General features: G+C 32.3%; 5 protein-coding genes across 11 annotated transcripts; 3 read left to right on the forward strand and 2 right to left on the reverse strand.

Moving 5' to 3' along the window:
- Positions 1 to 26,403: 26,403 nt before the first annotated feature.
- LOC127736447 (trypsin alpha-like) lies at positions 26,404 to 36,199 on the reverse strand. The gene is made up of 7 exons (XM_052246999.1): positions 36,140 to 36,199; positions 34,940 to 35,010; positions 33,407 to 33,570; positions 32,428 to 32,506; positions 30,793 to 30,970; positions 28,121 to 28,257; positions 26,404 to 26,586 (listed from the first exon to the last, which is right to left on the reverse strand). Exons 1-7 carry the CDS (start codon positions 36,177 to 36,179, stop codon positions 26,434 to 26,436), a joined length of 822 nt encoding a protein of 273 aa, XP_052102959.1. The 5' UTR covers positions 36,180 to 36,199; the 3' UTR covers positions 26,404 to 26,433.
- Positions 36,200 to 40,293: 4,094 nt separating this feature from the next.
- On the forward strand, positions 40,294 to 48,070 carry LOC127736445 (uncharacterized). The gene is made up of 3 exons (XM_052246997.1): positions 40,294 to 40,501; positions 42,607 to 43,746; positions 47,637 to 48,070. Exons 2-3 carry the CDS (start codon positions 42,681 to 42,683, stop codon positions 47,840 to 47,842), a joined length of 1,272 nt encoding a protein of 423 aa, XP_052102957.1. The 5' UTR covers positions 40,294 to 40,501; positions 42,607 to 42,680; the 3' UTR covers positions 47,843 to 48,070.
- A 14,258-nt stretch (positions 48,071 to 62,328) lies between these two features.
- LOC127736444 (ADP-ribosylation factor GTPase-activating protein 2-like) lies at positions 62,329 to 91,590 on the reverse strand. 4 transcript variants are annotated; one of them, XR_007998965.1, is made up of 14 exons: positions 91,489 to 91,590; positions 80,875 to 81,066; positions 80,148 to 80,279; positions 79,791 to 79,965; positions 78,672 to 78,793; positions 78,066 to 78,208; positions 76,300 to 76,428; positions 73,655 to 73,813; positions 72,340 to 72,495; positions 70,457 to 70,580; positions 69,622 to 69,825; positions 68,327 to 68,364; positions 66,616 to 66,647; positions 62,329 to 64,587 (listed from the first exon to the last, which is right to left on the reverse strand). XR_007998965.1 is itself a non-coding variant. In XM_052246995.1 (13 exons), the coding sequence occupies exons 1-12, from the start codon at positions 91,558 to 91,560 to the stop codon at positions 66,642 to 66,644; spliced, it is 1,614 nt and encodes a 537-aa protein (XP_052102955.1). In that variant the 5' UTR covers positions 91,561 to 91,590; the 3' UTR covers positions 62,329 to 64,587; positions 66,616 to 66,641. The 4 variants fall into 4 exon arrangements, 3 of the variants coding, with proteins under 3 accessions (XP_052102955.1, XP_052102954.1, XP_052102953.1); XM_052246995.1 differs by lacking the exon at positions 68,327 to 68,364; XM_052246994.1 differs by lacking the exon at positions 66,616 to 66,647.
- A 243-nt stretch (positions 91,591 to 91,833) lies between these two features.
- LOC127736448 (protein AMN1 homolog) lies at positions 91,834 to 106,407 on the forward strand. Its single transcript, XM_052247000.1, has 7 exons — positions 91,834 to 91,926; positions 96,538 to 96,670; positions 98,371 to 98,515; positions 99,794 to 100,011; positions 102,403 to 102,459; positions 102,816 to 102,927; positions 104,688 to 106,407. Exons 1-7 carry the CDS (start codon positions 91,874 to 91,876, stop codon positions 104,765 to 104,767), a joined length of 798 nt encoding a protein of 265 aa, XP_052102960.1. The 5' UTR covers positions 91,834 to 91,873; the 3' UTR covers positions 104,768 to 106,407.
- A 2,225-nt stretch (positions 106,408 to 108,632) lies between these two features.
- LOC127736442 (calcium-responsive transcription factor-like) lies at positions 108,633 to 199,671 on the forward strand. 4 transcript variants are annotated; one of them, XM_052246988.1, is made up of 14 exons: positions 108,646 to 108,704; positions 110,021 to 110,080; positions 112,175 to 112,338; positions 115,178 to 115,402; positions 117,310 to 117,449; positions 120,502 to 120,691; positions 122,208 to 122,316; positions 122,483 to 122,620; positions 126,729 to 126,941; positions 129,014 to 129,164; positions 130,227 to 130,371; positions 132,239 to 132,378; positions 133,095 to 133,992; positions 139,471 to 139,668. In XM_052246988.1, the coding sequence occupies exons 3-14, from the start codon at positions 112,182 to 112,184 to the stop codon at positions 139,488 to 139,490; spliced, it is 2,526 nt and encodes an 841-aa protein (XP_052102948.1). In that variant the 5' UTR covers positions 108,646 to 108,704; positions 110,021 to 110,080; positions 112,175 to 112,181; the 3' UTR covers positions 139,491 to 139,668. The 4 variants fall into 4 exon arrangements, with proteins under 4 accessions (XP_052102949.1, XP_052102948.1, XP_052102951.1 ...); XM_052246989.1 differs by lacking the exon at positions 110,021 to 110,080 and having other exon boundaries at positions 108,633 to 108,704; XM_052246991.1 differs by lacking the exons at positions 133,095 to 133,992; positions 139,471 to 139,668 and adding an exon at positions 199,601 to 199,671.
- The last annotated feature ends 88,687 nt before the right edge of the window (positions 199,672 to 288,358 follow it).

Below are 288,358 nucleotides of genomic sequence, written 5' to 3' on the forward strand. Positions count from 1 at the left end.
ATTGGATTTTCTTCATCCACTAATTACATTGATACCTTATACGCCAATCAGCTTATCGATAGAGGAACAAAATGTATATAGTCAATATGTGCCACAATATTTTTTATATGCTGATTAGAGGGGTTACGGAGGACCGAAATACCATTATTCACAATAGGCAATTTCTTAATGTTCACGCTTATTTTGGTATTTAGGTCCTCCGTAACCCCTCTAATCGGCATAGTGGCAAATATTGATTATATACCTTTTGTTCCTCTATTAATAAGTTTTCGAATGGTGTATAAGTTATCTCTGTAATAAGTGGCTGAAGAGTTGAGCAGCCCATTCCATTATTAAAAATATGCTATTTCTTAATGTTCACGCGTATTTTGGCATTTAGGTACTCCGTAACCCCTCTAATCCGCACTGCGGCACATATTGATTATATACCTTTTTATTCCTCTATCGATAGATCTTTCGAATGCATTGTGACACAATCGTTATGTCTCAGTGTAATCAGGAGATAAAGGGTCGCTGAGGTCCTTTTAAAAATCAAAATATCCAATGTATAGTTTTTTGATTTTTATGTATGTTTTGGTATTCAGGTCCTCCATACATTAAATCAAAGTATTGACGTGCTGTTTACTCGGATGAACCCAAGATCTGATGGCTTCCATGTAGACTACTATAGCAGTTGCTTTTTCAAGTCAAATATATAACATTTCAGCTACATTTAAGACGATAACATGCTACTAATTGTCTAGGGTCTGTTGGCGCAGAGGGTCGAAAGGCATAACAAAAAAGTTAAATGTGTTTTGCACTGTCTGAAGACTGGATAATACATTTAATGAATGTATTCCGATCAGAAAACAGACACTCTTCCCCGATACAAGACTGGAGAAGTGTGAGTTACTACAATTCTATACTCATGTGACTCTTGCTTGTGAAAATCGTATGCTTTGGTTGCCCTTTTCCTTAAAACTTCACAGCGTGGACCTTTTTTGTTCTTTGAATAGTTTTAAATATTTCTAATTAATTCACTTTTTCTTAATCATGCCTTGACCCCACCAATGCATAACATATTAAATTCATGTAATTTCTACCATGCATGTTTATAATAACAAGTGTTTCATTTGTTTTGGTGAATTGTTCAAACGGAAGAGGTAAAATCTCGATCTTTCTCTGAAATTAATTCTATCAAAACTTTTGATTTTTCTACCCTGTATACCACCATTTCCCATGTGAAATTGAAAAATCGTCTAAACGAAATAATCCACAATGCTTTTCAATATAAAAATGGCAGCATACGCTATAAATTTATTTCTTTGGAATACCATACGGCATATTTTGTTTATAGTGAACAAAAAGGTAAAACATGCTACACAGAGGAACAAGTGATCAGTATGCTGGAGTTTCTAATATACAACATATTTGTTGAATTTGGAGGTAGACTTTTTCAGTAAGTTGTCGGCATTCCTTTGGGAACGAACTGTGCGCATCTCCTTGCCGACATCTTATTTTCATATGAGTCGGAGTTCCTTCAGACACTTGTCAAAAACAAGAAAATCAAAGAAGCCCGATCATTTAATTTCACATTCAGATATATTGATGATGTTATTTTCATTAACAATATAAACTTTTCTGATTGAGTTCCATTAATGTATCCTCCAAAACTAGAAATTAAATAACTAACAGACACTGTTTCCTCCGCCTCATTTTTAGACTTATACCTCGAATTTGACATAAGCGGTCATCTCAATACCACAATCTATAACAAGCGAGACAATTTTAATCTTGAAATTATAAATTTTCTCCACCTTAGCAGCAATATACCAACTTCACCTGCATATGGGATATACATTTCCCAACTCATTCGGTATTCAAGAGCTTGCAGCTGCTACTCAGACTTTATAAAATATCACCAGTGTCTGAGCAGGAACTTGATGAGCCAAGGTTATGTTAAAGAACGTCTCGTCCTTTTTCTAAAAAAAGTTCATTGGAAGATACTAAGACTTTGTTGATAAATATTCCGTATCAACTTCACAAATAATACACGATGGTCTTGAAGTATAGACTCTAGGTACTGACGTTGTTTATCATCTTAATTTCGTTTTAAAGTTTCCCTTTTTTGTCCTTGTATATTTTTAACCTTTACTGTTTATTCAATTTTTAATTATACTCATGACGTGGCTCGGTACTTATATACATCCCGCCATTGTGTTATGAGGGGCGTAAAGGGAGGGTATCTGCACGGAAGACCGCGAAATAAAATTGCCATTTCACGATGAACGAACAATTAAAAATTTCTTGCTAACCCATATCCCCGGACGTTGCTACCCATTACATCGGGGAATTTCACGCGCGTTTTCCTTAGTTCCATGGTTGTTCCTTATGAAATATCGAATTCTGTAGATTTTCCATGATGTCTGTATAATTAAATATTAATCGACTAACGATTTTATCTTATTATATCGATTATTTGCACTCATTTTAGTAAATGCATCACTATGCAGCCACATTGTCAATGAATGGTACTACTGACCTAGCTTTGCAAATGACCCACGTTGACGTCACACCGTTTATGATGTAACTCTTACAACATTGCGCGCCAAATTCGACCCATTTCAGTGTCGAGATTATTGCGGGATAAAGACGTTCTTGAGTTTGTACATTACCATTGACGACGTCGCCGACTACAGTGACGTCGCCGTGGGCTCTAAGGAGTTGTTATTAAAAGTTATGGCTGAACAGACGTGTTTGTTTATATTAGCGTAAATATCATACTTTTAACCTCCACATTTATGGTACCGTGACCAATGGATCTAAACAAGCTGAAGTCGATACGATCCGGGAACAGAAGTGCTGTTACAAAACTCATTCGAAAGATAGATGCAGCGAAGCAGGATACAGATTTCGATCCAGAAGAATTGACAGCAACATTTGACAACCTACTTCAGAAGCAAAAAATACTGAACAACTTGAATGAGCAGATACTCAACCTAGCGGAAGCAGAAGATATTGAAAATGAAATCCTAGACTCAGATGAGTATTGTATAAATTTAGAAACAAAAATCAGACACATACGTAATTTTATTCAAAATACTCAATCCACATCACAGACACGTCAGAGTGAAACTTCATCACAAATGCTAAATGTAGAACATCAACCGTTCGTCAATACAGGAAATACATGCACGCAGTCGTTCCAAAATCCGTTCTCACAAGCTAGTAACACAGTTAGTACTAATATAAATTCGTATACATCCGCAAGCAGTCAGAATCACTACTTACCCAAACTCACACTTCCGATATTCACAGGGAACATATTAGAGTGGCAAACTTTTTGGGATTCGTTTGGAAACTTCTAACAATATACCAAGTACGTCATCTTTCTTTACCGGAACTAAATCAACAAAACCCCGACAAAATCAAGCTCTAAATACAAGAAATATACGCCAGACTTTAGACACTAAACCTTGTGTATTCTGCCACGATGTACACGCACCAGCGCATTGCGCGAACGTATCTGATACAGCATCACGCATGAATATTGTAAAACGCGAGAAATTGTGTTTCAACTGCCTTGGCACACATCGTATAAATGAATGTAAGTCAAAACACTTATGCCGTAATTGTAACAAAAAACATCACACAAGTCTGTGTACTGTACGCCCATTTAACAACAAGATTAACCATGATAATGAAAGAAATAGACAAAGCGTGCATAATACAAATTACAGCCAACAGAATATGAATTTTCATGGTAACAATAGACAAGCTAATCAGACATCTGTACATTTGGTAAATGACACGAAGAAGAAGGAAGAGGACACTTCAATTCTATACTCATCGTCAGTCGAGGTACGTACAAATGTACTTTTAAAAACTGCAGTAGCACCCGTATGGTCAAACCACTTATGTAAAGATACCCATATACTTTTTGACGAGGGAGCACAGAGATCATTTGTTACCGAAGATTTAGCGAGAAAACTGAATTTACATACAGAGGGCACTGAAATTCTACAATTATCGTCATTTGGAGATGGAAACAAAAACATACGACACTTAGATAAATCAACAGTTTTCGTAGAAACAGATGCAGGAAAGAAAATACCGATTCAAGTTCTAATTGTACCAATGATTGCCGTACCTTTGCAGAACAATATTCGCCACATTAACAGAGGACTGGACTATTTACGGGGACTAAAGTTAGCACATCCGGTAACACAAGAAGAGTCTTTCGAAATAGCATTATTGATCGGAGCAGACTACTATTGGGACTTAGTCGAGGATGAAGTGGTACGAGGAAATGGTCCAACCGCCGTGAAGTCGAAGTTAGGTTTCTTACTTTCCGGTCCAGTAAGGGGCCAGAGAGATAACTCGTTGATGGGTACTAACATTTTTAACATTCTTGTTTCTCATAAAACGGAGGAGCATGATCTAGAAACATTTTGGAGATTGGAATCAATTGGTATTAACTCGAGAGAAACGGACGAAGACGAAAAGGATTTTTTGGAAACATATCAAGACACTTCGATTGAACTCAGAGGTAATAAATACTTTGCAAAGTTGCCATGGAAACAGGAACATGACGAACTACCATCAAAATATATAGTTACAAGAAGAAGAACAGAGAACGTTATTAAGAAACTTAGTCAAGATCCTAAACTACTAAAGAAGTATGGAGATATAATCGCCGAACAGGAACGCAGAGGATTTGTTGAGACAGTAGATGAAAAAGAACAAAAAGGCGGGAAAATCCATTACATTCCACACCACCCTATACAGAAGGAATCTAGCACAACTCCTATACGAATAGTATACGACTGCAGTTGTCGTCAATCACCAAACCATCCAAGTCTAAATGATTGTCTGATGGACACACCACCAAAATTAAATGACTTGACAAAACTCCTAGTACAATTTAGAGCCAACTAGTTTGCTACATGTACTGACATTGAAAAAGCTTTCTTACATGTTGGATTGAGCGAAGAAGATAGAGACGTTACCCGATTTTTATGGCTTAGTGACCCTATAAACCCAGGAAGTCAGCTGAAAACTTACAGGTTCAAATCAGTGTTATTTGGAGCGACATCTTCGCCCTTTATACTCAACGCCACAATACAGAAACATTTGAAACAATTCGGAAACAGTGAAACAGCTAGAATTCTAGAAAGAGACATATACGTTGATAACATTTTATCTAGTATGAAAAAAGAGGAAGATTTACTTATGTATTTCAAAGAAGCAAGGAACTTGATGGCTGGAGCTGGATTCAACTTGAGATCATGGAGTTCAAACAGTGCTAAATTACTACAATTAGCTAAAGAAGAAAACGTCCTAGATACGGATAAGTATACCAAAATACTTGGAATGTTGTGGAACAGTCGAAGCGACGAGATCTTTTACCCGAAGCGTGAAATTCCTACACCGGAACTACTTCAACATGTAACTAAACGAGAAGTTTTGAAATATTCATCAAAGATTTATGATCCACTCGGCTTACTTAGTCCGGTTACAATTAGAGCGAAAATCCTGATACAAGAGTTATGGAAATGTGGATTAGATTGGGACGAACTTATACCGGATAATTTAAAGACTACGTGGACAGATTTAACCAAAGATTTGGAAAAGGCAATACAATTCACTATTCTTCGATATTATTTTAGCAAGCCATCAACATCAACAGAATTAATACTTCATGTATTTACAGATGCAAGTCCAAAAGCGTACGGCGCAGCAGCTTATTTAAGTAACGAAAACGAAACTACTTTAGTAATGGCGAAAACCAGAGTAGCACCAGTCAAATGTTTAACCCTCCCACAACTTGAACTTATGGCCGCAATTATCGGCGCACGACTAGCAGCACATCTTCATTCAACGCTTGATCATCCAAAAACTGTTTTTTGGTCAGATAGTAGCATTGTACTTCATTGGCTAACATCTACGAAGACTTTGAAACGTTTTATTGCCAATCGAGTAAAGGAAATAACAGAATTGACGCATCCATACAAATGGCGGTATTGTCCTACTGATAACAACCCGGCAGATCTTCTTACACGAGGACTTACAATTGAACAATTTGACCAGAGTATACTTTGGCGGAAAGGACCGAATTGGTTAACAGATAGTTCAAAATGGCCAGAACTAAACAGTGCAAAAAACACCGTTTTGACGTCACTGGTAGATGACAGAGAAAATGAAGAGGAATTGGACAACTTGGATATGACAAACCAAAATAATCTAGTCGGTATAACAAACATATTGGATATTTCGAACTATGGATCTTATATGAAGTTATTACGTATTACCGCCTATGTCATCCGTTTTATCCGCAACTGTAGACGGGATAGGATTTCCAGAAAAAGCGGACCGCTTGAGGTCAATGAAATTCAAACAGCAGTAAATACATGGATTTTAGATTGCCAGGAGTCTACGTATTCAGATGAAATGTCATACCTGAGAGGAGCACAACAAAGAAACACAAATAAAGTACCAAGAGTCCGACAATTAGGACTTTTCTTAGACCAATCCGGTCTCATCAGATGTAACGGGAGAATACACAACGCACCAATTCCAGAATCAGCAAAATTTCCGTACCTTTTACCAGCAAATCATCCGTTAACTAGACTTATTGTATTGGACGCACACGAACAATTACTTCATAGTGGAATGAATGCTACAGTCACCTATATTAGACAAACATTTTGGATACCAACTATTCGACAGTATGCAAATAAATTACTCCGCAAATGCGTTATTTGCCGCAAAGTGTATGGAAAATCGTACGTTGCACCAGACCCACCACCTTTACCAAAAATCAGACTACAGGAAGCACCCCCCTTTACAGTCACTGGAGTTGATTTTACAGGAGCGTTACTTGTAAGAGACGAAAATAGAAGTTTAACAAAAGCGTATATATGCCTGTTTACCTGTGCTTCCACCAGAGCCGTTCATCTAGAAGTGGTACCGAACCTAACCGAAAATTCGTTTGTTCAAGCTTTCCGGCGTTTCGTAAGCCGTAAATCAATACCTAAAACACTTATATCAGACAATGCAACTACTTTCATTGCAGGATCAGAGGAACTAAAAAGACTATGTGAATCGGCAACACTAAAAGAAACGTTGTCTATACGAGGGATAGAATGGAAGTTCATACCAAAACGCGCACCTTGGTATGGTGGATTCTGGGAGAGACTTATTGCGCTTACAAAGACAAGCTTGAAAAAGACACTTGGACGAACTCAAGTCAGTATGGAAACTCTACAGACTGTCGTGACAGAAATAGAAAGAATTTTAAATGATAGACCACTTACATATTTTTCATCAGATATTAGAGACTGCGAAACGTTAACCCCCGCTCATCTTTTGTATGGTAGAAGAATATCAGCGCTGCCATATCCGCAAAAAGATATAGATAAATTCAACGATCCAACCTATATGAATCATAAAGAACTCAACAAATGTGCACACAGACAAACTTTATTAATACAACACTTCTGGACCAGATGGAAGTCCGAATACTTAACTTCGTTACGCGAATTTCACAAAACTTTAGGAAAAAACGAACAATCTATTCATATTGGAGACATAGTTCAAATCCATAATGAATCGCCTAGAGTCAATTTGTCACTAGGTATAGTAAATGAACTTATAAGAGGTAATGATGGACTTGTACGGGCAGCACGGATACAGACAAGCAATGGTGAGACATCCCGACCAATCGTAAAACTATTTCCGTTGGAGGTATCAGGGACACATTCGGATGCTACAAGCGATCACACTGACGATCAACAAGAAAACACAACTCAAAGAAGTACTCGACCGAAACGAAATGCGAGCATGAAGGCCCGGAAGAGGATACGAAACTGGATAACCAATGTAGACGAAAATGATGAAGAAGAATTACAATTTTAAAAAGGACTTTCGTAGTTAACTCAAAATTTTCATTTATGTGAACAAGAACTTAGTTTAACTTAATTCAATTTAGTTCATTCATCGAGATAGAGACTATTTCATTTGATTTATTTTCAAATATGGACTGTTAATGTGAAATCTATGATAATTTGCACTTTTTGCGGCCCCCAGTATGTCGAGATTATTGCGGGATAAAGACGTTCTTGAGTTTGTACATTACCACTGACGACGTCGCCGACTACAGTGACGTCGCCGTGGGCTCTAAGGAGTTATCAAAAGTTATGGCTGAACAGACGTGTTTGTTTATATTAGCGTAAATATCATACTTTTAACCTCCACATCAGTTTCTCTGTCTCTAGTTTAAAAACGTCTTATATTTGTCTACCTGTAGGGTACCCTACACCCCGTTAAAAATATGTCAAATTCCCAAATTTCAATAAAAGATATTTAAAAAATGAAAAAAACGTTGCTTTCACGTTTATTATAACTTTGTGGTTGAATTTCTCTAAAAATCGCCAGATTTAGACTAAGACCGGGGATAAATTCGTTATCTTCGTTCATATCCGTAGATATGGATATTTTAACACCCTTCAGTACCCTGTACACCCTTCGGCTGCGCCTCAGGGTGTACTTGGATATTTCAGGGTGTTAAAATGTCCATATCTACGGATATGAACGTAGATAACTTATATTGATACAGTTGGAAAGCAAGTCCTTGGAAACGTCCGTTGTCGTCAAGCTCTATCAGCAACAATAGCAGGGGTAATTAATTAGGTGGCGCTACAGTCGTCGGTTTCCAGACAATAACTTGTGTTTAAGTGTATGAATCTCTCTGAAATAGTACTACAATGTTCCATACTACAAAGGTAAGGCTGAGATTGAGCTTTGGGGTTATTGCTCCAAGGGGCGGTTTCAAAAAGTTGGGGTGGGGGATTTTTTTTTTTCCAATTTTTTTAAGGTAGATTCATGGTATGCCGCCATCTTGGATTGTACATTCGCAGTACAAAATCGGTCTAGGTTTTTGCCCAAATCTGCAAATTTGTAGACAGATTTGCAATTTAATGGTTAGACTGTTTATTTATATAAAGAAAACTTGGTGATTTATTGTATTATTCAAAATATTTAAACACATATCATTTTTGTTTGTTTTTAGAATCATTTTTTAAATGAGCCATTTCAGGGGAAATAACTCTTTTAGTAAAAAATTTATACTGGACTAATAGGGAAATTTTTAATTTTTACTTGTAGCAAGAAAACAAGTTCGGTGACACCATTTTTTCTTTTTATTTTCTTAAAACATATTATAAAACCTATCTTCTCACAATTTATTTCAAAATTCTATCTCATAGAAATTTGTTTATGCACACAAATGTTTTTTTTCATGAACAATCTAACCAAATTTAGGCAATTTTCAACGACTCATAGCTTGAAAAATAGCGCGGTGACCCATACTTTTATTACATTTTTGAAAAAAAGCATAGTAAAATCTTCATTTTGGCAAATTCTAAGAAAATTCTGTCTCAAAAAAATATATACTTATGATCTACCTTAAGGGATTCATATTTTTTTTTCAAAATTTTTCAAATTTCGAATTTTTGAAAAGTTTCAAGAAGAAAAGTATTGCGCAATAGATTTGTAAGATCTTTGACCACAAAGTCCGCGAAATAAATCGGCTAAAAAAATTGACGTTTAAACTATTTTTTCAACTTGTCATGCTTTTATTATAATTGATTTTTAAAGTTTGTAGATTTTGTGAACAATATAGTTTCAATACGACATTGAAACATTGTCGAAAATAACTTTTATTTGCTATTACTTTATCCTGTCCGTTCTAAAAATTATCAGCCATCTTTTTTGTTCGCCAAAAACATCGAATTTATATAACTTGACGTTTGCGTATCCAAATACGGAATAGAACGTTAAAAATCTTAAATGAAACCGGGTAACCTATTTCAAATTTCTACACAATTATGAAGCCAACATTTTTTACTCTAATACAACAGTTTTAGTGACCACCAGTCATGTCAATTTGTAGAGTCGGGCGCCCATATTCGCCACATTAAACAGCCTTTTTGTAATCCCAGCGTATGCCGCTGCTTGAAAACTAATATGTTTTGTTGGTTTAATAAAATTAACTATTTAATAAAGTTAACCCAACTTTTAAATTGTTCCGCGATCACAAGTATTAAGTAGTAAAACACGTGCAAACATGAGAGAATAACAGTGTTTATATTTTGCGAGGGGAACCCATTTTCGCCACTTTGTCATTTAATAACTTTGACCTTTTTCGACATAAAAACAACTAAAATATACTACAGCAATATCCTCTGGCTATAAGCAATATGTTTTAAATTGAAATGCTAAATTTCACGAAAAATAGATTCACTATAACTGCGCATGCGTATAAATTGATAATATAGCACAAGATAAATCTACTCACTTTTCATAGTTCTGATTAGTTGAAAAAAAAATTTGATTCTACAGGTTTGATCAGAATGCTTCTCTTTCCCGAAATGAGCAAAAATTCACTTTAAAAAATTATTGTTTAGCACTTGTATGTATGTACTGGTAGATTCCTCCGTTATTCGGAACACCCCTCGAGAGCTGCGAGGGTACAGTGGAATCCGTGTACACTCCCTTTTGGGATTAATGGAGATGTGTCACTAACGTAATTACAACATTATATACAAGGCCTATCCCCACCCAACACAAAGGGAGTGCTAGGACACCAGGAAGTCGGTTATTATGGTGGAGGAAGACGAAGTACTCGGAGAGAACCACCCGGACACTCGGCGGGAACAGACAAACCGAAGAGATATCAGCAGATTGATCTCCAGGTCAAAGTAGGGGGCAACTTTGACCAACCTAGGCCCCTAAAGTACCCACTCTAGTTTAAACTCCGGTCTGGATACCAGAGAAGTGTGTGGGAGGGTGAAAATCACCCTTCTGATGTACTCAAATTTCCAACGTCCCGGGACCTTCAGCACTGGTCATCGGTCTTAACCACTTCAGCATGAACCACACCGCGCATTCGTGAAAATCATGTTTCATTAGTAACGTTTTCGAACCCTGATTTTTCTGACTGATTATTGAAATTATGATTTACTTTAATATCTAATCATTTATATTGAATTGATACATTATCCGTATTTTATTGGAGACTTGTGAAGAGAGAATTACTAGCGGCTGGAAATTAAAAGGAGGTCAGACACTGGGCTTTATAGATCGTCATATTTTGACACTTGCAAACGGGATCTTTTTATTTTTGGCTAACTGTCTGAAAAACTGTTTTTTTCTTTTCCCTAATGTAAGGGATCAATATATCTGAGAACATTTTTTACAGGAGGACATACTTTCTTACTCTGCTGGTGCACCTGTTCCATGCTCGAATTTTTTGGAGGAGTCCGGGTTGCTCGTTTACTTTTAGTTTTCTGTGTTTTCCTTCTGTTTTCATATGTTGTTTGTTGTTGCTGTCTTCGTTTACTCAGCTTTGTCTTGGTCACCTTATTTTCAAAATTTGGATATCGCTTTAACTGATTTTTTACAATTTTAGGTAACAACACGGGTGCCGGCTGCATACATAGAGCGGGGATAGCTTACCATTCCAGAGCACCAGTTTAGCTGCCTCGATCAAGTCCACAACACAATTAGATTTCTTCATTGGGCTTTTATGGCGGACTATACGATATGTGGTTTTCTCATTGTTGATGGCCGTACGGTAGCCTCTTATTGCTTACATTCATTACATTTCCACTCTTTGACTAGTTGTCTCATTGGCAATCATACCACATCTTCTTATTTTCTTATTTTGATATGTATAAAACATTTTTTTTTCTACTTTATACATGATGACTAAATAATCCAGGAGATGACTTGTTAGCATTCAGGGGCCGGTTAAAATTTATTTTCTAAATGTATGGAACCATTTCAAAATATTACTGGTAATGCACAAGAAAAAAAGTCACGTGAATATATCATTTAGTTTTTTTACGATACAAATGTATATAGTAAAAAGCAAAGAACTGTTCAGTCTACAATTGGTGTTGATTATATATATCAAGAGCCAATATAATCGAATGGTAAAATTAAATAAGATCATTCTTCTTCCACACAAACAGGACACAACCACTTGACTTCAGAAAATAGTAAACTCATGTCTATCGTCAGCTGATCATCTCGTGACAGACAGTCATAGTGATACCAGTTAAGTGGACAGCCATCCCTGTCACATCCCACCCATAATATGCCATTCTGCTCATCAGTTTTTTTGCCTCTAGTCGCAAAAACACCACACGTAAACATCTCATCGTCTTCGTCATCTTCAGCAATCTGAAATAACAAATCTAATTTATATAAAAACAAAACATATGTAGTTTATAGATTATCAAGGTCACATACCCAACACCAATAATATCAAGTCCACTCGCCTTAAAAAGTTACCCATTCATATTGTTTCTAATAATTCGGGGCCCAGACACTGTAACTCGACGGTCTATAAATTGACCTAAAGGAGTACTTCAGATGCAGATTCCCGATTTTTTCAAGGAGGGGGAAACCTAAACTAGGCAACGTTTCGAGTTGGACATGTAAATAGTCTACGACTATGTGTTATGGGCTTTGCTTATTGTTGAAGGCCGTACGATGACCTATAGTAGTTAATGTCTGTTTCATTTGGTCTCTTGTGGAAAGTTGTATCATTGCCAATTACACCACATCTTCTTATTATTAAACATTAAACATGTATATATATATATATAATACCTCCATAAGAGGTCCCTGCACCCGTAATTTTATACAAATTGGTCAAAACCGTACACCAAGTTCCAATGTAACACAATCTTCATATCAAGTACTCAATGTAGAAAGCCCTCCTTTCCGCCCGGCAAATGTTGATAACTTTCAAAACGCAACACCATTCTATGCTTCATCCGCCGCTCAACCACAGACAAGCTACAATGGCTCTGATACAGGTCATATTGCTCCACAAAATATAGCTAGTACTAGTAACCATCGTTTACCCAAGTTATCACTACCGAAGTTTAATGGCAACATTTTAGATTGGCAAACGTTTTGGGACTCGTACGAATCTGCTGTACATTTTAATCCTACTTTGACAAACATTGAGAAATTTCATTATCCGAAATCGCAACTTAAAAGCGAGGCATTAAATACGATAACTGGATTTGCGCTTACAAATGGTAATTACATGGAGGCTATAAATGTACTCAAGGAACGGTTCGGACAAACACACAGAATTACGGAAGCCTACTTACAGGCACTTTTAGATATTGCCCAACCACGATACACCTTGTCAAGCTTAAGATTATTTTATGACCGATGTGAAGCCTACGTAAGAGGTTTAGATTCGCTCGGACAACCTGAGACGTCATATGGAACTTTACTGGTACCGATTATCATGAGAAAGTTACCAAGTGAAATCAGACAACACTTAGCAAGAGAACATGGACCGTCCAGTTGGAATTTGAAAGATCTGAGAAGGAGCATATTGAATGAAATTCAAATCATGGAGGCAGGACAAAATACAGGTACATATCTCGAATCTTTAGACCGTCAGTTCGCAACTGCATCTACATGTACATTTCATACAGGAACCGATTCACCGCGAGAAAACACATCACACAACGCGAAGAGCCAACCCCGGAATATTACAGAAAGACCATGTGTTTTTTGTAAAGAGATACATGCACCAGCACACTGTACCAATGTTAGTAATCATAAAGCTCGCATGTCTATTGTAAAACGTGATAATTTATGCTTTAATTGTTTAGGTAACCATCATGCTAATGAGTGTCAATCGAAACGAACGTGTCGACACTGCAACCAGAGACATCATTCCAGCCTATGTAGTGCAAGTAGCAATGTTAACAGCGAAGGTTTAGCATTCATTACAAGCAATACCGATAAACAGATTCAATCTATACCCGTCAATCTTATAAATGACACTGAAAACGAGGAAGATACTAAAGTTTTGCATTCATCGACACAGATGCATACACATGTGCTATTGAAGACTGCTGTAGCTCCAGTATGGTCAGGTAATATATGTATGGATACGAATGTTTTATTTGATGAGGGTGCACAAAGATCTTTTTTAACTGATGATCTAGCGAAAAAATTGAATTTGAAAACTGAAGGAGTTGAAATTGTACATTTATCGGCATTTGGAAAGGATAACACCAGCACGAGCGAACTACGTAAATCCACCGTACACATTGAAACAGAGAATAGGCGTAAATTTCCTATTGAAGTCCTTATTGTTCCTACTATAGCAGTTCCAATACATAATCATATGCGGTACGTAAACCGAAATATGGATTATCTCAAAGGATTAAGACTCGCTCATCCAGTTACTCAGGACGATTCTTTTGAGATATCGTTACTTATTGGTGCCGACTACTATTGGAACTTTATCGAAGACAAAGTAATAAGAGGAGACGGACCGATCGCGGTTAAGTCAAAGCTTGGATACTTACTATCAGGACCCTTACAACCAGGAAGGGTACATTCGTCTACGACATCCAGCATCTTGAACGTACTGGTTTCGAATAAATCAGAGGAATTTGGCTTAAAAGAAATGACAAAGGAACAGACACGTCGCGGATTTATCGAGAGAGATGAGGAAGCAGGACCGACAGGGAAAATATTAAAAGATGGACGGAATGATACGTATCTAATGAACTGTTGTGACTTATTATGGACTGTTACGAAAATGTTTGATTTATTGACTTACTTTCAAAAACCTATAATATGATACTATTTCATTGAAAGAAGGAACAGGTGCACGGAAAATATAGACATACTGTGATTTGTGTATACGAGATAGACTCATTGTGATTTAATTCGAAGATAACTAATCTGGAAGTTAATGACTGTGCTAAAGTTATTAAGTTAAAGTCAAGTTTAGATTTGATAGACAGTAATTTTCATTCATTTTTTCTTTATTGTAATTTAATTTTAATATTTACTTTTAGCGGCCCGGAGAATGTTGAGAATACCGCGGGAGTTAAGACGTCGCGTTTTACCAATTGTATCTAGGGTTGACGTCAATGCGGGACGTAGCCTTAGCAGCTCGAATATATATGAAGTAAACGTTAAACAGTATGGTTGTGTTCTTTCTGTATAACGATAGTTGAGTTAGCCCCGACAACTCCGCCTCTGTACTCTGCTAATGAAGCTGGATATTTGAATGTGCCTGTGGGAGGAAGCAACCGCTACATACTAGTATAACAAATCGGAATATTGAGAACTTGTTTGTGACTTGCTTCATTCTCCTTTTTAAATGAACTTTATTAAGGGTATACCCAATATCCTATATCTATTCATATTAAAGTTTCACATCAAATATTCGTGGAATTAATTGGATATATTCCATATTCTAAAATAAAATCACATATCCAGACTTTTCAATGTACCATTTAAAATCTAAAAAAAATGCACTAAAAATCCTTATCCAAAATACCCTGAACAAGTTCACGAATAATGAACTCACTTCTAATTCTCTGATTTTTTTGTTAGCTCTTCGTACTCTTGGTCTACATAACTTAATTTGCTCTTCACTGTCAGATTCTTCGGCTCTATTTATCTTTGTATGTACCTCAGCAGGAACTGTGATGATATGTGGATTTACACGGTGTCTACTTTCTTCAGATTGATCAGATTGTTAATGTACTTTTTTTCTTTCTGTGGAAGTTTTTGTAGATTTAGCATTTCTTTTTGATTGCTTCATTTTAATGACATTTTGTTTTTCTATCCTTTTAGCCTCTCTCACCGCTTAATGTGTTGTTTCAGACCCTCTTCTTTTTCTTTTTGTTCTTCAGCCTTTCTTTTCAATTCGTCTCTCATTTCTTAGCCAGTATATATACGTGCACCTGTTAGCCGTTTGTTATTTGGTTTGTCTGATTTAGTTATATCCCCTAGAACCAGAATATCATGAAGGTCCTTGTCCACTAAACCTGCCTACCAATGGATTTGTGATTGCTCTGCCACAAGTTTTACACGTGTCATTTAGTGTTGTTTCAACATTTTCCAAAGAGGGATCTTCTGTTTGAATGGTTTTGGATGGATTCGGTCTTATAAACGACTTATCGATGGCAGTACTGTTAAGTGGATACAAACCCGTCTTTCTGAAGCCTTGCTTGATAACATGTGGTGACCAAGCCTTATCTTGTACCTGTTGCAGAACAATTGTAAATTTATTCTTTTTTATTACCATGTCGGCTTTGACTAGTTCAATATTCAGGGCAAGCTCACTGTATCATTTTTGGTAAACAGATCCTTTTTCTGTAGGATATTTTCTAGGCAGTACTGTACTTTTCAACTAAGAAACATAGGATTGACCTAAAAGGTTTTTTTACTTAGAAGAAACTATTGTGACTCATGGTCCCACTTTTTAGAATATAACATTTAATTGATCCGTATTATTTATTATTTTTATTTCAGAAAGATTATTTAAATTATATAAAGTATGTTTAATCAGATTAAACATTGTTAGAAGTATTTAAAAAAAATTCTACTAGGAGTTATCCCATATCCCATTATAAAAATTACATAGTAAATTTCGTCAGCCAGAGCTAACTTATATCAATTCAGCTAGGTTTCACTTGCACAAATCGGCAAAAAAAAACATCGCTTCGTGTTGAAAATAACTTGACGTTTGCGTATCCAAAACTCTATTGCCTATAGATATTCATATCGAGTGTTTGTCTTAATGAGATGCTTTATCAAATTTAAATTCAGCCCATCATTTTTAGTTTCCTCGAAAATATTTAGATTTTTCGATCAAGAGACTTGACAATTTTCACGCAAATACACCTTATCGCTATTCCCGCTTGACCCGAGAATCTGTCTCGCTTGAACTTTTGACGTCATGCAACAATCACTTTTCCATTGTGGCGTCAGATATTTTCTATTATGACGTCAAAATTGTACGGGAACTTTTGTGATGTCCAGTAATGGCGGACAAATAGCGATAAGGTGTATTTCAAGTTTGAAGGTAAAATTAAGAAAGAAGGACTTTTAGTTGACTTGTATGTTTTGACGAGTGAAAACTTCCTTGTTATATATATAATAAAGATTATATTACAATGTTGACTGCTGTATCCCAATTTTTGACGTTTTTACCTATTATGTCTGTTTGTTTTGCTCACACATAGTTGTCAATAATATGAGGCAGGCATTACCTGTGAAAGGGGACGAAGTCTATATAAATTATTTTTTTTTAATTCAAACATATTTTAAGTTCTAAATCTGTTAAAAAAAGAAACGGAAATACCGTAACGTTTCCGATTTTGGTTCTGTTGTTAGGGATTTTAGTTGTGACGTTATTTTAGTTATGACGTCATATTCAATGTAAACAAAGAAACGCTATCATCAGGTAACGTTTTTTCATATCAAAGAATAATTAGAAATGAAATTGTTATTGTGTTCCTTCCTATATTTTACTGGACTGATAAATATATATTTCACTCAGTCTCATGACAAACGAGACCGGAAGAAGGAAGTAGATTTCTGGGCAAATGCGGGAATTAAAAAAAGTTACAAAAAAAAAGTTAACGATTTTGAGTTCATTAGTACAATGAAAATTTCGGGAAATTTTCCCGATTTTTTTTTTTTTTTTTTTTTTTTTTTTTTTGATTTTTCTACTGTTATAGGGGACTTCGTCCCCTTATAATGGAATTCAATGCGACTGTCATACAAATGATAGGTTTAGCTAGCTCTAAAACCAGGTTTAATGATCTACCAAGTGAGGAATACGACAGTTATTTTCCATTCGTTAGATGTGTTTGAGCTTTTGATTTTGCCATTTTATACATGACTTTCTGTTTTGAATTTCCCTGAGTTCGGTATTTTTGTTAGATTACTTTTTGATGATGTCAACAAAATTAGTGATATTCAAAGGGTACATAACTCTGTATAATTACCTCCGTCGTATTGTCACAGTTATCCAAGAAACATGCGTACAATTTTTAAAATTCATCCGCGTGCATTATGGTTGCTAACATGACCAATGTTATCAAGGTATCTGTTCGTTATTATGATATTCATGGTGTTTAACTGATATATATGTATCTCAAGACAAAACATGTTGATTACTAATAAATGTTCTTAAAAATATTTTCATGGAATTTCATTGATAGTATTAATATATATATGAAGCGATAAAGAATTCCATTTTGCACTCGATAACGTACGTCAGCGTATTTATACGCAGTAAAGCGTGGTTAAAAGCACACTCTGAAAATGCCATAACATTACTTCGGATGACCTCGCAAGGTCATCTCGGTAAACACGGAATTTCTGTTGAAAATAGCTAGTGAAACCCACTAGTTTATCCTCCTAAAAACTAAATCAGTCTGATTAAAACCAGCCCCCTCCCCTTTATCCCCACTATTCACTTCAAACGCAAGTGGGTAGTGGGGAGGATGGTTTTAATCAAACTGAAACTAAACGCAAGTGGGTAGTGAGGGTCTGGTTTTAATCAGAATGAAACTTAATAAATAGATAAAGATAAAAATTGAGTGTTTTGAAGTTTTTCTTTCTTATACTTATTTGAATATTTAATTGACATCAAAAATGGTCAATTCAGAATTACGGGATAGTATCAAGGTCAAATAATAAATGATCTATTTCATTATTTATTTTTCGATTTGAATACTGAAATATAAACTATTTCATTATTCATTACTGAACGTTGGATAGTGAATAATGAACTATTTTATTATTTATTATTCATTACTGAACGTTGAATAAAGAATGACGAACTATTTCATTATTCATTATTGAATTTTGAAAAATTAAAAATGAATAATGGACATTCAGCGCGGTGATATTTTACGATATCAATATGTAGAAATTCCAATAATCTATACATATCATTTGCCAAGGTAATTGTCTGTTATGAGGATGTTTGATTTATTCCGTATGGACGTAATAAGTAATAAAGTATGTTATAGTAAAGAGTGGAACTCCAGCATACTGATCACTTGTTCTGCTTTATCTTTAGCATAACTGATGTTAAGAGCAGATATCAAATTCAAATTTATCAGTGCCAATTTATATTAGAGCAAATCAAATTTTGTTATAAAAAGTGACTTTGAGAAAGTGTGGGCATTGAGGATTTCCAAACGATAGAATACGGACCCCGTATCACCTCATTTAAGGACTTTTCAGCGGACTAGTTCACCCTTGTTCATTAAAATTACAATACATCAATTGGTGCGAGGACCCGAAGTATTCTGTTGATTCTGAAACATCAATCCACAGTTTGTGTTGCAAGATCACATGCACTAAACCAATATGGACATTTACTTTGTTAGTCTTGTATGTTTTTTAATTTTAGTTCATTTATATGTTTTGGAGTTTAGTGTGACGTCATTTTCATTGAACTAGTACACATTTTTGTTTAGGGGCCAGCTGAAGCCCGCCTCCGGGTGCGTGATTTTCTCACTGTATTGAAGACCCATTGGTGGGCTTGGGCTGTTTTCTGCTCTTTAGTCTCTTTGACACATTCCCCATTTCCATTCTCAATTTTATTTACGGAATTCCAACCGTTTACGGCAGAAACCACATTACAAAGAAAATAGACACTGACAAATTGAATTCCAAGGAGTCGTTTATTATGAAAACAACTTTTAACGGCCTCAAACGTGTTCGGCTTTTGCTGGCCATGTGATTTCAAAGAAATATCCCTTTTCAAATTAAGAAGATAAAGATTTTGAAAACACTGTGTCTTAAACCAATCTCCCGGTTAAAAAAGAAATGGACCTAATCAAAATATCAGGAACAAATTAATCGAGCGCGAAAAACGATATTATCGACAAATATTCGAGAATTAACGAGTTGGCTTTATCCTTAGAAGCAAAAGTAAAATTGCACGACGATGAAGTTGAACAGCTGAACAAATTTTTAAAATTTCAATGATGAATTAGAAAAACAAAGACATGTTGCCGAACTAGCTTTGCATGCCGTTCAAACAAGAATGGAAAGAGTCAATCACGGACTTTATCAAGAGCTTCAACAAGAAAATCAAACAGTACCAGAATGGGTAAAGATCTGTGAAACGTAAAGTGAAGACATAAAGCACTATCGCTCGTTGCGGGAAAACGTTAAGGTGGAGTTAAAAGAGACACAAATTGAAAAAAAATGTTAAGAAAATCGAATCCTACCAATATGCACACCAGAGTGCAGGAGATTTAAAGGCAGCAGTAAAGTTTTATTTTCAAAAAAAGATACCTTTTAAGATAATCTTTAGTTGTATAACTTAAAACAGGTTTTTTTCATTCAGTTTGTAAATATTGAATTAAAATTCGGATTTCCACCACAGTTCTACATCAATCCTTAAGAAATCGCATCAAAATGATGTTGGATAGAAAATGAACTTATCATCCAAAACACTTAGGAAATACAAAATTTTCTAATAAATCTTTCACTCCAATTATAATTTTGTCAGTTGATAATTATACTACATGTTTTGTTTTCTTGATAATAGGTGGAAATTATTGCATGAATGAATTAATAGTAATAGATACAATGTACCAATCCATATGTACAAATGTGTATATTTAGTTTATTAAATCTATTACACAAATTGTGTGTAATTTTATAGGAAGAAACATTAAATTTTCAATTTTTTTTGGTTATGTGTAGGCTGGGACTATTATACTAATATATTATTAAAACTTGAAATAACTTAATTGTTTCTTTCCTTGAGTGGTAATATCGGGAATGGGGCACAATCACATCTACCATGTTTGCACACTCAGCTTTTTTGTTTTAAATATCTGTTTGTTAGGTAATATCAACTGTCTCTTTATCAGCATGAGATGACAGATTTACAGCTCTACTTAACATTTTATAAGTGAGAGAAAATATAAAGTTTTCACCGTGAACGGGTTTAGATGCAGGACTGACTATGATGATTTCTATATGCAGCACATGTTTGCTGTCGAATAATGTCGGAGCGATTCATTTGTATTGTATATGCAGTGCATTTTCACAGTGGAATTTTTATTCTTTTTAATTTCAGTAGTTTAAGTAGTCTTAATTCAGCCGACTCAATCAAGTCAAAAGGATTTGATAATGCTTACTTTGCGAGTGATAGTCTGAGGTAATACACTGATAAATTCCCGTAAAAATAGTATTATTGATAAAAATATTCTATTTTATTTCTCTAATAATTCGTTCAAATCTATATGTAAGGTAAAATTTATCCATTCCAATGACACTGCATCATTGAATACATACATCTTGGACAGTTAGGCAAATCCATGCCATCGGAAACTTTCGGTTTCGGTTTATATCTAGGGTACCATACATCACATACCAATGAAATATCACAAAAAGACTTACACTTGACTAGTTTCGTTTTCAGTTGGAGTATAAGTTGCTATACATCAACTGCCGTTGCGACTTCATCAGTGCGTATATCATATATATAAAAGTAATGAGATGTGGTATGATTGCCGAGAGAGAGAGAGAGAGAGAGAGAGAGAGAGAGAGAGAGAGAGAGAGAGAGGAAAAAAGTGTGGAAAACTGATTTGCCGGACTGACAGACAGACAGACAGACAGACAGACGGAGTGCAAACCTAAAGTCCCCTTCTACTTCGTCTGCAGGGGACTAATAACTAAGCTTCTGCGGAAAATTAAAGAATTTTAAGTTTACATCAAGCAGAATTTTTGTTTTTGTTAACAATGTTCTTATACATTCCTGATTTTTTTAAATTTGTCTTTTCAGAAAATTACATTTAATCTGTGACAAATTGCCTTGGACCTAGAAGGATATTACCCTGTAAAAGGTTTATATTTCAATCATAGGTTTTATTGACTGTGTTTCTGATTTAAGTAAAGATTGAAAGACTTCTTGAAAATGACCATGCTGTGAAATGAATACATGCAGAGGAAGATGGCACTTCTTCCTTGTTCCGTGTAGAGACGGGGAAAATAACTCGTAGTTTTTTTTCTTTTGTCCCAGGTTTAAAAACCAACACAAAATTACTTCTAAATAATCTTTTTTTTTTTAGTTTATGTGCTCTTATGGACTCGGGACTATTTAGAACCTGACATATTGTATAGATTATGTCTGTTTATTGTTAAAGACAATTTGTTGCCTTTTTGATTAAACCGCACATCTCCTTTTGTTCATATTCAGAAAATCTATGGAATTCTTGAAATTGTAATTTTTATGGGGAATTGTAAACTAAATTGTAACTGTTCTCAATCTTATTCTGGTTTGAAATAAAAACATATGTGTAATTTCCTAAAAAAAAAAAACAACAGAAAAGAAGAATGATTTAAGCGTTAACAAAGGCAACACACTGTTAGGAGTGTATAATTTATGGGTCTGTTCTTATATTTGTAAAAGAAATAATACAACAGAAAGAAATAAAACAGACACGATTTAACCACATGAAAGAAACGTCTTTATGACGACGGCTGCGTACGGCTAACCTTGACATTTACCAAAAGAAAGTTCGTCCAGTCACACACATTTTCCAATTTTTACATCCCAGTATAAAATGGGTAAAGGAACGCTTCATAAGAAATAAATTCGTTATCTTGGTGTAATCAGGGGTTTACGGAATTGTATACTGCAGCTGTACTATTTACGCAGTCAAATTGCACACTGTAAATCTAAGACTAAGTGTTAATAAATAGAACATTGCTTGAACGCTTTTTTGTAACACTTTTTGAACGTGTAATGGTGTTCCAAATGTTTACTGACTTAAATATATATCACAAATAATGATTTTCCCCTACATGACTAGATAGTTGCAACATCATTTGTATCCTAACCAAAAAAGCATGTCAATGTGATAATTAGATAGTTTATGATATAGGTATTTGTCACAATGAAAGTTTAAAAGTTTGCAAATTCCAACAGTTCTTGTACGATCACATACAATGTACGCTCCACTTTTCAGTGCATCTTCACTTAAAGCTATCAACTGGGTGGCATTTTATGTGTTGTTATCAACTTCCAATGTCAAAATCCTCCACAACAAGGAATGTCTATGAGCCTATAAATCCTGCAAAATAAAATTAAAAATTAATAGAAGAGAGTTTTTCATAAAGCATCAAATTATGCAATGCTTGTTATGCTTTAATGTCGATATATACTAGTGTACAAATTGATATTCTATAGCAATGAAATGCAAGTTTTGACATTATAAATTACAAAAGTCGATTTCTTGACCTAAGGTGAACAGATAGAAATGATACACCCACATAAGCTATTAATATACATATATTGTCATACCTTTTTTCGACATCTTTCTTTTTGCCACCACTTTATAGCATGCCGAAATGACCTTTTTGGGATTATTGGCTACCGGTTCCTAATTCAAACATTTTAATCTAACGATTCCTGCAAATAAAAAAACAAATGCATTTTCTAAGTCAAAAATTGTGTTCCAAATGTTTGCACTAGTGTTCATCAATTGAATGTGTGGTGTTCAGTTTTTAATGCCTTTGTGTTTCATTTTTGAACACTTGATGTTAGAGTTCTTAACACTTAGTGTTCATCAATTGAATGTGTGGTGTTCAGTTTTTAATGCCTTTGTGTTTCATTTTTGAACACTTGATGTTAGAGTTCTTAACACTTAGTGTTCAGCTAATGTATGCGGATGTCGAAAATCATCATTTATTCTGTATAACAGACAGACTGTTTATTCATCAGTTTAGGAAATCATCAGAACAAAGCTGACAGTATTTACGTTTATATCTAAAGCCCGTTTTTTAATTCGTCTTCTATGTTGAATATTGAAAATTTGGATATAACAGTTATGAATATTTGACAAATATATATCTGGCATGAGAAAATAACAAGGAAGCCATCGAACTACCTATGGAGATTATTCTAACTTGTTACTTACTTCTTTCGTGTTCATATGGGATAGAAGTCCCTTCTCCAGTTCTCTTTCTTATGTGTATCCATTCTTCGTTTAACCGCCTAAACTGCCAGCCGATATCTGTTTCCGGTATTTGGTATCCTGGTATATTTTTTTAAACACGAGGTGTTCAAAATTTCGAGCGATTTGAACACTGATTGAACATGTAATGTTAATAAAATGAACGGATCTTGAAATAAGATAAACATCGACATATTTTTATTACGATATTATCATAACAGGCCTCATTGATATGCATAATTATGTCACTTATAAGTAAAACTAGTATATATAAATAAATAATAAAATAAATTCATAAACTATACATATATGCCAGCTTGGAAGTTTAATATTTCACAATTACTAAAATATAAGCCAAAAATTCACAAGATCATCATCCTGCGTATACATTCATATTTTTTTTTGGAAGGATAGAAAATCGGACAAACGACTATCTTCTTTTTTAGATCAGAATTTGAACACCGGTGTTCACTGCGTCTGAACACACATGTTAATATTTTTAACACAAACGTTAAAACTTTGAACACGCCTCTAAGCATGAACATATGACGTTAAAATATTGAACATTCGGTGTACAAATTTTGAACGCGTCCGGACGCGTCAGACGTCAGGTATATTTACAGTGCATTGACCGTATAATCACTTGTGATATAGTCACTGACCGTATATATATCGCCTTGTTTATGACATTGATAATGCGTTTCCGTAGAGTTTTATTTATGACGTCATTAAAAGGTACAGGTTTGCGGAATTTTTACGTCGTTCGCTCCAAATTAAAAAATGATGGTTTTTACCCATTTGGGACAGTGGAAGCTAGGAGTTGCATTATGTTAAGAATAACCATACATTGTCTCGAAATATAAATTTTATTTGTACTCGGCTCAAAACAGGATAGAAATGCTCGGCAAAGCCTCGCTTTCTACCTGTTTATAAGCCTTGTACAAATAACATTTATATTTCGAGACAATGTATGGTTATTCTATATTTACACTGGTGTTGAAAAAAATGCATGTTTCTCGTTTCTCGTTTTTTTATATAGATTAGACCGTTGGTTTTCCTGTTTGAATTGTTTTACACTAGTCTTTTGGGGGCCCTTTATAGCTTGTTGTTCGGTGTGAGCCAAGGCTCCGTGTTGAAGGCCGTACTTTGACCTATAATTCTTTACTTTTTACACATTGACTTGGATGGATAGTTGTCTCATTGGCACTCATATCACATCTTCTTATTTATATACACCCTTCGACTGGTCCTCAGGGTGTATGAATTTTCCACACCAGTGTAATATAAGTTATCTTGGTGTAATCAGGGGTGTACTGAATTTTATTTCTTATGAGGCATGAATCCTGTAATCTGATTGGTTGATTACCAGGGTGTAAATAACACCCCACCCTAGTTTAGCCTGGGATAAATAATAAATATTTAATTACACACAGAAATATGATTTAATACCTTTAAATAAATTTCCATTATTCTCAACAATAATTTGTGTAATCTGTTCATTTTTGTATTAAAAACATTAAGCAGAATATTTTGTTTCAATGCGTTGTTTTGGTAACGTTCGTGGTCAGTATAAGGGAGGTAATTCATTTATCTACGTTTGCTATAACAGGGACTTAAGGATTTGCATCTTAATAAGAAATAAATTCGTTATCTTGGTGTGATCAGGGGTGTACGGAATTTTACACCGGTGTTGAAAATGTATTTTTCAACACCGTTGTAAAATTCTTTATCTTACCTCCTATACATTTCTAGGAATATGATTGGTTAAAAGCAACCGCGTGGAGACCTTGTATATTTCATATTGGGTTAGTAGGCGTGGTTTATTTCAATACACGGTTAGTAGTGGTGTTACATCCCTTTGTAAAAACAACACGGTGTTGAGGAAAAATCTGAAAGGTTTCAACAGACGGAGAAATTGATGATGAACGATTGAAATAAATTCATAAAACACATTTAAAGCTAACAAGTTGTTATTGTTGGCATTCGTTTTTGTATAGACCAATGGAACTAACTATTGAAGACTTGATCACTTTATTAAGGCCACTAGTCTAAATACCACATGTTAAGATAGTCGGTGAGATAAATTCGTTACACAGTGTGCTACTGACCTTATATATATCCTATTAGGTCACTAGCACCCTATGTAACTAATAGTTCACCCCTGACTACACCAAGATATCCAAACCATAACAAAATTTGGAACACTGTCAATTACTTAACCAAACCATGTCAATATTTTGATATTACGCTTTACGTGCGTTTATTTTCAACAACCACAATTTTAATAATGAAAGCTTGACGAAAAACATTGAATCAAACATTTTCGTTACTTTTTGTATGCTGACTTGTAGGGAACTAAGGCAATTATTCGGGGGAGTGACCTAATTAAATCAAGACACGATCACGGTACTAAACACTCCTCGATAAGACGACCTTTGAAGCTATCTATGTCATTTTTTTTATATCTTCCACGTAGCCACGTGTCCGCTATATTGGAAACGTCGTGTACGTGAAGCAAAGGCCAATGAATCAATTGTGTGGGCTCGCATACATTTAAAATAAAAATAGAATAACACATATATATATACTGCATTGTTTATTCGGACATAAATTAGGAATTTGATGTTATAACGTATTCCATCCAGCTTTTGTACACGCCAATGCGAGTGTAAACGCTAGGACGGCTTCCTGGACATCCACTCTGGCCCCATGATGTGACACCAGCGAGTTGACCAGAACAAACCATTGGTCCTCCACTGTCTCCCTAATGATAAATAAAGATGATGTATACAATGAAGGTGTTTTACAGTATACATGGTATATATATATATATATATATATATATATATATATATATAAGTGCCTATAAATAGCAGCACATGACATACAAATCTATGGGAGTGTGGATTAATCAGTACAGAGATTAATTCAATTACACAAATAAAATTATAGATTGCCTAACAATGTAATTTTAACACACTATTTAGTATGTAAATATAAGAATGTTTAAAATATTTACAAAATGATGAAAATAAACGCAATATTTCGCTAGACTAACTAGCTTTATCAAGCGTGCATCTATCCAGGTGAAATCGGATGTAGATGATAAGAAACTTTTGCAGCTCAATGTATATGTTGCACTTGAATTTAGCTGCCTTGAAAATAATACATAATTTGGATGAAGTTCAAGATTTTTACAAAATTGGTAGTTGAAGTTAGCAACGTCCATTGGCCAATATTACAGGATAAAAAGGACGATATTGTGTACTAAATTATTCTTTATCTTTCCTGTATCTTTTCTCATCTTTTTCGTTAAGACCATCAGGTTCTAAAGTGTGGAGTTGGTGGATCCAAAAATTTTCTTGGAAGAGGGGTCTAAATACAGCACAAACAACATTTTCCAAAAGACCAAATGAGTGAAAAAGTATATTTTAACAAAACGCATTTGACTTTATATATATATAAAGAAAAGTTAAGTAGAATCTGTATGCTGGTAGCATATAAGAAAATTAATAAATGATAATACTTTTACTAGCGCTTTCACTGCTTTTACAAATCTTCACAGGTAACTTGACTTGTACACATAAGTGTTATAAAACAATTGATTGACATTAACAATAGTATGACGTTAACAAATACAAGGGAGACTACTAATGTCATTTTAAAATTGGAGTAAAGTCTTTATATATATATATATATATACATCTTATTTCTTACTTCAGTGTATTAGTAATATATATCTTTATATTTTTTTATATTTCGTACTAAAATGTGCAAGTAATATAAATGTGTGTAAATAATATATATCTTATTTTGTACTTCAATGTGTAAGTAATATATATCTTTTTTTTATTTCATACTTAAAGTTAAATGTGTAAATAATATACATGTATATCTTTCACATTTCTAAAATTGTCCGTTTATAAATTTTGAAATTATAAAGAAACTAAGGTTTCAACTCCCTCAGGCAAAGTTGACCTTAGATGAATTTGGCTATTTATTTTGGGTATTTTTGTCATATAGCTCTTCAACTGTTTCGGTACTTATACATCCCTCGGATTTCAAATGTTTGGCATTGAGCGTTCCTGATAAAGGTAAATCCAGAAAAAGCGCTTCGGACGCATGAAATTATTAAACGTGTTGTTTTCAATTTTGTACTTCAAAGTGTAAGTAATGTACATCTTTAATATTATCTCACGAAGCGTTTTCTGTTGTTTAAAAACACCCTAAATATTGATAAATGTCAATGCGTTATACAGAAACTTATTCAAAATCATGTAAGAATGTGTTTTACTTACATTGCAAGCACTGAAACCGGTTCCTTGGAATACACAAATATGGCCGTCAATTATGTTATTGCCAGTCCAATAGTTTCTGCACTCACTGTTTCGAAGCACTTGCATGCTTAATGATTGTAAAGTAATGGGTAAACCGCCTGCAAAATAAAAATCGGCAATTTCATAAAATGGGCGTACCAGAGAAACATTATTATAGATGTTTTCATGAATAATGCAATTGTCCTAAACACTAACTATTCCCGCAGGCAAAAGTTGATCTTGAACATTTTGGGCCTCCATCTTTTGTTCCATTTGAATTTGACACTCTCTAAAATTATATGAATGATAAGCGTCCAAACCTTTTGGCCTTCATATGATACCAAATGTATGGCATTCCAGAAAAAAAATATTGTGCGCTTAGAAATAAGTATCGTATGTTTTAATAACTATATCAATAGATCATTGCTGGTGGAACAACATTTCCCGAGGGTCCAATCCGCTCAATAGACAACTATAGAACTTTGCAATTCTTTGACAAAATGTATAGTTTATATAACGCTATTTCTAAACACATAATAAAAAGTATGAGTCATGGAGCTTTAATTTTGTTAAGCCAAATGTGCGAATTTTTTAGAATTTGTCATGATTATACAATGAAAAAACGCTTTTGTGTGAATTGAAAGAAAACTTAACAACAGAATTTAAAAAAAAAGATATGGGAAGATAGCTGTTATAATGTGCTTTCAGAAAATTAAAAAGAAGAATGGGAACACTGTACATGTTTTCTTGCTGCCAAACAAAATAGATGAATTACGTGTTCATTCCTTTATATTATTGAATTATCTGAGTTATCTTCCTTAACATGGCAAAGTTGAAAATAATGAATCTTTCCGAACCTGTGAAAAAACAGTCGTAATAATATGAAAAACATAATGATTAAAAGTCTTACAGATTAATTGCACTCCTGTCTCATAATTGGCAGTAATTCCCCATTTCCATTCTCAATTTTAATATATATTGTTATAAATGTATATTTAAAGAATATTCACTAGGAGCTTGTAAGGTGTGTATATATATATACAAGTCTAAATTGAAAACAACGTTCAAACCTATGATTGCGTTGGATAAAAACCGCAATTTTTATACGTGTGCATGCAAAACAAATTTCTTGGTAGAGGGGTCTAAATACAGCACAAACAACATTTTCCAAAAGACCAAAAAGTGAAAAAGTATATTTTAACAAAACGCATTTGACTAGCAGGTCGAACAACGGATGTTCTTAAACCCTGCTGACTGCCATGGCGATTGCCAAATAAACGGATCACAGATGTAACAAAATGGATCTTAATTTTAATCTAATACCAAATAGAAAACAAAAAACTTGCGGAAAAGATGGTATACCGCAAACATGAGGTGCAAAACTTTGTACACCATATCCGGATTTCGACAATTAATGTCTCTTCAGTGATGTAAGGAATCGAAACGGTATTTGGAAGGCCATATAATTTACCTCAATTTGGGATTGACTCTCGAATTTTGAAGAGTCGAAATAGGATGAACGGATCATATAAACCCGAAGGCAAATATAATACAAGCCCAAACGAAAAAATATAAACAAGTCTAAATTGAAAACAACGTTCAAACCTATGATTGCGTTGGATAAAAACCGCAATTTTTATACGTGTGCATGCAAACAAATTTCTTGGTAGAGGGGTCTAAATACAGCACAAACAACATTTTCCAAAAGACCAAAAGAGTGAAAAGGTATATTTTAACAAAACGCATTTGACTAACAGGTCGAACAACTGATGTTCTTAAACCCTGCTGACTGTCAATGGCGATTGCCAAATAAACGGATCACCAGATGTAACAAAATGGATCTTTAATAATATAAATTTAATACCAAACAGAAAACAATAAACTTGCAGTAAAGATGGTATACCGCAAACAAAAGGTGCAAACATTAGTACACCATATCCGGATTTCGACAATCAATGTCTCTTCAGTGATGTTAGGGATCGAAACAGTATTTGGAAGTCCATAAAATTTATCTCAATTTAGGATTGACTCTTGAATTTTAAAGAGTCGAAATAGGATGAACGGATCATATAAACCCGAAGGCAAATATAATACAAGCCCAAACGAAAAAATATAAACAAGCATAAATTGAAAACAACGTTCAAACCTATGATTGCGTTGGATAAACACCGCAATTTTTATACGTGTGCATGCAAACAAATTTCTTGGTAGAGGGGTCTAAATACAGCACAAACAACATTTTCCAAAAGACCAAAATAGTGAAAAGGTATATTTTAACAAAACGCATTTGACTAACAGGTCGAACAACTGATGTTCTTAAACCCTGCTGACTGCCATGGCGATTGCCAAATAAACGGATCACCAGATGTAACAAAATGGATCTTAATATTTAATTTAATACCAAACAGAAAACAATAAACTTGCGGAAAAGATGGTATACCGCATATATATATAATATATATATATATATATATATATATATATAAATTCTGCAAACCTTTTCTGAGGTATGAACTTATATGTTCCACAAGTTCTGCAATAATTTGTTTGAGGTATGAATTTGCATGTTCAACAATTTCTGCCAGACTTAAGTTTAGTTATGTACTTACATGTTCCACAATTTACGCCAGACTATGTTTTAGTAATGTACTTACATGTTCCACAAGTTCTGCCCCATCCAGTGATTTCACATGTCTGGCCAGCAAACTCGTCAGGACTTCCTGTTGCCAAAGTAATAGCTGAAATACTACCGGTTAATGACAAACTAGATGACATTTTCATCAATGCAATGTCATTTGGGAATGTTCCAGATCCTGAGTTGTAATTTTCGTGCTAAAAAATAAGAGTTTAGAAAAGGCTATTTTATTTTGCCACAATACCAAAATGCAATGAAATAGCGTTTTTTATATACAAAAATGCGTGGGTTTCCAGTAATTGATGAATTAAGTGCCAATCTACCTAAGAATCAGGCAGTGGTGAAAACATGACAAACAAAAACCCACTCAAGTTGACATTAATTTATGTTCAAAATGTATAATGGTGCACAAATATGACATTCGTTTCCTTTTCTTGTTCTGGTAATTCAAGATATAATTTGGTTGAAATGCACTAGAAATAAACAATTAAGGGGAGCTAACTCCGTAATTTGCTATCATTCTAACCAAAAGATATCTAGAGATTTCTCGAATTACCAGACACACGCGGAGAAACAAAAGACCTACCATTTCTAACTCAGGATGAAGGTAACTTCAAAATAGGATGGTTAAGTCGGTGGGTTTTTTTTCGGCCATGTTTTGAAATTTTTCTAAATTGCCTGATTCTTACAAAGACTGGCACTTAATTTTTTTAATGTTTTTTGCATTCTACTTTGCAAATGTTTGTTCTACAATCTGTTTTACAAATAAAATTTCGTGTCAATATATTGCATAGGAAAAACTCAAGAGCCAGTTGGGTTACCGTCTTCGGCATTGTTATGTCTGTATGATATTATTTTCACCTGACATATAACAGTATATTAAATTATGAAAATTTACATACTATTATTCATTTACTTGTAGCTTTCTTTCAGTCATTTTAACAGAATGCAGACAATATATGAATAATATTTCAATATGACTTATATATTACTGCATATCACTTGGGTAGCCATATGGCTTATGCCCGATGATTAGATTCGGACCAAATTCCAATTAGTCAATCATGACATATCGGTATTGCTACATGCTTAATGCTTCCATGCCTAACACGAAATAAATGAGGAAATCGGTTTATTAGTGATTTTTTCGTGTTTGGATAATTTATTTACCAGAAACCCCTTTTTAAAGGTTGGCCCAAATTCAGTGTAGTGTCGTATACTATTTAGACAAAACTAGCTTTCTTACTTATTCAATTTTGGCACTGAAAAGTCAAAAAAAAAATTTAATACCATTATATATGTGATCAAAATTATTAACATTACTGTTAGACTCGAGTGTCATAAACATTTGAATATAATGTAATGATATGATGGGGTTTATATTTAACATAAGACTGCACTGTCAAATCTCTTAAAATAGCCTTTTATCATACCTCCTATACATTTCTAGGATTATCATTGGTTAAAATCGACCGCGTGGAGATCGTGTATATTTAATATGGGGTTAGTAGGCTTGGTTTCGTATAAGGTCACTAGATCTCTGTGTAACTAATAATACACAATTGTGTTTAGGGTGATAATGCAGCCTTGTCAATACTAAACAAACAAATATAATACCCTGAATGATTAAAGGAATAAATGATCAGAATTTTACCGGTACGATGAGCTCTATACTTCTCGTAGTCCCACCACTGCCATGATTTGAAGATCCTGCTCGAATCCTGTAGTCCTGTCTGAAAACAAAGAAAAAGAAAATATGTATTATATTATCCCTAAAAATTACCGTTACTTGATATAATAAGAGTGGTGTTGAGATATAAATTTAAAAAAGAAATCTCTTTAGCTCTGTAGTGGATTCGTGTGCCTGGTCCAAAGTCTAAAACCTCGTCGGTTGCATACTGTTATAAAATATTCTATACAGATTTAGTGTTCTTTCGCTTATTGCAGTCAACAGTATTTTTAAAAGTACGATTATGTAGTGGAATAATAGTTTACCAGGTATATACATGTACCTACATGTAACAAACACTTTTAAACAGACTCTTTTGATGTATTGGTATACTACATTTTTTTATTATTACAAATTACTTACTAGTATTGCATTTACTTTAATATTAGATGTTTTCATTTAAATCAACGCTAATCATGTTATGTTTAATCTAATTTTTTTTTTATATTATGTTTGAAAATTATGATTGTTGATTATTCTGCTCATTTTGGGCGCCGTGATGGGCAAATAAAGTATTTGTTTGTTTGTTTGGTATAAATATGTGGAAATGACACTCTGCTAGGTTGAGGAATTATTCCAGTGACCCTAAACCGTGGTTTGTCGTCCTTGTTAAATATTATAGACTTCTCGAATGAAAACTTCTTTTATCAACTGCACTTAAAGGAGGCGAAATACCACAAAATGTTTCTAGGTAAAAAAAGAAAAGGTACGCACGGGTTCCTTCCCTGTGGAAGTTTAAATATAGATAAGCTTATAGGTGTGGTATATTGTCCAAATTTTGAATCCAAATTATTTTTTTAATTCTGCTGTAAAGGAAATATCTTCACATTTTTATATAATAGTAGATCTTGATGTGTGCACTTAAGTTCAGAAAATCCGTGTTACAATATATCCGTATACTTACGGTCTGGAACTGTCAACACAATGTGCAGCCGTTACAATCCAATCTGCATTCACGATGGCACCCCCGCAAATATGGCTATTACTTCTTTGTAGGGACACTTGATGAGGGTGCTGTGAAATTGTTGTATCTACACCACCGACGATTTTCCCAACTCCGTCATCGACCTGAAATAAAAAAGAGAAGATTGATGTGACTTAAATATTTAGAACATATAGATAGGACTAAAATATTGAAAAAAGAGAAGTTTAAATAGTCTTGGCAGCTGATAGGATCAATACACCAGAAATGTACTAGACCTATTTAATCGGATAAATATAAATATGCGAGTTGAGTATAGTTAGATACATACTCATTTACAGCAGAATGCATTGGGTGTGTAGGTAAAGGTAGAATCTTTGGTTAGCTTGCTTGTTAGTTGAACCGTGAAGTCATTATTAGGTTAGGTATACTACCCTCCTTTCGTAGTAGTATAGTCCTATAGACAGATAGATTGGTTATCGGTCGGACTAGTCTACTCTTAAAGGAGGATAGTTTACCTAACCTAATAATGACTTCACGGTTCAGCTAACAAGCAAGCTAACCAAAGATATTACCTTTACCTACACACTCAATGCATTCTGCTGTAATTGAGAGAAAAGATTTAATTTTACACGTCCATTAAGCTACAGTTGCAAAGAGGAAGGCCAATTTCTCCTGAATTTATTTCACACCAGGGGTCATTTTCAAAAAGTATTTCAATCTTTACTTAAATTCAACGTAGCACAGCCAAATGTAAATGTGTACACTTTAAGGTACTCAAATGTAGGCTTATTTCTAAACATATCACCAACCTATAAACGCCTAAAGACAGCTGAAAATTGCGATTTTGACAGAAATTTTGAGTATTTATCCTAGAAAAGTGTTAAGGACATCATTAATAAAAACTAAAATTCTGTAGTTCTGTTAAGCGATGTCCTCCAATGCAAAATTTGACAAAAACATGTAAAATTTGTAGTTTTGTATCAATAAGTCTACAACAGCAAAATATAAAACTGAGAATGGAAACGAGGAATGTGTCAAAGAAACAACAACCCGACCAAAGAGCATAAAACAGCCGAATGCCACCAATGAGTCTTCGACACAGCGAGAAAATCCCGCACCCGGAGGCGGGCTTCAGCTGGCCTCTAAACAAAATTGTGGATTTGTTCAGAGAAAATGGACGTAACACCAAACTCCAAAACATATAAATTAACCAAATCAAAAAAACATACAAGACTAAAAAAGGTAGCACTGAATAGAATTTTGAGTGTATAGAGATGTTTAAAATGGTAAAAAAATATTTTAATCACATGCATGATTCAGACTGTTTATAAATAATATTCAACATACAGTATAGAATGTGACATCTTTTTAGACTTTAATCCTGTGAGTGAAACAAATGCAGGGAAAATTGGCTCTACTCCTTTATAAAAATAAGGAGATGAGGTATGATTGCCAATGAGACAACTATCCACCAAATTAAGCACAGTTATGTATACAAATAAGAAAGCTTACCGGCCATTTGTCTCCCCTTTCTATACTTTCTATCAGCTCTTTCGCTGGTTGCCATATGTCAACAGCAGAGGCTTTAATAATAATTAAAAAAGAAATGCGACAAATTATGTACAACAGAACAAAAAGACGCAAAGCGCAATGATAACTTGTTATACAGTTAGTTGCTCATTTTTGTAAAATGAACAATATCTATAATAATAAATCTTTATTCCAAAATCAAGCAGTGCTAATAGGATAACTTAATACAATGCTAGGCATATTAATAATACATGCATCATACCACATACAGACACATGCACCAACAAGTGAATTTGTTCTCATTTTTGTCCACTTATAATTATTGTCAACCTAAAAGATACAATTCGCCAAAAATATAGAATATAATACTCCTGTTGGTCAAATCAAAGATATATAATACTTTGTAATTTCCCAACTCCACTCGGATACAATTATTTTTAATCTTCAAAAGGCAAAATTTTGCACCCTAAATATATTTCTGGAATTTATAAATGTATATAAATACTATCAAATTAGCAAATTAAAAAGAAATATTGTTTTCAGAATAAAACTGAATGAAATATCATGTAACACACACTTTAGATTCCAATTATTTTGTAAATCAAAGCTAAAAAATCAAGATAATCTATACTTTCAAAAAAACTGTCAGAGAACGATATCCCGCGAACCTCGAAGAATCCGTTTTCACATTTACCAATTTGTCAAAATTGTCGTTTTTGCCCCTTATTTTAGAGCTTTATTCAACATCATGTTCTAAAGAAAATTGAAATTTGATATAGTCTAACAAAAATAAACAAAAGCAAATATGTAATAGACAAAGATGAAGGACTAAACAAATTTGAAAAAAGAGTCTTTTAAGATACTAACTCGACAGGAAAAGAATTTTAGTTCAATTTCGGTCAATTTCTAAGTGAAGTGTAATTGACAAAAATAAGCAAATCTAATTTTAAATGCGCATAAACTTAGAAAAGATAGCAATGTAATATATTTGAGCTGGATTATTATTTATTTTAATGTCCAATTTTCGTCGGTAACCTTTGGAAACCAAAAACTTCTCCTAAATACAAATTGCCAATATCCTTGTCAACTTTTTAGTTGCGTCTTGATTACTCGGAATTTAAGAAAAGGGAAGAGAAATGAAAAAAAAAATAATGAATTAAATAACATATAGCAAAAACATACCAGCTGCAATCAGTGCGAACGCAAGTAGTAAGACTCCCATCTTTCTTCTTCGTAGATGTCCGATTGGTGACAAACTTTAAGATATTTAGCTTTTTATACATGATGTTAAATGAAACTTGCACGTTTTACATGGCACTTATGTATTCCTTAGTCGCCTATAAACACTTAAAATTGAAATTTATAGACTCTGGACTAAAGCTTCAGACACTTTAAATTACTGCTTAACACAGTTTAAAGTTTGAATTTAGTTATTTATTGTGAAAACGCAACAGGTGAAACTTATGTAAAATATGTTATCCAACTTGTGTATTTATTTCTACATCCATCTGCCGTATCGCACGGTTAAATGGCCATGAAGGCATTTGCATTTTCCAAGTTGCAGCTCAGTTTGAAGAAAATTTGAAAGAACGGAGAACACGCAGTGTGGAAGTAAATTTGCAAGTTTGTGTATCGTACATCGGATAGTTTTGAAAGAATTTTTTTTTTTTTATTTTTTATGTCAAAAGCATAATTATAATGTAACCTATATTATGATGTTATTACATCTAAACAATTGCAGTTGCATGTCAGGTAATACATGTCTACATATGTTATGACAATGAAATTTGACATTTACATATTTCAAAAAACCACAATTTCTTCAGTGTAGGTTGTTGCGTGAATTTCATTTCTGACGACTTATATTCAGTTTACAAGTTTTCTGCATATATGCAGATTTATATTAAAAAAGGTATGTAGCAAAACAGAGGTGAAGCGAAATATAAGCTTAGCATTTCCAGAACGAGAAATAAGTTTTGTTTCCCGTTTGTGATGTGAATCAAACTTTTCTATGTATGTCTTGAAATCATTTGGTGCCAGTTACATTCTTAAAGTAACTCTTGAAAATTCTGCAACACAAAATGCAGGAAACAATTGTGTTCAAAAGTGCAAATAAACTTTCGCACGGCAAAGCCGCAGAAAAAAATAAGCATGCTTAGCAACAGATGAAAATAAAGAGTCAATCCGAAAAAAAAAATCCTGTCCACCAACAAACCCTCAAGCCTCGAATATTAACAGTCGTTCCCTTATATAGAATTATTAGCTCCGCCAAATTAGTAAATCCACACTATTTTTACACATTGCTCGTTTACTTCGTGCGAACGGTTATGCTTTCTTTCTTTTTTTAAATGGATATTTTATTGATTTGAAAAAGTTCCTGAGAATGATGTTATATTTATTGTAAATTGATAGAAATATGTAACAGTAAATCGTCATCCTTTGCTATAGATGTTTGATAAATATTGAAATTTTATAAATATTTTTCGAGTTATTCACCTACTTTGGAATCGACATCTTCATTGTGCAAATTTCAGCAATATGGCGCATTATAATTGATTTCACGTGGAACATAAAAAGTTGAAGAAAGCTAACAATGCCGTTGCAAAAAAACAAAATACAACGAAAGGAAAATTCCAAAAAAACACGACGAAGAAAACTAAAGACTTAGCAACACTTTCCCCACCAAAAACCGGGAGTGAACTCACTTGCTACGAAAGGGTAAGCAGTTCCTGCTCCACATGCATTTGGTACCCGTCTTGTTGATCATGCATGTATAAATATGTTATAATGAATCTCATTTCTTGGTGTCACAATCCTGGAAAAGAGGATAACGGTGTCAACCGGTATGATGGTTACGATAATTGGAACATATCCGTCGTTATCTGTGACACAGATATTCCATAAAGGTCAACTAACTTGAGATGGCGTCAGTTAAACTTTGGAATAGCTGAATTCAACTGTACCTCTCATAACTCTTTGTTCAATAGCTTCCTTGTAAGCAGCAACCCATTATCAAGGAAATCATGACCGGAAATGCAAGCTCTGGAATGTTGCTACATATTTATTTATTAAGTAATGCACATTTATACCTAGAAATGGAAAGTCACAATTGGAAAACTGAAATTGTCCCTTTGTTGTAAAGTTTTGTTCTCAACCTACCCTCATTGTCAAATTTTAGATGTAAGTCAGGATATTTGGTAGTCTTAACTGTATCTGTGGTATCCTTTATATCGATTACGATTGGATAGATGGGTTCAACATAAACATCAAAATGTTAATTATTTAGTGAGAGGGCATCATCTATTTAGCGGAACTTGAAGTGAAGCATAATGCTAACTTCTTTTAAATCTTTCTGGGAAGCTCTTGTATAAAGTATGTCATACATTAATAAAGGAACAAGTCGACAAGAAGAGGAGCACAGTTGTTTCCCATAGGTTTGCCGATTGTATGTTAAAAATTCAAAGAGTTTTTTTTTTTCAAAGTATGATTTATACCTATTTGTATCTACGCTGGCTATTTTTTCAAGAAACAAAGTTTGGCTAGTTCTTTCAATCATTCAAGTTTAGGATTGGGTACACTGGTGTAAAAGGTAGAGAAATGAAATGTTTTTTTTAACTATTCCAAGAGGACAGAGACTAAGATTTTATGAAGTCTAACCGACCTTTTAATTCTTAGTATCCACATCTGATTCACTTCGCCCACTAGATTATGTATTTTCAAAGTAACTCTGAAGACGACTTTGATTGATGATAAATATTATGTTAATAGTTTTGAAAGAGGTTTCGCGGAACACTTGGCCAACCTAGCAATATAACGTTTGTCGGGGATGGACACGTATCTGTCACATTTCTACTCTCCTGATGCCCTTTCACCAAATATATTTTACTAGGAATGTCATGTCTTTTCTGGTTAACCTGTGTTGCTGAACTACTGTCTAATTCACTTTTATATCACATTTAATATGCGAGTTCAATATTAAGAGAATAATGCTCAGCCTTCCAGAGGAAGAGCATTTAAATACATCATTGGGTTTTATTTTTGTTCGCGAGATTCAATTTTCATTGTCTTCTGTCTCTTTCTGTGGATCACTTGCATTGTAAAACTTTTCTATAATGGGTTTTGTTTATTCCCTGAATAGTATTGTCTTGTATATTTGCTCCCTTTATAATTCGCTACTTTATTCTGAACTAATTTTTTATTGTATGGTCTTTTATGTACCTCTTGTGATTCGGCTTATCGAGATACATAAGGCAGAGGGCTGAGTATTAAAAAACTTAGTTGAGCCCCGCTTCATGTTGATGTGCCTGTCTCATATCATGAACCATATCAGAAGGTTTTTTTTATCTAAAAAAAACCTCGCCAAAGATACCAGGCTTATGATTATGTACACCAGACGCGCGTTTCGTCTACAAATGACACATAAGTGACGCTCGAATCAAACAAGTTAAAAGGCCAAATAAAGTACGAAGACGAAGAGCATTAGGTGTTTATTGAATTTAATTTTGGAGGGAGTTTTTTTTTTATATATTCTCTGTTAAATTTATTCACAAATAGTGTGGAACCTGGGCGATTTAGAGCTTTGTAAATACTATAGACAAGTTATTGTTTAATACTCTATACAAAGTCTCATTGGCTAATACCACACTAACTGTCTTCGTATATGAATTATGTTTGACAAGTGATAAAAGTTTCGTAACAAAATAATATTTGATATCATTGTAAAACACTTATATGAAAATATTTCTGTTTTCTCAATCTCTTTTAATATTGACCAAAATTAGTATCATAGATCCATGTGCCTATCTTTAGGATTAAACAGCATTATGTCATATTATAGAGGGTCTGTGTGGGGTTTACAGAATAGGGAATAATGGACAAAAAGTGCAGAATAAATGGCTAAAATATCAAGAATAGAGAAAAATACGCAAAAAAAAAAAAAAAAATACAGAGTAGAAAATAATGGGGTGTTGAAATATTTAGAATAGTGAATAATGGACAAAAATTGTCTGAACAATTAAAGAATAAAGAAATAAAGGACTCCCAATCCAGACCCTCATTATAATTAGCTAATATTGAGGAATTTTGTATGACTTTCAAAAACAAACACATTCAGATTTTTTAACCGATTACGTATTTTCAAAATCATTTATTGAAATCATTGAATAGATAATTTGGGGTTAAATGACATGTTTTATTTATAATGACGAAATCTATTGTTTGAAAGCTTGTACGTGAAGATTTCGATCAAAGTAGAAAAGGTTTGATCAAGCATTGCTTAACTTTCATTTAGAAACTTTAAATGAATTTTGAAACGTAATGCAGGTGGGTCTCCGACTTTTTTTTTATGTCAAATATGGGAAAAAAATGCGTTAATGCATGAGAGATAAAGTTATGAATGATTTACATAGATCAACACATTGGTAGGAACATTTTGTTGGAATAACGTGATTTCGTATATAACATACCATATAAAGCTTAGAAGGAATACATATTTAGTAAAAGGAACGGGAAATGTTGGAAATCATGTCAAAATACAAATATGAGGTCAGTTATTCATCGTCCTTTTGAATTTAAGACAAAGTTTTATTTCTTTCAAAAAAGTCATTACGTCATCAAAAATTCTAATCGTACAATGTACTTCAGAATTACAATTATCCCTCGTTAAAAGGGTTTTGTGTATGGGGATACACCAAAGCGTTTAAGGGGTTCGTAGGTGGCCTATTGCAAGGCTAAATTTCTGTCCCAATCTGATATACCCCCATTTACCAGTTTTCAAGGTGTATTCCAGGGGCGGGTCCAGGATTTTAGGTTAAGGCGGCGCATACTTAAACAAATTTTTTTGAGGTAAAATTATCGAAATATTCTTTATTAAGCTGAGGACAACCCATGCTTTGCAAATTTATTTTTCTGGGGGCGCACGCCCCCGCCTGAATCCGCAACTGTATTCTTTATTTAAACAGCATCTGACTAATGAAATTGTACCTTATATCATGGCTATCCTAAAACTTTAAATCATAAACATATTTTCTAGATTATAGATTTTTATTGAATTTTCCTTGATCTCTCCAGTTTGCCCGCATACATATAAGTAATATATTTAGAACTGGATAAGTATATACGAATAAGAAGATGATGTCTGATTGCCAATGAGAGAACTATCCACCAGATCCTAAGTGATGTAGGAGTTAGCAACTATAGGTCACCGTACGGCCTTCAACAATGAGCAAAGCCCATACCGCAAAGCTATAGCTATAAAAGACCCAAACACGGTTTGCTTACTAAAAAATTTTGGTCAGAGTGTGTGTATACCAGTGGTAAAGAGTTTGATACATATCTTGCCAGAAACTCAAAGTGTTATAAGAAGTTATGAAATAGAATAAATAAAATTAAATAATTCTCTAAACAATTAAGATAAATTGGAAGTTCTAGTTAACCTTTTGTTAACTTTCTTTCTTATGAGATAGCTGTTAACGAGAATCCCCTAAATCCCCATGGCGCTACAAGATACACTGTTACAATGATATACTGACAATGATATAATATCATGAATATGAATATATACTTTTTGATTTCATGTTATTTTTGTTATTTTTAGATAATATGGCTTAGTTGCGAGTCAGTGATTTAGGACTAATTAAAAACTAACAATGCATACATTATAATAATAATAAATTATTTTGTTAAAGTGTCGCGTATTGATTAAAAGTTGAACAATAGGTTCATAAAGGATGTCAGTTGGGTTATTTTATGAATAAAAGGAGATAAGGCGTCAATGATTTAGTTTATATTGTAGTCGCACATAGCAGTAGAATTACAATTATTAGTTGATTGACCTTTTAGAAATATGTGTTATATTTCCTTTTTTGTGGATTGAAAATTTCCAAAATAGGATATATAACATATAACATTAAACGAAGATGAAATGAATAATAAGTGAAAGCAATCTGGTGGTGTCTCCAGGATAAAAAAAAGCCCTTGGTCACTCTCATTCTGGTGGTAAAATAGAATAAAAATAGAACTAGATAAAACGTCTTCCGTAGACAGGTTTTCGTTCTATTCGTCTTATTAAAGTAAAAGCTGACATAACGCTGGTCGAACATTTCAAATTTAAAGGCATCATAATGATGAAAACTATCTACATGTACCACACTGTATAAACTCCTATAGGTACGCTTGACATAAAAGGTTCATATGATATATTTTCAATTGTATTTCTTAACGCAGTATACGTTTAACTGTATAATAGTTACGGGGCTTCTATTCACTACAAAAAATCTCCTAGTTTTTCTAAGAATATATAAGAACTTAATTTTCAAATTAAATTTACCCAAGTGACTCAACGCACAAAACATAAAGTGCATTGTGCATTTGTTTCTGACAATTGTTAATAAATAATTAAATCGGTAAATTTACACCCAGAATTTTTGCTGAAAGATTAAAATTGATCACAACATTTAAAACAATAATACATTTCCCCCTCTCCATCGTATCAGTTTTCCTTAACCCTAAGTCATCTTAAATTCTTATTTGTCATTGTAACATGTCAAACATAATTGTCCTGGTTTAAAATTAATATTTTATATGGCACCTGGTAAGAATCACGTCAATATTTGTAAACATTCCTTGATTGTTTATTTTCTTTTTATTAGGGGATTGTTTGATCAGCGCGTATTGTTGTAGTAATCCGATTTAAGATGGACATTTATTGACTCCAAAGTAATCAATGAACGCCATTACTTCGCAAAAAGCTTACCTGTATGAAACGAGGGGAAGTGCAAAGGGAAGGCAGAGGCAAAGTTTGGACTATAAACTTGAAGGTCGTCATGCTACGCTCGCCTGTCGGGATTCTGCTTCGCTTAAAGGAAAATTTTCATTAAGCATAGGAAGAAAAGTAGATTTGTCTAAAGAAAAGGAGAAAGAAAATAGAAAAGATGAACGTAGTGATACTAACCCTGTGATTTTACCGAAATGTAAGGAGGAAACATCGACCGATCTAATGGAAAAGTGCGAATCATCTTGTGAAGAATCAGCTTATCAACTCATGCGTGAAAATACAGATGACGTACCATTAACTGAAGAGCTTCTCAGTAATGATACATCAACAAATCAGCGTCCAACGATTTGTTCAGAGTGTGCAGAAATAAGTTTGTATAGAAAAATTGGACGGTTAAAAAATGCATTAATTATAAATGACGATAAGGAATTAAATCCTTGTGTTATTTGTGAAAAAAAGAAACTTTCCAATAGAAAATCGGTGAAAGATGAAAAAACTTTGTTGATGTCGATTATATATCCTCATGATTTTTATGATCGATATCAAAGTGTAAGACGAAATGTTCAAACACCATCTGATGACTTTGATAGAAAACGAGAACGCAAAAGGAAAACAATCCACCAGAAAACTATATTACCGAAACAGAATGTTACACTTCCGGAAACCGTTAATGAAGGGGATAAAGTCCTCCTGAAGCCTCATGTTGTAAAATTCAAAGAAAAAGAGAAACAAAGGAGGTCAAGCATTATAAATGTTGTAAATCATGAGTTCGAAATTGATAACAGAATACTACCTAGTACTTTACCGCCATTAAAAGTGACAACGCCAATGCCTATGAAACCTAAGCATTTGCGATGTAAACCTCAAATGAAGGCTTACTTTGTCGCATCAATGACATCTGATAATATCATAAAAGAAAAGTGTTCGTGGTTTGATCAAAAGAAATCATTTAGAGGGTTTATGCTATCAAGGAGTGAAAAATTCGACAGACCTAAACTAGCGGACGTGAAACACTGTAAGTATATCATTTCAGTAAATTAATAGACACGCAAATAAAGTAAGCGTGACATATATTTCTGATAGCACCTTCTCGAGTACGTTTTTAAAAAGACTTTGTATTTAAAACTAGAACATCTGGAAAATATGAAACTATGTAAATGGAGTCGCCCTCTAAAATCACCAAAAACAAACAGAAAGAGAAAAAACCCAAGAACACTGAATCATTTTGCTTGAAAGATTAACATTATAATAGAGTAAATTTATAAGTGGTTAATATTCGCCTAAAAATTCCAGAAAATGTCAGTTTAGTAATCATTATATGAATATAACGAAAACATATATCAAAATATCTGATAATTATAAAATCAATGAATAGTAATATTTGCTCGGTGTTAGTGATTGATTCGGATAACATTATTATACACTGAATAAGACAAAACTTACACACTAAGTTTAAAGGTTTTAATAAAGGAACTACAAGAGCAGCTTATCTTTCAAGTCTTGACTGAGTTAATGAAGACACCTTAGTAACAGTCTTAAGTCTCTTTTGTGATGTTTTCCGGACTTCTTTTTCTGAACGTATTTTCTTTGTTGGTCATGGCGTTATCCGTCTTTCTTCGGTTTATGGTTTTTAATTGCCCCCTCCTGTGCATCTCCGTCTCCGTTTCATTGATATCTTCCTGAATATTTAAGCAGCAAACCATTCTATCCGTCACATGTTCCATAACTCTGCTTTTACGATATCGAGGTGAATTGATTTTACCAAATGATTTTGCCAATATATCAACGCTATCAAACATGTCATATTATCATAATATACCTGAATCAAATCAACAAGTAAGAAGATGTGGTGTGATTGTCTATGAGACAACTGTCTACCATAGACCAAATGGCATAGAAGATATGAACTAAAGGTCACCGTACGGCCTTCAACAATGAGCAAAGTCCATAAACTTATTTCTGAAACATTTGTGTGAAGGATATAGAATAACAAATGAAACTATGGTTGTTTACACCGATACCCTTTTGGAGTGTTTCTACACGGTGAGGGTATCTGTGATCACTAGATCACTTAATTCAATTTATATTGATTGTGACTGTGTATTGGAACATCCAGCCATGCTTAAAAACATCCCTCATCGAGATTTGTCGTTATGGTTAGGGCTCTTGTGCGTACAGAAAAGTTGGAACACGCACACACAGGTATTCATTTTAAAATCCCTATACCTACTCAAATCAAATGTGACTCCGTATTCATACAGCCCGCAATGCATTAAGCCGTTAAGCACGCGTTGTACATAAAAATAGGGCGAAGAAGATTGAAAAAGATGCAATTGAAAATCATAAATAGAAAAAAGAAAAATCAACGTCTTGTCCAAGTAAAAAAGACACGTAGACAAACAACAATCTACAAAACACTACGTAGAAAACTAAATATTAAGCATCATAAAACACTACGCAAAAACTTAGTATTGAGCAACACAAAACACTATGCAGAAAACTACATATACGCCATCATAAAACGCTACGTAGAAAACTAAGCATTGAGCAACACAAAACACTATTCAGAAAACTATATATTGAGCAGTACAAAAACACCACTCAGAAAACTAAATATTCAGCATCACAAAAGACTACGCAGAAAACTAAAGCTTGATCAACACAAAAAACACCATGCAGTAAACTAAAGATTGAGCAACACAAAACACTATGCAGAAAACTAAATATTCAGCATCACAAAACACTACACAGAAAACTAAAGCTTGAGTAACACAAAACACCACGCAGAAAACTAAAGCTTGAGCAACATAAAACACACCACGCAGAAAACTAAAGATTGAGCAACACAAAACACTACGCAGAAAACTAAAGCTTGTGCAACACAAAACACCACGCAGAAAACTAAAGCTTGAGCAACTCAAAACACCACACAGAAAAACTAAAGATTGAGTAACACAAACTTCTACGCAGAAAACTAAAGATTGAGCAACACAAAACACTACGCAAAAAGCTAAAGATTGAGCAACACAAAACATTACGAAGAAAACTAAAGATTGAGCAACACAAAACACTACACAGAAAACTTAAGCTTGAGCAACACAAAACACCACGTAGAAAACTAAAGATTCAGCATCACAAAACACTACGCAGAAAACTAAAGCTTGAGCAACTCAAAACACTACGCAGAAAACTAAATATTCAGCATCACAAAACACTACGCAGAAACTAAAGCTTGTGCAACACAAAACACCACGCAGAAAACTAAAGATTGAGCAACATAAAAACCTACACAGTAAACTAAAGATTGAAAAACACAAAACACTACGCAGAAAACTAAATATTGAGCAACTTAAAACACTACATAAAAAACTTAATATTGCACAACACATAACATTACGCTGAAACTGGAAGATTGAGCAACACAAACCCCATATAAGTAAAATCAGGTGATACGTCACGTTCGGTAGTGGAATAACTAAACCAAGAAAGAGGACGGGACTGTGGCTACAATTGGAACGTTTTCGTGGTGATATGTGATACAGATATCTCAAAACGATCCAAACTATACTGAACGCGTTCGTAAAACTTTCGAAAAGGTGAATTCAAATTTACTATTAAGAACAATGGTCCAATGGAGAGGAGAGGAGCCTAGTTGGTTCCAATAGGAATGTCGAATGTCTGAAAACCACGTTCATCTAGCATAACATGTTGTCAAAAAGAAAATCGAGCATTATAAGTTTCAGAGAACTTTTTGTTTGAAAAAGGATTGAATTTATTTTGACAAAATATGAATTCATCCTTCCTAGAACAAGATATTTGTATCTATGTTGGCCTTCTTTTTTTATGAAACAAAGTTGGACTTATCATTTCAATCTGTCTAGAAGTTAAGAATGAGGAATACTTTTGTAAACGGTAGACTCCATATTTATTTTTTCACTAGTGCATGAAAAGATTGACTTAGATTGTATGTACTCTAGTAGATTTTTGGAAATTTTTAATTGTTCATCTGATTTACATTGTATAACATGTATCATAGTTAATACTCCTAGTCAGACCGAACATATTTTTGTTTTTATACATATCAAACAACACCCCTTTTAGTAAGAGCACATTACCTTATACAAAGCACGAACAAGTCACTAGCAATCAAGTCTTCCTGTTCTTTTCTTGTCATTGCTGTATGAAATCTAATCGGACGTAGAGCTAATGATATCCGTCTGGAGGAAGGCATTGTTTCCGTATAGCCAGGTTTTAGTCGTTTAAACTTACTTTGGGTATATTGTATCTTTTGCCATTCTTGGTTACGGAATTTTAATATTTGTTTTGAATGAACCTGTGATTATTCTGTCTTTAATACCGGTAGCTTAACTGTAATTGCGTTTTCAGGCTTAAATGATTTGTATTGCAAGCTCTTCCATGTTCTATTGACTTTTTCACAAATTAAGATTAAAAGAGCAAAGTTTGTTGGCCTATAAAATAAAAACTAGTTTACCCCCCCCCTCCTTTTCCCAACCACCACATGCTCATTTGCTTATCAATGAAGTCCGGGACCCTGTCTTTGGTTGTGTTCATAGTGAATTTGGCGTCAATGTCAGATATTTGAGTCTCTTTTAAATTTATTCACACTGACTCAGGACAATCGGCTGTACTTTTTGTGTAGACGCTTTATTCTAAAACACGATATGTTGACATCTAAAGATGTCTTTTCCGGTATTGGGTTGCATTTTTCGTGATAGCTAACAGCTGAGGCGGATTTTCACCACAAACAGAAAACTTTAAAACTACAGTCGAAGTAACAACCAAAATAGTGATAAAAGTATACCTTTATCTTAAAATTTGATATCGGTATTGTTTTTATCAGTTAGCTACCGAAATATCTTAAATGAAATGTCTTATCTGTTGCAGCTTTATTCAACGTTGGGAGCTTAGGATTGACAATTGGCATTCCAGAATACAACGGCAAAATTGGAAACAGACAAACAACCACGAACAATTATCTCTCTCGAACATTTACATCTTTAACAAATATTAATAGACCTCACAGTTTACATACTTCTACGACGAATAAAATCCGGCCTCCTGGATCTGTTGGACATAGAAGTATGCCTTAACAGTTTTATTGACTTGCCTTTCTAGACGAAATGACAGCTTTTGGAAGGATAGAAATGAACCACATTTTATTCTAACATTACGTAAAAATTTGGCAAAGATTATTTTCTTAGCAAAACAAAATGTTTGAAAACCTATTTGATATTGGTAGTGACACCCATATCTTATAGCGTACTTAATATATGACAGTTCATGTATAATTTAATATTAAATTTACTTGTTACCCATTATTTATTTGTCAACATGTTATGTTTATATAATGTATGTTTAAATATTTGACAGTCTGCAAGTCCATAGGATAACATAGGGCTAAAAGGGTTCACACCACAATTTACACACATATGTTTGTCTGAAATTTTACTCAAATGTTATATCTGTAAATTTGAAGAAGTAAATAAGTGTTGTCCCCTCTGTGGGACTTGAACCCATGTTTCTGTGACATCGTGGCAACACCGTGTTGTGTATCCAGGTCATACACCACCCGACCAACTATAAACACCACAATTAACATACATGCATGTAATTATACTTCGTCTGAACATGGAAGTATTATGTTGACAATATAATACTTCCATGGTCTGAAGTTTTTGTTCATTACTCAGTGGGATTTGAAAACATGTTTCGTAACAGGAATATTATATAATATTAGAGAACTTATTTTTACACCACAGTACACAATAAGAAAGATTTCAAATGAAAAGAAATTTTTACTTTTAATTTTCTTATTTTTAACCATTAACTGGAACAAACTAACCATACCATTCAATGGGGTGCTAATTTTTAGCGTTGAATATGTGGAAGTATTGCAATTATTTTCTTTTGATTATGTATAGGATATACAATACTTGATCATGTTTAATAAATATTTTAAGGCCCGAGGCGAGGCCTGCTCACTCTCCTGTAGTACGCCGTTCACTCAGATCACTATCAAATTTTGAAAAATAACAATTGAATAATTTGATGACAAGATAATAGAATAATTAACAGATTCAAAAGTAAAAATAAAACGTTTTGTTTGATCATATCGAGTGATTTACCCATAATTTAATTCAAATGAACCAATGAAAAAGAAACTAATAAGAAAAATAAAACTAAGCAGCCGAGTCATCAATATATCTCTTTAACAACTTTAAGCGTGACTCTTTTCCCGTGTATTTGTTTCACTCACATAGACCAGATTGGAAAGTTGGTAAAAGATACATGTAGTAAAAAATGAAAAACAACTTACTGATAAGTTGTTCAACATTTTCACAAAGTATTCATGTTATTTAATCCAGCACACAACTATTGAGGAGGTTTTTTTTAAAAAATATTGAAACATTCAAGGTATCTGTAGATTTAAAAAAAAATATTTAAAAAACATATGATACCTATTCCCGTGCGAACGACGCGTGTTTCTGTGGTCATCACCTATGGTGACCGTTTAAAATTACTACACCCCCCCCCCCTTAAAAGAGAAAAAAAAAACAATTAAAAGAATATTAATAGAATGATCAAAACCGTGTGAAGTCCGCTTTGCCTAAGGAAATAAGAAAGTTGAAACCTTAGTCTTAGCACAGTTACTTTATTTATGAACTTGATTTACAGACGGGAAAAGCGTCCTATAAACGGTGTGCCAAAAGACAATAAATAACTGTTCCTCCAATAGAGGTTGCATTTTGGATTTTGAAAAAGAAGATCTCTCCTCATCATTTTGATATATAAACAAATACTTTATATAGGTCTATGATTAGTACCTTGAGTAGATTTACTGTCGTCTTGAAGTCTACCTACTACTCCGTTCATTCGAAACATCCATCCAAGTGACATCTTTGAACCATCTTTAAGAATGTACTATTTAATTTTATGTTCAAAAATGTCACATTTCTAGGTCACCTGGCTCATTGGGGCGGTTGGAGCTTTGTCATCATTTGGCGTCCGTCGTCGACCTTTAACTTTTACAAAAATCTCCACTGAAACTCCTGGGCCAAATTGAACTAAACTTGTCCAAACTCGTCCTTGGGGTATCTTGTTTAAAAATGTGTCTGATGATCCGACCGGCCAACCATCATGACCACCAAATATAAGATAAAACATAGGGGTAAAGTCGTTAAAGATAGAGAAAATTTGACAAGAGGACAAAAAGATCATGTCGAATTCTACATATTGATTAGTTTGACTTTTGACAGAAGACACCTTACGTGAGTTTTTGTCCTTAATTGACGATTTTCACCAATTGTATGATTTTATGCCTATTATCTTGAAGAATATGATAAATAGAGAGATACTTTTAATAGCATCAATAATCAACAAGACAATAGCTACATTCAAGTCAAACACAGCCGATTTTTTTTTTAATCGACTTCTTATAGATGTTTGACCCTGAGTGACGTACTTTTTTGTTGTTTTGCCTATTGTTTTGAAAACTAGAATAGATTTAAGATGTGTACAAATAAGTCAACGCGGCCCAAATCGTCAGTCAACAAATATGCATGGAAATGGTCAATAAAATAAGAGGTTAAGTAGCCAAAAAAAATCGACAGATTTGTATAGTTTAGTTATTGCCCTCTAATGATGTTTATCTAGTATTACATTATTGGGTAAAAACTATAGTAGATAGATAAAGAAAGACAAGATCCTAAGTCAACATAGCCGAAATTGTCAGTAAAAAAAAAAGAAATTTTTCATGAATTATACAACTAGTTTTTATTTTTTCTAGAGTGACCATTGTTAAACATTGAATATTCCCAGTTTTTTTTACCGTTTGTTGTTACGCAACTGTCCAAGTTTAGAGGAGGGTTGAGCGCTCTCAAACATGTATTCCCGCCACATTCTTTTGTTCCTGTTTTTCATGAGTCAGGAACCTGCAATTCAGAGTGGTTTTCGTCGGTTGCTGTCCGTAAGAATTATAAGAGCAATGTCACAGATGAGCGTTTTACGTTGTTAGTGTTATACACTGTATGAAAAAATATATTATAAATTGCATTTATTATTGATCTATATAACATTAAATATTGAATGAAGGGTAGATAATCGGTTCATGTAAAAATGAAAGATTTTCTCTTGTTCCTTCCACAACGGAAACGGACAATTACAACGTAGTCCGCTTCTACGATTTACAGTAAAAAAAGTTACTGTATTTCTATCGCTGCTTTACAACATTTAGCCTCCTTCTGAAATCCTGTAGTGAATCTGCAAGTTTACTTTTACGAACTTTAACTTGCGAACGAATCACATCACGATACAACAAACTGTTGGTTATGACGTTTTTACTGTGTGCTATTTTTGGCATCCAGAATCGAGGGTATGAGAAGCAGACGTTTGCTGTAGATTTTCTGTGATGTACAGAATTATGTTTGGAATTGGGTAAAATATTACCGTATTTTCTACATAAGATTTTCTTTTCGAATTGATCATTGTCATATAATTCATCCTCCTTTATGGTATCCAATTTACCGATAGTTTTAACTCTTGAAGATTGATTTTTCACTTCGAACATTTTTCGAAATGGTACCTTTTCAGTTTGGTGAGTGAATTCCGATGTTATGAGGGACAGACCGTGTTTAGCAACTACAGTTTTACTGGCCTTTAGTTGCAGTTCTGGGAAACAGCTTCTTTCTCTGAATTTTGAATAATCCTTTGACGTGTACATTCCACTTTGCCTTTTTTGAAATACCGTATATACTTTAGCTAAATGAAAACTGGTTCAACAGGAGAACGCCCACGTTTTACGGGGGAAATACCACACGATTTAACTCCCAATTGTTTCAAAGATCCATTTCTCAGGCACAAAATCAGGGTAAGAAAAGGAAAATTTCCAATCAAATTATGGCATCTTTTTAGTAATGTCATGTAATACTGATGTTCGGTGTCAACAAATACACATGTATAGCTGAAATGTCCATTCTCTTTTTGTTTAAATAAATGTTTGCCTATTACATTGTAAAATTTGTGAAAGTTTATTTTCCCACATTTTAAAAATGAAATGTCCAGTTTAATAAGAAAGTACGAGTTAATAAATGCAAATAATTCGTATTTACATATCGATAAAGACTAAGAAATCTGTGAAGAAAAAGTACATATTTAAATTAAGTGTGAATAATCAATGTTTCATTGAAGACCAATATACTATACAATTAAAGAGTTTACAAGAATGTTGACATTTCCCTTCGAACTTCTTTTGCAGATTGGTGTGTTGTATTTCAGAAAACCAATTAAGAGATTCGGTAGATGTATCGTGTTTGAAGGTTTTTACCAGACCTTTCATTCAAACTTTACTTTTGACCTTCTAACCTTGCACCAGTAGATGAAGTATAATGGACAGTTTCGTTACCATAACCCACAGTCTCAAAATTGTGCGCAAGGAAAAACAAACGTTTGTATAGGATTTTTCATTGGCACAATATTGAATTAAATTTTTCCAGTGCTCTCTAAAAAACATTGAATAAATGTAAAAATCTAGCACACCATGGATTTACTTTATATGTGATTTTTGTTTGCAATGTTTGTGGAAAATTTTTGAGACTCAAAGATTTGCCAAACATATCAATTATTTTCTCTGGGAATTTTTTTGTATTTTATATAAAAATGAATGATGTGGTATGATTGCCAATGAGACGACTCTCCACCAGAGACCAGATGACATAGAAGTTAGCAACTGTAGGTCACTGTGCGGCCTTCGGTAATGAGCAAAACCCATACCGCAGAGTCAGCTATAAAAGGCCCCGAACTTACAAATGTAAAACAATTCAAACGAGAAAACTAACGGCCTGATTTATATACAAAACAATGCTCTTGACTTGGGACATGCACTTTATTCAAATAAAATAACCAATAATTTGTCGAGACAATCTTTAGAGAGCGGGATTACACGCTTTTGGTATGCGGGATATAGGAGGTAAAGATAAGTGGGGAAGTGGAATATATTGGTAAGAAGTACGTGGGATCTCTTTAAATACTTAAATGCAGCAAAACAATCTTGAAGTTCATACCTTTTCGTTTTGAATAAAATGATGTTCATACTAAAATCTTATCCACTATATGAGATATACATGAAAGTAGTTGTCGTCTGTTTATATAGTTCATACGTGTTTCTCGTTTCTCGTTTTTATATAGATTAGACCGTTGGTTTTTACCGTTTTAATGGTTTTACACAAGTAATTTTTTGGGGCCCTTTAAAGCTTGCTGTTCGGTGTGAGCCAATGCTCCGTGTTGAAGGCCGTACCTTGACCTATAATGGTTTACTTTTATAAATTGTAACTTGGATGGAAAGTTGTCTGATTGGCACTCATACCACGTCTTCCTATATCTAAGCACTCATTATAACGTTAAAACGTTATACGTTGATATTTATTGATATTATCTCAGAAATAACCGGAGGTCTGTATAAAATATTCCCGGCTATATTTAAAACCGAAAACCGGGAAGGGAATATGCCGGGAATATTTTCGGTAATTGTAATTCGTGTTACCCTGTTGTGTGAAACTTATAAAATCAAACAACAAATGAAATTACAACTTCTACTATTCCCATACTTAAGAATTTAAACCTCCTTGCACCCGATTTCATTTGAGAAAAATTGAGGATTTATAATCGACTTATATTAACAGAAAGGTGTAACAGTTCTGTGACGAGAATCTACAAAGGTCAAACTTATCTTATCAAATAAAGTTTGACGCAATCACCACGTATCGTTTTGCCAAAAACTTCTCTTTTTAGCGATTATAGTTATGATCTATAAAAATATATGTATGCAATCCATGTTAAACAACCGGAATAAAATCTCCAAAAATTATATTTGCGATGAAAAAAACACAATAAGCGTATATTTCATATTTGTGTTAGATTGAAATATACAATATAGTTCCACTTATCTAGTTATATCCGCCAATTAATAAACCTAACATGATTGACGTGTAAGGATTCTTTGAATTTTGGTGGACATCACGTTTTTTACGGAATGATTCATCAGCTTCTGTTTTAATGGTTCCAGTCACTTGTTTGATAACAGTTACCTCTTCTTGGACAGTCACTATGGCAGTCATAACCCCTGGTTGAGTGGAAATATCTTCCCCGTATGGATCAGTTGTGTTATCCCCATCAAACAGATATCCGAAGTTGTAGTAAACAAAAATAAGTACACATGCAGCCACAACTGCTCCAGTTACTAGTCCTGATCCGAAAAATTTGAATTTCGTCACAAAAGGTCTTTCAAAGTCACTCATTAAAGGATGTGGCATTTTGTCTAATTGTTTTCTGGTTCCTATAAAACAAAGCAGAATTGTTGACAGCTGAATGGATGAACGTATTACGTCCAACATAAAGTATTTCATGAAAATCAGGACGAAAACTTAATGTGGTATGAATAGCAAAAGGATTTTTTTTCCCATTTTACTATAGGTGTTTATCTGGTATCAACATACACTTAAAAGTCTGAACAACCTGTGACTACAGCCATTGTTAACTTACCAGTTCAAATCATTTCGAATTTTCTTTTTTCTCATTTCCAAGATCGTATCACATGCACCAGATAAATTTGATTTTTCTGTGATTTAGATTTTTGCCGTTTAGAAGTTAAATCCTTTGATGTTCTAAAGAATTGTGAATTATAGCATTTATAGATAAAAATGAAAATAAAATAAGCTGTTTTGTTTTTAAATTTAAAACAATAAAATGAACGATTACAGACTGTTTAAAATCAATTTTCATTGACAAAACATTTATCGTTTCAAAGTTTTTGCCATTGACTGTCTGAACAATTTAGAATATTGATTTTTTTTAAATTTTCAATTAAAAAAAAAAATTATTTGACAGTGTGTTTTATGAATAGAAAAGGAATGCAATGGACGCTTTGAGTTTGATTTTCGTAAATTTTCTTGAGTTTTGAATTCAGTCGATATTCTGGGGAAAAATTAGGATAAATATTTCCCTCTTATAATCCTTATTATGAAATTTCTGCTTCAAATTTGATATGCAGGGGCGTTTCTGTGATATTTGAAAGAGGGGGCGTAGAATGAAATATTTCGCCGAGCGGAGCGAGGCGAGACGAAAATTTTTTTGGACCTTCTTTTGGCTAAAAAACATAAAATAATTAATGAATATGATAAATTGCCATATTCAATACAATATAAGCAGATTACGATAGTTTTGTTTTTTTTAAAGGGGGGACGTACGCCCATTACGCCCTCACCTGGACCCGCCACTGATATGTGTATTAAGCTTATCGTAATTATATTTAATTATTTTTTCAAAATACTGTATTATTTGAATGATTTGAAACATGAAAACAAAATCTGTCAAAAATACTCACAAATTATGACAACTTTCAATAATCGTTACAACTTCACTTGAAGACGTCTGGAAAAGGTTTGAACACTTGAATTAAGATTTTTACAAATTTCTCTATGAGAGTCTGGATGGGGGGTCCTTCATTTTTGTATTCTTTAATTTTTTGGGCCATTTTCACTATTCTTTATATTTATGCCCATTATTCTCTTTTCTTTATATTTTAGCACCTCATTATTCTCTATTCTTTATTTTTTTTGGTCCATTTTTCTCTATTCTTTAAATTTTTTGCCCATTATTCTCTATTGTGTAAACCCCCCATCCACGCCCTCCTCTATGATAATCAATATTACAAGAAAATCTCTAAATATTTTAAAGAAAAGGGATCATTTTACTCCAAATATTGATCGGCAGTTATGTGGCAAAAAGAAATAAATTGATAACCTTGATATATACGGTGAATTTCTTGAAATGGATAGTTAACTATTCCACACTATGTGCTGAAAGAAGGGTAAGATTGCAACGATGATAAAGTCTGAGAATCTTCATACTGATGCAGGTAACGATGACAACGGCTGAGAAGCTTCATGCTGATGCAGGTAACGATCTCACAAAGTCTGAGAAGCTTCATACTGATGCAGGTAACGATCACAAAGTCTGAGAAGCTTCATACTGATGCAGGTAACGATCACAAAGTCTGAGTAGCTTCATACTGATGCAGGTAACGATCACAAAGGCTGAGAAGCTTCATGCTGATGCAGGTAACGATCACAAAGTCTGAGAAGCTTCATACTGATGCAGGTAACGATGACAAAGTCTGAGAAGCTACATACTGATGCGGGTAACGATGACAAAGTCTGAGAAGCTTCATACTGATGCAGGTAACGATGACAAAGTCTAAGAAGCTTCATACTGATGCAGGTAACGATCACAAAGTCTGAGAAGCTTCATACTGATGCAGGTAACGATCACAAAGTCTGAGAAGCTTTATACTGATGCAGGTAACGATCACAAAGTCTGAGAAGCTTCATACTGATGCAGGTAGCGATCACAAAGTCTGAGAAGCTTCATACTGATGCAGGTAGCGATGCCAAAGTCTGAGAAGCTTCATACTGATGCAGGTAACGATAACAAAGTCTGAGAAGCTTCATACTGATGCAGGTAACGATGACAAAGTCTGAGAAGCTTCATACTGATGCAGGTAACGATGACAAAGTCTGAGAAGCTTCATACTGATGCAGGTAGCGATGCCAAAGTCTGAGAAGCTTCATACTGATGCAGGTAACGATGACAAAGTCTGAGAAGCTTCATTCTGATGTAGGTAACGACGATAAAGTCTGAGAAGCTTCATACTGATGCAGGTAACGATGACAAAGTCTAATAAGCTTCATACTGATGCAGGTAACGATGAAAAAGTCTGAGAAGCTTCATACTGATGCAGGTAACGACGATAAAGTCTGAGAAGCTTCATACTGACGCAGGTAACGATGACAAAGTCTTATAAGCTTCATACTGATGCAGGTAACGATGACAAAGTCTGAGAAGCTTCATACTGATGCAGGTAACGACGATAAAGTCTGAGAAGCTTCATACTGATGCAGGTAACGATGATAAAGTCTAATAAGCTTCATACTGATGCAGGTAACGATCACAAAGTCTAAGAAGCTTTATACTGATGCAGGTAACGATCACAAAGTCTGAGAAGCTTTATACTGATGCAGGTAGCGATGACAAAGTCTGAGAAGCTTCATACTGATGCAGGTAACGATGACAAAGTCTAAGAAGCTTCATACTGATGCAGGTAACTATAAAGTTCATACTGATGCAGGTAACAATAAAGTTCATACTAATGCAGGTAACTATAAAGTCACAAACATTTCTAACACATGTTTTACTTTTTGAAGATACACGTCTATGCTGTATCGAATTTAGATACTTTTTTCCAACTAAGTCACCCCTAAAATGTAAGAAGATACCTAAAGATATGGATACATACAACGAAGAGCAAAAGAGCTCCGGAAGGGACATCAATTTCTATTCTACAAATAGCAACCACCAAGAAACTTAAAAAATAATGAACATGAAATTTTCCGTATTGTTTCAATGGTCACTATGTTCCACAAAACCTGTGAGGTTTGCCAACCAATAAAGAATACTAGTAAATGAGAATCGTATGTAGATGGTCTTCTCATCCTCAATCCACGAAAAGTTCAAATAATATGGATTGTAGTTTCAAATGATCTCAAAACTGAATTTTTAACTTTTGTGCCTTGACTTTTTGTCCAACATTCTTCCCATCATCAATCCCATGGGATGTTTAAAAGTTGGTAAATCAAATTCAAAGATTATTTCTGGCAGTCGTGTTTTTTTTTCATCCTAATTTGGATCATTTGTAGAAGCTCTTCTAAAACATTCCTACAAAGTTGGGTCGGACCCGAAGATTCAGTGGGGATTGATTGGTTGGTTGTTCCTACAAAGTTTGGTTGGACCAGATGATTCAGTAACGATTGATTGGTTGGTTGTTCCGTGTTTACCGTTCAGTAGCAAACATTTTATGTATATTCAACAGCGCCTGCATATGGAGTATATATCTCCCAGTTGATACGATATTCCAGAGCTTGCATTTCCTTGATAGAGGGTTGCTGCTCACAAAGAAGCTATTAAACCAAGGGTTCCAAGTGGTGAAGTTGAAATCATCCCTCCGAAAATGTTATGGACGCCATCATGAGTAAGAAAATTCTACGGACGCCATCATGAGTTGGTTAACCGTTATGGAATATTTGTATCACAGATGACAACGGATATGTACCAGTTGTCGTAACTACAATCCCGTCCCCTTTTCCCCGAATGTGACCTACCGAATTAGACTCATCACCGGGTTTGTACTAACATGAGCAACACGACGGGTGCCACATGTGGAGCAGGATCTGCTTACCCCTCCGTAGCACCACAGTTTTTGGTTGGGTTCATGACGCTCAGTCTTTAGATTTCTATTTTGTGTACTGTTGTTTGTCTTTCTTTTTTAACCATGGCGTTGTCACTTTATTTTCGACTTATGAGTTTGAATGTCCCTTTTATAGTATATTTCTCCTGTTTTATAAAATCTACAATTAAGTCAGAATGGCTCAAATTGTCAGTCAGCCCTTGATAGAAGTTATTGTCCTTAATTGGCGATATTTAACCAATCTTTGGCGAATTTGCCCATTATTTTGAAAACTAATAATATAAATAGAAACTTTAAAAAGCAAAATTGATCAGCAGGACAAGATCTACAAATATGTTAGCGTTGGCAGTTAAGTTATTGCTTTTAAATGAAGATTTTTACCTAATTTTTCCCTTTTTTTGGCAAAAATTTTAGTTGATAAAGAAAAACTGTAAACAGCAAAAAATGATCAGAATGAGAACATCGTGAATGACGATTTTTATCCGTATTTTTTCCATTTTGGGTATGAATTATAAAAAATAGAAAGTGTAAGGGTAAACTGAACAGCATGACATGATCAACAAAGTGATTTTAGACATGAATTATAAAATAGATTATTCAAGTCTACAATGCTGGAGAGTGGCCATTGTTGAAGATGCATATAGATCCAGGTGATCCGCATAGGCTTTTTAGAGCCTCTAGTTTTTAAAGCAGTGTCTGTCAGTAGCCTTGTCCGATCGGAATGGGAACGTTAAATCCACTGCCCAGAGTAAGGTGAGTGCCACGCATTTAAAAAAAACTCTTGCGACAACTACCTGATGTGGTATGCTGCAATGCAAAATGTCTGTCTTTATCCAACATAACCTCACTTTCCAGTGGTATTTTCAACATTTCAATCCCGGTCAACCTACATTGTAGGACTTACCTATCGTATTAATTGTTAATATGTTCTCGTCCTGGAAAAGAGAGACGAAAGATACCAAAGGGACATTCAAACTCATAAGTCGAAAACTGACAACGCCATAGCAAACAATTGTACACAAAACACAACATAGAAAACTAAAGACTGAGCAACACTAACCCCACCAAAAACAAGGGGTGATCTCAGGTGCACTGGTCGGGATAAGCAGATCCTGATCCACATGTGACACCCTTCGCGTTGCTCATTTAAGTACAAGCCCGATGATAAGTTTACAATTTGGTAGATCACATTCGTGAAAAGGAGGACGGGATTGTGGTCACCACAAATGGAACATATCCGTCGTCATCTGTGAAACAGGTATTCCAAAACGATCAACTAACTCGTGATGGCGTGACTTCCATAACATTTTTGAAGGAATGATTTCAACTTCGATCGCCACTTGGAACTCTTGGTTTAATAGCTTCTTTGTGAGCAGCAACCCTCTGTCAAGGAAATGATGATAGGAAATTCAGACCCTAGAATATTGTATTAACTGGGAGATATATATTCCCTATGCAGGCGCTGCTGGAATGTCGCTACTTAGAAATGGAAATTTCACAATTGGGAAGCTGAAATCATCTCATTTGTCGTAAAGTTTTGTTTTCAACCGACCCTCATTGTCAATTTCTAGATGTAAGTCAAGATATGATATGAGGCAGACTTAACTGTATCTGTTGTATCCTTGATCTCAAGTTCGATGGGATAGATGCGTTTAACATAGATACCAATATCTTGCTAATAATAATTTGCTACTAAAATTTCTAGGCAAAAACGCAAAAAATGTAAAATTGGTCAGTTAAGGGCAATAACTCCTGTTAGGAGTCAAATCATACTTGCTAATCATTCTTTTTATTATAGTTTCCAGATAAAATGTTCAAACGGAGAAAAAAAAACACGTAAAAATCGTCATAAAAGGGCAATAACTCCAATAAGGAGTCGACTGACGATTTCGACACCGTAACTTATTTGTAGATCTTGTTTTGTCGATCATTTTTGCAGTGTAAAGTAAATTTGTATCTATTATAGTTTTCAAAATAAAAGGCAAAAATGGAAACTAAGAGGCTCACAAGAGAATGGAGGGAGCGCTATTTGGTAAAAATCAGTCAGTTTGACATTTATGTTTACCTGTACTGCAATCAGTTATGTTTGCTTATCAGTAAATCTTATCTAATGGTATGTTTGTAGATCTTATATTGATGATATTTTTTACTGTTTACGCCTATTTATTACGAGATGACAGGCAGAATTATGAAAAGTAGTAAAACATCATCGTGTAAGGGCAATACATCCTGTAAGGAATCTGTCAATTTGGCCATGTTGACTTATTTGTAGATCTTATTTTGCTTTTAAAAGTTTTTATCAATCTAATATGGTTGTTGACAAAAATGCAAAAATAGTTAGAATCATAATTTAGCGGAAATAACTCCTATAAGGGGTCGGTTCACAATTTCGGCCATGTTGACTCATTTGTAGATCTGATTGTGCTGAACGCTTTTGCTATCTACTGTTTCTCTCTATCTTTCACGGGCAATAACTCCTCTAAGGGTTAAATCGATAATTTCGAAGAGATTGACTTATTTTGCTTAAATGTTTTTTTCCGATATATTGATGCACTTAGTTTGCTTAAATGTTTTTTTCCCATATATTGATGCACTCTTTCTATTATGGCTTAGATAAAAAAAAAAAAAAAAACATAAAATGGGTAAACATGGTTTTTCAGTGGCTCAGGAGTCAGTTGACAATTGCGGCCATATTGACTTGTTTGTAGATCTTTTTGTGTTGAACATCTTTGATATTTACAATTTCTCTCTGTTGGGGTGCCAACAAACAATGCATATAATATGTAAAAACCATCTTTAAAGGTCAATATCTCCTATTATAGGGTACTTGACAATTTTTGCCCTGTTGATTTACTTGTAGATTTTAATTTGCTGAACATTTTGCTATTTACAGTTTCTCTCTATCTATTATGGTTCCTCCAGAAATTGGGTAAAAATTCTCTTTCAAGGGCAACAACTCATATATTTCTTTCATGTTGAGTTATGTGTATATCTTATTTAACTGGTCATTATTACTCTTTAAAATTTATCTCTACTTATCTATTATAGTTTTCAAGATAATCAAAACTTCGAAATTTGCAAATATTTCAGGGGCAATAACTCCAAAGTAGATTGTCTCTTTTCCCTGAAAATAACACAGGAGATAGACCTTGACCTGCTGATCATTTTTACCCTTCAGTTTTGCAGATACAAACCAAAAACTGCATTCTTAAAATTGACATTACAGGGGCAACATCTACAAGAGAGTGATGGCAAAAGCTCGCCACATTGCATATTAGGCCAGATGAGCTAAAGATGGTAAATTCGTCATTTAAGTTTAAAAACTATACGAAGACAATTCAAGTTTTGATTTACATGGACAGTAGGTAGATCTAAATATTGTTTACAAAGGTATTCCTGTCTAATTTCTATAGTGGTTTTCAAAATAATAGACAAAATTTGCATGTTGCCCACATGTTCTAGTTATAGCAATATTGGCCATGTTGGCTGGCTGGGTGAATCATCAGACATATTTTTAAATTACATACCCCAATGATAATTATGGCAAATTTTGGTTCCAATTGGCCCAGTTGTTTTAGAAGAGAAGATTTTGTAAAAGTAAACAGACAACAACAACTGACTGACCCAAAGTGATGAGAATAACGCACAGGACCCTTTTAGGTCAGGTGAGCTTAAAGCGTCAGAAGATATCAAATGGGGAATCAAAACTCATAATTGGGAGAGACCAATAAAATCATGACAATAAATAACAAAAGACAAAGAGTCTATAAAACACTACTGAGCAACACAAACCAAACAAAAAACCAGGTGTGGTATCAGGTGCTCTGGATACTCACCCGAGGTAGACAAATCCTGCTCAACATGTGGCATTCTTCCTGTTGCTGGTGGTAAGTATAAATTCTAAGATGTAACAATTGAGGAAAAAAGGACAGGAGTGTGGCTAAGACAATTGGAACACATATGTGGTCATCTGTCACACCTATATTACATTACAGTCAATCATCTCATTACTTGCTTTTTATTGCAGGATTGTAAAATTAAGCCTTTTATCATGATAAACCTTTTGTGAAGGTTAAAAGGATATAATATAGAATAACAGCTGTTTAAACTTGAATACTACAATGTATATATGTCACACAAAATAATATTTGGGTTAAAATACAAATGACTTGGCTATTTCAAACTTTCCATATTAAAGCTTTTTAAAGATATTCACCATGGTTTTATTCAAATCTATTTCAGATTAAGTCTGCTAGGAATGTCTAGAATAACTGAAACAACTTTTGTACTTAAAGTTTATTTTATAATTTAGACATTTTAAATGTAGTACATGAACCACTGAAAGAATAAATGATTTTTTCCAACATTTTAAAATGCATTAACAAAACATTCTTACTCAAAAATAAATGTAGCAATATTTCTTATTCATAAATCAGAAACAGATGTAATACTAAAGATTTTTATTATTCAGGAACTTGAGTGTGGTTGCTGCTTCTTTGTCATTCCCCAAATGTCCTGCTATTCATTATTTTTAAACATTTACCTGTGTTATTACCTACAGGTACATTTACAATACATTATTTGGTGAATTCAAACTTCAAGACGTTAAGTATTGATAATGTTCTCTGCTTCAAATTCAAAATAACAACACATATAAAAATAAAATTTTAATAGAGTGTAAAAAAGATCAAAATAATTTTAAAGAAAAAGATGGAACTTTGTGATTGTTTTTGAGATGTACTGGTTTAAATATTTGAAAAACTACAATTTTGACAGAAAAAGAGGTATCTGGATTTTTCAAATGATATGTTCAGGACATTTTGAATGTAAAAGTGTATGAAAAGTGTAACTAGCTAACAAGAATTTGGAAATATTCTGGCAATAATGCGTTGGAAATGTAGATTTCTTTTATTCTTTTGTGTCATTGGGTTTCTGTCTCATGATGTATTCCTTACATCTCTATTCATTCATCAAAAAATATAAATAAATAAGTTGCAAGGCAAATATTTTTAATACTTAATTGCTTCAGATAAGTCAGAGGGGTTATGAAGTATAACGGAAAAGGAAAATATGAGAAATACACATCCAGAAAGAACAATTTGACCCCTTTTTCACCAATGACATGATGATTTAGATACAAATAGAGATTACCACAATTAGGACAGAACCAGAATATATAATAAGGTAGGACCTGCCACCAAACATTTTACCAATATGTTCTTTAATAACAGAAAGATTTCATGTTTCGTAAAATAAAACTGTAGCTTAAATGAGTTAGGTGATTGTCTGCTCCTGAATGCAAAGGCAGATTAACTTGTATCATGGAAGCACTATATACAATATAGTACTCCATGCTGGTACATTTTTACTAACAATATAAGAAAAAGTAATAATAATTTTTTGTTTTCAGAAATTAATTCTATAAAGATCTAATTGTTCACAATCAACTTTCTAACATGTTAATGTAAAATTACTGACTATTTAATACAACCTACAGGTTAAATAATTTAGAAAGTTAGTGCACTAATTTTGAGACAATTGCAATTAACAATTATTAGGAAAAGAACACTATAGTTGAGAGTTTTATAACTATCAGATGATCAGTCTATATATTGAATGCCATTTTTTATTTACTTTTGCAGAAAATGACTAAAGGCATGTATTTTATGTAATTTTTCAAGTTAGATATACTCATTTTGGACATCCCATAAGTAAAATCTCATTAATGAGATTCAAGAGAGGGTGTTTTACACATGGATTGGAAGCTAAGAAGGGATACAATTTCTGGGTTATGTGACTTGGATTATTCCAGAGAAAACTGTATGTATTAAGCACTGGGGAAAACACTGTAAGGACTGTAAGAAGGGTAGGAATTTTATGATTTTTAGAAAGAAATATCTCAGATTTCCTACTGTAAAATTGGCATGAGTAAATGGTGTGAGATGCGAGTAACTCCCTCTCCCATCTTTACAATTCATCTGAAATAAATCTAGCTTTTTGCAAACTAAAGATAGGGGGGGGATTTTTAACTGACAAGGAAGATAGCTGAGAGGATTGACATTTTTTTTTTTAACCTGAATGAAAACCATTTATACTAATGATATAAATTAGTACCAATTAAACAAAATAGTTATACAATTAACATTAAATATTATGTACAACTAATCACTGTACTTTGCAATGCTGGTACACTGCAAAACCTTATAACATAGCCGGAATGACTCTGTTTATAAAAATTTTACTTAATTAATATCTTTGTGGGAAAATCTTTCATCTGGATGTAGAAGTATTCATATGATTTATTCAAAGTCTCAATTTAGTCTCCTCTCTTTGACTAAATATATTGCATCTTATTTTATTCTCATGAATTCAATGAACTATTGTTCCTACAGTGCTGTTTCCAGAATCTTCTTTAATTGTTTTGTCAGCAAGAAATGAAAGTGTTTTCATTGTCTGTTAAGCAGGTTTTCCATTCTACTGCTCTTTGAATAATAAGATGACCAAAATTAATATAAATTCCCATCAATTTCCATATTTGTCCTGAAAAAAAAGACAAGTAAATGTAAATAATATGTAATATATTCTATGCTATATCATCTACATTTCTAACCAACAATCACAACATGTATCTACAGTTTCTTTACCACAGATCACAGAAAAGTAATAAAAAATAAAAATGGTCCTTTTTATTTACATTATACATGTTTCCACTACAATAAAAATGATTAAAGGTTTATTAAACAGATCAGATATATTCATTATTTGAAGTGCCTTGATTTTGTATATTAAAGAACATACTGTAAATTCAGAAATTTATGTGTGTAATTATTATTGTGAATGTGGAACAATATATGAAATTTGGAGCAGGGTTGGAAAACTTATACTGTTGCATATTTCGAAATGATAAAAATATTGCAAAATTTTCTGAATTTAGTTATCTTAATTCTAAAATATTATTAACAAGGAAATGCTGAAATAATAGTAAAACCCTACTTTATTTCTTATTTTCCCATGCTTTAAACACTTCTGTTAATTTAGAAATTAATGTGTGCATTTTTTATTGCAAATTATTAAAGAATGGACAAAAATGTGAGATTCATTATTGCGATTTCAGGAAAATTTGCATACAGATATATGGATTTGATATCAGAATGTGAGTTGTATATATAGCGAATCTCACCTAGTCACATTAATTGCATTAGTAAAAACCTCACCATAATTTCTGAAATCTTAGAGAAATGCCAAAAAATACCATGTATAATACAAATTTGATGATATCACAATGTGTTTTGTACAAACAAGAATGACATTGTTAAACTTTACACACCAAAATGTCATCTAGGTAAAATCTCTTATAACCCATGATATCAGATTCAAATAATTTCTAGCTGAAGGTATTTTGTTTTTTATCATTTTTATCATTTGTAAGTATATTTTGATTTAGTCCGACAGAAAAATAAATATTAAAATTACATGAATATTCTTTGAAATAAAACAATTCTGTTTTTAAGAAAAAGTTAGTTGTTGTTGAGTTCACAAGTATATTTCAAAGCTTGCAAGATAGCTTTAAAGATATATCTATTTAACTTTTTGATTTAATAAATAACTGAAATTCCTAGAATTTATTATAGATTTGATATTGTGACAAATAAAGCATATTACAAAGTATGTGGCAAATATAGTGCTTTTTATATCAACAACTTAAGCAAAAAAATTAGGTTAAAACAAGCACTGAGAAAATCCACTGCAAGAAAGATAAGCAAATATATTCTGTAATCAATTTTTTTTCCTGTTTTACCAATATTTTAGTTAAAAAAATCCAAAGAAAGTTCATACACCTTTAAACATTAAAAGCTAAAAAAACTGAAACAATGGTGAATGTTATGTGTGAAGCTGTAGAGTGCACTGGTATTTAATTAGTTTAAAGTCACTATATTAAAACCTTCCTAAATTTTGCCAATGATTCTCAAGTTTCTGTATTGGATACTACTTTTGTGAGTAACATTATATTTGTTATTTCAATATCCCCTCTTAGCAAAAGACAGTATTACCCTCCCTTTCCCCAACCTTGCTAGAATAGTTACAAAACGCAGAATGGGATCTTAAACATTTTTTATAATAGCATTATTAAAGGCAATTATTTTCTGAAATTATTTTAAAGGAAAAAGTTTTGTAGACAGAAGGAAATAATGCTGTTCTAAATTATACAACTTATGTTTATGATTTTATGCTGGTATGAATGCTGTTCTGTCTGGTCAAATTAACTGTTTAAAACATAGGACTGATGAAGAACTTACTAATTTTCCAATTAAAAAATATTTCTCAAAGCACAATTAATATTTTCTATAATAAAAGTTGTGAACAGTGATTGAGTTTACTTAATATTTCAAAATTGTGAATAGAGTAAACAGGAAACTGTATATACTTTTGTTAAGGCATACTACATTTTCTTGTGTTTTGATGAACCTAAGAAGAAGTGCTGCTACATGGGAGGAATTTATATAAAGAACACATCTCTATGGCAATCTACACAACATCAAATCAGTGCAAAATTAGCACACAACACACCTATAATCTTCTTCTTTATAATATCTTTAATTCTGAAACATAACATAGCAGGCAATGATGTGATGTGATGAAAAACAAACAAAATAAAAGATGAATAAGTGTTTTAAGCTGTATGTGAATAAATCAAATTGTAAAAAAGATTATTTTTTCTATGCAAGCAAAAATTATAATAATAAGTGCATTGTTTTTTACTTTAAAGCTGTATCCCCAGACATCAAATTATCCAATAATGTACACTTCCTCAATCAAAACAAGTACATCTTTTATATGCTTTAACTGGATCTTTTAAGTATTCAGCTTTAAGTTATCAATTTCAATAAATCATTTGAGAAAAATAAAGAACTTTTCAATCAAAATGGTGAATTTGAATGTGGTGATGAAAATTGAAGATTTAATAGACACATTACTATATGGGTATATGGTATTCAATTCTTTTTTTCCCCTTAACATTCTTCATTTCTTGATTTAGCAGTTTTCTAAGTTGGAAGGTCATTCAGAATTGTTTATCATAAATTTTGTCAAAATATTATCTAGAAGAATTCAAGTACATTACGACTTTTTTTAAAATCCATTCTTGAAACCATATCCTACATAGTTGTGGAAGAGTTTTACTTCAGAATAAATGGGCAATGTGTCCATGGGACACAGATTATGCCCCCGCTTGCATATAATGTTATAAAGGGATATAACTCCAGAACTGTAAAAGTGACGCTACCCAAATTACGGAAACAAAAAATTCAGCAATTTTTCCATTTGTAGAGGGGCATTACTCTAGAACAGCAAAATGGAGGCCACCAAAATTCGAACTTGATCTGTGTTTTGTGGTAATTAGCATTGTGTATAAGTTTCATAACATTTGGTTGAGGAAAACTAAAGTAAGAAAATGGAAATGAAAAATTCAGCAATTTTTCCATTTGTAGAGGGGCATAACTCTAGAACGGCAAAAGTGACGCCACCAAAATTCAATCTTGATCTGTGTTTTGTGGTAATAAGCATTGTGTATAAAGTTTCATAACATTTGGTTGAGGCAAACTAAAGTTAGAGAACGGAAACCAATTTTGGGACGTACGTACAGACTGACAAGGGTAAAACTTAATGCCCCCTCCACTATGGCGGGGGCATAAAAATGGGGAATTGGGAACTGTTTTTTTGGGAGCGTGTTCAAATTCTACATCATTATTCCTGTTGTCTTGATAGCCCCCCTTTATTTCTATTGTATAAACAGAGATTTTAAAGATGGTCTACTTGTATCACCCTCTAACAAGAGTTTATTAATTAAATATATATTCTATTATCAAACTTTTTTGTACAATTGGAAGACTTCCATCGCTTCACTGACCTTAGGCCTGATGTTTGTGAGTTTGCTCACTCAAGTTCTCCCATTACCAATTAAACATATTTTAAGCTGAGGTCAATTTTGATAATGCTTATTTTTAAAACTTATGTCTTTTGTGTTTACTACCAATCATTTTAAACTGCAATCAAAAGTTCTTCTTCCCAAACTTTTTTAATAGAACCAACCCAAACATTAGAAATTTTCCATAGATATCAATAAAGATGGCAACAAACACACAAAGTAAATAATGAAGTAAGAACGAAGCAATCAATACACTTAACAATTATTCAATAACACAGGACGAAAGCATCAAAGGAATTCATATCACCATATGCATGCAAAGCATACAAAATTAATTATGTGACAATATTTCACCTATGTAGTTAGTGCAAACGCAAAGCTCAAGATTTTCTCTGAAATAAATAAAACAGTTGATGTAATAGTAACTTATTGACCTCTAAATGTCTTTTAGTTATTTGTGTTGTCAGGTTGATGTCTTATTGATGTATACCCACATCTCTTATTCATATCTATTGGACTGATTTTTTTAGTGAACAATACTATTTTGAATAATGCATGCAATTTTCTGCTGATTTACATTTTTTCTCAAAATATACAACTGGTATCACCTTATTAAAATGCAGTTAATTTATATCAGCTGGAATTATGACTTAGAAAACGATAAAATTTCAGTTTTTTCGTACTTTAAAGTTGGCGTGTATATGAAGTGGTATCTTAAAACCAACATGCTACTTCATTCATATTTACACAATTTTTAAAATATTTTTTGTTCTAATAAAACATAATAAATAAATTTGGTGTATTTACTGTCTTCTGATTGGTTAAAAGTATTACGTTTATTTTCAATGTTGTCAATTTTTATGGCGACATGCCCTCTCTGACGTTATGTATTCATACACCAACATGTGTGTACGTTGTTATTGTTAATATAAATAATATAAAAAGCTCTTAGAGCCTTATTTTTGATAGAAATTTATTTATAATGAATGACAATAATTTATTTTGAATTTATTGAACCATAAAATTAATTTTTGACTCTTCACATTTTACATAATACGCTTCGCGGATTATTCAATGTGAAGAGTCAAAAATTAATTTTATGGTTCAATAAATTCAAAATAAATAATAGTCATTCATCAAATGACTTTTAAAATTTAGCAGAACCTCATATAAGAATTTTGATCTGTATGCTTATTTACTGAAGATTGCATTTCAGATGAAACACATAAAATGTAATGAACTTCTTGTTTCATGCTAATCATAAAAAAAAAGAATTTCAAATAAAAATTAAAATATTCAATATAGTATGCTAACGTGTATTACTATATGTTTATTTGGATAATCAAAATCACTCAAATGATTTAATATTATATTTGGATAAATATAAATTATATATAGAAGAAAATCATAACAATTACAGCAAATACTTTTTTTTTCTGAATAAACGTTGTCATGCATTATAGTAATATGTTATCCACTTGGTATTTCTACCCCTGTACATGTACATGTATGGTGTATTCTAACAAACAAGGTGTGAGTACTTAGAACAATAAAGCAACACATAGTATATAGACAACTTCTGTGTAAACCTACTAGCATATGATAGTGAAAAATAGTTTAAGAGGGGAGATAACTACATAAATACTAACCTGTAAAGATGTCATAACACCACTGGCTATAGACGATATTTTTCCTGCTACTTTAGTAACACCTTGTCGTACACCATCTTTAATCTCTTGTAAATCGGGACCACTATTATAAGATCTATTTTTAGAGGAATTGTCACCAAAATAATCATCACTAGATATACTGTTACTTCCTTGAAATTTCTGTAAATTTTGTTTGGTTTCAAACTACAACAAAAAAATTCAAATTTAATACAATTTATAAATACTAAGACAGAAATCATGATAGATGTAATTAAGTCTTGTGAAGTGTTTGATGAATTTTGAATATACATGTATCAATCCATGAAAAAATAACTAATACAACAAAGATATCTCCCTCATTTAAAAAAAAATAATGTCTTTTTAATTTCTCATTTTTCCTACTTACAAAATGTGTGAGGGGTTCACTTTTGAACTATTTGATGAGTTTTCTGCTATACTGGAAGTCCGAACTTCAATGTCTGTTTGTACAACTATGACTGAAAACAATTCCAATTATTTACTGTTTCAGAGTTTAAAGGATGAGTATTTTCATTTTTTGTACCACAAAATGAAAATAATGTCATGTCATTGGTTTAATTTCCATTGTTTAGAACATTACTGACCAATAATAAGGTATTGAAAATATCACCCAGAATGCATTAAGATTCTGAAACTGTGAATTGAAAGCTGAAAACAGAGATCAGTTATTCTTTTCATATCTAAATATCCCCTCACACACCACACAGGCAGAGACATAAATGCCTTTACATATGGATATTTATATAAAAGATAACACAATTACAATTTACTGGAGTATAAGTACTGATCTACATACATCAGAATCTCGACCTCCAAAATACTGGTCTGATGAAATGGCTTTGGCATTCCCAAATTTTTTCTGTGCATCTTCTGAAGATGATGTTGTATTATAATCATAAGCCTTTCTACTTCTACTTGGTCTGAAAATAAATACAACTTTACTTGCATGGTACTATATTTTTATCAGCTTCGGTAGATTTTGAATAATTACAAAACTGCAAATAGAATTAGGAAGATGGCAATACATATTATTTATTCTGTAGTTTACGATGATGATTGACTGTTGGTGTTTAACTAACACCACTTTCAGCACACTTGGCTAATCATGGTGGCCTGTAGATTATGCTCTAGTAGAGATTAATACCACTTTATTTTTAACTGCAAGTTTTTAGCTGAGAAACAGAAATAATGTATCAGTATGTGGTTTGCTCATAGACATAACTCAATTAAATTTCAAGAACTTATGTCCAGTAAAGCAATGAAACATTAAAGAAACTGCAACTACATGTACATCAATCATGCTAATACTGGTGTTTGTCTTCGTGGCCTGTTATACGTGTAATCTTTCTACAATGTTCATATTTGTTTTCTGTTAACTATTGTTTGATAGTTATATATACACATGTATTTTGCATATGTGGTAAATTGTTTTTGATTGTATCTCTCTATCGATTCAATGCATTAACTTTTTGAGAATAAAGATATATGTGTTATTACTTTCAGGAAAATAAGCAGTATTATAATTAACAACCAAGTGAACCAACAATATTAATCATAATCATGATAATTGGAATATTTATTTTAGATGTTGCTTGTTTTGTAAGTTGGTATCTTTAATATTTCTAATTTCCAATGCGAACATTTTGATTATACTTACAAGTGACATTCTTATTATTTTCTAAGTAAGAAAGTTGTTTAAAGCATTTTGCCTTATTCTCTAAGACATATTTAAGAACTTTACAATACTTTTCTACTTATTAAAGATTCAAAGTAATTTCAATTATGTCAGGGGAAATACAAGTTTTGCACAATTGTGTTCAATTCAGGGGGAGATAATTATATAGCATCATGATACATATCAATTCAATTTAACAGTATTTTAAGAGGCAGCAAGGTCAGAAAAAATCCACTTTTTATTTTCAACATCCTGAAAAAGATATATACCCCAAAAATATTATCAATTTCTGTTCATAACTTTTTGTTTTGCAAAACAATAATTGACCACAGTTTAATATATTTTGAATAATTTTGTCCCAAATAGGACATACTGTCAAATTATCTCCTATATCAGAGTTGCATTCATAATGTAGCATCATGAATATACATACAAAAATAAAAGGAGCATTAAAATCCTGCCATTATCATAGACTCTTTACTATTCACAATGCCCAAATAAATACACCTGTAATGATTCTGAAAAAAAAATCCCAATGGAGGTGTATTCACTTTATGAATGGAGATACCTTAATATGTTGGAATAAAAGTGTAAGAAATTATATATAAATATTAAATCAATAATTTCATCATTTTGTTTTTACATAGATTTTTCTATTAATTGGATGGATTTTCAGAAAAAATATATTCACTTCTTAACAAAGAACAGTGGGCTAGTTTTTGGTTGTTCTCTCTATAGGATGCAACTTTAGCTGTTTCACAAACCACACCTCTTTTGGGGAGATATATAATATTCATAGATATATTGTTTTGTTTACATACTGGTTTCCAGATATCTCTATGTTTTATCTTATAGAGACATAACTTGGGAATGTTACCAGCATAAAAACACATGGACAGTGGCCAACTTGAATTCTTAGAAAGACCCAAAGTGAAGGGAGGGGAAGTACAGAATTTAAGAATAAGTTTAAACTACAATTGACATTTGATCTCTGAATTTCTTACCGGTCATCTTCATTCTTTGATGGAAAACTTTCAGTAAAGCTTTGTTTAGATTCAAATCTATCTATATCCCAGCTACCAGATTTATTGCTGCTGCCCCAACTACTCTCTTTACTTCCCCAGGAATTGTCTCTGTCTATATCAAATGCACTCTCATTTCTACAATAATACAATACAATCTGATTAAAATACAGATCATGTGACCTTTGCTTCATTCTCCTTTCTGTTTTAAAGAGCTTTCGGGATTCTCTGGTTTTGTCGGGTAACTACACATCTTACAAAATTTGAAGGCTGAAATTTCATTGGCTGATGTAAAAATTACCAAAACAGCAAATAGAATGGAGTATTGTCAGATCGTTGTAAGTGAAGCTTGGACGCAGGATCTCTATTTTAATCAGATTGAATTCAGTATAACATACTGTGGATTCATTGTTATTCTTGACTTACCAATTTTTATTGATTTCGTGGGTAAAGGTAAACCACAAATTTAAACGATCATTATACATGACATAGTATAAATTTTCTACATGTTTTTATTCAGACTTTGGCAAAAACATGAAATCAAATATCCACGAAAAATCCATTTTTCCTCAATCCACATAAATTGGTAACCATGAAAATAGTGAATGAATCGACAGTGAATGAAATTTACAATTCAATGTATAAAGTTTAATTTGTATAAGGAATTAATGTTTAATCACCCAAGCTTACATTGGATTAGTTTATAAAATTCGATCATAATTCTGTTTTGCTTCTTTTTTTGTAGTTGTTCATCTGAAATTCCTGTTTCTCTCCCCCCACCCCCCGATTTGTTTAAAACCAAGTGCAAATTGTTTGCAAATTAACATTGCATATATATATTTCCTGTGCAATTTGATTTACACTGGCCACTTATTTTTTGCAAACAACTACAGATAATGTGAAAAACAATACTATTTTGGACCTACTATCCTTAACGGCCTGTCTACAAATGTTAGTGTTTGACATTAGATATCTCTATCAGCAAAATAGACGATTGTAGTCAGTTATACAGTCTCCAACTATTATATATTTTTGGAATTTCTTATTTTTTAAAAATGAAACCACTAATTTTTGTCATTAATGAAAAAATAATATTTAGAATTGATTAATAACATAATTTATACCTATTTTTCATCAATATGTATATGAAAAAGTGAAAATATTTCCATTCATTCTCAAAAATAAAATATTCTTCTTAAATAAATAGTTTAGACAAACATATAATAATTTTTTTTTTTTACAGAATTGCAAACATATTAGACAAAGCAGCTGTCAGATACTATTCACTGCTACTTACTTATTTCCTGAAAATCCCATATCATCTAGTTCATCTTCAAAGAAATTTCTGGACCTTGAAGGTTTACTGCTGTATTTTTCTAAACGTGATTTACTGTCATTTTCTGGAGAGTCTTGGTTAATTGTCTGCATATCTGTCATAGCTGAGTGACTAACTCCTCTGAAAAAGAATTCAATATGTACTAAAGTGAAAGATAGAGATTTTTTATTTATTAATCATTTAATTATTTTATTCAAATCATCACTTTAATGCGTTTCGAAGTCCCATTTTTGAATTTTAACATATGCAAGTATTTTATCCCGTCAATTAACATAAAATAATAAATTTTCAATTTGTTTAGTATACATGGCAAACATCTCAGCTGGAAGTCATCCAATGTACACCATCCATTTGTACCAATTTGCAAATTTCATATTTAGTTTTTCAGTGTTTAAGATATTTACGAGGGATGAAAGTTATAATAAACAACTTAATCTCAATCCAGGCTAGTTTGCACCTATCCAATGTCAGGAGACTGTAATTCAGTAGTGTCGTTTGTTGCTGTCTATCATTTTTGTTTTTTCAGTTATTGTTTTGTCCATAAATCAAGCCATTAAGTTTTCCTTATTGAATTGCTTTACATTTGTCATATCAGGGCCTTTTATAGCTTGATATGAGGAATGGGTTTTGCTCATTCTTGAAGGCTGTACAGTATCCTATAATTGCTAACTTCTCTTTTATTTGGTCTTTGGTGGAAGGTTGTCTAATGGCAATCATAACACATCTTTTTTATTTTTACATAGTGATTTCAAAGATAAACTAGAGGCTCTAAAGAGCCTGTGTTGCTCACCTTGGTCTATGTGCATATTAAACAAAGGACACAGATGGATTCATGACAAAATTGTGTTTTGGTGATGGTGATGTGTTTGTAGATCTTACTTTACTGAACATTCTTGCTCCTTACTATTATCTCTATCTATAATGAACTTGGCCCGGTAGTTACAGTGGAAAATATTTTGTAAAAATTTGCAAAAATTTACAAAATTTATGAAAATTGTAAAAAAATTGACTATAAAGGGCAATAACTCCTTAAGAGGTCAATTGACAATTTTGGTCATGTTGACTTATTTGTAGATCTAACTTTGCTGTACATTATTGCTGTTTACAGTGTATCTCTATCTATAATAATATTCAAGATAATAATTAAAAGCTGCAAAATTTTCTTTAAAATAACCAATTCAGGGGCAGCAACCCAACAACATGTTGCCTGATTGGTCTGAAAATTTCAGGGCAGATAGATCTTGACCTAAAGAACAATTTTACTCATCAGATTTGCTCTAAATGCTTTGGTTTCAGAGATATGAGCCAAAAACTGCATTTTACCCTTAGTACTATTTTTTAGCCATGTCGGCCATCTTGGTTTGTGGGCAGGGTCATCGGAAACATTTTTTAAACGATATACCCTAATGTTGATTGTGGACAAGTTTGGTTAAATTTGTCTTAGTAGTTTCAGAGGAGAAGATTTTTGTAAAAGATTACAAAAATTTACGAAAAATGGTTAAAAATTGACTATAAAGGGCAATAACTCCTTAAGGGGTCAATTGACCATTTTGGTAAAGTTGACTTATTTGTAGATCTTACTTTGCTGAACATTATTGCTGTTTACAGTTTATCTCTATCTATAATAATATTCAAGATAATAACCAAAAACGGCAAAATTTCCTTAAAATTACCAATTCAGGGGCAGCAACCCAACAATGGGTTGTCCGATTCATCTGAAAATTTCAGGGCAGATAGATCTTGACCTGATTAACAATTTTACAGTCAGATTTACTCTAAATGCTTTGGTTTCAGAGATATAAGCCAAAATCTACATTTTACCCCTATGTTCTATTTTTAGCCATGGCAGCCTTCTTGGTTGGTTGGCCAGGTCACCGGACACATTTTTTAAACTAGATACCCCAATGATGATTGTGGCCAAGTTTGGTCAAATTTGGCCCAGTAGTTTCAGAGGAGAAGATTTTTGTGAAAGTTAACGACGACGGACGCCAAGTGTAAAGAAAAGCTCACTTGGCCTTTTGGGCTAGGTGGGCTAAAAAGGAAATTTTGCTACAATGTTTTACATGAACTATATATTGCTTTCATAGCAATGTTGCATCAATTGACATTTTTTTTCAAATCAACTTGAATTAATTCATTTCACCACTTGTTATTTTTAACAATAAACTGTTGACACAGATATGTCTCGGCTGTATGTACATCTGATAGAAAAAACACAAATGCTGATATTAAAATAGCCACACTTTAACATTTAAATTAAGCAAAAGTTTCAAAGTCAATCGACCATGACTGAGGGGGAGGAGGCAAATAATCTCCATGGAAATAAGTTGTGCCAATGCTACTTCAACTGCATACCAAATATCATAGACACACCATTAGTTGTTCACCTAAAACTGACTTAATCACAAAATTTAACAGTTTATGTTGATGCCACCATTTGAAACAGCATTCCTTAGTCTAGCTTTTTTCAACTTTGTCAAGGCAAGACAATAACCATAGCTATATCTGTTGACTAAGTCATTATGATTAGTTATATATATTTTTCGAACATAAACATTGCATCTCTCAAAGGATTATTTATACCAGGTTGTTAATATAGTACATACTTATGGCCACTAAATCCCATGCCAAGTCTCTCAAACTGTGCTGCTTTCTTTGGATCAGCAATCATTAATTTATCTTCTTGTTTCTTTCTTTCTATACTCATATCTTTGTATGCTAACTTCATAGTTGCCCTGTAAAATATGCTAAATCTGTCAATATATAGCTTTAAATTTGATAATCTGTCTCTTGCCTTGATTTATATTCAAATGAATGCACTATTTACATTTCTTTTGTAACTTAACATCTAAACTTTCTTTAAAAGATTTAAAATAAATATGATAGTCATATTCATAATTTTAAGTTGAAATATTTTGAATAATGTGTCTGGGTAGGTTGACATGTCTTCCTGCAGACTGTTGTGAACTTGCATGGTAAAAATCCAGCATGGCGTGTCAGTCTAGAACAAAGCAGGGGTAATATTCATATCGCAGTACCATGTTCTTGTCAAGAATATGCATTTAATTTGCTGCTGAAAGTTAAACAGCCATCAATCATCCTAAATCCACTGAAAGAAATATGAGTGGTATATTTCACAGTGGCCATTACAGGCAGTGGTATTTTATATAAAAGAGGAAAATTAGGCAGATTTTACAATTTTTTGTATATTCTTATTTTTAACAGTGTTTGAATTTTTTTTTAAAATGCTTAAGTTAACATCATCATGAAAGGCAAATGTGACCATTGTATGTAATTATGACATTGTTTACACTTCTGCAACAAGAGAAGGACCTTCCCAAAAATCCATGGCCAGCAATTTAAACTTATTTTTAAATATAATACATCAATTATAATTATATAATTGTTATTATAAAAGAACAGAGTTCCAATGTCCCCTGCGTTGCACATATTTTACCTATCAAGGGCAATAACTAAAAATAACTTTTTTTTGTTCTTTAAAACTTTTAAAAAATATCTTAGAGAACTGAAAGCTCCATAGCAAATACTATGCAATTTCCAATATAATTAAAATTTCAAAGGGCATAACTCTTTTATAAAATATTTGATAGGCACTGAGATCGAACTTGTCCAAGATGTTGCTTACATAAACTTTTGATATAAGTTTCATAAAAATCTTGCAAGAATTGTATACATGAGAGCGCTTACAATGCAATTTTCCACATAATTGATATTTCAAAGGGTAATAACTCTTTATAAAATAATTTATCCACTCTTGATTTCAAACTTGTCCAGAACATTGCTGATATAAACCTATGATATAAGTTTCATAAAAATCTGGCAAGAATTCTATATATGAGAGCGCTAAAAATGCAATTTTCAATATAATTAATGTTTTAAAGGGGCACAACTCTTTTAAAAATAATTGATCTGCACTGATTTTTGAACTTGTCCAATACATTGCTTCTATAATCCTAAGAAATAAGTTTCATAAAAATCAGGCAAGAAAGGGGGCCAAAAACTAGAGGTAGTGGGTTATCCTTTCCCCTGTAAAGTTCATGATTTGCTACGGATTAAAAGTAAACCCCCAAAAAATTATTTGGATCAAAACACAAAATAGGTGCACAATGTAATTTTATGGTAAAAATTCCAAGATAATTTCATTGAATTATACTGAGTTTAGTTGTGGATACAAAATGGGAACCCTCCAAATAAAGCAATGGAAAATTCTGTCGAGTGATTCAGGAGCAGTTGTGGATAAGCGAGACAAAAGGACAAACCAACAAACAAGCGGACTCCCCATTACTATGTACCAACCACTTTAGAAAGCAGGGGTATACAAGGGGGGATAATAATTATTTGTCAAAATTACATTTGTTTATCTTTCTCCTCTTGTGTTTTTGCCTCTTGTACAGCCATATTTTTAGCTAGTTCTTCCCTTTCTTTATCAAGTTGCTGGGCTTTATTCTCAATTTCGCTGAAATTTGCTTTTACTCTTTGAGCACCAAATCCTTTCTGAAATAAAAATTAACATGTATCTAATAAAAAACTTTTTCTTTTCAGAAAAAAGTAATTGAGAAGATTGGGGTAAAGGTCAATGGCCAACCACACAAAATTATGTGTTAACCAAAACAGAATCTAGAGTGCATCTACAAGAAAAAACGTATCAAAGAAGTCTCTAGTTGGTTTTTAATTTGTGTGAATATATAAGTATCTCATTTAGACAAGTATTTCAAACTTTTCTATTGCCGTTTTTCGCAAATAGAACAAGCCCAACAGGCTATATATCTTGCATTGCCTGTGGGCATTTACTAAAAAAAAATTATCAAGAATATTAATTTTGGTGAATGAATGAAGCAAATGAGATAAAAGAATCCTTTATCTTGTGTCAGAGGTACAATTGTTATGTAATTGTTTTAATGTTTCTGTATTGTTCTTGATTAAATAACATATCATAAATCTTCTATCTAATACCAACCGATTTTTTTGCTCCTCCTGTTTTCTTGGCACCTATCAATGCCTTTCTAGGTTCAGCATGAGCCATGGCTTGGGTAGGAGACATACTCAGAGCATGATCAACAGAAGGACCTTCTGATGGATCTGATAAAAAAAATACTTATATGGTTTATCTAAATATGAATTTTCAGTGGTGTCAATGTATACAAGGTTATATATTTTGGCTTAGAGATTTTCTGATAAACATCAATCCAGAAAAGTGTTTTAAAATGTGTAAATTGATTTTATGACACGTATGTATTTCAATTACATATTGAATACTATTTTATGACATTTTTTTAATTTCTGATACATCTTATTCTTTCCACTCTTGTGTTTACCTATACAAGCAAGATAATTCCAAGTTGACAGCAGTTCAACAAGGCAAATAAATCATCATTAGAAAGAATGATATTTGGAATCATATTCCCCCCACATTTTAACCCCTTTAACAAATTTACTGCTATAACATGTAAAACTAAGTGATCATCATTATACTGACACCATTAGAGTCTAGGTCAACTTCAAATAAAGACATAATTTTGTGTTATTTTCATTTTTTTTTTAATCAACACCATAAAACTATTCTATTAATTATAGAATAACTAATCGAAGAATTCAAATAGAGAAAAATATTCAACGAGTGACAGAACAACACATTAATGAATGCGCTTAGCGCATGAGTTAATTATCAGTGTTGTTCGGTCACGAGTTGAATATTTTTCGATATTTGAATTCTTTGATAAGTTATTCTTTTTATTACATTGGCAAATGGTTTTTTTATGAAATTAAAGTAGAAAATGTAAAGAACTATATCTTTTTTTACGCATTCACAATTTGTTTTGATCCGACGTTATCGACGTCTTGACAACGCCTATTGTTGTATGACGTCAGAGGAGTGAAATAACCACGTTTATTTCACATGTGAAATTATCGGTTTTTATTTCACTGGGAAATCAATGTAATTCATTGCAACCAATGTAATAAATACAATTATCACAGATCAATGCATAAAAATGTGTTTTGGCTAAAATGAAAGTAGAAAGTTTTTAGCCTTAATATTTACTCCTAAAACATTTTACTCTGCTATAGTTAACTATACCTATTTCCTCAGCTTTACTGAGACTTCCATTTTTAATAGGCTTTGGTTCTGAAGTATGTGTGAGTTTCTGACTTTCTTGTATCAAATCGGGTTCTTTATCCTCTGTATGGGCATCAAAGAAATCTACTTCCTTGTTCACTGGAGATGTTGGATCATGATGACTTTCAATGTGTAACTAAAAATATAAATAAGATATTGATGTTGGGGTAAAAAGTTTATCTTCTTCAATCTTGTTTTCTTTCTTTCTAAGTTCATATTTTTGTATGCTTACCTCATAGATTTAATAGGGTTTATAATAGTGGAAGCTAAGTGTATTGAAACACTTGTTTGAATATTAAATATTTTTATGACACCTACCTTTGTACCATGTAATTTCATGGCCTGTGTCGCTAATGAGTGTAACTTTCCTTTGTACAACTCGGCTGCACGACTGTGGTATTTCTGTTGCGAGTCTGAAGATGTACAACCATGTTGACGGAAAAAATGTGTCTGCAATGAAGGTACTTTAATGTCAAACATTCATTTGATAATAAGAATGGTTAAATATGTGTATCTGCAACCAGCATATTTTTTAAAGACTATAAAAGAGTACTTATAAGATCTTGATAAAATTCCTACAATAGTCCTAGATTTTTAACATTCATAACTTATCCTTCTTTATATAAAAAATAAAGCATGCATTAAAAATATAAAATAATTTTATTTTGATATTTATCTATTCTGGCCAGCTGACTTCTAGTCTATCATGTCTATAATTAGAACGGATTCAGAGCTTTATCCCGTCAAATTATTTATCTGCCAGTACCAAGCAAGCTTCCTTTAATTTATTGTTTGTCATTGGTTGCTGTTTGCTTTATTTGTTTTTGCTTGTTTTTAACAGAAATCTTTTGAATTGTTTCACATTTAGTCATGCTGGAGTCTTCTATAGTATAGTTTACAATACGGTATGGGGTTTGCTCAATTGTTGAAGGCTGTACAGTGCCAGATAATTGTTTACATCCTCTTCTTTGGGTCTCTGGATATAGTTGTCTCATTGTATACAATACTAACTAATACCATGTAATATGTGGTTGCAGTGACTTACAGCATTTGCATTTCCTCCCACTTGCATGGCTCTTAACTGTATCCATGTCCAACTAGTATCCAGCTGTGTAGATCTGATAAAGGTAATGTGGACCCCTAGGGATCTGTGTACAGCTGAACAATCAATGCACAAGAAAACACCATAGGTTACACTTGCCCATGTTGGATTATTGCTTGCACAATCAAAACATTGCTGAAAAGAATATGGAAAATATACATTTATTTGAACATTTAAGTCACAGTCATCAAACATTTTTGTCAAAACATATATGTAGGACAACTTTGACATTCCAATTTTGTTTCTTAAATTGACCTAAAAGTAGGGGTTTCAATAACATTATGTTATTTGAAAAATAATTTCAAGCACTTTTTTCAAAAAGATTCATAGTTAAACAAAACCTTTTGTTATTTAATACCAAGGTATAACAGATTCTGACAGTTTAATTTTTTTTACATGAATTTAGAATAAAATGCTCCGCTGGGCGCAGCTTGATACGACCGCAGAGGGTGAACCCTGAACAGTTGGGGCAAGTATGGACACAACATTCAAACTTGATACAGCTCTGAATTTGGATTGTGAATAAATATTTGACACAGCATAGGTTTCTGACACAGAATGAATGTGGTCTTAGAACTTAATTTTTTTTAATTTACCTATTACGGTCCAACATCCAAAATCTAAATATATGGTTAGATTCAGCATATCAAAGAATACAAAGAATTCAATTTTTGATGAAATCAAACAAAGTTTAATTTCGGACCCTTTTGACCTCAATGTGGACCAATTTGATAAAGGGGCCCAAAAATCAAAATACATGGTTAGATTCAGCATATCAAAGAACCCCATATATTCAATTTTTGTTGAAATCAAACAAAATTTAATTTTGGACCCCAACTTGGACCAACTTGAAAACTGGGCCCATAATCAAAAAACTAAACACGTTTAGATTCAGCATATCAAAGAACCCCATATATTCAATTTTTGTTAAAATCAAACTAAGTTTAATGTTGGACCCTTTGGACCTTAATGTAGACCAATTTAAAAAAAGGGACCCAAAATTAAAAATCAAAATACACGGTTAGATTTGGCATATATATCAAAGAACCCCAATAATTCAATTTTTGATGAAATCAAACAAAGTTTAATTTTGGACCCTTTTGACCTCAATATGAACCAATTTGATAGCCGGGCCCACAAATAAAAAATCTAAATACATGGTTAGATTCAGCATATCAAAGAACCCCATATATTCAATTTTTGTTGAAATAAAACAAAGTTTAATTTTGGACCCCAACTTGGACCAACTTGAAAACTGGGCCCAAAATCAAAAATCTAAATACATGTTTAGATTCAGCATATCAAAGAACCCCATATATTCAATTTTTGTTAAAATCAAACTAAGTTTAATTTTGGACCCTTTGGACGTTAATGTAGACCAATTTGAAAACTGGACCCAAAATTAAAAATCTAAATACACGATCAGATTCGGCATAACAAATAAATAAATTTGGTCAAAGATTTTACAAATCTAATGTGCCATACTGTCATTGACTGTGCAATTAAAGATTACTTCTTGAAATTTTTCAATATTTGAAATTTGAAAAAAAAAATTATTTGAAGAATAATTCTTTTTAATTTCTGAAATCTGAAACGAGAAAATATTAACCGCCCACAATTTCCTTTTACCCCAAAAAAATTCTTTCCCTCAAGATATGGTCATAATCTCAATTCAAATTTCCAATGGAATTTGCAACCATAATTACCCATTTAAATTTACCATAGTGCTAACTTAATCTATTTTATAATAGAATTTAAAATATGGTGTCAAATCTTTCATATGGATTTTTTTGTAAAAAAAAAAAGATGCAACATTTGCAGATATTTTTACTGGTCTTCCTTTATAAAAATGCATTTCTTAAACATAATTTAAAAGCAGTGTAAGGGAAGTAATCAAAACGTATTTGGATTACCTCCCTTACACTGTTTTAAATTGTCTTAATTGTTCATTAACCATTACTTTATACATAATTTAAAAGCAGTGTAAGGGAGGTAATTCAAATGATGTATTTGATTTATCTCCCTTACACTGCTTTAAATTATGTTTTGTACTAAAGTATTTGTCCATTAACCAGGACAACCTTGTTTTTCCCCCTTTTTTGCCCCTAATTCCAAAACGGTTTGAGCCATAACCCCCCAAAGCAAATCCTAACCATCCCTTTGTGGTATGGAAACTTGTGGTATAATTTCAGAGAGATCCATACACCATTCCACAAGTTATTGTCTGGAAACTACAAAATGCTTATTTTTGGCCCCTAATTCCTTAACTGTTGGTACTATAACCCCCAACCTTCCTTTTGTGGTATTTAACCTTATGGTAAAATTTCATAGAGATCCATTCACCTAAACTAAAGTTATAGTGCATAAACCAATGTGTCTTCGGACGACAACAACGACGACGACGCCAACGTCATACCAATATACGATTGCAATAATTTTTTGCGGTCGTATAAAAAGCAGGGATAAACTGCTACTTTATCCTTTTCAAGGCTATTTTTTTACAATTTAAGTAAATGCTGTCATAATCAGGATAATATAGTCATAATGTCAAAATCTCAAGTGACTTGTATGCCCATGATCAATGTATATCATGTATATATTTGCCTCTCTGTGTACCTGGTATAATATTGTTCTTGAATTCAACAGTTCAAGATACCGGGTATGTTTCAGATTAAATTTGCCATATTTACTGAACTCTACCTTTTGCAGTAAAATTAAATAAAATGCTTCGCTGAGCGCAGCCTGATTCGACCACATTCGAACCCTGAACAGTTGGGGCAAATTTGGACACAATATTCAAGCTTGATACTGTCTGAATTTGGATTGTGATCAAATTTTTGACACAATATAGGTTTCTGACACAAAATAAATGTGGTCAAAGATCTTACAAATCTATTGCGCAATACTGTGCAATTTAAGGTTTCTTCTTTCTTCTTGAAACTTTTCAAAAATTTGAAATTTGTAAAAATTTTGAAAACAAAATATGAAGCCCTTAAAAAATTGGAAGCCACCACCATTTTTGAATCCCTCCTTGGAACAATTACCTCCAAACTCAATCCCAGCCTTTACTTTGTAGTATGGAACCTTGTAGTACAATTTCAGAGAGATCCATTCACTTAAACACAAGTTATTGTCTGGAAACTAGAAAAATGCTTGTTTTTGGCCCTTTTTTGGCCCCTCATTCCTGCATGTATGGGACAATTACCCCCAAACTCAATCCCAGACTTCCCTTTGTGATATGGAACCTTGTGGTACAATGTCAGAGAGATCCATACACTCACACACAAGTTATTGTCTTGAATTTTGAAACTACAAAAATGCTTGTTTTTGGCCCTTAATTTCTAAACTGTTGGCACCATAACCCCAAAAATGAATCCCAACCTTGTACTTGTTGTATTAAACATTGTGGTACAATTTCAGAGCAATCAACAAAATTATACACAAGTTATTATCCTGAAACTAGAAAAATGCTTGTTTTGGGCCCCTAATTCCTAAATGGTTGGGACCATCATCCCCAAAATCAATCCCAATCTCCATATTATGGTATTGAACCTTCTTAAAAAATTTCATAGAGATCCATTCACTTTAACTAAAATCATTGTCCGGAAACCAAATGTGTCTTCGGAATACGACGCAGACATCATACCATTATACCATCCAAAAAAAATGTTTGCGGTCGTATAAAAACAATTTTTGCTGTCGTATAAAAATGTACTTTGCGTCCCTAACAATCATTGTTTCCCCTAGGTAAGTTTTGTAAGAAACAAGTAACCAAAATTTGCTTTCTATTTAGTTTCAGCTAAATAAGAACATCTGCTGTAACAATCACGATTAATCACAGTTTCGATGTGTGGTAAGATTTTTTCATGGCTCATTCTTTTTTAGAATTTTGAACATATTAAAAAATTTGTGAGGACACAATGAATTACATTACCTACATGAACCTTTCACTTGTAACTGCACACTTTATGACAAAATGCCTAATTGAATTAACACTTGTTTAAAAGTCACTTAATGTATCTATATACATGTATATATATAGGTTATGAATACTATAATATAATGTGGCCAAAAACTACTATAGCCGAACTGACCTGGTCAGAATAGTCTTCTCAAAATACATCCACTTCATTTAAACACTGGTGGATAGATTTCTCATTGGCAATCATACCACATCTCCTTATTTTTATATTGTGGCCGAAGCGTCTCGAATACAATTTATTGGCATTATAATATAATGTACTAATGTCGGTCAACCAATCATAGATTTTGCTATTGATACACATTTCAACAGGTCAGTTTTACGAAAGGCATGCATCTTGTGGAATTACTGATTATTGAGCAGGATAGGCCAAGAGAAGTAAGATAAATTGATAACAAATGAAAGACATCAGTCGTCTACATAACTTTTACATATAGACGACTTTCTAGTTCATGCACTTTCCCATAAATTTCCTATGTCACAATGCTTATTATATTACATCAAAGTAAGAACTGATTGTTTGGTGTCATCGTTCACGCTGATTGACCTAGGGTCAACCTGTGTAACTCATTTATAAATAAAATGCTTCGCTGGGGCGCAGCTTGATACGACCGCAGAGGTCGAACCCTGAACAGTTGGGCAAGTATGGACACAAAATTCAAGCTTGATACAGCTATGACTTTGGATTGTCATTAAATATTTGACACAGCATAGGTTTCTGACACAGGATGAATGTGGTGTAAGAACTGGAAAAAATTTAATTTACCTATTATGGTGGAATATCCATAAACTAAATTGTTTGTTAATTTCAATATATCAAAGAATATGTAGAATTCAATGTTTGATGTAATGTAATAAAGTTGAAATTTGGACCGTTTTTGTTCAATGTGGACCAATTTGGTAACATGTATAAATAATCAAAAATCTAAATACATGGCTAAAAATAAACAAAAATCCTTAATCAGCATCATTTAACAGTAATATCTAAAAATGGAAATTACATCATAAAGGTATTAAAATAGAAAATGACATCATAGTCATGGCTAAAAATAAACAAAATCCTTAATCAGCATCAGCAACATTTAAAGTAATATCTAAAAATAAAATTCCTTTGTAACCATAAAAGCCCATTTAAATACATCATAACAGATATTAAAATAGAAAATGACATCATAGTCATGGCTAAACATAGCAAAAAACCCTTAATCAGCATCATTTAACAGTAATATCTAAAAATGGAAATTACATCATAAAGGTATTAAAATAGAAAATGACATCATAGTCATGGCTAAAAATAAACAAAATCCTTAATCAGCATCAGCAACATTTTATAGTAATATCTAAAAATAAAATTCCTTTGTAACCATAAAAGCCCATTTAAATACATCATAACAGATATTAAAATAGAAAATGACATCATAGTCATGGCTAAACATAGCAAAAACCTTAATCAGCATCATTTAACAGTAATATCTAAAAATAAAAATTTCTTTGCAACCATAAAAGTAAAATAGAAAATGACATCATAATCATAGCTAAAAATAACCAAAAATTTTTTTTATTGGCAAATTTTAAATGGAGTTTATTATACTAAAACAATAAATTTGCAACCATAAACATGATAAAACCCCATTTAAACACATCATAAAAGTATTAAATAATTCAACTACATCATAAGGCTATAAAAATAGAAAATGACTTCATAGTCAAGGCTAAAGGTAAACAAAAAACCTTCATCAGCAAAATTTTATATTGGCAAATTTCCAATGAAGTTTATTACACTAAAATTGTTGGCAAATTTCCAATGCATTTATTAACAATAAAGTTATTGGCAAATTTCCAATTTACATAATTTAAAAGCAGTGTAGATGAGATATTTAAATGAGTTTGAATTACCAACCTTACACTGCTTTTAAATAATGTTCTTTACTCAATTATTTGTCTATTAAAATGGAAACCCTTGTTTTTTAACCTTTTTTCCCCTTATTCCTTAAACATTAGAGCCATAACCACCCCCCCCCCCCCCCCCAAGCCAATTATTACTTTCCAATGTAACCTAAATTTCCAATATACATAATTTTAAATTTCAATTCCTCATGATATATAACCGTATCATTATTATTTTCTTTCATATATAAATCTGAAACAACCATCTTTAAATGGAAAATTTTAAAGAAAAAAAAAGGAAAAAAAAAAATCCTACCTCCCACACATTTTTTCAACCCCCTTTTGATTCATCATCCCCCACCTCAATCACAACCTTCAATTTGTGGTATGGTACATTGCAATACAATTTCACAGAGATCCATACACTTGAACACAAGTTTTTGTTGCAAACTAAAAAAATCCTTATTTTCGACCAATATTTGGACCCTTATTCATAAATGTTTGAGCAATTAACCCCAAAACTCAATTCCTACTTTCTCTTCGTGATAAAAAATAACTAACTTAAGATGTAAATTTTAAACAAAAAAAAAATGAAAAAAAAAAATACCCCTTTTTTGACCCCCGCCCCCCTTATGATTCATCACCCCCACCCCCCTTTCCCCCCAAACCAAGCTCAATAACAGCCTTGCCTTTGTGGTATGGTACCTTGTAATACAATTTTAGAGAGATCCATACACTTGAACACAAGTTATTGTCTAGAAACTAAAAAATGCTTATTTTAAACCCCTTTTTAGGCCCCTTATTACTAAACGTTTTGGGCAATTACCACAACACTCAATTCCAGCTTTCCCTTTGTGAAATGGAACCTTGTAGTAAAATTTCAGAAAGATCCATACACTTACACACAAGTTATTGTCATGAAACTAGAAAAATGCTTGTTTTTTGCCCCCTTTTGGCCCCTTATTCCTAAAATTTTGAGGCAATTAACCCCAAAATCAATCCCAGCATTGACCCTTTGTGATATGGAATCTTGTGGTACAATGTCAAAGAGATCCATATGCTAACACACAAGTTATGTCTGGAAGTTACAAAAATGCTTATTTTCGGCCCCTTTTTGGCCCCTAATTCCTTAACTGTTGGTACCATAACCCCCAAAATCAATCCCCACCTTACTATTGTGGTATTGAACCTTATGGTAAAATTTCATAGAGATCCATTCACTTAAACTAAAGTTAGAGTGCGAAAACCATTGTGTATTCGGACGACGACGACGGACGACGACGACGACGCCAACGTCATACCAATATACGACCTCAAAATTTTTTTGCGGTCGTATAAAAACAACCCGAGATTGGTGTATACATGATATAATTTATCACAATCTCCATAGAACCAACACAATTGTATGTAGTGATATGGGGATGAAGTCCTCAATAACAGTAAATCAATAAAACTCAAAATCAATATACTACATGTACTAATAAACTCAAAATTGTTACTTTTTTTCAAACTTTTTTCTAACAGTTGAGCTTGCGCAGTACCCTGTTCCTGTTCTGGTGAATGACGCTTCCATGTTGTAAGTCATACAATTTCCCACATATTTGTATCTATAACTGTTAACCAAGAATAATAATGAGGACGAACATTTTGAATGTATTCTGTTTCTGTACATAATAAACTGAGTCTACTGTAGAGCTTATTCAACATACAATTTTATAGCAAACAAAATAAGTTCTCTGGGGAAACTCACATCAGATCAATCATTCATGCAGTTTTTTGTATCAGTAATCATGGTAATAAGCCGACTTGGTATATTCCTTGTTTAAGGTATAAATTATTGTTTAAAATACTTGTATAAATTATTGTTTAAAATACTTTAAAATTAGAGAAAAAAATGCTACCTGAAGATTGTTTCTTTGTTTTTACATCATGTACATTGAAAATGACACCATATATAATCTTCCTAACAAATTATAGGACCAACATTGGATACATTTCCATAATTCAGTAACTTTTTCACCAGAAATTATGCTGGGAATTTTTTTTACAATAAATGTTTATATATTTAAATCTGCTCACGGTTAACAGGTCACTTGCTTCTGATTTTGGACTGCTCAAATTTCAGTGAAAACCTTAGTACCGAACAAATAACAGTCATTACAAAAATATCTACTGAATTATGTCATCAGCTGTATACATGTATTATGAGATTAAAACTGTTGGGAGGACTCAGATAAACATCCTGAGTTACTCAGGGGACAAGATCGTCCAATGAGTAGTATTTCTATATGATCAGTAACTTTAAAATATATATTATTTTTCTAAATATGTATGTGTATATCTTCAGTGATGGAAAGGTAGTCTCCTCTTTTTTATTCTATAAATTTTACTTATAGTGGTGAGACGAGTTTTAGATTTTAAAGAATAGTATTGATCAAATTTGGAAATGTGTGTGCGATTCTTGGGTCGTGTATACATGTACATAATATCTCTTGAGAGGATGTATGGGGAACCTGTAAATAGTGTAAATACTTTTACCGATACAAGAAATTTCTTGGTGTTCCTTAACTCAGTGTTCTCCCCAGGATTTTTTTAAGGCGCAAAATTCAAGGGCGCGTAACTCTTTTTTTAGAGTGATCTGAAGCAATAAGTCATAAATCATGACATGCAATATGAATTATAATGCTTTGTGTTATGTGTTTAATAATGCAGAGTATTAATGAATTACAAGAATATATATATGAAATAAATTGATTTTAAACACAAAAGTTATTTATATTCAGTCAATTAAAGAAGTCAAAATATAAATATTCATCTCTACTCTCTGCTCCTTCTAGGGATATTGTTTTTAGATAGTGTTATTTTGTTGGACAGTCTGTTCCTCAACTTTGTCTTTATCCTCTTCAGGGTTAAAAATTAAACCCCCACTCACAATAACTTTTGCTTATACCCCCTTTAACATTCCTAAGCCATGAAAACTCAGTCAGCCACTTGTCATTGAAACCAGAAACATGGTGCTTGCTTTTATCAATTGCTAAAACTTGAGCTTGGTTGGGATAAGGAGAAGCAATGAAATCTGCTTATACTGACAGTGTAGACGGAGGTGTATTCCCCTTTTCATTAGAAGTCATTGGTCTGAAAAAAACTTCTACTTCCATCATCTACATGTACCTTTTACTTATAATTCACCCCTTTGTTATTTGCAGAGAACATGTTCATTCAGAATTAATAAAATCAAATATGGTTAAGATATTTGGTATACAACTTTTTAAAACAAATTTTTTTTAAAAATGAACAGCTGACCAGTTTCCGTAGTTTCACATTACGCTTCCGTGCGTATTATTGTTTAATACTATATTTGGCAGATAGATATAAACGAAACTTTACAAATTCGTTTAAGTTAAAACCATTGAAATTATTTACCAGTGACATTATACAGAGCTGTGGCGATACTGTACCCGTTTTGATTGTCACATATTTCTCAACGCACGGATTCACGATCGATGTTCAATGATCATTTTATTTCTAAAAATATGACAGTTTCAGACGAATTTACCTTGCAAGCAACATTTTTTCACTTTCTATCAAAGTAAATCACTCCTCGTTATCTTTAATCAAACTTTATTTAAATTTTTTCAACTAATAATACTTTCATTCATAGTTTTCATCGTAAATATCTTTAGCAATGTGTATTCAAATTTATCACGTGTATTCAACACGTTCATTGGTCGTGTTTAAATAGATTCTTCTTCTCGACCAATGAAAAAAATCGTTACTTAAATGGCCAAGTGATCACACACACGATGTGTAAATACAATGTATTTGCGATCTATTTCTTCAATTTCTGCACTGAAGTTTTTAAAAAAATTTTATTTTCTTCAAAAAATATCTATCTTCTTGATGATCATTTACGCTATTACCTGCTAACATACTGTAAATTCAGAAATTATTGCGAGGTTTTTATTATTGCGACAAATGCGACAGAGTTGTAAACACAATAATTTAAACTCGCATTTTGAAATATTTTATATGAACTAAACAGGATTTTTCTCAAAATCGTAAAAATTAAAATCGCATTTAAGTCTAAAATGACAAAATCGCAATAATAAATGCACGCCATAATTTCTGAATTTACAGTAGTCCGATAAGGCTGAGATAAGCATGGCTCAGGTAAAACTAATTATCAGTTATTGCGTAACACTGACCGACCCATCAGCGGTGATCAGTTACTTGACAATTTTAACCAACATTTATAATGAAAATGTGAAAATTAACACGCTGTGGGATCAAGTAATAAGGGACAGCGGCCAATTAAGACGCTGCGGGATCTACAAAAATATTATGAAGGCGCTGCGGTACCGCAGCGTCATATCGGCCTGGGGAGAACACTGCTTGACTGAAGGTTATACAGACAGAAGAAGAGGTAACACCTGCCTCATATCTAAATTCGGAACAAGACCTTGGGAGTTGCGTAACATAATAACACTGTACATTATCTACTCGATTTCAGTGCGTATGTCTAATGTGTTTTACACCGGTACTGCGGTAGCGACAGATGTCATATATTGATATAACCAGCGTGTCATATGTTGGGGACAAAACGGATACATTTAAGAATATGTGAAAGATATTTGTATTTTAAAGAGTCATAGAATAAAAGTCGAAATTAAATGTCTTAAGTGTCTTACTTTATTTGTAGGGATTGAACGAAGACGTTTGAAAATTGCCTGAATATCTGTCTTAGACGGCTGATCTGCCATTTCGGTGACGTTTTCAATGAATCACATGACCTTCTTGTTTTTGCATCCGGGTTGTGTTTGAATACTTTTATGATACGAGTACAATTATCTTAACCGGTTATGTCAATATCACAAATGATATATCAATTTCAGATTTTTTTTTAATTTCTCAATCATTCTACGTGAGAGTAGGCTAATTTTCAACCTAAAATATAATTATATAAGTTATTATTTAAAATATTTATGTAATCGAACAAACCTTTTTATTTCCATACAGATAAAAAGACAGTTGATTTCATTGGTCAAAAATTGCAGGTTGCTCCTCATAAAAAACATGGCTGCCTTTACATCAAGAGTTTATGGAAATACGACAACACTTCTTAATGCGTAAGTTCATGCGATTGTCATAGTATCATTTTGTGACGGATACAAAACAAGTTGAAAATCTAAAAAAAAAATCATCTGTTATTGTTGAAGCCTTTATAAGTTAGTTTCAATATTCATTATTAGACATTAAGTAATAAGTTGAATCTGGGACTATTATACTAACGCAGTAACGGGACTGGAAACCGTTACGCTGTTCAGTGTAGTTATACTCAAGATCACAGTCGTTAAAACGCGCGTGAGACTTGACGATACGCCATATTGTTTGGACAGTGATACTGACAGAGTACTTGCTTGCATAATTTCTGTAAGTTGTTTTTATAGAATATACTCAAAATGAGTTCTACACTTAACCAGAAGAAGAAGAAGATAGCTATTTACTAAGATAATCCTTTATGTAAACATGATTACTATTATGATAAAATATATTCCGATCTTTGACAGTTGTTACTAATCACCAAATCCCGCCTTAAATGTAAAAAAATGTCATTTAAAGGTTGAAAATCTTTCGCTTGATTACAGCGTAGGGACGCTGTGGGAAAAAAAATTTACCATTTTTTTTATAACTTTTGATTGAAATGAGATACGCGAGTTCTGTTTGTTGTTAAATCACATTTATTGATTACAGGTTGGAATGACCTATTTTTATTGTCACTTTCTAAAGTGAAAAGTGGAATATTAATCTCCTTTTCATTACAACCGGAAACCACATGCAGGACTCAAATAAATTATACTGCTCCTATGAAATTGGCTACTCCTATTTATGTGTGCAATATTTGTAGTAAAATCAGGGTTTTTGTCGCTTATTAATAGTCTTAGTATAATAGTCCCAGGTTGAATGAATCATTGAGTGAGGGCACTATTTGGAAGAAGAAGAAGAAATAAAGTACAAAATTTTTAATTATAGTCATTTTGGCACCTGGTTAAATCGACACCAGGTCAAATCGGCACCTAGTCAAATCAGGATCTGGTATATTTTCGGCACCAAAGTAGTTATTTCGGCACCCATGATTACTATGGTACATTAAGGTGGAATCCGGGTCCGTTCGCCCTAGTACTCGTTTGCCCTAGTACTTGTTCGCCCTAATACCTGTTCACCCTGGGTCCGTTCGCCCTAATTCCTGTTCGCACTGAGTGGGGTTCGCACTGATTTCTATTTCATTTTGTTGTCTCGTATAATATAAATTATTTGAATTAATTATGTTAAAGTCTTTTTGAAAATTCCGCCAAAATATTTATGTTGTATTGCTGGTACCAGATAATTATTTTTCTTTTGATTTGCATTGAATATTCTTGCCAGAATATTCATCATGTTGAATGTGGACAGTATTTTGAAGAAGAAGAAAAATAAGTGTTCAGGAACTGGAGACCAAGTTATCTGTATGAATTTATCTATTTTGAAACCTTGAAACAATTTCAAAACAATCCAAACAGGTATAACAAGATCCAACTCACTCAACACCTTGAGATCAAAGAAGCCAAGCGGCAAAAACAATTTCCCTTTAATGTCTTACAGTTCTTACATCATTGTTTGGGCTCATTCCAAGCTGACTTGTTTATTTAAAAAAACAATTTTATTATTAATCCATCAAAAACAACGAAGCCAATTAGCCTGATTAGCCTGATTAATGCTCCAAACTGAACAAAAACCTTTTTTTTTTAATTTCAATGTTTATTCATGAATTTGGAGGTATACATTTATAATATTTACCATTTAAATACCTGAATAAGATTACAAAACTTTAAATTAAACCATTAATATTATTCTTTTTATAAAAATTAGGGCGAATGGACTCTATGGGCGAACGGACTCAGGGCGAACATGTAATTAGGGCGAACGGATCCGATACCATTAAGGTAGTACATAACACTACAGGGAGATAACTCTGTAAAAATCAGCTCAACGTTTTAATCATGTTCTATTGTTAGGAAATATTAAGCTTCTCAATGATCAAAATTAGTGCTTGTCAAACTGCTATATATCCAATGAAATTTTTTCCGATAAAGTGTGTGGTTCAAGTTTTTTGAAATTTTTATATTTTTGTCAAAGGGTCAAAGTAAATATTTTGTCAAAATTTTATGAAAATGAAATAAACAAGCCAAATTAATTTTAGTCGATGTGTTTGGTACCACCTTAAACTTCATTAACTTTGCAAGTAAACTATTGAAGAATATGGGTTTTTTTTGCATATATTTTAAGATATTTTCGCTCAAGGTGCATGAGGTGTCAACGTATATTTGTGATGCATAACAGAAGTTGCAATGGAAACTTTGTTATAAACAATGCCATAATATCTGTTCCTACTCGAACGTACATTATCAAGGAACTTCCATTTCATAACAACTGTTCATTGCTAGTAAACATAAAAAATTGGTGCCAGCGTTACTCATTTTATATAAATAGATAGGAAATGCAGTAAAAACAATTTAGATTACAATAATTAAATTTGTTTTATCCTCATAATTGACATAAAATTATTTGGATTAAACAATAGCTTGGGTAATGGCTTCTTTATTGAATCTAAGTCATTTAAATTATAAAACATCAAAAACTACTTGAAAATGTTTAAAACAACAAGCAGGTTATTGTTTATAATTAATACCGTAATTTTTTTTAAATGATACCCAATCAAACTTAATAAAATATGAGAAAACTTCAAACAGGAAATAACTGATTATTTTTTTATTGTGTATTCTAACTGCTTAATTACATGTGCTGACTTTTTTAATGATGTAGGAAATGTATCTTTTAATTTTTTATTAACCTCTGCAATTGTACGTTTTGCAAAATAAAAATATATAAAAAAAAACGAAAAAAAACTATTCTCCCAATACCTGTAATTAAAAGGAAAGAAAAGGTAAAAAATATATTTAGTGCCAAATTCACTAACAAAATGTCGAAATAACTTTAAATAGGTACTGATTTGACTGGATGACGACTTGACCAGATACCAATTTGACTTTTTCTATAGGTGCCGATTTGACTTGTACCCAAAATTTTACCATAACCATGATAACAGGAAAGATCCCCATAAATGAGTATTATTCTCATTTATTGGTAATATACCTCAAAACTGACAATATGTGGCAGGTGGTACCTGTGAAAGGGGACGAAGTCCTTATAAATTATTTTTTGAATTCAAGCATATTTTAACTTCAGAATCAGAAAAAGAAACTGAAATACGGAAACGTTTCCAATGTTGATCCTGTTGTCATAATTGTTATGGATTTTAATTGTGACGTCATTTTCAATGTAAAAAAAGAAACGCTATCATCAGGTGACGTTTTTTTTTCACATCAAAGAATTATTAAAATAAAATTGTTATAATTTATATTTTTAAAACGACGAAGATATCAAGTCGGCTTGTTATATTCTTATCAGATACTGAAATCTGACCAATTGATCAGGTGAGTTTCCCAAGAGAACGCATTTTGTTTGCTATAAAATCGTATGTTGAATAAGCTCAGACTCATTTTAACTTGTTTTGAATTTATTTTAATTGTGTTTAACTGGCAGTATTCTTTCGGTAATCAAAAAAAAAAAAAAATTGTGGGAAACAATATGAAGCTCCTTCCTATATTTTACTCAAAGTCTCATGACAAACGAGACTGGAAGAAAGTTATAGATTTGTGCACAAATGCAGGAAAATAAATAAATTAGAAAAAAAAAGTTTTTTCTTACTGTAATTGGGGACTTCGTCCCCATATCAATTTTCAGTCATAGAAATATAAACTATGGATTTCAAGATGTCTGCTGTCATGGTGCAAACCTTCAAGTTAATGATAACTTTTTGTCCAAGGACACCATAACTGATGAAATTTCATGCCACGAGGAACCCTATTGATTTTCAAATTTGGGACCAATAGGTCAAAGGTCAGGTCACAGCAGCAATTGATACACTGAAATTTGTGCAAAATTTTGGCTTCTAGATTCTTTTTTTAAACAGTGTGTCAATCTGTAACCAAACTTGGTTCAAGTGGTAATACATCTCATGGGACAAAGAAGAATTAGTTAGATTTTGGGGTCGATACATCAAAGGTAAAGTCACAACAGCTTTTGGTGGAATGTAATTTGGGAAATAAATTGATTTCAAAATTATATCTGTTGGACCATATGTCCAACTTGAACCAAACTTGGCTTTCATAAAGCCTCATGGGGTGAGGAAGAACCCTATTAATTTTGGAGTCATTAGGTCAAGGTCACAATACCTACATATAATAGACTGAAATTTGAGTAATTGTTTTGTTTCAAAATGTTATCTTTTGCATTTTACTCAACAGGGTGTAATAATGCCCCATGGGATGAAACAGACCTCTATCAAATTTGAGGTCACTAGGTCAAAGGACAAGATCACAGCAGATAATGAAATTTGGACAAACTTAATAGGTTTTTCTTTTAAACAACTTGTACAGCAATCACCAAACATAGGTTGATAATGCTACTTGGAAAGAACAAGACTTTTTAGATCTTTAGGTCAGTAGGTTTTAATGGTCAGGATCACAATGCCCCCTTTCAATCATTTAACATGAATTATTAGAAGACAATACAGTCTTCATCACTAAAACCCCCCAAAAAAGTTCCTGGCTTATAGCTTGAAATTTTTGTCTTTGTAGGTGTGTAGATTCTGTTGTAAGTCACTTAAATGTGAATGAGAATGGAATTCAAGATTTACCACCAAATTTAAAAGATAAATGTCTGTACTTGATGACAAAAAGAGGATTTATCACAGATTCTAACATCAAAAAGGTATGATTTTTTTCTGTCCCGAAAGAAAGGACATACAGAGGAATTAAATAAGATTAAAATCAACACACACTTCAAAGGTAAAAGAAACCAGTATATGTCAAATAAACATTGATTTTATTTCTGTTCTTTTTTTTTTTTTTTTGTTAGACTCATGGATGTTTGCTACGTACTTAAATTCAAATACATGCAGATGTACAACATTTGACTAAATCATGGGTTTTTCAACACTAAAATAAAGGTTTTGGAAAAATAAGGTACATGATCATGTGGTTAACATCTTCAATTTAAGCACATAAAAAAATCAAAATTATAACATGAAAAAGATCTCTGGATTTTTCGTATGGAATGCTTTGGAATAAATGAATGTCATAAAACTGTATAAAGAATATATTAGAATTGAAATGAAAAGAATTTCAAGCTCATGTAGACTTACAATGGAAACAATGATCACATATGGTGACAACTGAGGTTGTGAGTTCGAACCCTGCTCGTGCGGGTCCACTTGACTCCAATCTTAATTGACTAGGATTGTCAGTTTTCCTATCGAAGGTCGTTGGTTTTCTCCGGGCACTCCGGCTTCCCCCACCAATAAAAACTGGCCGCCACGAAATAGCCCAAAAGCGGTGCTTAAAAGTGGCGTTAAAACACCAAAAATCAAAATCAATCATATGGTGACATCTAAGTTTTCTGTATAGAATAGATGTATATTGGTTGATTGGTTGTTGTTCAGTTAATTCCCAATGGCAAATATTTCATGCATGTACCGGCAATGATCATAATGATAGGTTGAATATTGAGAATAAATTTAGCAGTAAACAGGTTGGTTTGCAAAATGAATCAACCTTGATGAAGGACAGAAAATTTTGACTTCCTCTTGAAAAAGGGGTTATCATGGTTATGTTGGATAAGGGCAGAAATTTTGCATTGCAACATGCCACTGATGGACCTGTCAAGAGATGTTGTAAAGGTTCATTTACTTACATGAAGCATTGAATTCACCCTGTATAGAGGATCACAGTTAAGGTTGCTGTTCCCACCTTACATGAGAGTCTTGATTGAGAGTTCTTCAATTCTTTATTCTTTGACTTTTTAGACCATTTTTCTCTATTCTTTCTTTATTTTGTTTGCCCTTTTTTCTGCACTTTTTGCCCATAATTATCTTTTCTTTAAACCCCATCCAGACCTGCTGCATAGTTTTACAACCCTCAGTATGCACTTGACTGTCAAACAGGTGATCACACAGGTAATTACATACTGTGAATTCCTTTATTTTCGTGGGTACCAATTTTTGTGGATAGAGGGAAACTTACATATTTGTGGATTTTTAAATTCGTGGTTTTAAAAAAGTTTGCATACATTCCTTTAGAAAATTTGTATTTCATTGAATATTTAAATTCGTGGTTACCCTGTTCCCACGAAATCCACGAAAATTGGTATCCAACTAATATTAATGAATCCACAGTACCCAGTCAATGTTAATTGATAAAAACAATTATTTACGTCTATATGTACTCATGGTAAGAACGGAATTTAAGGACCTTTTTTTTCAAAAAGTCTCTTTTCTCTAATTATTGTTTTTCTTACATTTGTCATAGAATTATACATATCATTTTTTTTTTAGTTCAGTATCATAATGATGATGATAGAGTACGGCATATGTCATCTTGCATGGTATAAATTGTCTTTTCTTTCTTTTACAGTTTTTACATGACAAGATATCAGTGTTAGATTTGAGTGAGTGTACAATATCAGATGTAGGATTAGGACACATCAGTAAATGCTCAAACTTGAGAAAGATTGATATCAACTCTGCAAAAGAATCAAGGACAGAAATATCTTCAGAAGGTAAAAGTTTACACTGGGAATTATTGCAGTGAATGAATTGGCTGATGTAATGGATTTTTCAGATGTCCATGAAAGTATTTGTTTATGTTTATTTTGCTTTGTTTAAAGTATGCAAGCCTTTGTGAATGTTAAAAAAATAAATAATTTAAATATATAAACTGAAAAGTAGTTTATTTTCCAATAAGTTTAAATTAAGCATTAAGTTTAACTGCCAGACCTGCTTGCAAGGTTTTATATTAGCATTCTGATTGATCGCTGATTCTGATCATGCTTCAAGATCCTAACTAAACTTGGGCATATATGCTCATGAATATATTTTAGTTGTAAAATAAGCAACACTAAACCCATCACAAAAATTCCAATGTTATAGCATTTGACTATATATAATTATTTATACTCTCACTGGCCTTAAAAGACATGTAAATGAACTCAGGGTCAACGTATAGCAAATCCAAGACAACCCCTTAAGTGAACTTTAAATATGCTGTACTTATTTTGTATACCGGTACCCCCACTCAAAGGGGGTTGGGTATATGATAATGCACTTGTCCCTTACACTTTGGTTACCAAATGGCAAAAAGAGAGCCTCTTTGTAAGAAGGAATACATTTTTTATGGAGTTGGAAAATTCCATACTTTGTGGTTTCTTATGATTAATAGACAACTACTACAGGAAAGGATTGAAATTTGAATGAACTGTTTAAGACCTCTTACTGGTAACACATGTTACATTTGATTTTTTTTTTGCCATAATCCACTGTTATGGTAGTTCGCAAAACTATGTGGTTTCTGGGTGCTCAATGAAAAACTATATCAAAAGCTCACTCCTATGTAAAAGACGTAATTGTTTGACGTCTGTTCATAGAACACAAAACAATAAACTTTAATACTAGTACAAGTGAATTTCAACATTATTTTCCAGTAGTAAACCTTATCTCAGGGTAGGGATATCAATGAGCATTATATCACTCAATTCTAGAATTTGACAGTGAACATATTTGTAAGCTCTCAGTAAATTACATGTTACTGGTTAGATCAATGAACAAATACTGTTATTTATTGCCCGATAACTCAATAATGTTAAAACAATAACAAACATTAAGACAACACTTTAGTGGAATTGTTGAATTCATTATTGCAGAATTCTAATGGCTTTCTAAATTCTGACATTTGTAATATATTGTAATAAGAAAGTTTTATAGCAAGGACACTCAACCATTTAAATTTGTATACATAAATGATAAAAAAGTCATGAATACAGTATATTTTCTTTTTAAAGGAATTAAGAAGTTACTGTCTGCATGTCCACATTTACAGACAGTGTATCTCAGAAGATGTTTAAACCTTACAGATGATGCTATTATATCTCTGTCACAACATTGCAATCAACTACGCTATTTAAACATTGGAGGATGTCGTAACATCACAGACAAAGCAATGGAAGCACTAGGACAGAATTCAAAATTCTTGAGAAGTATCAATTTTTCTAAAACAAAGGTACAATCACAAAACTTTTTGAATATCTAACTCACTAAAATTAAGGCCAAAGGCCAATGTGAGCTCTTGCTATTACTTGTCTATCAGTTGTCTGTTATATGGCCTGCATTTATTAATTTTTCATATTTTGAACTTCATTTTGAGAACCACTGAATAGAATGAAACCAAACATAGCTAAGATATTCCTTACCAAGTGTGTTGTTACTTTGGTCATGATTTGTCATCAAACATGGCCAGCATGGCCTTTTCTAATTTCTGATTGGCAGAACTAAGGAAAACTTCTTCTCATGAATGACTGAACCCATTGAAATAATGCACAGTATTAATATACATGATAAAGAAGAAGAATATTTTTATGAAATAAATTCATTTTAAACTCAAAAAGCATTTATATCACAGTCAATTAAATAAGTCAAAATGTATATATAGTTCAAGAAAAAACCTCATGTTCTTCTGGGCATTCCAATGCTGAACAGCTTCAGAAATATTTATTTCTGTACTCTCTGTTCCTTCTAGAGATATAGAAACAAGACCGTTTGTAATTTTGTTGGACAGCCTGTTCTTCAGTCTATATCCTCTTTAGGGTTTGCAAACATCATCTGCCTTTCGCTTAACCCATTTCTTGTTTGCAAAGAACATGTTGATTCAGCATTAAAATTTTTTAAGAATGTTTAAGATATTTGGTATACAACTTTTTAAAACATAAAAAATGTAATGAACCAGCTGATCAGTGTCCGTAGTTTGACATTATGCTTCCGTGTGTATAATTGTCAAAATGTTTCTTTGGCAGGTAGATATAAACGAAACTTGACAAATTCGTCAAAGTTAAGACCAGTGAAGTTCTAGTGACATTATACAAATGCTGCAGCCATTCGGTACATATATTTCCCGAAAGACGAATTAACGATCTTTGTTAAAAAAATATTTTATTTCTATAACGTGACAGTTGACAGACGAATTTTACTTTAAAGCAACAATTTTTCACTTTCTTATAAAATAAATCACTCCTCGTTATTTTTAATAAAAGTTTATTTTACTTTTTTGACGTACAAATACTCTCATTCATAAATTTATAACGTGTATTCAAATTTATCACGTGTATTCATCATGTTCATTGGTAGTGTTTAAATAGATTCTTCTTCTCGACCAATGAAAAAATTTGTTACTTAAATGGCCAAGTGATTGCACACAGACGATGCGTAAATACAATGTATTTGCGATCTATGTCCAATTTCTGCACTGAAGTTTTAAAAAACTTTTATTTTCTACTAAAAATATCTATCTTCTTGATGATCATTTACGCTATAACCTGATTACATGGTCTGATAAGGCTGGAACAGGTAAATCAGAGACTTTTGCTGTTATCAGTTATTGCGCAACATTGACGGACCTCTCAGTGGTGATCAGCAACTTGACAATTTTAACCAACATTTATAATTAAAATGTGAAAATTAACACGCTGCAGGATCAAGTATTAAGGGACAGCGGCCAATTAAGGCGCTGCAGGATCAATGAAAATATTTTGAAGGTGCTGTGGGACCGCAGCGTCATATTGGCCTGGGGAGAACACTGGTGTTGTTACTTTGATGCTGTTCGAAAATTCAAAATGGCTGCCAGCTGAGGTCAAAGTTTACATAGAAACCCAATAGGTGATTCAGACTTTTTTCTTTTCAAGAAATAATACAGTACTGTTCATACTTTCAATAAATAATGTAAGTGTCTATTTGCAAATCGAACTGTCAAGTTTAGTCACAGTTTTAAAAAAAAAAATAATAGGAACTAATATGTAAAGTGACATAGAAGGGAGATAATTAAACATAATTTATTCTTTAAGATAAAAATATGCGGGGGGAAAAAGTCTATGAGACAACGCCAAAACGTCAAAAAAGGACATCTAGACTAGAGGTTACCATACCGTTTTGAAAATTTGGATAATACCTATGATAGTTTCCGACATGCAGACTGTAAATGAATAAATTTACCAACAAAAGCATTTAAAAATATTTTTTTGTAATGGACCAGTGAATAAATAAACAGTAAGAAGGAGTTCTAATGACATTTCAACTAAAATGCAATTTGTAGTTTCAGAATCTAATGCATTCTGGGTAATATTTTTTAAAACGTACACCAAAATGTTGTGATTGGTTAAAAACAGCCTAAACAATGGAAATTCAACCAATGACGTAAATTTGTACTCATTTTGAGGTACGAACAATGAAGTTATTATAATAACACACAGTACTATATATATTCCGAAACAGTGAATTGTATTTGGGTTCTTATGTTTGAAGAATGCTCATTTCGATCATTTACTATCTATATTTAGACTCCTTCAATAACATTTTGTTTTTGTCATTTAAAGTGAATATTTACATTTAATATATTTATTAGGTCACAACAGAAGGAGTGGTTAGTTTAGTAATGGGAAACTGTGGTAAAAGTCTCAAGGTTGGTATTACCAATGGCTGATTTATGGCGAACATAATTTGACAAAAAAAGCTCCTATGTACTTGCTATAGTATTTTCCCACATGACAAATGTGAAAAAGACAAGGGAGATAATTTATAGAGACTGCAAGAATCAATCAAAATGAAATGAAGGCAAATACAACTGATATTTAGTGTACATATATATGAAATTATTTTTTCATTGCATGAAAACAGAAAAATTGTAAGATTGAACAAAACAGTTAACTAAATTAATATTACAGAATTATTTTTTAAATACATAACAGTTTCAAGTCTTTTCCACACAGACAGACTAGAAAAGATGTTAAACTGGACATATTTTGTTATCTTTTACAGGAAATTCACATGGATGGTTGTCATGAATTGACCGATGAAGCAGTTGAAGCAGCTTTACAATTCTGTCCAAATCTCTCCATTCTGTTGTTCCATGGTTGTCCAAAAATAACAGGTCAGTTACTGCTAAAATATACAGTTACTCTTTTCATTGGTGTACTCCTTTAGTTTCAGTAAATGATTGTTTTATTGTATTTAATTCAATCATTTTATGGTTCCCTGTTAGTCTGTAATTAGATATCAAAATTTCATAGCCATCTTTTATACAATGTTATTTAAAATTTTTTAATTTTGTTTACATTTATTACTCAGTAAATAAAAATTTGAAAGACAACATACATATAGAATAACCATACATTGTCTCGAAATATAAGTTTTATTTGTACAAGGCTTAGAAACAGGTAGAAAGCGAGGCTTTGCTGAGCATTTCTATCGTGGTTTGAGCCGAGTACAAATAAAATTTATATTTCGAGACAATGTATGGTTATTCTTTATATACTGCAACTCCTATAACTGTTCCAAATGAAATATTTAGGGTAAAAACAATTATTTTTTTATTTGAAGCGGACGACGTAAAATTTCCGCGAACCTGTATTGTTTATTGACGTAATAAATTAACTCTACAAAACTCATTGTCAACGTCATAAACAAGGCGATATACAGTCAGTGTCACAAATGAATATACGGTCAATGCAATTTGACTGCGCAAATAGCACAGCTGCAGTATATATGGAAATAGCTCATAGAAAAAAGTATGTGTACATCAAACTGTGAACTGTTATATGTCCAAATAAAGGAAATGATGTTGGTTACACCAAATATTTGAAAGTTGTAGTAAACATTTATAATAAAAATTTTGGTCAAGTTGTTAAGAATGGACAGCAATTGAAATTTGGTTTAAAGACAATCATTTAAAGATTTTCTAAGTTATTGCTTAAAAAGCAAAAGTTGAAAAGTTCAAATTGATTTGGGGGATAACAAGTCTGTCAGAACCAATCACTAGAAGCGCTCTGATTTTCTTTGAGAATCAACATCTCCAAAATTTACATCAAGTCTGATTGGACTATTTAATCATGACACCAATGTTTGAATTATCATTAGAATCAGCATCTATAACTTTGAGATCAGTTGTGATTGGACTATTTTTAAATTTTCATGACATCAGTGTTGTGAATTTTGTTAGATTATTCAGCACCTGTATGGCCTATTGTTCATAAACTTTCCATCTACCATAAAAAATTACTGTCCTTTTTTCATTAGGCCATGCAAAAATGATTGCTTGTTTCCTCTAACCCTGCCGGGTCTGTTTTACCCTCAGGGTAAAATTTTTTTTTTTTGGCAGATGAAAAAAATGTTGCTCTGGTTTCATTTGACAATTTTCAATGATGCTTTTTAAAGTTGTCTGATAACCTCTTTAAGGTGTGTCAACAAAAGACCCAACATTGCTCAATTAACAATGATGAACATTCCTTTAGTTTCACATAGCTTATACCATAATAAAGAATGTAAAGCACGAATTTACTGTCAGGTTAACAGCAATATTCTCTGGTGAGCTAAACTGATTATTCACAAAAAAAAAAAATGAAAAGCTTTTCTTGCCTGCCAGGCCTTAATAATTTTCACATGTTAGGGGAAACCAACATTCATTTTCCATGGCCTTATTCCATCCATCTATATACATTAATTTTTAGATGAACCATAATCGTTTTAAATTTATGTTAATACTATTTTAGTTTGATATTTATATTGATGGCATAGTGTTGGCCTATGACTTCCACAATATGTTACATTATTCTTCATTAAAAATGTACCACTAAAATATATTTTAATTACATTTTTTTAACTAGTACAGATATATTTAATTTTTGTTTGCAGATAAATCGAGAGAGGCATTAGAACAGAAGTCAATGGAAGGAGGAACACCTATGAGACAAGTTACATGGACTATTTATTGAATCTTTGTATACTTCTTGTTTTCAAGTAAATTTGATTGTTCTGTGTTAAAATATTCATTTTCAGGTTATATTAATTGTCACATGTTTCATATTATCTTCAGACCTGAAACTACCCAATAAGTTATGAATAAGTTTATACAAAGGGTCATTATTTGAAGATTTGGATATAACTGTTTATTTTTTATTAAGGATTGTTTTAGTCATTAAGAATATAATTGGTTACTCTGGGGTTTCAATTTAATTCCTATGTAATACTGGTTTTTTTTAATTTTTTTTATATACTGTACATGTATATTGTAAATATTGAAATGTATAAATTAATGATATGTTAAAAAATACATCATTCCATGTGTAATCTAAAATAAAATGTTGGGTAATATTTAATCTCTCAAATAAGAGGGCTTTATTGTATATACAGTATGACAGTGATTAACATTGTTAACTTTTTGAATTATAAAAAAACAGGGCATTCCAATTGTAGTGACAAAAGTGTTCTTCTATTTTTATTATTAAGTTTTCCAAAATGTGTAATAAGGCAAAAAAAGAAATGTGTAATAAGGCCAGGTCTTTTTGTTTTATTTCTTTTTTTTGTCAAAATTTCAAAACAAATCAACCATGCAGTATTACTATCTCTTAAAACGTTAACTGCTGAATTTTACGAGGTGCAATCTTGTTAAAATTGCTTAAAATTATTCTTTTAAGGCGACGGTTTACCCTTAAATCAACACATTTTAATAAAAATCCCTCAAGTAAACAAAAAGTAAATGTATAAATGTACAATGTTTAAAATGTTTATGTTAAATGCAGAAATGTTGTAAGTTTTCTGTCAGTAGTCACCTCTTTAATTCTCCAGAACTCAAGAGTTTTATGTCAAATGCAATGATAAATGATTCAATGATGCTTTAAATTTTTTTGTGGCCAAAGTTAAGTGTAGGCTTTTCCCTATTATACTGCATGGTATTTAGATATTAAAAACATGAAGAAATTAAAAGGTCTGACTATCAAGTATGTATATAAAAACTGAATATCTAATAATTATGAATGTTATGTAAATATTTGTGTGATTTGTAATTTGTTTTTTAATGGTATTGGGCATGACTGCCATCATTGGATACAAAAATTACTGGTTGGCAAATGTATAACCAGGTTTTAGGCCTAAAATTAAGACAGAAATTATAAATTCAGATGTTCACCTATCAATTAATGCATCTGTAGTAACGAATAATATAACAATAGGAAAACTTCCACATTTTTTAACTAGATTTAATTCATAGATATTGTTTCAGAAAAATAGTGACAACCTAATATTATCCCAAAAAATACATATAGATGCTTAAATAAGAGATGATGTTCAATATTAACTTTTCAATCTATGTTCTCTTAAAACCCACAAATTGTTGTTGAAGTGATTGACTGTGATATTGTAAAAATGTATATTTGTTGATTGTTTACATTTGTTATTATATATTCCTTGCAAGTTTTTATCATATCTATTAAAGAGAGAGACTCGTTTAACAATTGTCTTTTTATTTGTGTTATGAAAGGTTTTTTTTTTATAATAAATACTAGGGATTACAATTTTTAATTTTCAACAATTCAACATTGAAATTTTTTTGAAATAAATTGTGAGGATGATCCTTTTTTTGAGTTTTATATTTGTCAGAAAAAAGGTAAAATATTCTACAATGTCATATATGTACCTTTTAAGTAAAATACTTAGTACATTGTAGAAGAAGAATAGCAAAACTTACTCACATAAGAAATTAGACACTTCCTCAATCCAAACAATATTCCAAAATACAATTTTCAAGTTACAAAAGATGCTGGATGCTAATATAAATCTTTAAAGCATTACCCTTTTATGGTTTTGAAAAGAATCTCTGTCAAAAATTCTATTGTTCTTCCCGAAAAAGTTTATTGAATCATGCACATATTCATCTGTTTGTGTGTCCACCATCACCTGTCTGCAAACCACCTTGAAGTTATGAATGGATCACCATATTAAAATCTGTGTCTTTAATACCAAACAATTGTGAACATATGTTTTGTTAATTCTTTCAGATTGAGCATGGATTTTAACCAATAATTTAGACAAAAATGTTTGTGCAAGTTTTTTGATACACACCCATGTCAAACAAAACCACACAAATGTCAAATCTTAAGGTCACTGGTCCAAATATACATAATAAATACATATATATATAGTACCACTATGGATACATATTATTTATGTCTCTGGTTAATTTTAACATTGCATTTAAAGACAAAACAATGTTAATCAGACAACTCATTGAAGGTACACAGATATCATGCAACTCCAGCACAACCATATAAGCACAGAAAAGGAAATTACGAAGAAAGACACAAGAAACAAGTTGTTTCACCAGTCCTTTAGATTGAGATGTAAGCTAAAAACCTGTGCAAGTTAATGATCAAAAATAATGTTCAAAGAGAGAAAAAACGGTAGGAATAATGAATGAAAGGTAATGTGAGGTAAACATCAATGAAACAGCAACCCAACAAGATGTTGACAGCATAAGAACAGAAAAAATAGCACAAGATCTTAAAATCAACCTGTCATTGTTCAAACAGTCAAAATTATTCAAAATATGATATTTTACACCTAACAATATATAAAAACTTATGCAGGTGTGAATTCCACCACCTCAGTACAATGACTGTTTACAAGCAAGCAGCAAACTTCATATGATGAGAAAACTAATTGCAATTAAAAATTAAAAATAAATTAAATTTTTCATATACCTCCTTCATATGTACTAACTTGAATAATATATTGAAAAATTTGCGAGCTTTTCCTTTTAAGGTATCTACAAAATGAGGTTATAATGTCTTTGTTTCAAAGGAGCTTCAAATTGCAAACCTGCCAACTATCCCAATTTATGTGGGATATCCCCCATGGAGGTGTTGACCTGAATTTTGAAATTCTTTATTTTATAAAGTGAACATCTCGAAACAGGCATTCAAATGAGTTAAAAGGGTATTAAGCACATACATACTCATTCAAATGATATAGTAGAAGATTAAAAACACTTATGACAATAAAAGAGGATCATAAGTTCCTCTTGTGCTTAAAATCCCCCATGGAGAAATTTGAAAAGTTTGCAGGTATGAGCTTGGAGCATATACCCCTCCTCCTTTTTAAAAAAACTTATATGTTACTATAATTTATCTTCATTATGTAATGTATCCATCTTCCTCTTCAAATTAGTTCATTTCTTTGATATGTGACGACAAGGGTAAAGGCTATACACTTGAAAGAATGTATATTTACACTTAAAATCTAGCTTGCTCTTATCCATAGGTTACTGTAATAACAAAAAATAAATTGTTTGACTCTTAATTTCTTTAAAAAAATACAATTTGTTTCAGAAGGGCCCCCCCCCCCCCCCAACCCCCCCCTTTTTTGTGGGAAAAATTTGGTTGACTATATAGGGAATCACTGAAGCATGACTGGAGCGGGACCCCTCTTAGGCAGTCAGTGGGCCCCCAATTATTAAAATAAATTTCTGGATCCGCCATTGATCAATCATTTCAAAACAGCATAATGTAAATTCTTATTTTATTTTCTTTCTGTTATTCAGTTTTAGCAATTCTTAAGGGGAAATATTGTGATGATTAACAGCTGGGTAAAAATGTGAAAAGTGAAAAGTCAATATTATAAAAAAATCCCTGTACTGTATGTTATTTAAAAAAAATCATAAAATTTATATTGAAAAAGTATTCAAATTTGTCCTGAAAAAACTCCCGATGCACCTCCAGAAGAAAGGTTGGTGCCATATCGTTCTAAAAATCGAAAGTTACCGCGCTATTCCACTCAAGGTAGCCACGCCCACTTTTGCGAGTGCGTATACGTCACCAATATGCCTCATTTTGGTCGCCATATTTATCAGGACGAGGTCCAGTCAATGATTTCGAGGTTTGTGACTCGTTCTCACAACTTTGCCTCATTGTTGTAGTTTCAGTTTGTCACCTAAATTGTCCTTAAACTCAGAACGAGTTTTGAAGGATATAACAAATAGTGAAATACATTTAATATGCAACATATTCTTTTTACCGAGTCACGCAGTTTTGTGCAACATAATATGTCAAAAAAGCCGGAAGGTTACAAAATAAAATTTTCTTAAATAAATTCATCTTGTGCAGTCCGGGATCGCATCATCGGGGGATCGAAACGATAAAACACATATTCTTCCAAGCTGAAAACCACTGCATGTCTCTATATAATTTTTTATGGTCATCAGTATATTTTCAGTCCTTTGACTGGAAAAATATGTGTATCCCTGTTAAGGCTGTTTTGCAGAAGCCACAGTGGGGTCAAATTCATATTTCAGCCGATCTGCAGAAGAAGGGGGATTGTACGACAACTTAATCGTGTACAGAGGCGGATTTAGGGGGGGTGGGGATAGGTGCCTGTTTCCACCTTGTGGAGCTACATATGTCCCTCTCTCCAAACGTTTGCTTGTTCCCTAAGGCTCATCCCCCCTTTTTCAAAAATCTGGATTTTGACATTGTTGAAGAAGAATTGACAAGTCTATAAACTCTTTACACAAATAACATATACTATATAAGTGATTGAGCACAGAAACCTCACCAAAAATACAAAACTGCCTCGATGGTCTCGTGGTAGCTTGTTCGCCTCGAGTGCGGGAGTTCCTGGGTTAGAACTCCAGCTGGGTCCAACCAAATACTTTAGAATTGGTATTTGCTTGACATTTTTTCCTTCAGAAGTGAACTAGCACGTTGAAAATCAGGCTCAGCGTGTCGGTTTAGTACAAAGCAGGGTTAAAATAAATAAGAAGATGTGGTATGAGTGCCAATGATTAATATTCATATTACATTAACATGTTCTGGTCCTGAATATGCATATTAATTTGCCACTGGACGTTAAGCAGCCATCCATCATCATGACAAGCAAAAATATTGGGTTAAATCAGGGGCTGTGGAAGACGCAGTTCAAGCTCCACTGGCCTTTGGTAAAATGAAGTGAGAGTGAATACTTGGAACAAGTCTGTCCTATATAAGTATATAAATCATAACTAAATTTGACTAGAGGCTGTTGAGCTAACTATGAGAAATATACATGGTGGTAACATAGCAAGAGAACATAAGATGAAACTGGTCTTTAAACCACACCATGATTTACACTAGTGGAGCAGGATCTAGCTGCTTATCATTCAAGGGAACCAGACATACCTCCATCATGTTGGGGTTCATGTTTCTCATTCTTTTTAGACATACACATGATGGTAAAATAGCAAGAAAACATAAGATGAATCTGGTCTTTAACTTACCGTAAGTCCAAATAATTATGACGTCTTGAAAGGCCATTTTAATTTTAGGAAGGCATCACAACAAAAAATGAAAATAGCCTTTTAAGACGTCATGAATAATTAGACTATTCTTTTACAATTTATTTTTGTAAATAGATACAAATTACTAGATACATTGTATGTAGTAAAATCATTGTCAAAGAAGATTATTTTAGTCTTACTGTTATCAAACCACAGTGACACTATAAGTATTATGACAGGAGCAGTAACTGAGTCTAGTTGACAAAAAGACAAAAAGACCCTACAAAACTAATAGATCACTATTTATATAACAACAATAACTATCACTTTGATTACGTATCCATTGTCCTTCTTTTTATGCCCCCGCCATAGCAGAGGGTGCATTAAGTTTTACCCTTGTCCGTCTGTACGTCCATACGTATGTACATCTCAAAATTGGTTTCCGTTCTCTAACTTTAGTTTGCCTCAACCAAATCTTATAAAACTTATACACAATGCTTATTACTAACAATCACAGATCAAGTTTGAATTTTGGTGGAGTCACTTACTGTTCTAGAGTTATGCCCCTTTACAAATGGAAAAATTGCTGAATTTTTAGTTTCTGTTCTCTTACTTTAGTTTGCCTCATCCAAATGTTATGAAACTTATACACAATGCTTATTACCACAAAACACAGATCAAGTTTCAATTTGGGTAGCGTCACTTTTACCATTCTAGAGTTATGCCCCTTTACAAATGGAAAAATTGCTGAATTTTTTGTTTCCGTTCTCTAACTTTAGTTTGCCTCTAGCAAATGTTATGAAACTTATAAATACACAATGCTTATTACAACAAAACTCAGATCAAGTACAAATTTGGGTAGTGTCACTTATACTGTTTTTAAGTTATGTCCCTTTATAACTTTATATGCAAGCGGGGTCATCATCTCTGTCCCATGGACACATTCCCCATTTAATTTTGTTTGACTTATGATAAATTCAAATTTTTGATTGTCGCCATTGTATCTTGAAACTGCTCTTTTTGTGTAGTACAACTTTCCCACTCTGACCTGTAGCCTAAATGTTAGAATATTCAAATTGTTTTATTTTCATATTTGTTTTTTGTAATTCTCACAATCCCACAATAAAAATTTTGCAATTTCTTCATGCATCATTTCAAGAATTGAAACACTATATATACGTAACTAGTAGTACACTCAATAGGCATTTCCCCATAGCAGAATGAATTATAACCCTTGATGACAAAAACCTAAATATTAAAACGTGCAAATTATTATCTCCAATTCTCTATAAACTATGCCTCCCACAGCAATTATTTGAAAGATAATACATGTATTACATCAAGTATTTCCAAGTTTTGCAATTGAAATTAATGTTAAAAGTCACCACCATCAGCTGCATGCTTGTGATTTTTAACTGAGATGGTGTAGTGTACACTTCTGTATAACAAGTATATAAATGCTCTCAGCTCCTATAAACTCAGCACTTTTCATAAGGGACATTCCCAATGAAATTATTTTCTTTGCTCAAACTAATTGTTCTTCTTTAGCATGTTTAGTTTGACCCCAAATGGGAGTAGATTAAAGTCTCTGTTTTAGCTTTTTGGACATCATATCTATTTACTTTGAATCCAAAAACTGCAGCACTTTCTATATTCAACTTAAAATTGCATGACTAGATTCATGAAATTATTATCTGAAATACCAAATAACCAAAAACATGAAATTTCAAAAGGTATAAAAAATTAAGTTGATAATTTCAATATGATATCCATTTTAATACGTCTTATAGGAACTAACATTTTCCCGATTTTTAGTGGATTAATTGTATTGTACAATTCTCTGCAGATACATTTTTTAATACATGGATATAGATAACGTGATTACAGATTCAATACACCGGCTAAAAGTTCTATTATGTAATATTAAAATAATTCAGACACTAAATGTTTTAGTGATTATTAGATAAAGATTTTTCACATTTTCTGATGTTAACTTAGGTAAATAAGTAGTATTGATCAATAGGAGGAAGCAATTTGAAAAAAAATATTTGTTAAACAAAAAAAAAATGATTAAAAACAATTGATTTTTTCACAGGTAGAACATGACAGAACTGGATGTGGTCAGTTCATCCACTGACCTCGTTTCCTCAGTTTATGACCCATCTAGCCAATCTTCAATTTCTGATTCCAGTTCAGGATTGGTGGTAGCTGATGAGGAAATATCAAGCTTAGATACAGATTCATTACATGTGTCTTTAGGTAAGTATTAAAACAAACTTAATAATTTTAAATGAATATAAGACATGTACATGATGTATATTATCATGATATAAAATTGAGAATGGAAATGTGGAATGTGTCAAAGAGACAACAACCCGACTATAGAGCAGACAACAGTCGAAGGCCACCAATGGGTCTTCAATGCAGCGAGAAACTCCCGCACCCGAAGGCGTCCTTCAGCTGGCCCCTAAACAAATATGTATACTAGTTCAGTGATAATGAACGTCATACTAAACTCCAAATTACACACAGGAAACTAAAATTAAAAATGATACAAGACTAACAAAGGCCAGAGGCTCCTGACTTAGGACAGGCGCAAAAATGCGGCAGGGTAAAACCTGTTTTTTGAGATCTCAACCCTCCCCCTATACCTCTAGCCAATGTAGAAAAAACAAACGCACAACAGTACGTATGATGTATGATTGCCAATGAGACAACTATCCACCAGAGTTCAAATTACGTAGTTATAAGCACTTAAAGGCCACTGTACACTTTAAGGGCCTTAAAGGTATAACACCACTAATTCATAGCCCCATTGCTATCTATGTTAAATTCTGCAGTTTCAAGCATTAATGGCTACTTAATAAACTGGCAGTCATTTCATGTCAACACTATACCTTATCCTGACTTGTACTGAAAAATTCAACATACCTTTAATTGCATATTAGAGCGTATTGGTTCCCGGAAGTTTGATAGTACAAAAACAGGTACTTCTGATCTGAACAACAGGGCAAATGTGCCCTATTATAATTTTATATACTTTTTTTACTGTTCAAAAGAAACTTTCAACAAGGGTTCTACAGTGTCCCCAAGCTTTCATTTGATACCAAAACTACCCAAATATTTCACCTATTGACAAAGATATAGCTATGCGTAGGAACTATTTTGTTTATAATATGTACTACATTTTGTATGTTCTTTCAGACCGGGCCCAAATTAGTGGTTCTATACCTTTTTTTAATAACAGTTGAGAAAACCCATACCATATAGTTGGCTATAAAAGGCATACACATTAACATGTGTAGGATTATGATGGAGACAAATAACGAAATTCCCTTAAAACAAAATTTACCTGCTGTAGAAAACTATAAAGTAATGTATTAACTATAGTCCTACAACAGGTAAAATGCTTTTAGTTTACTTGCTAAAAGAACCAGTGTGTGTGTAATTGCTGTCTTTTTAAATCCATTGAGTCGACTCATTGACTAGTGATTAAACAAAAAGAATCTTAGGACCAACTTTACTTAAAGTACATTTTAAATTGGTCTACTTTTAAAGTTGGAATTAATTTCCTGACTGAACTCCAACCTGCACCTGACTGTCATTACTGAAAATAAAACTTGAATTGTAAAGTTAATAAATCTGTCATTTAAAAATTCATTTGAAATATTAGCTCGTATTCATCTCTTGTATTTATTATTACTGAAAATTTAAAAAAATCAAGGAAATGATTTTTAAAAACCATTTGTAAAGGCCAATTGTTACAAAACTAATTGAGAATGGTTATTTTCTAAATATTTTTACATGTTTAATGAATTATAATCGACAACCAATTTCCATTTAACTTTGTTGTCACCATTATCAGTCAGGGGAATTACTGAAATAAGTGATTTAAAAATCACTTATTTAAGTAGCAAATTAGAAGTTTTGTCACAAATTGTGATTTTGTAGTTTTACCAAAATTTTAAACATATAGGTTCAGATTATATCTTATTATTAGTAAAATTGGAAAAAATTAACCTTTTTCTTCTTTTTAATAGCAAGGTTTATGCCTTTGATGCAATCATTTAGCTGTAAATTCTATATTTGTTGAAAAAATGCTATGATTAAGGCTTTACCTAATGAACTGACACTTTCTTAACAGATTTTTCCAAGCAGGGGGAGTCATTTTCCTGTAAAATTCAAGGTTTCATCTTACAGATTATGTAATAAAATTTTACTGTTTGCGATCAAAATTTCACTGTTCGGGGGTGTTGAAATAAGGGGGGTAGTTAAAATAATAATACTTAAAGAAGTGATTTTTTGGAAGAAAATAGAGGTAAGATACTTAAACTAGTGATTTTTCATGTCATTATCCCAGGTTCAGTACAAGGTCATCACCTGACATGAACGGTCATCTTATCAACACAGATGTTGGTTCTGATAATTTTAGCAACATAATTAGTCCCTGGATCATTAGTATTGTATATTTAAAGCTACAATAAAATTAAATCACTTAGTCTACATGGTCTAGTGATTTATTTGTACTCCTTAAATACTGTAAACCAACTTATTTTCGCGACTTTCGTGAGTAGAAAAATAACGTGATTATAAATCGTCGCGAATATATAAAACTTGGATCGTTCCTTCAAGGAAATTAGAAAATCGCGAAATTAAATAGCCGGGAAGTGGTCTAGAAAGGGTAAAACGCGAAATAAAGTATCCGCGAAAATAAGTTGGTTTACAGTAAGTGATTATTAAAGAAAGACAACTCTTACTTCTAACATTTGTGGACACATGTACAATGTTACATGAATTAGTGATTTAAAAAATCACTCATTTATGTAAGTCCCCTGACTGATTATAAGAAAATGAAAAGTCCTGAAAAAATCTGTATAAATTGTTTTTTTATCTGAATGAACTGCCATTTTTGAACAGGGACAAAATCAGTAGGAGTTATATTTTTGGTCATCAACTTTCTTGTGTTCATTGAAAATAGTCTGCTGTACTGTACATAAAAAAAATTGCATGTCATTTAAAAATTATATCAGTTTAACTTTTTGTCATGTTGATAGGCTATTAGTAATAAGTGAATAAATATATTGCTTAATTTTTTCAGCTCCAAGTCTAGCCAATCCAACAATCCAAGGTTTATTATCTTCTCCAGTCAGTCTGACGAATGCTCAGCTGATTGGTCATCCAGAAGGCATACAGATTATCACACTCAACAATCCAAATGAAATACTATCTGCGGGAAATACAGATTCAACAAGATGGCAGCTTGCTACAATTATAACTGTCGGTGACGAAAATGTGGAACATAATGGGAAGTCAGAAGTACAAGGTATACTAAAAATAAATATCTTACATGGCTAGTACATGTTGTAGATTGATGATACATTCGGTAATTTATTAGTCCCCTACTGACGAAGTCCGTCAGTCTGGCAAATCAGTTTTCCACACTTTTTTCTTCATGCTTAAAGGTATTGATTAAAGATTCGAATTTTGTTCTGGTCTGATGATTTTGTGCAGAGTTATGGTCCTTTGACTTAGAAAATTTACTCAAATAATCAGTTTTCCGCACTTTTTTTCGTCATGCTTGAAGATATTGATTTGAAAATTGGTATATAGTTTTATCATGACAAGTTACAGATCAAGTTCGAATTTTGTTCCGGTCTAATGATTTTGTGCAGAGTTATGGTCCTTGGACGTTACTTAAATAATCAGTTTTCAACACTTTTTTTCATCATGCTTGAAGATATTGACTTGATATTTGTTATATAGTTTACACCATGACAAGTTATAGATCAAGTTAGAATTCTGTTCCAATACAATTAATTTTTAACAGGTAGGGGACTATGTATTGCCATGCAATACTCACAGAATGCTTGTTAAAATTAGTTTCCAAAATTGAATGCATACTTAAAACATTCTGTATGGTGACCTATAGTTGTTAACTTCTATGCCATTTGTTCTCTGGTGGAGAGTTGTATCATTGGTAATCATACCACATCTTCTTATTTTTACATTAACAAGCTAAATAACAAAATTACAAAATGAAATAAAAAAATAAAGGTACCTGTAATTTGCAGTTACTTCGTATTAGCTGGAATATTATGCACGATAATTAGGCACCAGCCCTTGTAAATCTAACACAGAGCCAGTAGATTTCTAAGACTCTAATCCTTTAACTTGTTTTAGTTCACAATGATCAGAAATTTTTGTTCACAAGGCTCTCACCTTTCTTATTCAGAATTCTGGAGAATCTTGAATTTCAATATATTTGTCAATTATACCAAAAAAAGGGTATAATGTCTTCTCAGTTTTGATTTGCACATTTTTACTATGATAATACAAAGAAAACCTTCAATAATCAAGCTTTTAAGGCAGGTATACTGTTATATATGCATGAAAGTATAGTCATTCACAGTTTTATTCATTTATAGAAAGATGAAATTTGTATTGGAAGTGAATGGATAACTAAAATTCTGGTTGTGACCTATTACCTTTCTCCAGCACAACAATGCACATAGATGAATTTCTCATATCACACGGAACACAGTGTGATATGAATAAGTGATAACTCAGATGCAATAGGAAGTTACTACATTTCTTCTTAGCTTTTAGTTAGGGCAATGATTACTAGTAAAGATAACAGCAGACTAATTTTTCTCTGTGGCAACAGTTAGTTTACTTCTGGTTTTCGTAATTTTGTCTGCAATTCATTTACTTGATCGATCATGGACGAGAAAATAAAGAAAGAAGTGGATGCACTATGCAAATCTACAAAGGGAGTCGTAATCAGACAATGCTTAAGAATTTAATATTGCTTGATATGACCTCTCAAACTTTTATCTAATTAATAATACTATACTTGACAAAGACTTGTTTTTATATTGAACTTCAAAAATTTTGAAAACTATTATTACATTAGAAAAATTTATGTACTTTATTAACATTATTTTTATGATTTATTCATCCTTCAACAAATTAAAAGGGTTAAGAAATCTTACACATACCAGATCATTGATGTGTCAAAGGTTTAGATTGTCATTGTATGCTGCAAGGTTTCATATGTAACTAACTTTTTGAGGTACCAGGTACATACGTTTTTGTGTATGCTTCAGTTTTGCTAAAGTTCTGAGATGGTTATCCTAGATTATAAATTATACATGCACTGTTATTGATAGATTTACATTCATGCATGAAAAGCTAAGATATAAACATATTATTAATATTTGTGATTGACAGGTTTGGAGGAAGGGAGTTCTAATGAGGTGACCCCATCAACATCAGATGACAGTGTGTTAATGCCACCCCCTCCTGTCCCTGAGTTGATGCCACTTCCTGCTGATGCTCCAGAATGGGCCAAGAGAATAAGGTGTTGTGAGGTAATTTTGTTACTTGTTTAAATTGGCTCAGCAATCAGTGCTTTAGTTAAAAATTAAAAAATCTGCCACAAAGGAATCTCCTTTTATTAATTAGGGCCCCTCCAAATGGCAGATGCCCTATAGTGATAGTCTGTCTGTCCGTCTGTCCATCCGTCCGTAACAAATTGTGTCCGTTCTATATCTAGAGAACCGTTATGATTTCAAAGTTTATACTTGACATGTATATTAACCAACACTAGAGGGTGTGTCATAATGTATGTACAACTTCCTAGGTCAAAGGTCAAGGTCAAAAACTTAGGTTTTAGTTGACAACCCCATGTCCTATGGTAAAGATTGTGTCCGCTCTATATCTTGAGAACCGTTATGATTTCAAAGTTTATACTTGACATGTATATAAACCAACACCAGAGGGTGTGTCATAATGTATGTACAACTTCCTTGGTCAAAGGTCAAGGTCATAAACCGGTTTCAGTTGACAATCCCATGTCCAATGATAAAGATACAAATTTTTTACCACACATTATTCACAGTGGGGCCCACAGAGATGGCTCCCATCTCAATGATATCTAGTATAACTATGTTTAGTTGTTCTTGATTTCCTTGGACACTAGATGTACTTTTAAAACATACACTGGGTCTGGTCTAAGACCAGTTACCGTCATTTACCAGTTATTGTCACCTGGCATTTATGTTTTACATATATTATGAGTATGATATACTGCTGTTATCTTCTGAGGAATAATTTTACTACATTTGTAAAAACTCTTGTTTGTTCCAATTAAGCCAAGAAAATGCAAAGATTTCGGTTGTTGGAATACGTAGTGAGATGATACACATGCGGTCACATGATGTAATTGCTTTATGGCATATTTGATTTTGGAAAACTTACCGTTTTCAGACAAAGCAATATCAAAGCTTGCTTTAGTATATAAATTTGTGTTAAAAGCAGAGTTCTCGATAAGTGGTGGTCCTTGGGATTTGACCACCACATTTTTTGGAAGGACCAACACAATTTTGGTAATTTGCAATAGAAATGATAGTGAGGACCTTCATATTTTCTTCAAGGACCACCAGGCAAAAAAAGATTTCGAGAACTCTGTAAAAGAATATAAAAAGATTTATAAATTTGAAAATTAAATTCTATGCTCCTATTTAATACAGTGTAAATTATTGATTAGAAGTGACTTCTTGATAAGATTTAGAGAAGAGAGAAGACCCTCTGAATTAATAGCCAAAATGAGCAATGTATTTGGTTTATTTGGTGATTAAGTTTATAAGTCATCAATTAATATGCAGTGATCTCCCCAGGCCGTTTTAGCATTTTAAACAGAATACTTTTTAATTGAAGTGTTTTTACTATATGATACTTTCTTTTCCATTTTAATATAAAAAAAGTTCTTTTTTGTACTAGATATTTGGTTGGTAGTTTCTGACAAGAGGAAAATTGTAATTCTGTAACTATAAATGAACATTGAAGACATAAACTGAAACAACTGTTATACTTTAATTGAATTCACAGTTATGAATTGAACAATATAAACATTACTTAAAAGAAATAGAGCATTGCCGTGACGCGACAAATGACATTGAAAAAAACCTTCTTTTTTTTTTACGCCAAATGTGATGCTATCCGAAATTTTCTGTGGAGAACACTGATATGTCATGTATGTCAAACCTTCGAATGATTTTATGAAACTGTGGCAGAAGCTTTATTATGATTTAGAGATGTTGTCAGAAGCAACATTTTTGAAAATAAATTGTTTCCATTATTATACGACCGCAAAAAAAATTTTTGCTATCGTATAATGGTATGATGTTGTCGTCGTCTGTGTCGTCGTCTTCAGAAGACACATTGGTTTCCGGACAATAACTTAAGTTTAAGTGAATGGATCTCTATGAAATTTTTTAAGAAGATTCAATACCACAAAAGGAAGGTTGGGATTGATTTTGGGGATGATGGTCCAAACCGTTTAGGAATTAGGGGCCCAAAAGGGACCAAAACAAACATTTTCTAGTTTCAGGATAATAACTTGTGTATAAATATTTCGATTGCTCCGAAATTGTACCACAATGTTTAATACCACAAGTTAAAGGTTGGGATTCATTTGAGGGGTTATGGGGCCAACAGTTTAGAAATTAAGGGCCAAAAAGGGGCCAAAAACAAGCATTTTTCTATTTTCCAGACAATAACTTGTGTGTAAGTGTATGGATCTCTCTGACATTGTACCACAAGGTTCCATATAACAAAGGGAAGGCTGTGATTGAGTTTGGGGTTAATTGCCCCAAATATGTAGGAATTAGGGGCAAAAAAAGGGCCAAAAACAAGCATTTTTCTAGTTTCCAGACAATAACTTGTATTTAAGTGTATGGATCTCTCTGAAATTGTACTACAATGTCCCATACTTCAAAAGAAAGGCTGGGATTGAGTTTTGGGGTTATTGCTCCAAGGGGGGTTTCAAAAAGTTGGGGGGGATTTTTTTTTCCAATTTTTTTAAGAGATTCATATTTTTTTTCAAAATTTTTCAAATTTCAAATTTTTGAAAGGTTTCAAGAAGAAATCTTCAATTGCACAGTATTGCGCAATAGATTTGTAAGATCTTTGACCACATTTATTTTGTGTCAGAAACCTATATTATGTCAAAAATTTGATCACAATCCAAATTCAGACAGTATCAAGCTTGAATATTGTGTCCAAATTTGCCTAAACTGTTAAAGGTTCGACCTCTGCGGTCGTATCAGGCTGCGCTCAGCGAAGCATTTTATTTGAGTATTTTACTGAGGAATGGACTTAAATTTGTAATCCTTCATGGATTGATATGAAACTTGGACAGAAGCTTATCTTCAAAATCAAGAAACACTATCTGAAGAAAAAAGTTTGATTTTTTAAAAAGAAATATGTATTTTATTGATAAATGGACTTACTATTTACAGTCAACATAACACTTTTAAACTGACAGCAGCAATTGCAGCCAAGACACAGGGTACCACAGAATCCTTTACCAGTTTTTCTTCAAATAGATTAAAGCAATATTTGGTGATTTTTTTGTTTTAGAAAATTGGAGATTATTACAGAGGATATGTTGAGAGTGACATGGATCTTGACCTCCTTTTGACTTTCCACAAACAACAAACACAGAGTCTGTGGGGTACCAGACAATCACCCAGTCCAGCCAAACCTTCGACAAGATTAATGTGGAAATCACAGTATGTTCCTATGGATGGTATACCATTTGTAAATACAGGTAACTTTAGGGGTTTTTATACGGCAGTTTACAGGACGTATTATGGTATACCGTTGTCTGTCTGTCTGTCCGTCCGTCCACAATATGTCGAACAATAACTCAAAAACGCTTTAACCAATCTGCATGAAACTTTGGTGAATTGTTTATATCTATTGACGTGAGCTCCGTTTCGTTTTTTATAAATTTTAGATTTTAAGTTTCTGAGTTATGGGGTTTTATTCATAAAAAAGGGGGATTTTCCAGTTTTCGGATAATAACTCAAAAACACTTTCACCAATTTGCAAGAAACTTTGGTGAATTGTTTACATCTATTGACATGAGCTCCCTTTTGATTTTTATTAATTTTAGATTTTATGTTTCTGAGTTGTTGGGTTTTATTCATTAAAAAAAGGGGGAATTTCCAGTTTTTGGACAACAACTCAAAATGCTTTCAGCAGTTTTCATGAAAGTTTTGTGAATTGTTTATAACTATTGACATAAGCTCCCTTTCGATTTTTATAAATTTTAGATTTTACGTTTCCGAGTTATGGGATTTTATTCCTAAAAAGGGGGTGATTTTCCAGTTTTCATACAATATATTTAAAGTGCTTTGAGCAGTTTTCATGAAACTTTGTTGACTGATTTATATCTAATAAGCTAACCTCCCTTTAGTTTTTCATAGATTTCTGAAATTACATTGAGAAGTTATTGAACTTTATTTTTTAAAAAAGCGACGGGCGTATCATGTGCTCATGGCGCAGCTGTTTATTTTAGTTACTGTATTACATTATCACAAAGAGTTTCTGTATTAATATAAAATTCAGTGCTGATTTATAGATATTATAGAAGAGTATATATTGATAAGAAATACTTTCCTCATTTTGAATATTGTTTCCTAAATTGTGGAAATGATGAGTGTAGACGAAATCATTGGTATATATATGTTTCATTAATACTTGCAAGTGAATGATTCTGTACAAAACAACTTGATGATGATTAGTTAAATACCCTATAAACAGAATGTGATATAGGGTATTTTTCAAAAGCATAGAGGGTTTGAAGGTATGCAACCAATGTTTTTATATTTTCAAAAGATGATAACTAAAATATTCAGCAGACACAAACTGGCCTTAATTGTTTGTTCTGCAAAGGTAGAGCGTAATGATTCACTTAAATGCACCAAATTACAGCAATTTTCCCTGTAGTTTTAATTTAAGGCTCCTCATGCAAATGATATAAGCATTAACATTGTGGACATTGAGAAAATATATCTTCACAATTTTTCCCTTGATAAAGCCACATGTATTGTATTGTAAAACCTCTATGAAAGAAAAAAAAAGCAAAAAAACTCATGGTAAGTCTTGCTCATCACATGACCTTCAATGATGAGTTGTATGCACTCATGCCATAAGTTGGGCTTAACATGCTTAAGAAGGCATCTAAAAGGCCAAGATTACAAAAACAACATCAAGATTCAATTTGATAGCAGTAAATTCAAACAATGGCAATGTTGATGTCTACTATTTATATATTTCAGGAAGCAGAGCAGTTGTGATGGAGTGTCAGTATGGACCTCGGAGGAAGGGTAATCCACACAAAAAAGAGACCAATGCTTCGGGAGACTATAAACTCACCTGCCCCGCTAGGTATGTTCAAATCAAACTTTTGTGAGATCTGTTCTCTACAGAAGTTAGATAACAACAAAACAAAGTGAACTCGATAAATGCAGAAATATATTTTTTCTGAAATTATGCCTTAATTTTAGTGCATGATTTTAAGGAAAATTAAAAAAATTTTCTTTTTCTTTATCAGGATTTATGTGAAAAGAGTAAAGAAGTTTCCAGAATTTTCTGTAGATTTGAATCTAGATAAAAAGACATTGAAGATGGAAATGGATAGAGCTTTTCATGAATTAAAACAGACTGGTTTTAATGGATTTGGACAGGAAAGGTACACAAAAAGAAAAAGTGAATAATCAGAAAAATATCTGACTGACTTGTTGACCCATAGTATTTACATTTTGGGTATTAACTGAATTGTCTTCGAATTACCCTAGGCCTGTCTTTGAATTACCTTCTGACTTCATGCAACAGTTACTTAAATTGTGATGCAATATTTTGCTGGGGCTTGTGTGGTTTGAAGTCATGGCAGACAAATTTGTATATGAGGAGTTTTCTAGAATAAATGGAATTAGGGGAGGGGGGCTTCAGAAGGCACTTTTATTAAAATTTGATGGATGGTGGTTATTTTAGACAGATAGCCTTTAATAACAATTATATGAAAAAAAATAATCAATTAAAATTTTATCCATGGCAGGGTTAAATAAAAAGTGCCTTTTGACCCCCCCCCCCCCCCCCCCACCATACATTTATATCTGGTCTGGAATAACCTTAAGTGTAAATAAGTCTATTAAGAGTCTTAAAAAGGTCTATTATTAAAGCCATATTATAACAAAATACAATATTACACATAACCTTATTATTTTAATATTTTTATACCTTAATATGCTTTGTTATAGATATCTCACTTATAGAAAGATTGTTAAGCTTTAGTTAATGAGAGTTACAAAGATATATAGGAAGTTGCTGTTTTGGGTTGTCTCACCTGAGTTACATGTTAGTAATACCTCTTAATCACCCTGTAGGCCCCTGGTTGTAGATTTTTCATTGTTACTGGACTGTCCTACTATTGATCAGCACTAAATAAGCAACTGATCTTTTAGTTTGCACTTTATGGTGAATGTAAATACATTTAATTGGTTTTTTTTTAATCTATCAACCAATATTTTATAATTTGATCTTTGAACAACATTGTCTTAGAAAAAAGGATCTTATAAAAAAAACTGTTGAAAATGGGATGTCTTGACCAGTATATTTTGTACACGTTGTATATATATATCATGTCACTTTTGAGAGTACTAGCATCCTTTAGTCAGGCTAAATTACTGAAATCTTCACAATTTTAGCATTTTAGTTAAATTTTAGACGGTTTCCGTCTAAAATGAAAGTGGCTGCATTTGTGTTCATTCTTAATATTGAAATGTAAGTTGTATTTGATGATAATACATAACATATATAAAGGTTGAGGATGAACACGGATGCGGCTACTTTCATTATTGACAAAAAACCATCTGAAAAGTGACATTTTTGGCATATTTGATATATTTTTCATATTTAAACTTGAATAGGAGCCTTTTTAATGAGTAAATCAGTTAAAATCTTTCACATAAACTAATAGAATCAACTGAAATAGACACTTTAGTGTTCAAAAAGTGTCCAAAATCCTTCGTCATATGAACCTGAAATTTGAGGCCAAAGTCGGCCCTTACCGGACCTACTCCTTTGTATATGAGGACTTTTCTAGAATTAATGGAATATGGGGGTCAGAAGGCACTTTTATTAAAATTTGATGGGTGGTGGTTATTTTAGACAGATAGCCATATTATAGTCTCTAAAAGGTCTATTATTAAAGCCATATTATAACAAAATACAATATTACACATAACCTTATTATTTTAATATTTTTATACCTTAATATGCTTTGTTATAGATATCTCACTTATAGAAAGATTGTTAAGCTTTAGTTAATGAGAGTTACAAAGATATATAGGAAGTTGCTGTTTTGGGTTGTCTCACCTGAGTTACATGTTAGTAATACCTCTTAATCACCCTGTAGGCCCCTGGTTGTAGATTTTTCATTGTTACTGGACTGTCCTACTATTGATCAGCACTAAATAAGCAACTGATCTTTTAGTTTGCACTTTATGGTGAATGTAAATACATTTAATTGGTTTTTTTTTAATCTATCAACCAATATTTTATAATTTGATCTTTGAACAACATTGTCTTAGAAAAAAGGATCTTATAAAAAAAACTGTTGAAAATGGGATGTCTTGACCAGTATATTTTGTACACGTTGTATATATATATCATGTCACTTTTGAGAGTACTAGCATCCTTTAGTCAGGCTAAATTACTGAAATCTTCACAATTTTAGCATTTTAGTTAAATTTTAGACGGTTTCCGTCTAAAATGAAAGTGGCTGCATTTGTGTTCATTCTTAATATTGAAATGTAAGTTGTATTTGATGATAATACATAACATATATAAAGGTTGAGGATGAACACGGATGCGGCTACTTTCATTATTGACAAAAAACCATCTGAAAAGTGACATTTTTGGCATATTTGATATATTTTTCATATTTAAACTTGAATAGGAGCCTTTTTAATGAGTAAATCAGTTAAAATCTTTCACATAAACTAATAGAATCAACTGAAATAGACACTTTAGTGTTCAAAAAGTGTCCAAAATCCTTCGTCATATGAACCTGAAATTTGAGGCCAAAGTCGGCCCTTACCGGACCTACTCCTTTGTATATGAGGACTTTTCTAGAATTAATGGAATATGGGGGTCAGAAGGCACTTTTATTAAAATTTGATGGGTGGTGGTTATTTTAGACAGATAGCCATATTATAGTCTCTAAAAGGTCTATTATTAAAGCCATATTATAACAAAATACAATATTACACATAACCTTATTATTTTTATACTTTTATACCTTAATGTGCCTTGTTATAGATATCTCACTTATAGAAAGATTGTTAAGCTTTAGTTAATGAGAGTTACAAAGATATATAGGAAGTTACTGTTTTGGGTTGTCTTCCCTGAGTTACGTGATAGTAATACCTCTTAATCACCCTTTAGGCCCCTGGTTGTAGATTTTTCATTGTTACTGGACTGTCCTACTATTGATCAGCAATAAATAAGCAACTGATCTTTTAGTTTGCACTTTATGGTGAATGTAAATACATTTAATTGTTTTTTTAATCTATCAACCAATATTTTATGATTTGACCTTTGAACAACATTTTCTTAGAAAAAAAGGATCTTATAAAAAAACTGTTGAAAATTGGATGTCTTGACTAGTATATTTTGTATATATATATCATGTCATAATAGAGTAAAATTAGTAGTATTTGAAAAAATTGTAAATTTCCACCACTTTTTCTCTCATTTCCAAAAGAATTGAACATTCAATTCGAAGCTTATATCAGAATTGCCATTAACTACGAAGCTTATATCAGAAATGCCATTAAATTAAAAAAACACTTTAATGCTTACATTTGTTTGGATTTACCTTCATCAGGTTCACAATAAACTAAACATTTGAAAGTGAGGTATGTATAAATATGTGATAACTCACATAAGACCAATAGGGACATTAACAGAATAGCCAAATTGTTTACATCCACTTCATTTAAACTTTGGTGGATAGTTGTCTCATTGGCAATCATACTTATCTCCTTATTTTTAAATTCATGTAAGGTCAACTTTGCCTGAGGGGTAGAGTTGAAACCTTAGTTTCTTGATAATTTCTAAATTTATCAAAGGGAATTTGAAAATAATGTCATTGCCCAGTTTCTCGATTTATTGAGATTTACGCTTGAAAATCCTCCATTTATAATCTGAATACGTCAAAACTTGAATTCAAAGGAGTTCAAATGGCATTTAATTATTCAATGCCATATGATATTAGATTTAAAACATTTATGACTTGCACAAGAGATACATCAAGTGTTCTTGTGCTTAAAATACCCAGTGAAAATTTTGAGAAGTTTGCAGGTATGTTATAAGTATTTTTAAGTATAATTTTTTTTTAAAGTAAACAAATGTTTTTTATCTTAAGAATAAAGTTAAGGTTCAGCGATGCATAATGTGTTTATTGCTAACAAATAAAGGCACAGCTACCAAGACTAAAGGGTCATTTAGAGTGTTTTTGAGCATTTTACATGATTTCAAATTTTGTTTGGCAAAGGAAAGTAACTCGATATGGAATAGGTGAAAACAAAACAAGTATGGTATACAGAATAAGATTTGATAATAATGAACCCTTAGCCTTAGATTAAAATTGTTATTATTTTCACAATTGAATTAAAGTAAAAAAAAAACCAGCATAGTTTTGGTATATGTCATAAAATGTGTTATGTTATTGTTTCTCAAAAACTACAGATTTCACCCAATTTAAAGTTGAACTTCCATCTATAATTTCTTTACAGATATTATGTACAGCTTCCAACAGAAAAAGCCCACGAATTCCATGATATGTCCTCCATCCCTGCCGTCCAACCTGTTGTACCTGTACACACTGTAGAGCCAGAGGTGGACACAGATCAGATAACACATAGACTGGATCCTAGGGTTGCTCAGAAAATCAGAGATCTTATAGCTAGTGGAGAAACCAGAGTTTATGCCATCAGAAAACAATTGAGGTTTAATTCACTTATTTTGACACTCTATTTCAATGGCTGAAAAAATTTGAATATATTATTGATTAGTTGAAATTTTGATATCAAATTGTTAGATGACCGCAATCGTATATTGGTATGACGTTGGCGTGGGTGTCATCCGAAGACACCTTGGTTTTCGCACAATAACTTTAGTTTAAGTGAATGGATCTCTATGAAATTTTACCATAAAGTTCAATACCACAAAAGTAAGTTTGGGATTGATTTTTTGGGTTATGGTCCTAACAGTTTAGGAATTAGGGGCTAAAAAGGGGCCCAAATAAGCATTTTTCTAGTTTCCAGACAACAACTTGTGGAACAGTGTATGGATCTCTCTGAAATTATACCACAAGTTTCCATACCACAAAGGTATGGTTAGGAATGGCTTTGGGGGGTTATGGCTCAAACCGTTTAGGAATTAGGGGCAAAAAAGGGGAAAAACAAGGGTTTCCTGGTTAATGGACAATTTAAAAGCAGTGTAAGGGAGGTAATCCAAAAACAAAATTGTACAATATTGTACAATGTTGGATTACCTCCCTTACACTGATTTTAAATGATCTTTAAGATTTTTATGATGTATTTAAATTGGTAATTATGGTTGCAAACTCCATTGGAAATTTGAATTGAGATTATGACTATATCTTGAGGGAAAGAATTTATTTTTTGGAAAAGGGGGGGAAGGGGGGTAAAAAAGAAATTGTGGTTGGCAATTTTTTTTTTTCATTTCAGATTTCAGAAATTAAAAAGAAAATTTCTTCAAATATTTTTTTTTTTTGCAAAAAAAAAGGGGGGGGGGGGGGGTCAATACGCAACAGCATGGTGTATTTCACAAAAGCAAAAAAAAAGGGGGGGGGGTAAATTTTTGTTGTTGTTGTTGTTGTTTTTGTTGGGGGGTCAATTCGCAACAGCATAGTGTATTGCACGAAAGCAAAAAATTTAATATAAATTCAAATCATATAACCAATTCTAAGTTCTTTGACTACAGTTATTCAGTGTCAGAAACCTATTATGTGTCAAATATTTATTTACAATCCAAATTCAGACCTGTATCAAGCGCGAATATTGTGTCCATTTTCCCCCCAACTGTTTAGGGTTAGACCTCTGCGGTTGTATTCAGCTGCGCTCAGTGAAGCATTTTATTTACTCTATGTTTATCATTGCGATTCCAAAACATACTGATAATCATATGATAATTAGACTTCAAAAAGAAATTTAATGGTTTCTTCTGTATTATTCCTGTATTCCTCTTTGATATATCTTCTTTATGGGGCAGGGGCTTTTAAGAAGAATTTAATGTTGATAGCAGATTTTTTTTTATTTGCTCATCATCACAACTTTTCTAGACTTTGGGTGATCTATAGAATTTTACATTCGGTATAAATCCTTTTCTATTGTTGACTTTTACAAATCTTTTTTTGAATTTATTTTTTTGTTTAGTTGATGTCATATTGGTGTCTTACAGTCATGACATGACTTGAATTTGGGGCCCTTTATAGCTTGCTTTTCGGTGTGAGCCAAGGTTCAGTGTTGAAGGCCATACTTTGACCTATAGTAGTTTACTTTTACAAATTGTGACTTGGATGGAGAGTTGTCTCATTGGCACTCATACCACATCTTCTTATATCTATATAGCATGGCAAATGATGTATGCATAGAAGGATATGCTTACCTTGTTGTCTGTCCGTCCGTCAGGTCTTTTTAGCGCTCTCACATGTACAATTCTTGCCAGATTTTTATAAAACTTATACTATAGGTTAATATCAGCAATATCTTGGACAAGTTCTATAATGGTGGCCAATCAACTTTTTTTTAAGAGTTATGCCCCTTGGAAATATTAAATTTATGGAAAATGGCGGCGTTATTACTTGAAAAAAAATGTTTTATTTAGTTATTTACAAGCTATCCCTTGTACCTTGGATAGATAAAATATGTGCAACGCGGGGGAACATTGGAACTCTGTTCTTTTATTTGATTGGATTTAATAGATTCGCACATCAGTATATAATATGGTTGTCTCAAATACAGTTAATACATGTGTGATATGATTCTTGTTTTAGAGCATTTGTAACTAGAGATCTATACCATGGGGGTAATGTTCCAGAGAGACATGACCTGACATTATTTCCTACTGTTAATGATTTAAAGAACCATATCCATCAGGCATTAAAAGATGTAGAAAATGGGACACTGCCTCTTACAGCACCTACAGTATGTTATTATTCAATATACTGTGGATTCATTATATTATGTGGGATACCAATTTTCATGAATTTGTCGGTAAACGTGAGCCATGAATTTGAATTTTCAACAAAGTATAAATTTTTTATAGGCATGAAATCAAATATTCACGAAAATTGGTACCTTAACAAATAAATGATTCCATAGTAGTACTCATGAGGCAAGGTTGCATAAATGATAAACAATCTTAAATCAATAAAATCTGTGCAAAAGAGTTCATCTAACTTAATAGCTGTGTTGGTCATCATAACAATACATTTGTTTCTAGAATTTTTTTGACACTGAAATATTTCTGTAATTGCTTACAGATTTGTATTTTTTTGCATTTGCTTAATATCAATGCTAAAGGCCTGAATTCCTATACTATTAGGGTCATTGCAGGAGAGATATGTATTTCCACAGAAGATGCTTCAAGATCAGTAGTACTCTAAAAATACATTAGTCTCAATACATGTGGATGACTCATGAGTATTATAATTAGACTTCGAGAAATTATCTCAACTATTCATCTCCTGATCATGGTACATGTAACAAATCATAGAAGCCTTACAAATATTTGCAAGTGATGCAGTATAAAAACTGGATCATTTTAGGAAAGGAAAGAGTTAAGAAAGAAGTATTGATGACGTGTCTGCAAAAGTGAGCAACAACCAACATGTACAATTCACATTTATGAATACAGTAATGAGTTGGGATTGATACACTGCACTACATGTAATACAATGTTAATGGTCTTGTTTATCGTCTAATGATAAAATTCGAAATACTTGGTAAAATCTGTAATTCTGATGTACATGTTGTAAGGATACAAAACAAATCAAGTTTCTACAGCCATGAAGGAATTTTTGGTATTTAATGAAGTGTTTATTAATTTGTGTACATATAAGACTATCAGATGAATACATCCGTTTGTCTCTCTGGTATATGTATTCAGTTGTAATTATGCTCTCCTAGTAGAAATTTGCTTATGTTTAACATTATTGTTTATTTAAAAATTAGGGACAATGAGATGTGTCTGTTTTTTGTTTGTAGGTTAATGTAGAGATAATTGGAAATGACAATTCTAGAGAATCTAGCGGAGACCAGTCATTATGGTTGCAACAAGGCGGGGGATCAGATGGCAGTGAACCAGTTCCAGAAACAGTAACTGTGACATTGACTCAACAACCTGGTGAAGGTATGCTTTATATTTAAACATGAGTCAAGAAGAAATTTGTCCAACTCAAATCTTGCATTGAAAGTAGAAATTTTGAGGTATACTCAGGAGTTCAAATTAGCGATGGTTAGAGTCTGTGACCTACCATTTTCGAGTTCCTTCCTTTCTTTCTGTAACTAGTTATACCCAACTGTGGCAACAGACTTAATTTTTTATTGCTTATGGAAAATGTTTCTTCCAACATTGTGTATTGCATCAATAAATCTAGTATTAAAATGTTAAGATATTTAATTTGATGAAAGGCAGTTATTTTGATTGCATTAGATTATTTGGCTGTAATATTTGATCCTAACAGAATAAAGGGTACATAATATTTGTTCGAACTGTAATATTTGTTCCTAACAGAATAAAGGGTACATAATATTTGTTCCAACTGTAATATCTGTTCCTAACAGAATAAAGGGTATATAATATTTGTTCCAACATGAACAGATAATATGGCATTATTTTAACAAAGTTTTCAGGGGAACAGATATATGTTGACATTTCCATAAAGACGGAAACCTGATTGATAAAGGTCCACAAAGAGGCAGACCAAACATCATATCCCAAGGTCAAGGGAGTGTTGTTTTGAACATTGTTACATACTCAAATACATTTTTGATTTTTTTATTGTCGAGCCTGCGATTTCTGTGATAGTGATCCCATGGCGGCAGCGTTAACTAACTTCTTAAAAGCTTAACATTTCAGAAGGTAAAAGACCTGGATGCTTCATACTTTGTATATAGATGCCTTATGATGTTAAGTTTCCATCTGTCATATGTCCATTGTCCTTGACCTCATTTTCATGGTTCAGTGACTACTTGAAAAAAAAGTTAAAATTTTTTGTAATGTTAGTTTCTCTCTTATTATGAGTAATGGGATAACTATATTTGGTATGTGCTTACTTTGCAAGGTCTTCATGCCTGTCAGACAGTCTTCACCAGACCTCGACCTCATTTCATGAATCATTGAACAAGGTTAAGTTTTCGTGGTCAAGTCCATATCTCAGATACTATAAGCAATAGGTCTACTATATTTGGTGTATGTAATGATTGTAAGGTGTACATGTCCAACTGGCAGGTGTCATCTGACCTTGACCTCATCTTCATGATTCAGTGATAAAAGTTAAGTTCTTGTGTTTTGGTCTGTTTTTCTAATACTGTATGCAATAGGTCACCTATATTTGATGTATGGAAATATTTTACGATCTACATGTCAGTCTGGCAGGTTTTATTTGACCTTGACCTAATTTTCACAGTTCATTGCTCAATGTTAAGTTTTTGTGTTTTGGTCTGTTTTTCTAATACTGTATGCATTAGGTCAACTATATTTGGTGTGTGGAAATATTTTACGATGTACATGTCAGTCTGGCAGGTTTTATTTGACCTTGACCTCATTTTCATGGTTCATTGCTCAATGTTAAGTTTTTGTGTTTTGGTCTGTTTTTCTTAAACTTTAAGCAATAGGTCAACTATATTTGGTGTATGGAATGATTGTAAGGTGTATATGTCTGTCTGGCAGGTATCATCTGAACTCCACCTCATTTTCATGGTTCATTGGTCAATGTTCAGTTTTCCATGGTTTGGTCTGTTTCTTTTATACTATAAGCAATAGGTCATCTATATTCGGTGTATGGAATGATTGTATTAAAGGTGTACATGTATTTCCGGCTTGGTTTATCTGACCTTGACCTCATTTTCTTGGATCAGAAATGTTAATATGATACTTGTAGTAAAACTTTATATTTAGGACTATCAACATAAAATCAATGGTCAGTATAGTAGGCGAGACATTTCAGCGTGTGCACTCTTGTATTGAATATTAACTAATCCTATTTCTTTTATAGATGGCCATCATGTAATATCTAGAATAGAAACACATCTTAGTGATGGCACCACCAGAGTGAGTACAACCTTGACTCCTGAGACTGCTCAGTTGTTGTCAAGACTACATCCAAATATGTTCCCAGCAGGATCACTTTTACAGGTAAGAATGTTTTTATCTTTTCTTTCTATAATTCAAATATTGTAAAGACTACTGCACTGAGCAAAATGTCTTTGGCATTGTGAGATATTCTAGATAAATATATTTCTATTAATTATTCACTTTCGACTTATTCCAATAAAATGGATATTGGAGGGTAAGAGGACATATAAAATCCCCCAAAGACCAATATACTTTGTTTAAAATAGAATTCTGTTAAAATTTGTTCCAGTAAAAACATTATGAATTGAGAGACCGTTCTACTTCTGGAATGTGAATTTGTTGGGACCATGAATAAAAGGAGATGTTGGTTATATTTCAATGAGACAGAGACTATACAAATAGCCAAAAGACATCGAAATATATTTCCTTCTGATTTCTGTCATAGGCATTGACCACATTTTCATATTCTTTTGGTCAGGTCATTTTTAAAGATATTTTTTCATTGAATTACTATGTAAAGTTACTTACATTTGATAAGTGTTATAAACTGTCATAAATTGATATCAATCTAGCATATCTGATATATTTTCGACAAAACTAATTTCAAAAAAAGATATCTCAGTGCAGTTGTTCGAGTTTTGGATTTAGGTTTCTTTGAAGAATTTTAAAACAGGCAAATAGAATGATAACCAATGTCATGTTATGCTGGGTGCATTGTATAACAAATGTCCTGTAAACTTTAAATGTCTTTATTTGGTGTATTTTTTTCTTTTCAGCAACAAATTGACCAAGCAGTTACATCAATATCTGAAAAAATACTGACTGATCAAAAACCTGATGAAACTAACGATGTAAACACAGATGAAAATAATTTTTCCTCTGTTGACAATTTTATGCCAAGTTTTAGTACAAGTGACAGTTTAGTGACAAGTTTTAATTCTGTACCAAATCTTTCAATTGACGGTTTACAGTCAGAAGATGGCATTAGTTCTCAATATACAATAGAAAATCTAGGTCAACATATAGGTTGTGAAAATTTAGATCAGAGCATGAACTCGATAGAAAATACATCACAAATTGGTGAAGAAGGAAACAATGATATGAGCAATATAATTCCAAAATCAGAAAATTCAGAAATTTCAGAATCTCAGTCACAAACACACATTCAGACAACTGAGCTAGGAATCAAAAGAAAAAGTGAAACATCTCATTTGCAGATTGATCCTTTACCTTCAGAAAGTCAAATAAGTGGGACATCGTCACAGGTGGCGCCACTTGAAATAAACACATTATCTGGAGACATGACTGGAATCATTCAAATACCGTACTCTGTCAATGGATTACAAATTATACCAATTTCTGGAGTAGGAAACAACTTGTTTAGCTTTTCTAACGGTAATATTCATCCTGTTCAAATCGGACAAATTACATCAGACGATAATGTTTCTCTGGCTTATTCTTCATCAGATTGCACAGATATGCAGATTGATAACTCACAGTCTATTGCAGATATGCAAATTACTTTTTCAAATGATGATGTCGATTCTTCCCAACTTGAACATTATAGTATAAAACTAAACCATAAAGAAAATGAAGATGTGCAATCAAATCAAATTAGTTCAGAAATGTCACAGGAGGAAATGGAAACGGCCATTGATGAATCTTTGATGCAGGGTAAATTTTTTATTATTACTGCAAATTTCTATGCTTATTTAACTGCTTAAGGACTGGTTACCCCAGAAAAACTTGTCAAAAAAGGTACTTTTATAAATATCATCTCATTATGACTTTCCCAACATGCCCAAATAAGAACAGACACAAAGTTTCTTCCACTGATGTCTAGTTGAATTATTTTCTGTCTAATTCTTGTTTTACAGTACTAGTAGCTACATGCATGTTTTTATGCCCCCGCCGTAGCGGTGGGGGCATTAAGTTTTACCCTTGTCCGTCTGTACGTACGTATGTACGTCCGTCCGTACGTCCCAAAATTGGTTTCCGTTCTCTAACTTGAGTTTGCCTCAACCAAATGAAACTTATACACAATGCTTATTACCACAAAACACAGATCAAGTTTGAATTTTGGTGGCGTCACTTAAACCGTTCTAGAGTTATGCCCCTTTATAAATGGAAAAATTGCAAAATTTTTAGTTTCTGTTCTCTAACTTAAGTTTGCCTCAACCAAATGTTATGAAACTTATACACAAGGCTTATTACCACAAAACACAGATCAAGTTTGAATTTTGGTGGCGTCACTTTAACCATTATTGAGTTATGCCCCTTTATAAATAGAAAAATTGCGGAATTTTTAGTTTCTGTTCTCTACTTAAGTTAGCTTCAACCAAATGTTATGAGACTTACACACAAAACTCAGATCAAGTTCAAATTTGGGTAGCGTCACTTTTACTGTTCTTCAGTTATGTCCCTTTATAACTATATGATATGCAAGCGGGGGCATCATCTGTGTCCACATGTGGACACTATCCACATTTATTTATTTATGTATATTTATATTAGGGCTAACGCTTACAGGTGACTGGGGGCCATAAAGTTGCTTTCCTATCCGTTAACTCACTTTGCCTGACCGTCAAAAGCCATGAAAGCGATATATAGTCTCCCTGTTGTTCACAAAACTCGCTTTCAGTCACTTTCCTCATGGTCAATTTTCAATTTTTACCAAGTTGAGGAAACGGCAATTTATTATTTTAAAGTAAAGAAATTCAAAGACATAAACGAATTATTTTCTTTTGAAAAGAGGTTAAAGCAGTGACTATACAGTTGGTTGAATATTATTTCATAAAGACAATTTTTTGTAGTGTGAGTCCTGTACATGTATATTACATAGAACCATTTTCCAAGAAACATTTTAAACCATGAAGAGCAACATTTAAAAAAAAAAGGTTTTAAAAGTTTTTAAATTTGATTAATGAACACTACAAACCAGTAAAAGTCTGAAATGGCCTATGTCTGTACTCGACTGTACTGATTTTTACTCGACCAGTCTGAATTGGTCTGAATTTTACTCGACATTACTCGACCCCAGTCTTAACCATACTCGACCGTACTGATTTGTACTTGACCCTTATTTTTGCCATTGAAAATAGTCTGAACTATTACTCGACCAGTCTGAAACAGTCTTAACCGATTCTCGACCTGTACTCGACCAATTTTTTCAGTCTAAACCATACTCGACCAAAGGTCTGAACAATACTCGACCAGTCTGAACCATACTTGACCAAAAAACCTATACTTTTTTTTTAATTTTAGCTGTTTAAATTAATTTCTTTTTTTCTGACATGACAACAGCCACAATAAAATAAAGATATATATAAAAACATATTTTTACATCCTTACATGATTCTCAGATTTATCAAATAGAGATAGTTAAACTAAATTATCTTATATAATAATTTAATTATATTAATTTTAAAGTTTTAGAGTTTTGTTAAAAAAAAGATTTTCTTTTAACTAAATACCACACCTTTACTGAGGGTAATAAAACCTTATTAAGGTGCTTCTTTTTTTTTTTAAACTTAATTTTCCTAAATTCCTAAAGAAAAACTATATAAGTTTCATGGTTACATACAATAGTTATATAATTATCTTTCTAATGGGGAAACAACAGCCAAAAAATCACTGAAATTGTTTAACCTTATATTAGAAATATATCTATTCTTATTATAATTTGGGATATATTATATATAATATATATCAAAAAGGGATAAAAAATTAAAGAAAAATTTTCTTCTGATTAATGGTAAAGTATAAAGTAATACCTCCTGCTTGGGGCAAACTCATTAAAAAGATCACACCTGGTCAGAGAGTATTACTTTCTAATTAGCATTCATTAAAAATTGCAACATCCTGTAAAACTCAAATCGCAAGGCCTTTTGAATTCACTAGATAAGTAATACACAAGTTTAAGAAAAAAAGGGCTTTCTTTTTACATGTAAAACACACATGTACTGAGGTAATTAAACCTTATTAAAGTGCTTCTTGTATGCCATGTCTTTAATTTTGATAAAAGTTATTTAAATTTAATTGAAATAAATTTTTTCTGCAACTTTGGAACACATTTCCTTTTTTAAATGGTTATCAAGAATTGCTATGGAAGTTCTATTATTATGATTATATTAAATTCTTGGTTTTACAAAACAAAGGTGTGATTTTTAAAATTTATTAAGTTGCTTTATATACTATTTTAAATATATTTTAATAAAAAAAATGTTCACTGCATTATTAACTAAACTCAACTGACACCATAAATCTATACAAGGCTTAAGTAAATGTTGAAAATTGTCCAGACACCATAAAATATATCTGAAACATTAAAAAAAAATTTAATAACATTGAAAATACTAGTCACAATTCAGTTTTGAGATTATTTTAAAAGGTGATATATATATGTAAATGTTGATAAATATGGTGTTGAATTTATATTATGTTAATTGTGAAATTTTGGTTTCAATGCCCTATTGAATTCATTTGAACTTTCAAATTGTTGTTCAAATTTCTAGCCAGGGGAAATAGCTGTTAAAAACAGTTCCTAAATTGATGAAATACAATAGATAGATACAAAAATTAGGTCTAGGTTGGTTAAGACTTAGTCGAGTATGGTTCAGACTAGGTCGAGTATGGTTCAGACTAGGTCGAGTATGGTTCAGACTAGGTCGAGCATGGTTCAGACTAGGTCAAGCATGGTTCAGACGAAAATAAAATGGTAAAGTACTGGTCGAGTAAAGGTTGAGTACAAGTTCAGACTGTTAAGTATGGTTCAGACTACAGTCGAGTATTATCAAGTAAATTTCAGACCAATTCAGACTGGTCGAGTAAAAATCAGTACAGTCGAGTACAAATATAGGCCATTTCAGACTTTTACTAGTTTGTAGTGGAATACACAGATAAAACTCTTTATTAGCTTTTTTATAGACCATTGCATCATCAGGGTTCTCGTTAAGCAATGTTAAGACGTGTATACGTGTCCTGGACGCATGAAAATCGAGCTGGACCCGTCATTTTTGAAACCCGTGAGTCCTTGGGACGCGTCTCATTGTATCCCCTGAGTCCCAAACACATCGTTTTGCCTAGAAGATTCATGATTGTCGACATTGTTTTGACGAGAAACTAAAGCGGAAGTCTATGTTGAAAAATTTATGTGATGCGTAGATCAATATTTTTGTAGAATGATAACTATTTTTTTTAAATTAAATGTATTTCATCCTAAAATATAATAATTCTGTTCAAACTAATTAATTAATATGTAATCATCACCGATTTTAAAAAAATTTACTAGTATTTGGAAAGCGTGAATATTTCCACTTGTTGAACATCACGTACATATCGATTGAAACAAAAAAGTAAATTTTGTTTGAGAATTTGAAATGATATGATATAATATTTCATAACTGTTGCTACTATGCATAAAATATAGTGATCGTAGAACAGTGTAGATATAAAATTTTACGGTTAAAAATAATTTTACTGGTCTTCAAATAATTTAACATTTTCTCGTATTGTGCATGTTGAACATCGCGATCGTAAACAAAGGTAAAAAATGTTTTGAAATTGAAACAGATCGGATTTAAAAAAGTTTAAAGCCAAACTCATCAATGCTCATTATTATGAACAGTTTTCACTTTAGATTTGCTTGTTTTTATTAAAGACTATGATAATTATAATGATGCAACATCAACGTGATTATTAACTGAATTATTAAATAAAGTATCACAATGAGTCAGTCAAAGTTAAAGTCCGTCTTCAAAAGGAAACTTGATGACATTGAATCATCAGTTCCAAGTAAAAGACCAAGAGTCAATGTCCACAAAACCAAGAATTGATAGACATAGAAAGAAGTCTGTTATATATATGTTGTAATGAACAATAACTATTGAGAGATCATAAATTTTATTGATATAATAAAAACTACCAATCCATGGCAAACACGCATCGTTTTAGTTTTATTTCGTCATATTTCAGTCAGGGGTACTACTTGTACAAGTAATTTTTATTTACTTTACGAAGTAAAAAAAATATACTTATATAAGTAAATTTGTAGGATACTTATACAAGTGAATTTTATTTACTTGTATAGGTAAAAAAAAATTGACTTAGTTATGTCCCTTAGACATTCAGATTTTTTTACTTATATAAGTGAAAAAGTAATCTTATCTTCATTTCTTAAATTCTTAGGATTTCTTTGCTCTAATAGAATTTTAATTTGTCTGCCCATTGCAAATGTCTTTACTAATCATTTGAGTGTAATTTCATGGACAATGAAAATCCCATTTGTCTGTTATCTTCAGAACACTGGTCATTTACAAGCCCCAAAGGAGCAATTTTTGAAGGCTTTGCGCAAATACTTAAGATCTTTGGGCAATCAGTTTCTTTGTTGAATTAATGAGATGAAACATTGAACTTTAATAAAAAATTATGAGCTAACCTGGGAAAAATCATTATAGTCATGATTTTACATCTCAAAACTTGAGAATTTTGGTGGAATTGTAAAAAAAATTTACTTGTATAAGTAATTTTTTGAGAAAATTAAGGGGAGATTATTTAAACATTATAATTTACTTATATAAGTATATTTTTTTTTACTTATTCAAGTAAATAAAAATTACTTGTACAAGTAGTACTCCTGACTGTATTTCATTATATTAAGGCACAAAAAAATACATGCATCCTGGATTCATGAAAATCTTTTGGGACTCACCATTTCTAAAAGTGAAGAGTCCCAGGACTCACCATGAAAAATTCCTAGTGAGAACCCTGATCATAAAAGAAACTAAAAACGCATTTTGTGTAATCAATTTATTTGAATTTTATGTTAAAAAACATTAGTTGTTTTGTGAGCTTCCAAGCCAAAAAAAAAACTTCCAAGAGAACCATGTAATTAAACTGTTTTATATACATGTGTGTAAATGTTATCACCAATGAGGTGAACCAAGTTTATAAAAAAATAAATGTTGGTGGTGGGGGGGGGGGGGGGGTAAATCCATTTAATTTTGTTTTGTATGAAGATTTTTTTTTTAACAATTTATTTTTTCAATAACTGAATCATTTAATTTTTATGTTTAAATTTTGTAATGAACATATTTGATGAATGGAACTTGGTATTAAAAATATTCAAGGATTCAATTTATTTTTATATTACAGGTAACCTTGAGGATTCCTGACCATGCTCACATTCAGACAGTATTGATAATTTGGCAAGAGTTAAAACATTATAATGATCACACAGTTCTAAGTGCTTCTGATCTTTATAATTCATAATAGTCTTTTAAATTATTGCTATTTAAGATAAAACAATGAGATGTGAAATATTGAGTCACTTTAAATTAAAGATAAATATTTTAGGAGTTTTTTATTTACTCACTCAGCATGCTCAACATGCACAGCATAAAGCATATTCAGAACTGTCATATTCCTGACTTGGTACAGGCATTTTCTGCTGTAGAAATTGGTGGATTGAACCTGGTTTTATATCTAGCTAAACCTCTCACGTAAAATAACAAAAATACCAAACTCAGATGAAAATTCAAAACGGAAAGTCCCTAATCAAATGGCAACATCATAAGCTCAAACACATCAAGCAAATGGATGCCAAAATTAAATAATTTAAATACCAAACTCTGTACTGTCATATTCCTGACTTGGTACAGGCATTTTCTGATGTAGACAATGGTGGATTGAACCTGGTTTTATAGCTAGCTAAACCTCTCACTTGTATGACAGTCACGCATAAAGATTCCATTATATTGACATCAATGTGTGAACAAAATGAACAGACATAATAGGTAAAAATGTCAAAAATAGGGGTTAAGCAGACAACACTGTGTTATAATTTTAATCACTATCAAAGCAAACAAATATGTCAACAAAGAAAATCCAAAAGGCAAAAAATATTTATGTAATAATACATTTTTGTAGAGATGATTCATAACTCACAATTTTCATCATTGCTTATATTGGGGATAATAAGCACATACACATAGAATGAAATTGCTGCAGGTATTTTTAAAACTTACCCATTAAACATGTTAGACATAGAATCAAATTGTAACCATGGATATGTATACCATTTTACAAACTACTTCAATAGACCAGTTTCCAGTTTGTCCTTCACCTGAAGAAAGTCGTCAATTAAAAATCTGTGGCCTTTATGACGTCATTTACCAGAAAAAGGGGATCGCCTGTATCCCTGCACTATTAACGTTCAGCAAGCGTCTTAGTGATCCTCATTGTGAAGGATAAACTAGAAATAATGTTTGTTCTGTATGTACTTAATCACAATTCCCTAATGATAGCAAGGCTGATTGTCAATTGATGAGAATTGAATTTGCTGAATGATTCGTGCAATATAGCATCATAGTTTTCCAACCACTCTCTCAACATGGTAACCGAAGTGACGATGCCCCTAAACGCACGAATGATGTTCACTAAAATCAAAGTTTTTGACGGAAATGCATCAAACTGGAAAGTTGTCTATTGACACACAGGTGTAAATGAAAAGGATATATTACGTTGTAATTAGTATGTCAATTCATTTATTTCTGAAATGCAAACATGCATTGTTATTGATTTTGTTAAATGTTTAGAACATACTCACCCCTTTTCGTCTAATCAAAAAATAGTTTTTTCCTTTCTAAGTATATGTAAGAGAATAATAATCGCTTTCTTCATGATTAGTTCGAGCATTAGCGAGTACTTATCATGAAGTAAGGGATTATCATTCTCTTACAAACTTAGAATATTGTAAAGTGCTCAAGGCTTAAATGATCTCTAAATTGGTTGTATTTAATAATTAGTTTCATTGTCAGTGCAATGTTTATATTTAATGCATGACTTCCTTTTTAGGCATTTCATTTATGGATTACTTTTAGTGATGAAAGGACTTTCTTATTATTTGGGAAATATTTAAAAAAAAATGCGTTATACATATTAGGTAGCACAACAGAACAAAGAAAATGTAGGAATTGTATAGGTTTCCTGATTGTGAGTATGAATGTACATGATGTAAATCATGTAATATTTTAGTGATGAATTATCCTTTTTTTAATTTACAGTTTAAATCAATTTATACATTTAAAATAAATTTTATTTAACAGCCAATATTTTCGTCCGGCTTTTTACATCAAATACTATTTTATTATATCAGGGAAATGTTCAAATAAAGTGCCTTTAAAAGTTTTTAAAAGTTTAATTCCTGTTTTGTTTTGTTTTTATACGCCCGTTTACGGGACGTATTATGGAATACCGTTGTCCATCTGTCCGTCCGTCCGTCTGTCCGTCCGTCTGTCCGTCCATCTGTCCGTTGTCAACAGGTTGGACATTAACTCAAAAATGCTTTAACCAATTTGCATAAAACTTTGGTGAATTGTTTATATCTATTGACGTGAGCTCCCTTTCGTTTTTTATAAAATTTAGATTTTACGTTTCCGAGTTATGGGGTTTTATTCATTAAAAAAAGGGGGATTTTCCAGTTTTCAGACAATAAGTCAAGAATGCTTTCACCAACTTGCAAGAAATTGTGGTGAATTGTTTATATCTTTTGACATGAGCTCCCTTTCGATTTTTATAAATTTTAGAGTTAACGTTTCCGAGGTTTCAGGGTTTTATCCATAAAAAGGGGGGATTTTCCAGTTTTCAGACAAAAACTCAAAAATGCTTTCAGCACTTCTTATGAAACTTTGGTGAATTGTTTGTATGTATTGATGTAAGCTCCCTTTAGAATTTTATAAATTTAACATTTTACATTTCTGAGTTATGGGGTTTTATTCATTAAAAAAAGTGGTGATTTTCCAGTTTTCGGACAATAACTCGATAATGCTGTCACCAATTCTCATGAAACTTTGGTGAATTGTTTATATCTATTGATGTAAGCTCTTTTTTTATTTTCATAAATTTCTAATATGACATTGAGAATTAATTGAACTTTATTTGTTGATAGTCTGACAACAGATTTACTTAGTATTGCACAACAGCAAGAAATCTTTAATTGAATATAAATTCATATAACCCATTTCAAGTTCTTTGACTACATTTATTCAGAAACCTATAATATGTCAAATATTTAATTACAATCCAAATTCAGACCTGAATCAAGCTTCAATATTGTGTCAATTTTTGCCCCAACTGTTCAGGGTTGGACCTCTGCGGGCGTATCTAGCTGCACTCAGCGAAGCAGTTTATTTTATTTTATCGAAATATTGGAAATAACTATTCTTCCCAACCGCTGATCCAGTGATCAAAGTTTTTGGAAAACTAAAGATTAAGGTATTTTTTTTATTTTAAAGCAGTTTTTTTCTCTTTTTTTGCATATGCTTTGATATTGTTTACTTATTTAGTAATTTGAAGTTTTTAATATTTTCATAATAATATTCACGGTACCAAATTTACTGCACAGTAAACTTTAACTTATTTTGAGTTTTTTGTTTGTTTCAAAATTCAACTTTTAGTCAGTTTCAATCACTGTGTGATAAATCCTTTCAATCTGATAAATGTGCTTCGGGGCAGTTGTAACTCATTTATAGAAACTCTTTGTTTTGAACAGTAGATAGACCCAAATAACAGGATAATCCTTTACTATGAACATGATTTACATTCATTCTTCACGCATCAAATCCTACAATTTCATTGGTCGAGAGCACTTTGCTATATTCTAAATTTCATTGTACATGGCTTTCCATGCTCTATAAAATGCTATTCATGAATGAATTTTCATTGTAGATTTGTTATGAAAGTGAACTCTTAATAACTACAATAATTTAATGTAAAATCCCCTGAGGCAATATCAATAGGAAAACGGCCTACTGATTAAAGATTAAGGAGAATGGAATTATAAAAATATTTTGAATATTGTAAACGTTAATAATGGTACATTTATGGAACCAAAAAAGAGATGAAAGAAAAAATCGTCAATCTAATTTTTATTCAAGATCTTAGAGTCCGTAATTTTTTCTCAAAGAAAACAATGACTGTTTATATATAAAACAAAGGAACCTTTTCCAAATAACCAATACATGGACATTCATCAATAAAAGGTAAGCATCTGATGTTTAATGATCATAATTGTCATATTTAATGAGTTAGTTTTTTTTATAATTATTAAAATTTATACAAATTTCAAAAAGCTGATTAATAGAACATTGAGCGCTGTTCATAATCAAGAAATTTAAGATACACAAGTAATAAATTTTACCATATGCAATACACTTCATTATCAAAAGTAAAAACTTGTTGAGGTTTTACCTTTACAATGGAAAAGGATTAGTTTGTAATATCACTCAAAAACTCAAACACATCAAACGAATGGACAACAACTGTCATATTCCTGACTGAGTACAGGCATTTTCTTATGTAGAAAATGGTTTTATCAGCTAGCTAAACCTCTCACTTGTAAGACAGTAGCATACAATTCCATTATATTGACAACGATGCGTGTACAAAACAAACAAACAAACGATGACCTATAGTTGTTAATTTCTGTGTCATTTGGTCTCTTGTGGAGAGATGTCTCATTGGCAATCATACCACATCTTCTTTTTTTATAAACATAATAGGTAAAAATGTCAAAAATAGGGGTACAGCATTCAACACTGTGTTATTATCTTAATCAATATAAAAACAAACAAATATGTAAACAAACATTTACCATGGCACAATAACACAATGACGGGATGTATACATAAGTACAGAGCCACGTCATATGTAACAAAGAAACACAAAAAGGCATATAGACAAAGCATATTAGCAAAAATGAATGACAAAAATACAAAAATTATCATGGAACAATAGCACAATGTCAATGGCGGGATGTATAAGTAAAAATGTTCTAAATTGGTCAGACAATACTTGTCATGTTTTATGAACATTTAAAACCCTTGTCCTACGACTTGGGTTTTAGATATGCATTAAACATGACTAAGAATTGTCTAACATACTAGTATATATGAAATGTCCATTTTAGCATTTCCGCTCACCTGTACATTTCCTACCCCACAGAATGCTAAAATGTAACCTCACATAATTTAATTTCTTATGTTGAAATATATTTGTTGCTTACAGGATAATAACACGGGATGAAAATTATATATTTTGAATAAGTATGTGTACTTAGATTAAATGAAAGGAAATGAAGCTATTTGTATTCTCTCAAATCTGTCTATCTAAATGTTTCTGGTACAAGCTTGTATTAGTTAAAATGGATGAAATATATTACGTATATGATGGGTGGGGTTTTCAGTGAGGTATGGAATGTTCAACGACATGTTAAGTTACATTGGTTGAACACAGGCACTTGTCTCAGAATATATACCTTAATTTTTTTTTCTGAGACAAGTGCCTGTGTGGTTGAAGTATACTGTCAAACAACTACCTCAGGACCACTTAATCCAAAATTGGTTTATAAATATATAGGTTCTACCATTGCATCAGGTATTCAACGATATTTCTCTTTTACTTTTAAAAACGCGAGAGTCGCCGATCACTTCAAATATTCAAAATCTAACAGGGGAGAGAAGAGAAATGTCGTTTAACACGGGATTTTATGGTAGAATCTGCTTCTCTAAGGATTTAAGACGATATGCCGACAAAATTCATCTTTCTTTTCCAATCATCTGCAAAAATATGTATTCTTTCTTTGTAATGTCATCAAACATGGTCAACTTCTTTAATCAAAATTATGAAATTCAGAGGAAAAAATAAAAATTTGACCAATGAAGAGTTAGGATAAAAAAAAATCTCACACGTTGCTTCATTAGAAAAACATCTAAAAGGTCAAAAAAGGTATAAATCGACTAAGCATTAGAGAACTAGCAATATCGTAATTTAAACCGAATTAATCTTGAAAACATACCTCATGCGGACCCCGCAAGATGTATTCAGTGTATATATACTCTCTCCAATAATTATTTCTGCGACTGCATCTTACGATCCTTTATGACAGATATTTAGCTAATCTGCATCCAATTCCATCTTCAACAGTAACGATACCTGTACACAATAAATAGAATAGATATACGCTTAAAAAGTGTACAAAACAACACCATTATTAATATTAGGGGAAAATTAAATACAGATATCTATAATTATTTCGGATAACCGATATCCTTCGTCAGTAATAATTGTTAACTTTTTACACATGACGTGGATGGAAAGTTGTTTCATTGACACTTTTTATTTATATTGTTCAGAGAATGCTGATAAAATTGATGTTAATAAGTAGAAAGATGTTTCGTGGATTACTTAGACAACACAGAAATGTAATGTTTGTAATAAAAATATTGCAATAAAATGACGGGATATCCAGTTCCTTATATAAGATTGACATTCCAAAAGTGCACAGATCAAAGCTATATTTATTCAGGATTTCCTCCTAGTTAAGTGTCGTGAGGATGTATTTGCAGATTTCTAGTGAGTGAAATGCAAATACCCAATTCCTGTATCAAGCAGTATAATGTTGCATACAAATACAATGTTACTTGGGGTTTTATCTGTAAGGATAATAACATATCTATGGAGGAGGAAGGACAGGTGCTTCTCCGCATTGAGGTCTTTAAAGGTTGATGCATGTAGCACATGTCTCATGGATCAGTTCAATTCTTATTTGTTTCGGCGACCACAAAGCCTTACTCTAATCGGAAATAGTGTCTACGTCTTTGGCTAGTCCATTGCAAAACATAATGAAAAGATTAAAATCAGTTAAGGAAATTAAAAAAAAACTGTGAATTCATGAATGGTATTGATATTCTACTTAATGGTGTGGTAAGATTGATAGCAATATCTTTGTCAAGGTGGAATATATGGGTAGTTTTGATATCAAATTCAAAGCTTTTAATAGAAAAAGTTAATCAAATTATAATAGGTGGCACACTTGCCCTTTTGTTCAAATCAAACCTTTTTTTGAACAACAGACTTCCGGGAACCAGAACGTTCTAATATGCTATTAAAAGTATGCTGAATTTTTCAGCACAAGTCAGATAAGGTATAGTTAAGATAAGAAATGACTGCCACTTTATTAGAACTTATAGGGCAATAGCTACGAGATATGAAAAAAAGAATAGGATTTCGTTTGGTTCAATCATTAATAGAAGTGAAATAATGACATAATAATTTTTTAGCAGCCAATTTGGTTATATTTTGTCTAAATAAGCAAAGAAATATCGCTGATGAATTAGTTACTTGCAAGTGAATAATTCAACCTCATTAAGTCCGTATTCATATGACCTTCAATTTAACCCATTAGCTAGAAATTGGTTACGCATGCATAAGTCGTGTTCAGCCATTAAAAAGAAAAGAATGTCAACATTGAAAGTGAAACAAAGGTGAACCATTTCGTTGACTGATTCGATTAACAAAAATTCATTCTTATACAGGTACAAACCTTAATTAACTTATTTTTTTAACCTATGACATAAAATCAAACAGACCTATACAAATTCAAATGCACGAGGTCGCTATGGTATTTATATTTATGTTTATATTTATATCGGGTTGTGTGATCATGGGCAGAATTCGGAGGTCATCTCGATAGTTAATTAGATAGCGTGTAGACTAAAATACATACGTAATTCTGATACATGTTATCGTGTACATGCATTGTTAACTGTTTTTCAGACTTATTGTAATTTGGATATACGTTTTAGTATGTTATAAATCAGATGTGTGAATTTTAGACAAACGGTGAACATGAATTTGACAGCTAGTGCCCCTTTAAGACAAAGTAGACATTAATGCTTGAAACTGCAGAATTTAACATAGACAGTAATGGGGGTATAAATAAGTGGTTTTATTCCTCTTTAAGTAGTTAACAATGCGCATATACTTATATAACGTTTTATCAGCTATAAAATGTTCCGACATGATCAAATGAAAAACAAGAAAAACAAACGCTCTGATGAACATTCAAATTGAAAACAAAGAAAAACAAATCTGAAAACACTAACCAACGACAACCAGTGACTTACAGGCTCCTGACTTTAGACAGGCCCATACAGATCGTGATGGGTTGATATGTTTGTTATCACTAATGTAATAGGGTATATTTAATAATAGTAATTCTGTAATCCAGGTACAAACTGAGGTACAGAGGATCTATATAATAAGTTTATAAAATCATTGATAATGTCAATAAGGATCTGGGTACTAAGGTAAACATAATCATTGCGTTTTTTTGGCTTTCTGATATCAATAAAGTACAATCGGTTGGTGTATCATCAGGGCTAAGTAATAGTCATCTTGCATCTTGGTTCATCTGATACTGTGGTTGTACCATTTATATATTTGAGTGCAACATATATATGAACTCAACTATCTTACCCAACACTAGCTTTCAAATTTGCTTTAAATAACGAAAATGACAGGACCATTTGAGTATAAAAATAGAAAAGAGAATGATTGTGATAATAACCTTAAGAATGCATTACGGGAAGGAGCCATTACGGAAAGGATCTCAAGGAATGTATCCATAAATTTGTATATACGTTCTCTGGTTTTGAAATTTCATTGATATTTATCTTATATTTCATTTTTAAACAGAAGCTGGATGAAAGAAAGGCAGATAAATAATATAATAATCATTTTGTCCAAACAATTACCTACATTGTGCATTTGGCAAAATTCTAGTATATATTCAAAAACTATCAATGACAATTCTGACGTCAGGCGCGCGATTCTACTTCGGGGTCAGTGTTGGTCTGGCCATTCGGTCCCTGTGCTTAAGATCTGTCAATCGTTTATGGGTGGATTTGGCATTCATAAATAGAATTCAAAGGTGGGAGGGCAAGGCATGAGGTTGTAAGATGTGAAATATGACTTTTTGTGCTTCTTTGTTAAATATTTGGTTTTTTTTGTTGTGATTGGGATACTTGTTGTGCTTGTGCATCCTGTCATTATGTCATTGTTTATGATGTTCTCGTATTCTTGTCTTTCATTTTTGCTGGTGTGCTGTGTCTGTGTGCCTTTTGGTGTTGCTTCGATACATATAGCTTGGCTCTGTACTTGTTTATCCCGTTGTTGTGCTATTGTGGAGCAGGTTTGTATGCTTTTCGTTAATTTTTGCTATGTGCTTTGTCTATATGCCTTTTATGTTTCTTTGATGCATGTATGACGTGGCTCTGTACTTGTGCGTCTCGTCATTGTGTTGTTGTACTATGGTAGATTTGTGTATTCTTGTCTTTGATTTTTGCTAATGTGCTTAGTCTATGTGCCATTTTGTGCTTCTTTGTTACATATTTGTTTGTTTGTTAGGTGATTGGGATGATAACCCAATGTTGACTGCTGTTCCCCTTTTTTTGACATTTTTACCTAATATATCTGTTTGTTTTGTTCACGCATCGTTGTTAATATAACGGAATTTGATGCGACTGTCATACAAGTGAGAGGTTTAGCTAGCTATAAAACAGGAATATGACAGTTGTTATCCATTCGTTTGGTGTGTTTTATCTTTTGATTTTTCCATTTGATTAAGGACTTTCCGTTTTGAATTTTCCTCAGAGTTCAGTATTTTTGTGATTTTATTTTTTTTTTGTATTAAAGTGATAATTGAAATTGCACTTCCTTAGTGAAAATAATTGTAGTTGCACCAACTTTTATTATGAACTCTACATTTATTGTTGTGCCTTCCAATGACTAATACCATGTAATGCTTAATTTTTATTTCCCGCTTCAAAATAAAGTCATCTTTTAAATATCCGTCAGTACTCCCAAGCACTGATTTATCAATATAGACCTCCTTTATCCACTTAAATAAATACTAGATTAGATTAAAAGTTACTAGATATCAGAAGATGTGGTATGAGTGCCAATTAGACAACTTTCTCATCCAAGTCACAAAATTTGCAAAATCTAACATGATTTATCAAAAAAGATATTGATAAAATATGATAAACATCAGTGATTGTCATTTGTTGATGTATTATATATTTGTTTTTCGTCCAATTTTTGTGCATAGATTAGGCCGTTAGTTTTCTCGTTTGCATTGTTTAACATTTGTTATTTCGTGGCCTTTTATAGCTGACTATGCGATATGGGCTGTTTTCATTGTTGAAGGCCGTACGGTGACCCATAGATGTTAATTTCTGTGTCATTTGGTCTCTTGTAGAGAGTTGTCTCATTGGCAATCATACCAAATTTTCTTTTTTATATAAACTATTATGTGTGATTGTTTTTTCTTTAAATCTTCCATATGTTCAACGAAAACATGAAACATCAGGAAGAACGTACTCTGCGCTAAATATTATATACAAATGTGTGAAAACTAGAATTGACTGCAGGTAAATATTCGGAAAGCTCATTTTATCAAGTATTGTAAATCATATTCTGTGTCTTAATTCTAATCTTAAAGTAAAAAAAGAGAAATGTATCAATGAAACATATACTTTGATATTCAAATTACAAAATGATGTATACATAAAGGTTGCACTTTGTAATTAACAAGGTAGGCAAAAACAAGGTTTTCCAGCCTAGAGGAAAATACTAGGAAAACCCCGGTCTTTACTAGATTTTACTGGGTAATAATGGGTAACATGGAAGGCTGCCCGAAAAGAGCAGTCCGTACTCAATTACAAATGATATTCCTTTTATTATATGTATATGTAAGACATAGTATTTTTATTCATAAGTTATAATTCATACATAGTGTATATATTTTAGAAAGTATTGACCCAGCAACCCTGAGAAATTTAAATGACCACTCATAGATACATGTGAAATAAATCCGAATACTAGCCTTACAAATTGCCTACAAAAAGCTTATATGTTAATTATTTCTTTATTCTTTACATTCATTTTTCCATAAATTGAAGAAAAGGTTCCTGTTTCATATGTATACCAATGATGGCGGTTTACTTTAAGTGTTAAACGACAGACATGGATTGACGTTTTATGTTTTTTTTCAATTTCATAACTATGTTTTCTGATTATGTAGTTGAAGAACTTCATTTTAATATCATTATTATATTATATAAGACGCCAGGGTGTTCAGGTTATAATGAAAACAGTTTGTTTACTTTACATATATAAATAGTAGTATACCGCTGTTCGAAACTCATAAATCAATAGAAATAAAAACAAATCCGGGTTACAAACTAAAACTGAGGGAAACGCATCAAATATAAAAGGAGAACAACGACACAACAAAAACACAACATTAGAATGTAACACACACAGAAACGAACTATAATATAACAATGGCCATTTTCCTGACTTGGTACAGGACATGTTAAGAAAAAAGTGGTGGGTTGAACCTGGTTTTGTGGCATGCCAAACCTCCCGCTTTTATGGCAACGTCAACCACAACATATAATATTTTGTTATCATGGACGTATTAGTAGTTTTCTTATATTCGAGTTTTCCGCCTGATTTTGATATCTGCATATCCTAGTGATATGTCTGATTCAAAGGTATCCCATCGTACACCCCTGCGATCCTCAGTTCCTGGATTAAAGTATTGTCCGTTTAGGTTAGCATCGGAGCAATATATGAACCACCATGCTCCTTTTCTCAAATCTGGACAGATATTTCCGAATGTATTATCCCATGTCATAAAGTTAATACCGTTTACGTCTGTTAGGGAATCACCTAAAAAAAAGGAAAACATTTTCTTGAGCTTTTCTTGAATTTGCAAGTAGTTGCGCATGTTTTTAAAAAAAATATTATTGCTTCATTATAATGTATAAAGTATACATTGATTAGATTTTCAACTGTTCATTTAACCTGGTTGTAATATTTTCTTTAAGTCTTTGAAAGTTGTAACATATCAATCTCAATTTATTTTGATAGACAGAAAAAAATAACAATTTTGATTTCATGTCCCTCTTTCATGACCTTTCATAAGTATCAGCATTCAAGTTGCACTAGGACATATTGATTTTTATTGTGAAATGTGTATACTAAAATACCTGCATCACTGTTGGTATCGAAGCCAGACACGTTCAGCTTGTAATTATTATCACTATTGGTTATGGAAAAGCTGGAGTACAAGGCATATCTTTCCTGATCCGCAGCATTTCGTAGATCTACACGTAACTCGTATTGAGCTTGGTTTGTTAAAAAGTGGATATTTTCATTGCCTGCAATAAATTGAATTGAAAAAGTAAACAACAAGTTACAATATAGTGCTGAAACTTCATATCATACTATCGTAGTTCTCAACAGTACTTTTTGGACGATACAACTACTAGTATTTGCTAAAGATTCAACTACAACGATTTGAAAAATCTAAAGGTCAAAGGCGGCTTTAAAAATGATCAAACTTACACCGTAAATTCATCTATAGGATTCCCTGAATGACAAATGAAAAATATTTCAAAAGAGATAACTCGCAGTAGAAAAAAACTTAAAAAATAATATATGTGGTCCTGAAAACCTAATTTCAAAAGGTAAAAGGTCAATTCAAGTACGAAGGTCAACACAAAGTCCGAAAGGTGTTGGCAAATACAGCCAGGGTAATCTATTGCTGAAGTCGAACTTCCTTGGTATTTCGAAAAATTCAAAGTTTTGTAATCCCGTTAGTTTATAAATATGACAATAACGACGATGATTCATTTCAACAGAGAAGTGCTGACTACTGGAATGGTAATACCTTCAATTAGAAAACTCTACTAGTGTTGACATCGATCCTTGGTTGTTAATAAACTCATTATAGATACCAGGATTTACCTTTCGTACGCAAGATACGGGTTTCGTCTACAAAAGACTAATCATTGACGCTCGAACCAAAAAAGTGAAAATGGCGAAATGAAGTACGAAGTTAAAGAGATATAGGAAGATGTGGTATGAGTGCCAATGAGACAACTCTCCAAAGAGCATTGAACCCCTAAAATTCTTAATGTTTGCCAAATACAGCTAATTTAAACTCTAATCCTGGGGTAGAAAAACCTTAGTATTCCAAAAAAAGGTTAATAAAGGAATAACGGAATAAGTCACCAAGAAGAGGAGCAGAGTTGGTTCCCATGTGAATGCTTATTGTTTGTTGACAAATATGCCTCCAACCTTAACAAAATGCTGTCAATCAACATTGATCAAGAAATCGAGCATCTTGACAATGTGAGTTTCAGATAATTATTTTTGCATCCGAGTTTTTTTTTTTATAAAGTACTATTTATCCCTCCAAAAAAGGATACCTGTATCCACGTTGGTCATTCTTAGAAGGATCAATACTTTATGTTAAGGGTAGACAAGTCAAATGTTTCAATACTATTGCAATAGGAATGATACTCAGAGTGTATGCACTCTAACTACTGATCAATATTTTTTTGGTCTTGAACGTCCATTTTGGTCCTAATACAACATGAAAAGACTGAACAATTAATCATTAAGTCATTTTTAGTCTTTCAGTTAATTTTAAGATTAATCGATTGCAGTTCAAGTCAATGCTGTCAATATTGTTGTTTATAAGTTGATAGAGGTTTCGTGGATTATCATGTGCAAACATTGTGACATTTCCAAGTGAGATAACCCAATCTTTTTATAATGAACAGTCAATAATTAACTCTAAATATCGTTGCAATTAATAATCTTGATTAACAACCAATAAAAGTCTTCACGGGACACTGAAATTAATGGGCGATAAAACGCCTATGATAATAAGAACAGCGAAACTTTGTCAATAGTATTAATCAATAAACCAAGGAGGAGTTATAAAGATAGAAATATATATAAAAAAAAAAAAAAAAAAACATCCGATGATTGTTGTTAATTTGTTATTTGATTGACGATTGTTTTTTAACAAACAGTAATAAAATGTATTTCATGTGTTAACGAGGCATCTGGTTTCTTTTTTTTTAAAACGGGAAGGGAATATCAATAACAAACGGGAGACTGCATGGTGACATAGATCTCGATTTGATGATCTTATAAAATGACCATGAAATATAGATATAAGCATTTGTCCTTATGTACTAGAGAAGACACCTTTTGTACCTACCCGTTGCTTATTGCAGTTTTATCTCTCTTAGGAACAACAATAATATGTTTGCTTATTTTACTTTTTTTTTCGAAAATAAAACTGGCATAATTTAGCTGTGTTCTGTATAAACCTAAAACACTAGCATACAAAAGTTTGTCTAGCTTTTTTTAAAGGGGTGATCACAACATGGCATCGTTCGGACATGACTTGTGTCAATTAAACGCATTAATTAAATTAGAAGCTCCATAAGAAAGAGGGGCTATATCAGTATACTAAAGATATATTTTGTCATCATCAAGCCAAGCGCTTGTGGAGTGTTCCCCTTTTTTGTGTATCAATTTTGTTATTTGAAATGAATAAAGGCAACAGTAGTATACCGCTGTTCGAAATTCATAAATCGATGGGGAAAAATCAAATCCGGGTTACAAACTAAAACTGAGGGAAACACATCAAATATAAGAGGAGAACTACGACACAACAGAAACACAACATTAAAATGTAACACACACAGAAACGAACTATAATATAACAATGGCCATTTTCCTTACTTGGTTTAGGACATTTTACGAAAAAAATGATGGGTTGAACCTGGTTTTGTGGCTAGCCAAACCTCCCGCTTTTATGGCAATGTTAAATATAACATTAAAATGACAACATTACATGACAGGACTACAATACAAATAAATGGGATAACATATAGGACAGAGAAACATACGAATAATGGCTAACAAAAGGTACCAGGTTTAAAATTTAATACGCAAGACGCGCGTTTCGTCCATACAAGACTAACCAGTGACGCTCAGATAAAAAAAGTTCGAAAGCCAAAACAAGTACAAAGTTGAAGAGCATGAAATTGAGAATGGAAATGGGGAATATGTCAAAGAGACAAGAACCCAACTAAAGAGCAAAAAAAGCCGAAGGTCACCAATGAGTCTTTAACACAGCGAGAAAATCCCGCAACCGGAAGCGGGTCTCAGCTGGCCCCTTAATAAAAAACATGTACTTATTCGTTTTGGGTTGGATTTTTTTTTCGAAAACCACATTTCAAAACATTTGAGATGGAAGAATATCTTAATTTAAACTGAATTTTCTGTAGCTTATTGACAGGAGTATTCAACAGCATGAGTTAATAGTATTTCCACCGCATAGTAAGTGTGCTTCAAATATTGAAGTTACTGCTGTCTCATTTCTTTTTAGTAAATTCATTGATAATTTCTAATGTGAGAAAGGGAGTTTAGATAATGAAATACTAGTATTCATGAAATCGGAGTCTTTAAAATGAAATCAAGTAAACAGATGTTTTTAATACCAGCAGGAAAGTAAAAAATAAATGTATGCAGAATGCGGTCGTTTAAGTTAATAAGAATTAAAACCCGTATGTTTTTACAGAACTTTCTATGTTAATCGAACATCATTGAAAACATTGCACCCGGGTGGCTCAGATAAGGGTAATTGGCCATTACTGTCCTACATTCTTGGATATGTTGGATGACCTAGCAATTTAACGTTATTCTTAATTACGGTATTAAATAGAGTAAAGGAAGGTCCAATTCGTAATCATTGGTTGACATTACTAAAGGTCACAGAGCAGACCTATGATTATGTAGGATTTCCTCCTTGGTAACTGTCTTGAGAGTTTAATTTTAGTTTCTCTAGTAAATGAATTGTCAATATCTTTTACCTTTATAAAGCAGTTTATGTAATGTAATTAACACAAAAAAAAAACGCTGCTTTTTGGGGTTTTGATTGCAGCGATTACACACGAAACTATGGTGGAGGAAGGCGGATGCTTAGCAATATGTGGGTCTTTAAATATCGATGTAGCATGTAATTCAATTCTTCCATTCAGTTTTTGTTTTTATTCTAATTTGTTTCGACGACCTCACAGCCTTAACACATTCAGAAAGAGTGTCTATGTCCTCAGTTAGTCCACTGCCATGCATAAAAAAGGATTAAAGTCAATCAAGGAAAAATAAAACACTCAGAGAATCGCATGAACGGTTTTGATATTTTACTTAATATAAAAATAAGGAAATGTAGTAATGTTGCAAATAACACAGATGCCAGATACAAAAACATATAAGCTAGTACAGGTTACCATAAAAGAGGAGCGAAAGATACCAAAGGAACAGTCAAACCCATAAATCGAAAATAAACTGACATCGCCATGGCTAAAAAATAAAAGGACAAACAGACAAACAAAAGCACATAAAACACAACAAAGAATTAAGAATCCAACAATGAGCATATGCCATAACGTATATTTGCTATACATAAAGGCAACAGTAGTATAACGCTGTTTAATAGTCATTTTTGGATTGAGCAAAAAATCCGGATAACAATCTAAAACCATGGGAAACACATCAATTATAAGAGGAAAACAACGGAACAACAGAAACACTAAACTATAAGAAAAGAAAACGCCAACATACATAGAAACGGACTGTGTGATAACAACTGCCATATTCCTGACTTGGTGCAGGACATTTCAAGAAAAAATGGTGGATTGTATATTTACAATAGTTGCATTTAAATTTTGCAAGTATCTTGAACAGATTCATACGTTGATACAGTTCTCCTTTCATTCGCAATCATTCGGTGTTATGTTGCCGTATTTCATCAAAACAAACCTAGATAAAAATTTCCCAGTAAATTTCCAAAGCCTTCGCTGTATTCTTGCCATGTTCTGTAAAAGTCTACAGAATTGTCAATTCTTCTTTGTAAGACCTAAAAAATAACAAAACAATTGTTATCTAAATGTTGACGTATCCTACTGACCTTGACTTTAATTCACGGAAAATGTTTTAAAAATCTTCTTCCTTTCATTCCATTCCAAAACCGGCCCAAACTAGTACCTGCTTGGAGTAAGTATTATAAGGGGAGCAACATTTCAGTGTCAATTTGAGCTTAAATTATGAATTTGAATATTTTGATATTAACATTTTTATCAGTCAAATGATATACCATTTTGGTCACATCAAACAGTCTTGACATGTACATTTCTTCAAAATACCGTGAAATGCAAAGCAGTATCAAAATATGCGATTCTTTACCATTTACTAGAGAATTCAAAACTTTCAATCTGACGTAAATTTAAGATCGTTATTTTGTTTTATATTGAAAGAAGTAGCTCAAACGAGGAAACAATAATTTCGATAATCATCTATCATCATTAATTACTAACTTTTAAGAATAGCTCGGAGACTCAATTTTAGGGCATCATTTCTTGTTACTTCATGATTCTTTCGAAAATAATCTTTTTTTCTCAACTTCAAAAGTATTTACCAGAAACAGTTAATTTTTAGGTCACGTACCGTCCATTTTCCACCAGCCGTCTTCATGTCACAGTACACTAACACTCCTTCAGGAATTCCTACAGGAAATATTCTGTAAATACCACTGTCTTTCTGAGGCACATCATCGCAGTCAATATACCCTTTAACTGAAAAAATAAGACAGATTTCTTCCTGAAACCATCCTTTTAATTTCATTACTGTTAGTCACTTTTCCCCTAGAATCGTACAATTGTAATGAACCTATATTTTCAGTTTTACTTTTTTTAAATTTCAGCTTAAGATTAATTATTGCACGCTAAGTGGGCTGAATTGGATTCCTGGAGTTAAATCTTTGAATCGGTATTGCGCTTGTAATCGTCACTTTTACAGATGCCTTTAATTAAACCATTTATATGAATTAAAATGAAGGTATTCTGTGTTATTTAGAGGCTTACAATATAGTAATGCAAACAGTTGACACAATTACAACAATAATAGTAATGTCCCTTTAGTATATAACCTAAATATGCAACCTGAAGCAATACTTTTTATATGAGTATGAATTTGGGATAATGCACTTTTTTCAATTTTTGTCATACATTAATAAGAGAGTATAACGGTTTGTAATTATTAATTTATAATTTTGAAGTTTTAATAAAATACTGAGACTATCCTGATAAGAACAGACACACATTGAGTTCATAAAATGCTGAGGTGGTCTAATTAATTTTTAAGTGTACGAATTCATGTCTTGACACATTTTTAGCAATACCAGTTGATATGTTGATATTTCTATACACGACATTCTGATTTTTACATACAATGTAAATAATGAAAAAAAAACAACATACAAGCACGTTCATAATGGGAGAGTTTTAGCCTGATAAAAAAGTGAGTACTCAGTCTAACATGATATAAAGTTTAACGATTCGCCAAGATATTGAATTTACGAATTTATGTTATTATTTATTTATATAGAAATTGTCTTCTGCTATATAATCTGTGTATCAGAATATTCTTGCTTATAACTAGACATAGCTAAATTCATCGTCATACCTTGTACCACACAATTATTTTATTTTATTTATTAATATTACTTTTACTGTTAAGTCTGTTTTTTGTTATATCCATTTTACGTGACTCTGTGCTTATGTATCCCGTCATACTTTGAACGACAAAATTATTTTATTTATTAATATTACTTTTGCTGTTGAGTCTGTTTTTTGTGATATACATTTGACGTGACTCTGTACTTATGTGTATCGTCAAACTTTGTACCACACAATTATTTTATTTTATTTATTAATATTACTTTTACTGTTACGTCTGTTTTTTGTTATATCCATTTTACGTGACTCTGTATTTATGTATCCCCTCATACTTTGAACGACAAAATTATTTTATGTCTACCTGTACGAATTTCAAACGCGCGATTTCACGCCAGTACTTAAAACCTTCCATCCTTTATGGGTGGATTTTACATAGATAAATAAAATCGTATAATATAAGCAAAATGAGGATTTTAAATTTGATGTATGCCTTTTTGTGCTTCTTCGTTACATTTGTTTGTTTTTATAGTGATTAAGATGATAACACAATGTTGACTGCTGTACCCCTATTTTTGACATTTTTACCTATTGTGTCTGTTTGTTTTGTTCACGCATCGTTGTCAATATAATGGAATTTGATGCGACTGTCATACAAGTGAGAGGTTTAGCTAGCTATAAAACCAGGTTCAATCCACCATTTTCTACATAAGAAAATGCCTGTACCAAGTCAGGAATATGACAGTTGTTATCCATTCGTTTGATGTGTTTTTTTTTTATTTTGCCATTTGATTGGGGACTTTCCTTTTTGAATTTTCCTCGGAGTTCAGTATTTTTGTGATTTTACTTTTTTCATTTATAAATTTAACTTGTAATAATTCGAGGTATATGATCGTCGTACGTAAAATGTTCATGTTATAATGTTGTTCAACATTATTTAAAGTAAGAATTTAGTTTATTGGTTTTGAACTAGCTAACTATGATGTTTACTTTACACACAACAAAGAATAGCAAAACGTAGATGTTGTCTTACTCTCAATGCTTAACTTAGCTTACCATTGTCGACTTCGTAGTATTGCATCTCGGCTGATGTTATTGAATTGTCTAAGTTTCGGATTTTCTCATTATGTCCTTTACAAATCTTATTTCCAAAGGTGAAACTGACACAAAGTGGAACTTCCGAACAAAAACGTGCACAATCCGCTGTGCTATCCATTTCAGAGGTAAATGATTCGTCCTTGATAAATGTGTAACCATGTAAATCTGGCCTTTTGACCCACTTAACTTGAACAATATTTCCTGAACCACTGCCTACTGCAATAATAACAAAAACTCAATGTTACTGTTGAGCATCAATGCATCAGTTAGAAATTGAACTCACTCCACTGTTCAATAAATGAATGTAGTCATATAAAATATGTTTGAAAAGGCTAGAAACATATTTTGAAATGCATATTAAAAGAAAATTTTAAGTTGCAACCCTACTTAAATTAACCCAGACAAATGTGGTATACAATAAAAAGAATAAAATGTTTACGGATTTTCCATCGATCAGTTATATTCGAGCATTACATATTAATCCCGCTATTGGGAAGACCTTTTTCAACAATCTAAAATTTGATTAAGAAATAATTCATGGAAGCCATCGATTTGTTGGAAATTTACACATGGCCTGGGCCGTGATATTCGTAAATTTTATCCCTCGCTAACGCTCAGGATAAAATTCGAATATCACGGCCCAGGCCATGTGTAAATTTCCAACAAAACTATGGCTTCCATGAATTATTTCGATTCTAATAGGACAAATACGATCATTAAAAAACTGAAGCGTGTGTGTGTGGCTGTTCTGTTTTACTCCCTGTTAGATAAAGCTCAAACATTCTAATAAATCTGTAGCTTGCATGGATTATTTCATGAATAACCGCTAGAAAAAAATCTGTTTAATTCTTTTAATTCTCAAACCCAACATATGCCATTTTTAATTTACTTATTTTTTCTCGTCAGCTACCGTCAAATCCAAAGCTGAAATTTCGTAAACAAAGAGCCGCCATGTTGACTTGCTGAAATCAGTAAATACGCGAATAATGCAATAGAATAGAAAATAAAACAAAACCTACCTCAAAAATTCATTTTTAATACAATATTATACGAATTTCGATGGTTCACATAACGGAAAACCTTCAACTATAGCGTTTTCATTTGTATGACGTCATGTTTTGAAATGACTAAAATGCGCCAAAACATTAATAGACTTTCGCAGAATTTTATTTTATTTTGATTTTGTTGATTTCTCCGAGCTCTGGTACATTAATTCTTTTTATTATGCATCCGAATAAGAATTAAAGCCTTTTGTCTTTTTTTAATCGCAATTTTTAAAACAATAAAATCGGCAAATCGTTTGCAAATAGGTTCCAATACATGCGGATTTACGTGGGAGGTATATTGTAACATCCATTATTATGTATATCTCTGAGTCTGCTCTATATCGAGAATTTTATCACGGTGTTGTGAACAAAGCGAAAGAAGCACGTCATATTAGAATACATGTTTAACCCCGCCAAATTCTATATGAGCATGTCCTAAATCAGGAGCATGTAATATTTGTCTACTTTTGCAGTCATGCTGATGTTTCATAGAAAGTAAGAATTCAGTAGAATCTAGGACCATCCTATTACATATTACAATTTCAATATATAGGTTGCATTTCTGTATTTATTTCGATTCCAATAGGACAAATGCGGTCATTAAAAAACTGAAGCGTGTGTGTGGCTGTATATATTTACAATGCAATTTCCCATAAGAACTCCTTTTACGGCTAAAACTGTACCACTTTTACTATGAAATTTAAAAAAAAATCATTTCCTAGAATGGAAAGTTCATATGCACTACTTTTTTTTTCAAAGGTCAAAATATAGGGCTGTGCGGCATATTTTCAACGTTCTAAGAATTTAAACTAACACTAAATTTCTTAACTACCCCTACCTTAACATATGTATATATACTGGTAACATTCCCAAGTTATGTCTCTATGAGATGAAACATACATATCATAACTGGGAACCAGTATGTAAACAAAATTAATTATCTATGAATATTCTGTATCTCCCCAAAAGAGGCGTGGTTTGAGAAACAGCTGTATTTACAAAGTGCAACCTATAGACTACATAATCATTTATTTATATATGTTATTACTTGGTTGTTTCTTTTGTATTTTTTTAGTATTCTTAATTCTTCATTTTATTCAATGGTATGGAAATAACTTTATTATGTGTATCAAAAATGCTCTTTAAGTAATATTTTACTTTCTGAAAAATATGTGTATTTATATATTGTGATGTGACAGCGATGATTAACAAATAAATATCTCAGTAAAAGTTTAATCCGTCTTATTTTGTAAAACTACGCATTGTGCAATGATTCAGAATAAACGGACATACAACATAATAGTACACTAAACACAACACAATAAACTAAAGACTAAGCAACACGAATCAAGCGTGATCGAACTCTGACAAATAACTCCGCTCTTGAAAAATGACGACAATGGATCTTCATGAAATCGCGGTACAATTTGGAAAGTGTTGAAACAAAGAGTTTTTTAAATTTTGCGGCAGGACGTCGACAGATCATATGAAAAAGCGTATAAGACACGGATTGATAACGGTCTCCGAATTTGGACATTTTCACAAAAATTGGCGTTTTTTCTGTGGAAAAAATATTGCTTTAAAGACAAGTTTAGGAAGTACAAAACACTACATTTATACGTCATATCACTAATATTTCCGACTTTGTATATTTTCAGAGGAGTTACAGCACAATAAAATCGGTCTCTTCCTTTAGTAGTATAGAATTGTGAGGATTTTTGTTTGAATACTTTTTTCTACTTTTCAATATAGTGTAAGGAGGTACAAATCAGATAATTTAATTCTATGCAGATTTTAATTTATTTTGCTTTATATCAATTCTTCTTCATTTTAGAAATCATATTATACAGTTATATCTATCATACACGTATTTTATTTTAAAATGCTATTGTTGATTTTTGTTTCTATTGACACTAAAGCTGTTTTGTACACATATACCATGCACAAAATCTGAGAATTTTCTTTAACCTGTAGCTTAAAATTTGTTTTTAAGATCAAAATATTTTATCATATTTTTTAGAAAGGGTGGTTTAAACTACATATTGACAGAGTGTTAAAACGTATGTGCAAAAAATGATATTTAAACCAATTTATCGTATTAGTCTTTTATATTTGACTATTCTCAATGGAGGAAATTACCTAGATTGATGGCATCATACCTTTGGTTAGCGACGGAAAGGTTTAGAAAGGAGTTGTTCTTGCCATCAATGCTAACCGATCTGAAAAGTCTATGATGGATTATACCCGCGATGGTATATTTAGTGTGCATTACTCACAACAATAGAGATTTATAAGTACTGGTACATAGTTTTTACAAAACAAAAATAAAGTTTGAAAATAGTAGTGTTTGATGAAGTTGTAATATATAAATTATAAATTAGATGATACGTCTGATAAACAAATTAGTACTTTGAACAAAGATCGTTTAACGAATACCAACTGGACAAAGAATTTGATTCCCAACCCTTATTTTTATTATTTATTATTGAAATTAAAGGAAACATAGCACACTGCTACAAGATCAGTAAAAAAACTTACCCATAAGAAAAAGTATCAAAACAAATACCATTTTGCCAATTACTTCCAGAAACACAAAGATCTAAATGAAATGGTGTTTTTTTTTAACTTTTAATTGGTATGACAGCTCATTATATTTTTAAATGCCAGTTAACAGTGTTATCGATTTTGTTTGATGTGAAATGTCCGTCTATTAAGCATTTTCGCACTTGTACATTTTCTACTCCATAAAATGCAAAAATGTAACCTCAAATGATTCCATTTTAATGTTAATTTATATTTGTTAGCGGATGATTAAATGGGATGAAATCTATATTATGTACATAAGTATGTGTACTTAAATTAAATGAAAGGAAATAAATCTACTTTTATTCTTTGAAATATATTTGTACAATTCCAACACATAATTCATATCACTTAGTATTGTCGGAAACAAATATGAAAAAAGTAAAGGTCGATCACATTAAACACGTTAAAATATATGAACAAGGCCTTCATTTGCTTTTTTTGTTTTTAAGAGAAGTATAGATAGATAATTTTATCTACATTATTCACCAAAAAAAAAATATAATTTTTAAATAAATTTACCTATTTTGATTATCGTATTTGACGAAAAATTTGAATTAATTTAGTTGAAAATCTAGTAGCAAAACATATCTCTCCACGGAAAAACTGAATCATTCAGTGTTTCGCGCGTTTTAGCGAGGATGCTACTTATTATTAGTTTATAGGAAAATGTTCATGTAAATACTACTCATTTTACTCTCAAAAGTGACATGATATATATATACAACGTGTACAATACATACTGGTCAAGACATCCCATTTTCAACAGTTTTTCTTTATAAGATCCTTTTTTCTAAGACAATGTTGTTCAAAGGTCAAATCATAAAATATTGGTTGATAGATTAAAAAAAAACAACAATTAAATGTATTTACATTCACCATAAAGTGCAAACTAAAAGATCAGTTGCTTATTTATTGCTGATCAATAGTAGGACAGTCCAGTAACAATGAAAAATCTACAACCAGGGGCCTAAAGGGTGATTAAGAGGTATTACTAACATGTAACTCAGGTGAGACAACCCAAAACAGCAACTTCCTATATATCTTTGTAACTCTCATTAACTAAAGCTTAACAATCTTTCTATAAGTGAGATATCTATAACAAAGCATATTAAGGTATAAAAATATTAAAATAATAAGGTTATGTGTAATATTGTATTTTGTTATAATATGGCTTTAATAATAGACCTTTTTAAGACTCTTAATAGACTTATTTACACTTAAAGTTATTCCAGACCAGATATAAATGTATGGAAGGGGCGGGGGGTCAGAAGGCACTTTTTATTTAACCCCGCCATGGATAAAATTTTAATTGATTATTTTTTTTCATATAATTGTTATTAAAGGCTATCTGTCTAAAATAACCACCATCCATCAAATTTTAATAAAAGTGCCTTCTGACCCCTCCCCCTCCATTCCATTAATTCTAGAAAACTCCTCATAAACAAATTTGTCTGCCGTGACTTCAAACCACACAAGCCCCAGCAAAATATTGCATCACAATTTAAGTAACTGTTGCATGAAGTCAGAAGGTAATTCAAAGACAGGCCTAGGGTAATTCGAAGACAATTCAGTTAATACCCAAAATGTAAATAGATCTACTATGGGTCAACAAGTCAGTCAGTTATTTTTCTGATTATTCACTTTTTCTTTTTGTGTACCTTTCCCGTCCAAATCCATTAAAACCAGTCTGCTTTAATTCATGAAAAGCTCTATCCATTTCCATCTTCAATGTCTTTTTTATCTAGATTCAAATCTACAGAAAATTCTGGAAACTTCTTTACTTTTTTCACATAAATCCTGATAAAGAAAAAAGAAATGATCTTTTTAATTTTCCTTAAAATCATGCACTTAAATTAAGGCATATTTTATTTCAGAAAAAATATATTTCTGCATTTATCCGAGTTCACTTTGTTTTGTTGTTATCTAACTTCTGTAGAGAACAGATCTCACAAAAGTTTGATTTGAACATACCTAGCAGGGCAGATGAGTTTAAAGTCTCCCGAAGCATTGGTCTCTTTTTTGTGTGGATTCCCCTTCCTCCGAGGTCCATACTGACACTCCATCACAACTGCTCTGCTTCCTGAAATATATATATAGTAGACATCAACATTGCCATTGTATGAATTTACTGCTATCAAATTGAATCTTGATGTTGTTTTTGTAATCTTGGCCTTTAAGATGCCTTCTTAAGCCCAACTAATGACATGAGTGCATTCAACTCATCATTGAAGGTCATGTGATGAGCATGACATACCATAAGTTTTTTGGCTTTTTTTTTCTTTCATAGAGGTTTTACAATACAATAATTTTTGAAATACTGAGGCATTTCTACCTCAGGAATAGATTACCTTAGATTACCTCAGCTGTATTTGGCAAAACTTTTATGAATTTTTGGTCCTCAATGCTCTTCAACTTCGTACTTAATTTGGCCTTTTAACTTTTTTTGATTCGAGCGTCACTGATGAGTCTTTTGTAGACGAAACGCGCGTCTGGCGTTAATATAAAATTTCAATCCTGGTATCTATGATGAGTTTATTTACAACCACTGGGTCGATGCCACTGCTGGTGGAGATTTATTTCCCCGAGGGTATCACCAGCCCAGTAGTCAGCACTTCGGTGTTGACTTGATTTATCATTGATATGTTCATAATTATAAATTAACTGTTAACAAAATTTTGAATTTTTGAAATACTGAGGCATTTCTACCTCAGGAATAGATTACCTTAGCTGTATTTGGCAAAACTTTTATGAATTTTTGGTCCTCAATGCTCTTCAACTTCGTACTTAATTTGGCCTTTTAACTTTTTTTGATTCGAGCGTCACTGATGAGTCTTTTGTAGACGAAACGCGCGTCTGGCGTTAATATAAAATTTCAATCCTGGTATCTATGATGAGTTTATTTACAACCACTGGGTCGATGCCACTGCTGGTGGAGATTTATTTCCCCGAGGGTATCACCAGCCCAGTAGTCAGCACTTCGGTGTTGACTTGATTTATCATTGATATGTTCATAATTATAAATTAACTGTTATCGAAATTTTGAATTTTTGAAATACTGAGGCATTTCTACCTCAGGAATAGATTACCTTAGCTGTATTTGGCAAAACTTTTAGGAATTTTTAGTCCTCAATGCTCTTCAACTTCGTACTTAATTTGGCCTTTTAACATTTTTGGATTCGAGCGTCACTGATGAGTCTTTTGTAGACGAAACGCGCGTCTGGCGTTAATATAAAATTTCAATCCTGGTATCTATGATGAGTTTATTTACAACCACTGGGTCGATGCCACTGCTGGTGGAGATTTATTTCCCAGAGGGTATCACCAGCCCAGTAGTCAGCACTTCGGTGTTGACTTGAGTTATCATTGATATGTTCATGATAATAAATTAACTGTTAACAAAATTTTGAATTTTTGAAATACTGAGGCATTTCTACCTCAGGAATAGATTACCTTAGCTGTATTTGGCAAAACTTTTAGGAATGTTTGGTCCTCAATGCTCTTCAACTTCGTACTTAATTTGGCCTTTTAACATTTTTGGATTCGAGCGTCACTGATGAGTCTTTTGTAGACGAAACGCGCGTCTGGCGTTAATATAAAATTTCAATCCTGGTATCTATGATGAGTTTATTTACAACCACTGGGTCGATGCCACTGCTGGTGGAGATTTATTTCCCAGAGGGTATCACCAGCCCAGTAGTCAGCACTTCGGTGTTGACTTGAGTTATCATTGATATGTTCATGATAATAAATTAACTGTTAACAAAATTTTGAATTTTTGAAATACTGAGGCATTTCTACCTCAGGAATAGATTACCTTAGCTGTATTTGGCAAAACTTTTAGGAATGTTTGGTCCTCAATGCTCTTCAACTTCGTATTTAATTTGGCCTTTTAACATTTTTTGATTCGAGCGTCACTGATGAGTCTTTTGTAGACGAAACGCGCGTCTAGCGTTAATATAAAATTTCAATCCTGGTATCTATGATGAGTTTATATACATGTGGCTTTATCAAGGGAAAAATTGTGAAGATGTAATTTCTCAATGTCCACAATGTTGATACATATATCATTTGCACGAGGAGCCTTAGATTAAAACCACAGTGGAAAATTACTGTAATTTGGTTCATTTAAGTGAATCATTACACTCTACCTTTGCAGAACAAGCAATTAAAGCCAGTTTGTGTCTGCTGAATGTTTTAGTTATCATCTTTTGAAAATATAAAAACATTGGTTGCATACCTTCAGACCCTCTATGCTTTTGAAAAATTCCATATATCTCATTCTGTTTATAGGGTTTTTAACTAATCATCACCAAGTTGTTTTGTACAGAATCATTTACTTGTAAGTATTAATGAAACATATATATACCATTGATTTAGTCTGCACTCATCATTTTCACAATTTAGGAAACAATATTCAAAATGAGGAAAGTATTTCTGATCAATAAATCTATTTTATTTTAGAATATCTATAAATCAGCATTGAAATTTAGATTAATACAGAAACTCTTTATGGTAATGTCATACAGTAAGTGCAAAAAACCTCAAGTTACCTGTATTAACAAATGGTATACCATCCATAGGAACATACTGTGATTTCCACATCAATCTTGTCGAAGGTTTGGCTGGACTGGGTGATTGTCTGGTACCCCACAGACTCTGTGTTTGTTGTTTGTGGAAAGTCAAAAGAAGGTCAAGATCCATGTCACTCTCAACATATCCTCTGTAATAATCTCCAATTTTCTAAAACAAAAAAATTACAAAATGTTGCTTTAAGAAAAAACTGATAAAGGGTTCTGTGGTACCCTGTGTCTCGCCTGCAATATATTGACTGTAAATAGTAAGTCCATTTATCAATAAAATACAGATTATTTTTTCGAAAAGCAAACTTTTTTCTTCATCCATCCATCAGTAAAATAAGCAATAATCCAATACCTAGATTCCGCTTTTTTCTTAACTAAAGAACATTTTCTTAAAGAATTAATGTTAACAGAATCATCTATTTTAACCGTATTTTTACATTCAACAGTACCTTTTTGTTTCTCTGTTTTCTTCTGCAATTGCTGCTGTCAATGTAAAAATTTCATGTTGACTGTAAATAGTAAGTCCATTTATCAATAAAAAACAATTTTTTTTTCAAAAATCAAACTTTTTTCTTCAGATTGTGTTTCTTGATTTTAAAGCTTAGCTTATGACCAAGTTTCACAACAATGCATGAAGTTAAGGATTACAAATTTAAGTCCATCCATCAGTAAAATAAGCAAAAATCCAATACCTAGATTCCGCTTTTTTCTTAACTAAAGAACATTTTCTTAAAGAATTAATGTTAACAGAATCATCTATTTTAGCCGCATTTGTACATTCAACAGTACCTTTTTGTTTCTCTGTTTTCTTCTGCAATTGCTGCTGTCAATGTAAAAGTGTCATGTTGACTGTAAATAGTAAGTCTATTTATCAATAAAATACAGATTTTTTTCTTCAAAAATCAAACTTTTTTCTTCAGAGTGTGTTTCTTGATTTTGAAGATTAGCTTATGTCCAAGTTTCACAACAATCCATGAAGTTAAGGATTATAAATTTAAGTCCATCCATCAGTAAAATAAGCAATAATCCAATACCTTGACTTTAGAAGATTATAATTTTTGTTAAATATCATTGCAGAAAGTACGAAGTATTAAATATTATATACACATGTAAAAGAATTAGAGAAAATAAAAATTATTGTTTAATTTACGTCCAGTGGCTAATATTTCCTGCATATTCAGAGAAAGTAGTTTTGTGCAACAAACAGCACAAACCGAATCTAAAACCTTAAACGGGGAGTAAAACAGAGCGGTGACAGCACGATAGCTATAAAAGCTTAGCATGTGTGCATAATTAAAGGAATATGGGAGTCTTTTTGCAGTTTTTACTCTCTTTCAACATTTTCCGGATTTGTATAAACTGACTCTCGGCAGTTTTCAATTTAGATTCATTTAAATAAAAAATCACATGCCAAATCATTCGAAAAGGCAATGTTATGATTATCAATTGTGTTAAACAAAATTAGTCTTTGTGAGCTGATTACATTGTACCTCAAATGACAAATGTCACACTGAGTTGACATGTAGGGGAGAACATTTTTAAACTTAATTACCCTCATATGAATGTTTAAGGTTCTCGGGCTTATCATAACTAACTGAAGATATTACAAAGTAAACCGTTTTTAACTAAATTTACAATCATTATGGTGTTTAAGTCATCTCAGTATCATGAAAACGGAAATGAAAATATTTTAGGCAAATACAACATGATAGAAGTACTCATACAAACTGAAAGCGGAAATGCTCTTGTTATTGGAGCAAGTGATGGTATTAAACTCATGGACACGATTAAACTGTTGACTAGATCAATCGGAATTTGCCTGTATGCCCTTTTCAAATCCTTCTTTAAAACCAGACACTTACCACCTTTGTCCTTAATGATTCCGACTAAATCATAAACTTTTGGGTACAACAATTGAACTTTTTCACCTAAATAAAAATCCTTTGAGATAAAATCATCTACGGATCTTCAAGGTGGGAAACTTAAGTCTAAATTGACCCTTCGTTCCACCGAGTCTTTTTTATTTACCGAATTTAACGGTGAAATTTTTAAATGACAAGAAAAAGAAATTTTGTCAAACGGCCCAATTATAGCCCCATATGTAGCTTCCTTTAATAAATAAGCCAAAATTTCATAATGAAAATCTGTAGCTCCTTTATGGTTATTAACCTTGTATGAATATTCATCTAACCATCGGACTCAACGCTAGAAGTAGTATCCCCACTTTCATCAGACGAATCATCTGAATCAATTTCCAAAATATTTTTAACAGCAGATTCCGCTTTTTTCTTAACTAAAGAACATTTTCTTAAAGAATTAATGTTAACAGAATCATATATTTTAGCCGTATTTTTACATTTAATAGTAACTTTTTGTTTCTCTATTTTCTTCTTTAACTCTTTTTTCTCCTTCTCGATTTCCCTCCTGATCTTTTTGATTTTTGCTCCTTAAAAACTTTGCAATAGTATAAATAAACAATTAACAACAAAGGAAATGTTTATATCCAATAAAAAGAGCGAAATAATCTAGTGAGTAAATCTAATGCAAGAGTATATACTAACAAAATCTAGTTTGAACCAGTGTGATCACTGAGGTGTAAAAAATATAAGTTTCACTGCTTTGCTAATTAAATAATTTATTCTTAAATTAAACCCACTGCATATGGGGAAATATCGGCGAACTAGTGTACGGAAAGACAATAATACAATAGCAGTACATTTATGAGGATTTTGATAAAATAAAGGATTTCTTTTACAAGAAAGTTCACGTACACTTGTTTTATAGTAAAACTTAGCCATTCAACTTTTTTTTAAATTTGAAGTTTCATATGACTCTAATGTTTCTTTCACAAATTTAAATCTATGCAAACATTAGTCTGTCCATGACAAATATCTAAAATAGTTCACAACGCAGAACATAGTTTAGTATTTGACCATACAAGAGCCTTTTTAATACAAAACTTTTGAACTCGCCAATTTATTAGTGACATGAGGAAATTGCTCATCATACGTCAATACATTTTGTTGTCTTGCTTCCATGTTTGCGTCTATCTAATGAGATTAATTCAACGACATTAGATACTACTGTAGTAAATTATGTTTTTGCCTTGTTTTGAAAACCTACAGAAATAACTTAGAACATTAACAATTTATATAGCAACTTTCAAATTTTGTTTTCTTACAACCTAAATTGCTTGGTACGATATGTGCGTTTATTTTTTAAGGTTTTCTGCAAAGCTGAAAATGCTGTACCCTTCATTTTCATTTTCCCACCGTACTGTCTCTTGTTTGTGTATAAGTCTAATTGAAAATCATAACATATATATATATCCTTATGTTTGTATATGCCAATAAATATTATCTTAATTTTCCAATAATTTGTCACCTGTCCATGTCAAAACTGGTACTTGGAGACAACATTAGAATGGAAATCAGGACTGGTTTATCTAAGACTACATTTCTTAAAGTACGTACAACCGATTTAGCTTCAATATTATTCTACACGTTTATCTTAATGCCAGTATCAGCAGCACTCAACAGTTTAATTGTGTCCATGAGTTTAATACCATCAGTTCCTCCAATCACAGGATCAGTTCCGCTTTCAGTTTGTATGAGTCCTTCTACCATGTTGTATTTGCCTAAACAATTTTCATTTCCGTTTTCATGATACTGAGATGACTAAAACACCATAATGATTGTAAATTTAGTTAAAAACGGTTAATGTTGTAATATCTCCAATTAGTTATGATAAGCTCGAGAACCTTAAACATTCATATGAGGGTAATTAAGTTTAAAAATGTTCTCCCCTTGATGTCAACTCAGTGTGACACTTGTCATTTGAGTTATAATGTAATCAGCTCACAAAGACTAATTTTGTTTAACACAATTGATTATCATAACATTGCCTTTTAGAATGATTTTGCATGTGCATTTTTATTTAAATGAATCTAAATTGAAAACTGCCGGGAGTCAGTTTATACAAATCCGGAAAATGTTGAAAGAGAGTAAAAACTGCAAAAAGACTCCCATATTCCTTTAATTATGCACACATGCTAAGCTTTTATAGCTATCGTGCTGTCACCGCTCTGTTTTACTCCCCGTTTAAGGTTCTAGATTCGATTAGTGCTGTTTGTTGCACAAAACTATTTTCTCTGAATATGCATGAAATATAAGCCACTGGACGTAAATTAAACAATAATTTTTGTTTTCTCTTATTCTTTTACATGTTTATATCATAATAATACTTTCTGCAATGATATTTAACAAAAATTATAATACAGTAGCTCTGAAAATCTTCTAAAGGCGAGGTATTAGATTATTGCTTATTTTACTGATGGATGGACTTAAATTTGTAATCATTAACTTCATGGATTGTTGTGAAACTTGGACATAAGCTAATCTTCAAAATCAAGAAACACAATCTGAAGAAAAAATTTGGATTTTTGAAAATAAAAATCTGTTTTTTATTGATAAATGGACTTACTATTTACAGTCAACATGACACTTTTACATTGACAGCAGAAAATGCAGGCGAGACATAGGGTACCACAGAACCCTTTATCAGTTTTTTCTTCAAATAGATTAAAGCAACATTTGGTGATTTTTTTGTTTTAGAAAATTGGAGATTATTACAGAGGATATGTTGAGAGTGACATGGATCTTGACCTTCTTTTGACTTTCCACAAACAACAAACACAGAGTCTGTGGGGTACCAGACAATCACCCAGTCCAGCCAAACCTTCGACAAGATTGATGTGGAAATCACAGTATGTTCCTATGAATGGTATACCATTTGTAAATACAGGTAACTTGAGTTTTTTTGCAGTTACTGTATGACATTACCATAAAGAGTTTCTGTATTAATCTAAATTTCAATGCTGATTTATAGATATTCTAAAATAAAATAGATTTATTGATCAGAAATACTTTCCTCATTTTGAATATTGTTTCCTAAATTGTGAAAATGATGAGTGCAGACGAAATCAGTGGTATATATATGTTTCATTAATACATACAAGTAAATGATACTGTACAAACAACTTGATGATGATTAGTTAAATACCCTATAAACAGAATGAGATGTATGGAATTTTTCAAAAGCATAGAGGGTCTGAAGGTATGCAACCAATGTTTTTAAATTTTCAAAAGATGATAACTAAAACATTCAGCAGACACAAACTGGCTTTAATTGCTTGTTCTGCAAAGGTAGAGTGTAATGATTCACATTAATGCACCAAATTACAGTAATTTTCCACTGTGGTTTTAATCTAAGGCTCCTCGTGCAAATGATATAAGCATCAACATTGTGGACATTGAGAAATTATATCTTCACAATTTTTCCCTTGATAAAGCCACATGTGTTGTACTGTAAAACCTCTATGAAAGAAAAAAAAAGTCAAAAAACTTATGGTATGTCATGCTCATCACATGACCTTCAATGATGAGTTATATGCACTCATGCCATAAGTTGGGCTTAAGAAGGCATCTTAAAGGCCAAGATTACAAAAACAACATCAAGATTCAATTTGATAGCAGTAAATTCAAACAATGGCAATGTTGATGTCTACTATATACATATTCCAGAGCAGTTGTGATGGAGTGTCAGTATGGACCTCGGAGGAAGGGTAATCCACACAAAACAGAGAAAAGAGACCAATGCATCGGGAGACTATAAACTCACCTGTCCCGCTATGTATGTTCAAATCAAACTTTTGTGAGATCTGTTCTCTACAGAAGTTAGATAACAACAAAACAAAGTGAACTCGGATAAATGCCGAAATATATTTTTTTATGAAATTATGCCTTAATTTTAGTGCATGATTTTAAGGAAAATTAAAAAAATCCTTTCTTTTTCTTTATCAGGATTTATGTGAAAAGAGTAAAGAAGTTTCCAGAATTTTCTGTAGATTTGAATCTAGATAAAAAGACATTGAAGATGGAAATGGATAGAGCTTTTCATGAGTTAAAACAGACTGGTTTTAATGGATTTGGACAGGAAAGGTAAACAAAAGGAACAACTGAATAATCAGAAAAATATCTGACTGAATTGTTGACCCATAGTAGATCTATTTACATTTTGGGTATTAACTGAATTGTTTTCGAATTACCCTAGGCCTGTCTTAGAATTACCTTCTGACTGCATGCAACAGTTACTTTTTAAATGACGTCAAATGTTTTAAATTGAAATGCAATATTTTGCTGGAGCTTGTGTGGTTTGAAGTCATGGCAAACACATTTGTATATGAGGAGTTGACGGATGGTGGTTATTTTAGACAGATAGCCTTTAATAATTATATGAAAAAAAAAATTCAATTAAAATTTTCTCCATGGCGGGGTTACATAAAAAGTGCCTTTTGACCCCTCATACATTTATATCTGGTCTGGAATAACCTTAAGTGTAAATAAGTCTATTAAGAGTCCCAAAAAGGTCTATGATTAAAGCCATATTATAACTAAATACAATATTACACATAACCATATTATTTTTATATTTTTATACCTTAATATCCTTTGTTATAGATATCTCACTTATAGAAAGATTGTTTAGCTTTAGTTAATGTTAGTGTTATGTTATTGTTTCTCAAAAACTACAGATTTCACCCAATTTAAAGTTGAACTTTCATCTTTAATTTCTTTACAGGTATCATGTACAGCTTCCAACAGAAAAAGCCCATGAATTCCATAATATGTCCTCCATCCCTGCCGTTCAACCTGTTGTACCTGTACACACTGTAGAGCCAGAGGTGGACACAGATCAGATAACACATAGACTGGATCCTAGGGTTGCTCAGAAAATCAGAGATCTTGTAGCTAGTGAAGAAACCAGAGTTTATGCCATCAGAAAACAATTGAGGTTTAATTGATTGATTTTGACACTCTATTTCAATGGCTGAAAAAATTTGAATATATTATTGATTAAGTTGCAATTTTGATATCTAATTGTTAACTCTATGTTTATCATTGCGATTCCAAAACATATTGATATGATAATAAGACTTCAAAAAGAAATTGAATGGTTTCTTCTGTATTATTCCTGTGTTCCTTCTTGATATATCTTCTTTATGGGGCAGGGGCCTTTAAGAAGAATTTAATATTATAGCAGATCTTTTTTATTTGCTCATATTCACATCTTTTCTAAACTTTGGGTGATATATAGAATTTTACATTCGATATAAATCCTTTTCTATTGTTGAGATTGTATGTTGACCTATACAAATCTTTTTTTGAATTTATTTTGTTGTATAGTTGCTGTCATATTGGTGTCTTACAGTTATGACATGACTTGAATTTGGGGCCCTTTATAGCTTGCTGTTCGGTGGCAGCCAAGGCTTCGTGTTGAAGGCCGTACTTTGACCTATTGTGGTTTACTTTTACAAATTGTGACTTGGATGGAGAGTTGTCTCATTGGCCCTCATATCACATCTTCTTATATCTATATAGCATGGCAGATGATGTATGCATAACAGGATATGCTTACCTTGTTGGAGTATCATGTCTAGCTCCCTTTAAAGCTCATGCTATTTCCTCAGTTTTTGTTTGTAAACTTTTATTGTCTTCAGTGTAAAGCGTTACAGGAGACATGAAAATACCGGCTGTCCGTCCGTATATCCGTTCGTCAGGTCTTGTTATCGCTCTCACATGTACAATTCTTGCCAGATTTTTATAAAACTGACAAGTTCAATAATGGTGGCCAATCGACTTTTTTAAAAAGACTTATGCCCCTTGGAAATATTAAATTTATGGTACATGGCCTCGTTAGCGCTACAACAAAAAGTGTTTTATTTAGTTATTGCCCTTGTACCTTGGATAGATAAAATATGTGCAACCCGGAGGACATTGGAACTCTGAACTGAGTATATAATATGGTTGTCTCAAATGCAGTCAATACATGTGTGATATGATTCTTGTTTTAGAGCATTTGTTACTAGAGATCTATACCATGGGGGTAATGTTCCAGAGAGACATGACCTGACATTATTACCTACTGTTAATGATTTAAAGAACCATATCCATCAGGCATTAAAAGATGTAAAAAAGGGAAACTGCATCTTACAGTACCTACAGTATGTTATTATTCAATATACTATGGATTCATTATAATATGTGGGATACCAATTTTCCTGAATTTGTCGGTAAACGTGAACCATGAATTTGAATTATCGACAAAGTATGATTTTTTTATAGACATGAAATCAAATATTCACGAAAATTGGTACCTTAACAAATAAATGATTCCATAGTAGTACTCATGAGGCAAGGTTGCATAAATGATAAACAATCTTAAACCAATAAAATCTGTGCAAAAGAGTTCATCTAACTTAATACCTATGTAGGTCATCGTAACAATACATTTGTTTCTAGAATTTTTTTGACACTGATATATTTCTGTAATTGCTTACAGATTTGTATTTTTTTGCATTTGCTTATCAATGCTAAAGGCCTGAATTCCTATACTATTAGGGTCATTGCAGGAGAGATATGTATTTCCATAGAAGATGCTTCAAGATCAGTAGTACTCTAAAAATACATTAATCTCAATACATGTGGATGACTCATGAGTATTATAATTAGACTTCGAGAAATCAGCTCAACTATTCACCTCCTGATCATGGTTATGTAACAAGTCATAACATTGTGTCATAGGTCAAATTTATTTGTTCAGTGTACGTTCAATGGTGTTAATATGTCCTTTGATTGAGTTAAGCTATTTCAGTTGATATTTTATGTTGTGATGTTACACTATTGTTTCAGAAAAAGGGTGAAGATTTGGTACCATTAAAACGTTTAAACCCGCTGCATTTGTTTGCACCTGTCCTAAGTCAGGAATCTGATGTTCAGTAGTTGTCGTTTGTTGATGTGGTTCATAAGTGTTTATCGTTTCTCGTTTTTTATATAGATTAGACCGTTGGTTTTCCCGTTTGAATGGTTTTACACTAGTAATTTTTTGGGGCCCTTTATAGCTTACTGTTCGGTGTGAGCCAAGGCTCCGTGTTGAAGACCGTACTGTGACCTATAATGGTTTACTTTTATAAATTTTGACTTGGATGGAGAGTTGTCTCATTGGCACTCATACCACATCTTCTTATATCTATACACTACCAGGAATTTACCTAGCGTTTACATGTACATTTAATGCCACTAAATATACAGTACTGATAAAGAATATAACCAATCAGTACATTTCTTACCCTTATCTTTTCAGTATATTTAATTTTATGCATGTTTTCAGAATGTTGAGAAAAGGTTGCTTTCAGTACTGAAAATTTTAGTCATTTTTCAGTACTGAAAATTTCAGTCATTTTCCAGTACTGAAAATTTTAGTCATTTTCCAGTACTGAAAATTTTAGTCGTTTTACTCTACTGAAAATTTCAGTCATTTTTAAGTACTGTAAATTTCAGTCTTTTTAAGTACTGAAAATTTCAGGCTTTTTTAAGTACTGAAAAGTATAGTCATATTCAAGACCCAATTGAAAATTTCTCGGTTATGCTATCACAAATATCATTAGTTGATTTTGAATAAATACAAGTATTATTTTTTTTAAACGCCATTGCTGTAATTCTTCTTTCATTTCAACCCGTTAAGGCATTGGAGATTCTTTTGATGAACTATATGGCCTCATTCCTTACGTGCCTGTAAACAGCCAGGACTTTTAGTTTTTGATTGTCGTTGTCGTCTGGTCATAAATGGTATTATTCAATGTTTTGACGTAGAGCAGGACGGTTTTTTTTCTTAGGATTAGTTTCACTAGTTATAAAGTAGACTATTATAGCTTTCCATGCGCTATGATTTTTTCATTGTTGATGAGTGTGAAACCGGGAAAGGAGCAATGTCAAGAAGACAGCAAAATTCACTTAAGCAAAAATGCAATACAGTCTTCAATGTTTCGTAGTCCACACCATACAATAAGCTCTGAATGGCTCTGACGAAAATATGAAAAAGGAATACTATCCAGCTGTACAGCACAATATCATAATATTGTTTAGTAATCTAAATATACAACTACACTAAGACATATCTATGACATGCGACTCAAATGTAGAGGGGTGAAACCGATTTTGCTGACGTCTAACGTTAAGACATTATGGTTATACCTAGTATCCTTGTTCTGTGGTTGATAGTTGGCAATCATACCACATCTCCTTGTTTTTATAATACAATTAAAACTATAGATTATATAAATATTTTCAGCCATCAATATTAAAACTGTTGCTGTATAAGCAACAATGCGGGATCATAATTATTTTTGACTAGATACTTTTTTGGACCACTCAATTGTAATGAAGTCTGTAATGCAGTTCACATGATTCTCCTATAGATAGAACACTTTCCTCTGATACCATGATAATTTGTAAAAAAATCGAAGTAATTTTAAGGAATATGCACACATTTCAAGATATTTTTATAACATAAATCTTGTCTTAGTTTAATCATTTTCTGGATATTACCCATTATCTAAGTAAACCTTAGTTTTAACATATTTTATTGTTCTAAAGAACAAATGGATCAGACTCAAGTTTTTATTTCCAACTTAGCTTTTTGGTCGTATAGTTCCTCAATCGTTTAAGTTCTTATACATTCTTGGGTTTTAAATATTCGTCTTTGACCGTTCCCGATGAAGGTAAATCCAGAAAAGCGCTTTAAAGACATGAAATTTATAATGTATTGTTTTCATTTTTTATTAACAGATAACCTTTGCAGTGAAATTCCATGACGTACTTTCTGCAGACATTACCCAAGTTGACACAAAAACCATACATATGTAGTTATTGTTGTTAGTGATGTATAAATACCCTGCCACGTATGATCTGATGTTTTTCTGCTTTGTATCGATCTGATGAGTTAAAAATCATTTCAACTGATTTTTATAGTTGTTCTTATGTTGTGCTGTAACACCACTGTCCCAGGTTAAAGGAGAGTTGAGCGCTCACAAACTGTTTAACTCTACCACATTCTTTATGTGCCTGTTCCAAGTCAGGAGCCTGTAGTTCAGTGGTTGTCGTTGGTTGATGTCTGTCATATTTGTTTTGTTTAAATTTAGGCCGTTAGTATTCTCAAGTGAATTCTTTTATATTTTCCATGTCTTTTATAGCAGACTATACGGTATGGGTTTTTCTCATTGTTGAAGGCCTTACGGTTGCCTTTAATTGCTTACATCAACTTCATTGAACTTGTGGATAGTTATCTCATTGGCAATCATTACCACATCACCTTATTTTTATATTCTGATACATCAATTTTGAGTTTCAACTTCTTACTAGAGGTTCTAAAAAGCCTGTGTCGCTCACATTGGTCTATGTGCACATTCAACAAAGGCCACTCTCCAACATTGTTGAGGAGAATAGAACTCACGACAAAAAGCTCTGTTTTGTTGATCTTGTATTGCTGATCATTTATTTTGTTTAGTTTTTCTCTTTCTTCTAGTTTTGGCTCAAAACACAAAAGAGGGTAAAAAAAAATCTTCATTTAAGGGCAATCACTCCTATATAGAGTGAGTTTACTAACTAACTATATCAGCAAACTTTGACTTGTTAGTAAATCTAGACTTCCTGATCATTTTTGTAATTTTAAGTGTTTATTTATTTATCATGCAAGGCAAAACGCCAAAAACAATGGTGAAAATCGTCATTAAAGGGCAATGACTCCAACAGGGAGTCAGGGGACGCTTTCCTCCATATTATCCTAATTGTAGATCGTGTCTTGCTAATTGTTTTTGCTTATTTAAGATTCTATCTATCTATTGTAATTTATAAGCTATAAGGCATGGTAGAAATCGTCTTCTAAGGGCAATAACTCTAATAAGGAGTCGACTGACGATTTCGAGTATGCAAAATTTATTTGTAGAACTTGTCTTGCTGATCATATTTGCAGTAAAAAGTTCTCTTTATCTATTATAATTTTCAAGATAGTAGGCAAAAATGAAAAAAAAATATGGCCAAGTTTGGTTAAATTTGGCTACGTAGTTTCAGAGAAGATTTTTGTAAAAGTTAACAGACAACGACGGACGGCAAGTGATGAGAAAAGCTGACTTGGCTCTTTGGGCCATGTGAGCTAAAAATGCACTTATAAAGCTTAAGATTACTTTGCACTTCAGATAGCTGGCTATCAGTTTAAACACGAAAACAGCAATATTGGTATTTTTTATTCAAATTGCATGCAATTAGAACCTGAATGTTGAAATGTTTCTTTTTGTTCTTCATGTGGTTTTAATATTGGATGAAATTTTGACAGCAGTAGATCTTAATTGAAGAGCTAACTAATTTTTAGGGTAGTTAGGCAAAATCCAGTTAAAATACATCATTTGAATTAAAGGAAATGTTAGTTAAATGTCCATGAAACAGAAACCATTCTATTTATAAGTCTATTACTAATTTGGTTTTCTTTATCTTTAACATCACTTCTTGTAGACACTAAGTGTGTTTATTTACAAAAAAAGGAATTTCCAACTTGAATTAAAGCACTTCAATCCTAAGCGATTGGTATGAAAGAATTATTTAACATTCACAGATACATTTTCTACCCATGAATTTCATGTGAAAGTAAGGTGAAAGGAGCTTGCACATGAAACATTTCAAATGAAATTAGCATGAATCAAGCTTTCACATAAATAGGACAGTAACTGAACATATTTTAGATAATGGTAATGCTCATCTAGTTCTATACCTGCTCTTTTTTATAATATATATAAATTTAAAATATAGATATGTCTTCTTTTTGGTTTTGAGCATGTGTTCATACTACCATTCTACATATTTCTTTCATGTTGTTCAAATTAATTGGTCCTCAACAATACTAGTCAGTCCTGTAAACTCTGACCAAAAATTCTCTAAATGCAGCATACATTGTATAAGATGCAACAAGAAATGTCTCGCCTGCTTTACTATTCATGAATTATTTTATGTAAATAGTCCTATGGATAAAGGTCTAGTACAATGTAACACATAAACTCATCAATAATCCATGAAAATGAGGTCAATCATAACATACACCTAACATAGTTTTGCTATTGCTTATATTATACAAGAAACAGAGAAATCCATTAACATTTAATATTGACCAACGAACCATGAAAAAATGAGGTCAAGGTCAGATGAACCCTTCCAGATAGACATGTACAATGTATGACTTTAAATCATTTCATGCACCAAATATAGTTGAACTTGACCTATTGCTTAAAGTATAATAAAAACTTTAACATTGACCAATTAACTGTGCAAATGAGGTCAAGGTCTGATGAAACCTACCAGCCGGACATGTATGTACCTTACAATCACTGTTCCAAAAACTAAATATAGTTGACCTACTGCTAAAAGTATCTGAGAAATGGACCTAATCATTTAACTTTAACCTTGATCATTGATCCAGGCAATGAGGTGCAGGTCATATAATTAGGTCATATTACTAATAAGTAAGAAATTCATATATATAACAAAACAAGAAACTTATTTTCAGGCAGTCGCTGAACCATGAAAATGAGGTAAAAGCCAACAGACATATGACAAATCTTCGTAATATAAGGCATCTGTACACTAGACATGAAGCTTCCATGTCAATTACCGTCTAAAATGTAAAGCTCAATACAAATAGTTTACGCGACAAAATGTTTATCCTTATGTTTACATGTCGCAGGTGTAGAATGTCATGTACATTCATGACTCGCATGCTGGATGAAAGTGGTATTATTCTTAATCAATTTTGAAACTGAATGGAGAATCTGTCTATGGGTCACAGATGCCCCTGCTTGTAAATATGTATGAGTCAACTTCCACATACAGATGCAGGATTCACGAAGTTAAGACTGTTTTGTGAACGGAAAGACATAAAGGGGCATAACTCAAGAACGATAAACTAGACACAACCCAATTTCTAACTTAATCTGTGTTTTGTAGTAATAAACATTGTGTATAAGTTTTATTACGTTTGGTTGGGGCAAACTAAAGTTAGAGAAAGGAAACCAATTTTGGGGACGGACAGACAGGACGGACAGACGGGACGGACAGACACGGGTAACACTTAATGCCCCCTCCTCTACGGCGGTGCATAAAAACAAATTACCTGTGGGAAAGAGTCCTAATTCTTTAATGAAAGTTTTGTTAATTTACAATAATTTAATCTTCTAAAAATAGTTTACTCAAATATTCAAGTGCCTGTACCAAGCTAGGAACCGTTGCATTGGTTGTCTCATGTCAAAATTTTGTATTTAAAAGAAATAAATGGGGAATGTGTCCATGGGACACAGATGATGCCCCAGAATGCATATAGCTTTATAAAGGGACATAACTCAAGAACTTTATAGTGACATGAGTGATGCTACCCAAATTCGAACTTGATCTAAGCTAAAGCGGGGGCATACAAATTGTTATTTGGAAAATTCTGTGTTAATATATTTTTTATTAATCTTATTCAGAATTTTTATAGACCCCTGACAATTTCTGATCTCTTGAATACACTCTGCCTGTTACATTGTAGTATTGTTAAGAAGTTCTCTCCTGCATATAATTGCTATTATTAGTAACCATGGATTTCTTCATACATTTGCATGGTATATTCTTGTAAGATGTTGAATCAATGATAAAATCCTGTTATGCATTAACCGCATCAGACTCTTGGAATACTTCATACAGTTGCCGTAATCTAAAAAATAAAAATCAGTGTGTAATTTTTGTAAAATAATCATCAAATACTACCTTACCAATCAGGGTTCTCACACTTGAAAATATATATTCTAAACCAAAATAATGAAAACGTACAATCTTTTTTCACTTGCTCTGCTTGCCAAATGTACAACGCATGTACATGTATACAATACATAAATATTGTATGTGGCAATCGCTTGTTAAGAAAAAGGGGCTTAAAATTAAAAGTCATATTTTGTGAAAATTATATTCCTTCATATCATTTTTGTTTTTACTGCTCTAAACATAACAATTTGTATGTAAATTTGAGGAGAGGCATGTTGTCTAGTTTTTAAGAAAAGTATCAAAGAAGAAAAAACAAACAAATAAACTTAGATTTTTTTAAATCAATTTTTCACTTTTGTAAACATGGTAAATGTTTCATATATATATTTGTATTGTTAGTGATATTTGTATTATTTTGTAGCAGTCTGACTCTGATTGTTTGGATTTCATACTTATGAATATCTTATATCACAGGACCAAAGACACCCCCCCCCACCAACCCCCCTCTGTTTGTTATGCTATTATATTTTCATGTTTTTACTTTTAATATTTATAGATAGGATTTTGAAAATAAATACACGGCAATCTCCATATGTTTTTTTTTTAATGAATTACAACGATTATAAATGACATCATCGAACAATCAGTATTTATGTGATATAACAACATAAGCCTTGTGAAATAAGAAATATATGGAGAAGTGAATGAATTCTAAACACAGGGGGGTCTCAACCTACAAATTTGTGTACAGACGTCCGGTTGAGGGTTTGAAAACACCATTTCATATATTGATTTATTTGTAAATCCCTTCCCATTCATATATCATGGATATATTTAATAAGAAAATCAAAAATTTATATATAATTCCCAGCTATCATGAAATCTGATTTCAATGAGATGTTAACCAGATGGGATCTCTGATTCATGTTATAAGATAAAAAGATCAAAACACAGTTTTTACAGACATCTTAACCAGTCTTTCCGCTTAACTTTTCAAAGCACAGGCCAGAGGGGCCAATACATTCTGAAATCTACAGGCCCAAATTTTGAACAGTTGAAAAACATTTAACATGAATACAGGTTGTACACAAACTACTTCTACCTGTTTAACTTTGATGTCTATATAAGTTGGCGCCAGGTAATCAAATAAGTTTATTTTCTTCTTTTTTTGTTTGTTTACTTAATTAGTTTCAATTCTACTATCTGCTATATGCCATTTTTTTATATTTTGTGCATACTATAGACCCCTAGCCACCTTCTGCTACCATGGTAACAAGTGCTAGCTAAATTTTGTAATATATATCATCTATATAATAAACAATGATACGCCCGTTGCCTCTTCAAAGAATAAAGTTCAATAACTTCTCAACGTCATATCAGAAATTTATAAAAAAAAACGGAGGTTATTTTAAGATATAAACCAGTCACCAAAGTTTCCTGAAAACTGCTCAAAGCACTTTAAAGATATTGTTGGAAAACTGGAAAAATCACCCCCTTTATATGAATAAAATCCAATAACTAGGAAACGTAGAATCTACTATTTGTAAAAATTGAAAGGGAGCTTAGGTCAATAGATATAAACAATTCATATCTTGTTTACATGTTTCATACCATAGATACAAACACTAAGACCATTCTTTTTTTGCAGAATTCCGAAACCAGTTCTTAACAAAGGTTATAATGTTGGCATTAAAACCTAATTGGAATAACACTCCCGACTGATTTCATTACAAAAATGACGTACAAGCGGATTAAATATTAAATTTTGATTAAATATTGGAACCTTATCTAAGCGATTCATCACAACTAATCTACATTTGAATATACTTACCCTTAGATCATCCTTGTTTTGTGTTTGCTCATGAAAAATGGAGTTCTGGTATTGAATATTGATAACTTGAATCGTATTAATATTGCACCCTTGTCTCGTGTTTCACGTTTCGTATGTAACACAAAGGAATTGAATTTCATAATTTCAATAAATTATGAAATTAATTTAAATGCATCAAATAAATAGTGAGAACAGTACGTTTTCATCAATACTTATTGATTTTAATTGAGAAAAAATAATTCTGATGTTGGGTTATAAATTGAAACTTTCCACAAAAAACGCTTTAACTTTGTTTTTTTTTTAAATTTTTGTGAACCCACAAATTCTTTTTGCACTAAGGTTCGAACCTGTTGATGAGTTTCCATTACATTATCCAAAACTGTGAGATATATTCCGATAAATTATACAAAAACAATTTCAAGATGAGTGAAAAAGGTTCGGAAAAGTGGAATTAGGGACTTTTGCAGTTATCATTTCCTAAATATAGAATTTGAACATCTTTGTGATATACTCACAGACGTAAATTCGCTATTTGTTTTTAACACAGAAAATAATAGTTGTATGGGGGACAGAAAATAATTGTACATACATATTATGCATTTAAAAAATATTCAAAAAATGAAATACATGATAATGAGTACAAAGTTACGGAAATACATATAAAGTTAATACTACATTTAGATATAAAAGTAAAACTACTTTTAGAATAAACTTAAAACTCCATTCAGATATAAAAATAAAACTACATTCAGATATAAAAGTAAAACTACATTCAGATATAAAAGTAAAACTACATTTACATATAAAAGTAGTACTATGTGTAGATATAAAGTTAATATTGCGGGATCTATGTCCTAACTATCTGAGCAATATTTTAATAGAAGGTAGTGACGATTTGTCTGATGATGCTTATTTAGGGATGTCTGAGTGTGTGTTTCGATATATTAAATATTCAAACCGGTGTTTCTCGATAGATCAATAACTTACTTGTATTATCTGTGTGTTTTCCTTATACCTAAACATATTAGGTAAGAAACACTTATTCTAGAGGTGGCCTGAATCAGATGTTATTACTAAAAATATTCAAAAATCTTTTAGAGTGCATACAGTCTAAAAGAGAGGCGAAGGATCTCAAAGGGACATTCAAACTCATAAGTCGGAAATAAAATGACAACGCCATGTCTAAAAAACGAAAAAAAAAACGAAAAAAAAAACAAAACAAACAGACAAACAAAACTATACAAATTTACATAGAAAATCAAAGACTGAGCAACACGAACCCCACAAAAATCTGGGGGTGAGTCTTAACTCTTTAATCTTGCAATAGTATTTAAACATTTGACATTTCTACACTTTATACAAGCATTCCTCATTTCAAAATTCAAAATGAAAGACCAATTAAAAGAGTGTTTCGTAAAAAAAGACCGGCCTAGATACAAGTTTCTTGCCTTGGGGAGGAATAAATCGTACTTTGTAAAAAAAATTGACTTACATCTAGAAATTGACAATGATGTTTGCTTGAAAACAAAAATACGACAAAAGAGATGATTTCAGCTTCCCAATTGTGAACTTTCCATTTCTGTCTAGTAACATTCAAGCAGCGCCTGCATACGGTGTTTATATCTAACTGTTGGAAAGATATTCCAGGTGATAGAGATTTGCTGCTTACAGGGAAGCTATCAAACCAAGAGTTTCAAGTGGTGAAGTTGAAAACATCTTATCGTAAATTTTACGGACGCCATCACGAGTTGGTTGACCGTTATGAAGTATCCGTTTCACAGCTGACAACGGATATGTTTCAATTGTCGTAACAACAATCCCGCCCCTTTCCCCCGAATGTGACCTACAGAATTAGACTCATCACCGGGTTTGTACTAACATGAGCAACACGACGGGTGCCACTTGTGCAGCAGGATATGCTTACCCTTCCGGAGCACCTGAGATCTGAGATTTGGTGGGATTTGTGTTGCTTAGTCTTTGGTTTTCCATGTTATGTGTTGTGTACTGTTGTTTGTTTGTTTGTCTTTTTCTTTTTCAGCCATGGTGTTGCCAGTATATTTTAGACTGTCCCTTTGTTACCCTCGCCTCTCTTTTTTATACATACTTTTAATTTTTTTTCCTTTTTTTCTTCTTTTGACCTGATTGTACTCAAAATCGTTTTCCTTAATCATTATTTTATATTACTGAGTTCAACAGGATTGTAAAGTCATTAGTATGAATGGGTGAGTGGTTGTATGGTTGTAAAGTTTACATCTAAATGTCCTGTCCAGTCCATATTGTCTTGTCTTGTGTTAAACATATTTATAATAAAACCTCTTTGTTAATTGTGAATCTGTATATATCTATGTTGAGGAGGCCCACAAGTAGCCGCAGGCTGTTGGTAATCCTCTTTAAAGAAATAAAGAATTAAACTGAAGTTGAACCTTATCTGGATATAAATTCAAATGTTTATTGTATTGAACTCATTCATTAGCAGCTATACAACTCTTTTAAATCAAAGTAGAAAAGAATATTGCCTGTATTGCGTATGAGTATCCACAATACAGGCAAATTCCCTTGATTGGACACATTGATACATGAAACAATGGAAAATTTAAAATATTTCCATCTCCCAAGTGCAACAGGGGAATCAAAATATACCGACATGAAATGGAACAATATTTCATAAATATGTTTAGATCAAACCTAAAATATGTTTAGATCAAACCTAAACGTTGTAGAACTTATCGAACAACTACGATACGGCGACGTTCCCTGAAGTCCCTACAGAAGGATGAAAGCGTTAAAAGAGAAAGAACAATTGTTTTGCCATTTGATTAGGGACTTTCCGTTTTGAATTTTCCTCGGAGTTCGGTATTTTTGTGATTTTACTTTTTTCTAACTTAGTTTTCTTTAATATTTATAGATAATAACATGCCAACTGTTCCATATTGGCTCTGATATCATCCCGAGACTCCCATATCAGCCGGAGGTTTTAGCCAAAGGCCGAGGGATGATACCAGGGCCAATATGGAAAAGTCAAGTTATAATCTATTTATCACATATTTACATATTTAAGTTTTGTGATGGAGAAAAACGTTCAATTATAACTATTTAATTACCCACACCAGGTAAAATTTTAAATAATTTTTTGACATTTTTCATAATTTTTTTTTTCATTTACTGCATACAAATTTAAACAATAACCAATAACCTCTTTTTTGCCCCGGGCAGCAATATGAGTAGGATATTTTTGCGGTTATTACATATGCAAAATCCAATGTTTTCGTAACAAATATGAGAAATAAATGTACATATTTATCAGTATCGTTACATAAATGTTAAGACTTTTATAATTTTTCTGTTCATGCTGCATCTTCGTTAGATGATCCGATATTAAATTTTTCTGGTTGGTTGTTTTTCTATAGACTCTTTATATATATATATATCTTATATGTATAAGTGCCTATAAATAGCAACATATAACATACAAATCTATTTGATCAGTTCAAACATACTAATGAATGGAGACTCCTTTGTAAATACTATACACTACCAGGAATTTACCTAGCGTTTACATGTACATTTAATGCCATTACATATACAGTACTGATGAAAAATATAACCAATCAGTACATTTCTTACTCCTATCTTTTCAGTACATTTAATTTTATGCATGTTTTTTTTTGATGGAGAAAAACGTTCAATTATAACTATTTAAATACCCACACCAGGTAAAATTTTAAATAATTTTTTGACATTTTTCATATATTTTTTTTTCATTTACTGCATACAAATTTAAACAATAACCAATAACCTCTTTTTTGCCCCGGGCAGCAATATGAGTAGGATATTTTTGCGGTTATTACATATGCAAAATCCAATGTTTTCGTAACAAATATGAGAAATAAATGTACATATTTATCAGTATCGTTACACAAATGTTAAGACTTTTATAATTTTTCTGTTCATGCTGCATCTTCGTTAGATGATCCGATATTAAATTTTTCTGGTTGGTTGTTTTTCTATAGACTCTTTATATATATATATATATATCTTATATGTATAAGTGCCTATAAATAGCAACATATAACATACAAATCTATTTGATCAGTTCAAACATACTAATGAATGGAGACTCCTTTGTATATACTATACACTACCAGGAATTTACCTAGCGTTCACATGTACATTTAATGCCATTACATATACAGTACCGATGAAAAATATAACCAATCAGTACATTTCTTACTCCTATCTTTTCAGTACATTTAATTTTATGCATGTTTTTGTGATGGAGAAAAACGTTCAATTATAACTATTTAATTACCCACACCAGGTAAAATTTTAAATAATTTTTTGCCATTTTTCATAATTTTTTTTTTCATTTACTGCATACAAATTTAAACAATAACCAATAACCTCTTTTTTGCCCCGGGCAGCAATATGAGTAGGATATTTTTGCGGTTATTACATATGCAAAATCCAATGTTTTCGTAACAAATATGAGAAATAAATGTACATATTTATCAGTATCGTTACACAAATGTTAAGACTTTTATAATTTTTCTGTTCATGCTGCATCTTCGTTAGATGATCCGATATTAAATTTTTCTGGTTGGTTGTTTTTCTATAGACTCTTTTTATATATATATATCTTATATGTATAAGTGCCTATAAATAGCAACATATAACATACAAATCTATTTGATCAGTTCAAACATACTAATGAATGGAGACTCCTTTGTAAATACTATACACCTCCAGGAATTTACCTAGCGTTTACATGTACATTTAATGCCATTACATATACAGTACTGATGAAAAATATAACCAATCAGTACATTTCTCACTCCTATCTTTTCAGTACATTTAATTTTATGCATGTTTTCAGTACTGAAAATTTCAGTCATTTTTCAGTACTGAAAATTTCAGTCATTTTCCAGTACTGAGAATTTCAGTCATTTTCAGTTCTGCATATTTTTGTCATTTTTCAGTACTAAAGTTTTTTTGTCATCTTCAGTAATTCTATATATAATTATGTTATTGATTTTAAGAATAAGTCAAAAGCATGTGAAAAGGTTGAGGAAAAGGTGAAAAAGACTTCTGACGCTATCCGTAAATCTTGCGTCCGGAGTCGGTTTTTAAAACGCATCTGAGATGTAGATTACGATGACGAGAAGGACGCCGGTAGAAGACTATCAACAATACTTTTTGCTGTTGATTTAACTTGACAAACAAAATTCAGGGCAAATGAATCAATGAAATAAATCAGGCAACTCACACAATTACTTTATTCATTATTGTTGATGAAGTCAACGGAAGCCCGCAATGAGAACGGGTTAATCTTTTGCTGTCGATAACTTCAAAATCTGCTCATTGTAACATGTTTAAGGACAACTTATGAACTGAGAACTGTCAACAGATCAAGGAAACTGGAGATTTTAGGTAAAGAATTACGACATAAAGCAAAGAAGTTTACATTTCATTTGGGTAGTATGGTATTGTGATCATGAAGTTGCATATGGTGTTCAAACTTTGGCATTTTTAGTTTTATACTTACATTGTACTATAGGGGACCGGGCCATGACCCTCTTAGGTTAAGGTTTGTTTTATGGTTATGGTAAATTTAGAGTTACAGTCAGGGTTAGTTTAGTTTTAAGGGGAAAACCACATATATACACACGCGCGATTTAACTTGGAGTTCGCTGACACTGTTGGAGTTGCCAATCTCTGTGCATATATGTCTCTGATAAAACTATTCTTTTTGATCTGTTGCTTCGCATGCTTAATTTTTACTGTAGCAAATTTCATTTTTACTTTGTACACAATTTCTTCCTGCATTTTTAATTGAAGAGAATTAATTTTCCTCCTGTCTTGGGCAAAATCATTTTATTTCAGCTCATACCAAAAAGGGGGGGATCTTCCTATATGGAGGTATACCCAAAGCTACTTGTACAGCTGGAATGGGTAACTTTTTTTGAATATCAATTATATCAATGGGGTGCAAATTCCAGGAGGTAACATATGTATGGGTAAAAATTTATATGTCAATGGGTCATACATGTTCATCTTCTGTTAAGTCCTTATGGTGTCTGTAATATCTCATTGATGATAGCTTGAAACACGGATTATTTTTATACGCCCGTTTACAGGACGTATTAAAGTATACCGTTGTCTCTTAGTTCGTCTGTCATTCCGTCGTCAACATGTCGGACAATAACGCAAAAACGCTTTGAACAATTTGCATGAAACTTTGGCGAATTGTTTATATCTATTGACGTAAGCTCCCTTTCAAATTTTACAAATATTAGATTCTACGTTTCCTAGTTATTGGATTTTATTCATATAAAGGGGGTGATTTTTCCAGTTTTCCAACAAGATCTTTAAAGTGCTTTGAGCAGTTTTCATGAAACTTTGGTGACTGGTTTATATCTTAAAGTAAGCTCCGTTTTTTTTTTTATAAATTTCTGATATGACGTTGAGAAGTTATTTAAATTTATTCTTTGAAGAGGCAACGGGCGTATCATTGTTTATTATATAGATGATATATATAACAAACATTTAGCTAGCACTTGTTAACATGGTTGCAGAAGATGGCTATGGGTATATAATATGCATAGCATATAAAAATGATATTTAGCAGATAGTAGAAATTGAAATTAAGTAAGTAAACAAACAAAAAATGAAGAAAATAAACTTATTTGATTACCTGGCGCCAACTTATATAGACATCAAAGTTAAACAGGTAAAAGTAGTTTGTGTACAACCTGTATTCATGTTAAATGTTTTTCAACTGTTCAAAATTTGGGCCTGTAGATTTCAGAATGTATTGGCCCCTCTGGCCTTTGATTTTCTTATTAAATATGTACATGATGTATGAATAAATCACATAAATCAATATATGAATGGTAGGTGTTTTCCAAACCTCTATCGGACGTCTGTACACAAAATTGTAGGTTGAGACCCCACTGTGTACCAGCCAGGTCGGGATATGGACAACTTTAGAATTTATACACTTCTCCATATATTTCCCTTTTCACAAAGGTTATGTTGTTATATCACAGTAAAAACTGATTTTTCGATGATGTCATTTATAATCGTTGTAATTCAATCAATAAAAAAACAACTGGAGATTTATTTTCAAAATCCTATGTATAAATATTAAAAATAAATACATGAAAATATAATAGCATAACAAACAGGGGAAGGGGGGGGGGTGTCTTTGGTCCTATGATATAAGATATTTATAAGTATGAAATCCATACAATCAGAGTCAGACTGCTACAAAATAATACAAATATCACTAAGCAATACAAATATATATATATGTAACATTTACCATGTTTACAAAAGTGAAAAATTGATTTTAAAAATCTAAGTTTATTTGTTTGTTTTTTTCTTCTTTAATACTTTTCTTAAAAACTAGACAACATGCCTCTCCTCAAATTTACATACAAATTGTTATGTTTAGAGCAGTAAAAATAAAAATGCTATGACGGAACATAATTTTCACAAAAGGCAAAGAAAATCTGACTTTTAATTTTAAGTCCCTTTTTCTTAACAAGCAACTGTCACATACAATATTTATGTATTGTATACATGTACATGCATTGTACATTTGGTAAGCAGAGCAAGTGGAAAAAGATTGTACGTTTTCATTATTTTGGTTTAAAATATATATTTTCAAGTGTGAGAACCCTGATGGTAAGGTAGTATTTGATAATTATTTTACAAGAATTATACACTGATTTTTATTTTTAGATTACGGCAACAGTATAAAGTATTCCAGGAGTCTGATGCGGTTATTTGGTGTATGCAACAGTTATTGTAAGGTACATACATGTCCGGCTGGTAGGTTTCATCAGACCTTGACCTCATTTGGACAGTTCATTGGTCAATGTTAAAGTCTTTTTTATACTTTAAGCAATAGGTCAAGTTCAACTATATTTGGTGTATGAAATGAATTTAAGTCATACATGTCTATCTGGCAGGGTTCATCTGACCTTGACCTCATTTTTTCATGGTTCGTTGGTCAATATTAAATTTTCATGGTTTTCTCTGTCCCTTGTATAATATAAGCAATAGCAAAACTATGTTAGGTGTATGTAATGATTGACCTCACTTTCATGGATTATTGATAATCATGTTGATTTTATGTGTCACATTGTACTAAAACTTTATCCATAGGACTATTAACATAAAATAATTCATGAATAGTAAAGTAGGCGAGACTTTTCTTGTTGCATCTTATATGTTGCATTTAGAGAATTTTTGGTCAGCGTTTACAGGACTGACTAGTATTGCTGAGGACCAATTAATTTGAACAACATGAAAGAAATATGTAGAATGGTAGTATGAACACATGCTCACTAACAAAAAGAAGACATATCTATATTTTAAATTTATATTTATATGTATTATAAAAGAGAGAAGGTATAGTACTAGATGAGCATTAACATTATCTAAAATATGTTCAGTTGCTGTCAAATTTATGTGAAAGTTTGATTCATGCTAATTCCACTTGAAATGTTTCATGAGCAAGCTCCTTTCACCTTACTTTCACATGAAATTCATGGGTAGAAATTGTATCTGTGAATGTTAAATAATTCTTTCATACCAATCGCTTAGGATTGAAGTGCTTTAATTCAAGGCAAAAAATCCTTTTTTTGTAAATAAACACACTTAGTGTCTACAAGAAGTGACGTTAAAGATGAAGAAAAACTTAAATAGAAGGGTTCCTGTTTCATGGACATTTAACTAACATTTCCTTTAATTCAAATTGTGTATTTTAACTGGATTCTGCCTTACTATCCAAAAACATTAGTTAGGTTTTCAATTAAGATCTACTGCTGTCAAAATAATAATGCAATATTAAAACCACATGAAGAACAAAAAGAAACATTTCAACATTCAGGTTCTAATTGCATGCAATTTGAATAAAAAATACCAATATTGGTATTGCTGGTATCGTGTTTAAACTGATAGCCAACTATCTGAAGTGCAAAGTAATCTTAAGCTTTATAATTGCATGTTTAGCTCAAATGGCCCAAAGAGCCAAGTCAGCTTTTCTCATCACTTGGCGTCCGTCGTTGTCTATTAACTTTTACAAAAATCTTCTCTGAAACTACGGGCCAAATTTAACCAAACTTGGCCATAATCATCATTAGGGTATATCATTTACAAAATGTGTCTGATGACCCTGCCTGCTAACACAGATGGCCGACATGTCTAAAAATAGAACATAGGAGTAAAATGCAATTTTTATCTATTATTTTGAAATCCGTAATAAATAGAGAAATTCTGACACGGCCAGAAATGTTCAGAATGTTTAGCTCTACCAACTGTCCATATACGTCAAAACTGGCAGACGACTTCTAATATGAGTTATTGCCCTTAAATGACCAATTTTATCTTTTTTTTCATTTTTGCCTACTCTCTTGAAAATTATAATAGATAAAGAGAACTTTTTACCGCAAACATGATCAGCAAGACAAGTTCTACAAATAAATTTTGCATACTCGAAATCGTCAGTCGACTCCTTATTAGAGTTATTGCCCTTTAAAGACGATTTCTACCAATTGCAGCGTTTTTGCCTTATATCTTATAAATTATAATAGATAGATAGAATCTTAAATAAGCAAAAACGATCAGAAAGACACGATCTACAATTAGGATAATATGGAGGAAAGCGTCCCCTGACTCCCTGTTGGAGTGATTGCCCGTTAATGACGATTTTCACCATTGTTTTGGGCGCTTTGCCTTGCATGATGAATAAATAAACACTTTAAATCACAAAAATGATCAGGAAGTCTAGATCTACTAACAAGTCAAAGTTTGCTGATATAATTAGTTAGTAAACTCACTCTATATAGGAGTGATTGCCCTTAAATGAAGAATTTTTTTTACCCACTTTTGTGTTTTGAGCCAAAACTAGAAGAACGAGAGAAACTAAACAAAATAAATGATCAGCAATACAAGATCAACAAAACAGAGCTTTTTGTCGTGAGTTCTATTTTCCTCAACAATGTTGGAGAGTGTCCTTTGTTGAATGTGCACATAGACCAATGTGAACGACACAGGCTCTTTAGAACCTCTAGTAAGAAGTTGAAACTCCAAAATTGATGTATTAGAATATAAAAATAAGGTGATGTGGTAATGATTGCCAATGAGATAACTATCCACAAGTTCAATGAAGTTGATGTAAGCAATTAAAGGCAACCAAAAGGCCTTCAACAATGAGAAAACCCCATACCGTATAGTCTGCTATAAAAGACATGAAAAATATGAAAGAATTCAATTGAGAAAACTAACGTCCTAAATTTAAACAAAACAAATATGACAGACATCAACCAACGACAACCACTGAACTACAGGCTCCTGACTTGGAACAGGCACATAAAGAATGTGGCGGAGTTAAACAGTTTGTGAGCGCTCAACCCTCCTTTAACCTGGGACAGTGGTGTTACAGCACAACATAAGAACAATTAGTTGAAAAGATTTTTGACTCATCAGATCGATACAAAGCAGAAAAACATCTCACAAAAACACAGATCATACGTGGCAGGGTATTTATACATCACTAACAACAATAACTACATATGTATGGTTTTCGTGTCAACTTGGGTAATTTCTGCAGAAAGTACGTCATGGAATTTCACTGCAAAGGTTATCTGTTAATAAAAAAATGAAAACAATACATTATAACTGTCATGTGTTTAAAACGCTTTTCTGGATTTGTCTTCATCAGGAACGGTCAAAGACGAATATTTGAAAGCCAAGAATGTATAAGAACTTAAACGATTGAAGAACTATATGACCAAAAAGCCAAGTTGGAAATAAAAACTTGAGTCTGATCCATTTGTCCTTTAGAACAATAAAATATGTTAAAACTAAGGTATACTTAGATAATGGGTAATATCCAGAAATTGATTAAACTAAGCCAAGATTTATGTGATAAAAAGATCTTGAAATGTGTGCATTTTCTTTAAAATTACTTCGATTTTTTTACAAATAATCATGGTTTCAGAAGAAAGTGTTCTATCTATAGGAGAATCATGTGAACTGCATTACAGACTTCTTTATAATTGAGTGGTCCAAAAAAGTATCTAGTCAAAAATAATTATGACCCCGCATTGTTGCTTATAAAGCAACAGTTTTAATATTGATGGCTGCATATATTTATATAATCTATAGTTTTAATTGTATTATAAAAACAAGGAGATGTGGTATGATTGCCAACTATCAACCACAGAACAAGGATACTAGGTATAACCAAAATGTTTTAACGTTAGACGTCAGCAAAATCGGTTTCACCCCTCTACATTTAAGTCGCATGTCATAGGTATGTTTAAGTGTAGTTATATATTTAGATTACTAAACAATATTATGATATTGTGCTGTACAGCTAGATAGTATTCCTATTTCATATTTTTGTCAGAGCCATTCAGAGCTTATTGTATGGTGTGGACTACGAAAAATTGAAGACTATGTTAAGTATTGTATTTTTGCTTATGAGAATTTTGCTGTCTTCTTGACATTGCTCCTTTCCCGTTTTCACACACATCAACAATGGAAAAATCACAGCGCATGGAAAGCTATAATAGTCTACTTTATAACTAATCCTAAGAAAAAAAGACGTCCTGCTCTACTTCTAAACATTGAATAACACCATTTATGACCAGACGACAACGACAATCAAAAACCAAAAGTCCTGGCTTTTAACAGGCACGTAAGGAATGTGGCCATATAGTTCATCAAAAGAATCTCCAATGGCTAAACGGGTTGAAATGGTAGAAGAATTACAGCAATGGCGTTTTAAAATATAATACTTGTATTTATCCAAAACCATCTAATGATATTTGTGATAACATAACAGAGAACTTTTCAATTAGGTCTTGAATATGACTATACTTTTCAGTACTTAAAAATGACTGAAATTTTCAGTACCTAAAAAAGACTGAAATTTTCATTACTGAAAAACGACTGAAATTTACAGTACTTAAAAATGACTGAAATTTTCAGTACAGTAAAATGACTAAAATTTTCAGTACTGAAAAATGACTGAAATTTACAGTACTGGAAAATGACTGATATATTCATTACTGAGAAATGAATGAAATTTTCAGTACTGAAAACAACTTTTTCTCAACATTCTGAAAACATGCAAATAATTAAATGTACTGAAAAAAATAGGGGCAAGAAATGTACTGATTGGTTATATTCTTTATCAGTACTGTATAAGTAGTGGCATTAGATGTACATGTAAACGCTAGGTAAATTCCTGGTAGTGTAGAAGCCTTACAAATATTTGCAAGTGATGCAGTATAAAAACTGGATTATTTCAGGAAAGGAAAGAGTTAAGAAAGAAGTATTGATGACGTGTCTGCAAAAGCGAGCAACAACTAACATGTACAATTCACATTTATGAATACAATAATGAGTTGGGATTGATACACTGCACTACATGTAATACAATGTTAATGATCTTGTTTATCGTCTAATGATAAAATTAGAAATACTTGGTAAAATCTGTAATTCTGATGTACATGTTGTAAGGATACAAAACAAATTAAGTTTCTACAGCCATGAAGGAATTTTTGCTATTTAATGAAATGTTTATTATTTTGTGTACAAATAAGACTAAGATGAATACATCCGTTTGTCTCTGTGGTATATGTATTCAGTTGAAATATACTCTCCTAGTAGAAATTTGCTTATGTTTAAAATTATTGTTTTTTTTTTAAATTAGGGACAATGAGATTTGTCTGTATTTTGTTTGTAGGTTAATGTAGAGATAATTGAAAATGTCAATTCTAGAGAATCAAGTGGAGACCAGTCATTATGGTTGCAACAGGGTGGGGGTTCAGATGACAGTGAACCAGTTCCAGAAACAGTAACTGTGACATTGACTCAACAACCAGGTGAAGGTATGCTTTATATTTAAACATGAGTAAAGAAGAAATTTGTCCAACTCAAATATTGCATTGAAAGTAGAATGACTAATTATTTACAAGATTTTGAGGTATACTCAGGAGTTCAAATTAGCGATGGTTAGAGTCTGTGACCTTGCATTTTCGAGTTCCTTCCATTCTATCTGTAACTAGTTATACCCAACAGACTTAATTTTTTATTGCTTATGGAAAATATTTCTTCCAACATTGTGTATGGCATCAATAAATCTAGTATTAAAATATTCTTAAGATATTTAATTTGATGAAAGGCAGATATTTTGATTGTATTAGACTATTTGGCTGTTATATTTTTTCCTAACAGAATAAAAGGTACATAATATTTGTTCGAACTGTACTATTTGTTCCTAACAGAATAAAGGGTATATAATATTTGTTCCAACATGAAACATGAACAGATAATATGGCATTAATTTCACAAAATTTTCAGGGGAACCGATATATGTTGAAATTTCAATGAAGATGGAAACCTGATTGATAGAGGTCCACAAAGAGGCAGTCCAAACATCATAGCCGAAGGGCAAGGGAGTGTTGTTTTGAACATTTTTACATACTCAAATACATTTTTGGTTTGTATGCCCCCACCGTAGCGGAGACCACCGTAGCGGAGGGCGCATTAAGTTTTACCCTTGTCCGTCTGTACGTCCGTACGTACGTCCGTCCGTATGTACGTCCCAAAATTGGTTTCCGTTCTCTAACTTTAGTTTGCCTTAACCAAATGTTATTAAACTTATACACAATGCTTATTACCACAAAACACAGATCAAGTTTGAATTTTGGTGGCATCACTTTAACCGTTCTAGAGTTATGCCCCTCTACAAATGGGAAAATTGCTGAATTTTTTCGTTTCCATTTAGTTTGCCTTAACCAAATGTTATGAAACTTATACACAATTATTCTTATTACCACAAAACACAGATCAAGTTCGACTTTTGGTGGCGTCACTTTTGCTGTTCTAGAGTTATGTCCCTCTACAAATGGAAAAATTGCTGAATTTTTCGTTTCTGTTCTCTTACTTTAGTTTGCCTCTACCAAATGTTATGAAATGTATACACAATGCTTTTTACCACAAAACTCAGATCAAGTACAAATTTGGGTAGCGTCACTTTTACTGTTCTTGAGTTATATCCCTTTATAACATTATATGTAAGCGGGGGCATCATCTGTGTCCCATGGACACATTCCCCATTTATGTTTTATAGTCGAACCTTCGATTTGTGTCGCAGAAAGCTCGACATAGGGATAGTGATCCGGTGGCGGCGGTGTTAACTAACTTCTTAAAAGCTTAATATTTCAGAGGGTAGGATACCTAGATGCTTCATACTTTGTATATAGATGCCTTATGATGTGAAGTTTCCATCTGTCATATGTCTATTGTCCTTGACCTCATTTTCATGGTTCAGTGACAACTTGAAAAAAAAGTTCAGATTTTTTGTAATGTTAATTTCTCTTTTATTATGAGTAATGGGATAACTGTATTTGGTATGTGCGTACCTTGCAAGGTCCTCATGCCTGTCAGAGAGTTTTCACTTGACCTCGACCTCATTACATGGATCAGTGAACAAGGTTAAGTTTTCGTGGTCAAGTCCATATCTCAGATACTATAAGCAATAGGTATACTATATTTGGTGTATGTAATGATTGCAAGGTGTACATGTCCAACTGGCAGGTGTCATCTGACCTTGACCTCATTTTCATGGTTCAGTGGTAAAAGTTAAGATTTTGTGTTTTGGTCTGTTTACTGTATACTAATACTGTATGCAATAGGTCACCTATATTTGGTGTATGGAAATATTTTACGATGTATATGTCAGTCTGGCAGGTTTTATTTGATAGTGACCTAATTTTCACAATTCATTGCTCAATGTTAAGTTTTTGTGTTTTGGTCTGTTTTTCTAATACTGTATGCATTAGGTCGACTATATTTGGTGTATGGAAATATTTAAGATGTACATGTCAGTCTGGCAGGTTTTATTTGACCTTGACCTCATTTTCATGGTTCGTTGCTCAATGTTAAGTTTTTGTGTTTTGGTCTGTTTTTCTTAAACATTAAGCAATAGGTCAACTATATTTGGAATGATTGTAAGGTGTATATGTCTGTCTGGCAGGTATCATCTGACCTCCACCTCATTTTCATGGTTCATTGGTCAATGTTCAGTTTTCCATGGTTTGGTCTGTTTCTTTTATACTATAAGCAATAGGTTATCTATATTGGGTGTATGGAATGATTGTATTAAAGGTGTACATGTATTTCCGGCTTGTTTTATCTGAACTTGGCCTCATTTTTTTTGGATTATAAATGTTGATATGATACCTGTAGTAAAACTTTATATTTAGGAATATCAACATAAAATCATCGGTCAGTATACTAGGCGAGACATTTCAGCGTGTGCACTCTTGTATTGAATATTAACTAATCCTATTTCTTTTATAGATGGCCATCATGTAATATCTAGAATAGAAACACATCTTAGTGATGGCACCACCAGAGTGAGTACAACCTTGACTCCTGAGACTGCTCAGTTGTTGTCAAGACTACATCCAAATATGTTCCCAGCAGGATCACTTTTACAGGTAAGAATGATTTCATCTTTTCTATTTATAATTCAAATATTGTAAAGACTACTGCACTGAGCAAAATGTCTTTGGCATTGTGAGATATTCTAGATAAATATATTTTTATTAATTATTCACTTTCGACCTTTTCCAATAAAATGGTTATTGGAGGGTAAGAGACATATAAAATCCCCCAAAGACCAACATACTTTGTTTAAAATCGAATTCTGTTAAAATTTGTTCCAGTAAAAACATTATGAATTGAGAGACCATTCTACTTCTGGAATGTGAATTTGTTGTGACCATGAATAAAAGAAGATGTGGGTTGTATTTCAATGAGACAGAAACTATACAGATAACCAAAAGACATCGAAATATATTTCCTTCTGACTTCTGTCATAGGCATTGACCACATTTTCATATTCTTTTGGTCAGGTCATTTTTAAAGATTTTTTTCATTGAATTACTATGTAAAGTTACTTATATTTGAGTGTTATAAACTGTTATAAATTGATGACAATCTAGCATATCTGATATATTTTGGACAAAACTAATTTCTAAAAAAAAGATATCTAAGTGCAGTTGTTAAAGTTTTGAATTTAGGTTTCTTTGAAGAATTTTAAAACAGGCAAATAGCATGGTAACCAATGTCATGTTATGCTGGGTACATTGTATAACAAATGTCCTGTAAACTTTAAATGTATTTATTTGGTGTATTTTTTTCTTTTCAGCAACAAATTGACCAAGCAGTTACATCAATATCTGAAAAAATACTGACTGATAAAAAAACCTGATGAAACTAACGATGTAAACACAGATGAAAATATTTTTTCCTCTGTTGACAATTTTATGCCAAGTTTTAGTACAAGTGACAATTTAGTGACAAGTTTTAATTATGTACCAAATCTTTCAATTGACGATTGACAGTCAGAAGATGGCATTAGTTCTCAATATACAATAGAAAATCTAGGTCAACATATAGGTTGTGAAAATTTAGATCAGAGCATGAACTCCATAGAAAATACATCACAAATTGCTGAAGAAGGAAACAATGATATGAGCAATATAATTCCAAAATCAGAAAATTCAGAAATTTCAGAATCTCAGTCACAAACACATATTCAGACAACTGAGCTAGGAATCAAAAGAAAAAGTGAAACATCTCATTTGCATATTGATCCTTTACCTTCAGAAAGTCGAATAAGTGAGACATCGTCCCAGGTGGCGCCACTTGAAATAAACACATTATCTGGAGACATGACTGGAATCATTCAAATACCATTCTCTGTGAATGGATTACAAATCATACCAATTTCTGGAGTAGGAAACAACTTGTTTAGCTTTTTTGACGGAAGGCTGGGACAAAAGAACGGGTGAAAAACTCAGTTCATAATAAATAAGGTAAGTATAGAGGACAAAGAAATGTTAGATAGAGATATAAATATATGTGAAGTAGAAAAAGTACTTAAATCACTTAAACAGAACAAATCACCTGGCGAAGCTGGTATTATATCAGAATTTTATATTTTATACTGGAACATAATAAAAGACGATTTCTTTACTTTCTACAAGAAATCTTTAATGATACTTTATTGAGTAATTTTCAACATAAGGTGGTTTTAAACTTATCACATAAAGGAGGAGAAAGGGAAAATATAATAAAAATGGAGACAGCTTACTTTACTAAATTGTGATTATAAAATTATTGCAAAGATTTTATCTGAAAATAGTATTACCAAAAATTATTTATACAGATCAGAAAGGGTTTGTTAAAGGTAAAAATATATGCGAGGCTAACCGAATGAGTCAGGATATTATAGAATATATTGATAATGAAGATGAAGAAGGAATTATTTTATTTTTGAATCAACAAAAAGCGTTTGATAGGGTTGCATGGGAATGGATAGATTTTGTATTGGAGAATTTTGAATTCGGGGGGTAAATTTAGAGCGTGGATCAAAATGCTATTATATAATGCTACTTCGTGTATTAAAACCAATGGATTTGTATCACGATACTTTTCATTTACTCGCTTAGCTAGGCAAGGATATCCAATAGCGCCTTTTTTGTATATCATACAGGCTGAACCCATGGCATGTGCGATTAGGGGTAATATTGAAATAGAAGGTTTAAAATTACCAGGAGAGGGGGGGGGGGGGGGGGGGCTTTATAGAAACTAAATTATGTATGTGTTTGCAGATGACACCAAGGTATTTAATAAGAACGAAAAATCTATAGAAAACCCATTCAGGATTTTATCCTTATATGATAAAGCTTCGGGCTCTAGAATAAATTATGACAAAACAAAAAGCTTACTTTTAGGGGCTTCTAAAAGAAAAAAAACAAAATTTGATAAAATCAAATGGATCACAAGTAATGTTAAAACATTAGGTGTGTGTCATTGTTATGAAATAGATGACGATGATATATGGAGAAAAATAATTGATAAAGTTAAAAATTGTATACACGTATAGAAAAGTAGGTAGCTTACATTTACAGGTAAAACACTTATAGTAAAAAATATGATATTTTCTCTCTGTTCATACGAGATTGAAATACGAATAATTCCGGATAAATATACTAAAGAGCTAAATAATATAATTTTATATGGGACGGAAAAGTTAATCAGGTAGACAGAAATATCTGCTGCGTGCATGAAATAAAAGGGGGATGGGCATGGTAAGTATAGGTAAGTTCATAAAAAGTAAACAAATAAAACTTTTATATCGCTTACTGCAGGAACCATTGGAAAGCTTGAATGCGATTGGTATGTATTGGCTACGGAAATTTGATGAAAAATATAACGATACATTTTTTGTATGTAAATTTTGAATGGTTTAGATATGTACCAATTACCAAAATTTTATCAGAAAATTATAAATACCTGGTCAGGTATCATACAAAATATTGATACACCATTCAATAAAAGAGATGTTTTAAAAACGAGACTATTTGGGAACTCTTCTATTATGTTAAAAAAAACCATTGTTATACCCTTCATTTTTAAAAAGCGACATCAAAACTATCAAGGACATTGATCGGAGAAATTGTATTTCCGAATTTTCTAGAATTCAATAGGAAATTCCTGACGATTTCGTGCAAATTTTGAAATATTGCAGAAACCAGAATCTGCATAATGAAATGAAATTAAAGATATCAAATGACCTTGAGATTATGAACTTAAACAACCAAATAATAAAACCATCAAAGCTAAAACTCAAAAATATTCGTACGTTATTCAATAAAGACGTATCTCCAAAATGTCAAATTAAGTGGGAGGAAATATATGGAAACAATTTACTTTGGGAAAATTTGTGGTCGGGATTAAATCAAATGATAATTGAAGATAAAGTAAAAGAATTTCAATGGAGATCCATGCACAATATTTTATATACTGAATGTAGATTACAAAAATGAAACTATCAAATAGAAACTGCCATATTTGTTAAAATGACAACATAGAAACCCTGCAACACTTATTTTTTAGTTGTAGTACATCAAAGTTAATTGTAAACAAGCTTCAAGAAATACTTATCTAATCAAACATAGGAATAAATAATCCTAATGATGTTAGGAATAAACACAGGAATATGAAATTAGACAATTTTCTAAACACAATTATTACATATTCTAAATGGACTCTATGACAAATTAGGAATTCATTTAAAAAAAAAAAAAAAAAAAAAAAAACAACAACAAAACACCTATAGCACCACAAGATAATTATAATCTTAGAAAATATAACTTCAAAATTAATTTAAAATTTATTCTTCAATTAAAAGGCATTGACATCATCGATAAGACAAAATTGAAGTCAGTGATAATGAAAATTTAGACAAAAAAATATAATATAAACTTTAAACGAAGTTTTTATGGTTTATTATATAAAACTATAGATTTTATCAATGTATACATATATAAAAAAATGATATAAAAGTGTTAGCCTACCATGTATGTCGCGTTCAATGCACATCTATTGTGAGGGTGTCTTATTAATTACTTGCTATGTTGAAGTTCAGGTATAGAGTTAGATGCTTCTAACATCATGTGGATATATTTTTGAAACTAATTGTAAATACAAGGAAAAAGTGGACTACATTTTTAGCCTTCTATTATCCCGGGATAGATGGCTTATTTTGAAAACAGGGACCCTTTAGCCTGTTACCTGGACGACCAAGGTAATTGCATACAGGAAATATTTAGGAATAAACCTTTATATGTGCTAAAAAAACTTTGTGAGGATGTAAATTAATATCCAAAATTTGCAGACGAAAATCATACTAAAGATCAAAACATTTTGTGATTAAGTTTGTAAAAGTTACTTGAAATTAAAAATAGTGTATTAACGATATCTACTCTATTCATTAATATTAATTAAAAAAATAAACTAAACTAAGAAATAGTATTGCCACTGGGTGAGCGAAAAGGGCCCTTTAGATCCTTTAGTTTTTTATTAAATCTAATGTTAATTCAATTTTAATAGAGGAAATGTTCAGTTTTTTTTTCTATTTTGCATTATTATAAAGAAAAAGTGCGAAGACCCCATTTCTTATTTTAATATTCTAAAACATCTTTTAATAGGTGTATCTTGATTTATGTTTTATTTAGCATATTATGTCATTTAAATGTCTTTCTATTGATATATTTTGCTGTATAATCATTGCACAATATAGTTCGGTTACTGATAAATGACAACGATGGTTACTTTGAGACTGGAATAAACTTTGGTAAAATACTCTCTGGACAGTATTCAATTATTTAAATGTTTTATATCGCTTTATTGAAATTTGCTATCATAAAATATTGAAAATCATTTTGACTTTCATGCTTAGCTCTGCATAGCTCTGATTCGTTGTCCCGATTAAGAAATCAGAATTGTAAAATGTTATAACAAAACACATGTTTAAAGTTCTTTCTTGTCGATGCATGCGCTCTATGTTTCCAGTTTCAAATATCAATAGAAATTTACCTGTTTCTTAAATTTTTGCTGAAAATCAAAATGTATGCTATTTGTGACATCATTAAAAGAATGTTCCACGAAAACGTACATTTCCTACCTAGACATTATTTTTAACTATGATTCATTTTAATATTAGTCAATAAATCCTAATTTGAAATTTTAGCTAGACACGGGGGGAATTTTAGTGACTTATCGAACTTACTACTTAAGTACCGTAAAGATATTAAGTCTAACGATTTGGTAAAATAAATCGAAATGTTTGATACGATAATTAAACCAGGTACATAACTATTAATTATTTATAAGGCTTCTTTTTGCTCTATTTTTTGTAGGATCTGAAAATTATATGAATTATAAAAGTGTGTTTCGGTTTTCTTTAACAACATGGCTACATGAGTCATATTTTGTCCTCGAAATACTCATGAGGGTTATGAATATAAAATATATTTCTCAAATTCCAAGTAATTAAATTAAGAAATTGTTTAGAAACTAAGGTTCCAACAAAGTTCACCTCAGACAAATTGTGGTTATTCTTTCAGTTCCCTTATAGTCAAAAGCTCCGAACGGTTTAGGAATTTATACACCCCTGGCTTTCAAAAATTAATTTTGAGGGTTTCTGATGAAAAACCATCCCGAAAAGCATTTTGGACACACGAAAGGACAAGGTATGAGAAGTGTCATTTAATAGGTAAAAACTATTTTAGAGCAGAGACCTTTCAGGAAGATATTTTACCGACATTAACATCTTTGTGTACGAAATCTTGTTGCAAAAACGCCTTAGCTAGATATTAATTTGATTAAAAAATTACACAGACAGTCTATCCTCTCGGTCTTAATGATAATGTCATTGGAATTGGTAATACACCAAGAACCGATTCTGTTAACATTTTGAATATAGTTTCTAAAACAGTTCGTAAAAACAGTTCGCATGGGCGTAGAATAAATCGCAATCAAAGAAAATTTCGTACCAACAATACAAATATTTCGGACCTAATTTGTATTTCAAAAAACAACGGTAGAAATTATCTGTTAACCAAGCTCTGTTCTTTACCTGTTAATAAATTACATCAAATTTTAGAGGATTGCAACACGATTCCATATTGCAGTCCTAAGTATGAAATCGTCCAAATTATAATTGCATATTGTTATTCTAAACTGTTTCCCAAAATTGATCGCCCTGAAGATCACAAAAAACATTTGATTAAAATCAAATATGTCAATAAAGGTTTTGATTTTGTAAATATTGCCGTTATTTTTAATGATCATTCTGTTAAAGAACAAATTCATGGTTATTTTGATAATACTGAACTCCCTCTTATTTGTTATGTTTACAAAAAATCTATCCTGAAAAATGTGTTTATTTATAGCGAAGTGTGTAAAGATGTAAATATCAGTGACAATACACCTACGTCATGAAATTGCAGTAATTCCGCATACATTTATGGCCCAAGTTCCCATGTTATAACAGGAGACCTTAACATCGTTAGTGACCAAGAGTTGAAATCATTCGTCAGTAAAGGACCTAAATATCGTCCCCCGTCAATTATTAATTGGAATGAGTGTCGTAACATGATCCACGAGTCACTCCGTACTTACTGCTCGAAATGGATAAAACGAGAAAAAGCTGACAAGAAATCCTTAGATTCTTTTTTTAATTCAGTAATGAACATAATTAATATACGTATACAGCATTTTAAAGAACATTTTACTCCTAACAACAACAATAATAATAGCCCTATTTCTCGTATCAAACATAAGATAAAAAAGAACTTGTCAAGGAATTTGTTTTTGTCCCGGCTGTTAAAGCTGGTAATAATATCATTATTGTTTGACGTATATTTTACAGTGAGGTTCTGCAAAAGGAAATCACGAATTCACCAACATTCCAACTGACTCCATATTCGGGAAATGACATCTGTAACAAACATAAACTTTTAGCTACCTCTTTACAAGCAGAACCAAATACAATGAAAGTTCCAACTATGTACTGGCTTTCGAAGCTGCACAAAACACCTTACAAATACAGATTTATTTCGTCTTCAAGCCATTGTTCCACTACTAAAATGTCTATTTTACTTAGAAATCATCTATTTGTGGGTATTTTATTTGAAGAATACATATGTATGATATCTTGAATTTTCAAAACATATAAGACAGTACAAACGAACTACCGACAACTGTTTCTTCTGTAAAAATCAAACAAAGACCAACAGTCACAAGATCACACACGTATGATCAAGATAACTTCATTTGGTATAGTCGAGATATGTGGTTAAGTTAAGCCAGTTAATGTTCACACAAACCTTCCTTTTGATAACAAAAACCTGCACAGTCTAGCCATATAAATGCTTAAGAATGTAACTTTAACACGGTATAATGAGTGTTAAAAAGTAGTTGGTATATTGTATAATTTTCGCTAAACAAACTAACTTCGTAAGGCGCGTGCAGACATTCAGGCATAATCGGATATGCTTATCAAAAAATGTTTGTAGCTTATCGTACATTTCGTTCACACATATCTAATGTGTTGTGTAAATTGTATGAAGTTCAAGATTTATGCCTTTTGTTTATGATAAAAATGTTTTTCGTCTCTCCCATTAAGGACATCAGATTGACGAGAACGTGTCTGGTGAGTCCAAAATCTCTCTCTATTTTCTACATTGTTTGTCAAAATTTTTGTTTGCCTCGTGATGAAATTTTCAAAAAAAATGTCCTGTTCTTAAGAGGTGTTTCCTGATTGGACAGTTTTTTTACTTTGGTATAAAATGACGATTATGTAGAGTGATGTTAAACTTGGTTAATGTTTCGCCAACATATTGCAGCTTGCAAGTTCCTCAGGTAATGACATAAGTACCATTTTCCGTTTTACAACTAGATGTTAAGATGTATCGCTGCTTTGTAACAACTGGGCTGATAAAGAGTTTTCGGTGTTTCTGCAAATTGACTGCACTTACAATTGCTTCTTTCTTATGGTTTGTAAAACCCGATTTTTGAGGTCACTTGCTTATTAACTGAAGATGTAGCTAGTATGTCTTTAAAATAATTAAAACAACACGTTAAATAATTTCATGCGTCCGAAGCGCTTTTCTGGATTTACCTTCATCAGGAACGCTCAAAGCCGAATATTTGAAAACCGAGGATGTATAAGTACCGAAACAGTTGAAGAGCTGTATGACAAAAAATACCTAACAAATAGCCAAATCCATCTATGGTCAACTTTGCATGAGGGATTTGATTTTTGGGTCTGCGCTAAGCATATCAGAAGATGATGAAAAAATCTCCTCAAAGGAAGGGTCATAAGACGCCAGTGTTTCCAGACAATAGATATAATATTTTTCAGATCGGAAATAAGGGTGACAAAAAACGGAATTCTATGTGAGTGGGCTGTGCTTTTCTTTATATTTCTTGAGCATCTTTCAATATATTTTTTGATCTTTACAGTTTTGTTTGGTTTTTGTATCCTCCTGACTTAAGTTGATTTGCTGAGTTGAAAAAAGAAGATGTTGTATGATTGCCAATGAGACAACTCTCCACAAGAGACCAAATGACACAGACATTAACAACTATAGGTCACCGTACGGCCTTCAACAATGAGCAAAGCCCATACCGCGTTTAGTTTGGATTCCAAAGAGCAAATACGCTTAAGTCTGATGGCCTGACTGTAACGAATACTAGTGCTCCTGGAGCAGTGTTTCGGGTGACAACTCTTTGGAGAGAGAAACTGGTTTTTATAATTTATTGTCTTCTTCATGGATTTATAGGTATTAACATATATTTATCTTGTGGCACAATAATGAAGCAAGTGAAATGAGTAAGCATTATAAGCATAATATGGTACAGCAATAGGAAATCTATGGATTAAGTATGATAATAACATTTTCATTAATATAATAATAGTAGTTATATAATAGTGGAAGTACATATATGTACATACATATGGTATAACAATATACATATACATTCAAATATACACATACACATAAAATATAAACACATATGTATATGGATCTACACCATTAAAATTCAGTCAGTGACCTTAGCCCAGGGGTACCAGTACAAGTTGTATTCTTCCACACTCAAATTTTTTGAAGAAATATGTTTTTGTAAAATCAAGTTTTCTTTAATGTTATTTTGAAGTCGTTTTATATGAGGTGTATGAGAGAGAAACTGTTGTTTGTTATTTTTCTTTGTTCGAAGATCAGTTGTCATGTCTCCGTTGTTTACAAATGTGACGGTGTTGAGAAGCGCATGTTATTGCTTGGAAATTCAGATGTTACTTTTATAGAATGATGGAACTTATTACAATATTCTTTATATTCTAAAGAATATTGTACATGTTCTACAGTATCATTCCATTTTTTACCGATTTCATCGATATAACGGAGCAAAAACAAAATTTCGTTCGGCATACTCATAAGGAGACTCCCTTCGAAATTCATGGCAAAATTAAGTGCCATTTTTGTTCCCGTACTAGTACTGTCAATCTCCAAAAAGTGCTGGTCGTTGAAAACAAAGTTCCTATTTTTGGGCACTAGCTGAATTAAATGAACTAGACTGTTTGGGGATGTTTGTCCTTACAAGCATTCCATATTTTTCACAAGCGGTTCATTTTTCGGAATATTAATATATCAAGAACGTAATCCATCGAAACCAAAATTTTCTTGTCTAGTAAGGGATTTAAGGAAACTATTTTCTTCAAATAATCCGTTGTATCTTGAATGTGAGTTGGCAGTTGTCTTTATTAAATATAAAGATGTGGCATGATTGCCAAAGGGACAACTATACATAAAGAACAAGAACAAAGATAATAATTTCAGGTCATCATATGTTCATCAGCAAAATGAAAAAAAAACTCATACAGTTAGCTATTAAACGTTCCTGGAGGACGTTGTGAAACAATTCAAAAGAGGAAGTAATATAATTTTAACTACAATAAACGAAAAACAGTTATGGCAGACAGTAGACAACGACAACCACTAGATTACAAACACCTTGTTTGGGTATGGCTTATACAGAATGGAGTTTAAGGTTCATCTCACTAAGAATATTTCGGTTCAAAAGGAAGAAATCGCCAAATCAAAACCATACTCCTAATAACAAACACGAAGCTTTTATGAAGAATTCTAGTAAAATTGAATTTCAGTAAAATCAGCAGTATTTGTAAGCGATCAGTAAGTATTTGAAAAGTTTATTTGGTTAATTTATTGAAAACATGACCATGACAACTTAAGTTGTTATGTATCAAGCATTTAACCTTTGCTATTGAAAGATATTAGAACCATCCCGAGAATATATATATATATATTTTTCAACATTTTAGTGTTATTTACCACTTTAGATTAGAAGGTATGGTGAGAGATTCAGTCCTATATTAAACTATGTTACACATATATTTGTATCGAAATACTTAGGATTTTCTACGCCAGGAATATATTACTAGTTACTGAGGTGTATTTGGCAAAACCTTTTTCTTTAGGTTCTCAGTGCTCTTCAACTTCGTATTTTATTTGGACTTTTATTAACTTTTTTTATTCGAGCCTCACTGATGAGTCTTTTGTAGACGAAACTTTTGTATGTCGTATTTGATAAAATAGACAGATAAACATCAACGAACAACACGCGATTGCGATAGTCTGGCTCGGTTGAAGCTGGAAATGTGGTTCATTAAACCATAATAATGCACTCAACTGTTCTTAAAGGAGATTTGAATTTGGCGTCTGTCCTAGTACATCGTTTGTCGTCTTTCCATTATCGTCCGTCGTTCGTCATCTGTCCTTTGTATCTATATTACCGTGTTTGTACAAACATGAGCAACAGGACGGATTCCACATATGGAACAGGATCTGCTTTCCCTTCCAGAGCACCTGAGATCACCACCAGTTTTTGGTTGGGTTCGTGTTACTCAGTTCTTGGTTTTTTATGTTGTGTTTTGTGTACTATTGTTTGTCTGTTTGTCTTTTTCTTTTTTAGCCATGGCGTTGTCAGTTTATTTTCGACTTATGAGTTTGAATGTCCCTCTGGTATCTTTCGCCTCTCTTCTTTTCAAACGATGGTCCCGTATGAAACTACTGAAACAAATTCAAACACATTTTGGGTCAATGGTCCTTAACGTTTCTAGTATAAAGTTGCGTTTTCGTTCCGGTTAGTCAACAAACAAGACTGCCAATGCTGAAAATAAAACATAAGGGGGAAATGCATTAATTGTCATTTATCTCGAAAACTTTAATTGATAACAAATATATGACTGGGCAAAAAAACAATAATAAACAGGTGTCTACCTACTTTCTATTATCATCAAAGTGACGAAGTGATTTCCCTTAAAAACAAGTTTTGACCGATAATAGTATGGTTGCTTATTATATCGAAAACTATAATGTATTGGTAGAATATGCAACGAACAAAAATGATGGACAATACAAGATCAACTAAAATGCTGAACAACCTTCGAAGCCATTGGATTGACTTTATTGACGATTTTTTACCAACTTTTACGTCCGTCTTAAATATTGTCGAAGATATTCTCTTTGAAACTTCTCAGTCATATTACAACCAACGGAACTTCCAGTGAATGAACCTTAAAGTTTTAATTTTAAGTTTTTCTCAGTTAATCAACAAATGAATCAGTCAAAAAGATTAAAAAAAAAAAAAAAAAAATTGAATTGAAAATAAGAGTAAATGTATTAATTTTCAAAATAAGTCAAATATCTTGAAACGATAATAGATAGAGAAAATATGATAAGGTTCAAAATGCCCAGTATGTCAAGATTCATTGTCTTCGTATTTTCACCAAAAATGCAGATTAAGGATTAAAGCTATCAAATGGCAAGGTTCTTCTATTTACATCCCCCGCAAACAAAGTTTTGGTGATAATTAGGATTTACAATATCCGTCTGTCTGTACGTCCGTCCGTATGCATGTCTTTCCATCTGTCCGTCCGTCCGTCCATCTGTCTGGGGCATAACTTTTGTACCGTAAAACTTGGGTAGACCAAACATGGTATGTAGTTGCATCACGGGCTTTTGGTGTGTCATATAAAAAATGCAAGGCACTTTGACCATGACTTCGTCCTTTGTCCAATAATGTTATAAACTTGTCCAATTCGTGTCCAGTTTAAAACTTTCATACCGTAAAACCGAAACTTAGGTTAATTAAACTTGGTATACAGATGCATCATGGGCTTGCCCTTAGGTAAACAGCAAAAATTATCAGTAACACCAGATACACAAATACTAAACAATCGAAACAATTGTATGACTCTTTCGTGAATTATTGACTTATATGACTACGTTTTATCTAATATGCGTGTTGATGTCAACTATCTTGAAAACTATATTAGATAGGTAATTAAAATATGTTATCAGTAAAAAATACATAGTCATTAAAGATCTACAAACATGCAAATATAAAGAAGGCAATAGACGACTAACATTAACGAAGTACTAATTTGACTATAACTGCATTATTAGACAAATTTAATTTTTTCAAACCGGTAAATTTAAATTAATGGTACCAATATAACATCACCAGATACGCATTTTGACAATTAATGTCTTTTAAGTGATGCTTGAGGCCGAAATATTTGAAAATCCAAAACCTATTACAAACGTTGAAGAGCTAAAAGAACCAAAAAGCACCTTAGATATAGTAATATCTGGACAAGGATTTAGAGCTTTGCATTAAAAAAATATATTCTAAATTTCCAATAATAACGAAAATTTTATAAGAACAAATTTCAATCAATCAATATCCGTTTTTTCATGACAGAACCGAAGTACTGGCTACTTGCGTGATAATACTCTCAAGGACTTATAGTTTACAAGCCGATGTATCGACCCAGTGGTAGGTATACGAATAACGGTACCAACGTTACTGCACCAGATGCACATTTCGACTATTAATGTCTGTTCAGTAATGCTCAAGCCCAAAAATTGGAAAATTTAAAACAAAAGAGACGTTGCATTTCTGTTAAAACTAAAAACGAAAAGGACCTAAAGTGTAGCCAAACCGGACATGGAATCATAATTTTGTATGATGGAGATATATTACTTCATTTAAAAAGATTTCAAAATTTTTATATCTGCAAACGCCAATCAAATAATATCCGTATTTTCATGCCAGCACTGGCTACTGAGCTGATGATACCCTCGAGAACCTGTAGTTCACCAGCAGAGGTATCGACTTAGCAGTAGTAATGATAATAACGGTACCAATTTAACTGCACTAGATATGCATTTCTAGTAGAATTGTGAACAGCTTTAGTGAGATCTTCAAGACATAAACCTTTACATAAACCATAATTAATGGACATTCCAATTATTTGCTTTTATCTATTTTGTAAGTATATTAACACTTTTCTAAATTATAGGATTTTTAAAATATACATTTCAATTACTAAATTCTGAAAAAAGATATCTATCTCACCAATTGACATACATGTATATGACAATGTTTTCTAGAACAATTAATTTCTCAAATACTCCTTTCATACTGTCAACCTGTCGACTTGTAAACGTGTCGATTTATTATCTTGACTTGTAAACGTGTCGATTTATTTACCCGACTTGTAAACGTGTCGATTTAAATACATAATCCTATTAACTACTCGGGTATTAAGGTCGACCTGTTGATATAATTGTATACAATAACATATTTTTATCCAATTTACCGCTCGCTTCTTCCGATAGAGAGAAAATGTATACCATAATCATAATTGACCCAATCGTTATAAAATTTTAAAGCAAAATTCGTTTTATTTCATTAGAATAACACAATTAAATTACAGATATTTGTGATGTTTATTTTCTGTTACCGATGATTATCTTTATCGAGAAGAGTGATCCCTGAAGACAGTCAGCCATCTTGATTAAATAAGTATTTCATAATTTCTGATTTTAACCATAATGGCTTCGTTATAATGCTTTGTCGGCTGTAATAGGCACTCATTTGATTTTAGTTAAAACTTGGAATTTAGCAATAATTTACTAAGCTGGTCAATAAAAATGAACAAAAAGCTTAGTTAGTATTTAAAAGAAATTTAACTATTTTTAGAAACAAAATAACATATAGTATGTAAATATTATCAGCGCTGTGATCAGATCGGCAGCTGTCCAGACCAACGACATCGCTTTCTATTCCGTTATTTCACTTTTCTTTGCCGTCAAAAGCAAAATCAAAATGTTATTAGATTCTGAACAAATGTCGTCTTCAATGTGCCTTTTGCCGAAAAGAGATTCTTTTTTCATTATGAACACACATGCAGACCTTGGTAAACAATTAACCATCGGTCCGTGAAAGGTTTAATGTAACAATGGGACATAAATGATGAAGTTAGTTCAAATATGCTGTTACCAATTGTTACAATTCTTAGACAATTCAAAACATGGATCGAGGGAGCTTACTTTTGTTCTAATTGTCTTTGGATTAAATCAAAATTGATAATGTATAAGGGAGATCTGTATCATTTCATAATTTTCTATAACGCTATGGTACTTTTCAGGCATATGTCACCAAAAGAGGGACGAAAGATACCAGAGGGACAACGCCATGGCCAAAAATAAAAAGACAAACAGACAAATAATAGTACAGATGACACAACATAGAAAACTAAAGACTAAGCAACACGAACCCTACCAAAACTGGGGGTGATCTCAGGTGCTCCGGGAGGGTAAACAGATCCTGCTCCACATGTTGCACCCGTCGTGTTGCTTATGTTATTAAAAATCCGGTAAATAGTCTAATTCGGTAGGTCACATTCGTGAAAAGGGAAGGGTATTGTAGTTACGACATAAGGAGCATATCCGATATCATCTGTGAAACGGTTATTCCATAACGGTCAACCAATTCGTGATGGCGTCCGTTAAATTGACGAAGGGATGATTTCGCTTCACCATTTGGAACTCTTGGTTTAATAGCTTCCTTGTGAGCAGCAATCCTCTATCAAGGAAATCATGATAGGAAATACAAGCCCGGGAATATCGTATCAATTGGGTGATATATACTCCGTATGCAGGCGCTGCTGGAATGTTGCTACATAGAAATGGAAAATTCATAATTGGGAAGCTGAAATCATCTCTTTTGTCGTAAAGTTTTGTTTTCAACCGACCCTCATTGTCAATTTCTAGATGTAAGTCAAGATATGAGGCGGACTTAACTGTATCTGTAGTATCCTTTTTCTCTAGTTTGATGGGATAGATTCGTTCAACAAATTTTGTATTATTTAGTGAGAGAACATCATCTTTATAGCGGAACGTAAAGTTAAAGGATATTGCTAACTTCTTATCTTTCTTCCTAAGAAGTTCCTGTATGAAGTCAGCCTCATAATAATAAAGAAACAAGTCGGCAAGAAGAGGGGCACAATTGGTTCCCATTGGAATTCCGACAGTCTGTTGAAAAACACGTCCTCCAAACGTAACAAATATGATCACCCGCTTTTCTGTATTGATTTAATTTAGATTTGTTGTGCCGCAGTATGGGTGCTTACATTTTCTTGTATTTCTAGAAAATTATGCAAACAGGTTTCGTTTAATTATAATCGCTATTTATTTGTATTCGTGTTTACCTTTAAAAAATGAATCTTTGTTATAGAAGATTGCACTTTTTAAATTTGCTTCTTTCTCCTGATTTTGATATCTGCAAATTTTAGTGATATGTCCATTTCAAAGCTATCCCATCGTACACCTTTAAAGTCCTCAGTTCCTGGTTGAAAGTAAAATCCATTGAGATTAGCATAGGAGCAGTGTCCGTACCACCAAGCTCCTGCTCTGTCTTTTGGACAGGTATTTCCGAATGAGTTATCCCATGTCTTAAAGGTGTTACTGTTTACGTCTGTTAGGGAGTCACCTTTAAAAAGGAAGACAAACTTTTCTTAGTATGAATTTTCAAGCAGTTGCGCATGTTTTTGTTTATTATTTCTTCATTGTAATGTGTACGCTGATTTGATATTCAATTGTTAATTTAAACATTGTTGTATCATTTTCTTTAAGTCTTTGTTGGTTCAAACATGTTAATCTCAATTTATTTTGATAGACAAAATTTAATTATGTTGATTTTATCTCCCACTTTTATGACCTTTTAAAAGTATCAATATCCAAATTGCATTAACATATTTTGATCTTTATTGTAAAATGTGTATACCTGCGTCACTGTTTGTATCGAAGCCTGACACGTTCAGCTTGTAATAATCATCTCTAGTGCTTATTGAAAAGCTTGAGTACAGGGCATATCTTTCAAGATCCATAGCATTTCGAAGATCTACACGTAGCTCGTATTTGGCCTGTTTTGTTAACAAGTGGATATTTTCATTGCCTGCAATAAATTGAATTGAAAAGGTAAACTACAAATAACAGTATAGTGTTGAAACTTCAAATCATACAATCATAGTTCTAACGTGTCTTTAATCTAATAAGATAAATATCCAGCAAATATTAAAGGACATAGATGTGAAATTCTGCAGATAAAAACACACAGTAATTTCAGCCATAGAAGTTTCCGGGATGACCAATGACAAACATTTTAAAAGAGAAAACTAACGGGAAATAATGGCTTAAAAATAAAAAAAAAAACGGTTCTAAAAGCTCATCAAAGATACCAGGCTTATAATTTGTACGCATGACGCGCGTTTCGTTTACTAAAGACACATCAGTAACGCTCTAATAAAAAAAAAATAAAGAGCTAAAATGAAGAGCGAAGTTGATGATCATAGAGGGCCACCGCAAAATCCGAAAGATTTTTCCAAAGACAGTTAAGGCTATCTGTTCCTAATGTAGAACACCCTCGGTATTTCGAAAAATTCAAAGTTCTGTGAAAAGTGAATTTTTGAATATGACAATAACAATCATAATTCTTGTCAACAAAGAAGTGCAGATTACTGGGCTGATGCAACCTCGGGCGGAAACTTCCACTAGCAGTGGTATCGACCCAGTAGTTGTAAAAATAACTGACTAAAGACACCAGGCTTATAATCTTGTACGCAAGACATGAGTTTTTTGTCTATAAAAGACTCATAAGTTAAGCTTGTAGCAGCAGTGGAACGAAATTGAAGACCTAGATAGATTTATGAACAGTTTAGTCCTAGAAAAATATTAGTACGATTTGGTAAATTATTTTGTTTTCCTTATTGATAGAACGAAATTTGGTACAGATGAGAAAACTTATTATTTCAGTACCATCCTGACTTGAAAAGCAAGCGAGGCGGGAAATATCAAAGTGATATTCAAACTCATAAGTTGATGACAATCTGACAACGCCATACAACGAAAAATAACCAAAAAGGACAAACAACAGTATACAAAACGCTACATAGAAAGCTAAAGATTGAGAAGACGAACCCCACAAAAACCGGGGGTGTTCGCAGGTTCTTCGGAAAGGTTAGCATAATTTGTCATTTATTTATGTAGACGGGTAACACAAGTTGTAAAGTAAAATTATGTATGACTGATTGGTTGACATGTTGTTGATTTCTTAATGTCATTGAAGAAATATTAAAATTAATTTTTTAAGGGTTTGATGATAGCCCAAAAGTAATATAACGGCTAAATATTTGATATGGCAAGATGAGTAGATTTTTTAGACATATCAGGTTAGGAAATTGAAACTAGAATAACAACTGCATAATTTATAAAACTTTCGTTGCAAGTCGCCAAATGCGTATTTCTGGAATAACAATCATATGGTACGCACGAGATAAAACAAAATTGGGACAGCAAATACATAAACTTTTGCCAACTTAGTTTTAGTGAAGTAACATGATTTATTCCTTTTTATTAGTTATAACTTTTCTACATGACAAAATGATATTTTAGCTTGCAACAGTAAGATGAAATAGAACAAAGTGAAAGGAGTGAACCCGATTATTACCAATGTATATGATGCTGTAAAGAATAACTTGAAATTTCATCACATTATCCTCCTATTTCCAGCGGTGGCATTTAGAATACTTTTTTTCTAGAAAGCGCTTTATATTAACATCATTACACATTTTAATATGAAGTAAACCAACAAAATTACCGATCTCCAAAGAAAAATTCAAAACGGAAAGCTCAAACACATCAATCGAATGGAAAACAACTGTCATATTCCTGACTTGGTATAGGCATTTCCTTATGTAGAAAATGGTGGATTAAACCAGGTTTTAAAGCTAGCTAAACATCTCACTTGTATGACAGTCGCGTATAATTCCATTATATTGACAACAATGTGTGAACGAACCAAACAGACATAATATGAAAAAATGTCAAAAATAGGGGTGCAGCAGTCAACATTGTGTTATAATCTCAATCATAATAAAAACAAACAAATGTGTCAACAAAGAAAAACCAATCACATATAGAAAAAGCACATTAGCAAACATGAATGAAAAGAATACAAAAAAGACCATAGCACAATCAAACAATGGCGGGATGTATAAGTACCGAGCCACGTCAAAAGGTTACTACCATAAATGAACTAAACAGTTCAGGTTAGTAATTTACAAAGACAAATAAAGGAACACTTTAACAAGCAATTAAGATGATAAACAACGTCAGTACCTAGAATCTATACATCAAGACCATCATGTATTATTTGTTAAGTCGATACAGAATATTTACCAATATATATCTTGGTATCTTCCGAGGAACTTTTTTTTAGAAAAAGGACGAGACGTTCTTTGACATAACCCTGGTTAATCAACTTTTTGCTCAGACACTGGTGACGTTTTGTAAAGTCTGAGAAGAATGTATGTCAAAATAACCTAACACATCGCCATTCTGACCATTATTTGGAAGGTCTCCTTTCTGGTCTGAATGCGAAAAAAGTAAAACCACAAAAATACTGAACTCCGAGGAAAATCTTTATGTCACTTGAAATCCATCACTTACATTGTATTGAAAAGACGCAAAGTTTTAATTTTGAAAGTTATAAATCTTTTAGAATTCCTTTAAAATGAATTATATATTCTAAAGCAAGGTAAGATATAGCTTTGTCTTAAAACAGTACGTTTTTCAAAATTGAGGACGACATAAAGTGATGATGCCAGGTACATGCACATGTATCGTCCCTCGGCGAGTTTGATTTACAGAATATTCAGCATTTTCCTGTATTGATCTCATAAAACCAAAACTGAGTTGTTACAAATGAAGTAACAATATTTGTCTGAAGATATCGGCAGTATAACAATTTCACGCAAAGCTACCTTTACTGAATAAAACGGCAGGTGACGTTAACTGGTAACTGGCGGTAACTGGTCCTAGACCAGTTATCAAATTGTCCATTTAGCTATCGATTGCAGCCATATTCAACCGAAAACATAAACTATATGAATACATGCAAGATCAATGACTTATTTTTTTTATTACATGTATTTCATAAGAAAATTACCAGCATTCTATTCATTTTAAACACGTAACTGTATATTTATTTTAAAACATATGTAATATATCTCATTTCGTTTGAAAATGGGTTCTTACCTTTGCTTTTTGTAGGACTTATGAGATGGAAACCAGTATAATTAGTTCTGCAACAGCACTAACTATTTATAAAGTTTGATGTAATAGGTACATAAGGGACGTGTAAAGTTTTGGAGGTTTCTACGGATTTGGTCTTATGATACTATATAAATTTTGGCAATTAGATTTACTAATATCGAAGGTGGTCTATTATACAGTTGATGCTACGTTTATGATGTCTGATACTGGTTCTGACCATGATCATCTGACACAGCCCAAAGGCAAGGAGAATACACCCAGTACTGGATTGTCTTCTGATGGTGGTGTTGTTGTTTTTTCTTACAGTTTTAACAAACGCGCTAAAACATCAAGAAGTTTATTTGATCAACCATTTCGAAAGCCAGATTTAATATTTAAAAGGGAAGGACATCGCATCCAATACCTATTCAACGCAGAAAGAGCTGAAAAGATTTCAAGATAAAAACTGATTAATTTCAAATTATGCGTTCAGGCGTTGGAAGTATTAGCGTACAGGCGTTGGAGGTATTAGCGTACAGGCGTTGGATGTATTAGCAGAGGAGAAGGAACGCTGCGATAGAGGAACCAAATTCTTAAATTCGACGATAAACATGCATTGAACACCACTAATGAATGCCTTGATACCCCTTTGGCGGATGATAAGGACGATGCAGCTCATTTGCAAGGAAAAGTTCAAAACCGTAATCCATTCAATGGAAGTCCACCAGCAACAGTCAGCACAGCACCAAAGAAACAGGCAAAGAAAAGGACAGATGTTAGAAGAAAATACAACACATGGATTTGAGTATATTTCTGACTTTATTCATATTATTATCAATTATGAAATTAAGTCTGGAGATCAAATTATAAACGTTAAGGGAATACAAAAAATAATGTGTTTTTTTTTCAGGAAAACTGTTTTACATGCAAATGATACTAAAGAATGTGGTTATAGAATTTTACTGAACCGTGTTGTATACATATACATAATAACAAGTCAGCTGTTTAGCATGCATCTTTTGTTGAAAAGTCAATAGATGACTTTGTTACTACTAATTGTATCAATGCATTAAAGTGTCCACCTTTTGTAGCAAATCCGTTAACTGTAAAGGTAAAGAAAGACTTGTTGATCTTCGACTAGTTTTTAGACATGTAAATAAATATAAATATGTAGAAAAACAAAAGGTTAAATTTAAGGTATCTTTTGAACATAATTTAAAATATATTGTATAGATTTGATTTGAAGCATGGTTATACATTAAATGTTCATTGTGATCATCAAATTATTTTAGTTTTTTCATAAAAATTTGACAATAAAATAAGATTTTTTACTTTCACAGTTTTGTCTTTCGGTTAATTCTCAGGAGGTCACATTTTTACTAAAACGATCACAGTTTAGTACAATATTGGAGAGTAACGAGTATTTCTATTGTGGTTTGTTTAGATGACGGGTGTGGAACAGCAGACAATTCTGAAATTTGTGAGAATATGGCTTCACAGATTAAAACTGATTTACAAAAATCTGGTTCTGTTATAGTAATAGTAAGAGTAATGGACATCTGTTCAAATTATGGAATGACTAGGTTGTAATTGGAATTTAGAAGAAAGAACTTAAGAAATACCTGTTGAATTTAAAAAAAAACATTATATCTGCGTTCTTTGAATGCATTTACATATGACTATCTCTTGTAGAATTTATTTGGATTCGTTTATACATTTCAATGACAATATTATTCAAAAACTTAGAATTTGCTTTTTTTTTATTATGGCAAAATCAGTTTTTAGCATATTACATATTTTCATAGAATGCCTGAGAGAATCATTTTATTTTTTCCGATGCCAGCGAATATGCAGGTGCTGATTATATTGTCGGTTGTAATGAAGATCATTTTATGTGGGATGAATCAGACAGAACCAAGAGTTCAACTTGGAGCGAATTAAAAAAAAAAGTAAGCAATACTATACATGTCCGTACATAATAAATTGAGTGGAAAACATGTTTAAATTTACACCGATAATCATTTAAACGGTATGTTTTCTAAGTAACCATTTAACAGTAATGTGTTAGTGTTGTTAGTTGATTTTTCTACGTAGTAATTAAGATGCTTATTTATTTAGATACACTTATATTTGTATGTTACACAGTGTGAATTGTTTATTATGATGGAATATGTGTGGTCTTTCATGAGCTATGTTGCATAATGTAACATAAAGAATCACATACAGTAATTAGAAGTTGATGTTTGTAGATATGAGCCATGAACATATTATAGAAGTATAATGTCTAACTAATTAGAATATAATGAACAATTGCGAACAACTTGTCATATTTCTGTGTTTGTCTTATTTATAGACAATTGAATTTAGAGTAGAACGAGCAGGGAGAGGTAGAATTTGAAATATTTCATTTCGTTTGAAATTGAGATTTTCTCGTTTGCTATAGCTATTTGTTGGATTTATATATAGATGGGAACCCGAATAACTAGTTCTGCAACAGTACTTACTATGTATACAGTTTGATGTTAGGTGCGTAAGGAACGATGACAGTTTTAAGGGTTTCTACGGGTTGGGTATATATATATATATATAAGTTCTCTCAGTTGGATTGACACTTTTATTTACGAACAACATCATACTAGATTGTAACCTATTGAACGTAATATTCTGTTTGGATTCTCGAGAAGAATTCCGGATAAAGAAAAGACAAAAGATCGAACATATATTTTGAGAGTTAAGTTGACATTTCTATTTGTGTAATACTTCTTGTAAAAATGCGTATAATAAATCTTGTTAAATTTTATTATTGATTCGTGTCTTTTGTTGGCTACAATTTAAAGATAATATTTGGCCGTAACAGAAAATTGGGACTCGTCCGGGATAACGATAATATCATATAAAATTTTTCTGTATTTATAGAATTAGAATTAGTAAACAAAAGTCAACAATATGGCTTTTTAATTATTAAAAATTTGGTAATAGACAATTTAGTTGACTCAGAAATCTTTGGTGAAGAGGCTCTTGAACTCAAGGTCGAAAATGTTGATGCTTTCAAATTAAAACAGCTTGAATTGGAACATAAACTTAAATTAAAATAACTTGAACTAGAAAAGGAAGATGGATTTGAATTAACACAATTGGAAAACGAAGTTAAATTAAAACAATTGGAAAAAGAAAAAGAAGAAAGATAGGCAGATGCCGGTAAATTTTTGAAAACGCTAGACCTGGAAGGGTTTGATAACTTAAAGAAAGAGGAATTAGTGTTGCTTGCTAAACATCTAAAAATTAATTTTAGAGGATCTAGGAGAAAACAAATTATTAAAAATTTGGTAATAGACAATTTAGTTGACTCAGAAATCTTGGTGAAGAGGCTCTTGAACTCAAGGTCGAAAATGTTGATGCTTTCAAATTAAAACAGCTTGAATTAGAACATAAACTTAAATTAAAATAACTTGAACTAGAAAAGGAAGATGGATTTGAATTAACACAATTGGAAAACGAAGTTAAATTAAAACAATTGGAAAAAGAAAAAGAAGAAAGACAGGCAGAACTTGAAATGAAGGAAAGGTTAGAGATGGAGAAGACGAAAGAAAGAGAAGATAAATTTAAATTGGAACAGACAGAGCTTGAAATGAGGGAAAGGTTAGAGATGGAGAAAATGAAAATTGAAATGGTCAACAAAGTAGAAAGCAACACTAATGTAGAGTCAAAATCAGAACATTTTTATTTTGATGAAGCAAAAAATATACGTTTGGTTCCCAAATTTTGTGAAAAAACAGTTGATCAATTTTTTCCATAGTTTGAGAAAATTGCTCAAAATTTAAATTGTCCAAAGCCTTATTGGACAACAATGCTGGAAAGTGTTTTTTGAGGGCAAGGCCGCTGAAATTTACTCAGCACTTTTATCAGAAAAAATTTCTGATTATGACACTATTAAACAAGAAGTTTTGAAAGCTTATGAGCTAGTGCCAGAAGCATATAGACAGAAATTTAGGTCACATAAAAAGTTTGATTCACAAACCTATGTTGAAATTGCTAGGGAATAAGAAGATCTATTTGATAAATGGCTTACGTCAAAGAAAATACATAAACATTTTGATAACTAAAGGCAATTGATGTCATTAGAAGAGTTCAAGCAGTGTGTTCATTTAGACTTTAAGTTAGACACATTTAGACGAGAAAACTGTTGAGATATTACAAGATGCAGCTGTTATTTCCGATAATTATACCCTTTCACATAAAAGAAGTTTCAAAGATCAAAATTTTGATACTTCGAGTGAAAATTACAAAAATCAAAGTACTGAACGTACTTATATTAAACCTGTTGCACAGAATATCAGAGTCATTCTAGTTATAATATGTCTAGTCCAAAATTTGATACTTTTGAGAAGAAGTCACTGACTTGTGCTTATTGTAGGAAGAATGGTCCCCTGATGGCTGATTGTTTTAGACTTCGTAAGAAGAATGAAAGAGATAATAAGCCCACGACCAGTGCTTGTACGACACCCCTTGTTACCAATACGTTGGAATGTCCTGCGAGTCAGGCTTTTAAATCCAGTTTTTGTGATTACTAGTACATGGAGGATTATAAACCCTTTATGTCTGATGGGTTTGTTTCTATTGTTGATAATACTACTCCTCAGCCTATTACGATTTTACGAGACACTGGAGCTTCTCAGACTTTATTGTTAGAAGGTGTGTTGCCATTGTCCGAGGAGACTTCTGTTGGTACCTCCGTTTTGTTACAAGGTGTGGAGTTAGGTTGTATAGATGTTCCCCTGTATCGTATTTATCTGAAGTCAGATTTGATTACTGGACCAGTTGTTGTGGGCGTTCGTCCTAATCTCCCTGTTGAGGGCGTTTCATCATTGCTAGGAAATGATCTAGCTAGGAACAAAGTGGTTGCTGAACCAATTGTTACCAGTGAACCAGTGGTGGATGTTAAATCATCCGAAGATGATGCTGAACTGTATCCAGCTTGTGTTGTTACTAGGGCGATGGCAAGAAAAAATCAAAATGAGGATTTTCAAGAAGACCAGTTTGATTATATAGACCTTTCTGACACTTTCCTTGTCGACATTGAAGGTCCCGGTAACTCAGATAAGGCCATAAAAATACCACCTAGTAATAACAAGAATGTATATATGCCATGGCCAGACGTGAGCAGCCATTCATTAGACCGAGGGAAATTTGTAGAATAACAAAATAAAGACCCTGAGGTTCTTCAGCTTCGCTAGAGGGCTCAACCACAGGAGGAAGCAGACAAAATGGCCGAATGCTACTACCATCAAGACGATATTTTAATGAGGAAGTGGAGCCTCCCTGATGCTATCCCAGAGGAGGAATGGAGACAGGTATACCAAGTGGTGGTGCTTAAAGTCTATAGGCAAGATATTATTGGTCTTGCCCATGACACCCCTTGGCTGGACACTTAGGTATAAGGAAGACTTGCCTGAAGATCTTGCAGCATTTCTACTGGCCCAGACATAAAAATGATGTCACAGAATACTGCAAATCATGCCATATATGCCAGATTGATGGTAAGCCTAACCAGAAAATACACCCAGCACCACTTCTGCCAATTCCAGCATTTGAAGAACCTTTCAGCAGTGTACTAATTGACTGCGTTGGACCTTTACCAAAGCCTAAGACTGGAAATGCGTATTTATTGAAGATCATGTGTACATCCACTCGCTTTCCTGAGGCTATTCCATTAAGGAATATCTAGACACCAACTATGGTCAAAGCTCTTATCAAATTTTTCACGCTAGCAGGACTGCCTAAGTCTATACAGTCCGACCAGGGTTCAAGCTTCATGTCAGGTAAATTCAGCGAGTCGTGTACCAGTTAGGGATTGCTCAGTATAGATCAAGTGCTTATCATCCAGAATCTCAAAGTGCCTTAGAACGTTTTCATCAAACATTGAAGAACATGATTAGAACTTTTTGTCTTCAATTTGACAGAGACTGGGATAATGGAGTTCACTTTCTACTTTTTGCGGTCCGAGAGGCTGTTCAAGAATCCCTTAGTTTTAGTCTCTTTGAGTTGGTATTTGGTCATACTGTAAGGGGACATTTAAAATTGGTAAAGGAAAAATAGCTTACTGAACACACTTGAATCTTCTAGACTATGTATCTAGATTTAAAGAAAAATTGTATACTGCTTATCAAATTGCTCAGATTAACTTAAAAACTGTTCAGAATAAGATGACAAAATGGTATGATAAAAATGCCAGGGACAGAGTTTTTGAGCCTGGTGATAAGGTACTTGTATTTTTGCTAGTCCCTGGACATCCTTTACAGGCTTAATATTGTGGTCTTATACCGTTTAGAGACTATGAAATGATATTGTAACTGTGCAGTTTAGAAATCACTGGAACAATTATAGAGACTGATGGAATGATTAGAACTTTCTATTTGACTTAAATAATGATTCCAGAATGATCCTAATAAAAGATGCGTAATTTAAGCTTCTTACACTGTTCTAGAAGATTCCGTTCAACAGTTTTCTAGGAGTTTCTACAGTGTTTTAGAGATTTCCGTGACAACAATATATATACAGACACTAAAGTTAAACATTCAGACATAGACATTAGCTCAGAAGTTCTCTCAGTTGGATTGACACTTTTATTTACGAAAAACATCTTACTAGATTGTGACCTATTGGACGTAATATTCTGTTTGAATTCCCGATAAGAATTCCGGATAAAGAAAAGACAAAAGATCGGACATATATTTTGACAGTTAAGTTGAAATTTCTATTTGTGTAATACTTCGTGTAAAAATGTGTATAATAAATCTTGTTAAATTTTATAATTGATTTGTGTCTTTTATTGGTAACAATTTAAAAGTGGTTTATGGCCGTAACAAATAGCAGAAACAGCAATAAACGGATGCCATAGTGAACAGAATATTGAAAAAACAAATATATGAAAACAACACATTATAAATTTCATGCGTTCGAATCGTTTTCTGGATTTTCTATCATTTGGAACTGTCAAAGGCGAATATTTGAAAGCCAAGAATGTATAAGAACTGGAACAGTTGAAGAGCTTTCTGACCAAAAAGGACATAGAATAAAAAGATCAACTTTGCCTGAGTTAGAATGTTGGAATATAAGAATTAATTTAGTTATAATTGATTAAACATTTAAAAGATTTTAGACTTTAATCAGATTCGTTTATCTGAAGAAAAAATGTAATTTTATGATCGATTGTATTTCTAATTAGCCTACAAGTAATTCATTACTACACGGCAAGCAATCAATGAACAGAATTTTACGAGCACATAAAATCAACATTGAGCTACATTTGTTTCGTTTGAATATTCATATCATGTTTAGGTTCGTTCGGAATTGACAAGTATATCCTTTTTGCGAAATTAAAAATGTTAAACTATAACATAATCGCTATACAAATACAGAAATTGTATTGTTAATAATTCATTTCTATGACTTTACGTATTATATACTTCAAACAATATTGAGTAGGTCGCCTTAAACAAATGTTTTATTGCTAATTGTATCAATTCCCTGTTTGAAAATAAAATTTATTTAAATGGTTATTACAACAAAAAGTGAAGAGAAGCGAATGATACCAAATAAACATTCAAACTCACAAGTCGAAAATAAACCGACATGGCTAAAAAAAAAACAACAAAGACAAACAGTACACAAAACACAACATATAAAAAGGGTAAGCCAACAAACGGTTCTTTGATTTTATACATTAAAGATACTAAATATTCCATGAGCCTTTCGAGATACTATCACAAACACTTAGTAATCAGAAATTCTGTGTTGAAAAGTTCTTTCATTCATTTGGTCATAATATCAATAAACTGCTAACAAAACTCGGAATTTTTAGAACTATTAAGAACTGTCTACCCAAGGAATAGATTACTTAAGCGATATTTAGCAAAAACTTCTGAATTTTGGGTCCTAAATGCTTTTCCACTTCGTACTTTATTTGGATTATTAAACATTTTTGATTTGAGCGTCACTAATGAATCTTTTGTAGACAAACCGCGTTTTTAACGTACACCATTTAAATCCTGGTATCGATGATAAATTGATTTATGTCTTACAAATATCTAGTGAAGTTCATTTAGTCTTTTAAAATAGGTATGACTTTTTTAATTTGTGCCTACATGTTAACAAATACATATGACTCGTTTTGCAATGGAATGATGTTATTTGTATGAAAAAAGTAAAATAATAAAAAATTAAAAAAATAAAAAAAAATACTGAATTCCAAGGATTTATAGATCATTTTGATTTATATCGTATACATTTTTAATAATTTTTGATAGTTTGGAATTTTGATGCAAACCAAAACAATTGTCAGGAGTATTTGTTCGAATGAGTAATATTTCTACATCAGTTCAAATTAAGTATGAATTACTTACATATTCGCTTAGAATTATTCTTAAGATTTGAAAAAAAGAGTATGTTCGCGTCACATTTATTTGCGTTGTCGATGATTTTGCAAGTGTATGTTCATACAATTTGAAAACTAGTCCAATGTAATTGAACAATAATAAACATACAGATTTTGTTTTTTTGTTTTCTCAATTAAGTTAAAGACAAAGTAGTAATTGTTTTGAATTTTTATATATTTATGATTATTGTATTTTTTTTAATATTGATAAAAAAAAACATAGAAAAGTTGTATTCTTGCTGTATACTTTACATTTCAACGGGAATATGTGGTATCATTGCAAATGAGACTACAATGTACTTTCCATGTGAGACCAAATGTCGTTGAAGTTACAGACTATAGGTCAGCGAACGGCTTTCGACTATGACCATAACTCATAACGCACAACAAGCTTTAAAAGGCTACAAAATGACAAATGAAAAAAGTAACGGCCTGTATAGTTTTAAAACAGGGGAAAACAGTTTAAACGCAGTCAAGATCGCACAATTTCATGCCTAGTATTGATCGAATACTTGTTACAGTCATTAATTAGTTACAATCAACTGTCATTTTATGCAACCATCGATCCCCTCTTTTCCCCTTCAAAAAAAAGACAAAAAAAAGCATTATAAAGATAAGAAGATATTGCATGGTTGTTAAACTCATGAGTATATCATTTGTTTGGTTTGATTTGATTTTGACACCTTGTTACACACAAACGCAAAATTTGACTTTATCAAAACGTAAGAAATGTATTATTCAATAGATAAGGTCATTATTGACAATGCATGGTACTCATCGCTATCGAATTTACTTAAAAAAACACATAATAGAGACAAAACGTCTGAGTGAAAATATAGTTGTGGATAAAACGTTTGAGTTTAGGTCATGTGTTAAGAGTATTTTTATACAAAATTTTTGTTAAATGATATCAAAGAGTGCACTCATTTCACTTCTATTATCATAGGCTGTACCTTTAGTTTGATATACCTGAGAGGAAATCCGCTTTCTCTCGTTTACATTCTTATGGTTCTCCGGCCATCTTTTGAATATGTTCACTTGACAAAACTATCGAATAGATAACATTTTTACGTCAGAAAATTTTTATCGTTATCACCGTTGATCTTAGATGGATCTGGCTATTGTTAATTTTTAAATATATTTTGGTCATATAGCTCTTCAACTGTTTCGGTTCTTATACGTTCTTGGCTTTAAAATATTCGGGTTGACCGTTCCAGATTAAGGTAATACCAGAAAAGCACTTCTAACGAAGACACTTTATTTTGTGTTGTTTTCATTCTTAAAGATTAAAATGGTAAAAACAGAAACAAATTTGTCATCAAAATTATATAGTCGACACATGTTATGAAGTAGGCATCGTCTTGAACAAGTTTTTCATGATTACTTAAAAACAATAAGGTTTATGAAACAATTCTTTAAATAAATGAAGCTATTATTTTTCGCTTTCTTGCATTTCGTAAGATTGTGTTTTTTCTACTGTACATAACGTTGCTGTACGAAATAATTAGAAAGAACCACGACCGACACAAGAGTGTAACAAGGCATTGTTTTAATTTAGTACCTCTAGCCTGACTTTGATATCTTATTATAGCTCGACTTGTATATGTACAATGGTTTCATTTAAATTTTGCCAGTATCCTGTACAGGTTCATACGTAGGTACAGTTCTCCTTACTTTCTTAATAATTCGTTCTCATACGGTACAAACCTAGATAATATTCTCCCAGTAAATTTCCGAAGCCTTCACTGTATTCTTGCCATGTTCTGTTGAAGTCTACAGACTTGTCAATTCTTCTTTGTAAAACCTATAAAAGAACACAGAATAATTGTTATCTACATAATGGTTGTTTTAACGTACCCTGGCGGATTTTAATTCCGGTAAAACATAAGATAACATGAAATATCTTCTAACATACCAATACTGGCCAAAACTAGTACCTACTAGGTACAGGTATTATCAGAAGAGAAATATATGAGTGTCCATGCGAGTTAATATGATGAATTCAAAGATAGTGATGTTAACATTTTCAGCAATCAAATGATATGCATGCTATTTTCTGTCAAATTAAACAGATTTGACATGAACGTATACCCAAAGTCCCTTCAAACGCATAATAGCATTGAAATATATGATTCTCAACCCTTTACTAGAGTATTCATAGCTCTCACTCTGAAGTTAATTGAAGATCATATTCTTTTTATATTAATAGAATTAGCTTACATGAGGGAGCAATAATTACCATGATCATTTGTCATCATAAGTTATTATCTCGACAAACGCTCTGAGACTCACTGTCTTGTAATTGTTAATGATTCTTTTGAAAATAATCTAGTTACTCAACTTTAAAATTATTTAGCAGAACTATCATTATTCCTGTCGCAAACAAAAAAAGCAAATGTTAAGTCAAGTACCGTCCATTTTCCACCTGCCGTCATCATGTCACAATACACCAACAGACCTTCAGGAATTCCTACAGGAAATACTCTGTAAATACCACTGTGTTTTTGCGGTACATCATTGCAGTCAATATACCCTTTAACTACAAAAATAAGTAATTGTTCTTCCTGAAATCATACTTTTTCCACAACATCTTACTATATAAATGTTACCTAAAATCAAATCATTTTCACTTTAAAAACTAGCTCAGTGGGTTAAACATGGTTCAAAATATAAATTTTTGAATCGGTAACGCGCTTGTTATCGTCCGTTTCATCAATGCCTTTAAAGCATTTATATGAAACAGAATAAAAATAAACTGTTACTTAAAAGCTTACAATATAGTTATGCAAATGGTTGACATACACACACTAGTACTAGTAATGTCTCTTTAGTATACATTCTAAAGCAATACTTCTTTTTATATGATCATTGATTAATTGATTGATTGGTGAATGCTTTACGACGCATCAGCACAAAAAGGCTATATCGCGGGGGAGAGCTATTTCAAATATTTTAACAAGATGTTTTTAAAAAGCAGACAAATGTCTTTCAATTTACTAAAACTTTAAAGCGAAATTACTCATAAATCAATAAAAATCCTGATTAAAATAAAGTGACAAAAACTTAAAATCATTTTAATTTAATACAACAAAGTCATATTTTGGAATATATTCCAATTTAAAAAAAAATAAAAAAATTATTTCAACTTGAATATTATTAAATAAATTTCAAATCAAAGACAATTAAATGAATTCTGAATGGAGGATTTTTTTTTTATGCTTTCAAAAATATCTTCATAAATGGGATTGAAAACACAGTATTAGGTAAGGCTGTCTGGAAATGCCTTTTGGTTGTCAGCATATTGAAGCCCCGGCTTCAAATGTCTATGAGAGAGCGAAGGCTCGTCGGCCTCTACATATAAAATCTCGATAGGCGAGGTTTTAGAGGCACCAAAATACAGACGAAAACACTGGTTATGCACACCTTCGAGAATTTGTATGTATGGTTTCCTTGCAGAGCAACATACTATGTAGCCATAATCTCGTTTAGACCGAACAAGTGATCTATAAAAATTTAATAAAATGTTGCGATCAGCACCCAGTCAGTACTAGCCATATCATTTAAAATATCCAAAGGTTTTAGACACTTTTGTTTTAACATTTTGAAATGGGGAAGAAAGGTTAACTTTCTATCAAAAAATAGACTAAGATATTTTGTTTCATGAATAATTTTAATCTGGTTTCCATATAAGTAAAGCTCAGGGTCAAGATACAATTTCCGTTTGTTACAGAAATGCATTCCGACGGTTTTTGAAGCAAAGAATTTAAAATCATTTTCGGAAGCCCATTTTCCATTTCTACCAAGACATAATTGTAATTGATGTTCTATATTACATAAATTTCCGCCTCTGTAACAGATAAAGAAACCATCAACATACAAAGAACCTTCCGTATTGCTTTTTAAAACTTAAACAAGACTGTTAATTTTTCAACTGAACAATGAAACAGACAAACTACTCGCCTGAAGGACACCCATTTCCTGATCACAAAGGTCAGACATGGTTGAGTTAATGTTAACACTAAATTGCCTGTTAGAGAGAAATTCAAAATAAAAGAAGCATCTCAGTACCAGAATATGTGACAAACGAGACGATTTTAATTATGAACTTATAAATTTCCCCAACCTTAGCAGCAATATACCATCTTCATCAACTCATTCGGTATTCAAGAGCATGTAGCTGCTACTCAAACTTTATAAATATCAGTTATTAGTGTCAGAGCAAAAAGTTGATGAACCAGGGTTATGTCAAAGAACGTCTCATTCTTTTACTAAAAACAAGTTCATCGGAAAATATACTTTTAGCGTGACTAGGTATTGCTATGATTGGTTTTGTATTCTTGACTTTCATTTTTGCTTATGTACTTTTCTATAGAGTGTTTATATGCCATTTTGTATTTTCTTTGTTGAAATAGTTTTTTGTTTTTATAGTAATTAAGATTAAAAAACAATGTTGACTGTTTTACCCCAATTTTTGACACCTATTATGTGTGTTTGTTTTACTCACACATTCTTGTCAATATAATGGAATCCTATATGACTGTCATACAAGTGGGAGGTTTAGCTAGCTATAAAACCAGGTTTTACCCACTATTTTCTCCATAAGAAAATGCCTGTACCAAGTAAAGAATATGACAGTTGTTTTCCATCAGTTTTATATGTTTGAGCTTTTAATTTTGCCATTTGATAAGCGACTTTCCGTTTTGAATTTTCTTGGAGTTCGGCATTTTTGATATTTTACTTTATGCATATTGCCTTTCAACCCCGTATCAAAAAGATCTTTTAAAATACCATACTTGCAAGTAGTGTCATAGGCCTTTTCAAGATCAAAAAAGACTGACACCACATGCTCATTGTTTGCCAAATATTACGGATGAAAGATTCAAATCGAACAAGACGATCAATAGTACTACGGCCTTGTCCCCACTTGATATTGGCTAAAAGCCCATTAGATTCCAGGAATCATACACGGCGATCATTTTTTTTCTGAGTATGAATTTGGGATGATATAGTTTTTACTAGAACACACCTGCGATATAGCCGTCCGTGACTGGCGCCTTATGTTAAGCCTGAATTTTTTGTATTCGTATTGTCATCTGGTAAAGTCATGCTCATTATAAGGTGCACAGTTTTCTCTGCTTTCAAACTCGTTTTGTATGAACCCGTTCTGGTTTTCTTATTACAATCGGAACCTATATGTGACATATACTATTGGTATCGGTATCGGATACGACCAGGAACTTGTTAATTATTGGTAATATTTATTATGTGGAACACAAAAGAGCCTGGAATGGTGTAATTTCTAATCAACACCATTTTCCTATATTAGTTATATATAAAGTTGAATTCTTTGATTCGTCGTTTTACGTCATGCTGGCTTACAAATTGGACCTCGTTATTTATGTAGTATAGATGTATGTGATACATTACTGAGAGTGTGTAAATGTTGGCAATGACTATTTTCCCAGCAATTTTGATGAAAAACAGCGACTGGCCTGATAAGTACAGACACACATAGAGTTCATAAAAAAATGAGGTAGTTTAATACACTAGTATATAAATTCTCTTTCTGACCCAATTTTAGCAATTATAGCTATTTTTTTTTATAACTGACATTGATTTCTAAATGCAATGTGAATAATATAAAATGAAATAAAACTAGCACGTTTAGAAAGGATAACAGTTTTAGCCTTATAAAAATACCAGTGTTAAGGGTTGTTGTGGTTCCCTTAAGTGAATACTCAGTCTGACATAATCGAAAGTTTAACAATTTGACAAGATTCCGTATTTTATTATTTTATTTAATTTTTTTGGTAAATAAAAGGATAGATATACGTCAATCATATAGCAACTCAACACAAAACCTAAAGACATTTATATTTGATATGTAGGTTTATTGGGTACATCATTCTCTATTTTGAAATTATATCATAAAATTTCCCTCTGCTATATAACCTGTTTATCCGAGTTTTCTTGCTTACAAATTGAACATAGCTGAATTTATTTATAAATTTTACTTGTATAATATCGAAATATGTAATAATCAAACATAGAATCTTTGTATTATAATGTTGTTTAATATCATTTAAAATAAAAAGTTAGTTTATTGGTTTTAGCTATCCAACTATTATGTCTTCATTATAAACAACTAGGTATAATAAAATGTAGATTTTGTCAAACTCTCAATACTTAACTTAGCTTACCGTTGTCGAATTCGTAATATTGCATCTCGACTGATGTTACTGAATTGTCTAGGTTGTGAATTTTTTCATTATATCCTTTACAAGTCTTATTTGCAAAGGTGAAACTGATACAAAGTGGAACTTCCAAACAAAAACGTGCACAATCCGTTGTGCTATCAGCTACAGAGGTAAAAGATTCGTGCTTGATAAATAAGTAACCATGTAAACCTTGCCTTTTCACCCACTGAACTTGAACTAGAGAACTTGAACCGCTGTCTACTGCAATAATCAAAATAAAAAACTCAATTTTAATGTTAATAAATAAATTCATTATATATATTAGGTAACAACTTTGTGTGTCAACTCAAACAGTTCATTTATTTTAATTATGACCACATCAATGATAATTAATGTCAAGAATCAGTTAGAAATTTAACTGATAAATCTGTGTAGTCATAAAGGTACCTTGATAGAAAAACTTAAATATCTTAGTTGCAACCCAACGCAAATAAACCCAGAAATTTGGGGTAGAAAATAAAAGAAGTAAACTATATAGAGTTTTGCCCTCGTTCAATTGAACGCGAGCATTTCAAATCAATCCCGTTATAGGTAAAGATTCATTTCCACAGTTTAAAATGTGATACATGTTTGAATCTACCAAATTTTGTATGAACCTCTCCCAGGAGCCCATAATAGTTGTCTATGTTTGCAGCTATGTATATGTTACATTAAAAATAGGAATTCAGTAGAATCAAGAATCATCATAGCACAAATTCCAATCTCTAGACTTCATTTATTCATATATTTTATTATTAAGTTGTTCCTTTGGCATCTTCTGATTATTTTGGAAATAACTTTATAACGGGTATAAGAAATGAATATTAAGTAATATTTTATTCTCTGAAAAATATATGAATGCATATTTTGGGAAGAGACAGCGAGGATTGACAAATAAATATTTCAGAAACAGTTAAGTCTGTCTTATTTGTAAGTAACCTCGCATTTTGCGATGTTTCAAATAAAAAGACCATACAGTTGCGTTCCTCAATGTACAGATAGAGAGTGATTGAATTCTAAAAAATAACTCCGCTCTTGAAAAGTGGGGAAAAGGTCTTGAAATTATCAGCACCGAAATCGTTGTTTTTTACTTTTTGTTTTGTCTTGTACATGCAGTGATTTGTGTTATGTAAAAATACACAATGCTCTTTTTTTCATAAGTTAGTTCTCTAGGCACACACACCACTTCGTGTTTGTCTTTATACAAGTCGCGTATATTATCAATTTACTTTATTAACATGTTGTCATTCGGATTCCAAAGGTTTTTCTCTTTTTGAAGGCTGCTAGTTTGATATATCTTGTAATGATTCCCGGGTACAAAATAATCTTCAATAAGTAAGCTCGGAATAAAAACATTTGGAAATCAAAAACTTTTTAAAACGCTGATAGAGTAATAGTTCAATTTGACTTATATAGACTACCATCATAAACTACTTGTTATTTATAAGCATTTAACATTGGGAAAACTACATAACATGACAGGTTTTGTCAATAAATATTTTCAAATAACCATAGAGAAACATTTCAATCATAAATACAAGCCGAAGTTAAAGTAAAATACTGCCGAGAAGCTCAAGGTACGTTTGATTCTGATCTTAATTGACTAGGATTGCCATATCTCCTGCCCAAGATCGACGGTTCTCTCTAGGTACTCCGTCTTCCTCCACTGATAAAAGTAGGCGCCACATTACAGCCAAGAATACTGAAAATGGCGTGAAACACCAACAATAAATTCATAAATCATAACCTGTTTGACTCACTGATACTACGGCTGAAAGCGCTAACAGATATTTTAATGTAAATCTTTGATTTCATTGTGTTATGTCTTGTTATTATCAACCATATACATGTATTTTGCTGGAAATGTTGCTATATACATAAATATGAAAAACTGACGATAGGGAAATTAAAATTATCTTTTTAGTCTCTAAGTTTAGTGATCAACCGACCCTCATTATCAATTTTTTTATGTAAGTCAAGATATGAAACACAGTTACATGTATATGTATTTGTTATATACTTTATTTCAGGTCAGATTTGATAAATGTAGTCACCAAACATATATTAATTACTGCAAGAACTTCAAAAAAACTAGCGGAACGTGAATTTAAAAGATAACCATAGTTTTGTTTTCTTCGTCGGGAACCCTGTACTTAGTCTGCCTCAATATAAATAGAGGATCAAGTTAGCTTGAAAAGGAGCACATTTGATTCCAATACGGAATAAAACTAAAAAAAGGGGAAATAAAAATAATCTTTTTAGTCCCTTAGTTTAGTAATCAACCGACCCTCATTGTCAATTTTCGAATGTAAGTCAAAATATGAAACACAGTTACATGTATATGCATTTGTTTTATACTGTATTGCAGGTCCGATTCGATAAATGTAGTCACCAAACTATTTAGTACCAGGACTTCATAAAACAGAGGGAAAGTAAAGGTTGCAATTCTGAAAATATAGACAATGGAATTTCCCATAGGAACTCCCTTTGCAGCTAAAACTGTGCCACTTTTACTGTGAAGTTTCGTGAAAAATTATATCTCAGAACGGAAAGTTGATATGCACTACTATTTTATTCAAAGGTCAAAATATAGGGCTATTCAGGGTTATATCTGGTCTATATACCAGCTTTTATAAGTGTTTGGTATAACTATATATTTTCACTTCGTACTATGAACATCAAAATTATTTATTTTGTAATAATATTTCATTTCTCTATTGGTACTGTACACGTATACCTAACAACAAAATTATTTTCATTTACCTGTGTTTAAAGTTATTGCAAATGGATGGTATTTTTGTTCGAGCATATTGTTTTTCTTTAATTGTTTAACATTTCTTACCGATATAACATGTTACTTTTATTATTCTTCCCTTAGTTTATTTATTTTGCATTCAAAATTATTTATTTTGTAAAAATATTTCCTTTCTCTATTGGTACTGTACAGGTATACCTAACAACAAAATTATTTTCATTTACCTGTGTTTAAAGTTATTGCAAATGGATGGTATTTTTGTTCGAGCATATTGTTTTTCTTTAATTGTTTAACATTTCTTACCGATATAACATGTTACTTTTATTATTCTTCCCTTAGTTTATTTATTTTGTATTTACATTGTGTCATAGGTCAAATTTATTTGTTCAGTGTATGTTCAATGGTGTTAATATGTCCTTTGATTGAGTTAAGCTATTTCAGTTGATATTTTATAGTGTGTCTTTCTATGTTGTGATGTTACACTATTGTTTCAGAAAAAGGGTGAAGGTTTGGTACCTTTAAAACGTTTAAACCCGCTGCATTTGTTTGCACCTGTCCTAAGTCAGGAATCTGATGTTCAGTAGTTGTCGTTTGTTGATGTGGTTCATAAGTGTTTCTCGTTTCTCGTTTTTTATATAGATTAGACCGTTGGTTTTCCCGTTTGAATGGTTTTACACTAGTAATTTTTTGGGGCCCTTTATAGCTTACTGTTCGGTGTGAGCCAAGGCTCCGTGTTGAAGATCGTACTATGACCTATAATGGTTTACTTTTATAAATTTTTACTTGGATGGAGAGTTGTCTCATTGGCACTCATACCACATCTTCTTATATCTACTGTGTGGCATATTTTCAACATTTATATGCCCTGAACTTCTAAGAGTTTAAACTTATACTAAAATTCTATACGACCCCTACCTCCATTTTTGGACCTCCTAAGAAATAAATTTTAGGCGCTACCATGTTTTTCTATACTGGTAACATTTCAAAGTTATGTCTCTATGAGATGAAACATAGAGATCATATCTGGGAACCAGTACGTTAACAAATTAACATATCTATTAATATTATATATCTCCCCAAAAGAGGCGTGGCTTGTGAAACAGCTGTATTTAAAAAATGGAACCTAAAGTTAATTGATAACCATATATTTTTTTTATTCTTCGTCAGGAGCCCTATATTTAGTCTGCCCCATATAAACAAAGGATCAAGGTTGCTTAAAGAGAGAGAAGCACATTTGATTCCAATATAGAATAAAACGACCCCCCCCCCCCCCCCCCCACACACAAATGCAAAATAAAGAAATTGTTTTGTCATCTATAATATGACAAAATACAAAACATCAAAGACAAATTCTATTAAGATAATTAGTATAATAAAAACTTCTACAAATCAAAGCAGATCATATTCATTGCAATAATACGGTTTGTGAAGTGAAGATATCTCCACGAAGATTATATTTTATTGATTTATGTTTTGTTGCAATAAGTGATTTTGTAACCCCGAAGGCTCGTTAATTTCTGTTTCTATCATTTGATGTTCTTACCTTATTAGTTATAAATTTATTTTTTTTTCCCCATTAAGTAACAGTATCTACATGTATTTGCTAATTTAGCTGTTCAATAACGGGAACATACTACGTATTAGTCATTTTTTGTCTTTATAGAAAGATACATCAGGGATGTTAATATACTAGTAATTAAGGTTTTGAATTTTGATTTGTTTCAATGATCTCACAGTCATTACACATTCGCAAACTTGTATATAAGTTTTATTCGTCACGTTGATCTTATTGTCTTGCATAATTTGCAACAAACCATCAGTACAAGTATTCTAAAGTTGACCTTGTATTGTATTGTTTTAGGTTTACAGTATTCCGGCTTTTCAGCTAACATATTTAAGACGTATTGTTGACAATAAAAAAGGTCACAGTCAATAGGATTGTTTATGAATCGGGAATTGTACAGGTGTAATCACGAGTTCAATGATAATGCAATACGTATTCGTAGTTAAGACATCTTTCGCCATCTTGAATTGTAAAGAAAGAAACAAAATTGGTATAGATCTCAAATGAAATATGCAAGTTATAAACAGGAGTTCAATTCATTCGTCTAATTAAAAAAAATTATCTGACATCTTATTGGTAAAAATGTTTTTACAAATACTAAAGATTGTTTGTTTGAATACATTTTTTTCAAATTTCCCACATAGAGGTATTTAACTCAGATGATTAAATTCCATGAAAGGATGCACATAAAATTAACCTATTTTGTTTTGCATCAAAGATCGAAACATTTTTTCTTTTCTACTGAAAGCATAATAGTTTTTTTTTCATATTCTATTTTAAAATGCTTTCGTTTTTTTTTCATTTACACAAAAGTTGTTTTTCCATACATAATACTAACAAAATCGGACATTTTTGTACAACCTGTAGCTTAAAACAATATATAATGGCCCAAATGTTTAAGCATATTTTTGAAAAAAATGGTACAAACTACATTTTGGCAAAGTATTAAAACGTTGTGGTATGTAAAAGATAGGCAATTAAACCGATTCTTATTAAAAGTATGGAGTTATTTTATATCTAACTGGTCCATAATAAAATTGAAGGCATGATACCTCTGGTTGGCGAATGAAAGAATTAAAAAGGAGTGTTATCCTGGCCATCTTTTACATCACTAACCGATCTAAAAGTCTGTTATGGACAATACCCAAGATGATAGATGTTAGTTTGTATTAATCAAAATGGGAATTTATAACAGGAGTATCCGTATATTAATATTTTTTTTACAAAAAAAAAGATTTGAAAGAGGTAGTAAATATAATGAATTAAAAGATACTTTTGATATAACATCTAAATGTTTTAATTAGAAGAGCAAATATATTCTAACGGATATCAATGGCATAGAGTTTGATTCCTCACCTCACAAAGTTTCATCATTTCGTATACTGGAATAATTAGCACATATACAGAGAAGGAAACTGTTACAAGTACTTTTAAAACTTACCAATTAGACATAGAATCAAAATTTTAACCAATAAAACGAATACCATTTTACAAACTAATTCAAGTAACACACAGTTGTAAATGAAATGGATTTATTAACTTGAAATTAGTATGTCAATTCATTTATATTTTAAATGCCAGTAAGCATTGTTATCGATTTTGTTTAATGTGAAAAGTCAATTTAAGCATTTCCGCGCACTTATACATTTCCTACTCAATAGAATGCAAAGATATAACCTCAAATAATTTCATTCTTATGTTGATATATATTTGTTACCTACAGGATAATAAAATGGGATGAAAATATACATTATTTGAATAAATATGTGTACTTAGATTGAAATAAAGGAAATGAAGCTATTTGTATTCTTTCAAATCTATCTATCTAAATGATTCTGGTACAAGCTTGTTACTAATGAAAACAAATTGTCTGGAAAACAATAAAACTTTTGAAGCATTTACAAGATATGGAAATGTATCAGTTAAAATGGATGAAATATATTAAATACATACTTGATGAGTGTTGTTTTAATGAGGTATGGTATGTTCAACAACATATTAACTTACAATTTTTGAAATATACTGTCAAACAACGACCTCAGGACCATTTAATTCAAAGTTGGTTTATAAATATATAGATGCTACCATTGCATCGAGTGTAATAAGATAGTTTTCTACTCGAGTCAGTTAAATTTTAAATTTAAAAACGCGAGACTCGCCAAGCATTTCAAATATTTAATATTAAACAATGGAGAGTAGAGACATGTCGTATTACACGGGATTTGATGGTAGAATCTGTTTCTCTAAAGTTTTAAGGCGATATGCAGACAAAATTCATCTTTCTTTTCCAATCATTTGCAAAAAGATGTGTTCTTTCTATGTAATGTCATCAGGCATGGTCGACTTTTTTCGTAACGTCACAGAGGAAAGCATGAAAATTTGACATCAAAGGTGAATTTTGACCAATGAAGAACTGAGCTAAAATGTCTCACACGTTGCTTCAATAAAAATATCTAACAGGTCATGAAAAGGATAAAATGGCTAAGAATTAGAGAAATAACAATATCGTCGAGGGGGATTTTTACTCTCAATTAAAAACCGAATTAATACTGGAAACAAACTTATTCGACGCTTAATTTGATAACTTTTTTATTTCTGAATCCGCATTTAAAGGCATTTAAACATTAATTTCGTGAAAATATTATAATGACACCAGGATGTTCATGTTTAAAATTGTTCACTGTCTAGCATGTTAAACAATTAAAGTCCTTATAATTTCTTTATATTTGATTCTAACTGCGGATTTTGATGTCTGCATATTTTAGTGAAATGTGTATTTCTAAGGTATCCTATCTTACACCTTTGCCATCCTCAGTTCCTGGTTAAAAGTAATATGCGTTAAGGTTAGCATCAAAGCAATCGCGGTACCACCATGCTCCTGCTCTCAGTGTTGGACAGATATTTCCGAATGCCTTATCCCATGTTTAAAAGGTGTTATCGTGTACACTGATTTGATATTCAACGGTTCATTTAAACACTGTTGTTATATTTTCTTTGAGTCTTTGTAAGTTATGACATGTCAAACTAAATTTATTTTGATAAACAGAAAACAACCATGTTGATTTTATGTCCCCCTTTCCTGACCTTTTTAAAGTATCAACTGCGTTACTGTATCGAAGGCTGACACGCTCAGCTTGTTTACATTATGACTAACGCTTATGGAAAAGCTGGAGAAAAATGTTTATCTCTCGTGATCCATAGCATTTCGTAGATCTACACAATTGAGTATGGTTCGTTAAAAAAGGATATTTTCATGTCCTGCAATAAATTCAATTGAAAAAGAAAACAACAGGTTACAATATAGTGCTGAAATTTTAAATCAAACTATCGTAGTTCTAAACAGTACGTTTTTCGTTCATGACAACTATATACCAAAGATTAAAGGACAACGATTTGAAAATCTACAGATCACCAGAAGACCTTCAAAATGATCCAACTTACACCTTACATTCAGCTATAGAAGTTCCCGGGATGACAAATGAAAAACATTTTAAACGAGAGAGCGAGGAGAGAAAATATTTAAATATTATTATAAGTGGTTCTGAAAAAAACTCATCAAAGTAACGAGGCTTTTAATTTTGTACGCTTGACGCGCGTTTTACATACAATAGACTCATCAGTGACGCTCAAATAAAAATAGTATAAAAGGTCAAACAAAATACGAAGTTGAAGAACATAAAGGGCCACCACAAAGTATGAATGGTTTTGCCAAATACAGCCAAGGTAATCTATTCCTAGGGTAGAAAATCCTTGGTATTTCGAACAATGAAAAGTTTTGTAAACAGTAAAGTTACAAAAAGGACAATAACAACGACAATTAATTTCAACAAAGAAGTGCTGACTATTGGGATGGTAATATCCTCTCGGAGGAAACCTCCTACAGAAGTGGCATCGACCCAGTATTTGGACAAAATCATCAAAGATACCAGGCTTATAATTTTATAGGCCAGACAAGCGTTTCGTCTACAAAAGACTCATCAGTTACTGTAGAATAGAAAAGGTAACAAGCAAGATAAAGTAAGAAGTTGAAAATGATCGAGGGATACAATTTGCGGAAGGTTTTACCAAATATAGCTAAGGTAAACTATTCCTGGGATATAATTTCGAACAACTCAAAGTTGTGAAAACAGTTGATTTATAAATATGACAATATCAATGCTAATTTATGTCAACACAGAAGTGCTGACCAGATGACTGGTGATACCATCTGGAGGAATCTCCACCAACAGTTGAACGAGTAAAATATTATTACGATTTGGTAAACTATTTTGTTTTCCTTATTGATAGAGTGAAATTTAGTACAATTGAAAAAAACTGATTATTCAAGATCCTTCATGACTTGAAAAAAGAGGCGGAGGATACCAAAGCGATATTCAAACTCTTAGTTTATGACAAACTGACAATGCAATGGCAAAAAAAAAACGGAAAACAACCGAAAGACAAACAACAGTATACACAACGCAACATAGAGAAATAGACAGAGCAAGACGAAACCCACCAAAAATCGAGGGTATCCCAAGTGCGCCGGAAAGGTCAAACTAGGTATGACTTTATGGTTGATAGGTTTTTGGTTTCTCAACGTCCTGGAGGAAATATAACGGTTATTTTTAAAAGTTTGATAATAGCCAAAAAGCAAAGTAACAACAAAAAATGTGTTCGGCTAGATAAATTGTTTTTGTACACCTATTAGGTTAGGAAATTAAAATTTGAATCAAAAACTGCATAATTTATAATACTTCTGTTTTAGGCCTAAAACACGTATTTTTGGAATAGCTGTCATATGGTACTCCAAAGATCAACAATTCGGGAAAGAAAATACGTAAAAGTTTTAAAAGGCATCAAAACCAAAAAGGAATTACACTTTCCATTTTCATTACGTTCCTTTTTTATCGTTGCAATCTTAGTTTTAATGAAGTAACACGATTTATTTGTTTTTATTACTTATAAAGTATGAAACAATACTTTATAAATTGTATGCGTTCAAAAGTTTTTTCCGTCTAAATGAATAAAATCAAACACTTTTTAACTGTTGGTGTTTATTCAAAAAAGAAAAAAAGAAAACAGATTTTTATTCCAGTCCATTGTAAAAAGTTAAGTTCAAACGAAACTTTGTTTGAAACAGGAGTACTAAAACGATTGTGGTGTACCCACTACAAAACAATTGCTTTTGTAAAAGTTGTAAAAATTTGAAAGACATGCGAAGCCATTTACCACATAATTATATTAAACCATATAATGAACACCTGTTACTGATTAGTATATTGCTGATAGCTTGGAAATGCTTGTACCTTTTTACAATCAGTTAGTTATTGCCTTTCTTTCAAAAGCAAAATGTACGACGAGTTCAATATCAAAAAGTGAAGTGTGTATTGGAAAGGAAAAGTCAAAGAAGTGTGCACAAAAAAAAAAAAAAAAATGGACGACATTGAACCGTTTAAAATTTGTTCGCAGTAAATTTTCTCCAATTATGCTTTTTTATCGCAACAATTTATTGTTTTGCAATATATGATAATGGCGACCGGCAGCGGAAATCCTTGTTCTCATTCATTCATTCGTAATTGTCACGATCAAGGATTCCTTGTAGGTTAATTTTCCTTTTTCACCAAAACAATATTTTTAAACCACTTTCATATTTTTTTTGTCAACTTATTTTCCTTTTTTCGAAAACTATCTTAATTTCTAAAAGCATTGTTGTACTCTCATGTACATCTGATATCTAATATAACATGTAATATTAGATCTCATTGTTCATTATACCCATGCTGAATGAAAATATAAGCCATTATTAAAATGAAAGAACACTGATGGCTGGTTCTTATCATTATTACATGTCCCATGAATAAGTTATGCACATGAAGATAGAAAAATAGAAAAGACAATGGCTTGGATAATGACTTTAGGAATGCATTACTTTTGGGAGGCATAACACAAAGGATCTCTAGAAATTCATGCAAACATCAAATGCATTTTTTGATTCGTAATGTTCATTTATGATTATTTTGTATTTCATCATTGAATACATGTACCAGCTCAATACGGGTTCATAGATTTATTTCTGAGTTGAATTGAAAAACATACAAATATTTCATAAAATACAATCGATAATACAATTAAAGGTCTTTCCACATCAATTTTCTAAATAAGTGATAAGAAGCTACTTCTGGTTTACTCAAAGCTACAATTTGAGTCCAGTCATAGGTTTCTTCATACTGATTCAATAGATATATGGTTTCTATAGACTTTTGCCTGAAATAAGGGAGATTATTGTCAACTTCCTGTTTGAAGTGTCACTTCCGGTCTCATATGATAGCTTTATTCACACTGATTCCAAAAATATATAGTTTGTATATACTTATGCATGTAATAAGAAAGATAATATGCTACTTCCGGTTTATAAAATGTCACTTCCAGTCTCAAATGATAAGTTAATGTATGATCATTCATAAAATATATGGTTTCTAGGTACTTTTCCATGAAATAAGTGCAAAAAATACAACTTCCGGTTCACTCAAGGTCACTCCCGGTTGATTTTTTTAAGGTCATATGTCAACCAAAAGTTTGCAAAAGACCCTATGGCTTTATCATGTACCATTTTGGAGTAATAATCAATTAACCTTAAATTGAATCATTTCAGGGACAATAACTCCTATAAGATGTCATTGGATTATTTCAGACCAAATGTATCATATCTTAATCACAATAAGGTAAACATTTTGCACTAGTTCTTTTATATATATCTTTAAAAGTGACAGAGGAGATCAAATAACATGGAAAAGTCAAAATTTAGAATATGACCTTGACCTTTGATCTTGGCCTCAATTTTATTTAAATGAACCAAGGAACTCAAATCAATATACCTTAGGTCTCTATCACTTACTATTCATGCTATACATTTATATATCCCTTATGTCAAATACAGAAGGGGAAACAACTCTCATATGGAGTTTACGTATCGCTTCGGTCAAAATAGGACAAAATATCCTGAGGATATAACGAGCAATTTGGTAAAATAAGTTTGTCGCTTTCTTTTACAGTTACGGAGGAGATGCACTCACAAGGAAAACAGTATTCGGGGAGATAACTCCTACAAAGAAAAGTATTCGGTTAAGCAGGGTCAATTTTAAAGGCGCATAAACTGTTCGACATCATATACGAAACATCTAAGCGACATCTTGCGAAACAAAATTTATACGCAAGAAATAAAAGTGGCGGAAGAAGAAAAAAAAATAATCAGAAGAAGAAGACCAATAGTTCTTTCCACAGAAAAGTGGAAAGACGTTATAATAATAATCAGAACAAATACACTAGGTCTTTCCACAGAAAAGTGGAAAGACCTAATAATAATCAGAACAAATACAATAGGTCTTTCCACAGAAAAGTGAATAGACCTAAATTACAAATTATATATTTTATCATTTTCTGTAATATTATTTTACATCTTCTGTGATATTATTTTACATCTTCTGTAATATTATTTTACATCTTATGTAATATTATTTTACATCTTCTGTAATATTATTTTACATCTTCTGTAATGTTATTTTACATCTTCTGTATTATTACTATTTAGGGAAGGAATCGAAAGAAATTTCTACTTTATTATTAGCTCTACACGAGTTTAATACACCCTTTGCCGTCAAATGTTTAGGTTTGAGCGTCCCTGATGAAGGTTAATCCAAAAGTGCGCTTTAGATGCACACAATTAATAAAGTGTTATTTTCAAATGAAATCTCACGAGGCTTCTTATACCAAGATTAGAATAGTTTTATGACACATTTTATTTATTTGAACAAATATTTGAACAGTATACATGTACTGATGAATAGGTTGGAAAAACATTTTGTAATTTTTTTAAAAATTTTGTCGACCATATTTGCATAGGGGCTTCGAACTTGCATTCAGTAAAACAACTGACAAAATAGCCTCATTTTGAGATACTGTCATCTATTTTTAGATATGAGCAACAGCTTAACCCAAATAAGATATTTTGCTACAAGATGCACTTCAGAAAGATGCACTTGTGTTTAAAATATATTTTTTGTAAAACTGTTGCTCATATCTATCAAAAACTACGTTTAAAAATGTCATTTAAGGTCAACGATGTCAAGTTCGACATGTTTATGAAGTCATGTTGATATCAAAAGTGACCCTTCTGCACTACATCGAGACATATGAAACACACCCTATTAAAAAACTGATTTTGTCTTTAACCAAACATTTTTTATTTGTTTTCTAGTTTAACGTAAGGTTTATATTGATGATCTATGAGTTCTCTATAAACTGAACGGTTTTTTAGAATTTTTTTGTCACTAGTGGTAATCTGTAGCATATCTTGTATGAATCGTTTAAAGTGGAGGACTGTGTATGCCACTTTACATTTCTAGCTAGCTGGGGTAAAGGATTAGTTTTAGTTATAGCCCTAATGTGTTCTCTAGGGTATATGTCTGCTACTTTTGGGGGTTAAGATTTAGTTCAGGCAATCAAAACCCTTATATGGCTGGCTTGATATTTAGTAATTTCAATCAACTTTGGAGATAAAAACATAGTGCATTGGACACAACATTCTATACATCCTATATGTAAACATTTCAAGAAATGTGTTTGTGAAATATATATTTGGATATTCAAATTACAAAATTATGTGTTTATAAAGGCTGCAATATGTAAAAAGAGCTGATTAACAAACCACGGCTCTTTTTTGTGGAGAAATCAATATTCATAGATATGTTACGGGATTGCTTCCCTTAAAACACGTAGTAGATACTAAACCAGCCGTAAGCGGTTGAACTAAGGAAGTACTTCTTTAGCTCAGTCGGTTTAAGCGCTGCCTTGTAACAGAGAGGTCCCGGGTTCGAGTCCCGGAGGAGACAAAGTAATTTTATAAGAACAATCATGCTCTCCTGTTACATTTGGCGCCCAACTAAAAAACTCACTGTAGTTAGAGAGGATTTCTATTATGGAATTATGACTCTTGAGTTGGGGAAGTGTGACGGGATTGCTTCCCTTAGACCTTAGAACATGTAGTAGATACCTAGCCAGCCGTAAGCGGTTGAGCTAGGAAAGTACTTCTTTAACTCAGTCTTTTAAATCACTGCTTTGTAAATCAGGGGTCCCGGGTTCGAGTCCCAGAGGAGACAAAGTGATTTTATCAGAACAATCGTGCTCTCCGGTTACATATATTTATTTTTTGTTAACGTACTGGTTCCAAGATATGATCTGCACGTTTCATCTCATAGAGACACAACTTGGAAAATTTTACCAGTATAAATACAGTTGTATAAAGGTTCAATTGAATGCTTAGGGAGACTCAAAATAAAAGAGAGTAGTAGTACAGAATGCAAGTTTAAACTCGTAAAAGTTCGAGGAATATACATGTTAAAAAGATGCCGCAGAATCCTATGCTTTGACTTTTGCAAAAAATAGTTCAACATGTTAACTTTCCGTTCCAGGATATAATTTTCTTTATATAACATAGTAAAAATGGCACAGTTTTAGTCATTAAAGGAGTTCCAATGTAATCTGCAACCTGTATAAACCATAATTGTCAAGAAAACTTCATAAATTATGAATGCTGCATGAATCTGTTCTCTGTTCTAAAAAAATGAATCTTCATTTGTCAATAATTGACCACTATAATTATGGACTCCCCATAGCCTTACAATGCTTAATGAAATGCACTGGTTAATTTCTAGTTCCCACTGCAAAATGTTTTGTACCAATGCTGGCATTTTTCTCATACGACAGTCATCGATGGAAACTCTTTTTCCAGTTTAATTAGTTTTTGAGTGCTAGTTCCGCAGTTAATGGAATTTAAACATTAATTTCGTGAAAATATAATAATGACACCTGGATGTTCATGTTTTCATGATAACTGTTTACCTGATATATAATATGATATATAACAAATTGACGCCTTTGGAAATTCTTTATATTTGATTCTTCCTCCTGATTTTGATATCTGCATAATTAATTGGTACCGTTAATGTTATACCTATCATTAGGTCAATGGCTCTCCTGGTGGACTGTTAGTCCCCGAGGATATCACGAGCCCAGTAGCCAGTACTTCGGTACTGGCAGGAAAATACGGATTGTTTGTTATTTAAATTTGCTGTAACAAAATGTTAGAAATTATTTTAAATTAAGTAATGTATCTCCCTCATGCAACGCTCTGATTCCTTGCCCGGCTTTAGCTATGGATTTTCAAATATTTTGGCCTCGAGCATCACTGAAGACACATTTATTGTCGAAATACGCATCAGGTGCAGAAACATTGGTACTGTTAATGTTATTAGTGATATGCCCACTTCAAAGGTATCCAATCTTAAACCTTTGCGGTCTTCATTTCCTGGTTGAAAGTAGTATCCATTAAGGTTAGCATCGGAGCAATCTAAGTACCAACATGCTCCTGCTTTTACTGTTGGACAGGTATTTTCGAATGAGTTATCCCATGTCTTAAAGGTGTAACCGTGTAGGTCTGTCAGAGAGTCACATTAAAAAAGTAAGACAGAAACATTGCTAAATATAAATTAGTCAATAGTTGCGCCTATTTTTTTTGGTTTTTTTTCTTTATTATAAAGTGTACGCTGATTTGATATCCAACAGTTTATTTAAACACTGTTGAAATATTTTCTTTAAGTCTTTGGAAGTCATAACATATCAATCTCAATTTATTTTGATAGACGGAAAATAAAGATATTGATTTTATGCCCCCCTTTCATGACCTTTTATAAGTATCAACATTAAAGTTGCAATTGCATTCGGACATATTGATCTTTATTGTGAAATGTTTATACCTGCGTCACTGTTTGTATCGAAGCCTGACACGTTCAGCTTGTACAGATTATCATTATTGATAAGGAAAAGCTGGAAAACAAAGCATATCTTTCGTGATCCGCAGCATCTCGTAGACCTACACGTAGCTCGTATTAAAAAGAAGATATTTTCATTACCTGCAATAAATTAATTTGAAAAAAACCTACCAAAGATTAAGGGACAACGATTGTAAAAAATCTACAGGTCACAAGAAGACCTTGAAAATGATCAAACTCACACCTTACATTCAGCTATAAAAGTTTCCGGGATGCCAAATGAAAAACATTTTACAAGAGAAAACAAGCAAGAGAAAAATACCTTAAAAAATAATATAAGTGGTTCTTAAAAAAAACCTCAAAGTTACCAGGCTAATAATTCTGTAAGCCTGACGCGCGTTTAAAAAAACATAAAGGGTCAAATAAAGTACGAAGTTGAAGAATATTGCGGGCCACCACAAAGTCCGAATGATTTGCCAAATCCAGCCAAGGTAATCTATTACTAGGGTAGAAACCCTTGATAATTCGAATAATTCAAAGTTTTGTAAACAGTTAAGTTTTAAATATGACAAAATCAACGACATTTCATTTAAACACAGAAGTGATGAATATTGGGCTGACAATACCCTCTGGGAGGAAACCTCCACCAGCAGTGACATTGACCAAGAAGTTGAAAAAAAAATCACCAAAGATACCTGGCTTATAATTTTGTACACCAGACAAGCGTTTACTACAAAATACTCACCAATTACTCTATAGTAATACAGTTAAAAAAGCCAAATAAAGCATGAATTTGAAAATCATCGAGGGCCACAATTTCCGAAAGGTTTTGCCTAATATATCTCAGGTAAACTATTCTTGGCATAGAATTTCGAAAAATTCAAAGTTGTGTAATCAGTTGATTTATAGATATGACATTGTCAATATACATAAGTGCTGACAAGGTTGGCTGGGGATATCGCCACCAGCAGTGAAACTGACTTAGTAATATTATTACGATTTGGTAAACTATGATATTTTTCCTCATTGATAGAGTGAATTTTAGTACAATTGAGAATACCGATTATTTCAGATCCTTCATGACCTAAAAAGAGAGGCGGAGGATATGAAAGCGATATTCAAACTATTAGTTGATGACGAACTGACAATGCAATGGCAAAAAACGGAAAACGACCAAAAAGATAACCAACAGTATACACAACGCAACATAGAGAAATAAAGACTGAGCAAGAACGTAACCTACCAACAATCGAGGTGCGCAGGAAATGTTAAACTAGGTATGACTGATTGGTTGATAGGTTTTTGATTTCTGTCATTAAAACGTCCTATAGGAAATATAACGGTTCATTTTTTGAAAGTTTGATAATAGCAAAATAGCAAAATAACCATTAAAAATTGATGTCGACAAGATAAATTTATTTGGTAGACCTATTAGGTTTGTAAATTAAAACTTGAATCACAACTGCATACTTTATAATACTTCCGTTTCAGGTTGAAAAACATTTATTTCTGGAATAGTTGTCAAACGCTACTCCTAAAATCAACCATTCGGGACAGGAAATATGTAAACGTTTTAAAGGCATCAAAACCAAAAAGGAATTCGATAGAAAATTTAAAATATTATAAGTTCAACTTTTCATTACGTTCCTTTGGTATCTTTTTCCTCCCTTTTGCAATCTTAGTTTTAATGAAGTCCTTCATCAGGAACGCTCAAAGCCAAATATTTGATATCCAAGGATGTATGAGAACCGAAACAGTTGAATACTTTCCTATATGACAAAACGATATTTTAGCTTGCAATAGTAAGAGGGAATAGTACAATGTGATAGAGATGAACACGATTAAGCCCAATGTTTTTGATGCTATATTAAAGAATAATTTGAAATTTTAGCACATTGTTCAATTTCCTAGTAGATGCATTTAGAACACTTTTATTTTCCTGAAAGCGCCTTTCATATCAAAGTTCTGCAGAAATAAGTTCATCGACGCATTCATATTTGTTATGGTTGACAGGAGTAAGAGACGAGGGAGTCAAGTGACATTTTCGAACTACTTTTCATATTCTTGATATGATGTATAAATAATGAATTGATATTAGGACGACATCCCAAATAACAGTAAGAAATGTAACAGAAAAGTCAAAATAATAAGGAGTAAAAAATTGTCAACTTGGTTTTTCCAACATTTACACTTACGTTTTACCCTGATGAAAGGCTGTCATGTTGTAAAGTATGTGAATACCAAAAATTATAATGAATATAATACGGACATCCACTCTCATGTCGCGTGTTTTTAAATAACATCTTCTTAACCCCAGTTTAAAAAATGTAACCTAGATGCAAACTGAGCTGTGCTAACAATTAATGGTTTCCGGTGTGGTACGTTTGTGCTTTGTTATCAACTATATCATATTTTTAATCCCACAAGGTTCGTTTTATGTTCGTGCATGTTCACACTAAACGGACTTCATATACAGGAGTGTGCTCCTTACGCAGAAACTATTCCAACAGAGTTATGAGGAGGATAGATTAAAAATGACACTCTGTAAATTTTATGGACACCATCACGAATTGGTTGATCTATATAAATATATATGTGTTTGTGTCATTTGTGTCTAAACTAACTAACGACATTTTTACCACGTCCTTGATTGTGGTTTACCATCTACTAGTATGTCGTCTTGTCTGCTGATTACCGAACGTGACCTATTCCCGATTATGACTGTTTTGCCGAGTGTGAATTCGCATTGCTATACGACGTGTCTCGGTATTCATATATCCAACATTCATGTATTTAGTTATGATGTTTCTTTTGTAAGTCCGGTTAGTTATTTTGTTATGTCTTATGTTCGCCGGTGGAGTCGACGTGATTCGATATTTATATATCCCGCTTTCGGGCATTTGTTTGTAACTTTCTTGCTGAGTTGTTGTCTGTTTAATTCGTTTGAGGTTTGAATTCTGTATTTTTGGTACATTTCACATATGTCTTATTTGTCGGTATAGTCGAGTTACTCCTGGTTCGTCTACAGGGTTTTTGTTTTATGTTGTTTGTTTGAATATGTGTTAACTGTTTGTTCTTTCGTGATCTTGTCTTATATTACAGCTATTGTATTTCTATTTTCTATATCATGTATATGTATGAAAAAGTTAAGATAAAAAATCAGCTACTTATTAGATATAAGATGTAGAATGAGTGCCAATAAGACAACTCTCCATTCAAGTCACAATTAATGTATATGATTGTAAGTTAAAAGCAACTATATGCACAGGATTTTTTGTTTATAAACAGTTTTGATTTAGAAGAAAAACCGACATGGTTAGAAAATACAAAATACACCATTAGAAACACAATTCCATTTCAATATTCTTGTCATGGTTAGAAAATAAATAAATTAACACCATTACAAACTCAAACTCAATTTAATATTCTTGTACGTGCCTATAGATAAACAAATCTATTTTATTTTTAGAAATTTACCTGTGATAATATAAACGTCACAAAAATACGTCACTTATAAGCGGGAGGTTTGGATAGCCATAAAACAAGGTTCAATCCACCATTTTTTTCTTAAAATGTCCTGTACCAAGTCAGGAATATGGCGGTTGTTATCAGATAGTCTGTGTCTATGTATATTGGCGTTTGCTTTTGTTGAAGTTCAGTGTTTCTGTTGTTTGGTTGTTTTCCTCTTATAGTTGATGTGTTTCCCTCGGTTTTAGTTTGTTACCCGGATTTGTTTTTGCTTAATCGTATTAAGACTTTTGAACATCGGTATATGACAAAAATGTACGACTGTTGCCTTCATTTATTCTGTGTCGGAATTTTAATCTCAATGTAAAAAGGGGAGAGAAATTTGATAGCGAAACATATACTTTGATATTCAGATTACAAAATTATGTGTACATAAAGGTTGCACTTTGTAAATAGCACGGTCAAGCCAAGTGGGAAATACTGGGAAAACCTGGGCTTTACTTGGTTTTACTGAGTAATAATGGGTAATATGAATTACTGCCTGAATATTAAAGAGTAGCCAGTGCTCAATTACAAATGCAATACATAAAAGATATGTATATGTAAGACACAATATTTCAATTCATAAGGTCATTTGTTTTAAATTTATAATCTATATACAGTGGTTAAAACTTAGAAAGTATTGGTCCAGCAACTCTGAGACATATACATGACCACACATAGACAAATGTTAGTCCTCTAGATTAATTCCTCTATAAATAGAAAAAAGTTTCATGTTCCATATGTATACCAATGTTGGCGGTTTTCTTTAAGTGTTAAGTCGATGGAATGTTTTATTGTTTCTCTTTTTACAATATGATTACTTTATGATTTCGGATTCCGCAGTTAAAGAACTTTTATCTTTAATTTCATGGAAATATTCTAATGAAGCCAGGATGTTCATGTTTTCATGAAAACAGTTTGTTTACTTTACATATAACATTTTGTTATCATTGACGTATTAGTAATTTCTTTACATTTGATTCTTCCTCCTGATTTTGATATCTGCATAGCTTAGTGATATGTCTGATTCAAAGGTATCCCATCGTACACCACTGGGGTCATCAGTTCCTGGTTGAAAGTAATATCCGTTAAGGTTAGCATCGGAGCAATCTATGTACCACCATGCTCCGTTTCTCAATTTTGGACATTTATCTTCGACTGAATCCCAAGTCTTAAAGGTGATACCATTTACGGCTGTAAGGGAGTCACCTTAAAAAAGGAAAACATAAGCATTGCTTTATTTGAATTTTCAAGTAGTTGAGATATGTTTTTTTAATATTATTACTTTATTATAATGTATAAAGAAGACGCTGATTAAATATTCAACTATTCATTTAAACATTGTTGTACTAGTTTCTTTAAGTCTTTGGAAGTTATAACATATCAATCTCAATTCATTTCGATAGACAGAAAATACTAAAGTTGATTTTATGTCCCCCTTTTATGACCTTTTATAAGTATCAACATTCAAGTTGCACTAGGACATACTGATCTTGCTTTTGAAACGTGTATACCTGCGTCACTCTTTGTATCGAAACCTGACACGTTCAGCCTGTACATATCATCACTATTGCTTATAGAAAAGCTGGAGTACAAGGCATATCTTTCGTGATCTGCAGCATTTCGTAAATCTACACGTAGCTCGTATTGAGCCTGGTTCGTTAAAAAGTTGATATTTTTATTGCCTGCAATAAATTGAATTGAAAAAGTAAACAACAAGTTACAATATAGTGCTGAAACTTCAAATCATACTATCGTAGTTCCAAACAGTACAACTACCTACCAAAGATTAAAGGACAACAATTGGAATATCTACAGGTCACAAGAAGACCTTGAAAATGATCAAACTCACACCTTACATTCAGCTATAGAAGTTCCCGGAATGACAAATGAAAACAGTTTAAAAGAGAAAACTCGCAGGAGAAAATAACTTAAAAAAATAATATGTATGTGGTTCTAAAAAAACTCATAAGAAAGATAAAAGGTCAATTAAGGTAGGAAGTTGAGGAATATTGAAGGTCACCACAAAGTCCAAAAGGTTTTGTCAAATACAGCCAAGGTAACCTATTCCTAGGGTAGAAAATCCTTAGTATTTTGAACAATTTAAAGTTTCGTAAACAGTTCATTTATAAATATGACAATGATTCATTTCAACACAACTAAGGAAATGTATTACGGAGGTAGAAAATCCTTAGTATTTCAAAAAATCCAAAGTTAAAGAGAAAAAAAGGAACAAGTCACCAAGAATAGGATCAGAGTTGGTTTTGGTGTGAATGTTTATTGTTTGTTGAAAAATGCGTCATCTAAACGTAACAAAAATGCTGTCAATCAAGGAATCAAGCATCTTGACAATGTCAGTTTCAGAGATTTATTTTTGCATCGAGTGGTATTTACTTACAAAGTACGATTTATCCCTCCTTAAGACAAGATACCTGTATCTACGTTAGCCACTCTTTTTCAGAATACTTTGTGTAAAGGGTAGACAAGTCAAATGTTTCAATATTATTGCAAGAGGAAAGAGACTCAGAGTGGATGCAACCTAACTTCTAGTAAATGTTTTTTTGTCTTATAATCGGTCATTTTGGTCCTAATACCATATGAAAAAAACTGAACAATTGATCATTAAGTCATGATTAGTCTTTCAGTTAATTTTTAGATTAACTGACTGCAGTTAAACACAGTAATGCTCAGAGAATGTTAATGATATTGATGTTAATAAGTAGAATGAGGTTTCATTGATCACTTGAGCGACCCAGAAATTTAACATGGTTTGTAATTACGGTATTAAATACAGTGAAGGAAGATCAGATCCGTAATCTTTGGTTTGCATTCCAAAAGATCACAGAGCAGACCTATGATTATTTAGGATTTCCTCCTTGGTTCTTGAGGATGTATTTTGAGTTTCTCGATTGAGTGAATTGTCAATACCTGTTTCCTTTATCTAGCAGTTTATGTAATATAATTTACACAAAGAAACAATGCTGTTTGAGGTTTTAATTGGGGGGATAACAAAACATATCTATGGTGGAGGAAGTACGGGTACTTAGCAATAAATATTGATGTAGCATGTACTTTCATAATTCCATTCAGTTATTGTTTTTATTCTCATTTGTTTCGACGACCTCACAGCCTCAACCCATTCAGAAAGAGTGGTACGTCCTCGGTTAGTCCACTGCGAGGCATTAACAAAGCTTAAAATCAATCAAGGAAATAAAAAAAAAACTGAGGGAATCGCTTGAACGGTTTTGATCTTTAACTAAATATTAGAATAAGGATTTGTTGTAAGATTGCCAATGATACAGATGCCTGATACAAAATAATGTAAGCTATTATATGTCACTAAAATGCATTCAACATTGAGCATATACCATAACGTATCATTAGCTATAAACGGTTCCTACATATCCAAATCTAAATACTAAAATAACAAAAATACCGAAGTCCAAGAAAATGCGAATTGGAAAGTACTTTATCATATGGCAAAATCAAAAGCTCAAACACATCATACGGATGGAAAACATTTGTTCAAACGAGAAAACCTACGGTTAGATGTAAGCTAAAATAAAATATGGCAATCAACAACCAACGACAACCACTGACTTACAGGCTCCTGACTTAATGCAGATTGTGATGGGCTTGATAGGTTTGTTATCACTGAACCATCTCCTAACATCGGACAGTGGTGTAACTGCACAATAAAAGAACAATTTTTAAAAGTCGGTTGGAAACTTACTTCATGCATTTTCAGGACGAGAACAAATAAACAATAAATAAAATTGGATGGTCCTGTAATAGAAGCCGTTTGGGATGAATGTAGGGAAATTTAGACTGCCACTGTAAAATGAGTGTATATTGGATATCGAATAGGAACAGAAATGTTGCCTTGAAACAGGTCACCTACACGTACGGACCCATGACTGAGTTGTTAAAAAGCTTCTTAACTTGCTAAGAGCGTGGCAATCTCTCCACACGCCACATTCTGACCAGACGTGTCTGTGTTCTTGTACATCCAGCACAGCCAAACGGACAATTGCAAGGTTTTATTGCCGGTCGAAAGAGGACCTTAGTGACCATATCTCTACCCCAAGTCCCCGTTGGAAGTAAACAATTTTTGAAAGGTTTGTTATAAATCATATCACTTCTGACTACTCAGCTGATGATATCCTCGAAGACTTATCAAATGTATTTTATAAGCTATGAAACAAATAATATATAAGCTTTAATACGATCATTTTGAAATAATAAAAAAAAATGTGTATATAATATGCGTAAACCTCACAAATATAAATTGTCAATTTATATTCTTTTGATTTCTGATGAAAAAGAAGCTATGATGTTGCTTTACTTCTGTGTAACATAACATAACATACGATGCAAGTTGTAAATTGTAAATTTATATTCTTTTGATTTCTGATGAAAAATAAGCTATGATGTCGTTTTACTTCTGTGTAACATAACATCACATACGATGCAAGTTGTGAAATGTACGTGGTAATACAGCATTATCAAACTGGGTAAATGCAAAATTCAAAAGTACTTTATTCGAACCTTTTCATTGTGTTTTAATCGTAAATGCATGAACATATGACTTTACACGGACTGCTCTCGAAAAGACACGGACATATAAAATGACTTTACTCTCCAAAATGTCCTTTTCAATGCAATAAAAAGAATTTTTGTAAAGTGTCTATATAGATTCCATGTATGCATTTCCGTTGACATGTGCATTGATATGTGTATAAAAATGGCTTTAACATATATTTTTGAATAAAGCATTGTAAGGCTAAATTAAACGTTTTTAAAACAAAATTATGTATGATTGATAATATCTTTCAATGACAAATACTAATTGACCTTGTATGATATTGTATATTTCGTTCTAGCACCTTTTTGTTTACATCTTACCAAAATAGAAATCTGTTTGTTTACATTTCTGATCATTTCATTCGAAAAAAAACGTGGTCACACTCAAAAAAACGTGATCACACTAAAAAAAACGTGGTCACACTAAAAAAACCACGATCAAATCATTAGAAAACACACGATTCCAGCTGGACACTACACCTTCTGTGATGATAAGCATTTATGTCTACCAATCATCAAGATAACTTTATTTAGTTCTTTTCAAAATAGGTATGACTTTTTGTTGAGGCCTTACACAAACCCATAGTTTGTTACTTCTACGTCATGTGGTCTCATATTGAAAGTAGTCTCATTGGCAAAAATACCACTTCTAATTTTTAACATAACTATAATACTATAGATGTTGCATTGTTGTTAAACTTATGTGTATGCCATTTGTTTTATTTGATTCGATTAAGACACCTTGTTATACAAAAACGCAAAATGTGACTTAAATGAAACGTTACATTTGTATTATTAAATTGATAAGGGCATACTTGACAATGTATAATACTCATACCATAGGATTTTACGGGAAAAACACATTATAGAGACTCACTTTTCATTGCTAATGAGAGAATTTATAGTTGTAGGGAAAACGTCTGAATTTAGGTCATGTGTTGAACGAATATTTTTGAGTTCTTAAACATCCTTGGCTTTCAAACATTCGGGTTTGAGTGTTCCTGATTAAGGGAATTCAAGGAAAGCGCTTCGTACACAGAAACTTTTATATAAAGTTGTTTTCATTTTTAAAGATGATAACATTAAACTGGCTAGGTATCGTTTTTGGACCTGTTGTTTATGATGACTTTAGAAAACAATGCTGTTCATTAAACTATTTCTTTTTTTTAAACATTTTTACATAAATCAGGCTGTTAGTTTTCTTCTTTCCTTGTATTTCATAAGATTGTGTTTTTCTACTGTATATTTCGTTGCAGTACAAAATCTACTAGAAAGAACCTGGAACGATACAAGAATGTAACAAGGCGTGCTTTTCATATCAGTTAATTTAGTACATCTAACCTGCAACAAGTAGTTATAGAACAAACTTTGATATGTTATTATAGCTCGACTTGTATATTTACAATTTTATCATTTAAATTTTGCCAGTATCTTGAACAGGTTTATACATAGATACAATTCTCCTTTCATTCATAATCATTCGGTCTCATGCTACCGTATTTTTATGAGTACAAACCTAGATAATAATTTCCCAGTAAATTTCCGAAGCCTTCACTGTATTCTTGCCATGTTTTGTAGAAGTCTACAGAACCGTCAATTCTTCTTTGTAAAACCTATAAAGTAACACAGCATAATTGTTATCTACATAGTGGCTTCTACTGACCTTGACGATTTTTAATTCCGGGAAAATGTTTTAAAAAAAATCGTCTTCCTTCCATTCTAATACTGACCCAAACTAAAACCTGCTAGGAACTAGTATTATTAGAGGAGCACAATTTCAGTGTCCATGTGAGCTGAGATAATGAATTCGAATATTTTAATGCTAACATTTTCAGCAGTCAAATGATATACCATTTTGGTCACATTAAATAAACTTAGCATATACGTATACTAAAAGACCTGTCAAACGCACATCAGCATTGAAATATGTGATTCTTGACCATTTACTAGAGTATTCAAAACTTTTATTCTGACGTGAATTGAAGATCATTATTTTGTTTTGTATAACAAAAAGTAGCTTATATGAGGGAACAGTAATTGTCATGATCATTTGTCATCATAAATTACTAACTATCAGAAACGCTCCGAGACTCACTGTCAGGGCATTATCTCTTGTTACTAATTCTTTGAAAATAATGTGTTTTCTCAACTTTAAAATCATTTACCAGAAACAGCAAATGTTTAGGTCACGTACCATCCATTTTCCATCTGCTGTCTTCATGTCACAATACACCAACACTCCTTCAGGAATTCCTACAGGAAATATTCTGTATATACCACTGTCTTTCTGAGGCACATCATCGCAGTCAATATACCCTTTAACTACAAACATAAATCATTGTTCTTGCGGAAACCATCCTTTTAATTTCATTACTGTATGTCACTTTTCCCCTCGAATCGTACTATTTAAATGACATAAATTATCAGTTTTATTTTTAAAATTTTCGGCATTAGAATAATTATTGCACGCTTAGTGGGTTGAATTTGGTCCCAGGAGATAAATCTTTGAATCGGTATTGCGCTTGTTATTGTCAGTTTTACCGATGCCTTTAAAGCATTTCTTTGAAACAGAATGAAATTACAATGTAAACTGTGATTTTTAGAAGCTTACAATATAGTTATGCAAATGGTTGACACAAATATAACATTGATGGTATAATCTAGATATACATCCTGAAGCAATACTTTTTATATGAGTATGAATTAACGAGGGAGTATACCTGTTTACAATTATTGTTTTACAGGCAATTTGGATGAAATACAGCCACTGTCCTGATAAGTACAGACACACATAGAGTTCATAAAATGCTGAGGTAGTTTAATAGACGAGATTATGAATTCACTTCTTGACCCATTTTTAGCAATAATAGTCGATATTTTTATAAATGACATTCTGATGTAAATAATAAAAAAAAAACATACAGACACGTTCATAAAGGGTAATGCTGAGTTTTTAGCCTAATGAAGAAGAAGGAAAAAAAACCGTTAAGGATTATTTTAGTCCGTTAAGTGAGTACTCAGTCTGATATAATAGAAAGTTTAACAGTTCGCCAAGATATTGAATTTCACGAATTTATGTTGAGCACTGTATTATATATAAATAAAAAGAGATATTAGATATACGTCAATCAGACAGCAACCAAACGACATAAAACCAAAAGACATATATCTTTAATATGAAGGTTTATTGGGTACATCATTCTCTATTTTGAAATCATATTTCAAATTTTTCTCAGTAATATATAGTGTTTATCAGGTTATTCTTGCAAACAAATTGGACATAGGTTCATTTATGAATTTTACTTGTAATAGTTCGAGATATATGATCGTCATACGTAGAATCTTTATGTTATTATGCTGTTCAATATTATTTTAAAGTAAGAAGAAAGTTTATTGGTTTTTCACTAACCAAGTATTATGTCTTTATTACACACAACTAGGTATACAAAAATGTAGCTGTTGTCTAACTCCCAATGCTTAACTTAGCTTACCATTGTCGACTTCGTAGTATTGCATCTCGGCTGATGTTATTGAATTGTCTAGGTTCTGAATTTTTTCATTATGTCCTTTACAAGTCTTACTTCCAAAGGTGAAACTGACACAAAGTGGAACTTCAAAACAAAAACGTGCACAATCAGCTGTGCTATCCATTGCAGAGGTAAACGATTCGTTCTTGATAAATAAGTAACCATGTAAACCTGGTCTTTTGGCCCACTTAACCTGAACGAGAGTTCCTGAACCACTGCCCACTGCAATAATTACAAAAAAAAATCATTTTTAAATGTTGAACATCAATGCATCAGTTAAAAGTTGAACATATTAAACTGTTTGATAAATGAATGTTATCATAAAGGGTATGTTTGAAAAAGCTAGATACATTTTTTTTTCGAAAAAGGCACCTTGAAACAATATTTTAAGTTGCAACCCAACTCAAATTAAACCAGACAAATTGGATAGAGCACAAAAATAAATGAAGCAATTACGGTTTTGCCTTCGTCCAAATGTATTCGAGGGTTTAATATCAATCCCGCTATAGGGAAGACCCTTTACCACAGTTTAAAATTTGCTATATGTTTAACCCCGCCAAATTCTATATGAGCCTGTCCCAAATCAGGAGTCTGTAATATTTGTCTATGTTTGCAAACATGCAGATGTTTCATAACAAATAAGAATTCAGTAGAATCCTGAACCATTCTATCACAAATTACAATTCCAACATCTAGACTACATAATCATTTATTTATATATTCTATTACTTGGTTGGTCCTTTGGTATTTTTTTTTATTATTCTTCATTCTACATATTATTCAATGGTATTGAAATAACTTTATTACATGCATCGGAAATGCACTTTAAGTTATATTTAATTCTCTGACGAATATATAAATGCATTTATTGTGATGAGACAGCGATGATTAACAAATAAATATTTCAGAAACGGTTGTCTTATTTTGTAAGAATCTACGCATTTTGCAATGTTTAAAAAATAAAAGGACCATAAAACTGTGTTCCTCAATGTACAGATGAAGTGTGATCAAACTATGACAAATAACTCCGCTCTTGAAAAGATATGATAAGGGAACGTCTTGAAATTACAATGAAGTGTGAGTTTTGCCTTGTCCCACGTTGAATGTCTTTTTCTAACTTTGAGATGAAAAACAGCACAAAAGCATTATTTCATACTATTCGTTTTGTCTTGTTCGTTTAGAAAATACAGGAATGCTATTCAGTTGCACGTCTTTTTGGTATCTTTTGATTTATCGTATTGGTACAAATGTTTTTTTCACAAATATATAGGATAACTGTTTGAAGTGTTTTTCCAATTTTGCCATGTAGGAGATATAAATCAGATAATTAAATTCTATGAAGGAATGTACAGATTTTAATTTTTTTGTTTTATATCAATTCTCTTTATTTCTGAAAGCATATTATACAATTCGTTTTATCATACTAGTATTTTATTCTAAAATGCTATCGTTGTGTTTTGTTTCTATTCACACTAAAGTTGTTTTGTCTAAATATACTATATACAAAATTTTCTACAACCTGTAACTAAAACAAAATAATTAAGACCCAAATATTTAGTCATATTTCTTATATTAGGATGATGCAAACGTACGTGCGGTATTTTGCGTGCGTGCATAATTGAACCAACTTATCTCATAAGTATGGAGGTATTTTATATTTGACTATTCCACAATGAAGGAAATTGCCTAGATTCATGGCATCATACCTCTGTTTGGCGAAAGTAAGCTTCAGAAAAGGATTTTTCTTGACATCTTTTACAATGCTAACCGATCGGAAAAGTCTGTGATGGACAATACCCGAGATGATAGATGTTAGTGTGTATTAATCAAAATGGAGAATTATAACAGGAGTATCCGTACATCATTTTTAAAAAACAAAAAAAAAGTTTTAAATGAGTAGTGTTTAACGGAGATGTGATATATAAATGATGAATTAAATGATACGTTTGATATAAAGATTAAGTATTTTAATTCGAAAAACAAAGATCGTCTGGCGCAAATACAAAATTTCAATCCTGGTATCTATGATGAATTTATTTAACGAATATTATTTGAACTTAGAGTTTGATTCCTTAACCCCAATTTTAACATTGTTTATTTTTGAAATAATAGGCAACATAGCAGGAAACTGTAACAAGTACTTACCCATTCGAGATAGTATCAAAATTTTAACCCAGAAAACGAATACCATTTTACAAACTACTTCAAGAAACACAGTTCTAAATGAAATTGATTTTTTAACTTGTCATTGGTGACAGTTCATGAATATATTTTTAAATACCAGTAAGCATTGTTATCGATTTCGTTTAATGTGAAATGTCCGTTTAAGCATTTCCGCCCACTTGGGCATTACCTACTCCACAGAATTCAAATATATCCCCTCAAATGATATCATATCGATTGTTAATATATTACTGTTGATAGCAGGATAATACAATGGGATGAAATCTATATCATGTAAATAACTATGTGTACCTAAATTAAATGAAAGGAAATTAAGCAACTTTTAATTCTTTGAAATATATATATAGAAGGCCATCACATACTTCCTATCACTTAGTATTGCTGAAAACAAATATGTTGTTTTTTGTTTTAAAAAAAGGAAGTAAAGGTCGATTACATTAAACACGCTGTTATACCTGAACAAGGCCAACAGTTGCTTCATAAAGCTTGGCTTTAATGAAGAATGAAGTTCGATTACATTATCTACATTAGTCATCAAAAGAATATAATTTTTAAATGATCAGATTTATTTTGATTATCGGATTTGACGAAAGAGTGGGGACAGATTCAGTTGAAAATCTAGTAGCAAAAATTACCTGCCCTGCAAACACGGAGAAACTGAACTCTTCGGTGTTTTACACGTTTTTCTGCGAGGATGCTACTGTTTTTAAAGTTTAACTAGAAAACGTTCAGGTAAATAGAAATGTTAATTGCAAAAACATTGAAATAAAACCACAAATATCATATCATATTATTATTTCCTTCTTAATTTAGCACGTGATGAGTACACCAGGCTAAAGGAGTTGTGTGTAACATTGTTAACCGGTATATGACGAAATATAACGAGACACGATAGAAACTGTCATTTTTGCACGACTGATCTTGGTGACGAATCTCTGTATATATATATTTAGTATGTAATAATGATTAAGTAAAGGGTATAGAAAGAAAATCATTTTAGATTATTATGAAACATTTCCTCAAGTTAGTAAAATGTATAATATGCTCAAATAATGTAATAAAGCTGTACTGCCATTTTCATATAAAAAGTAGAAAGATTGTAGATGTAATCTTATACTCCTCACATGCACATATATCTTTGTAACTGAGAACTCGTTTTTATTTCTTCTCATACTCTACGTGTTATGTTCGTCATATGCGGACAGTGTCGACTTCGTGATGTCAGGAATTGTTACAAAGACCCGCACAAATTCACTTTCTTCGCAATCAAACTATTATATTAGATATCATAAATATATCCAAATGTTTTATATGTATATCATGTTCTACTAGATTCGTTTGCTATGTATAAACTTATATTTGTTTACGTTCCTGTTACGCAGTTATTGCTGCTGAACTGTATTTTGAAACAAATTTCTAAACGTCTAAATTTTATTTCAATTTCAGAAGTCCAACAAGCCGAGCTTTATTTCCGATTTCAAAAAATGCAATTAGTCAATAGAGGTATATATAAATAAGAAGATGTGGTATGAGTGCCAATGAGACAACTCTCCATCCAAGTCACAATGTGTAAAAAGTAAACAACTATAGGTCAAAGTACGGCCTTCAACACGGAGCTTTGGCTCACACCGAACAGCAAGCTATAAAGAGCCCCAAAATGACTAGTGTACAACAATTCAAACAGAAAAAACCAACGTATATGTTTGTTTATCTATTGCGTTGTGGGTCGCTGACTTTTACTCAATTTCGCCATATTTATATATATCAAGTTTTGTTACTATATATCACACCATTAGAAATACAGAAAAATGTCCAAATCTTAAGGTATAATACCAAAAAAATTTATGCTAACAACATAAATGAAAAATCAAATGAGTGTCAAAAATATATTTATACTGGTAAGGAAAATGTAACTGTATAAGGGCTTGGGGTTTGCAAGTTTAAATGTCTTCCAATTGTTGTGAAACCGAGAAAAAAGTATTTTACTATAAGGCTTGATCCTGCTTTCTCCGTTTATTCACATATAACCACATTATTTCCAGTATCTCCTTGTACCCGCAGAGATTAAGCTTAGCGACCCAAAATAGGCTTCTGTGAATTTCCTCTTTTGCTAAAAATTCATTCAGACCACTTTAACACATGAGTAAAGAAAAATGATCACATAGACTTCTCAGGTTTCTACTGTTTGACAGTTTATTACAAAATCACGTCCGACCGGAATACAAACATTAGTTGAATTTATTACCAAGCGTTCGGATACACATTTCACCTTTATTTAATTGTCCACTTCGATTCTCTGTGCCCTCAGAACGTTACAATTGATTAACTGTTAAAATGTTAAAAAAATATTATCATCCTAATTGTGGCTGAAATATTTGACACCAGATTTAAGGTAGCACAATACAAAGATTTTTTTACTTCCAATCTCCAACCTTTAAAATGCTGTTACTTTCTTAAAAATGCATATAAATTAATAAAAGAGGTATATATAGATAGATAAAAGATTAATCTTCTAAATGAATGCAATATTTTTGTTATGCAATCATTATGTAATCAATTATCATGCAATTAATGGCAAAATCTTGGTCAGTTCACTTGAATGAATTTAGCTCTTTCATCTCTATAACTATACAGGAATTTTAATCATATCTTAATCAACACAGCAGGAGCTACAAAAGGGTGTCTCAAATTATCGCTATGGTATTCCATTCTCTCATAAATCTGTAATTAGTGTAAACATCCTTACCACATAAAAGTAGATAATGTTTGATTAGGTGTAAAATTTTATCTATACATTCTATCCGAAATCTGAGACACCTTTTTGTAGATAATGGCTCTAGGAACAACATATAATAAAATCAACCCTCTAGGGGTAACCATGAAGAAGCTAATTTCAATTGAAAATGAAAACTTCTTGTAAAATTTTGTAGACACAGGTAACATTATAATTGATTACATAATTGTTGTATAATACTAACATTGCATTAATTTGAAAGAGTAATTTGTTAGCTATCCATAAATACCACTTTTATAAATTTTCAAGCATTATAAAGAAAGTTACAGCATTTTAAAACTGGGGAATTGGAGGTATAAAATCTTTGTATTGTGCTACCTTAAGAAAACAATTACAACTTACTTTCAAAGCAGTCGTCATGAATATATAATTCTGTATATAAGAATTATTCGCCTGTCATCAGATCTCGGGGTCATTCAAGTTTACAGCATGTTAGTACTTTGATAAGATGTTACTATGAACGAAATACTGTTATAAACGTTTTGAAATATGAATTTTTGTCAATGACATTATTTAACAAAAATATTGCGAAATAACGCAAATATTTTAAAAAATCCATGTTGCGCTAAAACGTTTTCGTAAATTAAATATGTCTTCTTTTGTCAAATTTTAGTAAGCATGTAACCTAAACCTTTTTTAGTAAGCATGGAAACTTACTGGAGAGGAAATATATAGTTTTTGCTTGTTTTAGATAATAATTTTTTTTTATCCATCACTATTGAAATACCGAAATGTCATTTGCACTGCAGGACATTGAATTGTAACTAGATGTAGGCCCTATCTACATATACTTTAACTCGTGTATCCACACGTAAAGATGGAAACATCTTTTGAAATTAACAGCATTTTTGTTAGCAACTCAGCTGAACACGTGATTTTTCAGTCACTAGAGCTATGTAATTATCGTTAGACAAAGTGTACTGGTTTACCTCATTTGATCTGTTGACCTAAGATGGAACCGAATGTACAAAAGATCAAGGGAACCAGTCAGACGTTAATACCGACACATATTCTGACTTTAGAAATGGACGGAGAGTTTATAAATGTCAAAATATTTTGAACTAATAGTGATTGGATTTCGAATTAAAATTGTCAGAAAGACAGTTTAAAAAATGAAGTAAATGTATTCAAAATTAATTTTCGGTTTTGTGAGAGGAAGGAGTTTTCGAAAATTGTGAAATGGTTGATTACGTTTCAGTACTTCGGTACTGACATGATTCATAACAAACCTATCTAAAATAGTCCGTTTATAAATTTTGAAATTATAAAGAAACTAAGGTATCAACACCCTCAGGCAAAGTTGACCTTTGAAGGATTTGGCAATTTTTCTAGGTATTTTTTGTCAGATAGCTCTACATTCGGCTTTCATTGTTTTTAATGAAGGTAAATCCAGAAAAGCGCTTCGGACGCATGAAACTATTGAATGTGTCGTTTTCATTTTCTAATATAAATTTTATTTCTCTTCCTCTCTCAATTCTTTCTTTTAAGTTTCGTCTATCATGTTTTCTTTTTCTGGTCTTTTTTCCAGATGATACCTAAACATTTTAATCACAATAAGCTACTTGTAGCTCTTACGTTTTTACCATGCGACGGACATTATTGTAACCAAAGCTTTACAACGTCTTATCATTAAACGACAAATCACAAAGAATGAAGGTAATAATCGTGTTTATATTTGTGAAAACCAAGAAATGGATTGCGTTTTAAATCTTTGCAGACGACACAATTATCTATCATAATGAACTTCTGAAATCAAATATTAATAGCAATAACTGTCCTTTCCCAGATTTAGATATTTCAGTTTTACACCAGAAACTCTACACAAAAATTTACGACAAAAGGGATTATTTTTCTTTCCCAATTACTAATTTTCCTTTTTGGACGGTGATGTTCCTTTGGCACCGTCTTACGATGTCTGTATATACCAACTGGTTCGCTATGTCCGTGTCTATATCGACGTTTTGGATTTTAATTAGCGTAATCTATGTAAAACTGGTAAATTATTAAGTCAGGGATTTCGTTACCACAAATAAGCTTAAACCTTTACTATATAAAACGGAATAGCACATCCTAAATTTTACGGTGATGTTGTTTACCGAGCCCGGAAATTTGGATACGATACGGATAAACTTATCAATCCTTTGAATAAACTTATTCTAAAAGGTTACCAATTCAACACTGTAATTAGATTTTGAATATTGTTGTTATTGGTATAAATATTGATTTCGTTATCAGTAAATTAAAATAAAACTAAATATTATTGTTATATACATATGCACTTTCACGGTACTACAATCTGTCGACGCCTATATTTTGGCATTGCACAAGGTCATTTTTTTCTCTTGCTGTTAATGACGTCGAACCGAACGTTACGTTAAATTAATTGGATGTTGGATGTGTATTGGTTGATATCTTATTCTTAGATACATGATTTGTTGTATTAGTTGTTATGGCTTTAAACTAGCTGTCAGTAACAGCGAGTACTCTCAGATCTGTACTTTGTGTCTTTGTTGTTGTTAGGAATGTATAAATACACTTCCTTGTCCGGTCTGTGTATTTGTTAGATGTTTTTCTGATTTATGTCGATCTGATAAGTTAAGCACTTTTCAACTGATTTTTATAGTTTGTTTTTATTTTGTGCTGTAACACCACTGTCCCATGTTAGGGGAGGTTTGAGCGCTCATAAACATGTTTAACCCCGCCAAATTCTTTATGTGTCTGTCCTGAGTCAAGAGCCTGTAGCTAAGTGGTTGTTGTTGGTTGATATTCAAACTCACAAGTCGAAAAAAAAACTTACAACGCCTTGGCTAAAAAGAAAAAAGAAAAACAAACAACAGTACACAAAACACAACAGAGAAAAGTAAAGACTGAGCAACACGAACCCTACCAAAAACTGGGGGTGATCTCAGGTGTTCCGGAAGGGTTAGTAGATTCTGCTCCACATGTTGCACCCGTCGTGTTGCTCATGTTAGTACAAATCCGGTGTCAATTAGGCTGTTAGTTTTCTCAATTGAATTGTTTTATAGTCTTCATGTCGGGGCCTTTTATAGCCGACTATACGGTATGGGTTTTTTCATTGTTGAAGGCCGTACGCTTGCCTATAATTGCTTACATCCTCTTCATTTGAACTTTGGTGGATATTTGTCTCATTGGCGATCATATCACAACTCCTTATTTGTATATGTACAGTCTCTTGTATCTTCTTTTAAGGAAAGAGCCATGTTAAACATTATTTATAAACATACTGTTTTTCCCTGCTGTGTGGATTTTGTTAAATTATCAAATCGCACTAATTAAATCTGTGCAGATAATTTGTTTATCGTCTACTTCAGTTGATCTCCTAAAAGTATCATTTCATCCATACCAAATTATGTTTTTCGTCATAAAAGCTTGACATTGCCTTCTGTTAAAAATGTTATATTTTAATTATTCCTTTGTATTCAAATTTTAGAAGGTACATTATGAGCACCGTGCAATTCTATATTCTACTGAAAAGAGAGTGATGAAGAAATCTTTGCAGCAAACATATTAGTATACAAGTTTGAGCTTTCTAAAAAGCTGTGGACTGCTTCGCACTATCCTACTTTAAGGTAATGTGTCTGCATGTTATGTGTGCATGTGGTTGTTGATTTAGTATTGGAAATGTGATATTTTTTAGATATTGATTGATATGAAATGGATGTCTTAGATTTGGAATATCAATTTGTTCACTTTACTTGTTGAAAATTAAAACATTTACAAATAGACACGACGCTGGAGGTGTGCCTCTCTGGAGGTGTGCCTAGATTGGCAGAAGTTATAAAATACAGATAATGCATTTTTGTAAACATTGTATAGGAACATTGTTTAGCAAAACAAATCGTGCATATTACAGATTAACAAAGCAAATAAACACGTATTAATAATTGATATTTCAATATTGAATTTCAGTGTGCAATATATGCATAATAAAACGAACATGAATAAATGACAGTTGATCGGAACTGAATACACATAGTTAATTTTCCGCAATTTGATGTCTTATCCTGAGACGAGAAAGTCTGTAATTTTTTTTTCTCATTTAAGCCAATAGCTGTTTCTGTATCTCAACCGCATCATAAAGCCACCAATCAGAATAAATATGTGATAAGTAATTATTTCAAGATTGCGTGTATATCGACTGAAACTAATAGCTCCGCACCGTGATGCGAAGCAATATAATTTATTTAACCACCATTAGATTAGGTAAATAGAAATGAGTGATAATTGTCAACCTTGAGATATCCCCCTTTTAACGTTACATGTCATCCCAGGCATAGGTGCTAGGTGTATCGTTCAGTTTCCGAACATTTTTAAATATAGTCGCCATATTGGATTTTTCTGGTTATGTTTACAAATCTAAGTAAGACAGCTTTAAAATCAAGTAAAGGTTCATGTAAAAAAAAGGGGAAATGTATTTATCAGTATTTTTTCATTAAATACAAGTTGTTGTTAAGAGATATTTAAGTTGTTGTGTAAGGAAAAAGGGAATTTGACTTAAACTAACGTCGTTTTACGAGTCCAATACTGTAAATTCAGAAATTATTGCGCGCATTTATTATTGCGATTTTGTCATTTTAGACCACAATGCGATTATTATTTTTGCGATACTGAGACAAATCCCGCTTCATCCATATATATAAAAATTCAAAATGCGAGTTTGAATTATTGCGATTACATCCCTGTCGCATTTTCGCAATAATAAAAAACATCGTTGGTCTCCTGAAAAATCATTATAATATCATCTATACCAAAATATGTTTCACATCATACAATGCTTTATATCTTTTGTTTAAAATATACTTTTTTTTATTGTTCCCTTTTCTTTAATTTTATAGAATTACATTAAATACGTGTAGATATATATTGTATATATACACGTATTTAAACTGTGTTACAGTGGCAAAAGATTACGACAGGGTTATTCATAAATATACTGCTTGTTTTTTTTTATTCTGCGAAGTGGATTTTGCTAAAATCAAATCGCGCTTGGAACACAAATTATCTGAAACTAATTAAATCTGTGCAAATAATTTGTTTATCGTTTTCTGCAGTTGACCTGAAAAGTATTATATAATAGTTATTGACCAAGCAAGTCGGTATATGTCATTTAATCTGCACGGCTCGGGTAACCTTACTTGGCCCGAACGACGTACGAGTTCGGGTTAATGGGTCATCCTGACCGTGCAGATCAAATGATATATACCGATTTGATAGGTCATTAACTGTTTTAACACCTGACACCATCACTTTGCATGAACGTTTTGGAATTATTCGGACGATATTCCAACTATTTCTCCTGTGAAAGTTTTCTTTGATGGTAAAGAGAGGGGGAAATACGCATTTAAGTAGTAAAAGGTTGTTAATTTTCAAATTATTAATTGTTTTGATATTCAGGCTTTCTCCTAAATTGTTGCAGTATTTGGAGAATTCGTTTTAACGGCAGATCTTAGATTGTTTCTGTTGAATTTATTCCCAATTTTCGCGATCAAATTAAACAAATAAGTTTTGAACCGACACAAACGATTTAGAATTGATATATATTGTTTAGACACCTGTCTATTGTTGAACACTATATGTTGCTCTCTATATTGCTGAGGTGGTTTTTGTCGTTTGATTGCTGCCTTATTGGCATATAACCGACATCTCCGACAGTTTTAGTTCCGTTTAATGTACTCTTAAATCGGCGTATGACAAATCATGAATGAAAGGGTTATTGTGTATAGATTACTTGCCTTTCTTTCCCTCAATAATATGCTCAGAGGAAGATTAACCGAAGAGAGATATACTTAAATATATAGTGCAAATTTAACACACACAAAAAAACAACGTTTCACTTTATTTTCAATCTTTTACTCCCCCTCCCCTAATTGCGTAACATATCTTTCTATGAATACTTTCAGTATAAGTTACATATAAATAAGGTACCGCCCGCTATTTTTTTTATTTGAACGGTGTCTAAGTTATATAAGTTGACCGTCAAGTATCTCTTTTGAACCGCCAAGTACCCCATCTTTGAACCGTCGGGGTACCGCCTGTAATTTGGTATATAAGGGGATGCGAGAGAGACCGGAGAGAGATGGTAGTTAGTGAAGAAGTTATCAGTTAGATAAAGAGTGAGAGATAAAAGGAATATTTTCATTAACGGCAATTGTTCAGTATCATTATGTTGAACTTGTTTATAATTTATAACAGATTACATTGTGAAATTTATTCAAAACTTTGTGTTGTGCTTTGTTCTCTTTGTGCTATTTCAAAATAGATTTTACGAAACTGACGCTACCCAATAACACAAGACGAAAAGAATCCATATAAAACGACATTAGTATATTTGTTTTCTGTTTTGGCACATGCTTGTATATAAACCTCATTACATTCGATCCAAAAATAGTCACTTATAATATTTAAATAGTCAGGAGCCTGTTGTTCAGTGGTTGTCGTTTGTTGATGTGGTTCATAAGTGTTTCTCGTTTCTCGTTTTTTTATATAGATTAGACCGTTGGTTTTCCTGTTTGGATTGTTTTACACTATACTAGTCATTTTGGGGCCCTTTATAGCTTGCTGTTCGGTGTGAGCCAAGGCTGCGTGTTGAAGCCGTACTTTCACCTATAATTGTTAACTTTTTATACATTGTGACTTTGATGGAGAAGAGTTGTCTCATTGGCACTCATACCACATCTATTTATTTATACTTAAAAGGAATTAATATTTAAAAAGTCTTAATAAATTCCATTGAAAACAAAACTAATCTTGTTTGACTTTGAAAACACTGATTAAAGATTTAAATTGTACACATAATATCACGAAGATTTCTAAGGAATGAGAAGCACTTTCTATTTCATAATATGAAACGACAAAGTGTTACTGTATACAGAGCTGTTAATGGATCAACTATGCCGTAATAACCAGGTCAGTGGTAGATTCAAAAGGGGGCGAAGAGGACATGCGCACCACTTTGATTGGAAATTATATAATGTTTAATTCTAAATCGTCATACTTTTTTTTAACGGAATTACGCCTCTGTGCCTTTTAAAAATCCTGGATCCGCCCCTACAGATAAGAGTACATCTGAACTGTGCAGTATATCTGAGGTAGTTAATGCACACCTTAGGATTATAGCACAGTAAGAACAACGAGATTTTGTCTATGTCATGTGTTAAATCATCTATACCAAACTATGATTCACATCATATAATGCTTTATATTTTAAGTTTAAAATACACTTTTTTATTGTCCCATTTTCTTTAATTTTATAAAATTACATTATGAGCACCGATCAATTCTATTCTATTGACTAGACAGATAATAATGGAATAAATCATTGAGGCGAACACATTTCTTACAGTATATAAAATATATTGAAACGACCATTACATAAAGTAAATATAAATGACGGTGATTATTGTCAGTCTTGAGATAATCCCCTTTAAAACGTTACCTGTCATCCCAGGCATAGGTGTAAGTTGTCTGTATCGATCAGTTTTCGAACAATTTTGATATTCGCCTAATCGGATTTTTCTGGTTATATTCAAACATTTAAGTAAATGTAAATATAAGAAGATTATCATTGAGACAACACTCCACCAGAGACAAAATGACATAAAAATTGACAACTATATGTCACCGTACGGCCTTCAACAATGAGCAAAACCCTAACCATTAAACCAGCTATAAAAGGCTGCGAAATGACAAACACAAAACAATTCAAGCGAGAAAACTAACGGCCTGATTTATTTGCAAAACAATGAACGATAAACAAATATGATATACAGCAACAAACGAGAACCACTGAATTACAGGCTCCTGACTTTGGACAGACACATACAGAATGTAGCGGGGTTAAACATGTTCGTGGTCGCCTATAACCTCCCCCTAACCTGGGACAGTGGTGTAACAGCATAACATATGAACAAACTAAAAAGTTAAAAAAGATATTCCAACTTTAGAATATATTTATCAGTATTTAAAAATACAAGTTGCTGTTCAGAGATATTTGTGTTCTTGTGTATGGGAAAAAAGGGATATTAGCGGAAATAAACGTTGCTTTACGAGGTCAATACACGTGTATTTAAATAAGATTACAGTAGCAAAAGTAAATAACAGGATTATTGATCAATATATATTTTTTTTATTCGGCGAAATGGATTTCGTTAACAAAATATCGCGATTGGAACACAAATTATCTGCAATTGATTAAATCTGTGCAGCCTTTGTTTTATATAACATTTAAATAAGGGTAAATACTATTTTATTTCACTAGTTTTAAAAAGAAACAAGATAATTTAACTATCATTGTAAGTTTTAAAGATATGTATACCCATATATTGTGTCTTATAAATTCCTCATAAATCGTTTTTAGATTGGTGCATACACTGTAAATTTTTGAGTTGTTTTATATATAATCCTGTGAATCTTATTATATGTTTGTATTTGGTGATACTATAATAAAATATTGAAACTAAATCTGTATACCGGTACGTAATAGATTGTCGTATAGCACATCGAATGGTGTCAGGATAATTCAAACGACCGACCGTTTTTCTTTGAGTAATCCTGACACTCTAGAGTGTATTACGTCAAGAAAAACCTTTAAAATGCGTTATCTGACTGATATGGCTAGCAATCAACAAATATTATTTTCTACATCTATTTGCAAGTGGCTGTATTCTATTTTACCGATCACATTTAAGTGATATATTCTTTTCTTATGTGTTTAGGTGTAAAACGCCAAACTGCTTTACTAACTAATATAGATATGACCTTATCAGTAAATTAATTAATATAGATATGACCTCATCAGTAAAATAGATATGACATTATCAGTATATAATGACCTTATCAGTAAATTAAAATCAAACTAAATATTATTTGTATATACCTAGGCACATTCATGGCTCTACAATCTGTCGATACCTGGCATTGCACAAGGCCATGTTTTTCTCTTGACTGTTAATGACGTCTTTACACTAAATCCATTGGATGTTGGATGTGTACTGATTGATATATTAGTCTTAGATGCATGATTTTTGTATTAGTTGTTATTGGCTTTGAACTAGCTGTCAGTAACTGCGAGTACTCTCAGATCTGTAGTTAGGCCACACCAAATTAATTTCTAGTTCTTCGGACACTTTCCGTAAAAAAGGGTAGTGAGAGAGCGAAATTTTTTTCCTTTTTTTTTCTTTCGAAGTTTTGATTTTTGACAGGCGAAAGTATTTTTTACTAGCGAGCGATATTATTTTTGAAATATTAAAATAAAAAATATCTATGAAAAGCATTTTATGCAAGCGAGCGATCAGAAATTTACACAGTGTTGATGCTTCATGTTTTTATATATCTCATATCCTACTTTGCTTCTTAATATGTTCTCAGACATCCTGTTTCCAGTATAAAAATGATTAACTAGTAGCAAAGCCAACAACTTTGTGTAGTCTGCTCAAATAAAGATCCAGCTGAACATGAAATAGTACAACAGCATTGAACAGGTAGACATCCATGTTTGATGTCAGTTATAATTGATGCATTATGAAAACAAGGAGATGTGGTATGATTGCCAATGAAACAACTGTCCACCAAAGTTTGAATGAAATGGATATATACAATTATGGGCAACCGTACAGCCTTCAACAATGAGAAAAACCATACCGTATAGTCGGCTATAAAAGGCCCTGGCATGAAAAATATGAAATAATTTATTTGAGAAAACTAACGGCCTAATTCATAACAAAACAATTTACGAAAAACAAATTTGAGAGACATGAACCAACAACAACCAGTAAACTACAGGCTCCTGATTTGGGACAGTCACATATAGAATGGTATGTTGTTTCAAATAAACGTATGAATGTATCAAGCTTTTATATACAACTATACATATTTGTGTATACAACAAGATGAAAATTTATAAACGATTGTCCTTCAAAAACTACACCAATTTATACTACTACGTATTCAAATGCATCACACCAGATGCTATATACTAATTTAACAAATTTATGAACATTTTAATACATTCCACTTAATAATCATGCTTTGCTGTAGAATTTAATATGATTGATTGATTGTTGGTTGCTTAACATCCAGTGGCAAATATTTCATGCATTTTCAGGACGAGAACAAATTAACAATAAATACAATGGGTAGGTCCTGTAACAGAGGCCGTCCGGGACGAAGGTCGGTGAAATTTGGACCGCCACAGGAAAATGAGGGTATATTAGACAGGGACAGAAATTTAGCCTTGCAACAGGAAAAGAGTTGTTGCAAAGGGTTCTAAACGTGCAAAGAGTGTGGCACTCTCCCTAAACGAGGTATCGGATTTAACGTCTCTATCCTGAGCGGACGTGGCTGTGTACTTATACATCCCGCACAGTCATTCGAATGCCCCACTCTGGCAAGGGTTTTACTGCCAGTCGGAGGAAGACCTATGATGACCATATTTCTATTCCCAAGTCACCCTTGGGAGGAAGAAGAATTTAATAGCAATCAAATCTTTATGTATATGGGGATATTGCTGTGTGTTGAAGGCCATACCGTAAACTTTACTGGTTGCAAACCTCTACACATTTGGTCTCTGGAAGTTTGTCTCAATGACAATATCATGACAATCATACAAATTCTTATTTTTAGAAGATTTTGTAAATTGTCAAGTTGGATTGATGTGTTATATTCAATTACCACAAACACTTTCTTGTCAAATTCCATGCTTTATAACTTTGTAATGATACTATCAAATATAAATAAAAGTTTCAAGGAAAAAAAACTTTTATTCTAAAAGATAAAAAAAAAGGTAAAAAATATAATAGTATCATTGCGTTGCCATTTCAATGCATGTACATTCATCTTCGGGATTCTCTTTTATTTTCATGCATGTTATATTGTTGTCATATTAATTTTGAATTCGGAGGCGTTGGTGCTTTGTGCCAAATTGTTGTCTTGCACGGAGCACTTCAAACATATCGGTAAAAGAATTGTCCAAATCACATTCTACTCTGTGTTTGGTAGTAAGGTCGTTGACTGCGTTACCACTGTAACTACAAATGTTCCCCTCGTGTCTTACGTTTAGAATATATATCATATTATATTTGTCCATAATAAAAACGTTGTGAATGTTAGATCTAGATCGTTTTTGGTGTCAAATTCCGTGTTTGCATGGCGTTACTTTAAAACGCACAACTGATTAAAATTTTGGTTATATAAATGTAGAGACGGACGCGTGCGGCTCCGTACTGTACGCGGGTTTAAAAAAAGTACTCTTTTCTCGTTGACCTTTCACAACACGCCGGGGGTCCGACGAACGAGATATTAATTTGGCGTGACCTTAGTGTTTTTTTGTTGTGTGGATGTATAAGTAGTGAGTACCCTGCCACGTCCAGTGTGTGTTTTTGTTATATGTATTTCTGTTTGTATCCATCTGATGAGTTAAGCCTTTTTCAACTGATTTTGATAGTTTGTTCTTATGTTGTACTGTAACACCACTGTCCCAGGTTAGGGGAGAGTTGGGCGCCCGCTAACATGTTTAACCCCGCCACATTCTGTATGTGCCTGTCCCAAGTCAGAAACCTGTTATTCAGTGGTTGTCGTTTGTTTCTGTGTATCAAATTTGTTTTTCGTTCATTATTTTGTAGTTAAATTAGGCCGTTAGTTTTCTCGTTTGAACTGTTTTACATTTGTCATTTCAGGGCCTTTTATATCTAACTATGCGGTATGGGTTTTTCTCATTGTTGAAGGCCGTACGGTGACCTATTATAGTTGTTAATTTCTGTGTCATTTTGTCTCTTGTGGAGATTTGTCTCGTTGACAATTATACCACATTTCTTTATTTTTATATATACGTTATGATATACCTATATTAAGTTATCTCTTTTCGGAACGATAGTTTGTATTTCGGAGAAACAACCCGGACAATACCAAGCTTCAATGAAATGTGATTCAAGGCAAACTTTGACTTATAATTGTTTACTTTTTACACAATGTGACTTGGATGGAGAGTTGTCTCATTGGCACGCATACCACATCTTCTTATTTCTATATAAAGTACTGGCCTGTGTATGGTCATTATTGACCTCAATTGATTAAAATGCAAACCAGTTTGTTAAAATATTTGAATGTAATTGATAGTAATCGTCTGTTGTTGATACTTTTGATTTACTTACAATTTTTCATCTTTAACAGTTTTAAAAGCTTAAGGTTTTGGACAGGAACAATCTTTTCCTCCAATTATAGGATTGAAGTACAAGTTAGTACCAGTAGTCCAAAAAGCACAGTTGAACTTTCGACACAAATAATGTACCGTTTTTTTTTAAAATTTATCGCACAATAAAGGGACAATATGTGAGATAAAATCAAAAGTAGGTCAAAACTGCACACGCTGCAATGTCTCGCCTACTTACTTCTCATGACTGAAGAACTTAAATCAAAAGCATCTAATATGAAGGTTTTACTACACGTATCCCCAACATTGAATTATAACTGATCCGTGTAAATAAAGTCAAGGTTAGAAGAACCCTACCAGAAAGACATGCACACTTTATACTCATACCATACACCAAATATAGTTAGCCTATTGCTGATAGCATCTGGGAAACAAAAATAATTACGAAAACCGAGCATTTACCAATAATTATTATATTTCATGTTTAAATGCCAGATTTTGATTGGTTGGTAGGGTGATAATTTACTCTAACACATGGCTAATATTGTATTGACCTTCACGGAGACGCTTGATCAATTGTGTGCTTTATTAGATACGGATGATTGTTATGTTCAAAACGTCATAGTTTACTTCTTTTAATTGTAATTTAACTGTCAACATAACATTAAGTATAATAGATTAAATAGCACATACATGTAGCTGAAATGGTGATTAAGCAGATTGTTACCCCTCGAAAAATATATTGTAAACATTGGCTTCTTCTCGGTTGACAATGTTTTCTCTATCACCCTCTCAGCTATGTGTTTTTCATAAAATGAACAATAAAAATGAAGTCAAGGTCAGATGAAACCTGCCAGACACCTTAACACTATGTAATGATTCCATATGTTGCAGTATCTTTTATTGTGTCGACTAGTTTCGCCACGGGTGGGGCGTCATCAGGACAATTACATATTATTATACTTCACGTTAAAATGCCATATTTTGATTGGCTAATACGAGGATGTTAATTTACTCTATTACCCTTCATGGAGACGCTTGATCAAGTGTGCGCTTTATTAAATACGGATGGTTGTTATGTACAAGACGTCATAGTTTATTACTTTGAATTTTATATTTAATCGACAGTAATAACAGAACGTTCAGTATAATAAATTAAATAACACATATCTGAGAGGGTGATAGAGCAGATTGTTACCCCTCGAAAAGACATTGTCAACCTTGGCTTCGCCTCAGTTGACAATGTATTCTCGGGGTAACAATATGCTCTATCACCCTCTCAGCTATGTGTTATTTATATAATGTTATAAAGTACACAACAATTGCGGTTTATTTCGCGGTTGACCGGAAATTGTAGATGACGGTATAAAAAGCTGAACGTCCCGTGAATTGGACTGAATTGATGAAGTCCTATCACTGAATAACCCATATTTCAGTCAGTACTTGCATCTCATATATCCCAGTGAACTTGAAATTAAAGATACTACTAATGCAAAAAGGACTTCTTCATACCTTGATCTTTTCCTCAATATTGACACCGATGGACGACTTCACACTAAAATCTATGACAAACGGGATGATTTCAACTTCCCAATTATCACTTTCCCATTTCTCAGCAGTAACATACCCTCTGCTCCGTCGTATGGTGTTTACATATCTCAATTGATACGTTACGCTCGTGCATGTTTACACTATACTGACTTCATATACAGGAGTGTGCTCCTTACGCAGAAACTGCTCCAACAGAGTTATGAGGAGGAAAGATTAAAAATGACACTCCGTAAATTTTATGGACACCATCACGAATTGGTTGATCTATAAGATGTGTCTGTGTCTAAACTGACTTATGGCATTTTTATCACGTATTATATTGTGGTTTAACATCTATGCTAAGTACCGAATGTGACCTATTCCCGAATGTGACCTATTCCCGAATATAACTGGACTGTTATACAGAGTGTGAATTTGGATTGCTATACGACGTGTCTTGGTATTTTGTACATCCAACATTCATGTATTTATTTTTGATATTTCTATTATGGTTTCGGTTGGATAATGTGTTATGTCTTATCGTTTGTAGTCCAAATAATTATAAAATAGCCTTTCAAAACCATCATTGTCATGAAAATTGTTTGGACTGGTATTGTGAAAATAATTGTATAAAGTTCGAGATTTCATGTTCGTTACGAAAGTGCGTCACTATTTGTGATGTCCTGTGGTGTCTGTGGTTGATGGAAGATGTTCGTTGTTGTTCTGCGGTTTGCATGTTGTGTCGACTATTATATTATTTGTTTGTGCGTTTTTCTGTGATGAGTGTTCTTGTGTGTGTTTTTACTGTATTTCTGTCACGTAGTGTTGTCATTTAAGCGATATTTTTTAACATTGTCATATAAGCGGGAGGTTTGGCTAGCCATAAAACCAGGTTCAACCCACCATTTTTTCTTAAAATGTCCTGTAGCAAGTCAGGAATATGGCAGTTGTTATCAAAGAGTTCGTTTCTATGTATGTTGGCGTTTGTTTTTGTTGCACTTCAGTGTTCCTGTTGTTCCTTTGTTTTCCTCTTATAGTTGATGTGTTTCCCTTGGTTTTAGTTTGTAACCCGGATTTGTTTTCTCTCAATCGATGTATGACTTTTGAACACCGGTATACTACTGTTGCCTTTATTTTGCAATAAATATGAAAAGTTAAGAAATTAATAAAATGTGATACAATAGAGATAAAATTTAATATAGAAATAAATTCAAAAATAGAATTGTAGATAAGTTGTAAAGTTATTGTCTATATTTAACGTGTTTGTAGCATGGCATCAAGTAGTTACAGAATCTTCTTTTATACTGACTATGGGATAGACAACCGCTGCATACCGCCAGGTATCCACTTTAGCTACCCTACCATACGACCACCATAGATAGGTGTTGGCTCACTTTTATCTTTCTGAATTTTGATCAGGTTAAAACAAAATTCCAATTTCTACTAGTAGATAATGAAATTCCGATTTGTACTCGTAGGAGGATTCTCGATCCTACTGAATTCCAATTTGTACTGTAACATAAACATGTATCACTTTTCAATATTGTAATTGTCGATTAATGAGTGAGATGTACTCCTTAAATATCAATCTAGTTTTCTGAATAACTTTAATGAGAATATTATGCCGCACATCTACCATTAACATTTAATTGATGGCCTGGTAAATTTTGTTTCAAAATCGTTTAAACATATATTTATCTTAAAAGTTGAATTAATGTCAATTGATTTGTTACTTAACTAGCTTGTAGTAACAGCAAAAGTACTATGTTTAATCGGAGTATGTCTACTTTTAATAAAACAAAATTGGTGCTTATTGGTTAAATTGGTAGTATGAAACCTACATAATCATTTTCCTCTTTATACCTATAATCTTTTGATCATTTATGAAATGGAATCATAACTAGAATTATTGCAAATTGCTAGAATTTATTTAAATAAAAATCACAGCAAATAACACGTTATTAATTTAATGCATCCGAAGAGCTTTTCTGAATTTCTGAATTTACCTTCATCATAAAACCTCAGACCGAAACATTTAAAAATCAAGGATGTATAAGGACTTGAATACTGTAGGACCTTTTATGACACAAAAAGGATGTAAAAAAAATAGCCAAATCCATCTGAGGTCACCTTTGACTGAAGGAGCTGGAAGCTTAATGTAATAATTTCTTAATTTATCAACCAGAGAATCCAAGAAATGTAAGATACAAATAAAAGTCAATGTAACTGCAACATGTCAATAATCTGTTCTTAGAAAATTGCATATGTAAAAGGTTTCTCACTTCGAAAAGACACAAATAACCAAAAACAGGGTTTATCATTAGTCTATGAATTTATGAATTTATACAACGAACAATGCACGATGCAATCGAAGCAACAACAAAAAGATAAATTTTGTAATCTATGGAAGATAAGACTAATTTATTATCTATGTATATTTTTTTTTAGAATTGTGTTTCTTCAACCTAATGTTGACTACATAAAAGTGTAAGTGACCGTTAATATTTCTTACCAGCGTTTTGATTGTTTACTTATAATTCATTGTATTATTTAGAAGACAGAAGTTGCTATACTATTGTCATTTTTTAAAAATAATAAATTGTCTGTACTTGACCTTTGGTCTTGATTTGACGGGAATTGCACCATACGAATGTTTTACGACCGGACAAACAAATACAGTACACATGACATGCTTTCGAATGGTTTATTAATTATTATTTATAACTAACCGTGTGTAAGAAGGGTGCATAAGAATTAAAATTTGGTGGTTAATGTCAGTCCTCTGTTAATTTATTTACTTGTATTTCAATACAACAAATATTACAGTTTACAGACAAAGCATCGCTCAAAACAAGTCTGTAAATCATACAGTATTGAATAAGTTGGTAATTCCATTGACGACAAGTACCTTTCTTTGCCAAAAGATATCTTTGCAGAAGAAGTATACGTAATAAGTTAAACAAAACTGACATTGCCAGATCACTACAGTGAATTTTTTTTCACAATTTGAGATAAGTAAGAGAATAGATTTCGATAACGTGGAGAGAATTCGTGTACGACTTCCTTTTAGTTTGATTGACACATATAAAGATTTAATGAATAAGAATATATGGGATGCTGTTAATGAAAATTCATACAAAGAATCAGTTAGAATACAAGGTGATAGACTTGGTGTATTGGACCGAATTGTACAAGCAATTATATAAAAATCTTTGTGAAGAGATAATCAAATAAATGCGGAAAGCGTTTGTTGATTATAAATCTACTCCGATTTCTACGTTCTTTCTTATCTATCGGTGGCGTTTCCAATTCAAAAATTGTTGAACATTTAATCAATCAAGCATTTCCTGGCATGCAAATAGTTAGGTCCTCATGACGCAGCTGAGGTAATTAGGGAAGGTGCTTTGCAGCTAGCATTAATGTCTGGACCTCGGGTGAAACGTAAAGCTAGGTACACAATTGGGTGTCGATAGATGTATGGATGATTTGACATATTTGTGCGAATAGGGGATGAATTGATTCGCGGTCAATTAATTTCAAGAGAAGTTAAAACCATTCAAAAAAGGCAAAAATATGTAGACATCATAGCAGTAAATCCAATTAGTGAAAACCCAGAGTATGTTGATGATCCAGATTGTAAACTTCTCTGCAAAATACATGTACCGGTAGGTGATCTTCCATTGGACAGTACCATAAAAGTTGCTATTAAGTTAGGTGAAACTGAACTGACATTAATCACACAACATAAAGAAAAAAAACAAAATACTTAAAAGTTCAATCCATTTTGAGTTTTAACTTTTGGAAGAGTATCACAGGAACTCATCATTAATTTTTTAGATCCACTTGTTAAGTTTGTCGTAAAGTACTTTTAGTAAAAATTATTTATTCGAACAAACCTACTCTGTTGTTATGACTTATTAGAAAGGTATTTCACTTGATATATATTTATATGTATTTTATTTTTTATGTACTGTGATATTTTAATGTTATTACATTAACCTATAGCCCAAATATATAAAAATAACAGAAACTGAAGCGAGATGGTGTGTCAAATAGTTTTGCTTTATACGTTTTTAAGACAGAATATTCAACTCAAACACGCCCGAACATAAAAAGGTGCACTCGACTTTCTCTCTTCGATGAAATATTTGCCCATTTTCAAGATTTTCTTCAATTGACCACAATATTGGAGGGTGCATTAGTCTTTTGTGGCCTACGTTTAAAGCGTCTTACTCTTTTCTTCTTTTCCTCAGATGGTATAGAAGGATGGATGTATTCCATGCTATCCCTGCGGAATTTTCTCTTCTGTCTTTCGATAGATAATTTAGCTAATTTGCAATCAATTCCATCTTCATGCCTACTATATCATGTACTATGTTACAACTCTAGATTCTACTGACGAGGAAAGGTAACACTAGGCTACCGAAAGCTGATTTTTTTATTTCAGTCTAGGTGGCCGAGTGGTCTTAAGCTCTGGACACAGTGCAGGCGGTGTTGTCTCGATATCTCAATAGCATGAGTTCGAATCCCGGCGAGGGAAGAACAAAAACTTGCTTCCGCAATTTTGCAGATTTAACATTGTTGTGCTGATGTTTAGAGTAATTATGCACATGTATATATGTATATATATATATATATATATATATATATATTAACAAGTCTAAATTGAAAACAACGTTCAACCTATGATTGCGTTGGAGAAAAAACGCAGTTTTTATACGTGTGCATGTAAAACAAATTTCTTGGTAGAGGGGTTTTAATACAGCACAAACAACATTTTCCAAAAGACCAAAAACGTATATTTTAACAAATCGCATTTGACTAACAGGTCGAACAACTGATGTTCTTATACCCTGCTGACTGCCATGTCTCTTCAGTGATGTAAGGGATCGAAACGGTATTTTGAAGGCCATATAATTTACCTCCATTTAGGATAGACTCTTGAGTTTTAAAGAGTCGAAATAGGATGAACGGATCATATAAACCCCTAGTAAAATATAATACAAGCCCAAACGAAAAAATATAAAGAAGTCTAAATTGAAAACAACGTTCAAACAACGTTTGCGTCGGATAAAAACCGCAACTTTTATACGTGTGCATGTAAAACAAATTTCTTTGTAGAGGGGTCTAAATACAGCACAAACAACATTTTCCAAAAAACCAAAAAAGTGAAAAGTATATTTTAACAAATCGCATTTGAGTAACCGGTCGAACTACTGATGTTCTTATACCCTGCTGACTTCCATTGACGATTGCAAAATAAATTGGTCACGAGATGTAACATGGATCTTAATTATTGATTTAATACCAAACAGAAAACAGTAAACTTGCGGAGAAGATGGTAAACGAAAACATGAGGTGCAAAACTTTTTACACCATATCCGGATTTCGACAATTAATGTCTCTTCAGTGATGTTAGAGATCGAAACGGTATTTGGAAGGCCATATAATTTACCTCAATTTAGGATACACTCTTGAATTTTAAAGATTCGAAATAGGATGAACGGATCATATAAACCCGAAGGAAAATATAATACAAGCCCAAACGAAAAAATATAAACAAGTCTAAATTGAAAACAACGTTCAAACCTATGATTGCGTTGGAGAAAAACCGCAATTTGTATACGCGTGCATGTAAAACAAATTTCTTGGTAGAGGGGTCTAAATACAGCACAAACAACATTTTCCAAAAGACCTAAAAAGTGAAAAGTATATTTTAACAAATCGCATTCGACTAACAGGTCGAACAACTGATGTTCTTATACCCTGCTGACTGCCATTGACGATTGCCAAATAAATAGATCAGGAGATGTAACATGGATCTTAATTTTTAATTTAATACCAAACAGAAAACAGTAAACTTGCGGAGAAGATGGTGTACCGGAAACATGAGGTGCAAACATTTTTACACTATATCCGGATTTCGACAATTAATGTCTCTTCAGTGATGTTAGGGATCGAAACGGTATTTGGAAGGCCATATAATTTACCTCAATTTAGGATAGACTCTTGAATTTTAAAGAGTCGAAATAGGATATTATATATAATTCGTCTAAACAACAGCCCAACAATGTTAGATCTGTAAATTTGCGGAATCAAATTTTTTGTTCTTCCCTGGCCGGGATTCGAATTCATGCAAATTTACAGATCTAACATTGTTGGGCTGTTTTTTAGACTGCTGGTGATCCGATGGATAAAATCTGTTGTAGAGTCGTCACTGGTTCAGACGTACTTATATATATATTATATATACATAATTATATTTGAGATCACCTGGGAACGCAAAAGCTGATCTAGAAATACTAACCATGATCAAGATTATTATTTCAGTTTCACCACCACATGTCAAGATAAGAATCATTTATCATCTTACTGATGAAAGATATTAGTTATCCGAAATATTCAATATTTGTTCAAAATTTTACTATGTTTTGGGTGATGTTGTACCCTATCATTTTAGACTTGCTTATTATATATATATATGTATATATATATTTGCCTAGAAGATCAACCTCACAATGCTAGAGCAGATCTAATTCTCCCGAAAAGGGACTGGTTACTTTACTTCTGTACGTTTCAGGAGGTGCAACCTTGTCGTAGGTATTAAACAAGGTCGACTTATCACAATACACGAAGTATTTTTAAGTGTATTTTTCAATATAATTGCAGAATGCTATTCTGTTTTTAGAATTTAGAAGCATACAATCACTGGTTTTGAATGCTCAAGTATAGATGAAGTATCAATATTCATATATATATATATATTCTAAATTGAGGTCAATTGTATGGCTTTCCAAATACCGTTTCGATTCCTAACATCACTGAAAAGACATTAATTGTCGAAATCCGGATATGGTGTACAAAAACCTTTGCACCTTTTGTTTGCAGTATACCATCTATTCCGCATGTTTATTGTTTTCTGTTTAGTATTAAATTTATAATTAAGATCCAGTTATTACATTGGTGATCCGTTTTTTTGGCAATCGCCAATGACAGTCAACAGGGTTTAAGAACATTTGTTGTTCGACCTGTTAGTCAAATGCGTTTTGTTAAAATATATTTTGTATTATATTTGCCTTCGGGTTTATATGATCCGTTCATCCTATTTCGACTCTTCAAAATTCAAGAATCTATCCTTATTTGAGGTAAATGATATATTCTTCCATATACCGTTTCGATTCCTAACATCACTGAAGAGACATTACTTGTCGAAATCCGGATATGGTGTACTAATTTTTGCACCTTTTGTTTGCGGTATACCATCTTTTCCTCAAGTTTATTGTTTGTTGTTTGGTATTTAATTAAAAGTTAAGATCCGTTTTGTTACATCTGGTGATCCGTTTATTTGGCAATCGCCAATGGCAGTCAGCAGTGTTTAAGAACATCCGTTGTTTGACCTGCTAGTCAAATGCGTTTTGTTAAAATATACTTTTTCACTTTTTTGGTCTTTTGGAAAATGTTGTTTGTGCTGTATCTGTTGATCCGTTTATTTGGCAATCGCCAATGGCAGTCAGTAGGGTTTAAGTAAAGGCAACAGTAGTATACCGCTGTTCGAAATTCATAAATCGATTGAGAAAAAAACAAATCCGGGTTACAAACTAAAACTGAGGGAAACACATCAAATATAAGAGGAGAACTACGACACAACAGATACACAACATTTAAATGTAACACACACAGAAACAAACAATAATATAACAATGGCCATTTTCCTGACTTGGTACAGGACATTTTAAGAAAAAAATGGTGGGTTGAACCTGGTTTTATGGCTAGCCAAACCTCCCGCTTTTATGGCAATGTTAAATATAACATTAAAATGACAACATTACATGACAGGACTACAATAAAAATAAATGGGAGAACATATAGGACAGAGAAACATACGAATAATAGCTAACAAAAGGTACCAGGTTTAAAATTTAATAAGCAAGACGCGCGTTTCGTCCACACAAGACTAACCAGTGACGCTCAGATAAAAAAAGTACGAAAGCCAAAACAAGTACAAAGTTGAAGAGCATTGAGCATTAAGAACATCCGTTGTTCGACCTGATAGTCAAATGCGTTTTGTTAAAATATACTTTTTCACATTGTTGGTCTTTTAGAAAATGTTGTTTGTTCTGTATTTAGACCCCTTTAACAAGAAATTTGTTTTGCATGCACACGTACATAAATTGCGGTTTTTATCCAACGCAATCATAGGTTTGAACGTTGTTTTCAATTTAGTCTTGTTTATATTTTTTCGTTTGGACTTGTATTATATTGGCCTAGGGGTTTATATGATCCGTTCATCCTATTTCGACTCTTCAAAATTCAAGAATATATCCTAAATTGAGGTAAATTATATGATTTCCAAATACCGTTTCGATTCCTAACATCACTGAAGAGACATTAATTGTCGAAATCCGGATATTGTGAACGAATTTTTGCACCTTTAATTTGCGTTATACCATCTTTTCCGCAAGTTTATTGTTTTTTGTTTGGTTTTAAATTAATAGTTAAGATCCAATTTTTTACATCTGGTGATCCGTTTTTTTGGCAATCGCCTATGGCAGTCAACAGGGTTTAAGAACATCCGTTGTTCGACCTGCTAGTTAAATGCGTTTTGTTAAAATATACTATTTAACTTTTTTGGTCTTTTGGAAAATGTTGTTTGTGCTGTATTTAGACCCCTCTACCAAGAAATTTGTTTTGCATGCACACGTATAAAAATGCGGTTTTTATCCAACGCAATCATAGGTTTGAACGTTGTTTTCAATTTAGACTTATTTATATTTTTTCGTTTGGGCTTGTATTGTATTTGCCTTAGGGTTTATACGATCTGTTCATCCTATTTCGACTCTTCAAAATTCAAGAATCTATCCTAAATTAAGGTAAATTATATTGTCTTCCAAATACCGTTTCGATTCCTCACATCACTGAAGAGACATTATTTGTCGAAATCTGGATATAGTGTCCTATTTTTTGCTCCTTTTGTTTGCGGTATACCATCTTTTCCGCAAGTTTATTGTTTTTTGTTTAGTATTATATTAATAGTTAAGATCCATTTTGTTACATCTGGTGATCCGTTTATTTGGCAATCGTCTATGGCAGTCAGCAGGGTTTAAAAACATCCGTTGTTCGACCTGCTAGTCAAATGCGTTTTGTTAAGATATACTTTTTCACTTTTTCGGTCTTTTGGAAAATGTTATTTGTGCTGTATTTAGACCCCTCTACCAGGAAATTTGTTTTGCCTGCACACGTATAAAAATGCGGTTTTTATCCAACGCAATCATAGCTTTGAACGTTGTTTTCAATTAAGACTTACTTATAATTTTTCTTTTGGACTTGTATTGTATTAGCCTTCGGGGTTTATATGATCCGTTCATCCTATTTCGACTCTTCAAAATTCAAGAATCTATCCTAAATTGAGGTAAACTATATGGTCTTCCAAATACCGTTTCGATTCCTAACATCACTGAAGAGACATTAATTGTCGAAATCTGGATATAGTGTTCTATTTTTTACTCCTTTTGTTTGCGGTACACCATCTTTTCCGTAAGTTTATTGTTTTTTGTTTAGTATTAAATTAATAGTTAAGATCCATTTTGATACATCTGGTGATCTGTTTTTTTGGCAATCGCCTATGGCAGTCAGCAGGGTTTATGAACATCCGTTGTTCGACCTGCTAGTCAAATGCGTTTTGTTAAAATATACTTTTTAATTTTAGGTCTTTTGAGAAAATGTTGTTTGTGCTGTAAGATACCTCTCTACCAAGAAATTTGTTTTGCATGCACAAGTATAAAAATTGCGGTTTTTATCCAACGCAATCATAGGTTTGAACGTTGTTTTCAATTGATACTTGTTTATATTTTTTCTTTTGGACTTCTGTTATATTTGCCTTGGGGTTTATATGATCCGTTCATCCTATTTTGACTCCTCAAAATTCAAGAATCTATCCTTAATTGAGGTATATTTTATGGCTTTCCAAATACCGTTTCGATTCCTAACATCACTGAA

The sequence above is a fragment of the Mytilus californianus genome, unplaced genomic scaffold (assembly GCF_021869535.1).
Source record: "Mytilus californianus isolate M0D057914Y unplaced genomic scaffold, xbMytCali1.0.p SCAF_31, whole genome shotgun sequence".
Classification (NCBI taxonomy): Eukaryota; Metazoa; Mollusca; class Bivalvia; order Mytilida; family Mytilidae; genus Mytilus; species Mytilus californianus.

Coding starts and splice junctions, on each gene's coding strand:
- LOC127736447 (XM_052246999.1), bottom strand. CDS start 36,179: ATGGGAGTCTTACTACTTGCGTTCGCACTGATTGCAGCTG. Junction 35,011..36,139: donor GTTCGCACTGATTGCAGCTG/GTATGTTTTTGC, acceptor TTATTATTAAAG/CCTCTGCTGTTGACATATGG. Junction 26,587..28,120: donor CCGGTTTCAGTGCTTGCAAT/GTAAGTAAAACA, acceptor ATTTATCATTAG/GGAGACAGTGGAGGACCAAT.
- LOC127736445 (XM_052246997.1), top strand. CDS start 42,681: ATGAACGCCATTACTTCGCAAAAAGCTTACCTGTATGAAACGAGGGGA. Junction 43,747..47,636: donor ACTAGCGGACGTGAAACACT/GTAAGTATATCA, acceptor TATCTGTTGCAG/CTTTATTCAACGTTGGGAGC.
- LOC127736444 (XM_052246993.1), bottom strand. CDS start 91,560: ATGGCAGATCAGCCGTCTAAGACAGATATTCAGGCAATTTTCAAACGT. Junction 80,280..80,874: donor TGGGAGGAAATGCAAATGCT/GTAAGTCACTGC, acceptor CCTTCATTGCAG/ACACATTTTTTCCGTCAACA. Junction 70,581..72,339: donor TCAAAGAATGAAGATGACCG/GTAAGAAATTCA, acceptor ATTTATTTTCAG/ACCAAGTAGAAGTAGAAAGG.
- LOC127736448 (XM_052247000.1), top strand. CDS start 91,874: ATGGCTGCCTTTACATCAAGAGTTTATGGAAATACGACAACACTTCTT. Junction 98,516..99,793: donor GACAGAAATATCTTCAGAAG/GTAAAAGTTTAC, acceptor TTCTTTTTAAAG/GAATTAAGAAGTTACTGTCT. Junction 100,012..102,402: donor TCAATTTTTCTAAAACAAAG/GTACAATCACAA, acceptor TATATTTATTAG/GTCACAACAGAAGGAGTGGT.
- LOC127736442 (XM_052246989.1), top strand. CDS start 112,182: ATGACAGAACTGGATGTGGTCAGTTCATCCACTGACCTCGTTTCCTCA. Junction 115,403..117,309: donor TGGGAAGTCAGAAGTACAAG/GTATACTAAAAA, acceptor TGTGATTGACAG/GTTTGGAGGAAGGGAGTTCT. Junction 129,165..130,226: donor TGCCTCTTACAGCACCTACA/GTATGTTATTAT, acceptor TTTTGTTTGTAG/GTTAATGTAGAGATAATTGG.